This window comes from Strigops habroptila, chromosome 8 (assembly GCF_004027225.2).
Source record: "Strigops habroptila isolate Jane chromosome 8, bStrHab1.2.pri, whole genome shotgun sequence".
In the NCBI taxonomy this organism is placed as follows: domain Eukaryota; kingdom Metazoa; phylum Chordata; class Aves; order Psittaciformes; family Psittacidae; genus Strigops; species Strigops habroptila.
The window spans coordinates 2566201-2833888 of NC_044284.2; the positions used below are offsets into that span (position 1 = coordinate 2566201).

Here is a 267688-nt window from a genome sequence, read left to right on the forward strand (position 1 = left end):
TGATCGAGGACACACACGGAAGCCCAAACATGCCAACCTGGGCAACCAGAAGTGTATTTCAAACCAAGGTGAATCAAGCGCAAACATTTAAACTCGTCGCAGTAGAGGTTTCATTTTGCACATTGGCTCCTTTCTCTCAATAGCCCATGTACCTGGCATGCTCCCTGAGATATCTCCCAAATTCCAGCAAGTACACCAATTTCTGATCATTTGAATGAGGCTGTTGCTAAGCAACACCTTTTCTCTCTTTCTTCCTTTCTTTTTTTTCCAATTACACTTAAAAACTCCAGGATGTGTCCAAGATTCCAAATTTTCCAAGGCTTTTGCCAAACCAATGCCTCAAAAGCAGCTCACTTCCGTGGGGGACTAATTCTATCTCCTATATTCTTCTTAGTCTTCAAATGAAAATCAAGTTTGTCAACAATATGATGTTACTAATCCTTACCTTCAGACCCTCTTATACTTTTGAGGGGTCCAGCGCCAATCAGGTTTCTTACATCCACCCTTTCCCTTCCACCCATGCTTTACGGATGTGAAGGCTGAAGGACCCTTTTCCACGTTATTGAAAACCTGTGAAATCAAAATTCCACATAAGAGATGACCCAAAGCAATACGAGGGGGGATTTTCTTTTCATTGCAACAGATTTGGGATCAGACCTTAAGGAAAGAGTCAGGCTGTTTATACATGTCCTTGGCAGCCCCTGCACATGGAATTGTGGAGCTGCTGCTGTAAAGCGGCTCATTAATTTAAAAGGGTGGCTGATCCCTGAAGGGAAAACCCACTTGAACAGGAAGGTTCTGATGTCACACCGGGATTTCATTAGTGCACTGGCTAGAAAAGATGCTAAAATCGAATGTAAATAACTACCTAATTATGCATGCGCTACAAAATGGAGCGCCTCCAAAGTAATTAGAAATGGCCATACATGGCAGGCGGAACTGTAAGCGGAGCACAGGGGGTTCGTGCTCTCCAGCTACAACAACTGAGTGATCACGGAGACTTTCTAGGCTGTGCTGGGGCAAAAAGAGATGGCATTTCCTAAGTGTGCTGCCTGGGAGCAAATTTACATGAATACAACTACAAGGGATTGAACCATTGCCAAACCGAGAGAGCCTGGGTTCATCCTTGTCTATCAAGGGGTTTGGGGCTTGGAACTAGATCATCTTATGGTCCTTTCCAACCCTAACCATTCTATGATTCTATCAGAGACCCATGTTAAGGAAGGCTGAAATCTTATATTAGCAGAGAGGATTGTTTTTAACGCAGCTGAACCTCAGGAAAGACAAATATGGTTCTGTACACTGTTCTGTACACAGTGAAAATGGTGAGAGCTACGAGAGAGAATGAACATAGTGACAAGTCAGGAACTAAGATGTTTTCCCTTCCCCAATTAAAACTTTCCTTGATTTTCGTGGCATTATTCTACCTGTAAAACCAAAGGATTCATTGTAAATGCTTCTTTTTTTTTTTTTTTGAGCTCCTTGTTAGACCTTTTTAATCCTTGGCACAAAGAGATGTCATTTTGAAATTATTTCTCTTCTAATGAAAGCACCATCTCTGCTAGGAAATGTGGGGAACTTGCTTTGTAGAGAACACAATTATGCAGAATGGCACAAATTTTGCTGTCATTTGTAATCCTAAAACTCCTGTGGAGCTATTGAAGCTACATGGGCATTTCAGAGAAGAAGCTATTTTAACTCTTAGACATTCTCCCCTTTTTTATATAGCAGAAGCTGTCACTTCCCACTCAATTCTGCTAACACTTCTCCTCTGCTGCAATCTGAAGTGAGCCCCACTCTGTCACAGCAACGCGATGCTCAGCACCAGAGGTTTTGTACCTTAAACCTGGAGGAGCATTATTCACATCCAGCACAAACACCCAGCAAGGCTCCTCAGTCAACTGGTTTCCCTTCTCAAGCCTCTTCTTCCACTTTGATGTAGAAATGGGTACACTGGGGAAGAGCCTCTCGTGTCTCTCATTCTTGGCTGGGTGTCGTGGGTGCTACTGCTACACACTTCTCTTTTTTTGGTCATGTCATAGTAAACCAAGAAACACCCCTCAGTTTTAAGGTTCTTTATGGCTCACGCTGTTGGCACCCAAGCCTCAGCGTTTCCTCCTATAGATCAACTTTCTGTGCTTCATGCAAAAGTCTATCGACTTGTTGCCTTCTTCATACCTATTTGTAACTTCCTCTACTCCCCCCAGTGTATATCTAAAAATGCTCCTATCTAGGAAAGCCAGATTCCTTCTTCTTTCTTTTCTTTTAGAGTTATTTAAAGCCTTACAAGAAGCACTCCAGCTCAACCAGCAACCATTTTACATCGGTTTTTATAATTCCTTACATGCCACATGTCTCTTCTGTTTGAACCATATTGGATTAAAAACCCTTGACCATCATCTCCCGTTTTACCTCTTTTGTGCCTTTAAGGGGAAAGCAGAGCTCGGTGACATCCCAAACCAAAGTCCTGCTCCAAAACGGCATTGGGTCTGATTATCAGGTACCCCCTACAAAACAAGGCAGTCAGCATCACCCTTGTTATACTAACCTACATTTTGGAACAGCGCTAGATAAAGCATAAGCTGCTTTTACTGTGTGGTTTCAATGCATTTCTCAAGTCGGGTTTCTGATCTGTGGTCCTACACAAAGCACGTCTTTTCCCCTGCTTTCCCCTCAGGCCAGCAAAGTCTGCTCCACTAATAACTGATGACAAATCAATCTGAGGCCAATAAATATACTTTCCCAAATGAGGAAAGAGCGGACGGTCTGGAAGAACAGTGCCTTCTGGTAAGAAGATCCCGAGATTATCCTGGGCTCGGTTGCAGTTTCTGTGTGGTTGTTTTCTAAACATGATGTTTGTTTCCCTTGGGCATTTGGGGTTTCTAACACATGGGGTTTGCATGTTGGAAGGGAGAGGCCATGCTGGTCAGGCAGAGCAGCGCAGGGATGGATACACACACCAGCCTGCCCATTCAGTGGCAGAAGGCTCGGACCCCAGGCCACAGGAACCAAGGAGGGCTCGCCTCGCATGGAGTCCTCACCAGTAACGTGTGTTACATACATCACATGTGGCAGTTGCCATAGGAACCACTTTTCCCAGGCAGGGTACCACAGATGTGTGCAACCACCAACTCGCTCCTCGTAAATTATTCCTTTCTCAAGGGCTCAGTAACTTACTTGCTCTTCTCCAAAAGTTGCTTGAAGTGTTGTTAATAAATAAACTCCTTTTTGGAGTACTCTAAGTCCCCCTGTGCCAAGAAAAGAGAAGAGAAAAGGGGAGGAAAGGGGCAGGAGGTGGAGTGTGCTGAGGGCCAAAGCATTAGATGCCCCATTGGAGCTCCTGCATGGCCACAGATACAAGTTAAAGAAGGGAAGTCCTATGTAGAAAAATGTAGCATGGAAATACAATTTCAGCTTAAATACACTGTGAATATTATGAACTGATCAATCAATTCCAGTAGGTTTCACCGGAGCCGCTATTGTAAGTCACAGAATCATAGAATCAACCAGGTTGGAAAAGACCTTTAAGATCATCAAGTCCAACTGTTACCCCAGGACTGCCAAGGCCACCACTGACCTATGTCACTAAAACCCATAGGGGTTTTTTAATAGCATGCCATTTTAAAAGCCACCTGCAAGTTTAAAATCATACCTAGGTTGAAGTGAAGAGTTGACAAGGGGGCATGAACAAGGTGGGTTTCTTTTGGTACAATTATTAAATAGAAGTAAATGCTCTTTTCAAAGTTTTAGAAGTGAAAACTGAACAGTTCACCAATGCAGGTACAAGCTGTGGATGCTTTCAGAATGTAAAGCAAAAAGAAATCCTTTGTGCATAGAATTTAGTTACCAAAATGAAACAAACAAATAAATAAAATCAGTGCATTCATAGTCCATTACTTCTTTGCTTTAGTAAACTCTCCAGAAATAACCACACGATTATTACACTAGAAATCATCTGCTCTGTTGAAGCCGAGGGGTGAACACTGGATTCTGAAGAGATGACAGATCCAAAGGGCAAAGCACACGCATGTTTCTCCGGGAAGCATTGCCTGCGTGAGCAGAGCATTTACAACTCTCTGTGTGCAGGCTTTGGCTTTGGCTTTGGCTTTTGCTTTTTATAGAATCCAAGTGGGGAGAGCTGCTGCTGGTTTACAGGCTACAAGACAGGATTTGCAACATGCCATATTTTGTGTGGTCTAGCAAGCTACTACTGGTTCAGGGAGCATACTATTTGCAACTGTTTTCCTGGGTAATAACACCACGTGCAAGTGTTTTATAACCAAGGCGTATAGAAGGTTTATAATCCCTATGTATAAATAGCCAAATAACCTCGTGCTAAAGAAGGTAAGAAATGCCGGAGGGGAAACAAATAACAAGAAATCATGTTTGGGGAAGGGAAAAAAGGAGAGTGAAGGAAGGTGCTGCTGCTATTTTTCTAATGCAGCGAGGTGGTTTGAAAGAAGCTTTACATTCCTGGAAGATAAGGTTAAATTATAACCATACTTTACCCATTCAAATCATTAACAAGATGATTTAAGCTATCTCCTACTGAGGACTTGATCTGGGGGTAGGAAAACACAGGAAAGAAGGTGCTTTACTGCTTGCTGTATTCTGGAAGTATTACTTAAATTATATTCAAGTCATCAGATAATTATGAACTTTTCCTTTATATTTATATGGAATATTTATTGAATTGCACAATAAAGTGCTTTTTACATCGGTTTCTTTGTTCATCCAAAATAAAACTGACAGTTATCCTTTTACAAGCTATTCTGAGAACATTTTCTCTCCTTTGAAACTGATTGATGCACTACTTTAAATGTTCCTGCAAATATCGTTTCAATTCAAGTTTCTGCATAATGTAATAAGAAGATAAAAGAATTCTATACTTCAACAAGAGACATTACAAAGCAACTAGAGACATTATCAAGGGCATTAACAAGCTCCTAATAGCAATAAAACCTTTTAACTGTCTAATGTAGAACATGCTCCCACCAAACCACCACATATTATGGTAATTGGCTCCAATTTCTGAATCTTTCATTGTAAAGTTATGAGGAGTTGGGTAGAACTGAAAAGTGAACCTGGAATCCACAGTTTAGTCGCTTATCCTTTTTTATTATCATTATTACTGTTATGATGGTGTTTTCTTTACAATACACAGAAACAGCATGAGTCCCAGCTGCAGCAGCACTTCATATTCCACTCTAAGGTTCCTGATTCTCACCTGATTCTTGTTTCTCAATATTTAAACACATGAGGTTTTAGTCCTTCTAACAGCTTATCATTTAAAGAGTATTACAACGTGTGAATTAGTCATATTTCAGCCACTCCACATGTTCATTCACTGGAATGTTTAGAAAATGGAATGTAACTTCACTTCAAGGCCCTGATTTACCTTAGGAAACACTGCGGGCGATGCTGTTTACTTTTCTCTTTTTGGGTTCCCCTTTCAAGAACATAAAACTCAGGCTTCATCCAGGGTCCTATGAAAATAACTACAAAAGTCAGTAAACTATAGAAAGGAAACCAGAACCTGCAGCAGAAAAGTGGAGAAGTGACACAAGGCTCTCTGGTGATTAACCTGCAGCGTAAAGCCATATGTTCTGCTGACATGCCTATCATTCCACATCATTCTTCACAGCCTGGCAAACTGTTTACCTGAGAAGGAAAATCCTATTGGCACCTAGAATTGTGCTCCAAAAAAGCAGCCTTCATTTCATGTTTCTGGAATGATCCTGCCTTAATGGAAAAGATGCCAAGAAACAAAGTGCGGCAAAAGAAAATACAAGGGGGAAAAAACCCCACACAATAAATCCCCCATAATGTTTCCAGCCCCAAGCCTGGTGTTCAAATACCACAAAACCTGTCAGGCTGAATCTGTGTTAAAATGATTGGGTTTTGGGGTGTATGTGCAAGGTTTGCAAAAGAAACACATACTGGAAACACCAACTGGGATAACTGGGATACAGACATCTCACTATCAAGAAGAGGGAGCAACTACTTCATTCCTGATGTTCTGATGGCAAGACAGAGGATCACTTGGACCTCACTGAGATCATAAAAGCACAGCATGCAATTTCTATCTACCCTGCAAAAGTAGTTCCACTATTTCCTGTAATGTTTAATGGCACAATCCTTTCATTACAGTGTAAATTAAAGTAATCCTTTATTATTGCCATTATCAAAGGCTGCTTTAATTAGAGTCACTTAAAGGTTTGTTAAGGTTTTTGACAACAGAGCACACAATTATTACACAGTTACAAACATGCTTTCAGCACGGTTACCAACAAACCTCCAGAAGCCTGCTCAGAACTACAATAAAACCAGGACAAAACTCCTTTATCCCCAGAACTCTGAGTTCCGAGTGTGAACTTCCCACTGGAAAAGTTTGGGGGATAACAAATAATAAACAATAAAAGAAACCTTGAAGAGCAACAGAACAGAATCAACCTGCAATGACACCAGTTAAGGAGGTGACATTTGTTATCAAAACGTGGTGTCTACCATCACTTCACTGCCACAAAACATGGAGTTTTTGCTTGACGCCAGATTTCCCATATAAAATGCCACTGAAATCTATATAGCCTTGTCTTGTGCTCATTCCAATCTACCGCATCTCTGGTGTTAACTTATTAACTATGACAAGGGGGATATTAGCCCTGCGAAAACAAAAAATGGCATCACTCAATGCCATATTTCACACATTTCTGCAGCGAGACTGGAGCTGAGGAACAATTCCTTCCCCAGAGGGTGCTCAGGCATTGGAACAGGCTGCCCAGGGCAGGGCTGGAGTCACCGTCCCTGCAAGTGTTCACACACCGTGTAGACGAGGCCCTCAGTGCCATGGGTTGGTGGTGGCCTTGGCAGTGCTGGGGAACGGTTGGACTGGATGAGCTTAAAGGTCTTTTCCAACCTAACTGACTCTATGCTCCTATGAAAGCCAATGCTGACCTCAGCCACGGACCCACCTTTTGAACAGTGAGCCATTGCTAAAGGCATTTTTAGGGCATCGTAAAAGAATTCCATTGTTGAAGCAGCACGTTTTCAAGTCGTTATTTTACACGAAATAAGCAGAAAGCAGCCAACAATCCTAGAGCATGGGAAGGGGAAGAGTCAGGCACCACCACGCTGCCTTTAGCATAGAGCCAAGACAAAAATCTCATTAAAATGACAGGGAGACACGTTGGTTATCCCCTGGGAATGCATTACCGGCAGACTATCGCTAAAGCCGAACGGCAATCTGGGTTTGCACCCAAAGTTTAAGTCACCATATTAATGTCTTCGAGAAAAGAAATGAATAAAGAAATAAGGATTATCCTTAAGGGGAGGTCATTACAGCAGCATTATACTTGCGGGCCGAGATGGGGGGGTCGGCAGAGGAAGAGCCACGCAAGGAGAAGGGGGGGCGGGACCGGTGCGGGGTGGGACCGGGACCGGGAGCGCTGCGGGAGGAAGCGGGACCGGGAGCGGGGTCCCGGCCGCCGCCGCCGCGGTCCACGAGCAGCCCCTGGCGGAGGCCGGTGCAGACGGCGCCTGACTCGCCTCTTCTCCCGGCCGCCCCCCCCCCCCGGGGGGATGTCGGGTTTAGATGTGTCCGTCCGTGCACATCCCGCCGCTCCGAGACACCCGCGTGGCTCCCGCGGCTCGGCTCGGGGCAGCGCAGCCCCGGTTTTCTGCTCCTGGCGTTCAAAGAGAGGGGAAACAGCCATAAATAATTGGGTAACGTTCAAAAATGTCGATTCATTTCAGTAAAATGCTGTTGCCTTGAGAAAGAAGATTGAACGGACAAGCTGCTGCGCACCAAGTTAAAAACTGCCTCCTAAAAACATCCTCAAATCATGCCCCTTGCAGCATCTGTGATATTTGAGGCCTAATCGGACCCCAATGAGCTTCTTGTTTAATGAAGACCAGCAAAAAGCCAAAGTGCCAGGCTTCATGAGGGGAGGTGAGACACCCATGCAAGGGCCACGAGGACGATCAGGGCCTGGAGCACTTCCCGTATGGAGACAGCCTGAGAACATTGGGGCTGTTCAGCCTGGAGAAGAGAAGCTGCGTGGAGACCTCAGAGCAGCTTCCAGTGTCTGAAGGGTTTACAAGGATGCTGGAGAGGGACTCTTCATCAGGGACTGTAGCGATAGGACAAGGGGTGATGGGTTCAAACTGAACCAGGGGAAGTTCAGGTTAGATCTAAGGCAGAAGCTCTTCCCTGTGAGGGTGCTGAGGCACTGGCACAGGGTGCCCAGAGAAGCTGTGGCTGCCCCATCCCTGGCAGTGTTCAAGAAGCACATCTGCCTAAATCACCAACTCCAGCACGTAACTCATTCTTGCACCTAGGAAAGGAATTGCTTTTGCTTCTTCGTGAGGCTCAGGTGGCACCAGCAGCTGAATTTTACAACCAGGTATTCTTCAGTCTCCTATTTCAGTGTAGCTGCACCATATTTAAGATGCAGCCCAGCTTAGGCTAACAAATTCCCAGATTTAGGTGACAATTCCAGCACTAGAAGTTGAGCAGGACTGGGCTCTCTGAGTAAAAGCAGCTAAATTAGCCCACGGTGTTAGTTTCAGGAATTAGCCAACCAGAACAAATACAAACTGGTTAAATACCATCTAAAAACACTGCACTGGGCAAACAGATCCTGGTCTAAGGAGTCCACAGAAAATCCGAAACCCAAATGTTTAAGAGCCTCAGCATTATGGTGTCCACCATGGAATTTCTGAGCAATGTATTTTGATCAGCTCTTCTTTACTCACTCCCTATTCCATAGACCTGTCAGACAGCTCGGGTTGGAAGGGACCACAGGATTCCTTCTTGTCCAGCCTCTGCTCAGGACAGTCACCATGACACCAGACCTGGTGACTCAGGGCTTTGACCACTTCAGTCTTGAAAACCTCCAAGGATGGAGACTGCACGACCAGATCTCACACAGACCAGTCCCAGCATAGACGGCTGCTTCTCCACTTGTGACTTGCAGAGTGAGATCCACCACACAACCACATGTGTATCCACCTAGTCATCCAGCCACCCAGGCCTTAACACCCTAATTTGGACACTTGTTAGCTTTTTTTCTTGTACTGATGTAACATGGGAAGAAATGTCATTGTACACACGTGCTCAACAGGCAGAACAAGCAACCCCATCACTGTAAAAGACCATTTTTCCCAGCAAAGAGTGGAGAAGTAAGAAAACCACCGGAATGCCCTACATTTGACTTTAGAGACAAGCCTGTTTATGCAGTTTGCAGTGTTGCCTTATACCATGAGCGAGCAATTTAAGGGGTTATTACACAGTGTAACAGATGTTTAAATACAGATCTAACTAGCAAATAAAGGCCACACCGTGTTGCTATCACTTGCTTCAGTGCAGACAGGTAAAGAGATGACCCCCCATTTTTTCTTTCACAGCATTCATTTCTTTCTTCCCCACTGCCTCTCCCCTGAATCCCCACTGCCTTCACCTTTCTGTCGCCCTGTGTCAAGACTCCCATCTCCCCACTGTCCCTAGGGTCCCTTTTTAAGTTTTCCCCCTCCGTTTCCTTCCACTCCTAAAGGACACAAGGAGACAAAGCCACACAGGCTGAAACAGAGTTTTTCTATGGTCAGAGAGACCAAGGTGAGCCTCTCCTGACTCTTGCCTGTCTCCCGCTGGGGCTCTGCTGCAGATTGCCTCCAACACTCCACGAGGAACATTTTCCATTACATTTCTCATTTCCAGCTCTCAACCTTTCTATCATATGATTTGAGGTTAAAACAGCAGGAATTTTGTACAGTTTATCTAGTTCAATACGATCTTTCTGTCAGATGCTGCAAAAAGATTAGGAGATGTTAAAGTCAAAAGCCAAAATCCAACTGTGATTTGCCTCCAGCCTCACCCTAGAAACTTAACCTCAGCCCAGAGACTAGAGTTTTTCCAACTGAAACCAAGGGCTCGTACACATGGACCATCATTCGTAACCTTAACACTCACTCACATTTTCAACTATCATAACCGGATTTTCCTCAGCAGTGCATGGTTTTTAGTGATTACCATAGTCTAATAGCTAAAATAGAAAATACCACGTAGTTTCAGCTACTGAACCTGTATTTAACAACTGCTTGCTGCCTTGTGGGGCTGCCAGTGGTGGTTTGGCTACAGGCAGGTAAAAGAAGAGTGTGAGAAGAGTCATGTTGGCTCAGACACCCAGGCACAGGCTCCTTCCAACGAGGAAAAGAAGGAGTATCACCTACAGGGATATTCCCTCTGGCCTTAAAGATAATGCCTTTGTATTTAATAAGAGAAGAACACCACCTCACAGGTGTTCCCCACGGCATTCCTGAAAAAAAGGGGGAAAGCTTCTGACAAAAGGCATCCTCCCACAAACTGATGGTTTTCAGTGCTCAGTGCATAGCAGTTCCAGGACATCCACAGCAAGCTCTTGCCCTAAACCTAACACGTAACAGCTCTATAATGACACGATTTACATGCATTATACTAGATTAGCAAAGAGATTAATGTTATTTCTGCCACTACAAAACTATTCCCACATGTAGACTTTATATATCGTTTCACAGAAGGCTACATACTCTTTTGGTAGCTATCACGTCTGTAGCCTGTGGTAGTTTCCCATTTTCCATCTACCTTGTGTCAGAGCAGTGGGTCCTGGGCTGTGTGTAGCCCACCAAGTCACAGCAAGTGTACCCCAGGAAAACGTGCACAGCTCTGCATTGCCTTTGGAATGTCCCATAAAGTTTAATGGGGAGGACACCTCATTCCTCCAATCAGCCCATTCCCTCCAACTTCACAATTGTCTGTGGAAAGGCAAAGAAAATCCTGGGAGTCACTGTCTGCTTTCTGTTCTAAAGAATAATGTGTTTTTAATGGCATTTTCCAATGAGGAAATTCATCTGGCCCATATAACCAATTAGGAGAACTAAGAAATTCATGAAAGCGTGTCTCTGCAGCTAAGTACCCAGATTCCAGAATTCTGCAAATCCCAGACACTAACTGGCTTGATCTTCTAATTTACACTGACACCACGTTACAATGGCCTGCCTACATCTGACATTAAGCGTAATTTAATGCTTGCTAATCAACAATGAGAGGAAGTGTAAGCCCTGCGTTCCTTATCTAACACGTTCCCTCTCCTCTGCCGAGAGAGTTAAAGGATTTGCCTTATTCTGTTTATCATCTCCTTTGGTAAATACCAATCACTGGAGTAAATCTGGTAAGCAAGGCTGACTTCTGACCTCTCTGTTCGTATTTGTGTCATCTATAAATATGTTGCTGGCAATATTTTCTGGTGGTAAACTTGGGGGGGGGGGGGATGTTTAATGTTTAACCCGTTAAACAGAAATGCCTTCTAGAATAGAACATAAGGGAATTTCAATGTATTACAAATATAGGATTAGGAAACTTGCCAGCAATATCTATTGCTGACAGCTGACTTTATTAAAGTTCATCAGCATTAATTGCCTCATTGTTGAATGACTTTTGCATGTAATTACCACCAGTCTAAACACAGATTGCCTCAGGTACAGTATCTAATGTGATCATGTGTTCTGAATCCTATTAAAATAGCCAAGATGTAGCAGAGATTATTTTCTCCCTAACAGTAAGGAAGTGAAAGAAGCAACAGAAATGGGGGGTGGGGATTATTTTCCTCAGCCTAAAGGGTGTTCATTTCTCTGTCAAATTCCAATGTTTCCAGCAATGCTTTGGTGCCGCAGATGCTGAAGCATGACTTAGAGATGCCAATTCTCCACCAGTGTCATTTATCTCAAGGACAAGTGAAAATTCCTGTGCCCCACTAGAAAGAAAATGCCTGAGGCATGATTGCTAAAATGGGCTTTAAACGTCATGCTATGTTTTAATAGACAGAAAGATGGATACATCAATGTCTAAAATAATAATTCTTACATTATATTTATCAGAACAAGGCAAGGCTGGAATGGTAATTTGAAGAAGTATGAGCTCCAGTATTGTGAGCTAATACCCAAGGAGAGAGGACACACAGCCCCTTCTTTGAACTTCTATGCTGTTTTAAGATGTTTACAAGATCTAAAGGCTCAGCATCAAAGATGAAACTTCATACTTTCTACACTGACAGAAAACCTTCACACCACGTTACTATCCCATTCCCAAACCCCACGTTCTCAATAAAAAATAAATAAATCAATTACTATTCCCTTTTCCTCAATGTCCCAGTTCTTTTGAGAACTGTTCTTAACAGAACAAACTCTACTCCTCTGAATCACTCTATGCAATAGATCCATGAAGGGGTTTAAAAAAATGATGAAATAAAAGAAAGCTTTGCAATTTTGATTGTAGATTTATTTAAAGGATTAAACAGGATCATCTTAAAAGCCTCAATAGCATCTTAGGAATGACTTGCTCGTCATAACAAATGTTGTCAATGTCAAATACCCACCATTCTCATGTATATGCCTCCTGATATGACACCTGCTTATCACCTGCCAGGGTTCTGGAGTGACTTATCAGAGAAATTAATGTTCAAGATTGTGTTTCAGCCACAGATTTAACAGCGAAGGACTTTAAAACTCTGTTATGCAGTATTTAAAGTACAGAGTGTTGAATAAGGACTTTCAACAGAGAAAAAGGGTCTGACCATAGAACACAGAGAGCTTCAGGAATTTCACAGTATATTTAAACACCACTAAGTTGCTCTTGATACGGTGTTGTGTGTTGTCAGGGGCTTTTGCAGGCATAAATGCTTGAATAAAGACAAGAGTTGTCCCATATTACCTTCCCTTGCCCCTCTACACGCTGCCTTTTCTCCCAAGTTTATTAGCATTAATAACTGGAAGCACTGATGTAGACTTTTAGGGTATCAGACCAAACCTATAAATTAATGCATTGGTTTATCACAATTCATTAATCAAGTCTGTGCTGGATTTAACAGACAGCAGATTATTAAAGACACCAAATTACACAGACGAAAAAACCCAGCTCCCAGAGGGTCAGATGTAATGTGAATGGTTTTGCATAAAACCATAAACCTGCTATTAAATTAAAAACAGGCAAAAATTATGTCCACTGCTTATCTAAAGTAATTTTTTTTTTAAAGAGGATGTTACGCTAATTTACTTCTTAACTGGTCCTGGTTACACAGCAAAGGACTAAAGGTTAACTGCAATGGCTCCTGTGATGCTTGGTTAAGCAACTTATACTAACATATCCTGACTGAGGTGAGGAAATTAATGAAATTACTACTATAATTCATTACTAATGGAAAATTGTCAATGCTTTCAGCCACCAGTTCATACCGATTTTGTGCAGACATGAAGACCCAGCACAGTGACTCATGCTCTTAGACTTGCTACTCCTATTTCAAGTCCTAGCACCATTCATCACGGCTGAACTTCATGCCATGCTATCCAGCAAAGTTTAGCAACCTTTGATCTCAAGAGCTGAGGTCTTTCTACTTCTGTGACACGGGTTTATGAAGGAAGAAAAAATAACATGTAATTTTCAGCATCAATCTAAGGAATGCTAAAACAAAGAGAGAAAGGAGGCAGAATCACTGCAACCAGCATCCAAAGCACAACAAACATAGGAAAGATTATTTACCAACTAATGATGCCAAAAGCAAACAGTGTAAATGAGTGTAAAGTTTATACATCAGTTACCAATTTAAAGGATAACATTTATAATGAATAGTGAACACTAACAGCTAGTGAAGAGCCTGAGCAAGGCTGGTCTGTTGTGCTGCATACAATGAGAGAAACACCAGCACAGAATACAGCAGATTTGCTGTCCCATCCTTCCCTCCCGGCGGGGAGCGGGGCTCTGCTGATGAGGTTCAGCAAGCATGGCCAGAAAATCTCTGTACATCACCTATTTTAAGTGATATATGGTCTCCTCAGGGGAAGCCAGCACAAGTAAGAGCCAAAAGGATGTGGACAAGGGAAAAGCCTCTCTGCAGATGTTATCCGCTCCTCACCCTCAGTCCACAAGCATCCCACGGGCTGCTTTCACAGAACAAGTGCTGAGGCAGACAGGATCCCTGTGTACCCCAAATGGTATTGCTCAGGCTAAGCTTTTGCCGAGTTCAAGGATTAGCATTTCTCATAACTCAGTGAAAGGTATTACAATGACTCCTACTCAAACTCCAGCTACCCCTGGCGTGTCACGGCACACAGAGAGCAAAGCGGTGTGCAAGAAAGCATCTACTTTGCTTTGCAGCACTTATTCCTGCAGATTAGTACAGAGGCAGAGCTCAAAAATGAGGTGATGCAACTCAGAAATCACAGGAATTATAAGGTCTTCGTGGACAAAGGATGCTCAGAATGTATTCCATGTGAAACCTCTGGTTATGTCGTTTCATATATAAAAATGACTTACACATCTAAGTGAATTCTCTTTGAAATCAGCTGAGTACTACCTTTGCATACACATCTATACTATAATACTAAATATACTATCTACACTAAACCAATTATATATATTAATATACTATCTATACTGAACTATAATGCACTGTATCAAGTACAGTCCTTTTGCCAGCATCCCAGGCCAAATCTCTACTTTAGACACTGGACTCGCAACATCCTACAATTCAAATTAGGAACTCTTCTATCAAGTTTTTAAAGCATTATTTTTAACTCCCACTTTAGCTTTCAGTGGGATGGTACACACGGTTCCAATATTTGGACTTCTCTGGATTACAAGCTGGTGAAAACAAGGAGTAGTTTAACAGCAACAACAAAGTACACCTTCCTAGCGCTATAAAAATTACAGCATTTTAATGTTGAATGTGTTCCTTAGTTACATAAAACTCTGCAAAGAATAACATGGTTTAAATTTGTTATGCAAATATTCTTAATTTATGACAGATTGCTACTTCAAATACAAGTATTAAATCTCTATTAGATTCATTGAGGTAATGCACTAATATGCATCACTAAGGTCTTAAATTTCCAAGCAGCAATAGTGTTTGTTAGCTGCAATAAGGATTACCTTAATTAAAACACTATCCTCAGCATCTCAAATGATTTAATCCAAATCTTTATGTAGGGCACATTCATTATCTATCTCCAGTTAATAAAAATATGACCTACTTTGGTTACATTTCAGAATTTAACGTTGATTACCATTTTGTTAATAGAAATAAGATACTAAAGACTTTAAAGACAAGGCAAAAGCAATTTTGCCAGCCTAATTAAAATCCTATTTAAACAGCCTCAGAAGGAGCTTTATACTTATTCGTAACTGTAGAGTTTTTAGACATGTTTTTAAAATATCAAATCAGACAACAGACTCCTAAAAATACGCCTAAGGATAGCAAGTGAGATTTATAACCAACGAGCTTAAAGCAGAGCCTGAAGAGATTCAGAGAACTCTTAAACCCCACAGGGCCACTTTGGAACATGCGAACTGTTCTGATAAGCTCAAGAAGACTCCTCGCTTCTGCAGGAGGAGGCCTATACCATGTGTCTTTGCAGAAGCGAGGCTTAAATTAATCATAACACTCCAAATGTAGCGTCAAGTTACTGCTAAGTAGTAGTTTCCAAGGAGACATGATGCTTATCAAAATACTCTGATGCGCTGCAGCCTGCCAGATCTAAGACAGTATCTGAATGGGTTAGTGCATTTCCTAGCAAAATGCAGCTTCTTCTGGATTAAATCAGGGACACAGCAGGCTCAGTGAAAAGGCAGAGTTTGGGGAGAGTAGGGGGAGCACATGTCCTCACTGTAGAGCTTCTCGTGTAGAAGAGAAGTAGTAGTACCTACTACTGCCATATTAAACAGGATAAAGGGGGTCAAGAGGGACCATGGCCACCTAAAGCATTTGGTCAGAGACCCCATGGGGCCACTGCTTTCCCGGGACCATCCACTCACCTTCCATGGATTTCTCAAGCCCATGTGTGAAGTTGTATTTTTACAGCACTGCTCAGCAAGATGTAGTCTCCCTGTACAAGTCATCTTCTCCATACAGAAAGGTTGTACAAAAACATGCATCCTACAGCGTGTCAGGATTTGTCCTTCAAACCCCCCCAGAGGTGCCACTTACAACATCCTAAACCAAAACACTTATTTCTGAAGTGAAGGATGTCAGGTGATGACTGAATCCAAAGCCTTGTCCATTTATCACCCAACAAAAACCCCAGCATATAGAGTTTCTCTTATAAAACTAGATTGGACACCGCTAGTTATTGCTGGGTTTAGTTTGTTCAAAGGTTTTGGGGGACTGAAGAATCTTGCTGCTTTCAAGAGACACAATGTTTATGGCTTTCTACTAAAAGTGGTTATCAATTCCTACATTATAAACCTGAAAGTATCATAGATGAACAATGCCATGAATCTCTTACCAGGGTTCTCACCACCAATTCCCAGTTTAATTAAAGTCAGCACATACTGTTTTCTGTTGATCTCCATCAAGTAGAAGCCACCTCCTCCAAGAAGGGATCCGAGCAGCCAGTGGGGTTTATGAAGGTTGGGAGACTTCAGTGGCAGCAGCATCCTGCCCCATCCCACCTCGGGTCCCCATCCCCGCAGCCTCCCGGTACATCCACTGCCACAACCTCAAAAGCTCATCACCAAACACACGGAGTTAATTTTATGAGAGAAGGAATTTCTGAAGCCTAAAAAAGCAGATGACATTAGAAAGCTCATTGTAAATTTTACATACAGAGGTCTTGTCTCTTTATCATGTACATAAATGTCACCCACTAAAAGACTGTTGCCACGAATGCCTCCTATGAGTGCCAGATCTGTCTGTAACATGCCATATAAGATGCTTGTTCTAATAACCTGCACTTTTCAGCAATTATTAATTCCTTAAACATTTAAAAAAAAGACCATTTCAATTGGGCTTTCACCTCTTGAGGTCACTGCAGCAATCTCAGCCCATGTGGCTTATAGTCCCCCTTTTAGCATTTATTTTCAAAGACATATAAAACACCCAGACAAACCCAACGTCAAAAGCAGACTCCTGAGCCTAAGATCTGTTTTTCCAAAACCCTCTTCCATATGTTAATATAACTCTCTTTTACCAGGTTTCATGCATGAGACAAGGGACTCTCAAATATTTCTTATCTCAGGGAAAGCACAATAGTCAGGATTTTTCCCCTTTCAACTCTCAGCTACTCCTCTCCATGAGAGCATAGGCTGGGAAGATGATAAGGAGAGCATTCTAGCAGATCTATCCCTCTCTCTTCCTCTATTATTAAGAAAGCAAAAGAAAAGTAAAATACAAACCCCATTACCTCCAAACTGGAGGCAGGTTTTTTGTGAGATAAGCCACTCCTCCGTACCATGTATTCCACCAAAGGGATTCATATTGGGCTCAGTATCTTCTAATGGTTTCATCAGTTAATATTAAATTGGTTTCAGATAGGGGGGAAGAAAAAGAATTTTCCTTGCACTGCACTAAATAATTTGCCTTTATATAAACTGCATGAACTATGTTTCTGAAGAGGAACAAACAAGTATTGTCCCATTTATATGTGTCAGTGGATGGATTCTCACCGACTGACAGTCTGCATCCCATCCCATCGGTATTTTGCTGTGTAGCTGACTATCTCATCATTTTCTTACACTTTACAAATGGAAAAACATTTCAATGCAAAACCATGAAAGGTTCACGATTTGTAGCACACAGCTCTGGAATCAAGGTCCTCCCATCCTCACAACGGCAAGATAGCACCCAGTGCTAGAATTGGGCTAGAGCTGCCCATATGTAACAACAACCCATGTAACTATTTGGACAGTTAATGGGATAATGTGGCATATAATGTATGTGGGTGACAGCTGGGTGTCCCTAGAGGCACTCTTAGTACCAGTTCTCATGCAACCTAAAATGAGCTCTGATGCCCACCTTTGTGCCTGCTACAGGGTTGGCCAGGGACAGCCACTGCTGGGAATAGCCCCCTTTACCTGGACAGAATGCACATCACCTTCCCATTTCCTCCATCTCCAGCTGCTGGAGCTGCTTTCTCAGTTCTGGGGCCAGCCACACTGAAGTCATGCTCCTTTGGACAGCAGCTGCCCTTGCACAAACCCTAAGAGAAAGCGAGGAAGACCGCTGCTTCCAGCACAAACCCATTCCTTGAACAAGTGAATCTTTGCTCCCCTCCTCAGGTCAGTATTGGCAAATGAAGCAACTGACCACAAGCATCCTCCGTGGGAAGCAGTGGCTTTACCAATACCATCTCCTGTTTTCCAGGAAATGATAACACTTCCTCACTGAAAACCTTCGGATGCTGCTGTCATAAGCGAATCCCTGCACAACTCTTTTAATTGCTCTCCTGTCTATGGTCAGTACAAAGGGGGCTGTGAAACAACATGGACCAAAGGAAGAGCAGGCTGCTAACCTCTGTATAGTTCTGATCTTTACCACACTGTGTAATGATTTTCCACAACTGCCAAAGCTTCCTATTTCTGCAGAGCCTAGGTTTTCTGTTCATTAGTGGAAAGTCCACCCATTTTACTTTGCATCCAAATGGAAACTGACTACATTTTGGAACAACTCACATCACATTTGACCTTCAGTGATGACCCGAGCTTTACTGCAGGTTTTTTGTCCACATACTAGCTCTTGTTCAAAGGTTTTGGCATGTTCCAGCATCCCCTCTGGCTTTAACAGGAAGACAAAACCCACCCCTTACCTGTGCAGACAGTAGTTTCTCAAATATACCCATACATAACCTAAGAGCTGACACTTCACATTGCCACAAGCTATGTTTTGCCATGAAAGTTGTCTTTTCCCAGGCCCCTGCTTCCTCTCCTGCTTGCTACTGGCCACTACAAAAATAAGTCTGTTACACAAGGAAAAAACCCCTGTGTTCAGGATTAAGAACCACAATCCTTCAGGAAGACTTTGCAATTTCCATGTATGTGTATTTGGGGTTTTGTTTGTGTTTGGTTTTTAAACTTACGAATGAGACCTACAGATTTGTTACCAGTTCTGTTATCCCTTCATGATATGTTCCCAGAACTACACCCCTTTTCTTTCTGCTGTTGGAAAATGGCATAAGGAGAAAATCTTGCCTATTTCTATCCAGAAAAATCTTAGGCCTCCTTTCTGCTACTCCCCAAAGTCCCTGCAAAATACTGAGTAACAGGAGTTACACACACTCACCCCTTTCTCTGTGGTAGTTTATTCCACAGCAGCTGAGATTTTCTAACATTTGTTGCTCCCCTTTTAATGATTTAATAAGAAATTAATCCATTCCTACCTCAGATCCATAGGAAACCTAACAGATAATATTTCTCTTAGGACTTTCACCTTCACATTCCACCTTAACGCAAGAGAACTTTTCATTTTGCTGCTAAACAAGTATCCACAATTCATTTGTTTCAATCTGGCAATGAATTAATAGACAAAAAAAATAAATCCATCAAGTACAGGAGAATCAATTATTTCCCTTTTTACATAGCTATTACTAATAACTATGCAAAAGATCCCAACGATTAGCTACCAAGAACATTCCAACTGTCCAGCTTTCAAAATCAGTGCCCCCAGCACTGAACAGCTTGACCTCCTACAAGCACCATCTCCCTTTGGAACTGATTATATGGTTTCAATTTACCTTTTCCAATAGATCTGATCAGTTAAATAAGTATTTCTGAGCCAGTACCAAAGCTCCTGTGGGTAAATGAGCAGCCTCCCCTGAGGTTTTACTACTGTTCCTTTATTTGTTTTAAAAAGCATTCCCCTGATTCTGAACAAAACCTGGAGCATCTCTTAATAATGAGTATTGTAGGAATAACAGAATCCCTTTCTGCAGAGATCAATCTGGTGCATGGCCAGCAGGAAAGACATACGCTCTGTGCCAAGCTCCAGGCACTCTCCAGATACCACACAGCTCAGAAACTCGAGTGACATCCTCACACCCAGGTGAGTTTCTATCATTCAGCTCCTTGTCAGCGCAAAGGCAACAAAGAAGTTCTCCTTTGCCATACCAGCACCTCAGAAACTCAATTTTCTGGAACTCTTGTAGCCATTCCAGTGGAATATTTTCTTTCCCTCCCATTTTTGCTCTTATTAGATGTGCCTTGTCTAACCCATACTTACGTGGTGGCTCTTAATGCCATAGCAAACCCTTGATCCAGAATAGGTTTGCAGCACTGAAAGCTTGTAATGCCACTGACTATTATAATCCAAACTGATTCTTGTATATCAGTTCACATCCCAAGACATTATGCACCATTTGAGCGAGGATCACACCACGTCTCTATAATACCAATGCAGAAGTCTCATAAAATTAAACACTTACCTGTGTTCTCTGATTCCACATATGAGCAGACATTATTTTCCCCTGAAAGTGATGTGTCAACCCTCTTAGTCCTTACTTTCCAGAATGCTCATATTTGAAGATAATGTGATCCTGGGAGCTGCTGGTCACCTCTTCCATGCGTCTTCCCAACCACATGGAGCTCCCACAGCCTGGTTTCCCAGTCTTAGAAGACTTCTGGAGGTTGTTGCCCCAACACAGCCTCTGTCGTCCCTGGGTCGTTTGAGGAAAGTTTCTAGGAATTGCTCTAATTCCTTTGCAGACAGCCTACAGCTCCTGAGTGCAGTTAGTCACCTCTGCACCCATGAAACTTCCATTACTTGTTCTCAGTTCTACACACAGTCCCTGCTAAAAAGAGAAAATTACAATGAAGCTGTGTATTTATTTCAGGCATTTCTACTTGAAGCTTGGATACCGTAGCAATTTCTTTGCTCATATTCCCAAACCTCTTTCCAGAGAGTTCAATCCAAAAAAGACCTTTATTTTGCCTTCTCCAAGAGCCACATCACCAGCGTTCTTATTGCTGCCTGTTCCTTCCTAACACCTCCACTTGACCAAATAAAAATCAGCCTCTGGCATAGCTCTATCTGTACAGCTCAGCTTCTGTTCAGTGTCTCACGTGGACGCTGTTCTCGCACATAACTCAGTTATCTTACTTTAAAAAAGAACTGCTTTTTATATTATCTTGACTGAGAGGTACCCATAGCATCAACACTCATAAAAATGTACCTTGCCTCTGTATGCTACTACAGATTAGTGATCGATCAGAGACCAACAAAATCATTTTGCACTGATTTTCTTCCTAAGTGCATCCCAAGAATGGTAAAGGTACATTGATTTTAGCACCTTCAGTCTTAAAATTATGACCCTAATTTTGCTCTGTGACTAGAGCAAGTGTAAACTTTAGGCTATCAGCCCCTGGCACTAACATAAAGTGAGTCCCAGGCAGCTCTCTCGATGTAAAACTCCATCAAGTAGCAGCCAAATGCTTTCTGCATAGGTGAGATTAGCTCCCTCAATTCTCTACATCACGAATTAGCCAACTAATTGCTTCAGCAGAGCAGTTAGATGTTGCCAAAAGCCAAAGGCCTAGAGAGTACCCCACCACCAACCAGCAGGTATCAAGATCTAGTGCATGTAACACAGTGAGTTGGCCTGTTAAGTTCAGCTCAAGAAAACTGGCATCAGTTGACTACTTCCCACAGAAATCAGTCTCCGTTTCTCATTTGCAGGAATGTAAAAGGTGACAATAGGAGAAGCAGCCCAAAGTAGAGTTGTTCTCATGCAGAGATCTCTTCTATCAAGCTTCATCCTAAAACGACTCTTTGCATTCAAGTTGCAGTAGATAACAATGCGCACATATCATGAATCACAGATATTTATAATGGGAAATATCAGTAAAATATTGACCCCATTTCCATGATCAGCTATGTTCTAATGCAGGATACAAACAGATTACTTGTATTATATTAATAAACACAAAGAAAATCAAAAGTGCAATTATTGTTGCCTGATTAGCATAAAATTAAAGCACCTGAATGCATAATTAACTGAAAATATTAATGGATTAATTTTTAGAGTCTAAAGAATTCCTTAAATTAACGTCTTTTAGGCAAATTTTTCTGTCACTGAAGAGTTCTCTTCACTGCAGGTTCATACTTGGAGGGTAGAAAACACAAACTAATATAAAAGCCAATATATGAAAATAGCACAGAACAATAACTGCAAAATGCTATTAGCAGATTTACTTTTCAAGTTCCATTTATGTCTATAATTAAGCAGATAAACACTAACTCTTGCATAAGATAAAATTAAGCATACATTTAAAAGATAAAACCAGAACAGAGTGCTGCCAGTGTTGCATGTGTTACAAAGAGACAGCGTGATAATGCTTAATATCACTATAAAATATATGAAAATTGATTCCAGAAATTGCACTATTTCATAATATAAGCAATTTTAGTCTCAAACTCTGGCAGAAATACAGTGAGTGTACCATTTCATCATCTGATTTCACATGAACTATAACATGATTATGTTTGTATTTTCATAGATAAAGCTGAAAAGACCAAGGGACACTGGGTTCTAAATCATCCATATGTAGGCTTTATTAAACTATAAATAAGCAGCAAATAATCATCTTATAGGAAAGTCAGATAGAACTACAAACCCCAAAAATCAGCCTTATTCACAAAACAATCAAATCTACTCTCCATTTTTTTAATTTATTATATCAAGGATTTTCATCTATGAGTTCTTACATTGTCTCATCCTCCCTGTAACAGCAACTAACAAGTAGGGAGGGGGATTAGGGGCAGGGGGCAAGAATGAAAGTCTCAGTGAGACTAGGTAAGTTAAAAAAGCTGGTGAATTCCCAACAGTGATGATGTCCCCCATTAAAAGTATTCCCCTCCTCTGGAACTTCGCATTACTTCCACTGAAGTTATCATAGAATCAACTAGGTTGGAAAAGACCTTGAAGATCAAGTCCAACCGTTATCCATTCTCCTGAGTGGTAGGCTACTTCATTGTATGTGCTGCTCATAAAAGTTTCTTTCCAAGAGATGATGATAATAAACGCAATACTAAGAAGTAGAAATTTTGATTTCTTGCAGAATTGAGTAATTGAATCTGTTAGCACTCCAATGTCCTTGTTTCCACAGACATCACTATTCTGGTGTAGTAGTTCCAAGACCTGACGTTGCATGTAATAGTAAAAATCACCTGAATCTCATGTTGTCCTTTCAGCCACTCCAGTTTACACATGCCACATAATGAGAGAAGTGCTCCTCAAATGACCAGAGCATCCTTCTTCTCACACCACAGAAAATGCAGACATACAACACTCATGAATCATATGAAAGGAGCAGAAAAAGTGAACAGTTCTCCAACAAACCTGCCTGGCACAGCCAGGACCACCTCTTCTAGAGACTGGCAGATGCTCACCCAAAGCATTCATTCAACTGCTGCTTAGCACACCCTCCTGCAGAACCAGCACGTCTCTCCAGGATCAGAATGGATGCTATGGATGCTTTGGATGCGATGTATTCATGCAAAAACAACTGGGCAAATAGGGATGATGTTGGGTTTGGGGTTTTCTTCACACTTAATAAGCCAAGGGATTCAAAAAGACCAAGCAAACCTCAGTTCTGTCCTAAAAACTTGGATCGTCAAGTTGTCAGTCCTATTGCCACTGCTTTGATTTCTGCCTGATTTTCAAAGGAAACTACAGTTATGCTACACAATTCTTCCCCAACTCTTTAATTTGACTCCTTTCAACTGAAATGAGAGGTTAACAGCCTGAAAGAAACCAAGAACCTACAGCTTTGATGAAAACAGCTAGCAGTGAAGAAAAATGCTACTGAGACTTTAATGATTTCTGCAGAGAACACAATCAATATGAGGCATTGGGGAACTCACCTGGGAGAGCACCATCAGGCATGAGTCTTCTGCAAGGAAGTCCACAGGAAGCAAGGCTTTACTAACCCTGCTGTTTGAGGAACTAATTGTAATACAGTATCCACAAGAAAGCTAGCTTCTTATTTGCCAAACCATTTCTTTTTCTTTATGGATTGCTTTTTCCTTGCAATTGAATTGTCTGATTCCAATAGCTATATACACTTCACTAACTTCTTAGTTAGTGATAGGCATTCTTTAAAGGATTATGAGGACACTGATAGGCATTCTTTAAAGGATTCTCAGGACTTTGTTTCCCTGAGTGTTGTTCTTCTGTGTCTGCTTCAGTTCCCTTGGAGGGCAGGAACATGCACCGCAGTAAGCATCTCAATGACTTTTGTGCCCCAGGGGCTGAGAGGCTTGCCCATCTCTTTTTACCATAGATGCAAACAAGCCCTCAGTGAACAGACAACTGCAACATCCTTCCAAAAGAACAACCTTTAAAAATATTTGTTTACTTGTCTGAACACAAGATCTCCCCCTACCCTTCAAACTAAGTGACTGATTGACAGGTAGGCAAAAGCATCTGCTTTGACAGAATCAGACTGTCATCAGTTTTCATGTTCTCTGCTGTCTGAACAGTATCAAGCTGATCACATTTGTAATTCTCCTGAAGCAAGTCAAACCAAAGCAAAAAACCTCCAGTCCTTTCCTACACTGGACTTGATTTGTCCAATGTAAGTTAGTGAGTAGCAAATTCAACTATGATAAAAGTCCATTGTATAAACTGCTTTTTACAACTCCTGAAATCACAGAAATCATCCAGCTTCTTAGAACAACTTCATTTGATAAGACGACGAGCACAGATAGAAGACAACTGCAACCTACCTAATTGTAATCTGCTCTTACTTTTTTACTTAGCCTTTCCAGAATGCTGGCTCTCACCAAATAATTAACCAAGAAGGCACCAGGCAGCAATATTCAAGAAAATACATGAGTTTATATCCAAGTGCAACTGGCAACCATTGACCCTACAAACAGCTTTTCTTATGCAGCTAATTACAATAGCTTGGATAGTAGGAAAGAACAGTTTGGAGAATCTGCATCTGATCTTTCCAGAAAGATGACCACAACTGTGTGCCTCAGTTATTTCTGCAGTCACATGCAGCTTGGGATCACACGATTAGGTATGCTATTCACCCCAATTCCCCAAATCAACCAAAAGCATACACAACTGATTGATATGCATGCTGGGTAAGGCCCCAGCTAGACTCTAATGGCCAAGATTGTGATAGAGGTTGTGCTAAAGTACCTTGCTATTCTCTTCCCAGAAAAGTGGAGCATTTTAAAGTAAAGATCTGGCTGAGAAAAGAAAATCCATCTGGCAAAACCTTACAACATTAAGATTTGTAGAGAGACACTGATGACATTTTCTTACACTGTACATTTCAGATCTATCACAGAGAGTAAGGAAAGAGCCTTTGCATCTTCTCAAGGCTTTCTACTCCACTGACACATGGTTTTTCAACATAGATATTTGAACTGAGAACAGCTTAATTCTGAAAACTAATATTTAAAATACATATTATTTTAATATTTGAAATATACTTCTGTATTATTCTTCTTTAGAAAAGTGAAACTTCATCTTCACATACATTTAAAGTGATAGAAAATTCCATTTGTCTCCAGAAGCCATTTCAAAATAACACAGAACAGATTTGTAAAACCTGTCTAAACCAGTCTGTTTTCTGCTGTGCATGAAGTACTCTATGTGCGACACATAAAAGACTCATTAAGAAGACCTTTTGCTACTCTCTTATTAAATACACCTCGGTGCAGAAAATAACATTCAACGTAAGTATCGGAGACACTCCATATTAGGAAAATTACTTAAAAACTAAGAAACCCTCCAATAGTCTACAAGTCATTATGCATTTGGTATCTCAAATAGTAAAACCTACAAATTCTAATAGTTTGCCTTAGCTGCTTTTCTAGTATACATACAGAGATATGGTTTGAGTTTGAAACTGGAAATCACAGTGTCTTACCTAATGATCTCCCAGACCAAATTGTACAACCAAATTGTACCAGTCTTCCCCCATTACAGCAGAGAGAAATTGGTTTACACTGAACTGATCAAATCTATTCAGTTAACAAAGAATACATGAGACGTTTGGGTTTTAGGAGTGATGTTTAGAGAGCAGTAAAGCACATGTTTAGCTACATGCTAAAACAAACTGAAATGGCATTGCTAGTTACTGAGATACTCGTGACTTCAAAGTTTCTACTACTGGACAATTTATCTAGCCTTGCTAGAGAATGGTATCAGGTAAAACAGAAACCAAAGGACATTAGTAATTGTAAAAAATAAGTATCCAATTCCCCCTCAGCAAAAAGATTTTGCACGACTTAATCTGTACAAAAGCTAAAGGTAAGGAAATTATAACGGGGTGTACAACTTACCATTTTCTCAAGTGACAGAAGACTTGACAGAAGCCTTGAGAGGCACAAGACTGAAGTCTGTATATAGACTGCTCTGACATTTTAATTGAATCAAGATATCTATAGATGCACAGACAGGAAAATCAGATCAAGTGCAAAAAAGAATCTGTAAACTATCAAAAGAAAATATTACAGTTGGCTTTACCTGAGGTTTTTAATCAATTTCAGTTCTCCACTTAGGTGTTTTTGTGCATTTTAGAACAATAACATTCAAAAAGACACTTGAAGTTTTTTTCAGGTCACAAGTGACATGAGTTTTTCCTTTAAATCAACAGTCCAGCATTTATAATCAAATAAATGGAGAAGGGGAAGTTAGCAGATGAACTCCTAAAGGATATTAAGAATAGGTTGTCCTCACATATTCAAATCTGTGTTTGATATTCTTTTCATAGAAGTTCCTTCATATAAGCTTTCAAAGCAAAATTAATCATGCTTTCTAGCAGGCCATTATGAAAACCCACCACCATGAGAGACAAAATTCAAAACATTGAAAAACAGGCATTGCAAAACAGAGTCTAACTAGAAGACTATTATTTTAACATGATTTCTTCCCCATCTCTCATGCTTACCATGCAGTTATCACAATTAACTCCACGTTCCTTGGAAAAAGTTATCAATACATAAAGGTCAAGAAATTACTGGTTCTTAATGTATGAATTGCTTCCTCCTTCTTGCACGAGGATGGCTACTTCTGGCATTTTTTGCAGAAGAGCTTTAACGTTGCTTGCCAAATTAGTCCTTTTATCTTGCATCAGCACCTGCAGTTTACTACTGCTTTGCTCAAAGGTCCAGTGTTTTCTTTTAATTCTATTTCAAGAGAGGAGGCACAAACTCAGAGAAAAGAGCTGTAAGTCCTGCAGTCTCAAACTCCTTTTGTAGCTCATCCAGCGTTGGATATTCTTTGACTTCAAACGTCTGAAACCTGAAATTGTAAATGGGTAGCTCATGAAGACGCCCAGATTTGTTAGAACATAATTCTCAATTCTGTTACTCTTCTACCCACACCACCACTAAATTATACCGTTTCTGCTGCGCCTGTACTTTCGTCTCACACAGGACACTAATCATTTTCTCTTTGCATTTCTTCCCGCTTGAGTCCACATCTACCTTAGAAGTTTTCTGAAGAATCAAGTACTCCTAGGCGAAAAAGAAAGAGTAAAATATTAAATGTCACCTTAGTAACTTTGAGGTTTAGTAAAATGCAAAAATCTATACAAAACATACAGGGTTTTTTCAGCACATAGCAACCAGACTTTGAAAGTGCCCATCCCATAAAGTGCACGACCGTTTCTATTCATCAGCTTGAAGTTACGTACAGTCTTCAGTGATCTAGAGCACGAGTTTGAAAAGTCAAAACATTCTCCTTTAATATCACCACAAAAAGCTGCCTAATGCAGTGGGAGTTCTCAAGTACAGACAGAAGTTCAAAGCCCAGGCGTGCACTAGGAGCACCATGTGGTCTAGGGCAAGAAAAGAGACAGTAATGAGCTAGAAATAAATCTGCTATTTATTTCTAATCACAAATATTCTGTTTCCTGAGGCAGCTGGGAAACACAGGAGACTGAACCTAGGCATATTACAGTCAGGATACACAGGGAATACAGGGGTCTAACTACAGTGGGAAGCAAAGCAGTACAGGTCACAGGTCTACAGGTATCACTGGTTTCTTTCTCATAGAATACCTTTTTTTCCTTAAATACAGCATGAAGTTGCTGGGACTTCCTATTCTCCTAATGATCAATTTGCTTCCAAATTGTTAATCTTAGCAAAACACACACAAAATATTCAGACACATAGGTTTCAGTGGTAAATCAATAGAACTAGTCAACATTCATTGCTCCTGCACCTTAATGTTGCTCCTGTCACCCTGAAGAAGAATCAATATTATCTTGCCCATGAACATCAGTCTTCCAGTCAGCCTTAGATCCGAAGCCCATTTTTCCACAGTTTTGACATATTTTGCCTTGGCTCTCATGTGATCTAAATGCAAAAGGAGCATCCAGATACCATCCTCTGCACTTGTTCCTTTTGACAAAGTAGTTTTTTCATGGCAAACTGTTGCTGATTGCTTCATGACAGATTTAAGATGCTGCTGTACCCAAAGAATCAGATCGTGTACCATGGGTTCGGAAAGATGCTTCTTTGCTTGTTCAAGTAATTTATCTTTCACGTCCACACATTGGGCCCTCGTAAGCTGGTCTGAGCTAACAGAAATATCCGGTAGCGTTGATGGGTAATTGACTGGTAAGTGAAATAGCAGCTTTAAAAGTACATCTGTATCCAGCAGTTCTTTCACACTGATTTGAATTCGGAATGTGATTCCATGCGTCTCTATAAAGAATCAAAAAATAAACATTAACAGATTGCTTTTAGTTGAAATACATATATGTTATTAATTCATGTCATTTTCTTTAACAATTCAACTCAAGTGACTGCCAGTCTATATAAAATTAGGGGTGTGGGTTTTTTTTTGTGGGGTGGGAGGTTGCAACCAATGGCTCAACCTATATTTGCAGGGAACCCTGAAATTGAACACTTCCATACCATACTAAAGGCAAGTTATTAACACATTCTAAAAAACATTCACACCTTTTGGCTCTTTCAAAGTCTAGACAAGCCAGTAATAAAGAATTGCTTCTCTTAGAAACACATAAGTCAGCTTCTACAGCTCAATAGCAGCAGCGAGGACAATTGAAAATAGAGACTCTTCTGGATGGAGTCAGCACTGCCCCAACTTTGCTCCTAGAGAAATCTGTAAATCTTCTAACACCAATATGAGTGCAAAGCAGATAGACTTGTACTGGGTATTTTTAAAGACAACCACTCAAAAGCAGTTCCACCCTAAAGAGAGACTTGGAATACAAAAAAACGAGGATTCTTTATCCCCTACAACTTTCAGATAAAATCTGCTTAATTCTGTTCTGCCAACTTCTCTACGTGTGCAACAGTTGGACTGACATAATGAAAACATCTCTGTTGTACATCTGAGCCTAGATGCTACATACATGCATATATATGCATATACTTACATACATGTATGTGTATACACCTGCATATCTACTCAAAACCTGTTGTTGGTCTACTTTAGAACAGAATTATTTCCAGAGTGAAAGAGATACATCCAGTATGTAGCAGGAAGGGCAGAAGACATCCTCCTGATAAATCACATATCAAAGATGCTGAATATGAAAGTTATGTATGGTAATTCCTGCCATAAAACCTTGACTAAAACATGATTCATAGAAAAACAATACAAAACCTCATAAAGTGAAAAGTGGGGACAAAGACCTAACCTACTTCTGGTCCTCTGCCATGAAGAAACAGGGTATCAGATAAAAGATGATCTTCTTCAGATGTTCTCTGCTTCACTCCTTTGATGTCTTTCAAGCACTTCACCCCTTTCCTTTAAAAAAAACTGCTAAAATGTCAGGTTGATTCATTCTATGAGGGCAGGAGAAGCCAGATCTGAAAGGCAGATTAGAGTAGAGCTGAGTTTCAGAGGAGCTCTTTTGAAGTGACTTGCCTTTTTCTCCCTCTACCTTATCTTACCTTCCTTTACATGACAGTCATTTGCATTATGTTTTAGTATTGCTGATGCTGCTAACCAACCTTAGTGCTCTCTATGATTTTCTATCTGAACCCTACTAAATAAGTGAAAGAAGCTAAAAGTGACTTGAGCAGACAGAGGCACTTTAGAGAGCTTAAAGGACTTCCAAACCTCCTTCCAGGTTCATAGGAAGAACTTTCTAGGTCAGAGCAGTCACAAAATAAGCAAACCCTCAAAACCCAATAATCAAGCATGATTATTGACCATGGAGACCATGAAGCAGTCTCCAAACATTAGGTAGCAAACCACTGCTACCTAAACAGAGTCAAACCCAGTGAATTAAACGAAATTACACCCAACCATACCCATACCTACAGGCACTACACCTCAAAGCCTCATTCCCTGCCATCAGGAGGTGGTTTCCAGGCTTCTAAGATGCTATGAAAGGTTCCAGATTATTCTTAAGGCAAGTTTATTCCTCAGAAATGCACCTGCCTTGGAAGAGAGTCCAGTTTCCACATCATCCATCCGGCAGCAAGCGGCCCTTGCTCGCTGGGAGTAGCTAGGCAGGAGGACCTCAAGCCTTCCTATTCCAATCTGTGTCTTCTGCTGCCCTGACAAATGTTTCTTAGTGGGCAGCAGCAATGCTCTGTAATTCCTCTGTCATTGTGCTAGGCTCGGTACACATAACCCCACACACAAGAAGAAAAGCCTGCACTGAACCTTCTGGGACCCTCCTGGCCACCACGGAGGGTCTCCAAACAGACACAGTGCCTGTTACCTACCTCCTTCAGCTGCCCCTTGCACAGGGCAGCCGCACGAGGTACACAGCCAGGCTGCCTCTGGCTGAATGGTATGATTATATCCCTGCCTGTGAATCACTTTATCTTAAACCATGTTGCCAAGAAATGTAAAATTGCACATCCTATAAATGAGTTGAAGAACACTACTCTATTGCCAGCTTAATTACAGTGACAGAAAACCACGTTACCTTTCTGATAATCCTCCTCGGGTTTTTTCACTCGCTTGCCATACCAGATCTCACCAACTCAGAAGTAACTACAGGATAAACAGACAGGCCAACCTTGCCCCTTTGGCAACGGCCTCCTGCTGCAGCGATCATATCTTTAAGCCTGCAACAATCTCACACCTTTCCCTGTGATGATGAACTAATCCGAAGCAAGCAGCGCGGCCTCGAATCCCAAGGTGTGTGTATCACCCTGAGCCGTGCTCATTTACATCTGCTTCAGACTTACTTTTGACAAGGAGAATTGGTTTGAAACGTCTGTGGGGCTACAGCATCTAAAGTTTATTTCAACGTCCCAGCATCCAGCCCATTTTCTGCACCAGCGCTGCAGCCGCCCAGCAGAACAAAGAGCAGAGCACACAACGAGGTGCCGGAGCAGTAACTCCTTTGTTTGCACAAGCTACCAGGTCTGAGTTGTCTTCCCAGCAAAACAGTGATGATTTCTGAAATAAAAAGCTTGGGTATGACCATTCTGCTGGCATTTAATGTGCTACTAAGACTAAACTCCCTGCATTTTAACTCATTTCCCCCCATAGCTGCATGCTTATCAGTATATTTAGCTCTAGCATACTTCAGATTTTCTCTTATGCTCCATGTCAAGCAGACAGATATCCCCCTCCTCTCCTGCCCAAAGGCATTTTATGCAACACATGCAGTCTATTTTTACATTCAGAAAATGGCACCTACTAACGTACAAGCTTCGAATATATAAATATATTTTTATAGGAAGCTTGGTGAGCAGACCAGAAGAGAACAGATTAACAAGTACATTATGGATTTCCATCTGTAACACTGATCTTTGTAAATAGATACGTAAGGTAAAAAAGATATGCTGTAATTAGTTTATTTAAATGCAGCAACACATTGGTTTTGATAAAAACACATTTTACATTCGGAATACTTCATTGTTCGATTCCAGAAAGCCAAAGTTTTTAGCTTACCAGGAGACATGCAAAAGCATTCTCCTACATTCCTCAAAACCATAAATCCCCAATGGTCTCCCTTTTGATGCTGTGGATCTACACGCAAATTACTCTTCATGTATTAGAGACAGCATAACATAACAGTCCTACTGGAAGTTACTTCTGTGCACCGTTTGTCAATGTCAATTTGTATGGTTTGAAGACATAAAGCAAACATAAGTTAATTGCATACAAACTAAAGGATTCTGCAGCTCCAACGTAAAGAAGAAGTGAATTCCTGAAGTAAGAAAACTACCAATAATAATTCTTGTAAATAATCTTTTCTATTCCAGCAGAAAACGATGGAGAACAACCAAATACACATGATCCTAACATATCATGAACACAGCCTGGCTAAAGGCCCTGCAAGGTCACATAACATCAATATAAATATAATAGCCTGTTCCTGCTGGGCACTTGTGGCACTTCCCTTTATGTTCCAGGAAGGTTTCTGTGTCTTTTACATCCCGGTAACTTAAACACAAACCCATTTTCCTGTATATAAAGCAGAGAGAAGGATGCGCACATATTTCTCTAACAGCTTTGGGGGAACAGACGTGCATATGCAATGTTCAGATATGTTCACATTTTTAAAGTGAAACGTCTGCTAAGCCTGGATGTTGTATTTTCAAACGACGCCCGAAATAAAAGCCCTGAACTTTTTGACTTTTAAGAAAATAAAACTCACTTGAAACATTTCATCAGTCGGGTTTTAAAAATATAACTCCAAAAAAAACCAACAATCGCAAACTAAAATGGCAGAATTACAGCCCTACACTGGAGCAAGAGGTGTGTCATGCAGACCTAGACACAGAACAACCCTGCTTTTAGACCACCCTAGTTACTTGTGCTCCATGCAGACACTCATGTCTTCATCCCTCTCAGGCTGTCTACACACAAAGTCCTCTTTTCAAATCACCACCGTGCTGTTCTGTGCAAATCTATTTCACCTGTTTCTAAATAAAAGTTTGAGGTTTATTCAATTAATTTCCTAGTAACTTTTCTGTTCAAGTGAGTCACTCAAGAGCAGCCACATGTTATTTTATAGGATGGTTGAGGCTGGCAGGGATCTCTGGAGATCATCTTGTCCAACCTCCCTGCTCAAGCAAGGCCACCTCTAGCACACTGCTCAGGGCAACATCCAGGTCTCCACATCCTCCCTGGGCAACCTGTTCCAGTGCTCGGTTACCCTCACAGTAAAAAAAGCGTTTCCTCATCAATCCTCACTCTCCTGGGCTAACAAAATACACACACAAAATCCAATGGCAGGCCAGTAGATCCACGTTTAATCGCATTCTCCAGGACTTCACTGCTGTCCAACCAAGGATGCTGCCTGTTGCTCCGTTAGGGAACTAGGCAGCATGCTGCAATAGCTCCCAAGACACCAGGGAACAATCAGTGATCACAGAATCACAGGATCATCAGTGTTGGAAGGGCCCTCTGGAGATCACCCAGTCCAACTCCTGCCAAGGCAGGGCCACCCAGAGCAGGGCACACAGGAACATGTCCAGGCAGGTTTGGGATGTCTCCGGAGAGGGAGACTCCACAACCCCCATGGGCAGCCTGTGCCAGGGCTCTGACACCCTCACATAAAGAAGTTCTTCCTCACGATGAGGTGAAACTTGTGTGTTAGTTTATGGCTATATGATATGGTTTATGACCATAAACTAAATATGAATACGGTATAATAATCACATCTATCATAGAGAATATGATATGGTCATAGCATATTCTCTATGATAGAGAAAACATGCACATTACTTGTATCTACAACAAATTAGATAAGAGTTCCCACATGTGTGGTAGGCGCTAAGCGAAATTTACTTACGCTCTGTATCCAAACACACACAACACTCGCATATCCCACTTGACACTTCCTTTAAGGCTGACAGTAACTGCTGTTGGAACTACCGAGATTTACTCAGGAGGAGCATCTTCACAGCACTGTTGAAAGTCACCTCCTCTATTCTATGTGACCATCAGCCACCATGGCTGGTGCAGCAGCCAGCAGCTGATGGGAGCCAACACTACACATCTCAGCCTCCCACCCGCAGCAAACATGAAAGATGAGCCTCAGTGCCCTGTAAACCTACAGCCATACACGTACTGATGAACCTGGAGAATCTGGTACATCGTAAGGCCCAGATTATCACCTTACCTGCAGAAAGAGACAGAGATGACCCAAAGCTTCTCACACATAGCAGTAGCTGCACCCCTATGAAATATTACAGGATAAATACCCACTCTTGTTACACGCATGAGATACTTATTCTCTGCCCATGGCAGGGGGTTGGAACTAGATGATCTTTAAGGTCCTTTCCAACCCAAACCATTCCATGATTCACCTAAATAGGCTCCAGCCCATTCCCACGGCTGCCCTTCACCTACTGCAAGTTCCAGCGTGCACTGCAAACAGCTGCGATTAAGAAACTCGCTAATTACAAACGAGTAGGACCCGCTGGGATTTGTCCCCTGCAAACAGCGAAGACACAGGGACGGGCGGGAAGGGACCCATCCTTGGCGCTGCCACTAACAGCAAGCGCCTGAGCCGGCGCTGCCCCGCTGGGCAGCCCCCTGTGAGCCGCTTCCCGTCGAGGTATGTGCGGGGCAGCGAGCGGATTCCCCCGGGGTGAGACCCTGCCAAGCGGCACGACCCGCGGCCGCCTTCACCTGAGACCGCCAGCACCTCGCAGGCGTCCGGCTCGCAGTAGATGGCGGCGAGAGCCGAGAGCTCCTCCAGCGCCAGCTCCGACATGGCGGCGGCTGCGGGGCGGCGCCTCCTGCCGGCTGCAGGGCCGGGCCTCGGGGACGGTGCCGCCGGCGGCCTCGCCCCGCTCTGCCCCTCGACGCCGGTGGCGAGCAGCCCCGCAGCCTCCGAAGCGCCGGGCGGCAACGGGCAGCATCAGCGGCGGCGGCGGCGAGAGGGTCTTTCCCTCAGCACAAAACATGGCGGCGGTGTGAGGCGGCGCCGCGCTGCCCGCTCCGCGGTGCACAGCTCCGCATGGCAGGCTCTGACACACCGAAGGGAATAACCCGCCCGTCCTCGGCGTGTGGACAATGAACGCGCTTACATGGAGTTTTACCACAATATAGATTTACGTTGTTTGTATTCAACTCCATAGTTCTGTTAACAGCCACCTGACAGGTCTCCTCCAGCCAGCGGTCTCATTAACCCAGGTATAACCACCTCAAAAGCAATACTCCGCATCTCCCGTTATTACAAATAGCTTTTAAAAGGAAGGGAGAATGGTTTACTTTCTCCGGGAAAACACATCATGCTAATTTTAATCTCCTAAATTCTGTTGGAATAACAGGAAACATCGGAGTGCTGAGCTGGGAATGAGGGGCATAAGGAAGGGAAGGAAGACGGGGGCTGTCAGAAGCACTGCCAGGTAGGAGTCCACGCTGCTGTCACAAGGCTCCACTGGAAATTAGCCTTAAAAGTGCCTCATTCTATTATTAAGAACTTTCTTGCCCCTCGTCTTCCCCCCCCCTTCTCTTCACCCACTTTGCATATTCCATTTTACATGTTTAAATAAAAAAAGTCGATGTAAATGTCTTTTAAATTGACACTATCACCAGACATGGAGGTCCCTATGAATAAGTTACTGCACTCTGACATTTGGAAGTCATCAAATGAGACAGTATAATGTCAGCTTGATATTTTTCACGCTATGAAAATATCAGCTTCATGTCAAAGATCTAAATTCCATCTTAATGTAATAAATTTCCTTGTATTCGCAGACTGGTGAAAATGCTAAATATTTAAATTTGAAATGAACTTCTACAGTTACAATCTGGCCTTCATATTCCTGTATTATTAAATTGGAATTCAAGATCTTATTTTCCCTCTTTTTTTTTTTCCTATGGGTTCTTCAAACATTGCAGTGTTTGATAGAATAACATCAGCCATATTCATTGCTCTAAAAGGATGCTTTCTTATCAATGTGGCAAATAAAAGTTATAAAAGAACTTGCTTTTTAGAGTCAGCCTGTATTAAACCAGCTCCAGCATCCTGTCATAAATCAATATGCCACTGATGATACCAGCCTTTTCCACTTTGCCTGACAAGGCAAACAGAATGCAACCTTTCATTCGTAGCAAAGATTAATCTTCCCAGTGTTACTTGCAAAAGTAGTATCCTTTGCTTTCCACTCACTATAACCATGGCCCAAATCAATTAGGTGCTGTGCCGACAACCACTAGTGATTTTACAGAAAACTCTGTGTTTGTACCTGTTTTCCTGAGTGGCAAATAAGAGAGGAGGAGGAGACAGACATTTTGGGGACAAAATGTAAATTTGGAACATCTATCTACATCTTTTAACCATCATTTCTATGCCAGCCGCTCTCCCATCTCAGCAACCACTACTCTGGAAGGCGTTAAAGAACCACTCGGAAGAGTCTCAAAATCACTGCAGTTGCCCATTTTGGGGTCCCAAGACAAAGACTAACGAGGAACCCATAACCTCACCTCTGCAACACAAGTCACATCCACCTTTTGGCACTGCTGTAGGGCTGCTGCAGGCCCTGTATTTTCTGCTACAGCAACGCTGACAGCTCTAATGCAGGCAGAATGGTATTCTTGCCACCTAAACCTGTTTTAAACAGAGCTAACGAGCACTGATTTTTTTCAGATACAAAGAAAGAAGCCATTAGTTCTGCAATAACAACTCTTGAGCGTTGCCGCAATAGTAGAAGTTTTCCCAAAAGTGGCTTGTGCCTAAAATGGCAAAGAGAAAGCAACATGAAAACCTGTAAAAATCGCTCCAAATAAGCTAAAGGGCAAAAGTTTAAAGGCAACAGAAGGAGAAGCAACCCCTGTAATTGTGGTAAAACACAGAGCTGTTTTTCCTCAGTATTCTCAAGCACAGGTAGTAAAAAAGTTTTCATCATCTTTTTTCTTTCGGCCCAAAGCATGTTTTTTAAAGTTGGAATAAATACATTTAGCAAAAAAAAATGACGTTGCAAATTAAAGCTGCCAATATTTGTATGTTCTTGTTCTAAGGTTCAATTCAACATTTGCGTGAGGTTTTGCTCTTTGGTTCTTGAAAATGAACTAATGAATTCACACTGATACATAAAAAAACCTCCTCCCATTTGAGAAAAAAAATACAAATCAGAGGAAAAATCTTTTCTATTACTTTTCCTTTTAAGTATTTTCGAAGCAAGCTTTTCAAGGATTTGTGCTCTAGCAGTGCTTTTCAAAGGCACTTGCATTTATCCTCCAAGCATCAAACTGCTCTAAGTCAATTCCCTAAGACATTTAATCTTTTGGCAGAAGGAAACTCATTTTGAAAGTCTACTAATGATCAATTAAAGCATTAGCTGTCTCTATAGACAGGAGGTTTATGGGGTCACAGGCTTCAGAAGCTGGAGGCAAGAGCAGCAGCATGTTAGAAACACAGCTAAAACTTTCTGTAGTTGCCACAAAATTGGCAAAACATTGGAAAACAAAAATCATTGCTTGGGTTTTTTGTCATCTTACGTTGGAAACAAATGTGATGTTTTCTCTTTGATAAGAGAGGCTGTAGTTTGCACTGAGCATCAGCAAAGGAAACTGTTCTTTTAATTACTATTTTTTTGTTAATGAAGCCTAATAACAATCCCAGTACTTCCAATGAATTTCCATTATCCTTTGAAAACTGGATTCACTCAGATTCCAGTCAAAAAAACACGAACCCAAGCTGCAAATATGCAGACGTGGCTTGTGAGTTGCTGCCTTTGGGATGAGCAGTTCACTGGTAAGCACCTCCTGTATGGGACAGGCTGAGAACATTGGGGCTGTTCAGCCTGGAGAAGAGAAGCTGCGTGGAGACCTCAGAGCAGCTTCCAGTGTCTGAAGGGGGCTACAAGGATGCTGGAGAGGGACTCTTCATCAGGGACTGGAGCGACAGGACAAGGGTGATGGGTTCAAACTGAACCAGGGGAAGTTCAGGTCAGATCTAAGGCAGAAGCTCTTCCCTGTGAGGGTGCTGAGGCGCTGGCACAGGGTGCCCAGAGAAGCTGTGGCTGCCCCATCCCTGGCAGTGTTCAAGGCCAGGTTGGACACAGGGGCTTGGAGCAACCTGCTCTAGTGGAAGGTGTCCCTGCCCGTGGCAGGGGGTTGGAGCTGGATGATCTTGAGGTCCTTTCCAACCCAAACCATTCTATGATTCTATGTAAATAATGCATCATTTCACACACGCTCAAGGCCACACGTTTAGGTTTGGAGTCAAGACTAGTACTCTGCCCACAGGCTTCTATAGAATTTGATGCACAAGTAGTAAGTCCAAATAGATGCATCTGTCACATTCATAAAAGAATTTAAGATTCTTTCTTTAGGAGTTTGGCAAGCTATTAGTTTTTCTTGAAGGAAATGCACATAAAAGTGATTAACCATCTAATGCAAACTAAAAATGATTCTTTTTACATGATGACATATCTGGTATGCCCATAGGTTCCTGTTATTACTAACATTGCCAGGAGAATCAATACTTACTTGATTCACTACATATAGATCTTTGCCTACAATTTACCTTGTACAAAGCAAGACAGAATAACAAACAACACAGAGTAAAAATACATGAAGTTGCCTACTAAAACTTCGTTGAAAACTAGCAATGCTATCTATTTTCAAAGAGAACATATGTAAAGATACTTGTGGGTAGGGAAAGGTATGATACTGAAGACATAAGCACAGCTCATGAGCAGTATATTCTACCTTCACAATAAGTTCAGCTTCCACATCAAGTACATCTGCTTGTGGAACATTACTACATGGATTTTCCTCCAGGTGTAAGCAAAGAGAGACAAAGAACTAAAGTGTCATTTAATTTAGTAAATGTTGGGGACAGATCTCTTTAAAAAGTAAAGGAATGGTATTGCTGAAAGGGGCATTTCTACCCTCCATGAAGAAACACAGCACTAGGAAGAGCAGTACTCCTTAGTTTACCAGTTCCTGCAATTTTAGCTGCTGAGCTCCAGTAACCTGAGTATCTGCACCTCCATCTTTTGAACTTTGGCACATTAGTTATTATTCCCCACACTTTGACACTAGAGTTGAACAGACAAAATGGGAGTGCATAAAATGACAGATTATTTATGGTGATTTTCAGAGCACCAAGAGATCCTTTACCACTCTCACACCTTTTGGAAGCAGAACAATATTCATCATTGTATTTTAGACTTTAACTAATTATTTACACAGCACGTTAAAGTCCTCAGAGTAAATACATTATGTAGACATCAGACAGCATTATTATCCCATTTCACACTAAACTAGCATACCTCTTTGACACCAGAATTCAGAAATGGTAATCTAGAACACTTTGCTTTGGCAGTAAAAGACAGAAATAATCAACAAGGGACACAAATACCTTCTTATCAGCAAGACAGTTTCTTCTATAGCAAAACAAGGCAGAAATTCTAGAGCTTAACTGAAAAGTTAGCTGAGATTGAAGCTAGCACCATTGGCATAGTATGAGAGGGAGGAGTAAAGCTGTTTCTAGGGGAGAGGGAAATATATAGATAGATAGATAGATAGATAGATAGATAGATGAATAAAGAGCAACAGAAGAGCTACAGCTCCCCTTTTCAAACTCCCTGCTAGTACAATGCAAGGGGAAAATGTGATGGAATGACCAAACACCAGCAGGAACTCCAGGCATTCCGGCATGACAAGCCTGTGAATTACTCCCCATTACAGGGCACTTGTGTTGGCCAGATACTAACAGGTCATACTGTGGAGAGTTGGGCCAACATTACTGAGTAGGGAGGGTGTTGTGGGCACAGCCACCCCATGGTGGGTGCCCCTCTAGACTGGCATCACCCTAACTGCAGGGCAGTCACCATCTGCCTGCAGCAATGCCACAGCAAGAGGCCAAACCCAGGTGTTTGAATGCAGAGAGGTCTCCTGCTCCAGGTAGTAAAGATCAGTACTACCCTTGGCTATGTATGTATGACCCAAGACCTGATTACAGATGGAGTGTTATGCCAGAGCCCTTTTCCAACAGTCAGCCACAGATTGCAGTTCCTGAGCACCGTAATATCCTTGAAGGACACATCTTCAGCTGCAGGCCTGGAGAGCTCTAACTTGTTTCAACTGCAAGAGCCAAACACAATAGGTCAAGCAGGGCTTTGACACATTAAAGCAGAGCTTAGGTGAACTTTAGATGCGTAAATACGCAACTGATTTAGTGACAGTGACCGTATTTCCCCTTTTGAACATGCACAAGATTAACCTGGTTTATGATCCTGGGTTCTGAACATCTGTTTCAGCCTGACTGGGAATCTGCTGCTGCTGCAAGATTCCCTGAAAGAGCCTGATCAGGATATTTCTTCACTTGTTTGAGCTTCATGAACTCTCCACACTTTCCATACTTACAAACAAAGGATATAAATCATTTATGCAGACACGTGCATTAACTTTAATCTAGCCGAAACAATCGTTTTACTGCTCAGACATCCCCCAAAGGGTAAAAACACATCAACTGAAAGCAGTTTTTCAAGTTGACGTTAGAATTCTGATCACTGTGACACCCATCTTCTGAGAAATAGTGAACTGCCAACATCATGCATAAAGTAACCCAAATGAAAAAGGGAAAAACTCCATGTTTACTTCCTTCAGTCTCACTGCTTGCAGGAATTGTTTTCATTTCTGCTTCAAGGATTATTAAAAATCATAATTCCTTGCATTCCTCTCTTTAGAAGCTACCCAGACTCGGGATGAGTAGATTTGTTGTCATATTCTCTTCTATCGAGTGCTGCTGCACTTCAATTTAGTCCTTGGCTTTCCTGTATTCACCTAAATAAATGAGTAGTATATATAAAGAGTATGTAACAGATCATAATCTCATATGACACATGCAAGAGCTCATCTTAATGATTCTTACAGCTAAAAATACGATCACCAAATACCACGGTTAAGAAAAGTATATTTATTTGTCATCAAACAAAAAGGAGACTCAAAGTAGTACATTTCATTAAGAGCAGCACAGAAAAGAGCCGTTTTCAATCCATGCACGTGGCATGAGAGCCACCTTTCACCAGATTGAGCAGCTATCACAATTTCAACATCACGCTTCCCAAATCAACAACACAAACTCATTCTCTGGAAGCTCCTGAAGCACTCCCTCCACTGGTGTGCTCTTTCCATCTGTAGTTGCGAGAAATACACAGTTCTGTGTGTGCCAAGTTACTGAGGTATAAACCAATTAACCAAAACAACCCACCTCAAAAAGAATGAGCCTCAGTCTTCACTGTACGAGAGAGAGAAGCAGCTCTTTATCAGATATGCCTCAGACAAGCTCACACAATTCTCAAAGCTCATAGATACATTGCTTACTCAGATGAAGATTTTTATTTCCCCAAAACTATTTTTCATTTATATATATGTATGTATGAATCACTCAAAAGCAATTAAGGAGTGGACAGGGGTAAAAGTGTGGTTTTCTCTTAGGATTCTGGATTTCTGGGTAGTATTTATTCTTACCATGCAGGACAGTTGCTTCTGAAGTGGGAACCATTCATCTCAACCAATACCCTTAAAGTATAGAAGCTTTCCTGAACAATTTGGCAAGTTACTTGACTGGAACATTGAGGAGCTTTCCCCTCAGTTAAAAATAGCCACTTTCCAAATACGAATGTACAGCTGGTTCCCTGTTAAGGTTGGGAAGTTTCATGTAGCTTCTCCCACTTGAGAAGCTACAATGTGCAACTCTCATCTTCCATTCCCAAGTGTTTTGTATGGAAGACTCATTCTCAGAAGTACTATATGCTGAAAGGAAGGAATCATTTAAATTTAGGGACATGTGGCACCTGAAATTTAAAGCTATTTCAGTGGAAGACTTCAAAGAAAGTTAAGTTTCCCTTATTAAGCATGAACATTAATGAAATCTTCAAACCACACAGCATTAACATGCATCACTCTTAGGAAACACTCAAATCAACCTTATGCCTTGGCACTTTTGATACCCTTTTAGCCAAGTTATACACACATCTGTAAAAGCCCTCCCTATAACCGCTCTGCAGAAATATGTAGGACTGTGTAGTCATACACCTTTGTGCAATTCTGTAGTATATAAAAACCCCACGCTATGGTTCAGTTGATGAAGGCAAGATGCAAAATACAGGTGCACAACATGACAGTTTCTTTAAATAAGGCTTAATTCTGCCCCGAATGCATTACAGGAGACACACATTAAAGACATGAAAATACAAAGAATACTGTTTTCTTACATCAGAAACCAAACCTTTTAAATGCTCAAAATAAATAGCCATTAAATACTAATTTTATCTCCTTTTAGAGTAACTGACACTTTCTGCTTCTAACAGATGTTCTCTTTTTCAAAGACAGATTGCAGATTAAGGCATGAGTATATCCTCCTTTTCAGTTTAGCATACCTTCAAAAATACTCATACTATACTTCTAACAGAATAAACTGGACTAAAGTTTTCTGAGGAAGCACATATTTGAATTGGTAAAGTGCTAACGTGAAAACAAATAAATGGTTTTATATAGTTAATAAAACATGCAGTTTGGAACAGTCACTTTATTCATCATCTAAGTATCCAAATACTGAACTATGTTAAATTTCCAGTTTTCACTGTTTAATACTCAGAACTCCAGTCAGACTCAGGTAGCTAATGTATGTGGTGCAGCACTGGAGTCAGGAAATGAAGGCAAGCTTTCTGAGCTGGGACAAAGTAAGAATAGCTCTCCTAGCTCTTAAGAAAATTAAGATACAAGTTTTTGCTACTATAACTTTGTTAGTTCTTTCAAACCACCATGAAGCATTGGTGTACTTAACAACGGATTTCCCCACCCTCCCTTCCCACCACCCAAAGAACAGTGGCGATGATGAAAATATCAACAGTTGCATTGAACTTCTGTGTCAAGTCCTAGTATTCACTCATCCTTAAATCTAGGAGGAGAGTGGTTCACATGTTGGCTACACACCACAGGAGTAGTTAGGAAGTCCACCGCCACCAAGCTACCTTCATTCTGTCCCATACAGCTGAGAGGGAGTCAAAGGCAGGGCGAACATCCAGGATAGTGAACTGGTAGTTCTTGTCTACTGCTCCACCATCGTAGTAATCGATAACGTATCGCACTTCCTTTCCACATCGGTCAACAATCCAGTCATGCCTGTCAAAGGGAAGTTCGTACCTGGAAAGACAGAGAAAGGACCGTGCAGATATTTTAATGGATATTATGAACCTGGGAGAGGGAGTGGAAGTCCTGTTTAAGACGTTTTATTTATCCAGATACTGGCATAAGATTCCCCACTAGTACTTCTGTCTTCTCGTAATTAGAACTTGCAGTTCCAGTTCTGAAACATCTTAATTCTACATCACGTTTTCAGACACATCTCCCAACCCTCCCACCTCACTGAAGACCTTCTTCCTGCCCACGTACCCCATCCATGAACGTATTCTGGCTCTCGGTGAATATTCCTTTGCTTTGCCTCCAAACCGCATCAGTGATGGTCCACACGGACATTCCCTGTGCAGACAGTTCAAAAAGAAAGTGGGTTTTTTACATTTTAAGTGTTTAAACCACTATGGTAGTTTGGCTTAGTAACACAAAATACAAACAGGAGAAAGAGCAACAGTAAAAAATTAATTACAAGTGATCTAAACCACCGTTTTTTTTCCTTAAGATTTGAAAAGCTCCCCAGTTTCTGACAGCACTTACTGCTGGCATGATAAAGAACCTTTAACATGCTCCACAGCATCATTCTAACTTACCTCAAAGCAGTTCTCAACAAATCTAATCCACAGGTTTAATAGATTAAAGAACAGAAAACCATAATCCAAACTACTGTGTAACAAAGATCATGGAATTCCAAAGAACAATTTCTACATACAGAATGCTTAACTAGTCTGTCTCTTCTAGGAACAGGGACTGTCCTGACCTAAAAAGTGACTGGCTTACACCAGTCACTTTTAGTCAAAGTTTACATCTCATACCTTTTTCACAACATAAAGGTTTCAATTAAACAATTCCCAAATAGATACAGTAAGAAGTTAATTTCTCCAAATCCAGATTATACACACACACCCCACCAAAATGCTCATCAGTTTTATCAGCATTATGATTACTCAGTTTCATTTAAGCTCTTCTGGATAATCCTCCTCCACATTAATCAAACTGCAGGCTCCTACAAGAGCGTAACTTTTAAGACATATCAGCAAAAACTACAGAGACGTTCTACTCGCCAAGACTTACGAGAGCAAGAGCTAAACCGAAGGATTTGCTTTTCATTCCCTATCTACGTACACAGCATGGAGAGCTTCCCACTTCAGAATCTCCTTCCAGGCTTGCTCGTTATTTTGGTTGTGAATCTTAATAATGTTGGTCATGTCCTCACTTGTTATGTCATCATCTTTCCACCTCCACCTGAGAGAGAAGAATTGGAGAACGGTTTACAAACATTACAGCATAACGACTCCACCTTCCTCCGTTTATCTGGAGGGCTTTTGAATCAAGAGGTTTAAGCTTTTATGCAAAGACACAAAGCAAGTAGGGAAACTTCTGGCTCATCTCCTTGAGCATCTTGAGAACCACTATCAAAGTTATCACCATAGAGATCCACAGATTCTAGTTAGAGAAATTAACAGCTTAACCGGATCAGAAACTTATCAGAGCGTGCAAACATCAGCACATCCATGGTATTTGTAAAAATGAGTTGGAAAAATCCCACTTGCATTCCTAATGCACACAAATCCTGTCTCAATACGTTCTGCATATACTTAGAAACGCCTTTCATCTCTCCAACCCCAGCTATTAACTACCCGTGTGCTTCCTTTTCAACAGGCCTAACACTGAGCACATTTAAGTGCTTACAGAATTCCAACCTGTGTGTTCCATACAGACTGCTTATGGCATCTTAAGAACACCACTGATAAGCAGAACAAAGAATTACTATTGTTTTCACCATAACCATCTTTAAAGTTGATCTGTTTGAGAATGTCAAGCAAGTAATTACAAAAGAATGAGGAAGCAGCAGCACAGGAGGCTTTTCAAACCCCAGGAGACATTTATCATTCAGATCTTGCCTACACCAAGTTTTTTTACAGATTGAAAACCTCTACTTGTCAAACCATTTTCACACTTTTAGCATCTCTGCAAAGTCAAATTAGATGTTCTCACCATCACAGAACCTTTACTATTAGTTTAGAGGATTAGCATGAAGCCGACTGAGTCTGAAAGCTGGCAATCACGCAACGTTTCTCTATGCCTATGCACTGAGTTGTGGCAGCTGCCCGACATTCCCCATCATCTTGCTGATCCCTGGAGGAGACACGGCCTTTGAGGCCAGCTCACCCTTTAAAATAAAGCTGTGTGTAAAAACAGTAATTTAAAAGTGTCCACAAACCCTTCAATAATACCGATTAATAATAACTAACGATATTACTTCATGAATTTCATAGTCCATCTGGTAACTCAGAGTGTATTTACCCTTTTCTTAGCATAGCATTCCAGAACATCTGCTCTGAAGGGTAGACCCACTTCTTGTCAGAATGTGCTCTAGGAATGGAAGATTCTTCTCTGACAGTTGACAATGGAAAGGGTTGACCTGGGGATGGCTGCTGGTTAGGAGGCGGCATCTAGAAAACAAGGAGAATCAACAACAAACTAGAACATGAACATTTCTTTATGTTACGGTGTTTGAAAAGTAAAATGGAATTAAAAGCATAATTCATCAGCTGCTAAAAAGATGAAGAAGTTCAGCCTTTACTTAAGTCTACCAAAATGATCTTTCTCTTCTGCAGTAAAACTCTTTGGATGAGTTCATCATCTGAAGACTTAAAGGAACCCCTCAACTTCCAAACTGGAAAACCACCTTTAGCAAAACAATGGTAATTTGAAGAAGAGGATGTTAAAGAAGGTCTAACCTGGTTTGACACAAATATCTGCACACAAAATGAGAAAAAGCAGTGTTAAAAGAGTACCATTATTTACCAAAGTTTCCACCTTGGACAGGATCATCACTATTTACTGTTTGGGGAGAGTATTTCAGAAGAAACGAGACCAAAGCAAAGAGCTGAAACAATCAGAAGTTACCATATTGCTAGGATCTATGTCATCCTTCATTTGAGATGCACCAGATGTCACTGGACATGCTACATATTCGTATGCTCTTTCTTGATGTGCAGGAACATCTTCTGCATTCTCAGTTCTGTGATCGCGAGTCTTCTTATGCATTGGACAACCTGAAATACAGGAAAAAACAGTGTGTATTTTGCTGCAAATACACACTAGGACATGACAAGGAAGTGGAAAACAGTTCATTGAATGTTCACATAAATACAAACTGGTATTTCACTTTTCTTCTGAGCTTTTCAACAGTTTATACTGTTCTTTCCTGTGTTTTAGGACCTATCACCATGGCAAGATCTTGGCTTCTTCTATAGTCCTTGAATGCTCAATCCCCACCCCGTGATGGCCCCTATACTGAACTGTCTGTACCTAAGATTTCCACAGCAGTGGAATCCAACATGTGCTGAATGTGCCAATGAAAGAGCTGGTGTCCTCCTTCTCCATCCATCCCACTGCACCCTTTTGCTGCCCTTTCCCATGTAGTGACAACTACCTGCTCCCAGTTACCACCCCTGCACCACCCTGACCCTTTCTAGGTGTATGTCTTGACGGGAACAGATTGGAGGCCCCCTGTGAAACGTGACGATTGCTGTGAAACCCAGAGTTCTACAACAAGCACCTCTGGAGATCACTCAATCCAACCCCTGCCAAGGCAGGGCCACCCAGAGCAGGGCACACAGGAACGTGTCCAGGTGGGTTTGGGATGTCTCCAGAGAGGGAGACTCCACAACCCCCCCTGGGCAGCCTGTGCCAGGGCTCTGACACCCTCACGTAAAGAAGTTCTTCCTCATGTTGAGGTGACACTTGTTGTGTGTTCTGTTTATGGCCATTGCTCCTTGTCCTATCACTGGGCACCACTGGAAAGAGCCTGGCACCATCCTCCTTGCACCTGCCTTTGAGATATTGATATGAAATGATGAGATCCCGTCTCAGGCTGCTCTTCTCCAGACTAACCAGGCCCAGCTCCCGCAATCTCTCCTCATAAGAGATGCTCCAGACCCCCGAGCATCCTTGAGGCCTCCGCTGGACCCTCTCCTTGTCTCTCTTGTACCGAGGAGCCCAGCACTGGACACAGTGCTCCCACCTAAGGGTTTATTTAAGCGTCAAGAATAATTACCACTCATTTTCGCCTGGTGCATCGGACATTCTGAAGGCAGAGACGCCGTGTGATGCTGCTTGGACGCATTTGGCGACTGACCCACGGCAGCCGGCGAGGACGCAGACAAACCCATGGCTTTGGAGAATACACACCGATTCTCTCAAGGAAAGAAAACACGCATCCACGTTACAAACCGCACCGGTGCGTCGCTGCAACACGAATTACAAAGCGGTTTAAGCAGCGAACACCCAGTGCAATAACACCCCGCAGCGCCTACCAGGGCTGACAGCGAACGGGACCAGGCCGCCTGCAGGGGACACCCCCTTGCGGGCTCCCCGCAGCCCGTCTCCTCCCGGCTCTACCCGCACCCCAGCCCCGCCGCAGCCCCACGGACCAGCACGCACCGTGCCCCGCGAGCAGGAAGCGCCTCCGGTAACGTCGCGGCACCGACATTCACCCCGCCGCGGCCGCGGGCAAGGTCAGGCCCGCCCCCTGTGCCCAAACAGCGAGCGCGGCCCAGCGAGCGCGGCCCAGCGCCCGCCTTCAGCGCCCGCCTCCCGCCGCGGCCCCAAGAGCCGCCGCCGCTGCTCCGCTTCCCCTCACCTCGGCCCAGGGCCCCGCAGCACGACACCTCGCGACAACGCGGTGCCCGCTCCGCGCCTGCGCCCGCCGCCGCGGGGCGGAGCTGAGCCGAGCCGAGCCGGGCCGGGCCGAGCGCCCCCGTTGCGGTAGCGCTGCGGGCCCCGGGGGAGCGCTGGGCCGGCGGCGTCAGGAGCAGGACAGCCGGGTTGAGTGTTATGGAGCGGGGGTCACCTTCAGTCCCGTGTCGCGGGTGTGTTTGTGAAACCATCATCCAAATGCGTTAATTAGTAATTAGTAGCAGCAGCATGATAAAGGTGTAACCTTAAGGAGGAGCCTTATTATCGCTGTAAGCTTCAGATGATTTTTAAACATCAACTAAAGTGTCGCAGCTCTGAGATTCACTCATACTGCCTCATCTCAATGCTTAAGGTGCATTTCATAGTTTAACCACGCTGCAGCTCGACAAGGCAGACGCTGGAGCTCATTCTGCATCAGAGCAAGGAAGAGCGTGTCCTCCCATCCCAGCTAAGAGCCAGCTCTGCCGTAACGCTGTGTGCAAACCCTGCCTCAGTGCTCAGCCCGGGCCAGGGGCGCTCAAGCCGACAAGTGCAAAAGGCACAACACAAACATTATAAATATGTAACGGTTAGGACGGATAAATTTTTAAACATCCTGTTTCACTGGAGAGATTACAAATAACATTGAAGTAGGAAGGAGCTAAAGCTTCGGTTAGTGCGTTAACTTGGGATGCGGAAAATCCATGTTTAAATGCGGAAGAGGTGTCTCTCGCACCCTCTATATGTAGTTTGGTGTAATGAAAAACCCGAGTGATTCTCTCCCATTTCCTTTGGAAAAGACCAGGAAGATAAATGGAGATAAACTCTAAACCCCACTGAGGTAGCTCTAACAAGCACTACTTCCAATTACACAACTACCTCGGTTAAAAAGCTGCCTTTATACATTCCTCGAGTGCTTTTAAGAACACGTTCACATACCACCTTTCACAATAGGATCTTTCTTACTAACAAGGACATTGGCATTCAGTGTGAACAGGAAATAAAAAGTATAAAGCTATCCCAAATATCCATCCTTTCACTCATTTTTGTTTCAAAGGAAATTGTTTCCTACCCTTTCTGCATGCAGGAATGATCAGCACAGCGTACTGAGAACTTGCAGTTAGGAAAGTGGCAGCGTGTCAGTAACTAAGTCTCTATTATATGCCTTATGACTGCCTCCCTCCTTGCCTAAGTTTTGGGCATATTTGGCTTTCCTGAAATCCCTAAGACTGCATTCACAGCATTAGCTGCATAAGCAGCACTGAACAAGGTACAATCATTTTCATCTTGCTGCACTTGACAGCACAGTTTAATATTAAACGAGCCTCCTGCAGCCCAACTGACATTTCTGCTTCCAAATATTCCAAGTCAGTGGCAGGACAACTCTAAGGTAAACCACATTTTCTCTCTGTTCTCACACGGGAAACTGGCTCTATCCCCTCCTCTCAAAGTCCACGATGTTGTTGATGTCAGGATGCTGTCTCCCTGCTTTCCACCACAAGCAACCAGTGCTTATTGCAACTGTTGACTGATTAATCCTTGTCTAGATAAGAGTTTTCACCCTTTACAGCACAAGCCAAGTAACAAATGCTTGTTCCTCAGTGTAAAGCTGTGAACTCCAGAAAAGCAGAGCAAAGTAAGATACTCAAAACAGGAGTCCACCATCTAAAAATGACAGATATGCACTGTGAAGGTTAAAAACCACTTCAAAACCCTAATGCAGAATTATCGCACCAATAAAAGTACGGAAAACAAAAGTTTTCAGCAAGAACACTGAGTAATAAATACTAAATTTGGGAGACAATGAAGAGCAACTTTGCACCAGAACGTGACAAGGAATTGGATATACAACATACGTTCTGTAATCTACATGTGAGGGAGAGGTGCCTCTCACACTTTAAGCAGGAGTTGCTGAGTTTGTCAGGTTAGGAATGGCTCAGTGAAAAGCACCCCTTGTTCCCAGCCATGCTCAGTCCTTCCTTCCCACCATTCAGTGCTGAAAGCTGCCCAGTGCCAATACAAAAGCCTCCCACTGAGCACCCATTGTCCTTCCTCAAGCAACTGCTGGGGAATTTCCTGGGGTCAGGAAATCTGACCCCAAATAACATTTCCAGACATTCCCAGTCCCTTCCAACCAGAGCGACTAGTTAATGGGTAGTTTTCTACACTAACAGTGTAAAATTAGTACCCCGAGAATATCATCTGCAAATGGAACTAAATACCCCTTAAAGATGAGAGGAAAAAAGTAGAAAGCACTGGAATGCTTTGTGTTGTCTTTTAGGGATTTAAGCACTGCATAATACAAAAGGAACTTGAGCAATTCCTGTGCTTGGAAGCCGATTAAGATACAAAACAGCATGGATTTCGGCTGAGGATGCTCAGAGGAGTTCCACCACACAATTCATACTTCCCAAGCATATGTCCACTGCGCGTCCAGAATCTGGGAATCGCCGTATTAAGGAACTGAATTACCCATCTTAGTATTCAGCAAGGGATCGTGTAGTGCATCACATTATAATGGGCTGCAATAGCAGCTCTTTATCCCCAAAGCCTTCAGACAACCGTCCAGTTTATGTCCTGAAACCTGTGGGTTTACAGTACAGTGCAATGTAATTATAGTATCTGATAGAAAAGGATTTCCTCAAAACACACCAAAATTAGTAGTTTAAGGTACATTCCTGGTCCCAGGGATGCCCTGCATCAAATTTCAGCCTTTAGAAGACCTCAGACCTCATGCTCCCTCTCCAACTTCTTTTAAATCAAAAAGGATAGAGCATGACATTTCAGGTTACCCCATAAACCAGTTGTTTCTGAACTAAACCCAAAGAAAGATGTTCTCTCATGATGCATTCGTTACAGGTACATAAGCTAGCAACATATTCAGACAGACAAATTCACAGAATAAGAAGATGTGTTCCTTTCCTTTATTATGAAGTACCAATATCTTGCATACAACATGCAATTTATTGCTCATTGACATTATTGCATATATCAAAAGGGGAAAAAAAAAAAAATAAGCCAATATAATTTGAGGCAAGCTCCTAAACTGTTCAAACAAAACAGAGAAATGCTTTACAGTATCACTGAAATGCAAACAGATTAATTCAGGGGGGTTTATTAAAAAGTCAATTTAAACCCATAATACTTAACCATTTGCCTCACTGTGACCGATTCCTTTTATCACCAATCTGCACAACTGTTATATTGCATTTTTAAGTTCTTGTGCTGTGAGAAGGATTGCTACTACCATCAGGCCACGTTATTATCTGGCAATAATAAGGTGACCCTGACGTTTTGTGACAGGATTAGTATTTACTGCAAACCAGATTGTCAGGACTTACCAGAATGTACAGTTTTCATCCTTGCTCTGCACATAAGTATAGATACATCTACCAAATTTCTTCTTAGAAGATTAAATAAACGTTTTTGACTTGCAGGCTCAGTTACTCATGCCTAACTCGTAACTCATTCGCTCCCAAGACTTCTTGTAAGTTGGGTTTATATCATGTTAGCTGTGCTTATATGTTAAATTATACTAAATATATAGCCAATATTAAAGAAAACACTGTTTGGTATATGCATGCTCGAAACGAATCCAGGATATTTGGATGTGTGCATATGAAGTGTGCAAATTATATAGCCGAGCTCACAATTAGCCCTTTTCCTCCTTCCCCCCCCAAGATATGATGGATTTCTCTTGTGAAAGTGAATAGGGTTACAACAAACCAACCCCATCGATTCTGCATTGCATTCAAAATGCTATGTTCTGCATTACATTAGTACTGATATTTAAATGGTGCTATCAAACCTAGCAGATTTGTTAAAATACCAACATTTGAAAACTTAGAAGACAATTCACATGCAACGTGTGCCACTTGGGTGCAGAGTCTCAAATACTTACATATTTATAGGCTCATAAAAGCATGTCCTGTCCACAAGACAAGTACAATGTTTGACATCCCACACATAGATTAAAAATTAAGATACACTCCGGAATATCTTACTTGCTTTTCTAATTTCAAGAAGTTATAAATAGCACATTGAATCATGATGTGTTTGATACCAAGCCATGCTGAGCTCTTCATAATTCGCTCTCTTAGAGACATCTCCCTTCCATTACAACTAGATTGAAAACGGATATACTTTGTCATCATCAGATGCCCTTTCAGTGCAGGACATCGCACAATGAAACTGATCACAGGAGAGATTTTGCCAAAGTATTTCTTATACCAAATGACACCAATTTAGTCTTCAGAGCTACCTTCCATTCTTTACTGAGCTATAAAGTGCTTGGTTACTACAAACAGAGCAAGAACATCAAAGGAGGTAGCTAGTAGAGATTTGTAATGGATAACATTACCAAGTGTTATCAACTAAAAGTGTGATTTGATGCTTAATCCCAGATCTCTGAACATCCCAAGCAGCACATCTTTCATCTTCTCTACCATAAAAAGAACTTTCAAGTTGCTTTCAAAAAAATCCTAAAACCTTCACCCGTCCAAAAAAAGAGATTTTATCCAAGTTGGGATGAATGTTAAAGTTCATAAATATTGATCACTAATTCCATCTGACTGCTGTCAGGATCTCAGCAATGAAGTCGTGTTCTTTTTCCAGCTCTCTCATATATTCCACAGACAAAGAAACTCCACCAGGAACAAATCCTCCCTCATGAAGTTCCTTGTAGCCAGATAGGATGTTGTACAATGGGCTATTAACAAATTGAAAGGGCTGCTCATACTGTTCAGAGTCTTCTGCACTTGCATTTTTTCATCTGAAAACTCCAGCCCCTTTCTATTTGCTTTATCGATGGCTTTCACCAGCAGCCAACAAACACTGCACCAGATCCTGAGCTGGAGTAATGGCCAAGCAGCCCTTGATTTTCATCCGAATGGCTCAGCAGAAGCATCACAAAACATTTTAACAAACTTCTCTATTAAATGATCTTTTATGGAAATCTTTCCTGTACATACACTTAAACACACACAAACCCACGAGAAAAGTCCTCTTCATACAGCAACTCATAATCTGTTTTATACAGCTTGGAAGTGTTAAAGGATAATTTCCTTTATTCGTTTTCCACTGTGAGCAGAGAGGTAGAAATACCTAAACCTTTCTGCTACGTATTGATCTGCTGTTGTCCCAACCACAGCAGCTGGAAGACATCTGGATCTCTATACTTGTGCTCACAGAGTCTCCTCCACCTCTCCCCTTTAAACCTGCTTGAACTCATTTGCTCCCTGGTGTAAGCTTTTACTCTTAAGTGAACATTAGTTCTGCAGTCTGAGTAATCTTCTCCCAGAATTCTCTAAGTAAAGCTGGAAGTCATCATCTTCCCGACAGTGTAATTAATTTCGTTCTTAATAAACTTTAATACAAAATTTGGAACTGTTAAGAATTTATATATAAAGCCAGCTCCCCTCATTTTCCCGTGCATAGGATATCTTTCATTAGTCAGTTTTTTAGGCAATTAAGTTGTTAAATTATTGAGCTCACTCAAGACAGCATTTATTTATAGAGGTAGAATAGGCTTCAGAGATATAACTCTTCCCACTGAAGAATGCACACAGATAATAACCACTAAAGCATCTCTGCAGTGTAAGGCCCTTAACTTCATGGAAATCAACTGGAACACTCACCAAGGAAATGAGTATTTGATGTACATTTCCTCTCTGCAAGTATCCACAAACCAATTATAAAAGCAAATCTTGACCTACAACTCCACGGTAGTAGTTCTGGAAGTGGCATTTACTCAGCTTTTGGTGATAAAGTAAAGCCATAAAAAAGGGAAACTTGCATTCCTACCTACAGCCTTACCGGTACAAACAGACTCTGCCGTGATCATCCTACTAATTTTATGTCACCTGGTACCAAAGAGTGTAAAAGGAAAGAAAACCAAAGTATCTGAGCATCCTTCACAAGAGGAACTCCTCCCATTTGACACGTCCATCGCGGAGACACCCGGGGACATACCACAGGCTGCTTTTAGACAACGCAGCTGTTAAAAACCAGAAGTTTTAAGCCACTAATAAGATAAATATTACATTCTAAAGGTAGCATGTATTGTGATGCTACTTATCATGCATTTACTTTTTTGCATTAAAAAAAAAAAAAAAGCAAAGACACAAACTTGCAACATGAAGTTTCATCAGTATTTCACCACAGCTTTTAAATTAATAAAGTGCAATTAAAAAATGGGTGCTGCACCTCTCTGATTTGCTGTATTATAAGCTTTGAACGGCAGGTAAGAAGTGCTCTGTACTGATGTATTCAGTACACAACTTTGCAGCCTGTTTACTCCATTCCTTGCCAATATACACGTGTTAAGAACTTCCTTCATTAGGAAGTTGTCTCCTGACACAAAGTAAATGCATCAGGACAGAACTGTAACACATTTTAAAAGGAAATTTAATCAAATGTAGGAAATTTAGACCTAACACATTGCAAAATACTGTTTTCATTACACTGATTTTGTACAGCAATCCAAAATACTACATGTTTTCTAACATGTTATCCCTTGCCCTTCCATTCTGGATTGTTGCCTAAAGTGTATTATATCGGGGTTTGGGTTGGTTGGGGTTTTTTAATCGAGTTTTAACATAATCTTATTACAGCTTGACTTATATTTGTGTCTTATTAGGGAAAAAAAGTATTTAGAAGTGAAGGAAATGGACCATTTTAATGAATGTTCTCCATTGAAAACAAACAAAAATACTGAAATATTAAAGATTAATGCTAAGAAGGGATGAATTTAAAAACTTTTCATGAGTTATCACCTTAAGAGTTGCTCCAAATCACCTTACCCATGTTTTTCATCCTGCTTCCTGAATAACAAAAGCAGAAGGAACAAGCTAATACAAAATGATTCCCTGATCTAGTGACTTAAACAGCACAAGAAAATGAAGTCTTTCATGTACACCTTTAAAACATAAAGATGATAGAAACACAGAGCCTGTGTATGTAGCCTAGATTTTGCATCTGATACACTGAAATTGCTGTTTTAAAAAGATACCAGGTTCTGCAAATCAGTATAAAATAGAGTCTGTTTCAGCAAAGCAGGTCACAGGATCTCAGGCTATGGATTTACTGGTACCCAAACCAGTTCAGCGCTCACACAGATCATCCAGCTAAGCACATTAATTGCTAACTTTTCCAAGGCATAAACAGCTCTTTTGTCTGCAGGGATTGGGGTGTGAAGTATTCATAAGCCCAGATTCCAAAAACCAAAAGTACTAACAACCCTTGATATACCTCCCTTAATATGGCAGGATTGGGAAATGGGTTTTGGAAGAAAGCCTGCCCAGTCAAAGAGTGGAACTAGGCTTATAAAAGTGTGTATTATTTAGCCCAAATAATACTCCCTGATGTCATTTAACTGGGGAACTACACTTACCACAGCCGCCTCGGTTATAAGGCATTTCAGCCTACATAGACCTCTTGGGGCCTTAGAGACATCCAGTTCCTGAAGGATGGAAAGGCTGTGTCCCTCACCTAAGAGCACAGGACTGGGGCAATCACACCTCTGACTACAGAGCAGAGAGTTCAAGTCAACCAGCTTCGTTACAGGGAACAGGACCAGAGGAAAACTGCTGATCCTACACAAGGTCAATACTTTACCTTTCTGTTGAAAAAGAAATTGCTGAAACAATTGGATTGGGCACTAAATGACTGAGTGAAAATGCAGACTTTGAGCACACCTTACCAGAAGGTATAACAAGCAACGTGTGAAAAAACCCCAACCAACACAGGATAAAACACACCCAACCGACCACCACACCACGTTAAAAACCAGGAGTTACTCAGTCCCGATTCAGCTATGGTATAAAGTAACCAAACCAAAACCAAACTACACACCAATACAGCTCTCAAAATCCTTTAAAAACCAAACCAAGCCCAGAATTTCCTCAAACTGTATTAGAAATTAGATTCACGACTAGTCCTAGATGGGAAGATTCCTCTTTCATACCCTCCAAACCTTTAAGCTTGCAGAAGAAAGAACAGAGCACCTATGGACAGATTTGCTTTACGGAAGGCTGGCTCAGTTAACTCAAGAATGGTTTTAGTCAACACCTCAGACTATGATTAATGAGGAAGACGTGACAAAAAACCTCAATACTTCAGATCAAATGGGTCATCATGGATCAAAAACCAAGGATTGCTCTAAGTTACACATCTACGGAAGAATTTTCTCTCTTTACCATTAAACTTGGCTTCCAAATAGCCAATGGTTACAAATACTCTATGGAGAGTCGCAACACTTCTCAAAGGTAGTAACAGCAGCAAAGGAGAAATAAGTCAGAATTATGCTATTTCCACACATCATTTACCATATTGACTGCCAAAACCAATTCCACGGGCGATGTAGGAGAGTTAGAATTGCATGTAATGTAACAGAGCAAAAGCACATCCTTCCCATCAGAACCAGCGCATTTTAACACTTCTAAAGATACTTTCTAGTCTTATAATACAGCATTTTAGATCATTGTATCTCATCCATTGGCCAAAATGGTTTGCATTCATATAAGGCAGAACAAAAAGCAGTAAAAGACATCACGGAATCAAAGCTACATTTTTAGGTTTTCTTGCAAAAATTAAAAAGTTCTCCAGAATGAAATCTTGATTGTTATTCCCGGAAGAAAACATAGAAACGTGCCAGGAAAATTGCACCATATCAGGAGTTTGGGAAGTTTTTGTTTCCTAAAAAAAGGAGAGAGCTCTCAATATTCGCTGGGTTTATAAAACACATGAATCTGAGAAACCTGAGTGAAACACTTTGAACACACTGGTGGACAACAAGCAAGTAACCAGTCTGCTCCTTTCTAACTTCAGTAGCTTGGAACTGCTTAGAACAGACACATGGAACTCATTTGTGGGAGCTTTTGCTTTTATTCCTCACCGGACAGGCTCCATAAAGCGTGGCCCTGGGTGTGCAGGCAGTGTGGCTAGGGAAAAGAGTAAGGTCAGTACAGAGGTAATACCTTGTTTTCTTAAGAGGATCATTCCATGGCAGAAATGTGCACTGTTTCAGTGAACCCAGGTTACTTTCACAGCAGAAATTGCATTTCATGTGTGTGATTTCTAGTCAGATTTGCCATTTCTGTGAGTTTTGACTTCCTCCCGTCCGATAAGACAGATGACTCTGTAGCATCCTTTTGCAATTTTGACCATCCACATCACGTTCATAACATCCAAGACAACACTTGAGATAATCCAGGCGCTCTGGGCTGCAAATCCTAATCTGTGGAAAGCCTCTGTTCCAAAGGAAGAAATGACGTGGCTGTAATATACAGGCATGACGGCAATCCTCACCACGAAGAACACAACCGTCATCAGCAAACCATTGATGATGTTGGCCTTGGAAGATTTGGGATATCCCAATATTTCAAAGAACCACCTGCAAAAGAAGCGTTCACAGATACGAGGCAGACTTGAAGCCATCTCATTAAAAAAGGATTTTATTTCAATTTTTAATTAATAAGTTATTAAACGCTTCTACTCTTAATCATTCCTAAATTATTACACTGTGTCTTGGCTTAATTGCAAATAGTTCTGCTTGGCTGCCTTTGTTTTTTGCCCACTTAAGCAGTGTGTGATAACCAGTATATTGCAGAACAACATATAGAAAATCCTGATTGGAACTGGAAACCAATTGACAACCAGAGTCATTTCAGTGCTATTGTGTAATACACTAGAATTTTAATTCTCTTTCAAAATGATACATTTCATATGAGAAATTTGTGATAGATGATACAGATTTATTACTTGATACTATATTTTGCACCAATGGGCAACTAAAATTCTAGGTTTTCCCCCCGAAAGCAATTCTAACATTGTATTTGGATATGGTAATCTAGATAGTGCTCTGATTTCCAGTTTCTCAGATTTGGGATATTCTGAGTGCTTCTGTTCAGCCCCAACAGTGTAAATGGCACTGAAACATGTCACAGCCAGGTATGTTATGAAAAGATAAAACCAAAAAACCCCTCTCCTGCTACTACTACTATAAATGGTCTTACAAAAGTAATTACTGCATATGAATTCATTAGTAGAGAGGTGTAATTCAGACACAGAACCCCTGTGTTGAACTCCTAGGAAAAGGAACACTTACACCAAAATAAACACAAGGCAAATCTGTGCAGCAGTGGCAGGTCAAAGACAGAACAGAAGAAAATTCCTGAAATCACTGGATTCATGATGGGAGATGGGGAGGACAAGTGGAACAATCAGTTTATATCCAAGAAGATACGAGGGTAAAACTGTTCAACAAAATACCAGTTCTAAAACTGATTTTGAAAGTAATTTTCAATGTAATTACCTACAGATTACAACCTAAGTAATTATAAATATACTAAAGAGAACTGCCAGACATCCAGCTCCAACAGAAATACTCCAGGATTTCATTAAGTGTGCAACTGAGACAGTTAAAATCCAGGTACTGGAGGTGGCAGTCCAGCCTGGAAGCAGGATACCTCACCACAGAAACACTCATTGGGATGATGAAGAGACAGAGCTGATATATTTGGTCGGACTAACAATCAGAGCCTGTACTTTCGTTGATATCTACAATGCACATTCCAAAAGTAATATAAAAACAGGTTTTAAAGTATACTGCAATGGGCCACTGTAGAAAATTGGACATTTGCTTCCCTCTCCCAGCAAATTCAGATAAACACAAGTCAATAAATCACATTTATCCTTACAATTTTACCCAGTTCATACTTAATTACATAAATGCTGATACTAACATTACAAGATTTAAATGCTTGGCATGGAGATAACCTCCAATTAGATGTACCTAACAACACAGACAGGAAATACACAGATAGTTCTGAGATTAGAGTATCTTTTTATATTTTAATAATAGTTCTTTTGGTAATACTAAGAATGCAAACAAGAAACATGATGTAAGTCATTATCGTTATCCACTACTTACTATCTTGAGGGTCTGGTTCTCTTCAAATTTAATTAAAACAACCCCCTGAAACATTCACACAAAAAAGCACCAAAAATAACCCCAAAAAACATTCATGCACTAATGAGATTATGTCCCTTAGTGCAAGGGACTCTTATCTCCTGCAGTGATTTCTGGTTTTCTGAGAAAGCAGTAAGAGTCTGTATTTAAAGACACATGATCTCCCCCCAGGCATTTCAAAAGTATAATATATATTACTTTTAATAGCCAGACATATCACAATGCTTCCTAACGCAGTCTGAAAGAGAAGCATTAGTACAGGTACCACTTCAACCCAGGATGAAATCCTATCTTGGTGGAAGTCAGTTGGGACAACAGCCATTCACTCAGACATGAATTTCAATATAGAAACCTGGAATATAATGCACCCTTTTTTCATTTTCTTACTCTCCTCTTCCTTGTATTACTAAAAATAAGTTTAAAAGAAGTGTTTCCTTATTCCTCAGTTCTTCTGTGCCCACAGAGCATGGACTACATTAGACTGTAATCTCCGACTCCACTCTGCTTGGGGAAATGCAAGCAACCTCTGGAGAGCTCCATTATCCCACTCTTCCCTCCTGCAACTTAAATTTGCCAAGGTAATGTTTGAAAGGGGTCTCAGCACAGTCTGGTTTTATTCTCAGAAATCTGAGGAATGATACAGTCTCATAAAATATTTTGGAGTTTTCAGTTGTAATGCAGTAATGGGTAATACTCAGATACTCCGTTTGCAGGAGGATTATAGTCCCTCTTTGCCTTGCAAACCTTAACCTTTCTCTACCAGATGCCTGGAAAACAGATGCCACACATGTACAGAAATTACGGGAGAGGAGGACAGCATTGCCCTGTGCCAAAGCCCCTCTCCTGAGGTGAGGTTTTCCTGGGGCAAATCCCTGTCCCCAGCTGGCTCACAGTGGCTATGGTCACCCTCCACTGAGAAACTCCACTGACTGCTTCCTCTGCCTGTGCTACAGGGCATCACGGTGCTCCCTTTCTGATACTCACAGCAGCAATTCTAGTAGCAACACTATAATCAGAAGCCATGGCAGGCTTCGACTCACTGAGCTCTGCAAAATGCCTTCTGCCACTTCCTTCTCCAAACACAAGCGTGAAGATGAACCAGCCCAGATATATTTAGATGCTTTACTATTTTTCTAATTAAAGTCTTCAAAATAATATCCAGATCTATTTTGGAAAGTAAATAAAGAACATGCATTTATATTATTCTATGTATTCATACATTAATATTGATCTATATATGTGCAGCATTGCAAAATAAACTGCCAGTTATCTAGGGCAATGCAGGTCCATTCTAGGATTCTGATGATGGTGTTATCTTTTCCTAATCCACAATGCTAAAAAAATTCCCTATTGAAAATGATGGCTTTATTATAGTAATTAAATGAACATACAAAGGATAATAAAACAGTATTATGTTTGTGAGGGTTTCTGTTCTGAAGTTTCATTTTAAAATGGCATTTCATACAAAGACCGGTCTACTTTAAAAAGGAACTTGGGTGAATGCATTAGTTACATTGCTGCAGCTTCAGCAGCAAAAAAAGGTTTCCACATAGTAATCCTTAGTTTATATATATATGAATATATATATTTACAAATACAATATACATAAATTCCCTTTGAGCAGACATTTGACAACAAAAAAAGACTTCCCAAGTGACAGCAATAATGGTACAAATTAAGATGTAAAGTAATGATGCAGACATCCCCTGAGCACTTACCGCTGATTGACAAAAGGAGTGGAGAACTCTGCAAGCAGACGGAAGTTTCCAAAATAAGCCAGCAGACCTTTGCTCTGGTTAGCAAAACAGAACAGACATTGAAAAATCAACAGTGGAGATGTGAAACCTTGATTACAGTCTTCAGGTACACACAGATTGACATAATGTCTCAACTCCTTTATTAAGAATAGCAAACAAGTTCGCCGGCTCTAGCCAACTTCCTTCCAACTTCAGGGTTTACCTCCGAAGCTGCACTTGTCCTTCAGGTATCTCAAATCAGTACTATTTAAATAAAGAAGCTTACAGTTAAGTGGCCATGGAAAGCTAGCTACAGAAGACTGGCTCGAGTAGTCCTAGGTTATACTTCTAATAATACTAAGAGAATTATAAATATTTGGGGTTTCTCAATGTTTAAGCAAGCCCAAAAATAAACACCGTAAGCTAAAGAGAAGCGTCCCTGCATTGGTTTAGGAACATAATTCATCAAGATGAATTCCCAGCTCTTGTATGGCAGCAGAAAGGGCACATAAAGCCTTTTCTTCCCTCTCCACACTGGAGGGGAAACCCTTTCCCCCAGTTCTGTCACAGTCCCAGCCATGCCCTGTGAGTTGGAAGATGATCACATCTTCTCCGTGGCAGGACCCAGATGACTGCGTGGCACATTTACATTGCTACACGTTGTAACTGAGCACTTTCCTCCAAGTGACAAAGTACAGTATATTCTCTGCCTTATCATTCGGTTGTGTTGAAAACAGCATCCCATTACACAATGGCTGGGTCAGCAGCACTTTGCAGATGTAGAGATAAAAAAGACTTTAAAAACATTTTGATAGGCTTCATAAACAATCTACGTAGTGTGTGTCATGATTTCCCTTTCCCTCACCAAATGTGCTTGTACCCACTACTTCAGTCATTGCGTGTCAGTTCACACTACACCAAACAGAAAAATCTGTGTTCTTCATCAAACTCTTTCCTATCTTTAAGAGCCATTTTTGAAGTAAGATACTTAGGAGCAACTTTCTCTGAAGATAAGAGAATGAGAGGAACACACAGACATCCAAGGGCAGAGCTACGGCCAAATAATAAGAACTGATTTAAAAGAAGTTCCTACTAAAACTATTTAGTCCAGAAACAACTAATGACTTTCCTGCATCAGGGACTAGCCTTGGTACTGATATTTTCATTTCTCTAATCTTCAGCTCTAAGTCACTTTCATCCCTGATAACATGAGTAGATCTAATTATCTTCAGCCCAAAACAGAGCATTTACTTGTCAGTATACTTCATCCCCTTTAAATTTCCCATTACGTGGGAAATCTGACAGTGATCTGGCACCTCAACACTTTCAGCACTGTAAGCCCAGGATTCACACAGTAGGCAGGCAAAGAAATGTGGTAAATGAAGTAAAATGCGTTTTATAAGACTTCCTTTTTACTGAATGAGCTTTTTGGAAGGAATTCAGGAGCATTATTCTAGAGGTCAGTGGGACTTCTACCAAGTCACATGAGCATCTTTGAGAAATTCCAGCAGCAGCAAAGAATAGCTAAGTTAGGTTTTATCCTGGGACAGTATCCTTCTCTTCCCCTTTTCCCTTCAGTGTGTGTATGTGGCAGATATTTATAGATATACACAGTTAATCATCCATTGTTTCCCCACCAAAGTAACCTTAAAGAAAAAAGCCCACCCCGCTGACTGTAGTACATCCACAGGGATTATGGATCACTGACCAATGGCCTTGCAACACAATCACAAGCAGAACATAACCACTTGAAACCATTTCCTTCCAATTCTTCAACTAAACATTCAGACTTGGGGGTTTATTTGAAACCCTTCTCTACAACCATTTGAAAAGGCCCTCTGTCAAAAGTCTCTCTACAGCAAAAACCGGGAAGAGTTTTAATTTCAGCTGTTAAATAAGTTACACATTTTTGTTGAAGGACTGTAACAGTGAAATATTACACACGTACCACAAATAACTGATAAAACCATTTAGAAAGTAACAGTGACTGAAAATAGAAATATCCCTTTCACAATGTTAATGCACCAACCAATGAAGAACTTCATAAACATTAAGCAAATGAGATCTCTAAAAGCATTTCTTCAATGTCACCTGCTTGTTATGTGGAAAAATACAGCACTCACCAGTACAAAATAGTAAGCATACAGAGCTGCCAAGTGATGTATTACAAAATATTTGTCACCAATTGCCTTCCAGTAGTAAATAATAAGCAACAAATCTACAAGAGAAAAGAAATAACGATAAAGAACAATTTATTACACTACCTTTTACCTCAGAATAGTTTTAGAGGTATAAATGCCAACATAGGGCATCAGCAGAAACACTATCTCAGAAGAGAAAAATCTTCATTCTGAGACTTGACTTTAGTCAAAGCATTAAGCAACAGTTTTCTTCCAACAGTTGCTATAAATCACAACTTTCCACTTCAATAGAAGTACAGAGGCTGAAATAGCTTGGAAGAAAAAAGTGCATTCAGACTCTTGTAGCACTTTTGAACCCAAAAATTTGGAAGAAGTGAAAAAAACAGGAGAGTTGGGGGCTACAGCGGGCATACCCAATATACAAATACATGTAGGGATCTATTACAGGGAACTTGTGAATCAAAAAGTAGTTATATTAGCTAACAGTGAACCATTTACTAAAACTATTTTGCAAAGGACACTTGGAATGAGAAGCATGTTTACTTTATTTAATCAGAACTTTCAATTTACTGCAGAAGTGATACAGCAGGCCCGAGTTAATGCTTTGACAGAAAAGTCTTTCTCCTCCCATCATGGTCTAAGATTTCAGCAGGTTTTCTTTTTTGTACTGGAACAAACAATTTCTGCCCTTACTTTCTCCAAATGAGTACTTTAAACTGGAATATTAGTGACCAAGGTTTCAAATCAAAGACTTTACCCCCGTGCCTTTTGTATCTCCAATGAGTGTCTTGATCTCTTTTGTATTAGCTACCTTCAGGCAGGACTCTACCATCTGACATAGCTGCTCCACTTCCTATTAATAATTAAACATTAACTATACAAGGAAGTGAGAGAGAACGAGTGGCCAGGTTCAGGTCTCTGTTCAAAGGCATTCATTAATTCATCATGAAGTTCTAATGAATAATTATTCAAAAATAGATACCAATGAATTTAAACATGAAAGCTGAAGTTCTCATGGAAAAAAACAGAGACTGAAACTAATCCACAGTTTAACTGAGTGTGCCAATCACCAGACTATCTCCACTGGGGTGAGAAAACTAGTTTGAGAGATAGTTAAGTCCACGACCCAGTCTCTGACCAGAGACCCTGCCCTAACATGAGAACTTTTCCCTGAAAATAGCCCAAGTCACAACAAGTTTTTGCTCTGATAAGTCAGTGTTATCTCCACATACCATAAAAGAAAGCTCCAAAGCAATTTGCAGCAAAATTCCCATAGCAGTTTTAGTTGACAGTAACTAATTAAGGACACATACATGGGGTAAAACGCCATTTCAAGAAAATAACAAAAATTGCCCCATTATACATGACTCAATTTTGGCTTAAAGTGAGGCTAAAAGGTGGGGAGGCAGAATCCTATGGCATCATTTGCCTCAGCTTGTATTGAAGGCTATTAAAATTCTTCTGAGCTCATAGGAAGAAGCACATGACAAAAGAGCCACAAGTGGTAAGCACCCCGAGGGAGTGAAGGGCACTGCTTTACCACCTTCTCAACTGGCTGAAGGACAAAACTGAGCTGGAGTTGGTGGTTGTGTAGCAAACCATCATGAAGCCACACAGTGGCACTTCCTCCGTACTCGGGGAGATGGTATTTCATCTTTCACATCCACTGGCAAGATCCTGTGATTTCACCACAGCCCACAGCTCCATTAGCAATTTTAAAAGCCCCAGTAGAAACTGCATTGTATACACATGTCACATCCCCGGCACAGCGGCTCGGTATATAGGCATAGTGACTCAATGTAAATGTACAGGTTCTGTGCGTTATAGACACATTGCATAATTACCAGAAATGAGGTAGCCTGTGGTAATAGCAATATTCAGTTTCACAATTGAAGGGTCACCCCTGCAAACATACCAAAAATACACAGTTACGCCCTTTATAACAAGGTCATTTGCAAAGGATATACACATATCAAACACATCATGTCTATCAGGTCACCTTATTCTTGGCCCATCAGTAAGACGTTTCAAGATTTGGTTAAGAAAGGTCCTAGTTATGCAAATGGATTCCTTTTTCACCCAGCTATAAGATATCTACTATCTTAACCAGGAATACCTCCTGCCTTGGGGCAGAGTGTGCCCCAAGAGCCTTGCTAGAGACTAGAACTGGAACAGAGCAAGTACCCTCAGCTGGCTTCTCTGGAAACAGGATAAAAGAGAACACTGCATCTCCATTTCTGTTCTTCTGCCAGTGTTAAAACTTTGTTAAGGATGACAAAAATATCTTGCTCAGCTGGTACTTTTCATATTCATAAGAGGATGGATACTTACAGGGATAAACAGAGTAGGAGGAGACATGAAAGGAATTATTTGCCAGTTCTCTGAAACCAAGGAACCTTTGAGAAGAAATGCTTTCCAGAGGAGTTTCACACCTTCTGTCCCTTCCCTTCTGATGCCAAACATTCAGCAGGCATTCAGTAGCAGACACACAACTTCAGTTCCTCAAGGATGTTCAACAAACCCAAACTTGTGAATACACCTCAAGAAAGGGAATCATCCACATTACAGCAAGTAACGTTTATCCTTTCCTCCACCATCCTCTGTGTGGCCGTATTTTGAGTTTGGTAAGCAAATCTCTTTTCCTCAGCATAAAGATCATAACATGTTTTTAACTGAGTTGTGTAAGTTTGTGTAAGTGTGAATTGAGCTTCAAGTGACAGGTCTAGAGACTTATCAAACGTGGACTGCACAAGACAAGCTGTGAAAGAAATCTTTGTTGTTAACCTTTTGAGATAAAAGGAAGGAAACTGCTTATAGCACCTCCAATACAAAGTCTCCCTCAGCTAGAAAGCAGTAAAAGGCTATTACTTAGCTTTTACTTTTTAATCCTATTGGAATGAAGCAGTGGAAGAGATTTCCTGTATTACTACAATCTGTTCACTAAATTTTAAGGCCTTCTCAGCATCTAAAACTAATTTAACTGCTTCCCTGAGGGAGAGGGCAGCTTGCAGGAAAATAGAGGGATTCACAAAACCAGGTTTCTGCCATTAGATGAGAAAAAAAACATGACCAGGAGAGCCTGGAGCTCACTCCATCCCTTAAGAATGGAGCCGTAGAAGCTCACTTAACTACAACTTGAAACAGGAACATTTTTCCATGGCTTCAAAACCTGGTTTCCTGGACTATGTAGGTTGAAGGCTGAGTGCTTCTTTTGGTGTATGTCTGCTGAAAGTCACAGCTAGACACGGAGCATAAACAGATGTGTTCTCACACACAGAAACTCTTTAAATAGTTACAGCCCTCCCATTAGAGCTCCATCATCACAACCAAACTTGTAAGTGCTCCCAACGCACTTCAGTGAATCATCATCGAGACTGAGCCTGCTCTCAAAAACCTTCATATTCTTCTCCAGAATAGACGCAAAGGATTGAATGTATGATTGTTCCTTGGTATTGGTGACTTAACTTATAACGTGACTTAACTGGATGAGACAGGAATGATTCACTTCCCTTCGTTCTTTCCTTGAGAATGGTCATCTTGCAGCAAACCTTCCATGGACTTTCTAAACCAACACTGAACGAGGCTGCACTGCCCATCTGTCACATCCGTTCAAGAAAAGTCCATGTTAGAATCCCAAATTAAGATTAGTTAAAGGAAAACTTAGAATTTAGTCTAAAATCTTCTAGATTTCCTGATCTATTTCCTTGAACGGGAATGGCAATGGAGCTTACGAGCCCTGATGTTTGCAGCCTAGTTTTGATGCAAGCAAGAATCAGGAGTGGCAAACAGTTAGTTATTTGAATAAGCAAAAGGAAAGAGCTCTCTCTTTGTGACTGCTAAGGAGGTATGTGTGGCAAATGAATTACACATGAACATGCACAGACAGACAGAACAAACAAAAGCCCACAGGACTCATTATCTTCAAACTTCTTTGCAGATACAGAGTCATATAAAATGCTAATCAAACATCAGACTTCAAAGTGTAATGACTATCAAGTGGACAGCTGTATGAAGAAGCCTGTTCTGTGAAGCTCCAATTTCATTCACTTATTTACAAATTCCCCTGTTCCTTAGCTGATCTCTACCACCTCCACATTTTCTACTGTGTTATTCTCAAGAAGAATTTCTACATTGTCTACGTTAGCTAGTCTGTATTACACAGAGAGAAAAGGCAAAGTGTTCTGCAGAGTCCTAGACCATCACGAAAGATACACATACACTATGCTGATGCTTCCCTCTAACTCATCAGTGCTCCAGTCTTTATTATCCTTTGTTAGCATCTATAAGATCTAGATTCAGGCATTAATACCACATGTCTCCACTGAACCCAAACCCTCAGCAAGAGTCCTGATCCCTTTCAAGACATACAGGTATCATAGTCATCACGCATTTAAGCTTCGCACAAACCCAGAATTTAGGCTGACATATGCAGAGGCTCAGAACTTGTGATGTGCCATTATAGATATAGGTATCTTTAAATCCCACAGAAAAGAGCTGACTGGATACCTTTCATACGGTGAATGACTACACAAGGATGGTGGCAACTGTGAGAGAGAAGGAATGTCTGTATCAAAACCTTCCCAGTAGCCTAAAATCAGAGCATCTGTGTAGTATTTTCAGGCTCCCTGGGCTAGGACAGTGCAAGAAAGCTGCATGAAAGATTCCTGGACATTTACTTAGAAACTACTAAAACTAGATGCAGAAATGTTTCTTGTATTGTTAATAAGAGACTCACTCCTACAGAAAGCCTTACGCATCCTTCATACCTGTGAATGACCAAGTCCCATAGCTTATGCCTGCACTTCAAAACGACATTAGTTTTCCACGCTGAGCAGCCTTGCAAGAGGCCATCTGGCATTTCCCATATAGTTTGGTGGTTTTCCTCTTCAGTCTTATTCAGTTAAAATCAAGACTAAGAGTAATAGAAAAGTCAGCCTCAGAAGAAAATGTACATCTGCAAATTCTGGGGAAATCACCCTACAATTCTGACTCCACTGGTAGAAGAAAGCCTAATGCAAGGTTGTATTTCACTCACAGGCTGACAAGCCATGGGCAGTATTATGTTTGGTCTTCCTTTGCACTTAATCACTTGCATGAACATGAATTCAAATTACTGCAACTGTTTTGAGTACACTGATACTTCACACATTCTAAAATTACTAGTTTAATAACTGAGGATACCGATTTCCACATCTAGAGTTATGTTCTGTGCACTTTCAGTTGACAAGATCCTGAAACCACTAAGATAATTCTGACCAAGAAACAACGTACAGAAATACTGCCATGAAATGAACCTGAAGCTTTCATTTAAAACACACAGATTAGATACACTTCCACTAGATTTTTAAATATATATATATAAAGTTTTTGTTACTCTACCAAATGTAACTAACACCAGTGACAGCAATCACTGTAAACACATCCAAACAGAAGAAACTATTTAGAAGCAACAACTGAAATAAAGTGGTTTGATTTCTGATTAATTTGTGTTTTTTTTCCTGGAATTACACCAGGATGATTTAGTAAATGCAAAGACTCAACTTATTTATCATCACTAAAAGGCTTTTATTTCTGCCATTCATGACTTCCTTTGTACTATTTAGAACAAGTTGTACTCAAACAAACCAGAATAAAAGCTTCTACCTAATAAACCTTACCACAAGAGACACACAAGAGAAGTCATAATAACATGCTGCTTTCCAACATGATTAACAGATTTCCTAAGATATTCAGACTGTACTTGTTTCTCTAAAGATACTGGAATGTAATGACAAATAATCCAAAGCAGGCAACAATTTAATCATCTATTACTATATACAGAAAAGGCCAATGTTACAACTACTGCATATTTTAATGGGATCTTAATTATTTCAGTAATAAACATACTCAGTTATGTTACTATAAACACAAGATACAGGTAATGGTCCTTACCAGAGACGGTCAGCATTAACAGCATCATCGTATAACAAAATATAGAGGCAAAAGCCACCAACCACCAAGGCGTGGAATGTGGACACTGTCCTGAAAAAGAGATTACAGTCACAAGAAGGTACTGCCACTCACAACTGTCTATACTGTGCTTCAGCTCTCAGCTGCATCCATATACCTCTGTGAAAGTCAGTTGTCTCCTCTTTACGCTACAATCACGATACGACGAGAGGTGGGAAAAAGTGTCAAAAGGAAGGAATCTATTAGATTGGAGCAAGGGGCCTCTTAAACAGAACACAAGGTCTTAAAGTAACCGAGATCTTCATTTTCCCCTATTATTCTCTATATGAATGAATCCTTAAAGACAATATAATGCCCAGTTCTCTAACAAATACTTGCTGTGTTGTCCCATTTTGCTGGAAAATCTGTATGCATTTCACACTCAGACTGGCCCACAAGTCCTGCAGCAAGATTCTCCCTTCAGGCACCAGATTAATAAGATGACCCTTAATAAATCTGACAAGTGAAGGTTTTGAAAAGAGAGGCATTCAATGAAAAACCTGTCAAGGAAAGCATCAGAATTTCTAGCGCATTTGGAGTAGATTCTGGTTGTCAAAGAGAAAACTTGTATAACAAAAGGTTGTAGCCGGGTATCTGAAGTGTAACAGCTACAAATTCATATGACCTAGCAGCTCGCTTTGCTTTATTTACACTCCTCTTAAAGCTTTGCTTTATTTGCACTCCTCTTGTCCTATATAAAGTCACAGTAATCAGAGTTGCCGTGTCCATACTTGGGTACTAAACACTCCCTCTCCCCCCTGCCCAAATGACACCAGTCTCAAGTATAGAGGCTGCATGCACACTGTAGATAAACTCTGAATGTTAACAAGCACTTAAAAAGAACTACCTATTTACAGAGGCCCTGAAAGGGTTTCTGCCAGCACACAGGACAGGGCCATTCCTGCCCTTTGGAGTCCACATGTATTCTTGGAAGGAGAACAATGCAATGGGCATGGGTCCAAAACATGTCACCTTGCTCCTCTAGCCACGGGTTTAACACTACTGGAAACTGCATCTAATCCTGTGTAGCTACTGTCTGCTCTCCCACTTTTCAAGTGTGGCTGGGAAGGAAAAAAAAATGTGCCAAAATAGCTGTACTGAATCATGGATACCCTTTAAAGATGAGAACTCTCAGTTGGATGCTGTGTCATCAGAAACATCTTTGCACCATATTCACAGCACAAAAAAATACCACACAAACGTACAGATGCTGTTATTAGTTTTGTCTTTGTACGTATTAAATACATGTTTGGAAGTTATTAGTATTTTAAACGTGCATAAGTCACTCTCAGGAGTCTCAACCCCACCATGCAAGATTTGAGAAAACCATCTTACTCCCTCTGGAAGACTTTGCAAAGAAAGAGTAGGTTGTAAACAAGGGTGATGCTCTCCTTAATGTGTTTAACATTAAGTTTGTTTAGTTGGGAATGCTGCACATCCATAAAAGAAGTCTCTATTTACAATTTGTTTAAGGAGTATCATCATGTTATTTTCAGCACTTTTTCAACGGTGTTCCAAAAAAATGAATGCAGATTTATGTAAGATGAATAGTCAAATGTAACAAGCTGGATGAGAACATTTCCTAACCACTAGCCACAGGCTGCTTTCTTGTTAAATCTTTTTATTTATTAAATAAAGACAATTTAAGTTATCAGAATTAAGACATCTACTCTTGCAACACAGAATTAACAGAGAGTTAGGAACTTTGCTTCGTTTTTAAAACAAAGCATGGCATACAGTGTTAGTAAAAGAAGTAAAATTTGTCTTAGGATATATAGCTCAGTTGCAATTTGTCTCAGGAGAGGCTGTCTATCCAAACCTTAGCGCTTAGAATACAAGCTATACACAAGCACAGCACTTGAAGGGGGAGAGGATAAAAAAAACAAAAGGAAGAAAGGAGCAGATTGCCTCCAACTCTGGACTTTGAAGTTTCTGTAGAAGAAGGGGCAGAAGGAGGGAAATAGTGCAACACTCCATTTTATTACGAATCTAGGTCAAGCTATCAAGCTCCACACATTTCTTTGAGAATACTGAAGAGCTGGTATCGTTTAGCTCCTCATTAAACTGCAAAGAAAACAGTTGCACTGGTAAGTTGCATACTTATTCCTTTGTTACTGAATATATACATGCTTACCAACTGCTTAATAGCAGTACAAGCATGTATTAATAGAAGAGGTGACAGGAATTTATGCACAACAAATTAGAGGGTTACATTTCATTTGTGTCAAAGTATAGTTTTTAACTCAATTTGAGCATCTGCACACTTAAGATTCCAGAAGCAATTACATTATTGGTTCTCAATTCTTGGAAGGTCAGAACGAACAAATTGACAGTATGGAAAACACAGTCCAGAGCTGCAGCTCCAATGTTTGATTATAAAACCCTCCAAACTGTAACAATATATTTTCAATGCTGCAGCTCATTTCAGGCAGCTGAGCTGATAAAAATGCATAACCATCCTCTGTGCCAGTTTCCTTCAGGCCTGCCAACAGAACCATTTGTGTGAGCGCTCCCTACACCAGTTCAATATAGGACAAAACAACCACCATCTGCTTTTAAAGTTAACCCAACTCACTTTACCAGCAGATAGTAACTTTCTCTACCTGCACGGCTGTCTGCAGAGTGCATATATGTCCACCTACATTCTCTGAATGTGTAAGATACTCCTTGGGATGTCTCTTTGTTTTGGCGAGGCAGTTTGACAGAACACTGGTTAGCAGAGTTAAGAGTCAGTCTTTTGTAGAAAGGCAAGCACAGTTAGCCTTTCTGTCACCTTCCTCAGGTGTAACATCAACAAGCTGTTGATGAATGATACTTTGTGCCTCGTGCCTTCTAACTGCAGGACTGGATGCAGCACTGGACCACGACTCATTTGTGTGTTAACATCTACCTCCTGCTATCAACCCTAAGAAAAAATTTGGGAAGAAGTAAGAAAAGGACATAGCCTGGGATGCTGTACCAACTTGAATAGTTAAACAGCTCACTACAAAATAGCCCAGAGATTACAGAGCAGGTTATTTCCAGCAAACCTGCTATGTGTGAGACAATTCATATGTTATTATGCAAAGCTGTTACAACAGCTACTAGGCATGGGATAAGTTCTCAGAAAGCCTATTATGCAATTCTATGGTCACTTGATGTGGCTTAGAGACAAAAGTTCAGCTCCAGCATGATAACAGTTTAGTTTAGCTTCCCTGTCTGCCTCCATTGTCAGTTGTAACACAGAGATAAACCTAACCTGCACTGACATCATGAACTGGCATCCTACAGAGTTGTTCTGGTAGATAGGTCATCATTCAAAGATCAAACTGAAATTAAGATGGTGCCTTTAAGAACACTGCAGGTGGACATTTGCCAAATGGAAGGGCAAGACTATTTGAGTTGCTAATGCTGCCTACAACAATGGAAACAACTTTAGAAGTATCCACCTGATGTTGCCTTTAAATAGCACTGAGGAGGAACAGCGATCCAACTAATGCATTTTGAGTGCAGCGACAGCCACACAGTACAGTTTTGAGCTTCAAATTGGAGAAAACCCTGCAAAATAGTTTAGAGTTGTAACAGGCTACTCAAGCATAAAGTTATACTTTATCAATTCATTTCACCCAATGAAGCTTGTGTACTATATAGAATCATAGAATGGTTAGGGTTGGAACTAGCTGATCTTAAGGTTCTTTCCAACCCCCCAATATATACCCTTTCAGAGTAGTATATTACAAATAAAACTCATTTTGTTTGCAATTACTACCTTATGCTTCCTTTATGGCTCAAAAGGCAGGAAAGCACCCAGGAAAGATTCACAGTGTTAAACAAGTTTCTAACAGCACTCTGCCTGAGGAGACAAGTGTAATATGCAGGTGGATCCTTCCTGACTGCATACCCCGTGTCTCTCATAGCTTTCCCTCTCCTCTTCCTGCAGTTTCCATCCCCACCAACACAGAGATGTCCCTCACCCTGCCTCACTCCAATACTACACTGAAGATTCGTCCAATTCCTTAGGAAGCCATAACTTACATAGAACAGGTTGTAGTGTAGTAGCACCAGGAGAACGGAGAGCAATTCGCTTTGCACCCAAAAGCATGACCAGAGATACACTAGCATTTAGATCATGGAATAAATTGCAAGTTTAGATTTTCGTATATGTTTGGAAGGGAATTTTGTAACTCTTCTCTTTACTACATGCATCACAAAGAAGCCATTTAAAATTAATCCACATCAGTTTATTACCTCTCACCAGTCACTGTTTTCTCTTTTCACTGACTTTCACTTGGGCATCACTGCCCAGCAAAGCATTTAATGTACAAGTGCTTGGAAGTGTTCAAGAAAGGCCTCAGCATTTTAGATTCAGAATTTGCCAAGTGCCTACAGCCATCTCTCTGATCCTTAGAGATGTTTAACTAATAACCTTTTCTCAGCTTTATATATACACACATAGGTGGTTCAGATGTTGACAATTCCAGGCAGGTCATTAGCTGGAGTTAGTTTTGAACACTCTTACCTTGAATTCCATTCGATCTTTCTTTTTTGGCTGAGATTGTTAAAACCAGGTGTTATTCGTGTTGACACCCAAGAACTTAAAACATGGAAGAGGAGCTGAAATACAGTAAAACTGGCAATAACAATGCCAATAGTCAGGCTGCTGAAGGAAGCCATTGTTCTTCAGCCTGTGAAGAGAAGCAGAAGGCAATTTAGGATCATGGAATGGTTTGGGTTGGAAAGGACCTTAAGATCATCCAGTTCCAACCCCCCTGCCACAAGCAGGGACACGTCACCCTAGACCATGTTGCCTAAAGCCCTGTCCAACCTGGCCTTTTCAGTCCATTCTCCATTGCACTATTTTAAGCAGCCACAGAAAGTGGTTTTGACAGCTAACTTACCAACAGAAATATTACTCACTAAAAGTTTCATCTTGTTCAACATTCCCCCTTAAGCCATAGTAGTATAAAAGCATCCCCAAACTTATGCATACTATACATTTTCATTGCCTATAGTTGCATGCATTTTATCTACAGAAAAAGGGCAGGAGGACCACTGACCAGTGCAACCACTAGCTCAAAAGCTTCCACTCCTGTCCCAAGATGCTCCAGAGTTAAAACTAATCTCATTCTTACCAGCCTGACTGCTGACAACAGGATTTTAAAAGCAACAAGGAAATTGGATAACTGTAGTAGAGAGATTTTCAGGTCAGCCTCAGGAAGCAACAGCCTCCCTGCAGCTTTATGTTTGTACACTTTAGAGAGACAGCAGTTCTCAATTTGCACTTTGTTCACAGATGAGCACATAGGCTTTTGTATCTGCACATTTCTCTCCTTCATGTGAGAGTCTGAACTTCATACAATTTCAGAGCACACCAAGAAGCTTCCTATCATCAGAGGTAACGCACTTTTCAGACGATGGATGTTTAGCTGTTCCATGAGGTCTAAACAAATAGCTGAACAACTCCAAACGTAAATGTCAGTCTCTAATGCTTCAGTCATTTCTCCCGAGTCACCAACATTTTGCAAGACACAATGATATTTTCCCAGGAGCCGCAAATTTCTGCCATAAAATCATAGAATCACAGACTGGTTTGGGTGGGAAAAGACCTTAAGGTCGTCTAGTTCCAACCCCCTGCCATGGGCAGGGACGCCTCACCCTCGTCCACGTCATCCAAGGTTCTGTCCAACCTGGCCTTGACATATATATCTGGTTGGATGGTGTCTTGGAGTGTTTTATATTCTCAGACTGGCAAAGATTACAAGCTCGTAAAAAGTCTGTTTGTATTAAGTTGAACAGAAAAGGGGGGAAAAGGCAAATGGCTTCATTTAAAACACTTAAATACTTATTTTAGTAGCTGTTATGCTGTCACTTGTAGTAGTTTTACCAAAGAAAATACCTAAAAATAAAATGACGACTTATAGGCTGGCATAATTTGATGTAACAACAACCTAATGGTCAGCAAAAACTGATACAATTACAGAATGCACTTACGGCTACCTTTAGTTCACATGCATTAGAGAATGAGGGAACATGCCTTAGACTTTTGAAATGATATCTGCATTGCAGATAGAAAGAAACTGGAGCTTGGGGAGGGCAGAGGAGAAAGAAAAGTCCACCACTTAAAAGAATAACTTTTCAAAACATGAATTACAATATTCTCACTTGTTGGTGTAAATGGTGAGTATATTGCAACACGGTTTCCATTTAAGCTTAGAACTTTAATGAAATGTGGATTATACATAGATCAGGGAACAAAATATTTTTGTCTTCGAAGATGTAGAAGCAGAAGGTTCAATGGTCTAAAACTTTTTCTCCCTCCTCCTCTTTTCTCCCCTCAAAACTGAAGAGTAAAAACAGAAAGTGAATTATGTGACAACGTTCTCTGACTAGTACCCACAGTCAAAGCTGCAGCTATATAAGCAGAATGCAGGACAAATAAGAGCAGATTTGCTGAGTGAAACCTGCATTCACATCAGGGATTTCAAATGTATGCTTCAGACCAGCTTTAAACCTGCCCTAAGGACTCTGCAGTTATTAGATCATATTTAATGTGCTATTCTTGCTCAGTATAACCCAAAAAGCACCCAGCTGGCATGATCCGGGACAGCTATACAAACACAAACCGAAGGGCAGTAAGCAGAGGGGATCACGAGATTCAGTTCCTAAGTGCATGTTACTTACTCCAAACTCAAAGTTTAATGTACACATGCTGCAGTGCATTGCAACAAACTCGCGTCCATTCCAGTGCTTGATCTGATGGCCTGTTCTAGTTCAGCAGCATACAAACTATAGCATACTCTTTAATGCTAGCCTATTTAAACTCCCAATACTCCCAATCTGTCACGGTTTAAGCCCAGCCAAGTCTATCCCAGCCAAAACCAAGACAATTTCAAACACTATACTGAATGTATACTATATATTCACTGTTCTCTCAAGTACTTTTTACTCTGTTCTCTGCATACTTCTCCATTTGCCTCCACTGACCAAGAAGATACAAGATACAACTTATGCACTTTTTGACACAGTCTAAAGTAGTAGAGACAATGGGTGTTAGTTTCCTAAAACTTTTCCATCTGAAGGAATAAAACAATTAATTAAAACCTTTTATCTCCCAGTTTAAACCCACTGATAGAACACAATGTACGGTGTCCATTCCAGAATCTGCTCCCAGGGACAAAACCTCATTGTTACATCATCTCATTTGTAGTAAGCAAGTCCTCTCTTGGACTGGGAAAGGAAAAAATCCCAGTTGGTCTCATTCCTAAAGTGAATGAAACCAAAACGCATGTTGAAGACAATTCTCTTCAGAAAATCAACCACACCTATTTCATCCTTTTGACTAGAACACAGCAATTCTCATGATGCTACCGATCTTATTCATCTTGCAACGACTATACTAGTACCGCTGAGCTCCAATGACACTGACATAATCCCTTGGACAAAAGAACCCCATGTTTTGTTTTGTTTCCTTAGTACCTGAAGATTTTTATGAGATCAGTAATGTTTTGGGGTGTGACAGGTGTTCCTTTTAGTACAGGAGATTATGGAATTAAACAGAAAACCACCCAACCATCCCTTGCAAGAAGTACATTAGAAAAGCTCATCTTTTAACTAAGGAGCCTGTACAGGGAATTCATTTTAAGGAAAAGCACTTGTGTGGACAGTGCTTGACCTGTATGTCAGAACTATTATATCCCTGTATCTCTCAGAAGCCTTAGCAGCGAGTAGAGAACCGCGATGCTCACAGAGGAGAAAGGTATGATGGTAGCAGAGAAGAAACTCGTCACGCAGCCTCTGCGGCTGGTCTCACAGATACTCAGAAGCATTTTGCAAGACTGATTTCAGAAGGTGATTTCACACACGTTTACCAAGATGGCGTTTAAATACATTAAGTACCAAGTCCAGGAATAACGTCATGTTTTACCTAGGCAAGATAAGAGTGCTGTGTTTTCATTCAAGTCAAGGACCAGGTGTAAACACAGTATTCCAGGTGAGATGGAAGAACAGCTCAGCTATCGATGTTTTCTCATTATCTCCTGTTCTCGACTATATTGTCTTTAACATGAAAATTAACTGTTGTTTACCAGATTTTATTTAAAAGAAAAATCATTCCTGCTGGTGAACGAAAGCTTATCTCTTAAAAGAAACATAATAAACTTCTGATTACATACGATTTCTTTGTCCTGAGGACAACGGCCAAAGTTAGTACGCCAAAAGCAGCTTCAACTACACTGTTTTTCTACCCATCTATCTTCTTATAGCTGTCCAGCAAAGTCTGATCAAGATACAGAACATCATGGATTATATATGAGCAGATACTCTATCACCCAAACTGCATAGTCATTGATTACCATTCAGTCTGCTGATACGGTTTTTGAGCCAGTGGAAGGCTGGGTGGGGAGGGAGGCTTAGTGTAAGTACTTTATAATTCAGGGAAAAAAGTACGACACCCAGGTTGGTTCTTCACCATTAGTTTGTTAGCAGTGGCCTTTTCCTGGCTTACCCTAAAATTACTGTCTCCACCATTCAGTTGGACTGTAATTACAAGTGATCGAAACTTCACTCCTGCAGCTTTTCAACATAGCCTTTAGGTAAATAAATATCAGCAAATACTTTAAACTAGCAGTTTTCAGCAAGGTATTGCTTACACGTGGCTAGCACAGCATCACGTTATTCTTTCGACCCCAGTAATTCTGCAGAAGCTGCTAACACAGCTTTCAATCACCCTCAGTAAGAGCTGGAAATACTTTGGGCTATCAACATGTTGTGGTTTTCCTACAATTCCATTGCTACTTGAAATTTAGAAGAAAAAGCCCAACAATATTAAGAGCCAACATTCATTCACCCCCAACACGAAACCATCATGAACTTCCATTAGAAACAAATCAGCACTTACTGAAAAAGGATAAAGGAGCAGAAGAGTTACCTAGCATTGTATCAGTGGCATTTAGCATTTATGTCCTCATTTCACTGCTTCCACATCAATTTTCACATCATAAAAATAAGAAATGCAACTGTACACCAGAAGACATAGTAAGGAGGTGCAGAGGATGGCATAAGGCCTGCAGCCTTTACTTCTTTCAAAGCTGGATTTCAAAATGAGTTGGATCAATTTCCAAACAAGATTACACCCTAAAGCTGCCAGTGATATCAGGGCATCCCATCCAGCCCTATGCTGTCCTGATCGGTTTAAAACTGAAAGCCAAATCCAACGCTGTGAAACTTGCGACGCTAATCTGCAGCGAGCAGCGTGGCGCTACTGACTGTTTGCACATTTTATAATAAGCCTAGTAATAAAACATCTGCAGTGCCTGAGTTTTGCTGTGCTGTTGGCTCCGAGTGGTAGCTTCTATTGCTCCGAAGAGATCAGACATACTGCATTCGGTATCTTACTTAAGCTCAGTAAGCAGCGTTAAGGAGAAAGACAGCAAAATTGAAGCTATTTACCGCTTAAGCCATTCCCATTTCTCTCTAAGCCTCCTCACACCCCAAACTCCACTTCTCCTGCTCTTAAAACGCCAAAGCAACCAGCGGGTTAGGCACGCGTTTTACACCGGCCGGGTAAACAGGCAGAGCTGCGCGCTGCGCTACCATTTACCCACATCCATCTCCTCAACCCCTGCAAGAAGTTTGCAGACGGAAAGCAACACGGAGGAGGGGAAACCCCCCCCTCAAACCCGCGGGAGGCAGGTACCCTCCCCAGGCCAGCTCCCGCGCAGCGCAGCGCCGGCGACGGGCGCTCCCCCACCGCGGACATTACCGAGCTTCCCCCGCCAGCCCAGGCGGCTAGTCAGGCGGCAGCACGCAGCGCTCGGACCCGCCGCGGCCGCTGCACTTCGCGCGGTCAGCCCGGGCTGTGGCCCGCGGACCCCGGGGGCGGCGCCGCGCCGGGGGCGGCCCCTCGCTGAGGGAAGGAGGGAGGGAAGGGGCTGCACCGCCCCGGCCCCTCCGCGCCCGCCCGCCTCACCTGAGAGCGGGGCTACCGGCTGCGCGGCGCCGCCTCCGCCATGCCTCCCCGCGGCGGCGGGGACGGGACAGCCCTTCCCCGGGCGCAGGATGCTCCGACTGCGGCGATCGGGTTACGGCGGGCGTCGCCTTAAAGGGGCCGAGCCGCCGCCGCCGCCACCTGCCGCCGGGCTCCGCTTGTCGCCGCGGAGGGGAAGGCGGCTCCCGCGGCCCCGCCCGCTCTCCACAGCAGTTCCCGCCGCCCGCCCGCTCGCTCTCCACAGCGGCTCCCGCCGCCCCTCACCGTGGCAGGCCCCGCGGTCCCTCACGGCTGGGGCTAGGCGGTTGCGGCGCGGAACGGAACAACCGGGCAGCGTTCTCCTTTGCACCGGCCCATTGTCTAAACTGTGTGACGAGAAATGCGCTGATGCGAGCGGCCGTGCCCCAGGGAAGGCGTTCGTGCGCTCCTCGGTGGCACTGCAGAGCAGAGGGTAGCACCCGTCATGCGGAGAACAGGTATTGCCGATGTCTGCTGGTGTTCAAATGAAATGCTGGGAGTTCTGTCAAATTAGGTTTCATCTTATGTTTTTGAGCCGTTGTGTAGAAAAATCAAAGCAAAATTATGCTGATAAAATTAAATATCATGATAAATAGTTTTCTGCCAAATAGAAAGCATAATTATAGAATCGTGGAATGGTTCGGGTTGGAAAGGCTCTTAAGATCATGCAGTTCCAACCCCCTGCCACGGGCAGGGACACCTTCCACTAGAGCAGGTTGCTCCAAGCCCCTGTGTCCAACCTGGCCTTGAACACTGCCAGGGATGGGGCAGCCACAGCTCCTCCGGGCACCCTGTGCCAGCACCTCAGCACCCTCACAGGGAAGAGCTTCTGCCTTAGATCTAACCTGAACTTCCCCTGGTTCAGTTGGAACCCATCACCCTTGTCCTGTCGCTACAGTCCCTGATGCAGAGTCCCTCTCCAGCATCCTTGTAGCCCCCTTCAGACATTGGAAGCTGCTCTGAGGTCTCCACGCAGCTTCTCTTCTCCAGGCTGAACAGCCCCAATGTTCTCAGCCTGTCTCCGTATGGGGGGTGCTCCAGCCCCTGCTCATCCTCGTGGCCTCCTCTGGACTTGCTCCAACAGCTCCATGTCCTTCTTACGTTGAACTGCACAGCGCTGCAAGTGGGGCCTCACGAGAGCAGAGCAGAGGGGCAGGATCCTCTCCCTCGACCTGCTGCTCAGGCTCCTGTTGATGCAGCCCAGCACACGGGTGGTTTCTGGGCTCAAGCACACACTGAAGCGGCTCATGTTCAGTTTCTCATTGACCAACACCCCCAAGTCCTTCTCCTCAGGGCTGCTCTGGATCACCATTCCTCTTGGCATGCTTCTACCACCACTACATGTCCTAAACCACCTCAACTTTCCATTAAGGTGTCCTGATCTTTCTGATAGGTAATTGAAGAATTCTCCTCTTTCAAACAACATAACGTTGAAGGTATTCATCTATACCCACACTGGATTAAGCTGCAGTCGACAAAGAAACCGCCTACCCCAACTATGTACACCAATCCCTCTGGCAGGATGTCTCCCATGACGGGAATACTGTGGCTTAAGCCTGATCAGAAACTGAGGTTGGCTTGTCTCAAAGTGCCGGCCTGTGAAATGCAGAAACTCGGGTGCTGATTGCTGCAGTGTTGAGCCATTCCTGCTGCAGGAACAGGATCCTGTGGGAGGTGCGCAGGGCACACTGCCAGCACCTGTAACTGAGTCTTGGCTTCATCTTGGCTCGATCTATTATTGAACACAAATCAACTGCTGGGTAAGTGTTCATGTGAACATCGGAGCTACTCACGTTTAATTTCCTACAGGCTTGTGTCTTACGGCTGACCAGGTTGTAAATTGATTAGCAAAATTCCACAGGACATTCTCAGTTGAGTGAAGGAAGAGGTCCCATTCCTGCTTCCAGTCTTCCTCCATTCCAGAAACAGGTGGTCAAATAAAGGGAAAAATATCAACACAACTTCTTAGTGAAATTGGGATAAAAACCTCATCTTTGATGTCGTATCAATTTATTCCTCACATAAAAGAAGATTTCAACCTATTTTCTATTATATGTCTATAGTTTTTAGTGAAACAGAACAGCCACTAAACCTGAGAACTGCATGGTGGGATCATAAACCACTTTCAGGATGACATAAACTATACATATTCCATGTGAATTTTTTCTTCATTCATTCACCTTCCAACAAACAGTCCTCACTTTTTGCTTAATCCAATATCACTGACTTTGCAGTTTCTTTATGCATATTCCTTGCCCTCTTACGTTGTAACAGCTGTGACAACAGTCTTCCATATGGACCAGCAGTGGACCTCTGGGGTGCCAGAGGACCTGCAGTGGCCATGAGGGCAGGAATGGTTGTTCTCAGGTCCACTGGCACAGGCAACAACTCTTTCCACTCATGGTTAAGAACCAAAAGCTCTGAACAACAAGCTCTGGCAGATTTAGCTACTGTGTGTTAAGATGTTGTTTCTTCCAACTGCCTGAGGTCACGATCATTCTAGTAGAGCACAACAGTGAAAGTAGGTAATTTTTTAATGTGCCAGCCTGTCACTTGGAGTCTCCACCATAAGAGTGTGGTAACACCTAGCAGCAGGGTAAAGCAGACACTTGAGAGTAGTAATGTCTTAAACTGAACACACAACTTTGCCAGACACCATCTATCAGAGCTGTAAGCCTCAAAACAACCCATCACCATTATGCACTTTCTGGTTAGGAAGCATCTAGGAGACAAAACAGGCTTTCCTCAAACCTCCGTAACAGGCCTGTGTAGCACACAACCTGCCAAAGAATTCCTTCATCCCAGTGTGCTGTGTGGGTGAAAGAAACCAGTCTGACCTGCCTCTCTGCTCTCTCCTTGGCCCGTGACCAGCAGGCTGTTGAGCACGCAGCAGATCTTGACCAGAGGCAATGCCATCTTTCAACAGCCCAACTACAAACGCTGGGTTGAGCGCTGCTGACTGTAGAGGTGAGAATGGTGATGCACTGAGGACTCCTGGCTGGCCACTGCTCTCCATGTGAGCATACAGCAGGATATTTCTCAGATTTTGGGGAATTTGCTGGCTATGGCAGTAGAATGGAAGCCTGCAGACATGGTTAGATATGGCTACCGTAAGTCCAGGTTGCTTTAGATTGGTTATCTGTCCTCTTTTCCAATCAGAAATGTTCTCCAGGAAGATTTTGAGAATGGCTTGTATATCTGCTATACAGAGATATCTAATAATCTTATTAGATTGGATGTTACTGCTTATGTGCAACAGCCTCGCCTTGGATGTCCCATGTCCAGCAATCCCAAAGAGATCCTCAGAGCAAACTCTCTAGGCCTGTATTGCATGTGCAAAGCAATTCCAATAAGACCACTCCTACAAAGTGTTGCTTGAACTTATCACACCATTACTTTGAGCATTTCCAGTAAGTCCTAAAAGTATAGGTTTACTGGACTTACATGATGCAAGTTGTGCACATATTTCTGCATCAGAAGTACAGTAGCTAGAGGGTAGGATAAACAGTGACCAGAGCAGTATCACAGCCAGCTGGTTGCTGTACAGTGACCACAGTTTGGCTTTCATAACTAATACACCTCTTCCTCTCTCCCTTGTGATTTGCAGCCACCATTTTCCAGCAGCTGCAAAACGAAGTTGCCACCACTAAAGGACAACTGTCAACAACTTCCTCAGTAATAAACACAATTTCTGAAGCCAAGCTTCAGCAAGGAAGGCAAGTACAGGCAATGGGCTTGCTGAGGTGAGGTGTACAACAGAGATTTAGGAACACAGGGCAAAACATACAATTATATTCCATGTTGATAGATGGCACATACCATAGAATCACAGAACCATAGAATGGTTTGGGTTGGAAAGGACCTTAAAGCTCATCCAGTTCCAAGCCCCTGCCACGGGCAGGGACACCTGCCACTAGAGCAGGTTGCTCCAAGCCCCTGTGTCCAACCTGGCCTTGAACACTGCCAGGGATGGGGCAGCCACAGCTTCTCTGGGCACCCTGTGCCAGCGCCTCAGCACCCTCACAGGGAAGAGCTTCTGCCTCAGAGCTCATCTCAATCTCCCCTCTTTCAGTTTAAAACCATTCCCCCTTATCCTATCACTACATGCCCTTGTCAAAAGCCCCTCTCCAGGTTTCTTGTAGCCCCTTTAGGCACTGGAGCTGCTCTAAGGTCTTCCTGGAGTCTTCTCCAGGCTGAACCAGCCCGGCTTTCTCAGCCTGTCTCTATAGGAGAGGTGATCCAGCCCTCTGATTATGTGCTGAAAGACCATAGGGAAGGTAGCGAAGACATGGAAGTGTCACAGCAGCATTCACAGGTAACAGCATAATTCTGTTGACTTCAGCTGAATCATCTTATTTACACTATGTAAGAGAAAAACTGGGCTCTGCTTTTCATATATGCTTTAATTACAATTAAACTTCTTGGTTCTATTGATGATTTTCAGTTTCATGCTAATTAGGCCCAGGAATAAATGAGGGACATATAAATGAGGGATGTCCCATAAATGAGGGATGTCCCGTAAATGAGGGACAAATTCTGCTGAAATGGATGGGGTCTGCTAAGACAGCGGGGTAAAAGAGAAGGTAGCTCAACATAAGTTAGTTGAAGCCCGCAGTGATCCACCCTCAGCCAAGTTGTACACTCCTGCTCCATACCCCTCTCCTTCTGTAATTACTTGCAGGGTGGCACTTCAGGTATGGTAGAAATTTGTTGGCAGATGACTGCTTGTAACTCCTACTAAAACCTGTGAGAGGGATGTGACCATGAATAGAAAACCACACAGCACCCTTTCCTAAGCGCAGCTGTAATTTCAGAACCGTGCTTTCTCAGAGCTGAGCCTACTTCTGCCAAGAATGAAGCCTTTCTCATGAGTGCTGTACTCAAAAGTGAGGCACTAAAATACTTTTAGAGCATTTGAAAATGATCTCAGCTCTGGTTTCGAGCTTACTCAGGATGTAACTAACCTTTCTGTCTGAACTTACCAATGGCAGGAAGAATAGAGTCTTAATGAATGATGAAAGCCTGATGAGTTTATGAAAGAAATTATATAACGTGATGTTGTAGCAGCAGTAGATTGAACCCAGTGACCTAAAAAATGCTTAGATTTATTTCTGTCTTAGGAAGTTCCGAGGTCTGCCTGTCAGCGTCAGGAGATACTCCCAGAAAAATCAATTATACATGTAAGCAAAAATATCACGGGGATGAAAGAACATATGAAAGAGCAAGCACAATTCTCCTTTCACAGCAATGAGAATCGAGAGTAACTCCACTGAAGCCAAGGAGTTACACTGGTGTGAGTGAGAAAAGAACCAGCTCCATTGACTGAAATTACTCAGGCCACCTAAGGAGTCCAATCAGAGTAACTGTGGGCAGCCAATATCACGCATTGAATTCAGAAAGCCCGAGACTGAAAAGAGGAGATTGAAAAGAAAGGATCCAAATTTGGGTTTAGCCAAAAAAAGAAAGATGAAAAATAGCAGGAAAATGGTGAATGGAAAAGGGCAAAAAATAACATTCCATTTCTATAAAATCCTCCCTCACCCAAAATTATCTATAGAAAACCCAGAGTGACTCTGCTTGCCTTTTTGTTTAACTGGGTACATGCAGGGTGCTCAACAGCTGCTGAGCTGTGTGCTTCTCTGAAGGAAAAGTGCTATCTTCATTTTCCAAACAGCAGACGCGTTTTGTGTGTTGCTGCATATTGTGTTAGACCTGCTCAGATTGAGAGCTACGGAATGTGAGGCTTACCTTGCCAGCGTAGGTCACTGTAACGTATCCTGTCCCGTTTTTAGGTAGCAGTGTACTAAGCAATATGTTCACTTTCCCCTGCTGTAGTTTACTTCCTCTAAATACACCCTCCCTTTTTCATCTTGGGTCAGTTAGTTTAGCTTTCCTAGCTCCTGTCACCTCCCCATTTGAAATAGCAGTTCTGCCAGTAGCACTTACTCTCAGTAATGGAACAAAGGCTTGCTTCTGGGAAGCTGTCTGGTCACTAACCCTTCCTGTACCTCGGTCTCCCTTCTTCAGTTTCCTTCCAGTTTTGCTGTCTTCTCTATTTATCTCTTATCACACGCTGTCTCTTCATCTAGTTACACCTCACCTGCAGCATCACCCTCTATTGGTATTATAGTCCTGATTATAATCATCCAGCAGCTATTGAGGACCTGGAAAACAGCACGTTGTGAGTTTATTTCGCTGCCTTACAAACTTCTACACTGATGCACCATGTCAGTGTTACGACAAAACATCAAACCGCATTAAGACAGATGTGCTGAATATGATCCATGGAACTCGCAGGAACTCCATCTCTTTTTTCTTTCCCAGGTCATTCTGTCTCCCCTTTTTCCCCTCTCCCATTTATCGTTGATTTTCTTACCACCTTTTCCTTTTCTGTCACTTTTTTTCCTCCCCTGGCTTCCTTCATTGCCCACCTGACATTCCTCCATGCATCTTCTTTCCTCTCACAGTGCTTGCACAAAGGACTATAACACAGGCAGTACTGCAGCTTCGTTAATGTGTCCTTGGCTCTTTAGTTAACAAAGCTGCACCTGGGTGCATCTTTGGGACCAGCAAATTACGGGTTTAGAAAGCATTCCATTCCCAAAGGCTTAAACCAGAGAGCTCCGAGATTAACATGACTTCTCGGTTCCCTAATCTCCAAGATGGAGCACACCAGAAACAGCAGGAAGCAGCTTGATGAAATAATACCAGATTCTTTTCTTCACATGCACATTTCCTTTTGCTTTGTGCGAGTCGAGGCTCTTAGCAACAAGAGCACTGTGGCGCAGGGTAGTGACTAGAATTCGGTGATGTCAGAACGGCAGAAAATGGAAGAAGATGTACTTTGTAGTGGCATACAATTGAAAAGCGGGAAATTGGTGCCAAGCAGTGCTAACGACGAATTATTTCCCAACAATTCAACATGCAAAGGGTCAGAAAGCAATGGGGGTTTTTAAATGTTCATACTGTTAATTAAAATCAGCATAATTCAACTATCAGCTCGTTGGTATTTGCTATTTTGTGCTGTTTTGTTTTACGTGCTAGCATCTGATTTTAAGGGGCAGCACACCAGGTAAAAAGACAGTGCACATGCTTGGGGTAGTGTCATTCATCTGTATGCTAAAGATAGCTTCTAAGCCTTGCTTAGATCTGTCTAAACTTTGGCACATGCCACAGCAGCTGCACAGCGTTTAACTCTGCCTCTTTCTGCATGCACCACAGGGTGGAAAGAATGGTTTATGAAGATAGTTTAATGACAAGACGTACAGGCCTGAAAAGGTTAAGTAGTTTCTTGACAATATAGTTTCCTCTGAGTGTCATTTTTTCAGGTTTTGCAAAAATTTGTCTATCAGTTCTAGTGATTTTTCCATCCTCTGTTGATCTGTGAAAGCCTTGAGGAAACAGGGCAGGAAAATAACTTAGCAGCACAAGGAAGCAGTGAAACCTGGTGCACACTCACATCACGTAGCTCTAAATGCTGTTGAAATCCATCAAAAACCCCTGACTAAGAAAACAAGGAATTGTTTTTCACATAGTTCTCAGAGTGCTCAGTAATACTTGTAATAATTAAATCTTTTTTCAGAGAACAATGTGATTTTAAAATTTAGGTCCCTTATTTTATACTTTACAGTAAATAGTAAAGCGGTGTAATACATTATTTCAAAAGGACATACTATTATAAAGTAAGCCTTCTAAACCTATAAAGTCCTAATTTTGCCAGTTTAGGAGCCTCAGAACGTACTATTAATTTTCTTTTATTGCTAATAATGTCTTCTAGCAAAGACCCTGCTCTTAGCAGTGTTACTTGTTAATATTGTCATTATTTGCACATTTTATATTATTGCTATTATAGATTCTTACCTAGAGTTTAATTCTTAGTGTCCATTGACAACAGCAAGCGTAGTGATTCCTCCTCTCTCTAAAGCCTTGATCTGCTTGTTATTTGATACAGACAGTCCCTGTGTGCAATTCCAGCCACATGAAGGAGGTTGTGCTCTGTACTGTAACTTCCAAACCTAAGAGGTAAGACAGCAGTCCTGCTAAGAAGGATACAAGACCAGAATGAACAGTACATTTAAATGCATCAGTGCTAAACCACAGAAATAAAGCTTGCCCTTCACATCAAGTAGGGGATTTATTTAGGTTTCAACTTCCATATCCATATGACACTGTTCAACACCATATACATTTCTGCTGATCAGCAAAGCTTGCTCTGATTGACTTAGTCAGGTGTCTACAAATATTAGAAAAATATTGACTATAAGACCCAAGGATAATTAAAAATAAGGAAAATACAAAACCAGTCCTACTTGTATATGTGATATACATGAAGTTTCACCATAAAAAGGTATCACGAAAGCATTATCAAAGGGTTTGAAAAGTCTCTTTGTGACTTGCACCAAATATATTGTCCAACTGAATAAATTGCATTGTAATAGACACTAATTACAACATCTTGGTTGTGGTGTTTTGGCTTGCCTTTTTCCCCCCCAGTATTGCACATTTATACGTGTTGTAAATGTACACATTTTCTGTAATAATCCTAATGGGACTGCTTAAAGAGCCAACGTTTCAACTGCTGCTCATTTGATTTGCTGAATAATGGCTAGTACACATCTGGAGTTCCTCTGGCGAGGTCCTCTTTTTCTATGTGGATACCGTGCCCCAGTGGAAACAGGAATCTCACTACTCAAAGTGGGAACTTTCAGATTCAAGATATCTTAGGCAACAGTACCTGCACCTCTGCAGAGCAAGATGTTCTAGTCCAATGCTGTGTTCTGTAGTGCCTAAGTCAGATGTGTTCTGTGCTCCAGGCATGTGCACTGAGTGTTAGACATCTCAGACTCACTGGATGTGCCAGACATACCACGCAGCCAGTCCATCATGTTCAGGGTTCAGAAAATTACATGCTTATATAGGGCATTTAGGCACTGAACAGAGTCTTGTGTGTCAAGTTATCCTAGAGATAACTATATGAAGCCAGGCACCTTGTATAATTTCTCTCTCCTTAAAAAACTACATGTTTCAATAAATCTCCTTAAAACAGGGACAGTCTTTTCATCTGACTTTTGCACAGTGTCTGTCCCAAAGAATTCCTGCATGTTGCAGCAGTAAGAACATGAATCTGGACGAGAACCCAGCACCTCATCCCCCCCATCACCACTGTGGAAGGCTTCTCATGATCTGATTCTTAACTACAAAAATATACTGCAAAGGGAGAAGGTAACAAGTTTGGGGCAGTAACTCTTCAGTTTCACTTTGAACAACCTTCTCTTTGCTCTTTTGTGTGAACAGTACTCTTTAAAGGTGATTGCACTTCACCTTACAAACAGTTTCTCAATTAGATTTGTTAGAACATCATAATAATCGAGGCTTATACAAGCTCTTGGCTTGACTATTCTCTACTTAAGAGTTGCTGGTGTTTAAAATTGTACCAGTCCTCAAACACAAAGGTACAATCAAGAAGACAACATAGTTTGTCTTTGAAGTATTCGAAAAAGACTATTAAAACACTTGTAAGAGCCCTATGTGGAAATTATTTCTATTATTTATTTGTCTTTGGTCAGCATTAGGAAATCAGAAGCTGCCAGTAATATCATATAATACTGTAGTTTCAGTAATATGTTTATCATCAGCCAGCAAAATAATTAATACCATAAATTAACTCCAAGCAATTGTCTCATTATCACCATTTAATTCACAACAACAGGAATCGACCAACTCTTTGACACCTTAACAATGCATTAAAATCACAATAAGTAATGCAAATGATGGATAATTTCCCAACATTCATTTAAGCTGTAACACAAGAACATGCCCATACTGTCAGGCATAGAGAGAAGCACGTTACACATCACCTGTGGTTGGTGACAAAAAATGTGAGGGGTACCTGGTTTTCAATCTTATGTTCTCACATAATTAAAGACTGGTAAAACACGGTGCAGAAGGTGAGTTACATCGGCTATAGCTGGACTCACATCTTACACATATCTAACTAAACAGAAGCAATAGAAGGAGTTTCAGATTTCAGAATGTTCCCATTTTTTCTTGCAAGAATTATACACAAACATACAGAAATTAAAATAGTGAGACAACTCAGCCAGCCCTTGCAAACTCTACAAAGAATTCCATTTATCTCCATTCATAGCTAGTGGAGTTATTACATTCAATTGACTTTACTAGGATTTGGACAAATCCTCAGACCTACAGCCATTCCTGGCAGCATGCCCAAAACACTAGTCAATAAATGACATATTTTTAAATAGAACTGCATAAAGAAAAGACACAAGGAACACAGCAGGAAAAGAAAATGAAAGACAGTGAAGAGCAAAACCAGAAGATAGGCCGAGAACACTGGGGCTGTTCAGCCTGGAGAAGAGAAGCTGCGTGGAGACCTCAGAGCAGCTTCCAGTGTCTGAAGGGGGCTACAAGGATGCTGGGGAGGGACTCTGCATCAGGGACTGGAGCGACAGGACAAGGGGTGATGGGTTCAAACTGAACCAGGGGAAGTTCAGGTTAGATCTAAGGCAGAAGCTCTTCCCTGTGAGGGTGCTGAGGCGCTGGCACAGGGTGCCCAGAGAAGCTGTGGCTGCCCCATCCCTGGCAGTGTTCAAGGCCAGGTTGGACACAGGGGCTTGGAGCAACCTGCACTAGTGGAAGGTGTTGGAACTGGATGAGCTTGAGGTCCTTTCCAACCCAACCCATTCTATGATTCTTTGATTCTGTTATCTCTTCTCTTTGAATATGACCAGTTCTTCCCAGTGGCAGCATGTAATTAATTCAATGCTAGACCTTTAGAAACTTCAACAGCTCAGAAAACCATCCTCACTTTCAACTCAGGAATGTTTTTTTGTAGTGGAGGGTATCAGTCCTGATACATTTGGTACACTCATGAGGAGAGGATGGAGAGAGTGAGAAGGGTGAGAGGCCTTTTTCTCAAGCCTAAGAATGCTGAGGGCTGAATACTGAAATCTGGAAGATGACCTGTGATAGGCAGCAGCAGCCCCCCCAAATACCTGATTTTCAGTCTGAGAGAAGAGGAACACCCTGATACAAGCTGACAGATGAGACCAAGCTATCTCCCTGCACAGGCAAGGGCTGGTTTTCTGACAGCAAGAATTCAGGAAAGGCTAAACAGATGTGCATTTCTCCTCATCCTCCTTACAGATCCATGGAATGCTCAGGAAAACCCCAGTTGAAAAGCAGCTGTGAATATGCAGAGAACCTGCATCCTAACCCACAAGTTCCCTGCACATTTTGTTTAAACATTATAAACAGATTCAAAGATCTATTTCCAGGAAGAGAATATCAGAATCCAAATCTATTTCTAGGAGTATTTTTATTAAAATGCCTTATTTTTACATGGTTAGTGGCCAGAGGCACCCAGTCACCTCAAGGTCACTCAGTGCTTTGAAGATGTGACACAGTGCTGTCTTTCTCCTGGCTTTTTTAATAGATCAAAGAACATCACTTTACATTATGTCACAGGGACTGCTCCCTGCACACGCTACCCAGTAATTACAGCAAGTTACAATATGTAATCTTGGTGCCGACTACTACAAATGTTCTTGCTTCATAAAATCACGCTCAGAATGCATCCAAACCATTACCAAACCATGTGTCACTCAGAATGCACCCAAACTATTGCCAAACCTTGTGTCATCAAAGCTACACACATGGCTTCCTAGCCACACTGCCACATGTGGCAGGCTAAAGAAACATCTGCTTGCCGTGGGGCTCATGCCTGTTAGAGAAAAACCATTTTCCTTACAAATTGCTGCTTTGATTCTAAATTCATACAAGGTACTTAGAGCCAACCTTCTCCCTCCACCCCCACTTCCAAAGACTACATACAGAGAACTTCTTGTCGCCAGAAAGAAGGAAATCTTTAAATAGTGGGAGGGAAGGTTACCTTACTTACTGAGTTGGTCTAAACTCACAACCGCTTTGCTGTCTAGCGCAGAGTTAGACACAACAGCACAGCACTGGAAATTAAAGTGTAAGCAACGGCAAATGTGAATGGCAGAAAGCATTCATTTTTAACAGAGAATAAATCCCATTATTTGGGGAATTTCATCCCACCTTTTTGGCTATTTGGGACAAGCAGTGTTTACCTGTTTGCAAATGCGGCATCTTTGTATCTAAACAAATGAGAGTCATCTTAAATAGATATGAGATGTGTCGTTGTACCAGGAAGCACAGCACTAACTGTAATGCTAACATAAATATTACAGATGTTATTGATTACAAATACAAACCAGGACTTCTAAGATTCCATTCCTGTAACTATAATGACTCACAAGAAAGCAAAACTGCACTTAGCCCAATGGAATTGAAAGTAACTGCTGCAAAAAAGGGACAAACTTTGCCACATCCTGGCTCTGATAACATCCTAATTTCTGCCATCAAGTGAGAACAGCCAGTATCTTTTTTATATATATATATATATATATCAGCTGCCTGCTTCATCTTGTCCCCTTTTGATTCCCAATGGTCTAGTCCACTGATTTAATTAAAAATCCCTTTCCTTCCCAACAGCAGCACTTTTTACAATACTTATTTTGTTGGTACTGTTCTAGAGCCGCCTAGATGCAGCTTGAATTGCTAATATTAAAGAGGAATCATTAGAAACCTGGTCAGAAGTCTTCAGGTTTTCTCTAATCAGAGAGCACCATATCACTGCTCTTTATGTTTCTAAAAACCTCGGAAGCACATACAAATAAACAACTGTTTCCTGCAGAAAAGTTTACTTCTATAACATACCTTGTTTTTCAAATCACGTCTCCTATGAAGCTCTTGTGCTAAGAACAATATTTAGATCCATTTAATCCATGACTGAGGTTTAACACGACAAAAGGTTCCACATTACAATTTTTCCACTAGCAAAGCCTGACTAAGAGGTTCCTGACCTTTTCCTCACCCAACTCCTTCTACCATTTCAGTGGTTTACCCTCCGTTGTGCTAATGCAACTGCTTGTAGAGCTGTACTCTAAGCCAAAACAGGGCAAAATGACCTCAGTTAAGAAAACAACGGTAAAATCACTCTTGTTCATCGATCTACTTTTACAATTCATAATTGGAAGGAAAAAAAAGCCATTATTCAAAATGCCAGTGAAGAAATCATTAATATAAAGTGTATTCCAGTGGCATGGAAAGACTCTGTTGTTTAACAGTTAAAGTTAGATCACTTACAAATGGAATCTCAGAATGGGAATGATCATCGGATAGCCAAAGCTGCCTCTATTTCATTTCAGGGGAAAAAATACTTTTGTCTATATTCCGATTGCAGCCTTTCCTATTGGAGACAACAGAAACTGAAACACAAAGCAAGCTTTCCTCAGCTCAGTTTAGTACTCACCAGTGTAACTTTCAAAAGGAGGCATGCACCAGATGTCCTAGCAAGCTTCTGCAGAGAATATTCACATAAAAAGGACAGCAGGAGGTTTTTCTTTGGAACATTGTCTGACAAGCAGTAAATGGGAAAAAATATTACACCATTTTATAAAAGCCTGTTTTTTCCTATTTGAGAGTTTCAGGGTTTTCTTTTGGACAACAGTGAGCAATTACTTGGAATGAGCATGGTTTATTGCTCCTCCAGTAAAGAAGTTCAAAGCTAACTTCCTGCATCAGCAGCAGAGTTACCAGAGACAGCCCTTACAATTACTGCCCTTGCATCACCTTCTGTCAAATGACTTTCCAGGGCAAGTGCTTCCTCCCAAACAGGTTACACATTCGCTTGCAGTATTATTATTGCCTTATACAACTGCCTGAAAGGAGGATGGAGCCAGGAGGGGGCTGGTCTCTTCTCCCAAGTATGCAGGGATAGGACTAGAGGAAACGGCCTCAAGCTGCACCAGGGCAGGTTTAGATGGAGCTGAGGAACAATTCCTTCCCCAGAGGGTGCTCAGGCATTGGAACAGGCTGCCCAGGGCAGGGCTGGAGTCACCGTCCCTGCAAGTGTTCACACACCGTGTAGCCGAGGCCTCAGTGCCATGGGTTAGTGGTGGCTTGGCAGTGCCGGGCAATGGTTGGACTGGATCATCTTAAAGGTCTTTTCCAACCTGGTTGATTCGATGATTCTAATTTTACAGACTGGACAACAGTACCAAGCACCAGCCACTGCCTTCCTCACAGAAGTCCTATACTTCACCTGCTTCACATTAGTTAGCTAATGTGACGATGATGCGCTAAACTTTGGGTAACTCCTTTTTCATGCTCACTTTCACATGCATGTGTGATGCTGAGACAAAGCATTCTCAAGGCACTTGACAGACGGGAATCAATCACCAAGCACGCAGCCCAGTCGAATGAGTAGAAAACAACCTGCTTGCTTCAGGGCTCTTCCAGTTCTTGAACTGAAGTTTCCCTGGTCCAGAACAAGAGAGCAGGGATTTGCCATGATGAAAAAACACAAATACATCTATGTCCTACTGAGAAAAGACATAATTAGCAGTGTTGTACTGCAAATGGGATCTTCATGGGTTCTACTTAATCTCCAGGAAGGGAAAAAAGGTCTGCAAAACTTTATGGTGACTAGGTTGCAGGCTGGAGCTTCACTCTTTAAACAGTTACTTTAACCAGTGTCACCAAACTCTTCCCTCAAGCCTTGCAATCTGCTCTGGATACTCCTTGAAAGCTATATTCCTTATTCAACTAAAATCCCCAATGAGTAAGAAGACTTCCAGCACTTGTTCTACAAGTTTATGAGGCAAACTCGCTGGTTAGGTTTTTAGTCAGGATCTTTGCTTTGTGCCCAAAGAACCGTCAGATCCTCAGATTTCTACTCCAAAAGCAGGTATTTCCCTGTATGCATCACTCTTATCGTTCCTCTTGTTTTTAAATGACCTGCCTAGGCAAAAAAAACCCCCCACCTTTAGGTGTGTTTCTCATTACTTTCACCAAATAGCCTTGCAGAAGAACTCTGTATAAGAAGGGGATGTACATACCGAAGAAGCAATGTGAAAAGGAGGAAGTAAGTTGAAGAGGTTTATACCACTCTCTTGCTGCTGAGATTCCAGGGCTGTTTCTCTGAATAAAATGCCTAATAAAAAGCAGCTCTTTCACACTTATAGTAGGAAAAATAAGAGCAAAGTAAGATATAAGAAAGCCTTGGGGAAAAAATCCTTAAATAAAACAATCGCTAGCTACACCCCCTGTGGCAACCTGGGATACATCCTACATCAGTGATGTTATTGTCACTGAAAAAGGTGCAAGAGGGGAAAGATCACCACATAAAAAATTAGTATTTAAATTGCCTACAGAACTTATTGTCTCGTTTTAACGTAGCAGTTTATTTTCTGAAAAAGGACTGTGGTGCTTTCTTCCTCTTTCTTCTGTAATTTAGAGACTTGCATCTCTATTGTCCCTAATTCCTAGTTTTATGTAGCTAAGTGCAAAGCAAAATGAATGTTTGAAATTCATGCATCATCAACAAAACCATTAATTAAAACCTTGTAGCTCCCAAGTGTCAACGATGATGAAGCAGTGAGGTATTTTTTGTGAGGTTACTCATTTGGGTGGAAGGCCTTAACATAGGAACACTGGTTTTAATAGCCTCTGCTTAAAATAACCTCTAAATTATATGTTGCTCTGGTGTAAAGAAAAACAAAGCATAATCTGTAGAACTGTGAGACACAAAGCAGAAAGATTCACTTCACTTCAGACCCTAAGATGGCAAAGGGTGGCTAGAAAGTATATCGATGACTTGTAAATTATGCAATAACTATTGGAATCTACGACTGACAGAAGTTTTTGTTAAAAATTAGAAAGAAACGCCCAGTTTCCAAGGCTGGCGGGGATACAGAAAGCCCAACTTGTTCAGAATGAAAATATCCAGCCAGAGAAACCACAGCAGACAGATGCAGTATTGCACTGCGTTTGACCTATTGTGTTTGTGCACTTGAGGCACAGCTCTCATGCTTCATATGCTTGACAAGCCACCCCATAAACCAATAGCGTCAAACCACTCCAAAAAGTTATGGAGTTCACCGATCCTGATTCACAGGCCAAGAGGAGGGCCTCTGTCCTCATTTAAGGACAATGAGGAACAAACTCTACTGTTTCCTAATCATAAAATGTAATATCTTACTCTTTCTAGCAAACACACATCTCGTCTGAGATTAGTCTGATGGCTGAATCATCACCATGCCCCCAACAAAGACCAGCTGCTGACAGAGATGAAAAGAGTGCTGATCCATTATTCCACACTTCTTACTGAAATAAAAAGCTAAAATATTAAGAGTGAATGGAAACAAGAATAGTCAGACACAGTGAAATGTTAATATTCTTCACTTTAGGCGTTACTGTAGGCAATGTAAAATTATAGTTGCACGTAAACATACATACCAGGATAAAGATTATGCTGCTCATGCTTGCAAATTCCTGCAGGAATCTGTATGTGTCAGTTGGAGCCACACGACTGCTTCTTCAGCATGTATTTCTCCGTTTACAAATTAATTAAAGCAGTCAGGTCTCTTTCAGCAGACTGCGACTCGTGCAGCAAGGGCAGACCGGGGCCTGGAGGCCTGGCTCAGCATGCAACACTGTGGTACTGATTTACCCTTCAGGTCAAGCTCCGACACAGGCGTATTTATGGTATCAGAGAATCCACTAGGTTGGAAAGACCTTTAAGATGATCCAGTCCAACCGCTCCCCAGCACTGCCAAGGCCACTACTACCCATGGCACTGAGAGGCTCGGCTACACGGTGTGTGAACACTTGCAGGGACGGTGACTCCAGCACTGCCCTGGGCAGCCTGTTCCAATGCCTGAGCACCCTCTGGGGAAGGAATTGTTCCTCAGCTCCATCTAAACCTGCCCTGGTGCAGCTTGAGGCCGTTTCCTCTTGTCCCATCTCTTGTTCCTTGGGAGCAAAGACCAGCCCCCTCCTGGCTCCATCCTCCTGTCAGGCAGTTGTAGAGAGCGATAAGGTCCCCCCTGAGCCTTCTCTTCTCCAGACTAAACCCCCTAGGTCCCTCAGCCGTTCCTCATCACACTTGTGCTCCAGGCCCTGCACCAGCTCCGGTGCCCTTCTCTGGCCCCGCTCCAGCACCTCGATGTCTCTTTTATAGTGAGGGGCCCAGAACTGAACACAGGATTTGAGGTGCAGCCCCACCAGTGCCCAGCACAGGGGGACAGTCACTGCCCTGGCCCTGCTGCCGCACTGGTGCCGGTATAGGCCAGGCTGCTGGTGGCTGGAGCTGCCGGGACGCGGCTGACGAGCAGCTGAAGCGGCGAAAGCCAGTTTCTGAGGAGGTCTGAGCCCCGCCGGCGACCGTACGAGGGAGGTGCTACCGGCCGGGGCAGCCAGGCGGCCATGGAGCCCCTGCTGTCTGTCGCCTTCCTCCTCCTCCCCTTACTGCTGGTCCCCTTGGCGCTCCTGGCGAGGAGGCGCCGCAGCCGGCGGACGCCTCCCCTCAGCCTCCTGGTGGTGGCCGGCTCCGGTGAGTAGGCGATACCGGTAGCGGGTCCCGCCGCAGAGCGCCCGCAGCCTGCTCCAGGAACTACAACTCCCGGGATGCAGCGCGCAGCGGGAGCCAGCGCGGCGCTCGCCGGCGTGTCGTGGTGCATGCCGGGAGTTGTAGTCGCGGGCGCCCCTAGCTCCCTGAGGGGAGGGCCCTCACCCCCTCACGGCGGCCGTCCCGGAGCCGGTCGGGTGTCCTCAAGGCCGCCGCCTGCCTTTGGGGTTGTCAGAGTCATGGAATGTTATAGAATCCCAGAACGGTTTGGGTTAGAAGGGCCCTTCTGCTGCAGTCGCTGATGAAGAGTCCCTCTCCAGCATCCTTGTATCCCCCTTCAGACACTGGAAGCTGCTCTGAGGTCTCCACGCAGCCTTCTCCAATTCTTTAGTCCCTGATTTGAGTAATTGTTAAGCTTCACCTTTATTTGGAGCATTTTCGCTGTATTTATGTCTGCCAGTTGGGTTTCTGAGCCTTCCCTTCAGAAGGCACATGCGTTTCACCAAAGTCACTAACAACTATATTGACTAAAACAGATGTGAGGCAGAGCTGTGCAGCTGCTTGGTCTTCTGACAGAAAATGATGGCAACTCAGGGCAATGCTTTCCAAAAATCAGTGTGTCCCTTACACAGGTGTCACTCTGTAATGATTTTACCCAAACCACATTTCTCTGGTTTACTTGGGAGGGTCTCACAGGAGTCTGCCACTATTTTCCAAGTGTGTCACCCCACGCTAAGGGGACACATACATCTACTCCTTGTTACCTCCCGAAAGTTGCAGGGCAATTAATTTGCCCCCAGAAAATTAGACTACCTTGAAAATTTGCAGTTGCTCTTCTGTGAATACTCAGATGATTGCAGTAAAACTTGTGAAACTTCAATACACCGTCACTCACAAGGAAATGCCACCAAACACGTTTGAGAAATACTGCATGGACTTCTATGGAGAGATGGCAAACTCTCATGTCTAATGCAGCAGCATAGCTCTGGCTGCTCGTCAGCTGTTCGTCAGCTAAGAGTGCTTGGCTTATATAGCAAAGGTCTTGCAGGAGGTTAATGACACTGGGCAGCAGGAGGTAGTAGGAATGCATTTAGTTTACTATTTTGGTCTGCAACTTCCAGCAGAGTGAAAACCAACACATCCAGTAAAGCTTATGCACATACTTTGGGATGCAGTTTGATGTTAAGCTGATCCAGCCCAACAGACAAAAGGTGGGATGGCTCCGCTTTACCTACACAGCCAATCTTCCCTCTTTCCCACTGTTACAGGTATTCCGGTAGCTCCAGTTCAGGAGACAGAACCGACCAAAACCAACCCAAAAAAACAACCCAGCTCCAAAAAACTACAAACACAATAAGCACACCCTCCCCTTCTCCCCGGTTCAATGCCACTTTATCTACCCGAACAAAGTGACCTTGCAGTTAGAAGGTTGTCAGCACCTATTCAAGGGCAGTGGCTAAAGCACTTGGCTGAGCTGAGCTGTTTCTTCTGCCAGCACTCAGCTCCTACACTGGCTTAGCCACAGAGTGAAATTGCTGCCTGCTTAATTTCAGTGTTATGAGCTGGGATAGCGCAGCCCCTGCTCTTGCAGGTCATAGAACTGGGAACTGGGTAGGGTCAGTGGGAGTTACACTTCCATGGCACAGCTCTGAGCTGGGTTCTGCCCAGCTTCATTTTGACCATTGCACCATAGTATGGCTTTTGAGTATGGACACAGTATAAATCTTTGCCCAGGTGTTTTTGCAGGACGGGACATTGAACACAAATGTCATACTTCTGTGGATCCTGGTTCAATCCCATTTAACTGAAAAACTTCCATCAATATAGTCTTGGCAGTCCTGGGGTAAAGATTGGACTTGATGATCTTAAAGGTCTTTTCCAACCTGATTGATTCTGTGATTCAGTGGGAGCTGAATTATCTTCATGTTACTTAAACACTTTCAACCATCCTGAAATTGAATCCTCTTCTCTCAGAAGAGTGTCACTGAGAATAGTAGTACTAATGAGTTTTAAAAGGAAGAGTGTCCGATTCAGCTGAAGAAATTTAAAGTTACAACATTTTTCATATACTAACTGCAGTTTATTTTGTTTTTACAGGTGGGCACACATCAGAAATCCTGAGGCTACTGAGCTGTTTGTCAGAGTCATACTCTCCCAGACATTATGTTTTTGCAGACTCAGATACGATGAGTGAAGCCAAAATACATTCTTTTGAACAAAAAAGGGCTGAAACATTCCCCAATTCCCAGGTAACTTGTTAAACATGCTTTTGTACAATAAAACGATCTTAACATGTAATTCTAATTCAAGGTAATTTAGAAGTGATTCTTTAAAAGGATATTTTTAATACCAGCAGGTGCTTTTGATTTTCTAGGTATTGAGAATCACTTGCACTAAAGCTCAGCTAAAGGTGCCATTCTGTACCTACTGATTTGTATGTTTCTAAAAGTGAACTAAATAAACATGATTAATGCTGTACTAAAGAGACACTGAAAACTGAAGTAAATACACCTAAAAATAGCAAATGCCATTTTTGCTACCAGTTTTCACTTTCTCTTAGGTGGTCTTTACCTCCTGTTAACATGTTAATCCCATTTAAAGCATCAGGGGAACATAATTGTTAGTGAACATGGCTGTACAAGAAAAGCATGTTGGAAATAAGTACCTTTTAATCTTGTAAACCAGCTAGCCAAAGTGCTATTTGGAGCTATAAAAACACTGGGGCAGGAATACAGTGGGAGGTTTTTAACTTTCTTTAATTTGAGTTTGGCATTTCCCTCAGTGCCATAATATATTTTTTAAAGAAATTCTATCTACAAATGTTTTCTCTAAGAAAACCTCAATTGAAATTGTATTACATTTGTGTGTTTCTAGGCTGTGTTTTGGTTGGATTTTAAAATCAAGCTTTAGTTGCACATGCTTTAGAAGTATGCAGTACTTCTTAATGTCAGATGGTTTTCTGGTTGATGACCTGAGCAAACGCTGAACTCCTAAAAAGAATGGAAACATCATGAAAATATCCTGTTTCTCTCTTTTATCAGAAGTGTTCTTGCTTTGAGCTAGTTTGCTGTATGATTAACAGACAGCAGCATAACTCTGGTGACTTGAAATGTGATCCGATGTCCAGGGAAATGAATAGAAAGTTTATATTTTTACTTAGAAATAGGAGTAAGTACAATTGAAATGAACATTCTGACTACAAAAATCTTAGTCCTTCTGAACAAGTAGCACAACACACAGTAAATTATTTATGTGGTATTGATTCCATATGGTGCACGTTGTCTTCAGCAGCGCTACTGGGACAAAACATTGGAGTACCAATGATTTTCAGAACAAACCCTTTTAATGTAAACCTTAGGCTCACATAGGAAGGATGTTTTTAACTTCATTTACCCCACTTCCACCTCGGAAGACGAAGCACAAGCAGCTGAATCCAGTGAGGATGACTTAGTTTCGAATGGAACGTGGCAGTTTCTTCTCTCATCGTGCAACAGGGATGAAAGTTTAGGAGAGTGACCACAGGTATTTCCTGTTCAGAGGAATCTTGTTTTGGTGATTAGCCATTCACACACTCACGTGAAAAATGTCCAACCCTAAATTGTTAAATATATTAAAAATACCTATTTTGACTATTAAGATTATGTAGTTTTCCACTAGTTCACTTAGTTGTGCTAAGCAGCTTCCTTTCATACCCCTTCCAGCTGCTAACAGATCATGTAGTTATATTTTCCTTCAACATTAAAAGCCAGAGGAACATTTTTGGCTGCATCTGACTTTGCTGTCTGGATAACAGATGCTCATTTTCCTTTGACCATTCTTTTTCCACTGGGCAAAAGTATCTAGAGTGGAAATGGAAGGTAAATTTTGGGAAGTAAAGGTCACATGGCTATAACATATATTTGCTAACTTTCAGAGTGTGCTTTTGAGTAGTAGGAGTTTTAGCAGTGAGGATGCTGGACATCAGCAAGCATTTCAAAATCATGTGTTAGTAGCTTCTTGCAGCTTTGAATAAACACAAGGGAAAAGCCTGAAAGCTTCAACCCATTCCCTTCCTCATCTTGTCAAGGAATTCCATTCTTACAGAACTAAGGACTGGAAAAAATTACAGTAATGACCTGAGAGCAAATCAAATACTTCTCTTTTTGATCTGTGGTCTAGCCCTGTTGTAAAAGCTGCAGTATTCAGGGAGAAGGAAGGAAAACCAGACTGAGCATCTTGCTTACAAAAAGCAAAATGTTGCACCTCTATCCACTAAGTCTCTTGGGAAAAACCATAAAATCCATCCAGGCTCCTATGAAAAGGCTCTGCTCCTGCTGTCACTTGCCTCTTTGTTCTCTGCTGCCCTCTCAGCCTGCAACCACAACTATTCCACATGGATGCTCCCAGAGCTGTTACTCAGGAAAGCTGCTATGCTCAGCACAGAGAACCTGCTTCAGCTCCGGCTGGCCTACTCTAACAGCAGAAAGACGACTTACTTGCTGACTGACAACATAAATTCTTCACTGGATCATATAACCCCATTTCTTATGTCTGAGATGAGCAACAGGATTAACTAACCTTTACATAATACTCGTCTGACCATGTGTTCTGGTCAATTTTATATCATGCTAAGAAATCTTGTTCCTCAGCAAGAAAAAGAACTACATAAACCCAGTTTATTTGAAAGCATTTCAGTATATTCAGTTGAGCATATTATGATAATTCACAGCAGAGGCTGTTTTCCACCTTTTCCTTGCATGCTTGCAAAACAACAGTGTTTAAGTAGGTAAAGGACTACATCACAGTACACAATCAACCTCTATAGGCTTGCCAGTTTGGAACATTTGTCTTCAACAAGAAGGACGTAAGGAAAAATAAATACAATACTATGACACTATGAAAGATAGAGGAGCAATTTCTCTCTTTCTGGTATCAGACATACTATGCAGTTTTCCAGCAGAAGATGCAGGAGATACCTTTGTCTGGAATACTAACAGAACTCCATCAGATAAGAGGCTGGGATTGCAGAAACATCTGGCAGTGGCTTTTAAACAGACAACCAACAACAACAATTAGACACTGACATGCAAAGTTTCAAGCATGTTTGTCTATACTCTCCAAAAATCAGCTTGAACTTTACGTGCATTCTACAAGTAAATTTCTACTTCAATACTATTTGGGGTCCCTGCCAAGTTTTGCTGAAACTGGGTTGTTTGGGGGTTTTTTTATGATGAAGAAAATCACATCCAGGTTTTTTGGCAAATAACTGTTTTAACACTATTCTTACAGTGAAGGGAGCATCTGAATAGTGCCACCGAAGCTTGATCTGCTTAAAACTACCTTGTCATACCCCTATTTCTTGCTGGACTGAATACTGTGCAAGGGTCTAAACTCCACTTACGGCATTGCTTTTTATCACTCGAGCTCTTCCAAAGCTTTAAAAAACAGAGGCAGTGATAACCAGAATCCTGTTGAATGGGGAGCAGGGGGCATGTTTGGTTTTCCATATTCTGTTGTCAGACTAATGCAATCAGAGTTTCAACACCTGCAAAGAAAACATAAACCAACCAGTTTATAACATCTGGTAATGCCTTCCCGTATCACAGCAACTGAAGAACCTGATCACAATGAAACAGGATAATTTCAAGAGAAAATTAACTTAATATTCTGCATTTAGAAGTGTTGGGGGTTTGTTTTTTGATTTTTTAGTCTACCAGATATATATATATATATATATAAAGCCTCAGTTATTGCTATTCAAGACTGATTTGTATTTACTGTACAGCTATTGGCAACATCATCTTTCCTGGGCACACATCACCAGGGCTCAGCTATGATGATCAGCAATGGTATATTTGAAGTAACTGGGCAATTTTCAGTATTTAGAATGACATTTAGAGGCTCTCCCAGAGTGAGAGTGATCTGCTCTCCCACATGAAGCGAGATGGTGACCATTGTCCTGATATGAACACTATGTCAACATCAATGAACAGATGCACTGCAGCCATTGTATCTGTCTTTCATTTAAAGAGTCACAGATTCCATTGGCATCAGGACTACCTTCTGATATAGCAGTAATTCTTAGGTGTAGTTCCTCTGCATCAAGGTAAAAGCCATCTGCAAAAGTGCAGGAAACCCAACTACTGTTAACTGCCTACAGCATTCTGAGACAAAAAGAAAACGTGTGTTTTATTAATTCGATACCTTTTACACACAGTGAATAATCTCTAGTTTTTCCTAGGGAAAGACCAAAGAAAGCTATTTCTTAAACTTATTTTTTATTTAATGATAGGATGTTCTTTCCTGTTTCTTTATGCAAATATTTGAATATGCATCTTACATATCTTTTCACTGCTCATTGAGCCCTCATTTTATGGCTAGTGATATTTGCTGTTACATATTTAATAGTATGCACCGGACATTAACTGAGAAAAGTTATCAGATTTTCTGCAGTGTAAATCCACGAGGAATTTAAATAGACAAGAGGCAAAAGAGAGGAGTCACCCTGTTCGGATCAGACCTAGATTTGTGTCTCGGTGACCACGAGGTGGGGCACTACGTTCACATACTGTAGGAGAAGCTGCCCTAGCTGAACTAAGTTAGGAACGTTTTAAAGGAACATGAGAAGAGATTAAACCCCAGATATATAGCTCTAGTATTTCATTTTACTTTCTGCCACGATTGCTAAGCACGACACCGAATAAGGCATCGAAGAAAAAGTTTCATACCCAAACATTTCCAAACTAGATTTAAAACAAAAAAGTTGGCACGAGAGATGTAATAACTCTATAGAAGGAGCAACAACAGCCTTAGAAAAGTAACAGTTCAGTTTACCATGCTCTCTTTCAGTTCACCCTTGATCGCATTCCCAGAAGCCGTGAGGTTAGACAGTCTTGGGCCTCCTCTGTGGTAACAACGCTGTACTCCATGCTTTACTCCCTTCCTCTGACCTACAGGCGGAAACCAGATTTGGTAGGTAAAGTCAATTTTAACTTCTTGGGAACTTGCTATTCTGCATCATAGAAGCATTTGGAATATCACGACTGTATCTCATACGTATACTTAGATTTACAGTTTGCAGGAAAAGTATTTTTGAATGTAAAATTAAAGCTGAAAGAGCTGTAACAGCAATACACCAAGAGAACACAGGTGCACTGCCAGTGAATTAGAGTAGCAAATACCAGTTTCCCCTCTCAAAGCCTGCAGACAACATCAGAGAGTGTCACTCCCTGCTTAATACTGGTAGAGCCAACACAAACCAGGTTGCAGGTTCTTGATAATATCTCTTCAGGATTGCAACAGCACAAACTGTGCCTGAAAGCCTGGTAATCCTGTTGGCTGGTCTTGCTCCTGAAATGGTATGACCAGTCAGGAACAGGCAGAAGTACACACAGATTCTGTTCTTGTGCTTACATGGACTTCTCAGCTGCATGCACGTTTATTTAGTCTTTGGCTGCCTGACATTATCTCATCTAATGGCAAGAAACATCACTGCTGAAGTGACAACTCCTCAGCACTTCAGTAACTTTTACAAGCTGTTCACAAAGCTCCACTCTCATGTTAGTTACAACATTTATTTAAAAGCCTTCCACACACTTAATCAAGTCTGAAACATTCAGGGATGTCAGAGTACAGAACTAAAATAGAGCTATTCAATCAGTTTAGTAGCAGCATATATACACCCACAGAGGATATTTGTAAGCAGACTTGTTTCAGCTCTCTCTGTGAACTGTGTGGCTAATCCTAAAGAGGCTCTTTTATGTTTGCGATACTTTGAATGTTTAGAGAAGCTGCTGTGAATAATTTGATGTCATTGTCTTCAGCAGTAGTGCTTCAGTTCCTATCAGATCAAAAGCTTCTTGCTCGCTGGAGTTTTCTGAGCAGTTTAGTGCACAGAACAACAGAAGCAGCTTTTTGCAGTTCTTGTTTTTCAAGCCTATCTGAAAACTGGAGGTGAAGTTGGGAGGGAGGAAGAGGTGGCATGCCATTCTTTTTAGAGTGATTTTAATTGGGGGTGAGGGGAAGGAGTAGTAGAGGGGTGTTTACATGAAGCAGACATCTTTAGAGCAAATATGAGTAGCATATTTAGGAATCACTTTGCCACATCACTGGTTTTGGGTACTGTCAATATTTTTTAACTTATTATTGCAAAAAAATCTGGCAAAATCTCACTGTGTAGCTTAGTATATTACCAAAAGTGTCAACAGGATTCAGAGATTAAAATGCCTCATATCACCAGTGAAGATTCTGTGTGGTATGTGAAGCAACTGGTATCATTGAACTGCCTTTAGAAGAAAAGGTTTGTGGTGAATTGCAGCTCTCCCTACTCTTGGCAAAATGCAACACTTAGTAGTTAAAAACACACAAACAGAAAGGGTGGGACAAATGCTGGTGTTTACAGGACTCATCTATGGTTTCTGGCACAGAAGTCGACACCCAAGTTTAGAATAAGCACAGTATTACATCATGCTGAGAACTTCCTATTTTTAAACAGTAAAGCTTATGGGTACTGTACATTTTCAGTCTTGGCAACTGGTTTTGTTTAACTGGAGGAGGGAAAGACAATTTGAATTACTTTTAAGTCATTTGTAAGTGCGAGTAATTCCCAAAGCTTTACACTTGGCTTTTAGGCTTGTCAAAAACGTGTGCAGGTTTGAAGTCTTCTCCAGACACCCAAAAGCTAGAGAACAGCAGAGATGTTGCAGTTTTCAAGGAATGCAGGACAAGTACTGCAAAGGAAGCCTGAAACCATCAGGTGCACAAAGGCAAGATTTGGAGCAGATAGGCTTAGGCTGGCATAACTAGCATATTTGTGGAGCCAAAATAGCTGTAAAGGGGAAACAGCAAACCTAGCTGAACGGGAGTTACTTTATATGTGCTTATTTACATGAGCACTGTGTCCCCTTTGTATCTCCCACTGATCTTCTGGCAAAGCTTCTTAGTTTACTTTGCATGAGAAAACAGTTCCATCTAAACCTTCTTCAAGATAGTTCAGAAAGAGCTGAACAACATCCAGGAGACCTTTGCTGTCTTGCAGGACTTGACCCATATTTGAAATGGGCCCACAGGGAGTTTTAAGAAATGTAAAAGTTAGCTTAGTTATTCAGTTTGAGATCATCTTCAAGAGGCCCATTTCCGAGCTACAGACATCTGCTTTCTGCAAAGTTAAGTCCCTTTAGAGATATTAAATCAAGTAACAAGATGTCAGAAGTCATGATCAGCTTGTTTTCCTATAGCTAAGGATTATAGAAATATAGGTGTTAGAGTGTTTTGCAGGCACATGTATGCTGGGCAACGTTAGATAGGCTTCCTATGCAGAGGCCTAAAATTCCAGGAAAGACAGACTTGTGCCAGCACACTTTGCCTACACCTTCCCTTCCCCAGAAAAGCTTTTAAAACTAGCAGTTGCAGACAGATTTAATATGTAATCATAGCCTTAAAGATTGCAAATTCCTACCATGAAAACAGTTGGTCAGAGAAGACTCTTATTGCTTTCATTGAAAGGCTGAGAAGAAACAGAAAACCAGAGTAAGATGTTAGAAGATCTGCTGTCTAGGGAAAGGTGCAAATTACACCCATTTAGTTACAGAAAATTAGACAAGCTACAGTTGTCTTTTTCACAAAGACAATTAGTGAATGTTGCATAGATTATTTGATGTCCAAGAAGGAATAAACTAATGTTATAGCCTTCCTATAATATGTATTAAGTCAGTGAGTAAGTAGAGGAAACCAATCTCCAGTTCTCCTGCTGCTTACAGAACTATTGTCATTGTCTCTAGGCTGACTTGGAAACCCGGGAACCAGGTCTTCGGGTGATTTAGTCCTTTGGCTGTATTTGCCAATACATGATTATTCCAGTTATTCTGGCACACCTGAAATTCAAACAGAACACAAAGAACATGTGTGCACCATGCAGCAGAAAGCTGTACAGAGATTGCATCCAGTCCTTGTTTTCAGCAATAGATGGGCTATGTAATTTGGTCTGTGATTTGCTCTCCTTTCATATAATTAAATTTCACCTCCAATTGTGCCAGAATGCTGCAGAAAGCTCCACTCAGTAGTAGACTGCACATCCTGGACCCCTAGGACCAGACTTAGTTTGCTTTGCTGGGGAAAGTTCTCAGCAGTTCCTGCTGCCTTAGTGCTCCGCAGAGCCTGAAATAAGCAGATCTTTTCAGATCACTGCTATTTGGGAAAAGCTGGGTTAAATCAGGCAAAGAAGGCAGTCCTTCCAGAGCAGGGCCTCCTTCCCGTGGGAAGGCTGTAGTAAGTAGTTTACATTTGCACAGCAAGTACAACAAGCTCTGCTGCCTCCTTCCCCACCAGCTGTCAGCTGAGTGAGTCTCTCCTTCTTAAACTTCTTTCTAGAAGCCTGAAACCTGCTCAGCTGATTATGCTTCCAGCAGTCTACCAATTCTTCTAGGACTGCACATCCCATCACACATGCCTGCTCCCCTGACTGGTTAAATTCACTACAACAAGCTTCTAGAGTTGGTACAGAAGTGTTCACACAGTAAGCTATATGAAAGGAGATCATTATTTCCTTTAGCTAAGTTTTTCCATTCTTTGTGCCCTGCCCACAGATGTCTTTATTTCATAGCACTTTAACAAATGACTAGGACAAATAGTATATTATTGTCCCTTATATCACAGTTCTTGTTAGAACTTTGTGGAAAGCTACAAAATCTGGGTGGTGGCATTTTTTCCTCTATTCACTCCGTAACAAGTGAACTTTGTATAATGCAGTATTAAGACTATCTGGTGCATTCTTTTGTACGCCGAATCTTTCCCCACTATTTATAACTTTTTTGGACCAGATTGACAATATGTCTGATCTACTCTTGTTCTTCTAGGATCAAAACAGTCAAAATAAGCATGAGTAGGAACACTGGCTTAAAACCTTCAGTGATTCAAATCGTGTAGTCTGAAAAGGAAACAAAAGCCATCGAAATTTAACTTCTCGGTGTTAATGAGAGTATTTTTCACCCTTCCTCTACTACCTTGTATGCTGTGTACAGCTACCCTGCAGCCACGATGTGGAATTACCTTTTGCTGAACACAGATAAACATCTAAAACTATCCACACTGGTTAGTTTAAAGCTAGGTTGCTGCTCTGCTCTGTTAGAGAAACTACCACTTAGACATGCCTGTAGACACTGCACTTCAGAGGAAGGACAGAAGTAGCAGTAAAGATGAACTGAGAGCTTAGATTTAAGCAGAGGTTAAACTAAAGACTATTCAGTCTTAATTCATCAGCTCTCAGATTCACTGTGAACCTAATGAATACCCTGGCCACATTTCCATTTATAAAACATGGTTTCAAGTAAACAGTCTTGCTACATCTGACCACTGAACCAGGCCACTGGTATCAGGCAGATACAGATTGCTAAAACCTCTGGGTTTTGCATTGTGAACACATTTCAGACAGGTATTTGATGTGGATTCTCACTATATCAACTGCAGTGATTAGGCAGTAGGCTCAAAGATGTTTATATACATATAAAATACCAGTTTTAGCTAACCTAAAATACTGTTGTCAAGCTCTAGTTAAGTGAATGCTTAACTAACGAAAGACATACTGAGATTTGCAATTAAAGGCTCATGTTAGGCCACTAGTAGTAATATGGATGATTATATTTAACAGTCTTTTGACTTGATTTCTCCTTTCAAGTAGAGGCAGGCTACTATATTAAGCAGTACTTTTTACTATCAGGAGATAAGCCATTACTTGTAAATAGGCTCCAAAAGTTTCTATGGTACTTCTCATGGTGCTCTGATTAAGATACTTTAGTCAGGTTCAGACTCAGCCAAGGTGATACTTAGAACAACAACTGCTTGCTGAAAGACAATACTAGCTAGTACCTAGTGATTGTAGCTACAGATGTACTTCAGTATGTACCATTTCATTTATATAGCAAAAGCCTTTTACTGAATTTGTTTATGACCAACTTTTTCATCCACACAAAGTCAAATTTCCTTTACTTCCTAATAATTTATCAGCAGCAATAAACCACAGACCCACTCCATGGTAATGTAAGTAGGGAGTTAGTTTATTCTCCAGCCTGCATCTGCCTTGGTAATCTTGTTCTTTTTTAACCAAGCTTCTATCCACCTACCACAGTTCATCACAAGACTCACTGGTGCCACTATTTCTTGACACAAACTTCTTGCAGAGCTCATGATGTTTGGCTGGTTGCACTGACAGTCTGGGTGCTAATTTAATGTTTTAATAACCAACACTTAACATTCCTACAGACTTGACCATTAGCATCACTTTCATACCTGTCATTATTTTCAATTCATTGGTTCTATGTTTCTCATTTTACATTTGGCAGCTAGGGTGGGGAGTATGCTGATGGAAACTACCACTGCAAAGACCTTTTAATCCCAATGACAGACCTGCCACCTTTCACCTGAAATGCAGGGCAGTTAAGTAGGGTGCCTAAGGTTAGCTTCATTAAAAAGAAATACATAAATAAGAAGTCATTTTATGTGTCCAAATCTAGATTCTCTTCCTTCACTAAGTTGTTGCCTAACTTCTGAGGCTCTTAATGACCCCAGTTATCTTTCTTTTCATCAGTAAAGCCCCTAGGCATACTCAGAACCAGACCTGAGCTGTTTAAGTGTCAAATAGCCAGATGCACAGCCTGAGCTCTGCTGAAGTACAGAAACTAGGAGTTTCCCTCACTACTTGGCATGTGGATGCTGATCCAAATCACATCAGCTGGGCCTCTTCCCTTGTCTCTTGCCCCTGAGGACACTTGGGTGGTAAGTCTGGGTCAGACCACTAAGTGCCTAGAAGGCAGAAGAGACAATGCCTAGTGCTATTACAGTTAAATCCTGTTGTTAAGTCTAGTTCCAGATGCTTTGTGGAAGCTCTCCTTTTCTCCCACAGGAAAGTCCATTAAGTGGGATTTTTGTCTTCCTCTCCTTCAGGAGAGCGTTTATAAAATAAGACCTGCAGAAACAAGAGAGTTGGTGATGCTTCCCACTGTATTTAATTCTATGATGAAAATAATACTCCAAAGTAAAGCAATGCGCATTAGAAACCCAACTGCACAGTGTGCTAATTTAAGTCCTTGCTCTTCCACTTCTCTCTTCCCCATTCTGGCATTCACTGATCTTATTTATCCTGGTTAGGAAGTCTGCCTGTAGGACCACACATGTCTGTGCTTGTTTTGAAGAGCACCTTACCTGCTGTGTGTATTCTGTGGTGACAACAACAGGAACTGTACCAACAAGATACACAGAAGTGTACTAGAAAGGTTTTCATGGCAATGCTACAAGCTACAGATGATAGTTGCTGACCAGCCTGAACACAAACTGTTGCTATAGAACACTATCTTCTTGCATCCCTGATGATTCAGGTAATTTAGACAGTAGAGGATAAAAGTGTACCCAGATATAAATCAATTCCACCTTAATTACCCATTTACATCAGACTACACATCTAGATATTTTTTGTCCCAGCCTGTATTCTACAGGTAAGTTCAAACAGAAAACAGGGTGTGAAGTTTTGGGTGGTTTTATGTACAGCTTGTGGAGGGAAGTGAGCTGGATAAGATCTTCACTCTTCAAAAAGAATAAGCCAGTAGGTAATTTAATGACCTTTATATTGTTCAAACAGAACCTGAAATTCTTCTTTCTCCCGACCAATTGCAGTAATAAGGAATTGTTGGAAAAGGTTCCTGCCTTTTGGTTTTTTTAAGCCTTAAAAAAATATTAACAATTCTAAGCTAGCGTTCCTTGAGGTTCAAAACTTGGATTCTCAGACATGCTAAAGAGCTAGACTAGCAAAAGCTTTAACAAGAGCACTCCCTCCCACATGCTGAAGTATTTGAGCTAAAGAGAAATCCCTCTCCCAAATCCTCAGATTTCTCTTGTTTTTCCAATGACTAAATAAAGTTGTGTCCCCTAGAAGAGATCTTACTTCTATCCTAACTGCAGTACCTCCCTGGGGGATGCAAAATGTATCTCTTGAAACCTTTTAGAGTTACTCATTTATGGAAAAATAACAATTTTTCTCTATTTGCCATGCAGGCTTAAGCTGTCATTCAAGTTACTAACAGAAATTGTTTCTTAATGCATATGCCCTGCTATGTCTGCACATATTTAAAATCCCAAATCTATTCCAAAGAAAATAGCATGTACATTTTCTCTTATTTACAGAACATGATACTGAATCAAAAAGCATGCTAATAAAAGCACTACTCTCCATACCTGGAGATCTTCACTGAGAAGGATATGCAGGAATTTTGATGCACCCTCTGTGATGAGTAAATTATTTTCCTGGTGCTAAAGTAGAAAACATTGATGTGAGAGAAGGTTAAGTGCTGTGTCCCAAATCCCATGGTGAGTCCACAGCAGAACTGGGAGTACAACACCAGTTTCTTGACTCTCCAGGCTTGCATCTTGGTCATGAGCTCATGAACTAAATCTACTTACAACTAACATTTGGTATTTGTTCACGGACGCTTTTGTCAGTTCAATTTTACAGTTACAGCATCTCCAATATTAAGAAAGCAGGTCCCGCAGCTGCAGGGCTGCAGTACCTGCAGTTGTATTTCCCACAGACCTGGGGGCTGTGCAGGATGCACTGAGCACTCAGTGGAACCAGGTCCTTGGGAATCATGGGCAGGAAATGGGAACAGCTGAGCCCAAGAAGCCGGATTACAGCTGCCTTTGTAGGTACCACTCAGTGCTTCTATAGGGGAAGGGAAAGTATGTTCAGCTGGATACTTCACCTTAGTGTGTAGTTTTCAAACAGCAAGATAATACTAAAAACCAAGCAAGGGCTGATGAGCTCATGAGATGCTGTAATTTACATAGCAGAATACAAATTAATTCCTTGCAGATTCCCTCTTCTCATGCCACAGAAACAACCAAGATCCCTCCAGCAAAGCAAAAAACACATCAACAAACCCATTTGTTATTGCACTCTGAAATCATCAAAGGCAATAAACTCCTGTCATGTCAAAAGCCCTAGCTCCTACCTGACAAATGCAGGAGTCTGAAACTAGCCCTGACATAGAAATGAGGATGTTATTATGGTTTTCCTTCCAGTGTCCAAGGACCTCTACTCAGCTTTCACCAAATGTGACTATTCAGTTTCCCCTGTCAGCAGCATCATTCTCCATTTCCCTTGTTTCTGAAAAATTGGTGTATTTCCTTTCTGACCTTTGAAAACTCATTCCAAAGCCGGAATTCACTTTGCCTAGCAAGGTGGAAACTTCAGTCCAGCCAAGGAACTTGCTGCTGAAAAGACCTTTGGCTGCAGAGTTTTGTCAGATCTGTACACGGTCAAAGTTGTTCATCAGAGCAGAGTGAGACTGGTTTATGTTCCTCCTTTTTCTTGTTAGGGAATTAAGGGATTTGTTCTGGGGTTTCTGGTTTTAAATGAAGCCTTTCAATTGTAGTTCAAATTGGTTTCCCACTTCCTCTCTTCCATATTGTCTTCTTTTTTTGTCCCCTTTCCTTTTCCTTTGCCTTCCTTAAAATATCAGGAACAGCTATTCAAATTTCCTTGACTTTTCTGACAAACCTCAGAGATATCTTCTGGGCTTTCATATCTTTACAGGCTGAACAGTTACTTTTTGTTCCCAAATATTAAATAGCCATTGAAATGAAGTATTTATCATCAACAAAAGCCAAGTTTGAGCAGTCCATCAAAAACACAAAATAAAATTATTAATAAATTACAGGCACACATTTGTTCCTGAGAAGCAGAAAATACCTAATTGGGCTTTTTCCCAACATAGTTCAAAAGTAGCTCTGTTTTCTTGCACAGATATACAAAGATGATGCAGTTAACCCAGCGTGGGTCAGTTTTGTATCGCTCTGCTTGCCTTTGCCTCTTCTAGGGGTTCTCCATCCCTACCATCTAGTCCCTTATTCTTACCTCCAGCTGTCTAGCACTGTGAGGAAGGAAGTATTACCAGGACTAAGGAAGCTTGAGCAATGTCCTAAACACACTCCAGGAGATAGCTCCGTAAACAGCAAGCAGTGCGGTCTTCAGCTGCCATGTGTGCATCACCCTGCAGCAGTCAGCATCCCCAACCCTAGGAAGCTGGGCAGCTTTTCTGCTTTTCTCCAGGTGGCAAAGGCCAATCCCTGTGGAATTCATTAAGGAGAAGAGCAGGTGTTGAGAGTTTCTTATGCAAAGCAAATCTCACATGAGTTTTCCACTTTCTCCTGAGTTTTGGGGGACTGATGTTGTCCTCCGATTGTTGTAATTTGGGAACATAAGCAGTACTCAAGTAGCTGTTCATTAAAGACATACAGCAAATGTATGTTTACATATTGCTGACAAAAACGGCATGTTTTCTGCTTTACTCATTTGTGTTTCAACTGGTGGCCTGACATTTAATCCCAGCGAAGCTGTGAGCCATGCTTTCAGTGTTTGAGCTGGTAAATGTCACTCTGCTACAGTGCTGCATTCACCAACTCTAAAGCAGCTTTTATCAGCAGTGGTGCCATGTGCCAGTGTTCCCAGTATGCCAGACTGCTGGCTTGGCTTGTTTTCTTTCAACAGTTGTAGAAAATATCTGAAACAGAAAAGCAAGAACTACTCCGTTTTTAGAGGCAAGTGATTAATATGTAATTAGAGAGTTACCAAGTATGAATGTTGTATTCTGATCCTTTACTTTTAAACCTCCATTAATATACAGATTGTTTAGTTTTATTGTACTGTTTAAAAGTGGTTGCAGTGATTTGGTAGAGGATTTTAATACGTAGGATTTACTTTATAGACCTAGCAGTGGAGGCGAATGCAAATAGTGCCTTCTGCACTGCCTTCTGCAATGATTCCTTACAGCTTGCTGGCAACAAAGCCAGATAGCCACAAAAATCCTTGGGCAGCTCAGAAGGTCACAAAGGCTCCTTCTTTCCCTTTCTGCTGCCTCACCACAGAAGGCTGAACCAAATAAACTAGAGATCTTCGGAGATGTGGTTCATGCAACGCAAATACTCCACAGGCAGCCTTGTAGCTAAAGTAAATAGATACTGGGAAATGCTTACCCTGAATAGCTGGTTGACCTTGCAGAGGCCCTGGTCCCTTCTTGCCCAATAAGTGCTTGCTTTTTCTCCACAGCATATTAAGGATTGCCACTGGATTCCCTGGGATATACTTGTATTCTGCTGCAGGGGGAAAAACAAAAGCTTTGGTCTTTTCAAGGTGGAAAACATCAATCCTCCAAAATTTACTTTTGAACAGTGTTTTGAGATTCACTAGTAGGACAGCTCATCTCTCACATGTTTAAGGCTGAATGTAGATCGTAGATCATAGAATCATAGAATCATAGAATCGTAAGGGTTGGAAAGGACCTTAAGATCATCTAGTTCCAACCCCCTGCCATAGATGATTCAGTTCCTTTCCACCATCAGCAAGTTTGCATACTGGAAGGAACTGAACAGCAGCATTTCTACCTTACAGATTCTACTTACAGTGTGTCCTCATCTTATGATGTACACATGTGTTGCCTCAGGATTTTCCCGTGTATCCCTTGATGAATGTATGATATTGTATTCCAAGCAGCAGGAATGCTGGTCTCCCTTCTGCTGACAGTGTGGGAGGGAGTAAGTAGGACTGGTCAGACCAGATTTCTGGAGGGGAATTGCTACTCCAGCACGTGAGCAACTGCACCAGTTCCAGGTATGACATGTCTCTAGACACAAACAGAAGGTTAACTGAAGGTTAATTTTTAAGGATCAGAAAGATGGGTTAATAGTTCTGACTTTCAGATCACAACCCCAAATTCAGATAGGGATCTATTTATCTGTTGGCTTCAGCAGGTTTATACCAGTCTCTTTCAGGGGACAGTTCCAAAACCCAAACATTTTAGAATAGGAACATCTATAGTCAGAGTATTTTATGGACATTTTGCATACAGAGGTCCTATAGAGTCCCAATTGTTTTGTCTTGTTTGAACTGGTATGTGTGGAAGGGGAGAGAGCAGAGGACATGAGTTATAATCACATCATGGTTTTTGAGAGATGCCTAGTCCATAATTTTCCTGGTTCTTTTTCCTGCATACAAGTACTTTTCCATGAATCCAAGGGAATCTGAGAAGCAGCTTACAAGTTATAAACAGTCAGTTGAGGGTATAAATTGAGTGCATCATATCAAAACCTGGATATAGTAGAGGTATTTTATTATGATTTCAATTTTGATTATTGCCATTCTGTTTTGCACCTCAGCAAAGTAGTGACAGCAACTACTGTGGGCCTTTAGAGCTACATACAGAGTCACAACTAGACCCATTTACTATTATTTAGTTACATGAACATTACTTAGTTTGGAATTCCTGCTAGCATTTACCTTTGTGTGTGCATCTAGACACAGGAATACCAAATACCAGAAAGACTGAATAAAGGGAGGAGGAAGTAGGATGAAGTGTATGGCACAGTGGCTTGATAAGGACCATGAATGTAATACTTCAGCTTCTGGGCTGAGGAGAACGTAGGATGTCTACCTGACCAAACTCATATCTGGCATTTTTTTGTGTCAGACTATGGAGAGTAAGGGACTGATGTCAAACTCTCTCCTTGCTTTAAACAAGTGGGTTGAGCTTTTGGAGTAGATGGAAGCTGAAGGAGTGTAGAGCCAGAAGGTGGAAGGGTGGCTGGGAACAGGGATGCATAGGGAAACAAATACCAGAGATCACAAAGAAAACCAGAGGAGAGAAGATGGATGGGATACATCTCAGACTACAGAGAAACATTGAAATGGAAGAGACTTAAGAAAGGACAGGGGAGAGGACTAATGCAACAGAAAAAGGGCTTGGGGAGCAAGGAAGATGAAATAATATTTGTACTCCAGGTAGCTCTGCTAAAGGAAAGGGAAAGAAGAGTTTCTCTGTAGCAGCAATGCACATTTTTATCTGTTCACTTAAAGCTGAATTTTTAATCTGAAATCAGTAGTCAGATTGAATATTCAACTCACCAGAAAAACCCAGTAGTAAATCACTTTTTTGGACTGTTTTGGTGCTTCTCATGCACTTGCCTAAACAGATTCTGCAGCAGGGACATTCCAAATTGATTCCTATGCCTATGTTTACACTACAGTAACAAATGCAATTACAAAGAGAGATACCTAAACATGCCTTCATTTAGGTATCAGTAGCCAAGAACCAGTAGCACCATCAACATCAGTGCAAATTAATCAAATCTGACAAGAAATAGGGCCATGATTTTATAAAAGAAGGCGTTCTTTCCACATAACCCCCAGCTGTGCAGCAAAGTGCCGATTACATGGTAGCAGTTAAATTTAGTAAGAAATTCCTTGCCTGAAAACAATTTGGATACCCAAGAAGAGTGCCTTAACATACCCTGCTTCAAACCTTTTGCTTTTAAGCAATCTGCTTCTCTCTTTCCCAATGTCTAAAATGGGAAGGCCACTTTCTGCTACTGTTAACATTTATGAGTGAATTGGAGATCATCCGCTACAAGGACAGGACATGTATTTGCCAAAACACCTCCCTTCTGTATGCTTGTTTCTATGTAATAGTGTTTATTAAAAGAACAACAAAAGCAGTCATGCATATCAGTTAGTAGATTCTGATGAAGGTCCTAATTCATCAGCACATTTTTGCTGAACTCCTGTGTGTTCTACTGACTTAAGCCAAAGTTCAAGAGGTTTATAACTAGATCCCAGGTTTAGTAATCCTAATTAAACTTCTTTGGCCCTAAGCTGTGCACGAATCCCATTACTGATGCAACACAAAGCTGTGAGTGAGATTAGAAGCTGTTTTAGTTGTATACGCCTGAGTCAAGAATTCTGCTTCCTTCATAGAATTGAACTGATTAACTGTGTCCTCTCAGAGCTCTTCTCCTCCTCAATGTGTAATGAAAGATGATCTTTTTTGGCAGCTACTTTGAAATAATGTCTTTTGTTTGCCCCATTCCTCCCATTTTTCTTCATATTCACATGCCTCTTCTGTGCTTTTAAATACCTTTGGAAATACTTTGTTTTGTAAATGGAATGTGGCATGAATATACACACTTCATTCTTTACCCTGTGAAAAAACTCGTGTTTTACTTCTGTAAAATGTTTCATCTCTTTTAGATATTGTGCAATGGACCAGGAACATGTGTTCCTGTCTGTATATCTGCTCTTCTCCTTGGGCTTCTGGGAATAAAGAGAGCATACATTGTGTATGTAGAGAGCATCTGCCGCGTGGAAACTTTATCCCTCTCTGGAAAGATTCTTTACTACTTTTCAGATTATTTTATTGTCCAGTGGCCTAATCTAAAGGAAAAGTATCCAAAATCAGTCTATCTTGGTCGAATAGTGTAACCACAGAAGACAAGCTTTACCTAAAATAAACTCTGCAAGCTCCTCGCTGAAGAAATGCATTCCTGTAGTAATTTATTCGCAAGGATTCCTGCTAATAAATTAGGCTGGTCCTGGAGAAGGAGACCATAATAAAGATATCTCTACGTTTAAGCACATTTTTGTGTAGTTGTTTTCCTTGCCATCGTGTAGGTCTGTTCACCGATACCCCATAATGCCCTTAAGTCTACGCTGTTTCTGTTTTCATCTAGTTTTCCTGCTATGTGAATGGCAATTTTTGTCTACAAATAAATATGGGAATTTGTATGAATGTAACATTTCCTGTAAGGAAACTTTGTGTAGTTTTCTAAATTGTAAGAAACAAAGTCTTGTTCTAGCACAACAGGCTTTATTTCCTGTATGCTAGCACTGAAGTCCCTAGTGAATCCTTAGAGTATAAAAGAAACAGTTATATTAAGTTGGCTTCATGACAGTTTGTACTCCACAGTCTTCCAAAACCCCCAAAGCATTAAACCAGTATCATTTTTCCTCTGGGCTTGTCAAAGCTGTCCTTATAATCTGTACTGCATCTTTTGAAAGCTGTTGCTCACTTCTTAAGGTAAATAAAAAGGTGACAAGCGTCATGCTACAGGCAGAGTACTTGAAGAACTTAAAGGAGATTTAAGAAGTACTTTCTTCAAAGCATACGTGCAAAAATCCTTAGCAGGTTTACATCACAGGGAGCAAATTGTCACTTGAGAAAATGGAACTGGTTCAGGCTCTAACATATTACTATCAGGAATGAGGGAAGGAAGAGCGTTTCCCTCTCTTTTCCTGATACAGTGAATTTGACTTTATGTCCTGTTTTCTCATTTTAAGCACCTTCCTTTTAAGCACCTGACTCAAGAATTTGTCATGGAAAATGGTATTCTGTACGTTGGAACCACTTTTAAAAGGCATTTTGTAGGAGCAAAGCGCGCGAAAGTCTGCTTCGGCATTTCACATTCATCTGGCAAAGCGTAACGCTACACGCTGCTCCACCTATAAAGCACTATAAACACATCTGTCATCTGAACACACACACACACACAGAGCTCTGTGTCTGGCTACAGAAACATACACAAAGCAGAAAGCTCAACGAGGAGTAGAAGCGCTCTACAGACTGCACAGCCTGCCTGTGCTGAAGCTGACAGCAGCTCCTCGCGCTGCTGCAGGACCAGGCTCGCGCTCGGAAGCCTTTTCCTCAGTCGGATGTCGGAACATTGCAGCAGCTATTCTGGTAGGGAATTCAGCTGAACAGCAGTGGTGGTTCCTGCTGTCGGGAAACAAGGGTCGAGAGGAATAGTCCGCTTTATGCAGAAAGTCATAAGAAATCATCAGAAAACACCAGGGAGAAAACTACTGTCGTGACATTGCGAGGCCCTGTGGGGAAGCCAGCCATTATAACCTGTCCAACAGGCTTAATAATCTTCAGCGCAAGTGGAGTGCCTTGATGTGGTCACATGTGAGTTCAGAACAGGGAGTTTCTGTGGCTTTTAACCCAGATTATGCCTGAGATTAAAGAGTAGTTAAAAGGTTAAGACGATGTGAGAAAGACTCTCTGTGCATGTTCATGCTCCAGTCCTTGAAAATGACCTGGCTGAAGTAAATCTGATGTGAGGACTATCTGAAGTGAGGACTCACTTATCAGGACTTTCTGCACAGTTGCAGATAGTTCGGTATATTTGAGATACACTGGACTTTATTATGGCTAATAGTAGTTTATTTTAGATAAGTGCTCTCTGCACTGAATCTTGTTTTGCAAGGGAACTAGAGTAGAGGGGAATGAGGCAGCCTCTTCCTCCGCTCTGGGGAAGGGGCAACAGCACAGGATCAATGCCCCAAGGCTTGGAGAAGCATAAGAAGAGAAAGGCAATGAATGGATCCATTCATGCACCACATCCCGTGCCTGAATAGTCCGCTGGCCTGGCAGCCAGGCAGACTCCTGGACCGCTCATAAACACAGCCAAGGCGCAAACGGTGCCGAGTTCACATGCTGCTGCTGTTCAGAGCAAAGCAGAACGTAGCCCATCCTGCTCTAGTTTTATACCTTGATGAAAACATCGCTGGCTGCTTGGTTCCTCCCTTAGAGCCCTGCCCAGGGCAGCGTTTTGGGTTTTGGCGCGCTTTCAGACTGTGGGTTCATAAACTTTGTGAGCCTGCCTTTGAACAGTGGGGAGTCCCAGGGATTTTCTTCCACCCATCACCTGCATGGCAATGACTACTGCTCAAGAAAAGCACTTGCCTGTTCAGGCTTGTAACCTCCCATGGAAATGCACTGACGGTAACAGTAGATTTCTTCACAAGAGGCTGCTCTGAAAAACTGAACTGCTCCAGGCCATCTGATGTGGAGGAATCTCATTTTCAAGGACTTGGGAAGACTTTTCCCCCTTTACTTCATTGCCAGCCTTTTAGGGGAGCAAAGCCGAGAGAATCTCTGCCTGTGTTCCCCCAACAGCATGTTCTTTACTCTGTTTGGTCACTCTGGGAAACACAAGTTAAAATAGCACATATAAAGCAATCTTTAATCCGGATAATCAGCTATGACAGAGTGGGACTATACCCATTTCCTTGTATTTGTTGCTATTTTCCTTGCTGATTACTGGCTCAAGTGCCAACTTGAGTTAAGGACACTTACTTTCCAGCAGTTCATGATTACTCTTTGCAAGGGAAAACTTGGATTAGAAATGACCCAGAAGTCTGTAAAGTTGAAGCAGCATAAACAGGAGAGCTCAGAAAAAGCCTAAATCCGACCAAAGCCTTCAACAAAACGTTGCATCCCAACCATAGGGAACAGAACACAGAAAAAGAGTTCCTGGCTTGAATTCTCTTAAAGGAAGCTTTGTTATCAACTAGATTGACTTTTCCTTTGAAAGATTATCTCAGATAACTGCTGGTTCTCTCCAAAAGCACGGTGCAGCTGAAGTAAACCAGCATTTTGTTATTGAGTAGCTCTTATCTTTTGTTTTTAGTAGGTGGGTACAACCAAACTGTCATTGTTCTAGGGGAAAACTGCATTCTTCCTGCTCCCAGCATGGAACAGAAAACCTGGCGCTCCCAGGGTCTATCCAAAGTCTCCGGGATTGCTGGCTGGATTCCTTATGTTTAGATTCTTGCGTTTTGCTGTGTCTTGTTCTTTCCCTTAAATACTGACATTGAGGCAAACACATTTGGGCTATGTACAGGAGGGATGTTTGGAATGAAATACATTACCTCTTTTTTCTCCATTTCCAAAAGAGGAAAACATAGTATGTTACAGATTGAAAGTAAAATAGGGAAGAAACATGTTCTTAAAGAAAACAAATATGACTTCATGGAAATATCATCATCAACATTGACAAAGATTCAAAAGACAACAGAAGGCATCCAGAAATTCCTTCCCCAAGTCCTAGCGTGGAAGCCAAATTCTAAATGAGTTTTAGTTATCAGATTATTTTCTCTAGTTATGCATTAGTAGACAGAAACTGAGTATTCAGAGTTGCTTCTCTTTTGCTCTGGTTGTCGTCTAAGGGAGAATATTGCGTGTACATCAAAAACAGGGTTGATGGTAGGTGAGAAAAGGAGGAAGGGAATGTAAAGGGGAGTGCCAGTTGGACTGTCATAAAATAATGATATGAGAAGGTGGTTGACCCTTTATAAAAACAGTCAAGAAGATTATTCTCAAGTTATGCCAGAAGAAAGCTAAACAGAGTGATGTGAAAGCTAAACACACTGGCCTACTTTCAGCCAATGATTATAATGTCTTACAACTCTGCAGTGACCATTCCACGACAGTTAATGCTGTTCTGTAACCTCTTGCAAGCTATTAAGGATTTCTGGGGACAACAGTCCAGTCTCAAAAGTAACTGGTGAAACTGCACTGACACAATTGATCAGACACCTGCTTTTCATGCAAAAACACCCTGTCGTAATGGATGACCGTTAATGCCTTGAAACAAAAGATTGCTGTATACAAATAGCACATAGACCATTTTAGAGACAGAAATGCAAATCATGCTGTAAAGCAAAAGGATCCTCTTATATGTGTGTAAGGGGCCACAGAGCATGAACACACCTGGTAAGACCATCTTTTCCATTCTTTTTTCACTCCCAAATGAGCTTATCAGTGTGCCTTAGCCCATGTGCTATCACAAATGGCATCCAAGCAGCAGCCTGCTTTCCTGGGACAGGAGAGACAGTAGGCTGTCTACATGGAAGAGTGTCTCAGAGATGGTTAAGTAGCAGCACTTGGACAAAAACATTTGCTTGGTTCGGTGCCACGTGGCACAATCCAGTCAAACACATTTTTGCCTCACACTTCAGTCCTTGGCAAAGAGCACAAAAGGCTTGCTGCCACCGTTTCTCTCCAAGGACACTAAGACATGTCTCCTATATCTTCACGATGGAAATGAAAGGTTTTAACAGACCCTTGCTAGATGTCTTCATGGTTGCTCAAACACATTGCACACACAGTACTTGATTTTCCCTTCAAATCATGTTTGTGCTGTCTTGCCCTGAACTGATCAGACTTGAAAACAAGTCAGCATGGTAGGTTATGGAGTTACAGTACTGCAGCAGGTACAAGCTGCTGTTCTTACACTGCTTTTATAGCCTCTTTAAAAGAACATTTGCCCTCACAACTGGAAGCACTGGGAATACACACAAGCATACAATGACTGTGGCCATCCCACTTTGCTCCTGCTAGTTTGCAGAGGTTTGCTGTGCTTAGTGAAAGCCTGACACAGACCATGGCTACACTCATGCACTCAACAGAAATACGCAATTCACAGTTAACCGTGCCAGTGTTAAGCTTTAACCACGCATGTATCTATAAAGAGATTTATTTGTTGATTCATAACATCAGTTTTACACATACCTCTTGTTATCTCTGCTCATACCTGAGGAACAAAGCTAAACAAGATGTTTGACATATTTGCTATTCTCTAACCAGAGAGAGACTTGGGACGGTAATAATATTTAACAGCCAAAAATGGGGGAAGTGAGGGGTTTTGCAAGGATCATTTCATGCTTCAAACAACTTATAGCACTTTATCAATTCAGATATTATGCATATTAAACAAGTTATTGTAAATTGATGAGTAGTAGCACAAACACTAGTCGAGTATTACAGTCACAGATTCTAATATGATTCAGAGTGGAATCTATGATTCTATTCCCAGATCTTTGCTACTGTTTCATTCAGAATGTTTAATTTGGGGTTTGCCTGGCTTATTTTGGATTATTTTTTTTGTTGTTTAAGAGGGGGTATTTTGGGGGAGATTGTGTGGGCTGTTTTGTTTTCATACAGGAATCAAGTATTCCTGACTATGCCATTGGAGGAACTCTGCAAAGTACTGGATTTACACTCAGAGATTTGGTATAAGCTTCAGAAAGAGAGGAGGAGAATATTCACAAAGAGATGAAGTTGTCCTTGCACTATGCAGCAGCTATTTTTCCAAGGAGTCCATAGCATGAAGTTACAGTATGTTTTTCTTTTCACATCAAGATTTAAGAAGTATTTTAAACCATGCAATGAAGGGTTGTGCATAATCCTGACCCTTCTGTGCACTGGTGCACAATATGTTCTTAAAATCAAAACCCCCTCTACTTGGTTTAAGACAGCGTGGATATTTGTAACGTTATATCGACTGTCAGATCTGCTCAGTTAGCATTACTGTAAAGTCTACTTTCAGCTGCCAGTCGTTTGGCAATTAGTGTTTCCTGCTTTATTGTTATACAGCGCAATTGAACTCCACTGCTTTTCATTTATGATCCAGCTTGGGATGTCAGCTGACACTGAAATGAATGTCCTAACCTCCAATTCAGTGGCTTAAAGGATATCTCCCCAACATGCAGTGCCAAGATGAAGTCCAGAAATCACTATTCAGCAGCAGTAAACAGGGCCTGGCTTTGCAGGCAACCCTTTGTGAAAGGAAGCAAGCTGGAATCACAGTTAATGGGGTTTTAATGTGCACGCCGCAAAGCAAAGTAGTGCTGCAGTATTTGTAAAGAGGCACTTCAGTGATGTCTTCACAGAGCTACATTAATGTTTGTAATAATTCCTTTAAAAAGTAATCTGGCTGCCAAAGGGTTTGCATTGTAGTTAGATACAAATAGGTATCTCCAAGGATTACTGGTGTAAGGATCTCCACTCTCACTCACAGGTAGAAGTTGGCCACTGACAAGCAAAGGTAGTTATCTCAGAGCACAACTGCAGTTCTAAGCATGTTCTTCATTTAACCCCAAACTAGAGGTAATTCCTGAAAATCTTCATCTTACCTCTTCCTTAAATAACATGAATGGGGTTAGGAAAGGAATGCTGAGGAAGTACAGAGAGAGGTGCTCCCATGTAGAGTACTACTTTGGAAAGACTGAACAAATAATTCTGAGGGGAAAGAAATTATTACTGCTGTCTTGCCCCCCTTCTTCATGTTTATTGAGGATTCAGAATATAAAACACAAAGCAATTTACTGGTCTGTAATGCTGAACTGTGACATAATGAATATTCCTAGGATACCATGCCCATTTGCCAAGCTTTTCCTCTGAAGTTTATTACACAAGGCATATAGAAAATAAAGTTGTCTCTGTTTAGTTACAGTTTTTAACCTCCATAACTAGAATCTTCCTTTGTGTTAGCAATACCAGTACTTTCTACTTGCATGCAGCTCTTGCTTGGCCCCACTTTGGACCTGTGTCAACAGAGAAAACACATGGGAGAACTGCAGGTACAGAACAGTACCATCCCCAGTACAACATTTACTACTGGGTAAGCACACCTAGCACACACAAAGTACATCATATTAGTATCACTGAGCTTTAAACAATGGGTATTACTTGCATTAAAACTTAAATAACTGCTTTACACATTGAATCACCCAGTTTGGGAGAGAAGGGAAAAAAGGAAAGAAAAGAAAAAAAAAGACTTCTCCACAGCACAAAAAAACCCCAACAAACCCCAACCCAAAACCACCCCCAAAAAAACCCCCACACTCAACATCTTTTGGAAAGTCTGAAGTTTTGTGGGATGCAATATGAGCATAAAATGGACAAGATTAATGATCTGGGATAAAGTGGCTAAAAACCTCAGGATTCTGTCTTCTGGTACAGTCTCATTTATCTGAGCATCAGCTATTGTAATTCCCTTCTCTCCCGCCAAGTCTGAATCACATCCTGTGACATCTACTGAAGTACATTAGCAGTGACACGGATGATTTGAAGCCTCTCTTATTCAAACAGATTGGGGATCCTAACTGTTGTAATAACAGAGTCTCCGTGGCGCGGTAGCCAGCCTCTGGCTAAATGCCACAGTATCTCAGCTAGTCACTCATCATCTGCAACACTCAGCAGGCCTTTTCTCCTCTGCACCATTTCAGTCCCAAATAACTCGACAAAGCACTCGGAACATCACTTGCTGTGTATTATTTTGCTCTTGAAATTACCTGAACTTCTAAGTAAAACTTTACCATGGAAGTTCAAAGAAGAAGAATGAACCAAAGTTACCAAAAATGCAAAAGCCATCACCTTATTCATAGGTCAGTATGTTTTATTTTGCATTTGGTATCCAAATAAGTTTGAATAAGGCAGCATGAAGTTGCATAAAAAGTTACCACATACTATTTTAAATCAGTTCTCTTCTGAAGTTATTATTGGGGAACACAATGGAGGATGAAGAGAAAACTGGTTGAACACACCATTCCTTGAAAGACATGAACTTGTCCAGACACTGTTAAGAGTTGCCCTCAAACAGAAGCAAGGAAAACAGGCTCAACTGGCATAAAAATCAAGGTTTGGGATTCAAGGAGGGAGCTAAAGTGTTAAAATCAATCTCAGATTATGCTGAGCAGGCATCAACCAAATGGTAACTGTAATAGCCTCTCTCCACATCCTGGAGAGCCAGAAATTGCCTCTTCAAAATATATATATGTGGAAAGTTATATTTTATATGTATATATATGGAAAGTTAAAGTGGTAGCTAAAAGCCAGGAATTATGGAAGCATAAAATATCACCAAGTTACTGTTTTCTCCCTTCCTTTAATTCCCTGGTAGGGTGATCCCCCCGACACACAGCAGAAAACTGACTCGGGAAGCTTAATAGAAAAATGAGGAAAGTTCCAGACTTCAAAGTCATTCTGCATTAGAAGGGCCATCAGAAGCACAATAATTAATAAGGAAAATTACACCATTTTTAAGGGGTCTGGTGTTTTCTTTTACAGGAGCACAAAGTGCCGAGTTATTTGCATACCAAGGTCTGCCTTAAGTAGAGATCTGAAAGCTGAGTCTTTTTTTGTCTTCACGAGCATAAAAGATTGAAGACGCAAGTCTCATCTCCCTCAGGAGGAGCAGTTTGGGTAACACACACTGTCCCTGCAGGCATTTCCTTTGTCTATTTTGCTATATTGTTCTTGTAGGTAAACATCACTGTGAAATAAAACTGATGGCTCTTAATATTGAGCTTGTTGACAAATAGAATCAAGCACTTCAGTACGAGTACGCTGGTGACACAGACTGCAAATGCCTTGAGTCTGATAGAGAAGTGAAGCCTCCCAAATAGGAGGGAGAAACGACTCTGTGACCTACCTGCTGCAAGCACTTGCTCTTAGGAAGCATGAGGAAGAAAACTGTGAAGTATGTCAGGCATTTTGATTGCACAGCGAGCAATCTGAAGTCCTTTGTTGCCTTCTACTTGTGCACTGGTTTTAGCAAGTTAAAAACCAGCACGAGCAGCAAGCCTTTCACCGAGTCAGGGGGGCTCAGTGAAAGGAGGGGCACAGGACAACACAGGACCCCCAACACCGATCAGCTTGCACCTAAGTTATGTCTTTAGGCTTTTCCATTAGCTCTACCCAGGAACATATTTGGCATTCATCTATTCTCTAGCTATACCCCCACTGATAAGAATGCAATGATCACATTTTAAGGGAAGGTCATGAATCTCAAATCAAAATACAAAAGCGCCAAAGTCTGACTTTTATCAACAGCTAGCACCACCGGATAACAAAACAACCTTGACTGCAATAAGAGGATGGAGAAGATACCAGTGTTAGAATCGATGAAGAAACAAGCACTGAGGTCTTCTAACAATCTAAATATATTGTTTTGGATAAAGCTTAATCTCTATTAATACAAGCATGTAGATAAGTCACTTCAGCAAGTTACTTTATCATGAATGTGAGTAACATTTATGTTCTTAAAAATGAGACACAAAGGGGAGGCTTTCCCAACAATAAGTCTTGGGCTGCCAGTCTTAAAACTGCCAAACGTGATGCTTAAAGCTTCTCAAATCAGGGATTTCCACCACTACCCCCTTTCAGGGGAAGTCTGGGGGTCTGTTTCTTTCTTTCTCTGCTGCAGTGGTTTAGGTTTGGTCGGTCCTGTGCAATTCTGTGAGCATTTTGGCATCGTGTGCATCTCTGAAGACATCTCCATATAAGGGAATTTACTCAAGCATTATAGGGAAAACACGGAACACAGATATCAGATAATAATTCCTTCAAGGCTGAATTTGGCCCCATGATTCAGTATGTGGTATTTGTAAGAAGTCGCTGCTCTTAGTTTTTCCAGATGTTGATTTTTAAGCCAGTCGTAAGCCCAGCCTTTAGGGTAGAATTAATGTCTGCCAAGGAAACGTTGCCTTCTGTATTCTGGTACGGAGGAAAGAGGAGTGGGCTACAAACACCTCATAGCACCCATAATTCTTCTACAAGACAAGAGGATCTCTCATGGGATGGTTCTCTGTTCAAGCAGTTGAACCAATACAGCACACATACAGCATGGCCTGTTTAATTAAAACACCGAGGCAGTGCTGCATACCCCCAAAACCTTCCCAATTCATAAGCAGGATGAGCACAGCAATGTTTAAGCAGATAGTTGAGGTAATGTATCAAGAGATGTTACACAAGCTTGCCTGGGACACTGAGTATTTAAAAGGAATCCTAACAAGTGAAAGATGAAGGACAGTTTTGGGTACTGCTAAGGCTCAGCACTGGCTCTTCTCTAGAGTTCTTATTTTGCAGTTTCTTCAGTGCTGTTGCATGCTGTGCTAACATTTGGTCTGAACAGGCATCAAACAGTGGGAAGATGTAACTCTCACTAGAGACACAAGTTGTATTTATCCTACAGCTGCTCTAATAACTTTAGTCACAGAAGTTAATTAGGCTGAAGCATTACTGAGTGTCACCAGCACCCTGGGACAGGCCATTTCACAACACCACCACTAATGAACACGCTGGTGTGAGACAGGACAGCCTGGGAAAGGCTCCCCCAGGTTCAAGAGGATTGCAGAAGGGCTTAGTTAGCTCCTTGCCCCTTAGCTGAAGCGAGCAGCACAGCCTTCTCCTTGCCTCACCATGTCAGTACTCACTAGTATTTCCCCTCCTCGATCCTTAGAAGAGGACATAACTCAGAAAGCTCAGTGTCCTTCCCTTTCTTAAAGCACCAGGTTACTGGAAAGCACTTTCTTCAGCAGCTTCCCCATCGGTTACCTGCAGGCCAGTGAGCTCCATCGATGGCAGTGCAGGACCTGCTCCTCATCAGTACCAAGCTGGCACAACTCCCTGCTTCAGTTCCCTCCTGCACTCCAGTTCTTTCGAGCACTGTAGCTCCCACCTCCCACCCAAAAACCTATTCATCGAGGCATAATCACCCCCACAACCACATACCTTCTCCTCCTCAGCCCCACGGCTGGTGCCACCACCCTCCCCAGTTCAGAACCCCATTCCCCTCTCTCAGACCAGCCACACCGCTCAGCAAAGCCTTCCTCCCTCCCTTACGTACCATGCTTTGGAGCTCTACCTGGCAACTTAACCTCCTGCACACAGTTTAGCTCTCCCAAAGAAACTCACTCTGTCCTTCAGGGAAATCATCCCGCTCCTCCTCAGCTGAGCCAGTTGATTAAACCGAGGCCTTTTATCAGGATCAGATGGGTAGGAAGGAGATGATCCATCTCAGATAGGGCTAGTCCTGACTCCATGCGTAGGACTCACCATGTCTTCAATCATCGACGCTCAGGATGGCTCCGACACAGAGCGGAACGCAGAAATCCCAGTGGCTGTTTGATAGTTCTCCATCAAGCCACATTAATTCTACAGATTACAGTGGAATTACACAAGGGATAATTTAGCCTCGGGGAGTTTAATGGGACTACACATATGCTTACAATAATTCATGTGCAAGAATGTTTGTGAGATTATGGTCCATGTTTCCAAGAAAACAGACGTTGTCTTTTCCGAGCTCTTTTCCCTTTAGTTTCCAGCTGAAGTCATCAGCGCATGTTTATGATATTACATGTGGTTGCTGAAGAAGTTATTACAATGTCACAAAGAGGATTGTGATTTCAGGTGGGGAATAATTCCTGTACAAATCCTCTTTCCATACAAACAGCCTTAGCAATAACCACTGTAGAAAAATAGGGCAACAGTAAGAGATTTACACATAATGAGCCAGATTGCCCAGTGTGCTCCAGCTGCTTTGTAGTGCACTGATGGGGTGACATTTGCTTTGTGTTGCAAAACAGAACGTGTTTTCAACTGCACTCCCCGTATTCCTTATACAGCCTTTTCCGACGGGGTGTGAACACGTTGCTGGTCACAGAATAAATCACCCCAAAACACTGGGAGCTTTTTTATTAGGTGCTCAGTATCAGCATAAAAACAACAAATGGTGCTTGTGCCCTGCTCAGATGAGGTTAAAAAATAACCCCTAAATGACTTATTTGAGGATAATTCAAACCTGATTGTCCAGCGAGAAAATACGATGCCATACCTTCGTCTGCTACTAATCAGGGCCATTTTAGTTCAAAAAGGGGTGAAACGTGTAATTCATGGAGCTGAGAAAAGCATACCCATGGTAAACATCTCAAACTTCCCCCGCCACTGTGTATTGCAGCAAAAATGATTGAGAGCATTAACAAATAAGGTCCTGATCCAACTTTTCTTAAGTCAGTGGAAACATTTCCAAAGGCTTCGGAGGATATTGAATCTAGCCCCAAATCATACGCTCTCTGAGGTCAGGAAAGAAAAGTTTATCCCAACGTGGATGTCTGAAAACTAATGAACTTTCATGATGTTTACGTGAACCGCCATTTCCCTCACCCCATTCTTCAGTTTCCTGCTTCTCTTGCACAGTTTCCTTTTCCCAATGGGTCATCCAGGCAGTTCTGTTTCCTTTAATTAGGAACAGCCCTGGCTGTTTTCCTTAGCGGCTGTGCAGCGCTCGGAGCTGAGCTGATCCACAGCACACAACTATCTCCTGCTGCCCTGCGATCCCTCGGGACTGTTACAGCCACCACAAGCCTTTTGAAAGAGCTCCGGTGGTTTCAACTGGAGTTGAGAGCAGACACTCCATCCTCAATGTCTGCTATGAAACGGGAGCACAGACCCATTATTTCTGGGGGATACCACAGGCTGCTGTTCCTTACCCAGCTCCTCCGAGCAGCGGATCAGTTGCTGGTTATTATTTTCAAATCTGTTCAGATTTAACTGTGTTTGAAAGGTTGCTTTGTATGCCCAGGGCTACAGTAACATGCAAGGAAACAGAGCGTTGTGTTTTGGGTCAGAACTCAACGAACCAAGTGTTGGATCCGCTCTAGCTTCCCGTGCCGCAGCCAGGAACGGGCTGGATCCGGTGTGATCCCGCCGGTATATCAAAGCTGAACTTCCCCGTTTCAGTTTGAACCCATCACCCCTCGTCCTATCGCTCCGGTCCCCGCTGCAGAGTCCCTCCCCAGCACCAACACCTCATACAGGCCCCACGCTTCGCAGGCAGGCCGGGACTCCGCACCTCGGCCCCGCCATGGTTCATTAGCGCCGTAATTAAACGCAGCGGGGTGACCTGCCCCAGACCGCGCCGGGGCCGCCTCTCACGGGGAGCCGCGCTACAACGTGGCGCAGAGCAACGATGCGCTCGGAGCGAGCCCACGGTCCCGCTCCCCCTCCGCGGCCTTTCCTCCCCGTTCCACGCCATCTCCCACCCAAAGTTCTAACGTAAACTTCTAACGGCGCTGAGAGAGACCGCTCAAACAAGCGCGACAGGGCCCGAGGACCCTTCCCGCTGCCTGCGCTGGGGACCGGGACCGGGACCGCGGCCGGGGCCGCCCCCCCCCGCCCGGTGCCGGCGGATTCCTGCCCGCTGACGTGCCCCCGCCTCTCTCCGGACCCCGCTCGCGGGCGGGGCGGGGTGGGGCGGGGCGGGGCTCGCGCGGGGATTGGCGCGCGGGCCCGGTCCGTGAGGGAGGGACTAGAACTTTCGGCGGCCGCGGGCGGACTCTCGCCTCAGCCCCGGAGCCGCCAGCGCCCCGCGACCAGCGCCCCCCCGGCAGCGGCGACACCGCCGACATGACCCACTTCAACAAGGGGCCTTCCTACGGGCTCTCTGCAGAGGTCAAGAACAAGGTACGGGGCGGCGGCGGCGGTGGTGGTGCGGGGCTCCACCGGGGCTTTGTCTGCACCGCACCGCGATGCGGAGCTTCGCTGCTTTCGGCTCCTGGCCGGGTCTCCGCCCGCCCGGGCGGCACGGGGAGGGCGATCCGGCACCGGGCGGGGGGGACTCTCGAGGTGTCAGCGCCGCCATTCGCGCCTCGTCCCGCACCTGCCCGCGGGGGCAGCCCCGGTCCGGGCCGTCGTAAGCGGCTCCGCGGGCTCCGGGCGCTCCGCTCCCGCTGGGGCCGCGCAGGGCAGAGCGGAGCGGGGCGGGTGAGCGGAGCGGCGCGTCCCGGCCCCCCGCGCGGCGCATTCCAGCCGCATGACATCATGGGCACGGCGGCGCGCACAGGCCACGCATTGTCTGCCCGCCCCGCCCCGAGCGGGCACACAAAGGCGACCGCGGGGCCCCGGCCCGGCCCGGCCCTTCCCGCGCCGGGTTTGTCCCGGGCGCAGCTCGGGTTAGAACGGGCCGAACCCGGCAGGAACCGAGCGTTTGCGGCCGGAGGGGTGCGCGCCTTAGGGAGGCACAGACGGGTTCGAGTTGGACGGGACCTTAAAGCTCATCCAGTTCCACCCCCTGCCACGGGCAGGGACACCTTCCACTAGAGCAGGTTGCTCCAAGCCCCTGTGTCCAACCTGGCCTTGAACACTGCCAGGGATGGGGCAGCCACAGCTTCTCTGGGCACCCTGTGCCAGCGCCTCAGCGCCCTCACAGGGAAGAGCTTCTGCCTTAGATCTAACCTGAACTTCCCCTGTTTCAGTCTGAACCCATCACCCCTTGTCTTATCGCTCCAGTCCCTGATGCAGAGTCCCTCTCCAGTATCCTTGTAGCCCCCTTCAGACACTGGAAGCTGCTCTGAGGTCTCCACGCAGCTTCTCTTCTCCAGGCTGAAGAGCCCCAATGTTCTCAGCCTGTCTCCATACAGGAGGTGCTCCAGCCCCCTTTTGTGCATTGTTCTACTGAGCTGCTCTGATTTTCCTCAGGTTGTGTGGAACAGACCGTGCTGTTAGTGTCCTGTTACACAGACTGTTACCTTGCAGTGAACAAATACCTGGCAAGAGGAAAAACCTTTGCAATACAAATTGCACTGGTAGACAAGTAGGGATAACTTGGTGCTCTGTGTCTTTATTCTCAGGTTTAAACTCTAAATGTGGCATTTAATAACTGGTTATTTCACACACATGTCTGGTTTCAGGCTTCAGCAAATCCCCAAATCCTGTTTTACTTGTGGCTAAGTAGAAGGGGAGGAGGGAGAAAAGTAGTTCACTTCAAACACTGTAATTTATGCAGAAAGTCTTAAGTTAGTACGTTGGAAACTTTCCAGAATAGATTTTCCTTTTCCCCTTATTGGCTTCCTCAGGATGGCTGTGGGGTTCTGCTCCAAAATTTGGTGACATCATGGAACAAATGTCTTCCAAAGCAGTTCCTTCCAACATCTAAATTTGGTGATTTATCTGCACCGTCACAATGTAAACGACAGACAGCAAAACAGATGTTGGGTATTATTGCCTGTGAATTAGGAAGAAAATACACGCTCTTCTACTTTAAAAAACATGGACAGAATCATGTAGGCTTAACAGTGATCCCTTCTGTGGGGACAAGATGGGAGAAGTTCTTTATTCTCTCTTTTGGTTTCTTATTGTCATCACCTTCCTTAGGGCCTCCTGAGAGGAACTGTTCCCAGCCCGTGCATTAACAGAGGGTTTCAAACTGGTGTCTTACACGTCTTTATGCAAAGGGCCTTCTGCTTGGCAGTGCTGGGTGTCTGCTGCTTCACTGACCTTCTCTGCTTGCTTCAAAGCAAACGCTGCAGAGGGATGGATGTGGCGTGGCAGAAGGAGTTTACTTGTGTGCAGGCTCATACAGTCCTTGGAAGCGTCAGTGCAGCAGAGCCATGACAAAACTATTCAGACGCACCAGAGACAAATGAACTCGTCTCCTTTAAGAAAAAGCCCAAAACCAAACCAAACCAGGCAAAGAAACAAAACCAATCAACAATAAAACCAGCTTTGAACTTTGAGAATGTGGCTCCTACTGTAAGATAGCAAACTTCAAAGCAGTTATGTTATAAATAGATATATTGCATACCTCCTATCTCGTGCCTTGCATGGGTCCGTGTAGGTATGTTTCTGTTTCTCTGTATAATTGAGGATCAGAGAATAATGTCTGTAAAGATCACAAATTCCTTTCTCCAGATCCTTCCATCTTGTAAATATTTGAAGAACATCATCTGGTTTCCAACTCTGGGTGGATCATTTTTGTTACTGATCTTAATCACCCTTTCTAAAGCACTTTGTGCAAACTATTCGGTTAGGTTCGGTTTTGGTTTTAACGTGCTGGTAGTGTGATGTTTGTAGGTAGCTGTGGCACTTCCCTGCTGGAATGCTGGGGAATGTTAGATACCCTTGTCCGAAACGTGCAGCGCTAATCCCCAAGCAGTGTTTTTGCTGCAGCAGACAGACGCGTTGGTAGCTATGCTGCCTGACAGCCCAGCTGTGCTGGAGAGGAAAGTCTCTTCGGTTTGGTTCTTTATTTCCTCATTTGGCATTGTGTTAGTGTTCAGAGAGACCTTTTGTTTGCGATGGTATTTGAATAGATGAACATAACATGTCCTGATGATGCTTTAGCAGAATTTAGTTTAATTGATGTTCAAGATTACGTTTCTAAGCCTAAAAATCTTTCTTTCGTTTAGTGTTCAGGGCTTTTTGTTCTTTTCAGTGTTGTTTTGAGGCTCCACCTCCTCTTGTTTTGCTTCTTACCTTAGTTCACACCGAGAAGGTGGCTGGTCTGGTCTGGATTTCTTTTCCTTGTTCCTGCAAAGAAGGGATGACATTTGTGTGCTGGTTCCCAGCTGCAAGGAAACTTGTCTGCATGAGAAACATGTAGGTAGTCAAACTGGTGTAATCCCTTTGAAGCTGATTCCCTGTTTACTTGAGATCACAGAAGATAATTTGATCCAAAACAAATATTCTGTGAGGAGCCCTTGAAGCTGATGGAAATGGATAGTTTCTTCTGCAGGCAATAAATCATTTTCTCCATAAGTAATGGGAGAGTTTCTGCAGTGCATGAGGTTAGTGCAGTTTGAGATGGCGATTCAGTTAGCTAAAGCTGCGGGCTAGTGTTCTCTTTGTCCCCGATTTACAACTGAGGTGGGTAAGAAACGAGCAGAAGCTTTTGCTTCCTTGTCTTGCTGCATAAGGTGTGGAGCAAAGCAAAATGCCAGCAGGAGAAGGAGAGGTTCCAGTTCATTCAGCTGCTTCCTGGTGACTCCACCCTTCCCATGGAAATGGTGTTTGTGTGGGGCAGGCATTTATCTTCTCCCTCTTACATTTGATACGCTGCCAGTTTCATCTCCGTGTGAAAGGAAGGATGGGCAGAAAGACTTTGCACAGCATTTGGCTGTGTCCTGACTCAGGTCTCTGACCTTCCTGCCAAGCCGTGTCTCTGTCAGGAAGCTGGCACTGGTCACTACCATTTCCCTAACGTTCTAAAGACCACAGGGTACCTGTGGTGAGTGAAGTCTGTCCCTGATGCTGCTGCCCTGAGGGGCCATGCACTGGCAATATGGAGAAGGAAAGGAAACACGTTCTAAACTGGAGGCTGGTTGACAAATGAAGCGTGTAAACAAAACCTCTCCTGTTTTGCAAGTGTGCAGCAGCACTTCCTGCTTTCCTTCTCAAGGGCAAATACCCACTAATGAAAAAGAATTGGAATCTGTGGTGAATAACGCTCACCGCGTGTGATCACTGTGTTCCTCCTGAAACTGCTGAGGAGACAGTTCTGGCTCTGTGTCCCACTTGCTGCAGGCCAAACAAAGAGATTTAATTGCTTTGTCCAGAAATTACTGTCGTGAATATTTTAACTGGGAACCAGATTTGAATCATTAACTTTCAGGTTTTTAAATGAGTGATTTAATAGCGAGTTTTGGCTGCTTGTAGCTGGACAGTTGGGCCCTCTCCTTCCTCTTGCTCACCCCTCCTTTCAAAACAGTAGTAATACTCTTTTTCCTTCTTAAAATGTAACTGTTCCCCATATATATTTGTTTAACACTTCCGTGCTTCCTGTAGATTATTTTCCTTTAGCAAGCCTTTAGGTCTGCTTACTAAATTTTATGAACCTGAGGTAAGAATGTTTGCTTCTGATCAAGCGAATTGCTATTAACGCTGTCTGAATTGATGTAGTAAAAATGGAGCCTGTATTTGGTAAAGGCAATGAAAACTTAGGCTTTCAGAGCACAAGTGGGTATCTTCTGTGACAGTAACTGACAGCAGAGAACCTCTGCATTCCCATTCTCTTGCACATAGATGTCTGTATAGCTTTTAAAGAAGGAATAGCTTTGATTTACAAGTTTTGACTTAAATCCAGGAGTTTAGTTTAAAATAAACTCAGCCTGCGTGACCTTTTCCATGATACAAATCCTCAGTTTGTTGCAAGGAGAATAAATTAACAATCTAACATTTTAGTGTGGTCACAAGTATTGTAATAGAAACACATACACTGAAACTTCACAGAGGGAATTCCAGAGGGAATGGCAGAAGGATTTCACAAGATCGAGCATTGAACTTGAGTTTGCTCCAATTCATGGTGTGTGATAGTTGATCATAGCTCTTGAAGTTAACATTTACTAGCTAAGTATCAGTTTCAGTGTTTTAAGTGTAACACACAGAGATGAATTAAGTCCTGAGTGAAAACTTCTGCTATAGGTTTAGTCAAGAAGTCTATCAACTGGACGCACAGAATGCATTCAGCATAAGAGAACAGTACTTAACGGTAAAATTTTGATAACTGAGTTCTGTCCAAAACCCATAAATGACAGGGGAATAATTCCACAGCCTTACTTACAGTCAGTGAATGTTTGGCACGATAACTACATGCATCACTTAGAACACATTAGCGATAGAAACAATGAGAACTTGGGGGATTGTGTCAGTCTTAAGATGCTTTGTTTTGATTTCACATGTATCAGCAATCAAATGACTGGAATTCTTCCAGCTCACTTACAACATCCCTCTGGTTACTTCATTCTACCTTGATGGACAACACTAAGCTTCAGTAACTTGGGTTCAACACCACTTGGTCCTGCCATGCTTCCCTCCACTTCCAAACCAGGCAGTGCTCCTCAGAATGTGTTTGCCACCTGAACTGCTGAAACAGGAGTTCAGCCTTTTGACGGAGCTTCTGCAGGGGATTTTTGTTGCTGTTTTTCAAAGAAATAAACCACTGGCTTAATAAAGCTGTCGTACCCTGTTCATTTGTATTCTTCTAGTGTAAGATCCGTATGTGAAGAGTTCTTACGTTGATTGAGAAGTGGTGTTCATTCAGTTGCCCCAATCAATAGCTTCATGTTGTAATTAGATTTTTATTTAAAGCAGGAAGGTATTCCAGCAGTGGAGAATCTTAACTGCAGAGTCTCCATTCATCTTCAGCCTTTACTGCCTACCTCAGTGTGTCTGCTCCATCTATCTCCATATGTCTAATCCGTTTCCCTCTTTCAGTGTCAGTGTCTCAGGACAGATCAGCTTTCTTGAGCATGTATGAAGTATAAATTCCCAAATCTGTGGCTGCTTCAATAGAAGTATCAATACTAAAGCAGTAACAAGTAGCTCTACTAACATAGGTACAAACTGATGGTGATGAAATCTTTGTAGCGTTGAGTGGATGGTCCACATATATGATAAATCTCTTCTTATGATAAGCAGGAGCAAGTAACTTGCCATGGAAGCATTTCCTTTGCCAGCAACATGGTTATTAACACCCCTGCCATCTGCTTGAAGCCTCCTCTGTCTGTCAGCCAAGCACTGCCCATTCTGCACACTTGCCCAAGCCCATGGACAAGGGGACTTGCCTTCGGGAGCCCACTGGATAGATGTACCCTGTATCAGTTTCACTGGTGGGTAGTCCCCAAGTGGGTGAGATGAAACAAACCTGTGCAAGCGGCTGCCCTGGTGGCATCTGGCACTTGTAGCTGTAACCGCTCACACAGGAGGTAATGTCTTTTTTGCACTGGTTTAAATCCCCAGTGAACCTTCACATGTCATTGCCAAGTTAACAGTTGTCTTTAGAGTCCTCGCATGTCTCAAGACTGTCCCTTGCGGCAGTGCGCAGCTGCCCTTGGACTGCGAGCCATGTATCACAGCCCCGCGCTAAGCCCCGTGTAAGGGGTGTCATTCCCAGTTCTGGCTCCTGGCTCACACTGTTCCTCTGGGAGGCAGGTGATGAATGGCATGGCACAGCAGGGATTAGCTCCCACTGCCTCGTGAACATCAAAGCAGAGGTGGAGCACGAGACAAGTCTGCTACTGTGCGTGCACGAGGGCAGCACAAACTGCCGGTGCTGCCGCCACCAAAAGTGAATTGAGAGTGAGTGAAGAGCGAGGATGTTTGCTGTAAACTTTTGTGATGTTTAACCTTAGGAAGCACACTGTGTCTGCGCTTTCAAATGTCACAGAATCCCAGACTGGTTTGGGTTGGAAGGGACCTTAAAGCTCATCCAGTTCCAACCCCTGCCACAGGCAGGGACACCTTCCACTAGAGCAGGTTGCTCCAAGCCCGTGTCCAACCTGGCCTTGAACACTGCCAGGGATGGGGCAGCCACAGCTTCTCTGGGCACCCTGTGCCAGCGCCTCAGCACCCTCACAGGGAAGAGCTTCTGACTTAGATCTAACCTGAACTTCCCCTGGTTCAGTTTGAACCCATCACCCCTTGTCCTATCACTACAGTCCCTGATGAAGAGTCCCTCTCCAGCATCCTTGTAAACCCTTCAGATACAAGCACTTCCTGTGAATCTGTTACTGTATTACAGTGACCTTGTTTCTGGTGGATTAATAAACTTTTAGTAAAACTTTTACTGGTGATAGAAAACTAGAAAACTCACTGAGGTTGACATTTAAGGCTGTGGGATAAATATCAGGTCTTTTGCATCCTTTACATGCAAGCTCACAGTGTACCTGCTATGGCCAGAACACCTCTGGAGAAAGCACATAGTCTGTCAGTCATGACTATTAAATGGCATTAGTAGGCTCAGAAAAGAACAAGTTTAATTTGCATTACAGTAATGCTTGTTTCAAATGTACAAATGAAGGTGCTTTTTGTATTGTTTCGGAGTTAGACTTAGTTTACAATTTAGAGAAAAATACCTATTATATCCTGACTGCTGAGTCAATATCCTTAAAAGAGAGCTGGATGCAGGATTTGCCGATAATGGCAAGTCACTGGTAGTTTTTTCTCTTCTCACATCAGCTTTTTTTGCAAGATCATTATTTTGGAGGCTTTTTCTTGCTGAATAAAATTTGCTTTGGAGAATGAAAGATAAAAACTTCTTTGTACTCTGAGTTGTAGCTTCTGTAACTACGTAACACCATATGCACTGTGCATCTGACACATCCTTTTAAGGCAAACTTTGTAGAGATTCCCATCCCCTATGGAACTGTACAGGAAAGGCCTTCAGTGAAAATGGGCTCGAGGCCAGGACACGTAGGGCAATTTGAAACAGATTTTTTCTAAGTGAGATCATGTGAAAATCCTTCTTTTTCCTTTAAGAAGGACTCTTTGGCTTAAAAATGTTTAGAATCAGATGCTTACAGAAAGCAGCTATTAAGTCGTATAGCTGGGTTCAGCAGCAAATGCTTTCTCTTGGGTAAATAGTTTTGGTTTTGCAGTAATGCCTCAGACTAACTTACGTTGTTTCCATTTAGTAGGATTGAATTATAGAGTTTTCTCGCAAACAGTTTTGTCTTTCTTCAGGTGGGTGGTTCTATGTTTGGTTTTGGTTTGTTTTTTCTCTTTAAAACCAAACAAAACCCTCTCAACAACCCCTTTTTTTTCTTCCCCTCTCCCCCCCCTTAACCCAGTGCATAAGGAGTATCTACTTAACCTAGTTTAGTAGATACTAGGAGGGGAGACATAATTAAACTTCTTGTTGCTTACATAAAACCATCTTTTACCTGAAGCAGATACAGTTCTGGACACATGAATTACAAAGGTCTGAAGGTGTTGGTCACGCTGGAGGAGCTGGCACTGAGAGAAGACCATTACAGCGAGGCATGAAGTGCTGCTGTCACAGCTACGCTCCAGTGCCCTGCTGGGACTCTGGCCAAGCTGCCTTACCCAGTCCCAAGTGTGCTTGAAGCCTTGGGAGCCTGAACTTGCTCCAGTCACTGATCCTGGAGACTGGACTTTAACCATTCCGTGCCTTTGCTGCTTCCTTTCCAAGCCTTGACCTGGTCTTCTGGGTCTAAACAGGATTTTTCTTAGGGACTTTATTTAGGCAGACATCCTTTTGGATTACAGAGTAATCCTTAAGAGGTGTGATGAAGTGAAACTGTATGTGGCTTGTGCATACCCTGCAGGACTTGAATGCCAAGTCTTTTTCCTAAATTTGGACAAAAAGTATTTCTGCAGCTTCTTGCTGTTCTGAAATGCTTTCATGAAGGTGGGATATGATCTGTTGCAAACCCTAGCTGGCTGAATTGTAGCTGGATTCTAAACAAGTCTTTCTACCCTGCTTTGCATGGGCAGGAAGAGTAAAACTGCATGATACTACTTTAAAACCTTATTTTGCTTTCCTGTTGGCCAAGCTCTCCTGTTATATTGCTTTCCTGTCGATATTTCCACTGATACAGCCTCTTATTTATAGACAGAGGGCATCATCTTGGTATATTTGTTAGGTTTACTTAGGTTTTGCTTGAATAAGAGTAACTTAATTGAAAAGTATTTTTCTCTTGTCCCTAATCAATTGTCTGAATGCTAGAAGCCTTCCCAGCAAAAGATAAGCGTAACAGACATGCATTTGGGAAGGGATTCGGTTATCATCAAATGTTCATGGTGAAAGCCAGCTCTTACCTTGCTGCCAACGTTGGCCTCTCCAGAACATTTCCTATGTTGAGCATGGACAGAGCACGAGTTGGAGCTTAGGTCAGAACACACCAAGTGGAAGAACACACTGGAACAGGACCTGCAGAGCAGCTCCTGATGAGATTCCCACACACCTGACCAGCCTGAGCTGCCACTGATTTCATTAACTGCATAACACTGTGTGGGATCAATTGAAGTCACCTGAAAGTCAATTCAGTGTTAAGTCAGCAAAGCATATGTAGTTCAGACACATTTCTAGTGTTCTAAGACTAAATGTTCTTTGCTTATTTTTGCTGACATCATTGTCCTCATCATGCTCCAAAGAAGTAAAAAGCACAAGTAAGTTTCTAAGAAGATAAAGACTATTGCCTTTCTGCCATGGTCTGTCTTGATAGCATCCGTTATCAGTAATTAAGTGATAGTATAAAAATGTGATATGGAAAGATACATTCTGTTGGAAAGAATCTAGGAGGTTGTAATAAAAACCAAACCAAACGGTAAGATTAAACATCAGAGGTAAAGAACTGGTCTTTGAATGCATGGAAAAGAATTGGAACAAAACATAATAACAAAGTTGAAGTTCAGTCATGGCACCTGAGTATTTTGTTCTACAGAATAATAACGGAACCTTAAACAACTGAGGATTGGGACCTCTCTCACGTGTCACTTGCCATTCAGCACTGCCCACCCATACTGCTGCCTGTGTATTTCAAACCTGCAGTGAATTCAGGTATGCGCAGTGCTGAGACTAAAACTTACCTCCTGGTAGGCTGAGCTTTGGGTGCAGTGTGTATCTGCACCTCTGCCTCACCCCCTAGCTGAAAGAACAGCCAACTGTTGTTTGTGCTCGTGCTTTATTGCTGAAAAACGTTGGTTTAGAAGCTCTTACAGCGTGTTTAATCAGAACCTTTTCCTTAGAGTTGGACTGGCTTTCCTACTTCAACAGTAGTGCTTGCTTTTGTACTGATTATAAACTTGAGTATAGCAGGCTTAGGGCTTGATTTTACATAAGCTACATTTTCATTAATAACAGTTGAGCTAAAAGTTCATCTAATCATAAAATAAATGCATATGTCCAGCTGTCTGCTCTGCAGATTTGATGATCTGTATAGAACTGCCTATAGGAGCTCTGTAAACTTCAAATACTCTGTCTTACTTTTCTTAGACTTTCCTCAGTGATCTTCTCCATCTCAACAGTAAAGATGGATATTAGACCAAAATGAAGTAAATGTTTTCTAGTGTGTTTATGGTCTTTGCCTTTTTTTTTTTTCATATCACAGTAATTATAGATCATATTCTTTTTACAACTCTCTGTGATTAAAGCACAACTTGCCTGGGTGGCCATATCCAACATATTTTGGGATGTTTCCTGGAATATAATCAACATTGTGCGTCATCTCCTGAACTTGAGCTGGTCAGAAACACCCCTGGGAAGGGAGGTGTAAGGTGGAGAGCAGGGCACAGCAGAGCAGGTTGTTATGGTTCATTCTCTGTGCTGAATTCATTCTTCCCATTCTTTTGGTGGTGGTAAAGCAGAACAACAGTGTGATGCAGCCGACAGGCAAGATCTTCTAAAGCTTAGGCTCCATCTAACTTCTGTGAGAAGTGTGTGTGAGTTACTAATTAGCCACTTGCTGCTTTGGTTTTGGTAAGCGGAAAGTGTTTGAAGAGAAGAAATAAAAGTGTGGAGAGAGACTCAGACTAAAGCAGTCATATTTTTGGGGTCCTGTATGAAGGTGAAGTTGGAAGACTCATCAACACCATAGGGCCTTGGGGAAGGACCACAGAGTTCCAGTACAGTTTACTTATAACATATTTTAAAAGCTTTTCTACAGGGGAGAAAAATAAGTAAATGTGAAGTAATCTGTAATTCCCTGGATTGCTGCAGTAGCAATAAATTAGGAAAACACTCACAGTAAGACACAGTGATCACTGATGTTACTGTTTGTTTGCAGTCTCCATCTAGTCTTTGATAACTACCAGAGTTACGTTAGAAGTCATCTCAGGAGATGCTTCTTGGGTTACTACTAGGAAAACTAGATTGGTTTCAGGTTTGCTGTTCATGCAACAGATGGGGTTGGATCAACAGTGTCTTAGCTGAGGAGAAACTGCACATTCCAGTGCTTTTTCAAATGCAAACAGCGTTTGAAAGGATTTCAAATAACAGGGAGTGAATATTACTGAAACCATGTTTTGCAAAGAAACTGTTCAGCAATATGCAGACTAGAGTGCAAAGGGACTCACTATCAAGAAGTATAATGTATGGTGGCAGGACCAGAAGGTGCTACAGTTGAAAGTGAAAGCTGATGACTAAGGAGAATTGGAGTTAGAAGCCAGAAAACTGTGACTGTGATAAGAAATGATAAGAACAAGTAATGTGAGAAAAACCGAGAACAGATTCGAAGGGGCCGGAGTGTTGCAGTAGTTGAGCTGCAGAGAATGAGGGAAGCAGCACTCAGTCCAAGGGCGGGTGTGCAAGCTGTTAGTGCTCTCTGAGGGAGCGATGGTAGCGTTTGCTTCTTCACTAGTTTGGAAGCTGTCACACAATCCTATCGGACAGCCAGGGAGTAGAACACTTGGTTCTTCCAGCCTGCTGATCTGGCAGCAACCGCCGTGCATGACTACAGGTATCTTACTTGTAAAACAGTTTCTTACTTGGAAACTTTGGGGTATCGCTGTTCTTACTTCACAGAGTTGAAACTGGTACCCATGGGAAGCATGCCAGGGATTTTGGATCAGTGTGTATCCATCCCTCCTTTAAAGGTTGTAGCCTAAGTTTTGATTTACGGAGAAAACAGATGATGGCAAGTTACCAATTGTGCTACACGTAACTAAAAAATACTCCTGAATATTGAGCAAAATGGATACAGCTGTAAAACCTGTGCTAAGTATCACAGTGGGATATAGTGAGATCTTTCAATGTTAGTGTTAACAATGGGTGTTCTCTGCCTTTATAGAATGGTTAGGGTTGGAAAGGAGCTTAAGATCATCTAGTTCCATCTAGGTTCTATACAACAGCCCATAATGACAAGAAAAAATACATGTTCAAATCCCAGGACATAACTTAATGGTGGCTTTCAGTTTTTGAAGTACTTTGTCCCTTTGATTTTCATCTGGATTTTTACATTCCCTTTACCTTTGGGTTTCTCTGGCACAAATATGCCTCCTCTGACATTTGCTTGGTCAACATGCATGAAATGAAGAGGGAATTTTAATTGTCCTTCTGAAGAAAGGTCATTGGGTTGGTAATTGTGTTCTAGAACAGCAGGCGGTGAACGGGATGGGGAACTCAGGTGCCAAGAGCTGGAATTCTGGGTAATAATTTGGGACTGGCTGTATAATCTGCCTCATTCCCACGTCTGAGGAACAAGGGCTTCCACAAGCTCCTGCCTTGATAGCAGAAGATCTTTCATCTTTACTCATGCCACTATAAAGCCTTAAAAAAGGGGAGGAGAAAGACCTCATTGCACACTCTTGCCAAGCAAGCAATAAAGAAGTATCAGTGTTGGTATCATCTTTGGCCTCTGCAAGACAAATCACTCCTGAGGGTAGTACTTATTTCAGTGCAAACAACATTTGTAGTTACCGCTGAACCCATAAAAATTCAGTTTCACTCAGTTCTGAATTAATGAACACTGAAAAGTTGACAAAGGAACAAATTGCTGCTTAAAATTTAAACTGTGCACCTTTAGGTCTTAAGAGCTGGAGTTTTCCCTTCTTTTCATTTGCTTTCAGTAGTTGAAAGCACCTAAATATGTAGAAGTAAAATGAACATTACACCCCCTGGCTCGACACGGATTAAATTCACTATGATCTGAATATGCTCCCATACTTACTAGAAACCCAGTAAGCTTTCTCAGTCTTTTTTGACCGCAAAGTTAGTTCTTTTGTGTCACTGTGAGCACGGACATGGGCCACATCAAATTTCTCCCTGTGGAGAATATTAACATCGAAAACTTAGCCTTTTATTTCTTTTTCTGTTCACTTTGGTGAAAAAGTACATGTGTAACCTCCTCATATACCATCTAGGAGTAAAGCCCTGGTTATTCCTCTCGCTGTCCATGTCCCTGTACTTACTTACCTTGGAAACAGCAACATAGAAGCCACTGTGCTGCACTTTTTCCCTGTCTATAAGCCTTAGGTTTCGTTGACAAACGCTGTTCCTATGGTAGAGTTGTTCACTCCCGTTGACAAGCACATGCTTTTATTGTTAAACCTTTTGTTAAAACTTGTTAGTCCCAGTGACTTGTAAAAAGCTGTGCAGCGTGCTTCAGTTCTTTCTTGAGATGCTGTTACAGGATTTTTCCAGAGTAGCAGCAATACAGACAGCTGAACTCTTAAACTGGAGATTTGGCATATACATAGCCCTTAGTGGATAGTGTGTACTGAGTAATTTGGAAAAGATTAGCATGAAAGGACAATTGAAAGTCCATATGATATCATTTATGGTGTGAAATACTGGTTAACATCATCACTCAAACTTAACATTCTACAGGCACGCTGAGTAACTTCAAGGGACACAGACAGATAATTGCAGTTGGCCAGCATAACTTCATTTCTGTCCAGGAATCCATATACTTGATAAAAACAGTGGTGATTGCTGTTCTTGTGCTGCAGATGGAGGGAGGGTTTTTACACTGTAAGAGGTCCCAAACAGGAAAGTTCTACCTGAACAGAACAAGTTGGGAGAATCGGGTGTGAGGTTGCCAGAGGAATCAAGTTTAACCCAACGATTCCAGCCTGAGGCAGACATTGTCATAAATGGATGTGTATCAGCTTGTAATAGCAAGCAGCACCTACTTGTTTCCTCCCACAACCTGAGGTCACCAGGTTGTGACCACTTATATAAACTATAGTTTCCTTTCAGATATGTTTTTAACACTTAAATTTACATCTCTGAAGCGTCAGCAAGCAGAGCAGCACTTACAACTTCGTGTATCTTTCAAGATCTGTCAGAACAAAGTAAAGAAATTCACAGTTGGCTTCCTGCTGTCTGGTTTTAAACTTTTATAACATCTTTATATCCATGGCTACTATTGAATCTTTTCTATAGTGTTCTGAAACACTGTATTTTTTCTTATTGGCAGGGATGATGTAGACTTTGAATGAAGCCGCTTTCATCTTTAGTCAACAATGTTTTCTTTTGCAGTGGAGTTGGAACATTTAAGTATCTTCCATGACAGTTTGGTGCTTAAAAAGGATCAGATCTTGGCATATTGATTAGTAGTGATGGAAAAAGCCTAAGTTGTTTTAGTTTATAGCAAAACTTTCAGCTTTCTCTCATAGCTAGTGCCCCTTCCATTTGATAGCAATCAAAGGAAAACTGGAACCACTCCGATAGACACGTGGAAAATCTGAAGTATTCACTAGCAGCTTTACGTAACTTCTGCTTGTGCCACTGGGAGTAAAAGAGCCAAGAAGCCAGAGTAAGCATAATGCCTGGCTTCTGGTAGTACCTGACCTGTCCCTCTCCCTGTTTAACCCCTTCTTGTCACATGTTTAAATCCAAACCCTAAAGTTTCCATGTCTCTAGCTTTTCAAAGCGTGGTTTTCAAAGAGACTACCACCACTCCTCACTGTTTGTAACCTAGCTTCCCCCCAGTTCAAAAACCAGGACAAAATTTGCACCAGATTTAAGTCAAACAGTACAGAAGTGAAGGCAGTTCTGAAAACCAGCACATTGAATAGTAATGCTTTTAGTGGCAATAAGACAAGTTTCCGCACATCTATAAGCATTTTTTGTTTCCTATCTCTAGATAAGCACTGTAGTGATAGCCCAAGACAAGTAAACCCTCTTGAAAACCTCCAGATTTGAACACATGGTGAAGTACTCCAACATCAAGTAAATATTTTTCAGAAGGGATAAAATTCCATCTGATGCTTCTACGTTCCCCAGGCAATGGGGGCAGCAATTGAATATGCAGCTCAGTTGTAATCTCACATGTAGAATGCACTTAGTAGTAAATGAGGGAAATTTTTGACATTTTCTTTCATTTATATGCTTGCCAAGAAAGATTAAACCAGCCACACTTGCACAACTCTTTAGGGTTCTCACTCTTGCTGGCTTCCGTATTTACCCTTCTTTTAACATGGGGAGGGAGGTGATTGATCTTTAAATGAGTCTCTTGGTGACGTGATGACAGACCTGATTTTCTCTTCTTCTAACCAAAAAAAAAGTGATTACCAGTACTTAAAGTTGTAAAAAAGTAAGTTGTAGAAAAGCAATTCCAGGTGTAGGATGGCTCAGCTGTGACTGAGCACTGTCTTTAAACTACACCAGACCAGAAACTGCCTGAATTTCCAGAAAGCACAACATACATTACACTTCTAACTAACTTAGGAATTGTGGAAGAGATTAGTTTAACCCCCTTCCCTGTACCCACCTGCATGTTGGAATAGCAGTTTCAATGTAATATGAACTGTCAACATACAAATGACCAGCCCAAATCATCTTCTGTCTTCTAACTGGAATATAAGAGCATACCAAGCTCTGGCCTTTCTACAAATCCTCTTTCTTCTTTTGAACTGGTGTACAGAGATATATTACCTACTGTGTGTCTTGTCTGTACACCCAGCTTAAGATTTTGTGGGTAAGGTCTCTGTAGGTTCTCTAATGTGTAAGAAGAGTGTGGTGCTCTGGTTCAGTCTGACAGGGGTGTTTTGGGATCTTTCTCTTTTGCACAGACACTTTCTTCTGCAAACTAAAAACTGACTCAGTTATGGCCAAGACTGCTGCTCTGCTGTAACTTCGAACTAGCTCATCAGGTTCTGCCAGATGTTACTGGGGAGACAAACTAAGGCTGTGATCACATAAGGATAGCCATGAAAAGTAGTTTGTAAACTAATCACCAGGTTAACAAAGAGAAAGATAACCAGCTTCCTCATACACCGTTTTTAAGATGTTAACCTTTGTGGTAGCCCCTCAGTAAAGGGACTGCCCACCCTTTACTGTCATCACCATCACTATAAATGAAGAATGTGGTTGTGCTGCTTCTGGTGCTAAACTTAAGGAAGGTGCAAGAGGAGTATCTGTCAGCCAAGAGGCAGAAGTGGCTTCCTCTGCAAAGCTGTGAACTTCAGCTAGCTTTTGTACTGCTTCTCATCTTGGCTGGCTAATATCCAAAAGGTGTAACTGGGAGGAAAGAGAGAAGAAAAGAACAAAAACCCTAGGCAGAAGTACCTGAGCTTTCTTCCTTTTTTCCTTCAGTGAGAAAAGGGGTATCCTGATTATTTTAGACCAGCTTTGGTCTAAGCTCTGAGGTACTTGTCATCTTGTGCAGAATACTGCACAACATCTTTACCTTAACCAAGATCTGAGTAAGGGAATGGGTTAGTCCATTATCCTGATCTGTAACTAAGGCACCACAGCACCGCTATTACAAATAGTCTAAGGAAAATAAGTATTACTTAGGCAAGTTTTTGAAGTAAAGCCAGAGATACAGGAATTTTCCATTCCCCTTAGCAGAAAAATAGAGAACAGAATACTGTAATTTTTTTGTTTGGTCAGTTTGGAGTTGGGGATTACTAACGCGAGCCAAAATGTAGCAATTGTCTCTATCCAAGCCATTCAGAATGGTTGGAATTATAATCTCCTGCAGTATAAATAGCTGCTAATATCTGCCCTTTCTGGGCTTAAGTCTACGACTGTATGTAAAAAGTCTGAAATGTACATTTTTATCTGAATGTGAGCAGCTTTACATGAGTTTCTGGATAGGAATTTGTAAGCACCCGATGGGAGCTGAGCTGATTTTCCATTAGTTACAAATTCTGTGCTTGCCTGTCAGGTTTTGCCTGTCTGATGAAGCTGGAAAAGTGTTGCCAAGCTCCGCACTAGAGGAGGTTATTTATGGCATAAAATCTCGGGTTCGGATAACTTGTTTTGTTTGCAGAAAAGGTAGCAATGCTTTCAGTGGTATAATTCTTCTGCTCCAACTTGCCAATAGTGAAAAGCATTGCAAAAATAACAGGTTTAGGCTGAAGGAAGCTTGAGCTGCTTTTCAGTGTCTGCAGAGGAGGGGAACAAGGGCAGAGAGCGGAGCACGGACCCCATTAGCTGCTAGCATTGAGCTTTGCTGGTTTTAAGCATTCCATTCACATGGATTGATTTCTAGTGACTGACACATTGAGTAGTGCAGTCTGAACATCTGGAAAAGGAGTTTTTAGGTCATCTTGCTAACAGCTCTGGGCCTCTGTTTGGTGCCTTTAACTTCACAGGCCATTGCAGGGTTTCTCTCTTCTCAATTAAGACATGAGATCACAGTTTATTCCATCAGAGTCTTCCAGCAAGGCCAAAGAAAAGAGAAATAGCAGGCATACCAAAGGTGAAGCTTCAAAAAGCCACACACAAACCCCCCAGAATCCTCAGCAAGATAACTCTGAATGTTGTAGCAACAAGGGGAAAACTTACTCGGTCATCTCCATTAATCATAATCTAGCTAAAAAGGCAAGAAACCCCATGATAATCTTCAGATGAAGAACTTCACATCTATTATATAAAAGTTCCTTGTAGAAATCTCCATGTGAGCAGCAGTACTGCTGGCATGGAAGTTCAGAGTTCTTGTGGTCCTAAGACACTATTTCACTGCTTTACTTCATGCCGAACTACAGCTTGGGGAGACTTCATCATTTCTCTGCTGCTGTCAGAAGACTTCCCCAGTTCCAGCAATTCTTACAGGAGGAAGAACTGGGAAGTGCTTCAAAGCGCCATTGGCAAATACACGTTTAGTAAAGCCACAAACATTATAGTAAAAGGGATCTAAGACTTACAGCTGTACTCTGGTATTTAAAATACAGTTTCAAATCCAGCAGTATAAGTACTGGATAAACGCTGGAGCATTTCTCATACTCCCTGGAATGGAGGGATGCAGGAGAGTTGCAGTTTTCTCTTGTGAAGTAACTTTACAACTGCTTGTGTTACAGATTGCCCTGAAGTATGACCCCCAGATAGAAGATGATCTGCGGAACTGGATAGAAGAGGTGACAGGGCTGAGCATTGGTGCAAACTTTCAACTGGGATTAAAAGATGGCATCATCTTATGCGAGTAAGCATCACAGTAACCTTACCTTTAGCAGTTTTCCACTTTTGAGAAACTAAGAAGGGGCTTTCTGAAGACTCCCCTTCAAACACATCAACAACAGTCAAAGATAGCTGACGGTAGGGTGGGAGACAGCTGTGGATAAATGAAAACTTAAATCTCCTTTCTATTTCAGCAAAGATCTCTAAGTATTCCTAAATTTAACAGTGAAGGTCTTTCTATAATAATCAAATGGCACACCAAAATTCTTATGGTCTGTTAGACTTGTTAGAGCTGAGATCTGAGCTAGGCACTCTGTATAAACCAAGAAATTAACCATTTTGATGAAACTAATGCAACTAATAAAGCATGAGTGAAAATATTACATGATGCCTGCAACAGATGGTATAAAGATGAGATTTACTGTTTAAGCATTTCCCTTTTTTTCACCTCCCCAGGCTTATAAATAAGCTGCAGCCAGGATCAGTGAAGAAAATTAATCAATCAAAACTAAATTGGCACCAGGTAAACCAAAAAAACCCCCCAAAACTACACCTCTAACCCCTCCAACCCCCAAACAGTTCTTTTGCTCTGTATTTACAAATTTGCTGTGAATATGGTACGCCTTCAATCTTAATAGCACTGAGTTTTGTATGATACATACACAACAGCTGAGGACACTGCACACATGAACAGCATTTAACAGAAAGCAACTACAGCTGAGCTGGCTCCCAAATGGCAGTTAAGTGTATATTTAATAGTAGTGTAGCTACTCTTAGGTGTGTAGTAGCCACTAGGTGAAATTTCAGATGGAAGAAAAATGTAGAGCCCTATAGCAAAGCCTTTTTCCAAGTTTAAAACACACACACCTCCCCCAAAAAAAACCGAAACAAAAAAACCACCAAAACACCTGTTAAATATTGAATTAAATCCCAACTGGGAGGGAAGGTCTCAGAAGAAATGGTTGTGTAACAGCAAACAATGTGGTGCAAACTACAGAATGTATTTTATCTCAGTGTAAACAGATCTGATTTCTTCTGAGTGCTCTACCCAGCACTTCCCCCCAGCCCAGGGATTATCAAAGGCAACGTGCATTTAGAACAAGCAATGAGAGGGTTGCTGGGTAGAGCTGACTGCCTTTACTGCTGCTGGCACTGGCTTGATGCTGCTCTGTCAGCCTCTTGGTTTTATTGGCATTGAACACTTCTAAATATGGTGAATTCCCTATTTTTTTAACAAGTTTTACTACCTCTTAAGGCTTGAAAAGGACAGGTGGGATTCAGTCCTTAGTCCTTGTACGCCATATATATTCCTTTCTAGTTTCTATGGTGCACAGTGCTAAAAAGTGCTAATAAACCCCAAAAGCTTAGTTGTAGGTGTTCCAAGAGGTGAGCGAGATAATACCTTCCAACCAAGTGAAACGTTCTTACTATCCACATAGTTATGTTTTTGTTTTGCTCAGAATTATCACTTGCTGAAGTCAGATAGCATGTCAGATTTTCCAGTTTCAAGCAAGTTTTCCATTAGGATTTCTCTTGGAAGGGACGCAGTTGAGGCTGTTTTGTCTAACAAAGTATATGCTACTCATTAGAGTAGGCTAGATAAAGGCTCAGATTGATTTCTGAAGTCAGTATTAAAACAAGACTTCCCACCAGTCACTCTTAACCACACCAACTGTTCTGTCCAGTCTGCACAAGGCAAAGAACTTGTGTAAAACAAGCAAAACAAACCAACACCAGAAAGCTTTAGAATTACTTAGTTTCTGAATTGAAACACTGAGTAGAAAACTGGCTTTATGTTTCTGTTCAGCTGGAGAACATTGGGAATTTTATCAAAGCCATCCAAGTCTACGGCATGAAGCCACATGATATTTTTGAAGCAAATGATCTTTTTGAAAATGGAAATATGACTCAAGTACAGACTACTCTGGTGGCACTAGCAGGTTTGGTAAGTATTTGTACCCAAGGAATTGCCACAAATCCACATGCCAGTCCAGATGCACCCTTACCATACGTGTAAATACGAAAAGCCGCATGCAGCCTGTCAGGAGGGGCTAGATCATAGAGTGGGTTGGGAGGGACCTTAAAGCTCATCCAGTTCCAACCCCCTGCCATGGGCAGGGACACCTTCCAATAGAGCAGGTTGCTCCAAGCCCCTGTGTCCAACCTGGCCTTGAACACTGCCAGGGATGGGGCAGCCACAGCTTCTCTGGGCACCCTGTGCCAGCGCCTCAGCACCCTCACAGGGAAGAGCTTCTGCCTCAGAGCTCATCTCAATCTCCCCTCTGGCAAGTTAAAGCCATTCCCCTTGTCCTGTCCCTCCAGGCCCTTGTCCAAAGCCCCTCTCCAGGTTTCCTGGAGCCCCTTTAGGCACTGGAGCTGCTCTAAGGTCTCCCCTTCAGGAGCCTTCTCTTCTCCAGGCTGCCCCAGCCCAGCTCTCTCAGCCTGGCTCCAGAGCAGAGCTGCTCCAGCCCTCGCAGCATCTCTCTGGCCTCCTCTGGACTTGCCCTAACACATCCTCTGGGCTAAAACAATACTCGAGGTGGGGTAGATAGATAGTACTGTGAGTGTGAGGTACCGCAGAGGTTGCACCTGAGGGCTGTGTCCTACAGCACACCTCCAGGGAAGGCTTGGAGTTCAGGTAGGATTCTTGACTGCACATGGTCTTGCTCTGGAGCTGCGTGTGCATACACAGAAGTGGGAAGGCTCACAGGAGAACACTAATCCCTGCAGAATATCCTTCTGACAAGATACTTGGGTAGCTTTGGAGTGCCACTGTCAAACAGCACAGGGACTGCTGTCTCACCCCTGACAACAGAGAGTTTCTCATTAGACATTATCCTGCTTGTGGCATCAGTTGAGAGCCCAGGGTCAGGGCTGTAGAGCCTGACAGAACATACACTCTACACACTGAATACTCTATTCTCCCTCTCCCTAAACAGGCAAAAACTAAAGGTTTTCATACTACAATTGATATTGGTGTCAAATATGCAGAGAAACAAGCACGAAGTTTTGATGCAGGAAAACTAAAAGCTGGTCAGAGTGTCATTGGCCTGCAGGTAAGTTTCAAATTCCAGTTTGCAAGTTAATCTGTTACAGCTGAGAACAACTTTCTTGCTTTGATTAACTGAGCTATTAGTTATGCCAAAGCAGCTGCAGAATCACAGTATATTCTTATCATGGAAGGAGGTGTGAGCATTTAGTTCTTGTGAGCCGGTGATTGGCTTTATAAGCTCAGGTGACTTCCTGGAAGGTTTTTCTGTTGGTTTTAAATCTGCAGTAAGAGTGATAAGGAGGAAGGGGACTGCTAATATTAGCAGTGTCTTCTCGGTCCTCTGAAGTGGTATTAAAGTAGGATTCTTTGGCTAGCTAAAGCTCCTTATATGGTAGAAACTTTTTCCTCTCCTCTTCCCTTAATAGTTATAAAACCCAAAATAACTAGCATAAAATCTTAAAATGCCTGTGGTAGAGAAGTTGTGGCAGTGGAATTGAATCACCACTGTCCAAGGGCAAAGTTAATGATTGCATTTTGATGCATACGTCCATTCTAATCGCAGTGCAGTTGGGCAAATGCCAGTCACTGAAATGCCCTGGGATGAGAGTTGCCTTTGGTTATGCTTTTGAAGCTCGGTATGGAGAAAGGGTGATTTATTACAGGTAGTGGTCAAGCTACCAGAGGAAAGCGTGCACTGTAATTGCTTCTTCCCTCAGCCATCAGTTACCAGCCAGATTTGTTTCCTTAGACTGTGCTTGCTGTACAAATAAAAATCCACCTCTTCCTTCCCCTGCTAAAGATGGGCACCAACAAGTGTGCCAGCCAGGCAGGCATGACTGCTTATGGAACTAGAAGACACCTCTATGACCCAAAAATGCAAACTGATAAGCCCTTTGACCAGACAACAATTAGCCTACAGATGGGCACTAACAAAGGAGCCAGTCAGGTAAGCAGGGCCGTGTGCCACGCTTGTAGAGCGGATACAACACTCGACCTGGGAGGGCCCGGTGGGATGGGAGGGTTTGTGGTTGTGTGCAGTAGCAGAGTCTAACTGGCAGCAGCGAGAGGGAACAGTTCAGCTGTGCTTGTATGCAGTAACTGAAGAACTTGAATTTCTTATCACTAACAAGTGTGTTCTGCGCTAAGTACCTTGAAGCGTAAAACCGACCTGGTGCTGCTAGAATTCCCATCTGGCTGTTACACCAGAAGAAAACAGTAACTTCATCTCAAGTACTAAGTAGATGGAGGCAAAAAAGAAACTGCTTCCTGGGCGCTACCCCAACCCAAACACTTAGTATGCTCTTTCCCAAAGGGAAAATGAACTGGAGCTTTCTGCAGTGACTTTATCCTGTGACTTACGTATGAGTGAACACTAGTGCTTCCAGTAAGGTGAACTAGTTGTAATCAGCAATGTAGTAATTGCACCTCTTGACCTTCTGACTGAACCTCTCCAACCCTGTTTTATTAGGCTGGTATGCTGGCGCCAGGTACCAGGAGAGACATCTACGATCAGAAGCACATATTGCAACCTGTGGATAATGCAACTATTTCATTACAAATGGGTACCAACAAAGTGGCTTCACAGAAGGGAATGAGTGTGTATGGGCTTGGACGGCAAGTGTATGACCCCAAGTACTGTGCTGCACCAACAGAGCCTGTCATTCATAACGGCAGCCAAGGAACAGGAACGAACGGGTCGGAAATCAGCGATAGCGATTATCAGGCAGAATACCCAGATGACTACCACGGAGAGTACCAAGATGACTATCAAAGAGATTACCATGGTCAGTACAGCGACCAGGGCATTGATTATTAGCTTGGCATCAGAAGTTCAGTATTAGTCCATTATTTTATTCAGTAAGAACGAAACTAGCCTTGTGGAATTGTTACCTGTCTTTCCTACACACTATACTTAATGTACCTGAAGAAATACTGCCTTACATACATTCCTTTTTCCTTTCTCTGCCCTTTCCCTGTCTAGTTGCCTTTAGTGCTGTAACAGTTATAGGCTACAGCATAAAACAGTAACTGCATATGAAGTAAAAGGAATACTGTGAAAGGGGGAGTGCTCTTGTACAGCCAGGTTGTCTAATAAGGAGCTATGCATTTACACAATCTCTACTCGAGCAGGTATTTACGTACCGCATTAAGCCTTCGTTTGACATATTTACAGCTTTTCTGTTTTCCAGATGAGAGAAAAGAATTTCATGCTTAGAGTTAAATGTGGTCTTTGCCAATTAAATCTAAGACATCACATTAGTGATTTTAATATCATTACTATGTTTCTTAGGTATTATTTGCTAATGGTAAGTCCTGCATTAGACATAAGCGTGCATTTGTGGTTGTGTATTCATTCCATTATCAACACTGACCAAACTTAGAAACAGTTGTCTTACTAAAAAGGGAGCTTGTACAAAGTCTTGAGCCAACAAAAGTCCCATGATTGATGGTGCACTTACCTTTTATTGTGCCATAATATATCCATGTAGAAATGCTTTTTCTTCCTTGAACTGTATTTATTGCCACACTTCTCAAACTGATCCCAGTGTATTTTTATAAATAAATATTTTTTTCTTAAAGGTATGTAGAAGATCCTGTCTCGTTTGTTAATGCTGCTGCTCTTAAAGATTAGATGCCACAGCAATTATTCCCAAATCAGCATCACCTTTGCCTGTGTGAAGGCTAATGTAGAACTGCTGTCTGTCACAGTTTGGGTTCTTTCTTCTCCACAGGATTTAATGTAACAGCCTTGTAAAATCCCCTGGGAGTGAGTGACAGTGACTCCACAGGAAAGGAATGTAGCTCCTTTCCAGCTGAGTTCACTTCTCCTCTACGGACCAGAGATCCTTCACTGCTCACTAAACCCCTGCCTTTTTCTCAGGGCAAATGAGGAGCTGCACACAGTTAATGCTGCCCCTGATTCAGCCTGTAGCCTTCACACCATGACCTGGGGAGAACTCAAACCGCTCTTGCCTTAGAGTATGTAAAGAGATGTCCCAATCTTTGTGCCTGCAGCTCTGCAGTCAGAGTTCTTTAGTTACCGATAGCAGAGCTTTGTTCCTAAACGGAAGACGCTTCTTCCTCACTGCGGAGTGCAGACAGGCTGTGCTAACCTGAGCTGGGTTTAACAGGAGTGTGGGACGCTGTTCCTGATCCTAACTTCTGTAAAACAGTTGAAGGTGTTTTAAAAGTAGGTACGGGTTAAATTTACATTCACATATAAAATGTTTTATACTTTCAAGTTCCAGACTCGAGAAGGATTCTTCCCTCAAGACTAGAAGTTGTTTGTGCTTTGTTCCATCAGTTTCTGTTATCTTTGGGTGTGACGTGGTGACCTGACTTTCAACTGACCTATGTGTTTAATAAGTCTTAAGCTTATTTATTTCACATAATTTAAATTGGAAAGGACTTCTAGAGGTCACCGGTCCAAGCCCTGCATTTGAGGCAAGAGAATTACTGCCAGGATGCCTGTTCAGACCTGCTCCTCCTGAATTATACCATTTCCCCCCTTTCAAAAAGCAGTACTTGGGTGAAAGTAGAGTCTCTTTTGAAAGCTTGATTCATGCCCTCCTGAATCTAAAACTTACACTTTAAACCACTTGCACCCATTTGTTACGTATGTACTTGTGTACAAAATTTGATGAAAAGGTACATATTCAGAACACTTCTCTATGTAACTCTCAAAACATACTGTCACAGCTGTAATTTCTGGACTATGGGTTGTACAGCATTGCTTAAATGAAACACACTCAAATGCAGCTTAATTGGGGTTTTGCAGTACCTTTCTTCTTTAAAAAGCAACTTAAATCCCAATTGCCAGAGACTTCCTGAGTCAAGGGCCAAAACACACACTGCAAGTATCAAATACAAACAGGAAAATAACCCCAGCAATGTGTAATAAGAACTGATTTCACTTCCAAGCAAACCTACTATGCTCTGTAAACTGGTAAACAGGATTTATATATTGTAGAGACACTACTACTTGGAACCAGTCTTACTGGGACCTATGGCAGAGGAGTATTGCTGCGCTGGGAGCACCATATGTGCACACTTCCCTGCAGTTAGAGAGCTACTGCTTGTTCAGCACGACTGTCAGTTCTCACAGCACCCGCAAGCCAAGTGCCAGACATACCCAAGGGTAGAGCTTTAAATAATGAGTGAGTGAGTCACAGCCAGTAGATGATCAGCTTTACCTGCCAGGCAGAAGGTAATTAACCTACTTCCTTCCCTTTTCATCATCTATCCCATATTCCTCGGCTTCTTTAAGTAAGTGGCTCATATTAAAGTAGACCCAAGTTAATTAAGTGAAGAATAAAAAGTAAGTATTTGTTAGCATTCCCTAGTGCATAACTAGTCTCCTTTCAGCAGCAGGAAATCAGATACAGTACTTAGCTGAAACAGGTTTGTCATTCAGGCCGTCAATGAGCTTTTCCATATATCACCTCCAAGCTGTGACTAATCAAGAGTTTATCAATCTGTTTGCTTTGGCAGCTTGAGTCACTTACTGGCAGTGATGTCTCACTGCCTTTACTGTGTACTTGACTGAACTCCCTCCTTGGAGTCATCTTCCCACCTCAAACCTCTCCTCAAGTAAAATGTCGAAGGAGCTTTTGAATGAAGAGTGAAATCAGGTGCCACTGAGTAAAACCTAAAACTACCCCACACTCAGCGTGACGTGGAGCCCACAGAAGTGTATTATAACCAAGGTCCAGGTACAAAGTTTAAACAAAGCTCTAAGTTGTAAGACTTACCACATTCCACTTTGGACTAGAACCCTGACATACCTTCATGGTGTATTTCACATCCATGTTACAGCTATCAGCTCTATAAATGATTATTTATTATATCTTTTTACCTCGTCTCTCTCCAGCCACTTCTCATCTGGTACTTCTTTGTCAAGCTTTAAATCCAGATACAAGGTTTTTTGGCTTCATCTTTTCAGTTGCACAGGGAAGAGTTGTTAATCTACAAAAAAAAGGACTATTCCTCACCTGCCCTTTGGAGAGGAGCCAGTGGGTAGTTTATGATACTAACTTGTAAAAAACACTCCCAAAAGAGTATAATTCAAAGAAAGACACCTACCTCATAGCCATTAATTATCTTGTCTACAGAGAATTCCTATCAATGATCATTTCCATCGATGAGCTCAGCACTGTTCCTTACTTAGTTGCACTGGCTGTTCAGACATACAGAATAAATCAGGAAGCAGTCAGCTCGGAGAGCCGCCTCTACAAACATTTCTCCATTTACTGATCCAGGAACAACTGGCCCAGTGTTCCCAGAGGAGCATGAAAAAACTCCATGAGAGTTTGTTTATTAACAACTTTCAGACCATCATAAAAGTATATGGATAAAAATCAGATGTGCTGACACACAAAATGCTTTATTCATACAGATTGTGTGTCACTTACTTTACCAATGAAGAAGGTACAATAGAGATTTAGAGAACTAATACTTTGTCCTGGGGTATTGGGAACCTTTTTTGCTCTGATTGTTTTTGCTGCTGCTGGTCTGCCGCTGTACTTCTTGGTGCACTTCACATTCAAGTCTACAAAGAGAGAAAAAAAGAGTCAAATCATCTGTAGCACTAGGCCTGTTAGTGCATTTAAATGTCATAAGAGTAGACTGGGAAAACAATTTAGGTTCTTTTGTGTCTCAAATCCACGATCCTCTCGCAGGGAACGGCTCCCCACTCCACTGCTTTCTTTGCTTGGCAAAAAATTACTGAAGAATGCCATAACAGACCCAAACAATGCAAGCACAACTATACCTCACCGTCGGAATAAACCATCTGCCTGTAGCAAAATGCCCACAAGATTGTGTGAGAGTTTGCTAAAGCCTGGTACTTCTTGAAAACAGGTCAAGAAACGTCACCAGCATGTGTGACACTCGTGTAAGGAGCAGCGAGGGGGGCAGAGGACACCGGTGGCAGTGCCCAGCAAGTGCAGGTGCCAGAGTAGCTGCTGCTGCAGAACCTTTCTCCAACAGCCCTGGCTCGGCCACCCTGATGCTGGGGGAAAAACCAGCCCAGATTCTGAAGCTGCTGGGGCAGCTGCTCAGGTTGGGCAATTTGCAGTAGTTTTTCAGATGTCAGTTAGCGAGCCTTTGCTCTCAGGACCTTCCCCAAGCCTGGGTGTGGGGGAACACTCCCTTCTGGCACCTCAGCTTTTTTATCCCAGCATAAAACAGAGTAAATAAATATACACACTGATGGAAAGGAAAGGAAAGGAAAGGAAAAGAAAGGAAAGAAAGAAAAGAAAGAAAAGGCAGAAAAACAAATAAAAGGGGTGGGGGTGGAGAGGGAAGGCCTCTAAGCTCTAATCTTACAGCTCTGGAACTTGAGCATGATATTAAGCAGCCTACTGCTCTGCTGACTTTGCTACAGCAGATGTGTGAAGGACTATGAGAACAGCACTTATATCTCCCACCCCCTTGCCATTGTCTGATCTTTCTCTTCCTCTGCTGGGCACACTGGGAAATGGGCAGAAGGATGAGAACAAATACTTGATCCATCCATTTTGCACCAGGAGAAGGTTTCCTGAGGAAGGAAAGCAATAGAAGGAAAAACAGGATACTGGGTACAACACGTTGGTGTGGTGAGACACTGGGAGATACAGGATAGCCCACATCCATTCTTCTTGGGACACAAAGGCAAACACATTCGCTGGCAGGTAAATACATATCCCACACTCCTCTCTCACCATAGGTTGGAGCTCTGTCCCATCTTCATTATCCTGGAAAGGTCTTATGCTTCTGTGGTTTTGCCCTTCTGTTAACTTGTTACTCTGACTCACAAAGGTCTACCAGGGAAAAACAGGATGAGATCATTTGGGAATGCAAACCATTATGTAAATACAAATACCTGATCTAGGAAGATAATTAGCCCCAGGCTAAGAAACTGTAGCTGGTTCCCAGCTGGATGACACTGAGTGATACCGGGAGGGACTCTGCAGAGGCAACAGGGGCGATGAATGCAACTGAGAAGGATTAGGAAAGAATCTGTTACATCTCCTATTACAGGAATGAGGACTCTGGCTGTCTGAAACCCCTCACCTGGCTCTCTGCCACTGCCACATATTGTCCTGAGGGCCACAGAGCCACCCATCCCCAGATGTTTCTAACCCAATTGTAACACAGATGACCCAAGTCATATGCCTTCATGTGTTAGGAAACTCCAAGTTCTTGGCTATACGAGCAAACTTACTCTTGGTCATGCAATGAGGAGGAGTTTGGGTGTGCTGCCCCCAGTTTTTCCATACAAGGTTACAGAGCCTATCCTGCCTGGAAGACTCCTTACCCCTGTGAGAAATCCCCTCTTCACCAGAGGCCCTAGGGCATGGCTAATTATAAGGAATTAAGACCAGAGTTAAAGAGAAACTGCCACAAAGTTTGGAAGTGGAGAAGGGAAAGCCTCTGTTTGCTTCATGAAGGAGAATTGGCTTGAGAAGTATTATAGCATTTGGCACAACAGGGGGAGAAGAATAGAGGTCAAGGCTTCAGAGTTTTCCATTCAGTAACATATTCCTATTCGGGATATGTGCTTAAGTACTGTTCTGAACCAAAGCCAAAGCACATCTATCTGCTTTCTTCTGTACAAAGGGTTAAGCCTGTCTTTAGGCTGCCTTTTTGTTGTTTTTCTGTTTTCAACAAAATTCTATGATCATTACAGGGAGTCCAACAGCAGCATTCAAAAAAAACCACAAAACAGCTCTTCCAACACTGTCCTGAAGAAATCCATCCAGAACATTCGTACCATATAAGCTATTCTGGCTGCTGAGTTTGTTTGTCATGAATCACTAAGACCTTCTTTCTTTAGGAAGGAAAAGACAGAACTGGCAAAAATAGGATGAAAGGAAAAAACATCTGCATCTTCAGATATTCTCTTAATGTGAAAGGGATGGCACATATATATTCAAATGATTCAGATACTAGCTAAAGCTCTTATGCTTTTAGCTATGTAATGATTACCCACGAAAATGCTTGTAATACAATACAGTAATTATGAGGGTAAAGACACAGAACAATCAAATCCAGAGGCAGAAGAATTTAATCAAGAGACAGAAGGCTGTTCTGGCAAAGGAATCTGTATAGCTATGAAGCAGAGCAACTCGAGTTTGTGTGAAGTCTGCTCAGAACTACAGCATCCATAGGATGTGGATGGATCCCTGAGCTGCTGCTGGCAACAAGCAGCTACAGTAAGTCACAACAAACATAAACGTCTGATCTTAAAGCACCCCAGGGACTGATCCCTGCAGCCAGCTCATCTAGTTACTTATATTTTTTAATGACCAATAATATATTGAACATGTATCTACTAAGGCCTGAAAACTCAGCCATTACTTACAGGGTATGATCTGAGAGCAGGCAGCAGATCAGAGCTAGCACACAGGAGTCAGAGGGAGCCATTTACTTCACTGTATAAATTCACATATGATTTGTATCCCTGAGCCCATCCTGTTCTAAGGTGTTGGAAAGGAAATAGCGTGGGTTGTGGGTTCAAACTACTAGGTCCTGGGGAAAGAAGTAGTCCTCAAAAGCTTAGAATGGCTCAAATGTCTTTCCTGTTATCACTGGGGTTTACCAGCAGTTCCTGATCCACAAAGTACGGCCTCTCTGCAGATCCATCATTTGTTTCCATATCAATAGCAAAGCAAAGGAAGATGGCATCTGCTGTCACTTCAAACACAGACAGAAAGCTGTGGGACATCAGGTAGGCAAAAAATCCAACCAGCAACAGAGGAACTACCCATGCTTGCAACTCCCGATGGTAGTTAAATGCCATCAATCCTCCAAAAACAGTAAAACATACAACAAACACCTGTAAAGGGCAGTGAGAGAGAAATGCAGCCTCATTAATCCTGGAGAAATGCTTCTTAAATAAAACCAACCCCCCAAACCCCCCCAAATACCCCAAACCAGTATTTTGACAGCACATCTCATCTGGGAAATAGCTCTGCAGTTTCTGGCACCCTGTAGTTGTCATACTTTGTGTTCATTTCCACATGTAAATTCCATAGGGCAGAGGCAATCTTTTACTATGTAATTACCAAAGACTCCTTTTAATGAGAACTGTAGGAGTGGCACCAAGGATACGGATACAACTAAGTCACTCTGTAAAAGCTATGAAAAGGATCAAATTCCTCTAACATTATCTTCTCTCCTGAACTCGTTTTACAGCATTAACAACACTGAGTTTAACAAAGATAAGCCTTATTTACTTTAGGTATAAGGAAAGAGACTCAAACCCTGGTTTTTTCACTTCATTCTTACAGAACGGTACTTTTCTTACTCTTACCTTTCCTAGAAATAGGATAAAATCTCCAAAACAGCTAATGGATGCAAGTTTAGCAGAATTCCTTGCCAAAACAAAGACAGCATCCTTTGCTGATGTACAAAAATTGGTCCCGTTTATAGCTGTAGTTGTGTATGCATGCTGAAATGAGAGAAGATGCAGTGAGAAAGGAAAGACTCTTAGAAACTAGATTTTTACTTAAGCAAAATGCAAAGCCTTAAACTCTATTTGGAAATACAGACTTTATGAATATAAAATTATTTTGCATAACATGGCAATTTTGGTTTAAGTGACTCTAATAACTACTCTTCTAACTTCAAATAGTTCTTCTACATCATCTCCACCATGAGAAAATGCTGGAATAGTGACTAAATACTTTCCTGAGCCCACCTTTATCCAATTTATTTTAAAACACCAAAGTTCTCTACCCTAATTTTTGTTAATGAACACAAGTATCACAAAACACTTACTTGCCTGGAGTCACACTACCCAAACTTACTTGCTTGTTTTCTATGAATCTATCTCCAAGACTGCTGACAAGCTATGGAGGTGGAACAATCAAGTTATGCAGTTGTAAAAAGTCATTGAAAAACTGATGACTAAAAAGCTTTTCTATGTGGCCCTTTCAAACTATTCATTTGCTGCTCAAATTCAAGCTTATGCCTCTAGCCATAAAACAAACTCATTGTGAAAATGACTGGAAAAGAATAGCTAAAGGATCCTGGATTAGACCAGGGAGTGATATGATGTACCAGAGAATTTTACATGATTTCTCTTTGTGGAAACTTGCCAAGACAGGTGGGGAGGACAGAATATTTGCCTCGATGGACTGGATTATTTTAGCACTTGTGCATAACTTGACATATATGTCCCATTTATGGAACTCCTCAACAAGATTTTGATGCCAGGTCCAAACTATCAGCTGAGAAAACCAGCATTCGAGATACCTGAAACGTGCTGATCTTTACCAGCAAGTCTTTCGAGTAGTTTCTCTTTACTCAAAATATAAGAAGGTGCATTATGCCTCAAAAGCAGATTAGGCACATCTGGTATGGTCAGTAAGAACCATGGTGTGCAAGGGATTACTGTTCGGAAGGAATTTATATACCCCAACATGTATTTGGTGCTTAGATCACTTTTGCTTCACCTGAAAGTGAAACAAACCCCGTAACTGGTTTGCTGAAAGTCAATTATATGGCCCACTGCAAAACACTTCCTGGTTTTCTTCCTTACAAATTAAAATAATCTATCTGAAAGCAGAGAAAAATCTATTTCTGCTGAGCCCAGTTTTACCTCACATCAATTTCTGTAACACACTGCAGTGTAGCAAAGCTATATTAACTTCAAATAAGACAGAGAAAGAAAGACATTAAATGTGGTCAAAGATCCTTTGTCTCTTTATTGCGGATATTATTTTATGTATGACAAAGGATTTTTTTCTTTCTCTCATAGTAAGCAAAAAAAGAGTAGAAGTAAACAGTGATATCCTGTATATATTGTACTTACACAGTAGTAAATACATCCATAGGTGGAAGAAGTGTCAGTAAAAACAATGGATTTATTGCCTACTCTAAGAGAAATCAAAGACTCCACTGAACTCTACAGAAACACATTGAGGATCTGCATAAAAATCTGTTTAAACAAGCAGGCTCACTTTATTCCTAAATAGGAAAATATGCTTTCTGTGCTAACTCCCATTTATCCTGACACTGTTCCTTTTCCCTGGGAAACACGGATAGACCCACCTTTAGAACATGCTGGGAGTTAAGTCTGTTTCATCATTCCATTAACAGACCCAGAAGTGAGACACAGAGTGGAAAAGGGTTATCTAAGTTTCTGTCCCTTAAGAATGAAATTCACAGAGCAGATCCTGATCTGGTGTGGTCACTATAAGTTTTGCCAATAAATGCAACAGAGATTCTGTATTCACTATAAATAGCAAAAAATGTCCTGCTTTTAAAATGAAAAAGAATGCTGAAAATGCACATGCACTTGTTCAAACATTGTTTCCAAACTTAAAATAAATACCCATTTGTTTGCACTCTTGAATTAGTCACTTTGGTATCCGAAGAATGTGCAATGAAAAGGATTTCGGATATATATTAACTAGAATAGTTATCTTGGGAAGACTGAAAATAATGCTGGAGACTGAGTTCCACCTGCATAGGGGTTTGTTGTATCACAAACCAGTTGGTTAAAAAATGGCATTTATAACAACTACGACTTCAACAAATCATGGAAGTAACAGCTAGTCTTAACATCCAAGCAAGAAAGCAGCCAGGTAACAATCCAATATTGTAGAAGGAATAACAGACAGAAATGAATGAACAGCTGAACACTACAGAACAAGTCACTGACACAGGTGAAGCAAGAATGTTACTAGTACAAGGTGAAGGCTCAACCAAGTGATCTCTACCTCTGAGCAAAAAATACCTTCCTGAGGTTGGAGGGTCTCTTGTTTGGCCTAGACTGTGTCTCCATACACTTTTGTCCCAATTCCCATGCAGACCCCATACCCTGGTCCCATCCTGCCACATTGAAACCTACACATTCCCACTAACAAAGTACATCTCTGACATTGAAGCAAACGTGTGTTTCCATGAAACTCGCACAGAAATGAGCTCAAATGATTCCTCACCCTTACCCTAAGCACAGCAAACACACAGAGCTATTACCAGTATTTGCAAATCATTCTGAGCTTTGGACTAAGAAGCTTAGATATGCCATTGATTTTGCAGTTGCAGGGTATGCGCAACAACCTAATCTCTTTCAAAACAAAGACAGTTGCAAAGGCTAAGATAGTAGACCATGGTCAGTTAAGAACCTGCTATTGTTTAGAAACAGGTTATTTAGATGTGGTTTTCTACAGAACATATTCCCTTTTCCCATGCGCAAAAGATTTAGTGAACTTGAAAACGTTTGAGAGAAAGGCAGCAGGAATGATCCAAAAGGTATGGAATGTCTTCTGTCTGGGGAACAACTGAGTACACCAGGCTCTTCTGTCTGGAAAAGAGATGACTGAAGGAGGATGCAGAAAGAAGGCTACAAAATCATGAGAAATGCAGAGAGGGTAGGGAGGGTTAGATGGCTCACTGCTTCTTCCAGCACAAAGACTAGGCAGGGGCAGGAAGCAGTAAGAGCCAAATTTGAAAACAGATGGGATTTCTCCTCACTGTAAGTCTGAAAGCTGTGAACTGCTGGACAAAGGATGCTTTAGTTGCTAAAAGTACACATGAGCTCAAGTGGGACTGGGAAAAGGAATCACTGAGTTAGTAAACACACAGAAAACACACGCAGATCAAGTGGTCCCTAGGCTGGAAACAGATATATAGGGAAATATACTCTGGTTCTACCTGAGCGTTCACTCACAGCCACTGTGGGAGATGGGATACTGAGCTGGATGGAGATTCAGCCTGGCTATTATGGTTTTTATCTTTGCTTAATGAATTGATGTTTTACAATAGTAGTCTCTGCTACAGTGACAAGCAAGTAATAATGGCACTGATAGCACACCACTGATCAAAAAGTGTGGGAAACAGTGGGTCAGGATCAGTCTTTACCCTTGCACCAGCAGGTTGGTACTGAACCACCACCTTTGTGAACAACACAAGCCTCCTCTGGCTGGGAGCCTGGGAACTAGACACAAGTTTCTCAGTGTCAGGATGAATAAATAAGGAATGTGAATGTTTACATATTTCCAAATACCACAGTATGCAAAAAAACCCTATTTAAAGAATACATCCTTCTGTGCCTCACAACACAGAATGTCAAGGGTCTTGGAAAAATTGACCTGCTGGTTTCATGAGAAAGGCGCTGTGGCTTAGATCCAGGCCATAAGTTCCCCAATTGTTGAGAATAATTGCTACTTTGTGTAACAGCTGAATTCAGCCCTCCATTCTAGGACTTGCTTTAATAAAACGGGTTTGGGAAAGAACGGTCTCACACCCCACTTCAGCTTTTCCTATTCTGTTGGTATTTTCAGACTAATCTGATCTTGTTGCTGTCCACTCTCTTGGGAGCTGCCCTGGTCAGCCACAGCCAGTAGTGTCCTGGCTTGCAAGTGTCCCAGCTGCCAGTGGAATCCCCTCGGAAAACAAAATCCAGTGGCAGCAAAAGGCAATGACATTTCTGTGGCTGCTGTACAGCAGTTAGCGACCCGGTGAGAAAGCTGCAGCTTGTTTCTCAGACAATGGTGGGAAATTAGAGCAACATGGACCTGTGAGGCCTCACTGAAGAGATCAGGACATGCAAGACTGGAAGGGACTTTCAGCCACTCCAGTCCCTGGCTATTTCAGCTTAGCACATTACACAGTGCCTCCTCTTTAGTGGAAAGCTCCCTCTTTAAAGTACTTAGGGGTTTTCCCTCTCCCAAACCTTATGTTTGGAGTTACTCCAGACAGTTGTCCCTCTGATCCCTAGGAACCTTCTTCCAACTTCCAGACAACATTTACTCCTTTTACTCCTGCTAACACTGACCTTGCCTTGGCTCTTACCCTGCCCTGCTGTTTCTCTTCTTGGTATACTCATAGATGGTAACTTGCTCTTACCCTTCATCTCTTAAAGTAGACACACCAGGATATTCCAGTTCCCCCCGTGACATGAGCCCGATCATCTAATCAGCAACTTGTACAATGGCATTTATCCCCCTCTTTCTGGTGCAAGTATTTCATCTCATACCTTCCAAGACTGAACCTGCCCTTTCTGCAGCCTTGATCACTAATGGCTATTGTCCTGTGGTTGACATACACATGGAGAATCCTCTCCTCCCCCACTTCAACCAACAAGCACACAGCTAATACAGAAAGTTATTTTCGATTCTTAGGTTAATCACCAGTTGTAAGAAACCCTTCAATAGCCTCTCAAACGTTCCCAAGCAGCCAAAGCAGCACAAATGTCCTTTATTTCCATTCCAGCTTATATTTGCACTGTGGTCCGTTAACTTTCCTTGCCTCCTAACCTGTGAGTCATCTACTCCCTCCATGGCTATCATCCAGTGGGTAGGACCAACACAACTTTCTCCTCAGAGGGCAGTTGGGTGTTCCTTTCCTGCAGCATCACACTGCTACACCTGGGCTCCATTTCAACCACAGGGGTTGGACTATAAGGATACTACTTCAAGTGTCCATTGCATCATGATTACCTCATTACTGGAGTTGCTTAACTGGCTCCTGCAATTAGTGTGACAATGTTCTCACTTGAGATCTCTGAAATAAAATCAAACTGAAAATTTCCAGAGACTTGTTCCGAAATTTCTCTGCTTAAATGCACTGAATTGTTGGTCATTTGCTTCATTGCATGTTATTTTCTTTCTCTCTCTCTTTTAAAATGGGATAGAGGAGAAGAGAAAGGTACCAAAGCAAGAATTAGTCAGCCTTGTTCATCTCTATCCCCTACACGGTTCAGCCCACAGAGCAAGTAAAGACCTAAGGAATTTTATTTCCTGTTATTGCATGCATAAAGCCACTACAGGAAAACCAAATGTATTTCAAATATTATTTCACTGAAGATGAACATTTTTGCCAACTGTATTTTCAAGATGATTGAAAATTTAGCTTAACATCTAGAAGCAATTTTGCCAGTAACATTAAAATGCAATATTGGTTTTGGGAGGAAAAACGAGTACTTGATGGGGTGAGGCACAAATGTGTTTGGGCAGCGCAGGGAACTGTACTTTCATTAGCATGCATGGATTGTGGGTTTATTTAGGTCACTCCTCTGCAAGGCATTTAACTGCAACCTCCTGATAGGCTTCCATCCAAAGTTTAAGAGACAACCAACTGCCAGGGATATATGACTATTAGATAGACTTGCTTCTGGTTTTTTACACTAGATAGTTGCTTGCTTTCAGTGCCAGCCTCTCAGCACTGGCAAATGCAGACTGTAACACACTGCTGACTGCAGTAATGCCCACCACAGGGCATGGAAGGCTACACTGCAAGTAACTGTGCTGCTGAAAACAGAGAAACCACAAACTGCTCAGCAACTCCTTCAGAAACCCATGTGCTGCACTTCAGAGTGGCTGGTTGCCAACTGGCTGCACATGAACCCGGAGTAGACACAGGAAAGCAAAACTATCCTGAAGTAGATATATTGTTTAAAGGAAAAGTCACTGCAACGAGGCTGTAATCAGGAAAAAAGCAGTGAGCACTTTGATGTAGCAGAAGTTAAGACTACCACTACAATTTAAGAAAGCAGGAGACAGACCTTGTAGCTCCCAAACCACATTAAAAACACAGTGTATTCTTTTTATGGAAGAGAAATTTCGATCTCCCAGATTTTACTGGAGATGATTGGCTCTGTTTGTCTGGAACATACGGAACCTACCAGAGCCAGCAGATGAAAAATCTGTGGTAATTCTGACAAGTGTTGGCAAACAGAACTGTCAAGTAAGGATAATGACTTTATATTCACAAAGCACTTCTCATCCAGATAGAACCCAGAGTGCTTTACAATTGTTACTAATGGATTATACACACACATGAATCACTTTGCCCATGACTGAAATGGAACAGCTTTAGGAGTGAACTGTTTAACAGCACATAGCAACACTACACCACAGTTTAGCACAGGATCCAGTTGCAAATCCAAGAGAAATTTAGGGAGGCAGACTGTAATTACCCACACTGTGATGTGCACAGGACACTGGGTTTACATTACCCCTCCTTCAACAACCACCACTGGAAATATGGCAACTGGCAGCATCTAGCTCAGCACTCTGTCATGATGGGAAGAGGACAAGGTACCTTTTTGGCCCTGTGCCCATTAAATTCCAGAGAGCTGAGCAAAACCAAGCTGAGCCTGCAGAGAACAAGTCACTTCAGGGATGCGTGCGACTAACAAAGTCGGTGTTAAATCCCACCTGAAAGATGGCACCTTTCCATCCATAAAGCCTGAAAAGTACTCTTTGATAACATAACAGAGCACTTGGGAAGAAAGAAGCTTGCACTCCATCAGCAGTGTTACTTCCTCCAGCACCTGTTTCTCATCTGCAAGCTTCCCAGAGGGAAAACAAGGGGCTCTGTTTAATCCTGATTAAACTTGTGAATGAAGGAGCAGAAAGAATTTCAATCATCTAAGCAATATAACAACAGGTTGAAGAAAACGGTGCATTAGTGATGGGGAAGGGGGGAAGGCTTTTGTTTGTTTGGGTTTTTTTTGGGGGGGGAGGTTAAGAGTTTCAGGTACTTATATGCTTATTATTATAGTGAAAAGTAATAGAATAAAAGGCAAAAATATAGTAAGGAATGTTAACACACACACAATAAGTTTTGGACCAACTTTTCTAACAGCTGTTCCACATTTGGGTGATTTGAACGCACACAAGAAGCAAAATCTGAACTAAAAAATACATTCAAAATGTTAGAAACATTGGTACCAGCAATTTCTTAACCCCCTCCAAGCCCTATTTTCAAGGCCATGTTCAAAAGCCACGTGAAATTTCAAGGCTGTAGACAGCAGTTTTCACTGATCTCAGTAAGAGCTGTTAAGAGCTCACTGCTTCAGCACATTAGATACCTCAATTTCTCTACAAAATGCAATAATCTGAGACCAATGTTACCCCTTCATACAGATAAAACTGCTATTAAAATCTCGCAGTGTGTTCTTGCTTTTCTTCTCCTCTAAATCTCACCCAAATTGCCCTGGATTTGGAGCACATGGAACACCGTCATCCTTGGCAAAAAGATGTTTAAACAGTTATCTAACAGCAAACACAATATTATGATCATTAGGTTAAAAACCAGGACTCAAATAAAACCAGAAATTTGCCTACAACAGATTAGGAAACAGGAAATCTTTAAAAGGAACGAGAGCTACAATACAGCCTTCTGAAACAAAAGGAAGAACATTACAGTAATTAATTCTTCTTTTAACAATCACGCAGCATACAACAGCTGAAGAAAGTAAATACTAGGATGCTGGATATCTCTTTGAAAGGCAGGAAGCTAAGGGGAAAGGGTGACTACAAATGGAAAGCCTGGAATCAAAAGGAACTGAGATTCCTCACCAAGTCAGTGACCATAAGATCTACCTAAAAAAAGCTAAGTCTGGAAAATTCATCATCTAGAACCAGAACTTTCACTGCACAAGTATTTAATCGAGGCTGAACTAAGTGAAAAACTTTCTCTTCAGAGTGGTCTAAGATTAAACTTTATTTATGCACTTCCTTTAGAGGAGAAGTCAGACCCTTTATCAGAATTGTCTTGTTTACTTCACTACTACCCTCAGCAATGAGAACAAAGAACACAACCATCAGAGAGTCAGGAATCAGCATGAACATCTGATTCCCTTTCACATGAAGAATACCACAGTCACCAGAGATAACAAAAGGAGACTGACAAGGAGAAAAATTAACTATGTACAGTGATGTACACAGAGCTGGAAAACATTCATATAAAAAGGATCAGGAAAAAGTAGGAGTTAAGTACCTGAAAAACTCCTGTCTGTCAGAAATCATCCATTTCAAATAAACCCTCTTTTGAAACAAAACTGCTAACAAAACAAAGATGCCTTTCAAAAAAAGAGAACATGATATTCATCTGTCTTTTTCATCATGGATTATATTCCCAGATAAATTGATAATGGAAATCAGCCAGAAATTCAAGTTTCTTTATTCACGACTTTCAGGTGGAAAATACCGTATCTAGTTTTATGACACATCTCCAGATAAGGTTCTTACTTCTTCATTGCTTCCTTCCACCTGGAAACTCTGTATTTCAGTAGTCTGTCAGGCACAGCTGAACAAAATGTTGTCTTCTTACCTACAGAAATAGCAAGTGGCCCTCTAAAAGGGTTATCTCAAGCTATGCTGACAAGATTCCTAAAATCTTGCACCTTGCATGCTTGTCAATTCCCTGTTTCTTTGCAACAAGTTCCATCTACACGTGAAGACTAGTTTAGTTTAGTTGGCCAACAGGAAACTTTGGCTTGCACACGCTGGATGTTGCTTTAGTCATGCTAAATATAGCTAGCATACACACACAGCTTGTAGGTATACGGATGGTTAAATGACAGAGATGTGAGAACATACCTGGTTAAAGTATCTTAAGCAACTTTCCTGACACCAAAACCAGCAGAAACAGCACTTGAACAGGCACCTTGCACATGCACTCTCCTGCAAGAAAATGAAATGTTTGGTTACTGGACACGGAATTAGGCTCAAACCTGCCATTTTAGGAAAACTTGCCTTACAGGTGACTGACTCTTCTAATAAAGCATTCGCTTGGGCACAAGGTATTTCCTTTTGAATTACAGGAACTGCTTTTAATTCACACCCTTTAGTATTAAAGACTGATGAACTGGGCATGTCTTCTTTCTTCCTGTGGACGGGAGACTCTTCTCTGGGAAAAGAAAATAAGTGCTACAAGCAGCTTTGTGAGCTAACAGCTGTTTGGAGAGCAAAACAGGCAGGCAGTTCAGTAACCCTTACAGCACTTCACAGTGATCAGGGAGTACACTGACACTCTTCAGCTTTTTTGTTCATCAAAAAACCTTCACAGTTCTGAAATGACTGGTACCTTAATGGACAAAAATAAAAGAATGGGCAAAAGGCTTGTATGCACATAGAATCCCAGAATGGTTTGGGTTGGCAGGGACCTTAAAGCTCCTCCAGTTCCATCAGAGAATCATGGAATCCCAGACTGGTTTGGGGTGGAAGGGACCTTATAGTTCATCCAGTCCCTACCTCCTGCCATGGGCAGGGACACCTTCCACTAGAGCAGGTTGCTCCAAGCCCCTGTGTCCAACCTGGCCTTGAACACTGCCAGGGATGGGGCAGCCACAGCTTCTCTGGGCACCCTGTGCCAGCGCCTCAGCACCCTCACAGGGAAGAGCTTCTGCCTCAGAGCTCATCTCAATCTCCCCTCTGGCAGGTTAAAGCCATTCCCCTTGGCCTGTCCCTACAGGCCCTTGTCCAAAGCCCCTCTCCAGGTTTCTTGTAGCCCCTTTAGACACTGGAAGCTGCTCTGAGGTCTCCCTGGAGCCTTCTCTTCTCCAGGCTGAACAGCCCCAATGTTCTCAGCCTGTCTTTGTACAGGAGGTGCTCCAGCCCCTGATCATCTTTGTGGCCTCTTCTGGACTTACTCCGACAGTTCCATGTCCTTCTTATGTTGAACTGCACAGTGTTGCAGGTGGGGCCTCACGAGAGCAGAGCAGAGGGGCAGGATCCCCTCCCTCGACCTGCTGCTCACGCTCCTGTTGATGCAGCCCAGCACACGGGTGGTTTCTGGGCTCAAGCACACACTGCAGCGGCTCATGTTCAGTTTCTCATCGACCAACACCCCCAACTCCTTCTCCTCAGGCCGCTCTCAATCCATTTTCCTCCAAGCCTGTATTTGTGCTTGGGATTGTCCCAACCCTTGCGCAGGACCTTGCCCTTGACCTGGTTAAACCTCATGAGGTCCACCTGGGCCCACCTCCACACACACATGTGTGTATTGACTCAGAGCATATATTAATTTTTCAGGAGAGAAGGAAAAACTATGTGTTAGAACAGACCATTCACAGACCACTGATCTATTAATTTCATACTAAAAAACAGATCAAAAAAGCTCAGTGCTCCCCCCATCACATAATGAGCTCAGAACTGTTTATCATAGAAAGATTTTAACAATCAAGACAAGAAAAAGACAACTTGGTGGCTGTGGTAGCCTTCCAAATTTAACTGGCTGTTTCTCAGCAAAAGTGACACTTGAGTCTTTTCAATCTTCTTTTTCCAGAGGTCAGAATGGTTTTGTTTTGTCTTTGGAAAGCATAGATCTTGCAGTTACTATATGAAAACCCCAGGTCCCCACAACTGCTGTTGCTCATGCAGAAACCGCAAACCTGCCAACATTTTCCCAATGACAATCTTGAACATATTCCAGGAATAATTCCCTTAAAATGGTGACTGTACATGCAAACTCCTGACAGCAGAGAAATACTTTGATCTTGCCATGTATTGCTGGAGAGATGATTTTACTGGAACTGTTTTAATCTCAGTAAGTACTGTTTGTTAAAGACCTAGAGTAAGGGACTTCAACTGCAATCTCCTCTCTGATTCTGTTTGAAGACTGCTGTGTAGAAAACATCTATGAATTTACCTGCAAGCTTGCAGACCCCTGACTTTTCCTCTTGCTCAGAGAACTTTTTACTTTATCCTTCATAGAAAATTTTATATATAAACACTAAATAAAGGTGGTTTATATACACCTACCTTTTGTTTTAGGATATTATAAAGGTACAAGAGAAGAATCCTTGGTATTCTTAGTATTGTGATCAGAAATGAGCCTTTTACAGCAGTTCCTAGATGATAGCAAAAAAGAACTGATATGGAAGACAGGACTGGGTGAGGTGGTGGGTTATTCTTGTTCCTGGAAAGAAAAACGAACAATTTAAACATGTTTTAAAGACTTAACTGAAGGACATATACATGGTATCTTTTCAGGATTGGGAGATTTCAATAACTAAGCCAGTATCTTTTTTCCCACTTCAACAACTCCAGTTTTCTTACTGACTTCATCTGAATGTTCACCTTAGTCCAAAGGAAAGCAGCCAAGTGTATAACTTTTATTGGATTAGTTTAATTCTTAAGCAATGACTGTTTTGGTGTATTCAGTAATGGAAAAAGATCTAGAAAAAACCTACAATGGAAAATACCAAAAGTAAGTGAACACCATCTGAGAATACTTCCTTGAACCCCTCTCTCCAGTTTCTGCCACTTCTCCTATTCTCCACAATCTTTCATTTTACTGTTCTTTCTGCAAGATCTTAGGCTGAAGGAATGAATCCGCTCTTTCTGCTTTAGAGAGAAAATTCAAACTAGAAAAATATCACATCCACAATTGAGATCTAATATCTGCTTTTACTGATGCAATTTGGTCAACTTTTGCTTTAAATGCTGTTCAGATAATTATTTCTTTTTCACTGAACATGATTTGTTTTCCAAGGGAATTCTTGGTTCCTTTATAAAGGTCAGTTTAATGTCAATCATTTACAGACAGTAGTATGACACAGCTCTCAAGAATGTATATAAAAACCAGGGAAAGAACTTCAAGCCACTCCCCCAGCCCTTTTCAAATGCTGTAAGAAAAAAATCAATTAGATTAACACTATAAATACCTTTATAAAACTGTTTCAGAGGATTAAAACCCCCCCACTCATCAACAGTCATAAATAGCCCTTCTATAAAGCAACTCTTCAGCAATTGGCCCAACCCTGTAAAATTTACTTAGATAACAGACTAGCATCAATATGGCCCAGCAGTTAAGATCACACCTTTTATCACACCTTTTATCACAAATAAGATGTCTTCTTTTCATGAGTGACTCCTTCAAAATATCTGTTATCTTGAACTGTTACTAGTTTGCACAATAAACTAAGAAATGAAAAGGCAGTAATAGGAGAGTGGTTGGGGCTAAAAAGCTCTACAAGGGTATAAATCATACACACTAGAGCAAGAGAGGTGTCACAGTTCTGCAAGAATCCTGGAGGTATCACTGCAGCTCATTCAAAACACTAAATACTTTGCAAGCAAAAAAGTTGTCTTTAAATATGTGAATATACCACATTATTTTACATAGGAAATTCCAGGAAAGCAGTTGCTGCATTTATTATTTTTGGTCTTACGACTAGGGGAACAGCTTGGGGGATAGTGGAATTTATACTGAATAAGGCAGCTTGTTGGGGTTTCTGTGTTAGAAGCACATACATAGCAATATAGATGAGTTATTCTATCCATATCACGGATATGTTTGTTTCCTTTTCCCTCGTACACTACCTTACAGATGACAGACAGGTCTCAGAATATAAAAGATTGAGTTTCTGCCAGTTGAATGTTAACTGATGGTGAGAAATACAGAAAAAACAAAGTTTACTCTCGTGTTAATAATTTACTTCCTACCGAAGAAAAAAAAGTGAAGAAGGGATCTGATATTTTTAACAGGACTGATTAATGAGCAGGAATGTCAGCATTTGAAGTTTAAATACATTTCTAGATGTTTGGATGCTCTTCTACACCTTCTTTTCCAAGCAAAGGTATTCTCACAAGAACAGGGTCTGAGGAGGTTTCTTCTTGCGCTTCCAGATTAGAAAAAGAACAAAGATTTTCCTTGTAATTCTGGCTGAGGGCAGGAAACATAGGAAAATGGCTAGCTAGACACAGCAGGTGGTGCCTGTGGCTCCAACCAAGCTCAGTCATCCACCTACCCCACCACCCTTAAGGACCAAGTCTCACCCGGCTTTGTACTTTATACAGCTGCCATCCTGAAATTACTTTAGCACCAGCATCCACTCAGCCACACACTTACAGTTCTGTAGGTAGTTCACAGTGTGCAGTGAATCCAGTGCACGTACACTCCACTGCGTGCACACAAGGTATCGGCAGGGAAAGAAAACAGGAGTCTGCCTGATAGAACCGGTTACAAGACGGAGTAGGGCCACAGCTTGCTTTTCCTCTTTGGCATTCCAACTTCATGTCACCACGGGCTTGTTTGATTTACATAGAACACTACTATTCCAAAATCCTGTGAACCTGTATCCAATACCACGTCGGCTTTTAATAACTTTCTTTCTTTCTTTGGTGCTGCCAATTTTCTTAATTTTCTTGTGAGCTCTGTGACACTCAGTACCTTGCTAACGTCCAATTCCCTTCAATCTAATCATCACGCATGCATCTCAGCTTTCATTTTAAGAACACTTTTTTGTGCGTGAAGAAAAAATGTCATCTTGACACATCCAAAAGATGTAGATACATGAAAGAGAAAAACAAGCATTACTTTCAAAGCCTGTCCTTTTCAGAGCTGGGCTCACAGTTCTCTTCAGTTGTGCCTCACCTGTTTCAAAGACTGCCTAAAGAGAGATTTAGTGTAAAATACTTTAGAAGGAACGAATCACAGACGCCTCAAGTAAATATGAATCTCCATTTTTAAACAAAGGCAAGAAATTACAAGATTTGTCATAAAAGAGACATTATCAGACTAACAGAGAACACACAGACTTCCAAAAGGCACTTCCAACTGCCTTTTACTTTCTCTCACAACCGCAAGGGACAGGTCTGACTACACACATGCTACAGCTCTTTACATGGGTTAGGTCAAGTGCACAGGTGGAGAAAGGATGCTAATAAATATTGCAGATCTGTTAAAAATTGGGTTCTAATTCACCTCTCAGCGAGCTTGGGGCTGGATTTTTGAGTTACTGGGAGATGTATGTATTTCACCTCTCACTGACTCTATCAGAAGGTGTGCTGAACACCTTAGAGTTGGGTGGAAAACCCCAGCCCTGCAAATGCTTATATACTTCCTTAATTTCAACCCTGTGCAGTGACATACATGCATTGGAGTTACTGAATAAGCTCAGGCATGGACAGGACAGTGATGTCTGTGACATGGGTCAAGTTCCCAGAGAGGGGAAAAGCCTCATCTTACTGAAAAGGTAAATACGCACATAATACCTAAGATGAAAATAAACCGTCATGTAAGGCAGAAATACTAACAGAGAAGGGTTTCCAAAAGACTGAGCCCTTTTCACAAGTCACAAAAAGAAATCATTAAGTAAAAAAAGTTCTATTTATTTTATTAAATTAATAAAATCTTTCATGTATTCATGTTTTATCTGAAATAAAAAGCAAAATCCATTTTCAGTGGTGGTATTCTCACAAACGTATGCTACCTGTAAAGCTAATCCAGCTCATATGACCCCCTGCCCTCCCCGTTTGCAGCTCCAGTGTGGCTGTTGGCCATGCAGCATATTGCTGTGCGTGCTGTGGGCTGAGATTTCCGCAGGGAAAGGCCATGCCATTTCCTCGGAGCACTTATAAGCAAAGAAGAAAGCCTCCCTGTGAGGTATCATAAGCAAACTCTTGTGACATGCCTTTATGATGCTGCCCCAGGGAATACATTAAAAACACACAATAAGACAAGCTCAGAATTGCTGGAACAGCTTGAGATAACCCTTGCCCTTGATGGTGCGACTGCTCTTGCGGCTAAGCAGCCTCTCCCCATTCCAGCACTGCTCTGCAGATCCGTGCTCACAGCCTAAAGGCTAGGAAAAGGGATTACCAGCACAGAGAAACTGCATTTCACCTTCCAAGCACAACTCTCTCAACACGGTACATGTCACCTGGCAAGAAAGAGGAGGGCTTGACAGCAGATGTGCAAGATTATTTCAATACAATTGGGTGCAGGAACCTTCTGTACTCTGTGGCCAGTTCCTGCAGCAGTAAAAAATAGCTGGAAAGCGGAAGAGGCTGACAGAGCAGTAAATGTCATCACAGGGGTTTCTACAGGTGCTTCCCTGCTCTGTGGGAAGAAGATAGGGACAGTGTCTTTGCCTTGGGGATTTGGCTGGTATATCACACCAAAATGCACTGCACCATACAAACCAGTAAGCCAGTGAAACTGCTTTTCTTCCCAGTGCTTTCCCAAGCAAGCCAATTTAAACGAGCCCTTGGTGCCTCAGCATTCAGCTGCTGAAGTTGAATCAATTGCTGAAGCTTGAGATACATAAATCTGTTTAGAAAAGAGCAGCCCATTACCCACAGAACCACAGCCAAGATAGTTATTTGAGTTTAGAGTTTCAGTGAGAAAAAGATGACGTAAGAAATGCAAGTTCCTCCCTTTTAAGGTCCTACCATGGCAACTAAAGTAGTAGCGTGGGACTGTGTCACTCTGCAGATCTCAACCTTTGAAACAGCAGCATTTTAGGGTTTGTCTACTCTTTTATCAGCACCAGTTGCATGGCATGGCTGTTGGCTGCATAGAGAATCCTAACAGAGACAGGATCCTGATACACTTTAAACACTGCCCTGCCTTGGTTTTCTGGATGGGGTGACAAAACATTGTTTGAATGAATGGTGGGCACTGGCTCTTGTAGCTCTGCTGCTTTGGCTGGAGCTGACACACTGCCAGAGTCACTCCTGCAAGTGGGGCCTTGTGCTGCTGTCTCTGCTGGGTGGAAGGGAACAGACCATTTGGAATCCTTTCAGCAGGAGGCCTTTCTATCAGCAACTGAAATACACAGGGATACATTCTAGAGACCATCACAGAAACCTGCCTCCTTGGTTTTGGAGAGCCCAAAGCCTCCCTTCCCAGCTGCCCAAGCCCAACAGTCCCAAGCAGCTGCAGCCAGTGCTCCAGCGTCCCCAGACCCTCTCCTGCCAGGCTTCCCAACTCACTCTCACACCACCTTCCTCAAGGGCTAATTATCCAGCAAATTGAGATTATCACCACGTTCCTCTAATAGAAAATGAAGAAACGCCTTAAAATGCCAGAGTTTTTCACTGAGCAGAAAATCTCCTCACTGGGCATAGAAGAACAGAGCAATGAGGATGAGAGAGCTCATAAAATACTTATGAGGAACTATGTTTTCTGGATACTACTCATGGAAAGTACCATGAGATTTAAATCTTCCCCCAGTGACAGGATAGCACCACTCTAGTGCATGAAACCAATTCAGTTTCATTTTACAATATTGCAAGTCTAAAAAACAGTATAGATCATCAGAAGAGATATTTGTTTTCCTCATTCCCTCCACATTTACATGTCAAGGCAATATAAAATTCAAGGAAGTTTACACAATTCTTAATTTTTAACCATGCTGTTAAAAGCATTTACAGTTAACTGGAAATACCTGCACAGAATGGAAACAGAGTAGCAGGCTAGACATTCAGTCAGTCAGACCAAATGGAAACCCGGAGCAGGGATGAACACTTAGGAAGAGGTCAAACTGCCTCCAAATACATGAAATTACAGAGGACACCTCTATGACACCTCCATTTGGAGATCATGCTCCTGAAAAAGGGTCAAATGCAGCCTGTGCCTTCTGAATAGTAATTGCAGCAGAGTCAAACGAGCTCTGTTGGCTTGTATCAAGGCACAGTTTGGCCCACCAACTCCAGTGATAGGGGTGAATCTCATTGACAGGGAAGCCTACAAGGATGCTGGAGAGGGACCTTCATCAGGGACTGTAGTGATAGGACAAGGGGTGATGGGTTCAAACTGAACCAGGGGAAGTTCAGGTTGGATCTAAGGCAGAAGCTCTTCCCTGTGAGGGTGCTGAGGCGCTGGCACAGGGTGCCCAGAGAAGCTGTGGCTGCCCCGTCCCTGGCAGTGTTCAAGGCCAGGTTGGACACAGGGGCTTGGTGCAACCTGCTCTAGTGGAAGGTGTCCCTGCCCGTGGCAGGGGGTTGGAGCTGGAGGAGCTTAAAGTCTTTTCCAACCAAACCATTCTGTGATTCTATGATACCATACACATTGTAAAATCTTTCTCAAGATCTTGTAACGAGCAACATCATTAAACTGGATTCCAAGATATTGACATAAATTGCAGTTTGAGACTATTTTTCCTAGAACAAGACTGAAAGTAAATGCTGGAAAATTCCCCAAACTATATGGGGGCAATTCTTACACTCACCTGTTGAAGTAACAAGTAACCACTGCCCCAGCAATTGTCATTTGCTGACAGGCAAGAATGAATTCACTAGTCCAGATCAGGCCAACGAAAAGATACCATGCCATGTAGTAAATTCCAGACAGAGCTCTGTATTCCACTTGTCCTCCTGAAGTAGTCTGTGCAGTACCTGGAGTTGGGATTACACCACTGCATTATTATAACACACCAGAGAAGGAAAGAAAAAAGCAGCACACAGAAGTGCTTCTACACCCTTTTTCTTAACTTTTCTTCAGTAAGATTATAAAACCATAAATTCAGGTGCTATTTAATTCCATCCGTTCCAAGAAAGTCAGAGAGCCAAAATGTTGTAATTCAAACAGAACTATGGCAACTAGTTTTCTGTTCTCTAGACTTTGCAACCTTTGTGCAAAATAGAGGTACAAAAAGGTGGGCTCTCACAAAAAAACCTCAAACCCAAAAAAGGTAGGATACGCTCCAGTGTCACTATTACATTTAGAAACATTGACAAATTAATTTATTAAAGCTAAAAAAAAAGATTGCCTCCACTTCTGTCAATAACAAAGAATTTATTGCATATTCAATAGTTGGTTTTTCACCAAAGGTGGGGATAACTCACATAACTTGGCAATCAGACCTTGCTCTATGCAATCCTATTTAAAACACTTGACCCTCTAGCCAGGGATAGTAGCATTAGGACGGTCACTCCTAGTGAAAGGTCTCTAGGTCCACAACCTGCTATTTTGTTTAGTTTACCAAGCCCTAAGTCTGTTGCCCTTACAGATAAACTTGTTCACAGAATAAAACCATCTCTGGAGGTATGTAGTTTCTTATTCTAACTCCATGAAAGAAATAAAGTGAGACATAGAGTTGTCTATTACTGCTAGAACAGCATTATAGCTTAAGCTTTAATAATTCATGTGTTCATTTGGTGGACTTAGCAGGGTTAGGTTTATGGTTGGACTCGATGACCTTAAAGGTCTTTTCCAATGTAAATGATGAATCTATGATTCTATGTTCTCTCACAGGACAGCACATCACCTTCAAGTTCAAAACTACCACAGATGTAAAGCTATCTATGAAATGGTTCACTTATTTCTGTCCTTTTATACCCACAGAGTTAATACTCAAGAAGAGCTGAAAGTGGAAACAATAAAGATTTGCTTTCAGCAATACCATCAGTTTTAGCCAAGTTTTATAAGTCTTCAAAACCAAGGTCTGTTTGTCTGTAAACGATCAAAAATATCAATCTAGCTCATAGTTGCACTGCAAAAATATGTGAAAGTGCTTTGATAGGCTCAAAAAATGCTACATGGGTGCATGAACACTGACATCTGTTCTAGCTACTTTATTTCCTGAAAGGTTATCAATTTTAGCTAAACTAGCAAGCTCTTTGCAGTGCTGCATGCTTGGTCATTCGCAGAAATATTGTTGCTTACATTATATTCAAATGTATTTTGAGCCTGTGAAATGCAAGATACATGATGGTGTGAAAAAGCCACTGGTCAGATTCATGTACTTTGTTACATCAAAATTAGCTATGCACTATACCATTCTGAATTCAAGGGATTTTCCATCTCCCTGACTTCTTCCTGAAGCTCTAGATAGCTGTTTGCCTGCAGCACATGTCGAATATGCTCATTCACCATGGCCTATAGCCCTTACTGAGGGAGCTTAAGCAAATGATAGGCCAATAGGTCTCCTACATCCTCATTTTTATGCAAAGACATTATGCCATTTGGTAGCAGAATTAAACATACTTTCCACCATACAATCCACAAAAAAGGCACATTTCAGGCTTTGCTCCTATAGTTTTGTCATGAAGACTGACAGATGTATGGATGGTAAACGAATTCTGTTTGCTTTGTACCAGCTACTGAAATAACCAGCTGCAGTAACAGCTTTAGCTTTGCCTTTCCTGACCAGCCTTACACACATGCATGTATGTGCTCTGCTGCATAGAAATCAGGCACACCCTGCTGTGAGCTTACCATTGACCACTTTGCTGTCTAGGTATGTAAACTGGGTTTGGTACTTCACAGAACCCTGTTTACCAGTGTAAACATCTGTGTGATCGATTCCCTGTCTTCTGGACATACTGTGCATGCATAACTGTGTCAACAGAGTTACATGCAATGCTACTTTTCATATGTCAGTCTTAGTAGCACAGCTAAACTTTAAAGCTAACCTAGATACCCTGTTGAGAAAAGTATATGCCATTTTTCCCATCACTCCGCTGTGATCTATGTGTTCACACAAGCTAAATTTTCTCAACAAAGACCTGAAATATGGTTTAATTTGTCAACAGTCATGAATCTTTCTGATGTACTATACACTTTTAGTGATAACATTAAGAAGTCGGTAAAGAACTTTAGTCCCTACAGCTGAATCACCAAGACTGAAAACCTCTGATCAGTACAAGCATTGATCTGCTGCAAATACTCCAAAAGAAGTGTTGTTAACTCTGCAAACAGGCACAGGTCTTTGCAGAAGGGTTCAGAAGAGTTTCTCCACCTGACTCTGCAGCCCAGTGCTGTGCCATGATGTCAGGCAGCACAGTAATGCAAAGGCAGTGTGGACATGCAGTATCATGAACTACATTTTGGTACTTTCACACTTATGCTCCCTCTTGGCAACTGCTGCTGCAAGGTTTTGCTGATGCCTGCAGTAGTAGGCTGTTATAAGGGACAAAAATTCCTAGGAAGTCTAGTCTGGCAATTTCCTTGTTGAAAACAAAGAGCCACTGACCAGAAACTACTGAGAGCCTGTTTATCAGTTCCTGTTAACACGAAAATATGATGTGCCCTTCCCACTGCTAAGTGAGGCAAGGTTCTGGCATCACACACTGAATCTTCATTCTTCCTGCAACAGAACTGATTGTGTTATTTTATTTAGCTTTTTTCCAGCTAGTGGTATTTACAGCTAAGCTAGCTGACTGTAATTGGAACGTCAAGGACCCTGCAGGAAATACATTTTTATTGCTGGTTTTGCTACTGCACAGCTTTATGTGGCAGTTTTATTGCTCGCTTGCCTGCAGGATGCACCTTCATTACAGAAAAATCTCACACCGCCTTCTCATCCTACATTACGTGCATAGTGTTTATGCCATGTGAACTTCACAGCTCGTGCAGGCTGGAAAGTTGAAAGACATTTGCTCTGCCACATGGCCACTTGTTCTGCAGTGAAATGCCACACAGATTAGCAAAGAGTAAGGCTCAATAACCCCAAGACATATCAGCTTTTCTAAAGTACAGCTGAATTCCATTCCTAGCTAGATAATGGTTTTAACTGGTGCCACTGTTTGTGCTGTCTCAGGTCTTGTGGAGTCTTGGCATTTCTCCTAGTTTTCTAGGTCTGGAACTCATTTAGTCTCTGCTGCTCTCACAGATTCTGAATTACCAAGGTACTTAAGCAGGTGCCTACCTTAAAATGCATAAGTAGTCTCACTGATTCTAATAGGATTATCCACATGTTTCAAGTAAGTCATGTGCATAAGTGTAGGCTATAGTTTTCTATAGCTCCCATTAAGTCTTTGATTCTCAGAGTGACACTAACTTTTGGAGGGGATGTAAATAAGGTGCCTGTGTGGTCACATAAAGATTGGGGGCACCACAGCTGAAGCGAGGATCATGTGCTCCAGAGCTGTAAGATGCAGAGGTGCTATAAATGTTATCTAAATAGGGAAGATTCAAGGCAAACGTTAAGAACAGGTGCAGCACAGCAGCAAGCTGAAAAATACAAAGCTGTTCTTTTCTATTAACCATACAGTACTATATGTATTTATTTTTACAGGATGTGTGAAGTACAAAGTCATCCTAGAACAGCAAAACAACCCCTGACGAGCTACCTTACTGTGAGCTGCTTTAACATGCAGTGTTTTAGAGGGCTCATATTTGGGTCTAAAATTTGAAATACCATCTAAAGGAATATTCTCAATCTCAAATTTAGTCTACCTTTCATTTGTCCAGGTTTTGAACTACCAAACAAATCCAAGGTAGAGTATGAGACTGGAATTCCAAACAACTATCATACTTTTTGCTGACACCCACCTCCTGTGTCACCTCGACAAACCTCCTGAAGCCAAAGGTTGGATAAAACGATCCTACTCCCCCTGCTACCTCTGCAGATCATTACAAGGCTAAAATTGCCTTTGTTGTTACTCTGGAATCAGAGCTGCTGTAAACAACCGAGCAGATTGAGAAGAGACCTTCCCACACTGCTGTATCGGCATCTAGCGGGCACTGAGGCTGCTGCAGGTCATTTACATCTTATTTACATGAGCATCTCAGCCCCTGCACTTTGCTAAGAACTCCCTTTACATCTGGTGAGCAACAACAGCCACCATTTAACATTGCCTGCTTAACAAAAAGAATAAGTACAAATGCAAATGATACAATCAATAGAATTGCATTTCAACTAGAAAAATAATTGGGTGTGTGGAGTGGCTTTTTTCTACCTGCATCATGCTTAGGTTAGAATTGGTGACTCAGAAGTGGTTTAGATTATTTACTGTGCAGCATGATTATGCTGCTTCTGTAGTGTTTGTATAAGTTGCTGGAAACATCAGCATTCCTGTTACACTAGGGAAAAGACCAAAAATCAAATACCTTTGAGTCAGGAGACGTGTGCTGCACTAGGAATGTCACAGCAGGTCATAAACTGTTTGAATGCTACTCTCCAAGCAGGCAGAGAAAGAAAGGAAAAAGAAAAGTTGAATGGAATCATCTAACAGGAAACAAAGACTATAACCAGGGAAAACCAAGAAAATGGCACAACATGCAAAAAGCATAAAGAGCTTCTCAAGAGCAGTTTTCATTGGGTTTTATTTCCCTGTTGAATACATGTGGAATTTGCTTTCAGGTACAATGGGCAAGTCACTACTTTCCTGCAAAGTCTGTAAAAGCATCCAGGAAATACCTGACTAGTTCCCCATCCCACACTTACCATCAAGCTGTTTGTATCATATGAGCTAAAATATTTCTACTCTTCTAATGATTGCTGCATTTCCAAAAGCTTTTAAATCCAACAGACACAGCTGGCATTTTCCAAATTTAGATTTAACGAGGGCAAGCTTCCCATCCTTATGTGTGCATATTAAGAGTACCAGTGGATTTTCCTGTGGGTAATGGGCCAGCTCAGCTGAACATCAAGAATGGAATATTTCCTCTAATAGTTATTTTTAATTATCTATTTAGCAAATCTGGGTGTTATAATTAATGTTATTTACCTGCTCCTAGATTTACTAGAGTTAATGTTTATCTTAAATTGCATCTGACCCAAGCAGGTGCCTGAAATGAACAGTTGGCTGATAGCTCAGGAGATGCTCCTTTCTCTAAAAGACTGGGGGGAACCTGTGATAAGGTACCCCACGAGGCCAATGTGAAAATTACAGCAGCCTGGCTGATGTGCGCATAAATGGGATGAAGGTTTTGCAGGAAAGCTGACAACCACACAAAGCTGTGTCTAGCACATAATGCTGCCTCTGTAAAGGGAAAATCCAACTCAGAGGAGTGTGGAGAAAGAATATCCAGGACACTTAAAGTAAAGAGAATCTGCTTGACTATTTAATCAGCTAGGAACAAGTCACAAAAGGACTGCAGGTTGGACATTTGCCCTTGCTAGGTCCGACCCTTCTGCACCAGATGCAGGTTATCAGCCAGACAAGTGCTTCAAGCAGCCGTTTCTGACAGACATGAGCTGCTGGGGGAAAGGCAGCCAAAACAGAGAGACCCTTGAAAATCTGCATAACTCTCCAATGAAAGCTGGACAGAAATAGATCCTAGTCTAGCCTAAGCAATGGCTGAACGATTTGCAATGCCAGCATGGCCTCAGGCACACAGACTACCATGTTACAAGTGAAGTGAGTCTTCTACAGAGTCAGAATGAACAGGATGAGACTGAGATGGAAGCAATTGTGATGGAAGAGGAGTGAGGTACCTGACACATGGAAGTGAGGAACACTGCCAGTTTTGCCAAATAGGCTTAGCTACTGAAAGGGTGAAATTTAAAATAAAGTAAAAAACCAAAACAAACCCCCAAATCATAAAATGCTTCCTAGGTACAAAGGCTGATATCTGCATGAGGTGTTATCCCCAGAGTTGCACAGAGCTTCTTTGTGTGATGTTGCATGGAAGAACCTCCACTTCTCTCTGATGGTGTGATGCTGGGCCAAGAGATAGCATCCAAATTACCCTGGTTCCACCAGTGACAGATCTTATAGCGGTATGTCCCTCAGTAAAATCTGTTCTGGCAGATCTTTCATATTGATGGACTATTTATACAGAGCACCTTCCCTAGAACTGCAAGAAGCTCTGGATTAATCCAAATACTGTTGTACTAGTCTAAATGATAATAGCAGTTTTCACTGAACTACAGAGCAGAAACAAAGTTCTGTCTCCATGACAGAACAAAACAAACAAAAGAAGAAAAGAGTAACAGAGCTATGTAACAATGCCAACCCTCATTTTGTACACTAACAACATGAGGCCCCATATTTAAGAAGTGAACTTAAGAAACAGCATTCATCCAAAACCATGGAAAGCATATACTTACCTGCAGTTCCTAGGCTGAGTAGTATAGCAACCCAAAACACCCAGAACACAACGAGAATCATAAAGGTCCAGAGTGGTTGGAACAGGAGGAAGGGAATTCTGCCAATGATTTTACCAACAATTCGAAAGAGTTGTACAGTGAACTGAAGCCTCTTTCTTAATACAAGTATAAGAGAAAGCAAAACAACCTGTTACAGGAAATAAAAAGACAAATTGTTGGGATTCTTGTATTCCTACACCACTGTTAGAAGTGTTTGTACAGGTTTGAAGTATGGCAGAGCCCTGTTCTGACACACTAACTTCACAATGAAGGTATAAAACTATTTAAATGAGTGTAAGCATATCTTATAACTGATTCTCATTTTCAAATTTGAAGGAACAAGGAATTGTTTTTACTGCTGCAGAACCACAGTAGTTCAGGTTTTCAAGTTACAGCCTGATCAAGGTAAAATGCTACTTACGGTAACTATTGTTGAGAAGATAGCATATCCAAGCAGAAACTTTACATTTTCCTTTTCTGTTTCCAATTCAATGCTGGGATCGTTCCTGTAGTCATAATAGAGCCACCAGAGCACACCTGAGACAACTGAGCAAACAAGAGCAGCGTGAAGGCAGGCAGTGCACCCCAGGCTGCAGCACACTGCTGTTGGCAGGCTCATGTCTGCCTGGCCTCCCTTCAGGAGTCTCCTGCCCTTCCACCTAAGCCAAGCTCAGCCCAGGAATACTGTCACCTAGCAGAGAGGCACAGTATCAATGATCACAGAGAAAACCCAGGTAATGGTTCGTCAGCCTGAGGTAAAACCACTGCAGAACGTTTGGTTCTCTTGCAGTTACTCAGAAGCGCAGGCATGTAACTTCATTGAGGAGATACAAAGCTAACTTTCATGGAATGACATTCCCATAGTTCTCCCTTTCTAAAGCAGGCAATGTAAAACTTCACTGAATTTCTGAGAAACAGTAACTGCATTCATCTGCCAAAAGAAATGTTGTATCCAGGCATCATCATCATCCCAACACTCAGCAGCTGGAACAGCACAGCCAGACCTTGGCACCAAAGGCAAGCAGGGCTCAAGCCTGGCAATGGCTGTGCTAAGCTTAAGCTTACTGAGGATGCCATGGAGACAGAGCATAGATGTTTGCTCTGCTGCTTCTCCTTCAGTTCAGTGAGATGACCCGTTTAACTAAGCACATGCTAAAAGATAAAGATACTTACAGAACATCCCAAACACAACCAGTGCAATCAAAGTATGAACCAGAACTGTCCGAATGAATCTGAAGGCTAAAACTAGGATTAAAGAGAAGGCTGAAAAACATACAAAGTGAGTTTATTACGAGTGTTCCAACACATTTAACCTAACTCTTTTACTTTAAACACACATTTAAGGTTCTTGCAGAATTTGGGCATTTATTTTTAAACAGGGGTCTCAGAAGCAACAGCATTTAGTGAAGTTGGCAACCTTTTTAGTTTACCTTTTAAAACACACAGTTACCTGTAGCTTACTAATAACAAACTTATAACTGACATGTTTCACCTTGGGAATTATAAGCTTCTCAATAATATTTTGTACAGGATTTAAGTTAAAATTTTCATGCTAATGCCATTTTTTTCATCAACCATTTCTTACAGTGCCCTGAAATGAAGAATATTGTCATATCAAGAAACACAGAATCTGATACTTCATAGAGATGGATTTCATCAGTCTATTAAATGCCCCCTGATAAAACACAATCACACTTTCAGAAAAACAACTCTGCCCAGAAAACATTAAAAAAATCACCTTGAAATTAAAAATGTAGAGTTAATAGAAACATTTGAAACCTCACACTTCAATTGAATATTATTTGTTTCTTATTTATAAGCTTACCTAGTGCAAGGACACTCAGTCCTATCACAGTATCTCTTCCTGCCAATATTCCACTCAGAATTCGGTGAAAAACATCCATTTCATTAACCATGCTTATTAAGACAGATGCATATTTGGAATAGCATTCAGGATTTTGTGGAACACAGCGATTAAATAATGGAAAAGATTTACTGGAAGGTTGAAAACAAAGATGGTAAAAAGACATTAATCACTGGACAAACAGTTTCAAATCCACAGGGATCCATTCCACCACCCTCTTTCAAGCCCTCTGCAGTACCCTACCAGCATCCTCAACACAGTTCAGCAGTCACAGTTGGCCAATGTAATCTGTAACCTGGCAGACCTTGCACAGAGAGCCTGACACAAGCAGGCACTGGGCATGGAAGTGGTCTGTTCCAAAGAGTAGTTTAACGTTTCATCTGCAAAATGAACTCCTAGCAGCAGCATACCTGTATCACTGTACCAGAACATCCACTCAAGAACAGCCTGGGGGGAAAAATAAACTACTATCTCAATGCCCATCAGCAAGTAGCTCCTATTCCCATTCTAGTCTGGCTTCACCTGCTCTGCTCCCCGTGTGTTTATGTAAAACCTAAACTCACGCTAACATAGCTGTAAGCTACGTTGTTGTAGATAATTCTAGACCACAAACACTTTGCGTTGTTTTTCTGATACGTAAGCACTCTAAAAGCCACATCAAGCTAATATTTGTAAGGTGCAATTACCACCACCAAATATTTACATATGGAATTATTTGGCATTGCCAGCCAAGCTTCTTGCATATATTTATTGTCCCACTTTGGCAATTCTGCACTACAACAGTGAAAGACATATTCATATCTAAAAAGGAGAGGTTTGTCCATCAACAGTTCAAAACTTCTCTGACTAGCTTTGCTTCTAGCAAGAAATAGTACTATACCAATATATATATCTATATAAAAGTAATAGTACTAATAGTATTCCTGCTCTCCTCAGTTTTTTTTTCTCTGTTTTCTCTTGTTCAGAGCAGATGAGTTAGCTCTGCAAACATGGAGATTCCAGTTCCTTGCTGTATTTTCATGACACAGCGGAACTTAAAATCATGGGTTTAAGGATTTTGACTCACAAATGCCTAATGTTAATGACAGTGCCATCCACAGACCTGTGCTTCAAGCCAGCTGCCTATGAAATGATCTTGATGGAGACTTCTGGTTTCAGGATAATAAGGCCCAAGACCACAGCTCTTCTTCCTTGGCATTGAGGGAGAGAGCAGAAGTCTGTGCAAGTCACTCCTCGTATGGAGTGCTTTTCTCCTGATTTGGAGAGGAAAACCAAAGGGTAGAGGAATGGGGGCAATGCAGTCCTTGTTCATTCTGTGGGATAGGACACTGGCATGTTCACAGGCACACATGAAAACTCATAAAGATACATGTACAAAAATAAATAAAGCAAAACCGTTCTGACTGTACAGCATCAAGTCAGATACAAAATGTGAGGAAGTAACAACCCTTAAGAAGCTGTTTGAACTCCAGGGTGTTGGAAAGTACCCAGTAATTCTTACCTCGGTGGAACTGGCAATGTGGGACACAGCTCAGCTGCCTTTGGATTAAGTGTGTAACTGGAAATGTTCAGGTTGTAAATGCAAAGACAAGAACCTAGGAAGGGGGGAAAGCGGGGAAGGTAACTTAATATGTTAAAAGTTTTAGAGAAAAACACATTATCCATTAAGCATTATCCATTTCTGCTTTGATCCCTTAGCAGGCCATATTCATCCCTGATATCCCAGTGGTCATATAAAGAACGAATTAGTGAATTGGGTAAATCTAAAGCAACCTCTGAGGAACTTTTCACCTTCTAGACTTCACTATAGTTACCATTTAGTGATCTTCCTGAAGGGCAGGCACACTGTTTATTCCACAGTGTGATACTTCAGCTCTAAGCTCTTACTCATTAAGATAACAGAAGAACCTAAAATGACAGAAGCTACATTAGAACCAGGCCCCTCACAGTTTAGAAAAGAATATATATCTGTCCAGAAATTTAACATTTTCTGGGCTCTAGGCTAAATATAATCAGGTAATCTGCTAATAATACTCTGCTCCATTATATAATGCTTCTGGGAAAGAAAGGCTGGATACATTCAAGCCATCCAGAATGCAATACTTCTCTCTCCCTCCAAATAAACGTCAAGCAGTTTTAGCGTGGAGATGGAATTTCATGCAATTATATTGTTACACTGAAAATAGTTATAGAATATTAGAGGTGTATAAGCTTTCTGTACATACCATATGATGGCAAACTGCCCCAACAAGAAATTCAAACAAATGTTGTCAGTTTAAATAGCAATCCTTGCCAAACATAACAACAAAACAAAAGAAGAATGGAATTCTGACCATCAATAAAAATAGCCACTCACATTCACATGGCCTGCAGGTTATGCGTACCCTATGGAATAAGGGTTAGGCTCCCAATTTAAATCCAATAGCTACAGTTATTCATTGTAGCTAAATGTATGTTATTTCATTTACACATTGGACATGAAAGAGCTCGAGCTGCCTCTTTTGCACAATAGCTACTTCTGACATCCTATCCATCTTGCAGACTTTGGGATCTGATGGCTAAAGTGATAAAACCACTTGTGTATCTCTGGAATTAATATTTCCACCACAGTTTTAACTGAATTTAAAAGAACCAATTGGAGAAGTTTCTCAAACAGCATATGAGCTCTGTTCACCTCCCAGTGCCCCCATCAAACTAGGCCACTTCATTCTCAGCAGCCAATTTTCTGCTGCATAATCTCAGCATTGTGCAGGAATTAATCAACAACTTCGGAATTTGCATGAGAGCGCTGTACCATTTCTAGAAACGATGGCTTCTAAATAAAGCAGAAACAAGACATTTTGTTTTCTGTTGCCATGGTCTGCTCAGGAAATTAACGCCAAGAAATTACTCCCTAGCGTAGCAAACATAAGAATAACAAAGTGAAAGCTGCTCAACTGTTCTACAGATACACTAAGATAGTCATAAACCCTGTTGCACACCATTATTCCTTGCAAAACTCTGGAGGTCTTCCAAAGAGTTGAGTTGCTCTTGTGGACAACTAGACACGCACAAGGAAAGTGAACTGATTTTGAGGTTTTGCATTTCCAGGCTGCATGAATTCAGAAAGAACACATACCTAGAAAGAAAAAAAGATCCTCTTTTCAAAAGAAAAAAAAAAAAAAGCTTTCTGGTTTTTATAGGTTTAAATTCTGAGCCTTCTTTCCATCTTTTTAAAGCGCTACAAAGGAAACGAAACTCCTTTTCCAAATATAATGGGAAAAAAAAAAATGGGAGTTTGAAGTCAGAAGTTAAGAAGCAATTTGAGAATATGCTACATTTTTATACTTCATTTTACGTTCTTGAACGGGATCAGAAGCTGCCAACGTGGGTACCATTCTACAAGGACTAGTTCATGGGAGCTGACAGAATGAGCAGGAACTTCAACATGCAACTTCCTTAAGTACAAAGGTTTGCCATATAGAATGACTGCTGGTTTGGCTCAAGTCCTGCTTAAGATTCAGTATAAGAAGCAGCCAACATAAAGCATAAAAATGCAGCACATTTTAACCTTTCCATTTCACTCACCATTTTGTAGCATTTTCACACCTTTTTTTTTTGCATTTATATATGAGCATGTGTGTATATATATACACACATATATATGATTGACATCTAGATGTACATCATATGAACTTCTCAAACATTTGATTTCTTTAGACATTATTTGATCTACTTACTTTTTATTAGTCATGTCCCGTCCAGAAAGGGGTGCCCCTTTAACAGGAGCGTTCTTCCTACCACATACGTTCCCAAAACTGTCATATCCAAGCACAAGTCTTTCTGCAGCACCAGCCATCACAGCATAGCCAGTTATAAACATCTGTTAAAATACGTTTTAATTAAGTGAAATTGTGCTCCAACAGCTCCTCAATAAATACTCCTTTTAACCTGGGCATTTGTGTCTTGTGGATGCAAACAGTCAAATCTAAAATTCACCCCTCTGCACAAGGCTGGAGCAAGTCATATTGCCAAGTTTAGCCCTATCACCTCCTTAAAGCTCTCCATCTATTTCTGGAGGTATATAAATTAAGGAGAATATCACAGGAGAAGAAAGGTAGGGGGTCCTGATTAAAAATAATAGGAAAGCAGTAGTAAAATGCTAAACACTGCCTCTACCCATCTAGGCAAGGTCATTCAACTGGTAACTTCTCACGTGCTCACTGCTGCTCATTGTTCAAGTGCCCTTCAAGACACACCTGGGCAATATATCTGCTGAAATGAGCCCTTGCAGCTGCTGGTGAATTTAATCAGAGGTATATTTTAAACACATGAAGTATAATTAAAATGCAGGTTACCTGAAATTTCAGGAAGATTCCTTCTTTAACACATGTGAAAAACCTGGAGAGAGCCACACTGTGCACTTAGGTGACACTCCACTGATCTTTTAGATGCTCTGTTGTCGGATCAAAGCTGATCTATTGATCAGCTCCCTTTAAAGCCCAGGGGCAGTTAAGCACTTCTCTTGGCCAAGTAGCAGCAACCGTTGGCCAATATAAGACACCTTGCCCAGGAAGGCAGCTTAGACCCTGCTCAGGTGTCCCCAGAGGGTGAAAATGCCCCTTGCCAAAAACCTTTCCAAGTGCCAAGAAGCAGTAATTCTTCTGGGAAGCTGGTGAAGTCCTGAGCACAATTGTATCCAAAGGGTTATTTACAGCGTTCCAGCCCTTAAAGAACTCAGTGATTCAATTGTCTCCTCTGTCCCATGGGGTGTAAACCACATTTCACACACACCAAGGACAACACACTAAGCTCTATGGCTACAGGCCAAGTGCTGGCAGCAGAATGTCTTCTCAGTCCCACATTAACCACTACTACTTTGCATGGCTATTGCTGAGTATCAGCTGTGCTGGACACAGAGTGCACATACCAGATGCAGCACAACTGCTTTCTTAGTTAAGGTTGAGAGCCTTTATTTGTTATTCTACTTTTAACACTCATGATTAAAGATGGGACCTGGGCAAAAACCATGAGTCTCATACACGAACATGTAAGTACCTGCTTCCATAGTCCCCATTGTAGTCTCCTTTTCACTTACATATTTGCAGTCTAACTAGTTAAATACTACTTGTTTTTAAATTAGGAGTGCATGTTAATGCTGTCTCAATGTGGAGAACTTTGTAGAAACTCCACAATTAAAGCTGACACACTACTTGTGGGTGTGATCTTTGCTACAATAACAAAACATTTTCAGATCCAGTTTATTTGCCTAGGAAATATTTGTTAATAATTAAATTGTTCTCAGAAGAAAAATTACAAATGAGCTGGCATTGGAACTCAACCTGAAGCAGGCCTTCAGGAAAATTCTGGCATTCTAAAAATGGCTGTTACAGGTCCATTGCCACCAGTGTAGCAAATACTGTACACATGTGAATTATGATTTTTAAACGGCAGAATGCTAGATACGAGCCATAAATACTAAGTAAAAGGCAGGTATAGCTGTAGGACTGCTGGAGGGGTGTGTCTATATGCCAGTGCTGTGCATTCCCACAGTTCTTAATGTGGCTGCAAATTTTCCACTAGTTGAACAAATCAGTGTCACCAAAAATGTATTCATCTTTTAAAAACAAATCAAACAAAAGAAAACAAAGACATGTATGCAATAAGCTATTTCAAAGAAACTGAGCACTAAGAACAGTGAAAGAAAACAAACAAAATCCTAAATCCTCACCCTTTGACAGGTTTAATTTTGACATTCCCTTCACTGATCAAAGCACTAAGCATAAGACAGCATGTCAAAACCTCTTCACAACCTATCCTCTTCACAAAGTTCATCTTCTGTTTATGCAGCATTCCAAATGTGTATGTGTTCTTCTGCATTAGCTTCCATTAAAAAGAGTTATTATGATTTGAGTTGAAAACTGACCAATAGCACATTCATGAGAATCCTGAGTAGCCTCAGACAAAGCATTCGTACTTAAGGAAGTCAAAGGCTCTTCCCAAAAGTTGCATGCTGTTCTAAACACAGGACAGGTAGTGACTCGATGTAATATCAGGCACATGTGCTGCAAGATAACAAGGCTACAATGAATAAGTAGAAATAAGAGCCCTGCCAGATCCTGGACTAATTTACAGAACAGGGGATTCTAAATAACTCAGCCCTGTGTGTGCATTGGCACCCAAAGCATATGGGCAGAAGTTAAAAGTCTGTGTTACAGACTCTGCAATAAAGCACTGCACCACCACAAAGGTCAGCTGTATCTCAGTGCAATCCCGGGACCCTAACACCTGTGCCCATAAGAATTTCCGGGTAGCTTTAGTAGGCCACTGTGCAGAACCCCATTAACTTTAGAGCTGATTTGTCTTCCAGAAAAAGAGCATGCTTACCAAACCAGCCCAGAAAAGAAAGAAGAGGAGCAACCACAGAGTGTCCGTACACTTTCTGTAAACCACTGGTCTCCACTCCCTCAGTTCAAAAACGCCATCTCCAGCATCCTAAAACCAAACAAAGAGAGAAAAGAAGAAACCCCACGCTTCCTGTGAAGTTAAAATCAAGTTTCAAACGGCTGAGATTTGTGATCGAGCACTTAAAATGCCGAGCACCGGCCAGCTCTCTGCCGCCACAGTGGCGCAGCTCGCCCACAGCGACAAGCGCAGAGCCCCGCACGGCCCGGCCAGGCCTGGCCCCGCCGCTGCCCCGGGCAGCGCTGCACTCACCTGCTGCGGGCCCCCGCGCCGCTCCATGCTCCCGCCCGCAGGGCCGGGCCGCGAGAGAGCGGGCGGGCCTGGGGCGCAGCGGGGCCGCGCTCGCTAGGGCAGAGCCCAGCGCCGGGCGCAGCTCCTCCTGCCGCCGCGGCCCGGCTCTGCCAGCCCCGCTCCGCTCCGCTCCGCCCGCAGCCGTCCCTCTGCATTGCCCTCCCCGGAGCTCAAGCGCCAGCGGCCGCCCGGCGCTCGGCGGCGGCGCGGGCGGAGCAATCCTGCCCTACGGTTATTGCCCTGGAGAGCCGGCTGGGGCAGGCAGCACCCAGGGACTGCCGCCGGGGTGGGGCCCCTCCGCTCCCGCGGCACAAGGGAGGCCGGAGCGGACCCTCCTTCTGTGGGTCGGGGCGAGCCTGCAGCTCGCTCACAGCCGAGAGCTGCTCAATGGGGTCTGGCCGGGCGGGGGGGGTGTGTACCCCGTTAGTCAGATGATTTATGGGAATAACTGCAGATTTGTTATCGCCAGTACAAAATGTACAAGCGATCTACAAGGGTGAGAGGGACTCTTCATCGGGGACTGTAGCGATAGGACAAGGGGTGATGGGTTCAAACTGGAACAGGGGAGATACAGGTTGGATAGGAGGAAGAAGTTCTTTACTGTGAAGGTGGTGAGGCCCTGGCACAGGGTGCCCAGAGAAGCTGTGGCTGCCCCATCCCTGGCAGTGTTCAAGGCCAGGTTGGACACAGGGGCTTGGAGCAACCTGCTCTAGTGGAAGGTGTCCCTGCCCGTGGCAGGGGGTTGGAACTGGATGAACTTTAAGGTCCCTTCCAACACAAACCAGTCTGGGATTCTGTGATCAGTGCTTGTAGTTTGAATGACTGATGAATGCATTGGTATTAACCACATTTAATAACCTGTTGTTTTCAGTGCTGTCCCTGTTGTCTGTGTTTTTATACATTCACTAAGTTCAGCTCCATAATCTAGAGAAAATTAGTATTACCAACTGAAAACATGTCCAAAGTATGGTTTTGGTCTCTGCCTGACAATCAATGGGAAAAATGTCCCCTTTGAGAAGTAATACAACATCTGCAACTGCGATAAAATGAGTTAAATTGAAGCTGTTTTGCAAAGCTGTTTAAGAACTGGTCCATCTTGTACAGGAAACAGAGCATTAGGTTGGTTTTGCTTAGAAAGAAGAATTTATTCCAATTCTCAAGTGAAAATGAAGAATGAATCTTTGCTGACAAGCTAACATAGATGGGAGTAAATGGGTAGTGTCAGAAACTGGGATTTAAAAAAGAAAGAGAATTAATCCCTTCTCCAGGGCATTTCAGGGTCCTTCTAAGCTAACTGGAAATAAATATGCTCATTATTCATCAATTTGCAGAGAGTTTTCATAATGGGTTGACAATGTTGCAAAAGCAATTTTCTGTCTGTAGAACCTAAAGAGAGAAAAATTACTTTTCCTTCCCTTTGTGCACATTAAAAATTTGGGAATAAAGGAGCTTTTCTTTCACATACAAATGCAAAATTCCATGTGAAACTTAACTTTTCTTCCATAAGAGTTCATTAATTTGATTATATAGAGGAAAAAGAACCAGAATTATTAATAACTTTTAATAACTGATTAAGAAATAATCGTTCTAAAAGATCAATGCCAACCATGAAGGCTGATATTAGGATTTGGTGGCTTGCTGTCATCACGTGCTAATATGAGCTTTCACTGTTGATCTGGCCCTTTTTGAACTGTTCTCCTTATTTATTCTCCTTGTGTTACATTCTTATTGTGAATAAAGGAAAACAGCAAGTGGATCAAGTATTTTTAATAAAATCCAGATTCCGAGCAGCTGAAGTTCAGGGAAAACCACTGGAATCAGCAGTAAGGCCTGCTTTTATCAATCAGAATTCTTGTATCCCTTCAATTAGCCTAGGAAAAGTTATCTGATAGTCAGAATCATAGAATAGTTAGAGTTGGAAAGGACCTTAAGATAACCCAGTTCCAACCCCCTGCCATGGGCAGGGACGCCTCACACTAGACCATGTCACCCAAGGCTCTGTCCAACCTGGCCTTGAACACTGCCAGGGATGGAGCATTTACCACTTCTTTTGGCAACGCATTCCAGTGCCTCACCACCCTCACAGGGAAGAGCTTCTGCCTTAGATCTAACCTGAACTTCCCCTATTTCAGTTTGAACCCATCACCCCTTGTCCTATCGCTACAGCCCCTTTGATCCCTCTCCAGCATCCTTGACAGCAAATAAATCAGGATTAGAATAGGGTTTTCTTAAATTGTAAATGAAATATTTTAATTGTACTAGTTTGTTGAATTTCAAACATGATCAAATAAAACATTAATGTTATTTAGTAACAGATGAGTAATTTTCTCGTGTGTCACTAGGTGGTGTTCTGCTCCTTGTTTAGTTCCAACCCAGCATTTCACACTGGGAAGGAGAGGTTTATGCTGTGGTTAGCCAGGATTCTCAAATGAGGATTTCATGTTACAGTTGAAGAAAACGCCAGGAAGCAAAACTCAGCTCAGATAAGGGATTTAAACATCCACTTCCAAAATGCAATACCTAAACTTCTTGCTTGTTATTTGTCCAATCCTGCAAGTGCCCAAATTGCCAAGATGGATTTTAAACTTTGTCTTACCACTTTGACAGGAAGAAGCTTGGTTCTGCAGCTGAAGCACTCAGTGGGGAGTAGGGAGCTTTAGAATTTACAGTTTGGAGGGTTGACTCAGTTTAACCTGAAATAGAAATGAGATAAAAAAGAGGTTTAGAGAAAAGAGTACTGCATTACAGAATTCTTTCTTTTATGAAAGCACTAATGACTTGGCCAGAGAGGTGTACACTGGCTGGTGCTCACTCTCCCTGGTAAGAAGCCCAGCTTGGAGACTTTAATCTCCTGGTCTACATGCACAAGATGCTGAGTTTATATTATGCTTCATCAAAGTCTTGTATCCAACTACAGCCGCTTTCCTGCAAGATTAGCATGAGAAGGGGCCACGTTCGCTTACGAGTCTTCACTGCTCTTTCAAGTATGTAATGTTTCTTGTAAAGACAAAAAGAAATCTTTACAATCCTGGAGTACCCAGGAACACACAGTGATTTAATTGTGAATGAAGACAGTAGCAATACAACCTGTTTGGGGTGTTATGGTGGGGCAACCACGGGAAGAGAGATGAACATTTACATTTTCAAGACTCCAGGTAGTTTTTAGGAGATTTTCCAGACACGTTTCTCAGCATCAGCAACAGAAATACTTCAGCAGTGAAAACTCATGAGCATTTTCCTCTGGGTTTGATTCTTTGTTTTTCACAAAGTCACTCAGAACCTATAGAAGAAAGCCAGTCCTAAACTCACGCTTCCTGACTCCAAGCTGCTGCTTTAATCCGAAGGTTCTTACTATTTCTTATGAGCTGTTTGTGGTGTTTGTTCACAGAGATTGAACCCTGGCACTGCCTGCACTTATGGCTCCACTTTCTTACCAAGAAACTTCCCTGGTTAAAACTGGGACAGGAATGTGGGTTGGGAAGAGAAAGGTCTTAAATGAGAACATGAGAGTTCCTTGCTGGGCTGGTTGAGTGAGATGACTACCCCTATCTGTATCCCATTTGGGTCAGACAAGGAACAGAGACCAATTACTTTAATAGCAGGACACAGCAACTGAGAAAGCCAACCTAAAAGCAAACATTTTCTGCCTAGTTAGGGAAGGTGCAGCTAAACATAATTGTCATTAATAAATGTGAAATGATCTTGCTTAGGTACATTAGCTTAGCAAGTAGGCAGTGTTCTCCATAGGAAGCTATGTTACTTGGAATATCCTGAATTGAAACACGCAGGGACTGAACACAATACCACCTATTATGTTCAAGCTGCTAGTCAGGTTTGCTGACAATTTGCACTCCAAGACCTGGTGTTTATGTCTTTGTGCCACTTGAACCATTCAGTCTGAAATTCCTCCTGGCAGGTGTTGAAGATTTTGGGGCAATTTCAACATACATTATTCGGTCATTTCTGAGAATGAAACCAGAGAAGCAGACATTGTGCTATCTCCTGTTAGGGCAGCAGTAAAAAAATCCTTGTGCGTGATTTGGATCAGAGATCCTGAAACGAATATAAAGAAAATCAAAAGGAGAAATGGCTGTTGCTGTTAAACAGCTGCTTGGAGTTGAGAAGGAATACCTTGGTTAATAAGGAAAGCAGGGCCCAGGAGCTCTATGAAGAGGATTAGGGGATTCATAAAGGTCAGTATCAGGAAGTATCATTAAAGCATTTCACTTGATGCTGTACACAGTGGGCCACTATGCCTCTGGTGAGCCACAGTAACTGTGACTGACTGAAAGCCAAGACTGGCTTAAAGAAGTCCTAAAGGAAACAGAAGACTCCAACAGTAGGGAATAGAAGCCAGAGAATGGCTATGGGCAGAGGACTGGCTGGCAAGGGACAGCATGCAGGAGTGGAGGGTAGGACTGGATGTGAATGACACTGAGAGCCAGGGGGAGGTGGCTGGGAAAGGGAGGTGAAGATCGAACAAAGAAGGAACCTGAGAGCTAGGGAAGGTTAGGATTGGTACAGAAAGGTGTACAACTGGCCAAGGAAGAAGAGGGTAGATCAGAGAAGCATGAAAGCTGTGTGGGGATTAAACAAGCAATAGCACAAATCCTGAAGGCACATAAAGATTAAGACTGTGGGGAATGAACAAAGCAATCCAGGTCTGCTACCACTCCCTTTCACACCTGGGGTATCGCCTTTCCTCTGCTGTCAGCAGACATCCACAGTGCTGACTTGAAAGTGCCCTGGCACATTCTGGCCTGACTAACAACTCAAATCACCCTGCCAGGTTTATGATCCACCTGCTAGTGCTGTCTGTTATCCCACTGGATCAGCTGGCACATATCTGTGCTATGTGCCTAGGGAATCCAATCCTTTTCCTGACTTGAGTTAGTGTCCACATTAGCTTTTCTGTTTGCTCTTCTAGAAAATCCCAGTGATAGTAAGTTTACAGCTGGAATATTAACTACCCTGTTATCCGTATCATCATGAAAATGCACAAAAGATAAAAAAAACAATATTTCCTTCTAGTAATTTGATGATTTTTGAGGTGCTCCACTTCACAGTCTTAGAAGTCACTTAAATTGACCAAGTTACTAGCAAATTAATGAGCCACTTATTTCTAGCTCTCAATGAACATTGATCCTACCTTCTTCTGGATATCTCCAATGTATTGAGAAACTCTATTTTCTTTTCAGAATATTGATTGTTTAGTAGATTATCAAGGAATCTAGAAGAATAGAGTGTGCACATCTCATAGCCCAGCTATATAGTTTCAGCTTACTACTGCTGATGACCACCCTTCCCATGATTTACCAACTGTATGAATCATTTAAGGAAGGAATATAATGCCACAAAGTGAATTTGTTCCACTTTCTACATGAGCAAGCAGTGATCTGCGCAAAGAGCCCTTTCATCCCTGTCAATACACAAGCTGGAGTACAGTCTGACCCTAAGAAAGGGTTTGGAGTATGTTTGCTGAGCTGAATCTGATAATAAACTTTAGAGCTGCCTTGTTTCGAAGTTTCAGAATTGAGCAAGAGGATCAGTGTTTCAGGATTGCATGGTACTTTATATACCAACCCAGACAAGACACAGCACTAGTGTGGAATGTCAGAATTACAAGGCACTTGCTCAGTGTTCTGACTGGTACACGGCATGGGTGGCATAAGATAAAAGAGCTTGAACTGTAACTACTTCTGTCGTTCAGGACTGTTAATGTCCCTCTTCAATCCAAAGAGTAGACATGCCAGTGTTTCGATATAGAGAACAGAGAAGGAATTGTATTGTTCTTCACACCCCCCTCAAAAAAGGCCAGGGGAGGGAATTGGTTGAATTTCAGAGAAAATGAAAAGTGGAAGATGTGAATTTGTAAGGTTGGAGAAGGGTGGCTTGTTCTGTAGATTATGTAAATGGAAGGAAGGATGGAAGGCATTCTTGAGAGCCGCAAAGAAAGCAGAATAACCCAGGATAAACCCAAACCAAAGAGGCATTTAGCAAAAGGCATCCATCTGGACCGCATAGAGTCTGTACAAGTACCTGTGACTTACTCGGTCAGGTCTAGTTCTGAATGAAAAGGATGAGAGGTTTTCATTAATTGGCTGGAGACCAGGGCAGTGTAGTTTTTATCAACACTGAGACAAGCAACAGATTCATTATTCATTACAAGGGCTAGAAGGAAGCCTTTTGTGCCAGCACAAGATCCTTCATCGGCAGTTTAGTTCTTGTAAGGACAATTTCTATTAATGCATTCAGCTACTGAACGTTTGCTAACGAAAACCAACCAGACAGACTGCTTGGGCTGGAGGCTGGACATCAGGCCCTGTTAGAGGTGGGCCCCAGGAGCTGCTGCTGCCGCCGCAGATTTCTCCACAGGATGTCACTCTCGGGCAGTTTTGTCAGTCCTGGTTCTTGCCTACAGCCTGAGGGTTATGAACTCCACATTGCAAGCCCATCTAGAGAGCATCGCATTGGTCACAGTGCCTTCCAAGTGGCTTACGTGCAATGTTATTGATGCTGTTAGTTTTAGACTTTCTGAGCACGGCTTTTCACTGGTTCCTCTAGTGGCTACTGAAGACTAATTTCATGGATTCATGTGTCTGCATGTTTATTGTACAGAGGTTTCAAAGCATGTACAATTCTACCTGTATAACGTATTACTGTAGAGTGAGGCTTGGACAGCAGCATATATTTTCCTGGTTTTTCTTCTTACAAATAACAGTTTTGATATAGAGAAAGCATTAGACCATCAAACCTAATGCTCCCAACCACACCAGAGGCAGCCAGCAGAGAATCTACTCAAGGTATTAGGCTGTTTGTAGACTTGATTGTATTCACTGCACACTGTGGCCTATTACTATACATAAGAATAATCATTACTTTAGTTAGGAGTTCCAGGATAAGGCCCTTTATGTGTAATAATATGTTTCTGCATAATTTCACACAACTGGACAGGATCCAAAGTCCAACAGCAATGTATGTTAAAAAGACTCAAAACCACGCATGGTGTCTTCATTGCTTGAAAAGGGAATACTGAACATCTGACTTTGGTCACCCTGTGCAGAGCAGGAGGAAAGATGTCTCTGCTTAGTGACAATAAGCTCCCCTGCCAAAAAATCAACAATCTGCTCTATAAACACTAATGTTTGGAACAACACATTTCAAAAATGGAGTCATGTTGAGTCAGATAATGGCCCATGAGACGTCTGTTCGTTATCTTTAGACTACCTTTGGTTTACCTTCATGTTTTTCCAGAGACTTCTGGCAAATTACCTGCTCAATTCAAGTTTCATTTCAGTTACTCATGAGCAGAAGATCATCAGTGAGTGGAATGCAGCCGTGGAACCAGCAGCCAGCGTTACAGTATATACGATGACATGACTTACGTAAACAGTTTATTCATCTTCATTAAAGTTATACTGAATCAGCATCGAGGCCACATGAGAGAAACTCTCTCAGATGAGTAGTTCTAACTCATAAGACTTGTGTACTCATCTTCATAGGCACAGCTATTTACAGGATAAGAGCCTGAAATATTCGCTAAGAACAGTAGGCCAGGTTCTGCAAACCATCATTAAATGTTGAATAGCCAGAGAAATAATTCAAACACTATTAAGAATTCCTGGGATACAACGTTATATACTACAGTTTCAGAGAGAGGAACCCTGAAATCTAAAGTCTTTTCCATGACATTTTAATTTTCCCCATTATCCAAAAAGACATAGAATATTGTTACATGTTATATATCAGCTCTCTCATAAGGTGTTCTCCTGCACAAATGCGTGAAGTTCAGCTGGGGAGAGCAGCTGCATTCTAGAAACAGAAGCCTCGCAGCTCCCTGTCATCTGCCAGCCCTTCTGTGTTTCAGGGCTCCATCCATTTGCCTTCTGCTACTTCAGGTACCAAAATATAGTTTCATACAATTTTTAATCACTTTGTGTCAGTGTTTCCACTGAAAGTGAAAGAACAAACAGTTTTCCTATAATAGTAGTCAGATCAATATACACTATTGTAGGATTGTCACCAAGGTTATTTTCATTCCATTTGCGAGTTCAGATTCAAGAACTGCATTCTTCTGAGTCTTCTTTTCAAGTAATAACACTGCTGCTGTAATAACAACTCATCACTCTGGTCATAATGCCAATTACAGAATCCTAATGCAGCTTATAAGCAACGTTATTTTGCGGTGTTAAGTAAAATGAGATACAGTATTACTTTTGTAGTAGACATTGAGACCCATACAAAGAGAAATGTACATAAATATTTAGATATTGCTGCAGGATTGACTTAGTTTTATCTTTGCACATAAATCAAAGTGTGTTACTCATCTGTTGGGATTAAACAGAACAACAGTATTCCTAGGCCATCACGTTATCAGTAAGGTGGTGGTATAGCTACTGTACTTTGAATAAAAAAGAGTTAGTATTGTAATAGCTGTTCCTACGAGAGCAACATTTCCCCCACTAACTCTGTATCAGTATAGTGGAGTAAACTATTAGGTAACATAGGATAAAACCCCCTACTTGATGGAAGGTAAAAATATCCCAGCTGCTATTTGAGGAAACAACATTTTGCAGCAATCACTGCATGTTTAACACTGGAAACATATTTTGAAAAGAGGATGTTGACCCTCTTTCTAGTGACTAAAATTCGAAGTAGTCTGAGCAATGGCAGCATAACAGTTTCCTGTTCACGTAACATGTTTGCACAACATAATGTTGCTGATAACACTAACTAGTAAAGTGTATAACACCCAAAGGATGTGCATGTGGCTGGGAATTCCCATGGTCCTTCCTGTCTACCCGTAAAGGGTGGTTGTAGGAATAAGACAAAACTAACAGCTATGGGCTAATAATGCAAACTCTTATTCATACAGTTTACAACCCTTCACCCTGTTGACCTGTAAACTCAAAGTTCTGGATTGAAATAGTCAATGATGTAGCCAGCTTTCTGTCAGCACTTTGCTCCGAACATAGACAACACGCCATAACAAAAACAATTTTCAATTTGATTGGTTTGCGTATGTTACTATTCCAGGAAAGTCAGAGGTAAAGGAGATTCTTCCCTGTTTCTGGCTTTTCCTCAAACCCATAAAATCCATGGGTCAGGTAGTGGTTTTGCTGCTGTTGTTGAACACAGAGTATTTTGGAGCACATCAGGACATAGCAGCAACTTGCGCTCACAGTGATGGTTTGTTTATAGTAATCTGTTTGCTCGTTCTTGCAGGAAAAATGTGTGTATATGATTGGGGTTGTATGTAGGGATCTGGCCTTTAGGTAGTTTCTCCCTTCTTCAGTGCCTCACTCACTGTCGTCATGCAAGTAACTTCACCTCTCCATGCCTCAGTGCTGCCTCTTGCTTGGTAACCTGGGAGCAGTTGCGTTCATCTCCTCTAATAAAGCACTCAGATCTATGTATAAAAGCAAGATATCTTTGCCACAAACAGCTTTGTTCATTACATTAACCTGGTTATGGTCTGCTATAGACCATACTCAGTATAAGAAGAAATATATGTATACTGCTTATAAGTGGTAACTTTGATACTACTGATGTAACAAGATTGCTGAAGTTCTAAAAATAGCAGCCAGCGTACATCAGTTTTCCTACTTCCAGCTGATGTATTAAAAATAAATAAATAAATACTCAATTTTTACTAGGAAAATAGGCATCAACCCCAAATATGCTTATTTTAGATAATGTAATCTGAATAAAAACATTCAACTGTGATACAGCTCCCCCAGGAATCAGCTATCTGCAAAGCTTCAACATTCACGTCGCTGGGAGTCACAGCTGGAGCCAACTTTCCTTGAAAATCATTCCTAAACCTGATAGCTTTGAATGCCATCTCTCCACAGGATGCCGCAACTGCCCTTTTCACTAAGGCACAGTCCCAGAGCAGTATATATACATATATGCGTATCTGATGCTTTGAAGAGGACAATAGCTACTACCCAAACAATTTTAGTGTCGGTGGTCTGTGATACTTACCTTCTTCTAAGAGGGTTATGAAACAAAATGCTGGGGTCCAACATAAACAGTGTTTCAGCTGTTGTTTAACAATGCATGTGGTGGATGCACCCTGTTAAATGGCACCTGACCAGACCTGTGGGGAGTAGCTGCAAGCTTTTTGTAAGCATATTAACAAGCTGTACTCCATGTTTCAGTTCTTGTTACTGTGGAATACCCTAAAGCCTTTGTGTAAAAGCAAAAGCATAAAGATAGTTCTTTTCCAAACATGGTGAGCTGCCAGTGTGGACAAGGCAGCATGTTTCTTGGTACCTTATTTCTAAAGCTCTTCTGTTAATACGATTGGAAATCGAGCCACTAGTCATGTCTTTCACGTTGCAGCTTGCTTTTCAGGCTTTTCCACGAGAACACAATAGTGGTACTTCAGTATTCTAGAACACTTCAGAGTTCTGGAGGTATCAGTAATTTGGTCACGGGAAGGAAGTTCTTTATTGCTCATACATGTTTGTTGCAAGTTTTTATAATTTAGAAATCCTCATGTGCAAATCTCACTTCCTTCCCCCTTGTGATCAGTGAAGCAGCTTTTTAATACTAGCTGAGGAGTTTTGGTTTCCCTGTAGTTGTCTGTTCTTCTTTAGATTCAATTAGTACACGTTATGTGGCAAACACAGGTGCAATACAAAACATTGGGTGGCATATAGAAAACAAAACAACTGATGTCTCAAAAGCTTCAAGGTCAGAAGCAAAAGCTCCTGCAACAGAAAAGTTAAGGAGAGGGAAAGGGGGAGATGTGCCTCAGACAATGCTATTAAGCGTTTGGGTCATCAGGGAGGAAACAGGCATTCTGTGTGCAGACAGCAAGCTTTCACAGACAATCTCTTGCTCTACTGTCTTTTTGCTTATGATACAGACAGAATGAATTCAGAAATCTCATGACTCTTGCTTCCAGTCATTATTTCAATAGCAAAATATAGAAACAGACCAAATCCTGCCTGTCTGTTCAGAAACATTCAGCAAATTGCAAAATACTAAACAAAAGAACAGCAAGGTTTAGGGACAAAACCAAAAGCAGGCATTCAATGTGATTCTCATCTGTCGTTGCTCTTTGTGGTAAAGGGAAAGAAGATAAACTCGTTGCTAATATTTGCTATCTTTCCTGACATCTCATCATCATCTCCTGGGAGCTGTCACATCTCATGCCTGAACCTCTCCAGGGATGGAAACATCTTTGTCAAACTGTCCCAGTTTGTGCATATTGACTCAGGGACTCTGAGTTAGGCACACTTCTATTGACCACTGCCATCCAGTCTTTGATAGTCTCAGAGAACAGATAGTTAAATTATAGTTTCTGAGATACCATCTGTAATAGTAGTTACTGTGTGTGTAATTTTTCTTCCTAAAATGAAGCCGATTGACTAATGACTTCTTTGACTTTCATGGAACAAATACTGAACAGGCAGTTTCATAATACACATTCTGGGCTGGTAAATTGAAATGCTCAAGTGTTCTTGCATGTAAAATGGATGCAAACATGAAGCAGCACATGCATTATTTGCCCTGTGCTTTTAAAAATCTGATTAGTATATGGGAAGCAGCACAAATGAACATGTAATTTTCAATACACTGCATATAGTTAGTAATGCTGAGGAGGGAATTGCCTGAATTGTCTCTGTTTAAACAGTGCTGGCACAATAATATCAGAGCCTGTTAAATAAAACTATATTCATAGTTAAAAACTACAGGTAAAGAACTGATAGTTAAATCTATATTAAAACTAACCATTGATGTCTAACCTATTGTGACTCACCAGTATCTTCTGCAGGGATATTTATCCTGTTCCATGGCAGGGGGTTGGAACTAGATGATCTTAAGGTCCTTTCCAACCCTAACTGTTCTATGATTCTACAATTTATGATTTAAGTATGCTGTGACTATACATTTAACCTGAAAGTAATGGTACTGTGAGGATACAAATAGCCAGATACCTATAGTTATAGGGCATTCCTGAAATCCAGCGTAGCAAACCAGTTGGTAACCACAAGCACACACTACACGGCCATATTAACATGCATCATTTTCTAAATAGAAAAGTAAATTGGTAAGTCACAATATTGTGAACCTTCAGTATGAATATAAAGAGCTGAAACAGCAGTAACTCGGGGTGGATATATGAGCAGACACCAGGCAGATGAGCAGACAATGCAAAACTGTCCATCTATGCTTTGATTCATAGACATGAGTGGGCCAGGCACAATGAGAGATGGGCAGATTCATTACTCGGTTCCATTCTTCTGAAAGGAAGCGACGTAAGGAGGGCAGAAAATAGGATATTCAACATCTGGTGTTTTTGTTTCTAATATACTCCTTTTGTGGTTTACTTTTTTAGCCTGTGGCATCAAATTTGGGAAAGAGAAAAAAAATGAAAAGTGGACAAAGGAAAAAATGGGTGTATAGGGACTCACCCCTATATACCGCTCCATGTGATGGGGCTTGCATGACTCACGTGGTCTAAATTGGGGTAGCCCTATTGCTACAGCTGCTGGCCAGACAGACAATGTCTCTGGAACTGCCAGGCTGGAGTTTGTACAAGAGTTACAATTGACTGAAACCAGCTGTAATGAGAGACAAAGTGGACAAACATACTCAATAAAGCCTAATAACACCAAATCTTGTGTGCATGCCTATTCTTCGGGTTGAACTGCAGGCTGACAGGAATGAGCCTGTTACTCAGAGACACTGCAGGTCAGCAAGCCATCAGAACGTGATGTGCAAAATGACTGCAAAAGGATTATTGATCTCTCCACCTCCCATATGCACAGCAGTGCACAGAGCTGGCAGGGCTGTGCCAGTGCTTCCTAGCAAACACAGGCTGTCCACAGCTCTCACAGGTCCAAAAGTCACATTATACATCTATATCCTCTGTACTTTTCATTAATACGTGCAGAACAGCCAAGATGTGATACTGTAAAGCAGTAATACTGTGCTTACTCAATCAATAAGCTTATTTATCTTCCTCTGAAACACCAAATAGTGGTGAGGTACGTACTCCTCAATGCAGTCAAGCAGCCACTTTACCAGTAAAGGCTGTGAACACCAATCCAGACTAAATTCAATGCTCATCCATGCAGTGATGGGGCACAGTACAAACACAAATATTTTCTCTGCTGCAAGAAGAGAAACAGACATAGAAGAGACCTCAGAATATATTCCAGGCTTGACTTTGCCTCTCTGGAAGGGAGCAGATAACCACTCCTCACGCTCCACCTCCTCTAATCCATAGTGCTTTGAAAACGTAGGATCTGGTCCAAAGTCTGGTAACTTTGGATATTCCAGCTAAACATACCATTTCATGAACTGTCTAAAGTAGCCATGCTACTTGTTCTGCTCTAAGGCTTTTAAGAGGATGCTGTATCTTCAAGACAGACAGATAATACGGTTCATGTCGTGTACCAGTGATGCCACAGAACTCAGAGGAGCAAAGATTTTAATTGGTGAAATGCCCCCTTCCTTCTTCACCAGAAACCCAGCGCTTCCTCTAAAGCTGAGGCTGGACCAGTTTTGACTCAGGTGATCTGATCAGGATTTCCACATTTTCCCAGGGTAAATGTTTGATAGCCAAAACACTGTTCTGTCATTATCCTGCAGATTAGCCCTGGGCCCTGGTATTACCCTAGTAATCTTTTTCTTTCCCATTCTACTGTTTACTGCTCTAACGCTATTCCATTCCTGGTGTTGTCAGTAATCATCTTACTCCCTCCACCAGTTAGTTGCTGATTCATTTAGGAAACTGTAAAAATGTCTGCAGTGAGTTGGGCTGAAAGACTAAATAATGCAGTAAGGAGCTATGCAGCATCTTCAAGGCTTTTAAACACCACAAAATATTTACTTAACCATCTCTAATGTATATTCTTTAGGAAACAGCTGCTCTGGTCTTTCCTATTCATGGCTTCAAATGAAAACTAAACAAAGTAAATCCATGAAACTAAAAACAAGAGATGTCATTAACTGTCCTTCATTTATACTGTACAGAGTCAAGTCTTGTTCAATTTAATCCAAGTGTTTATCCGGAAAAATCCTGCCTGCCAAAAATAACAACTTGAGGAATAACCATTAGCAGTAAATACAAAATGTTTATACTACATTATGTATGTAGCTCTTTAAAAGTCATAACAAAATTGAGTCATTGCCTGATCTAACTTAATCAGACATAGAAGATGTCTCGGATGGAGGAGGTGGAACGACATGATGGAATAACAAACATAAGATGCCTCTTTTCAGACATACATTAGGGATGAGCACAGTCTGCTTTGCCATTAGCAGGACATTGGTACCTGAACACGCTATGAGAAGGGAGGCTTGAGGAACCATATGCGAGTAATGCTGCCTCTGAAAAGTTGTATTTATCCAGCAAGGACAAAAACATCTTTTCAAACTAACAAGACACTTGCGTAAGTCGGCCTTAATGGTACTACTGCAGTAAAAGCAAAGCCAAATTCATCCCCAGCATCAGAGCCAGTGCTATGATCAACTGAGGAAACTGGCCAAGGATGATCCCCTCTGATATACTTGTGTGGTGTACTGTAAGAAACCCAGTTTTTACAAATAGTGCAGAGAATGCAGACATGCAACTCCTCCAACTCCATCTCCCTGAAGACACTGAGGGAATATTGTTTCATTATGAAGCAACAAACGGATATTAAACATTTTGATTCATGAATATTTCAATGTGTTTTTTCTGACTGAAGATGACAAAATATGGTCATTCTGGGACTTAGTTTTTTCAGAACTCTGTGAAAATGTCAGTATTTCACTTGTGATGAAAACACAATACATGTCTTAATGATGACATTCCCCATCCTGATTTTTGCATTACTGGGTGAGTTCACATGGATCTACTTTGTTTTAATAAGCCTCCACAGCCAAAGTATTTCAAGAGTTAAACATTCATGAAGTATTCTGTTAATAAGGAACTGTTCATAATGCACTAACAAAATCATACAAGTAAAACTGACATTTTCACCCCAGCCAGGTTCCTGTAAAATAAGAATCTACTCTTCTTTCTAAGTCTGTGTAGTCGGATACTTCACTGAAAATCCTCTCTGCCAGATGAGTCGCAGAGTTTGAAGGAACTGTGGATTTGCATTTGAGATGTAAGACTTGAACTGTAGCTATTTATTAGGAAGGATTCAGGCAGTACTGGGAGTGCATTTCAGACCCTAATAATTGAGTTGTCAATCCTCAAGAGTGATTTAAAGTAACACAAGGACATGTCACAGCAAGATGAGAAGATGGAGGTTTTGTTTTTCTGATCTATGTCAAAGTCAGGGACCCTATTGCCAGAAGTAAAGATGTTTTTGTTTTCTTCTGATGATCCCAAATGTATGTGCTTAGATGGTATTTGAGAACTCCTTTGGTTATGATGTCAAATCTGAAACTAGAAGGGACTTCACACTTCCATTTATTAAAGCAGACAAAAGAAATAATGCAGAAATATGTCAAATTTACTTAATGCCATAATGACAAGAAGGAATTCAGAGAGACAAATCTCTTGTACTTTACTTTTTACTACTAAGAGTAGTTGTAGTTTAGGAATAATGGCAATCACAGTTACCAATTGACTTGGTCTAAGGCTAAGAAGGTCAGGCCATAAAAAGTACAATATAGAAAACACTTAATCATGTGAAGTCAGCTACAAAGTGAGCTACAAAGTCAGCGCAGAGACCTGCCATGCTGGGAACCATCTGAAAGTCACGATACTCGAAACCTTGCCCTGTAGTTCATTCCATGCCTATCTGGCTCAACATTTGGATTGCTTCACCGAGTAAAGCATAAAGCCAGTATTTATCTGAAGAGAATAAACCACCAATTAGTGAGGTTTGGCCAGCGTCTGTGTTCAATTTTAGGCATGCCACCAAGCAGTCATGACATAGGACAGTGGGACTGAACTTGAAGTTTGTGGAGAGAAAGAGAGTCTGGAGTACTGGGGTGAGGTGTGGTGCCAGTGGGGGTGCAGCACAGAGCTTCAGGGCCCTGGGTTTAGAGACATAGCAAGACAGGCAGGGCAGACTGATGAGTTGTGGCCCCAGCGCTGTTTTGGAGGCAGAGCAGACATGGTGGAATAAAGCTTAGGGGCTGGGAGGATGATGGGAACAAGGTGTGCTGAGAAGGCAGATAGCAGGGCAGGTTTCCAGGAGCACGGCAGGCATGAAGGAGTGAGACCTGGGGCAAGGGAGGACCATGAGAATGAACCTGGAGCATAATGAGGAGGTGCAGCTCATGGCACCACTTCGAATGTGGGACAGGTAGAGAGATGTGGGGCTTGGGGATGAGGAGGTCCACCAGGATGGACCAGAAATACAACGAGTCCCTGGTATGGCTACAGAGAAGATGGTCCCTGGCAGTGCTTCTGAAGAATGGGCACAAGCTGAGGCTGGGGGTCTCGGGGGACAACTGCCAGCCCCAGCAGATGCTAATGTCCTGGGCCAGCACAGGCATAGGTGCGGCAACCAGGGTGCGGTGGCACTAAGGAACAGCCCAGCTGAGAGGCTCTGAAATGTCGAAATGCCCAGAGCTTGGCTCTGTGCCCCTGCAATGATAACGAGGAAGGAGAAAGAAATCACATCGAGCAAGTGGCAACATGCTCTGTCCCGTGCTCCTGCCTGGAAACACTTGGCAAAAGATGGGTTGCTGTCTTAAGTGATTTGGGTCAAGTAGCAACAACATTTCTGAGGGGCCAAAAATTGTCTTGCAACAGGAAGACAGTTATGCTCTATTATTTTGTGGCAAAAAAAGGTGATTGAACAGTTTACCATTCTCTCCTTTCCCCTTCTCCAGGTTATGTTTAGTATCTGCTGTGCCATGGGACAAATAATATTTCTAAACTATTTTCAACTTCAGAAGTGAAATGGTATCATTACTGTTATTATTTTGCTCTCTCCAAAATGGGTCCTTTCCCCAGTTTTAAAGAGCAAACAGGAATATACTTACTCCCTGTAGCCAGCTAGAAGTAAACAGCAAAAATCCCCAGAGCATCAAAAAAGTTAACTCCTATGTATGAAACTTGCTGAGTAATACTACCTCTTAAAAAAAAATCCTGCTCTCTTCCAAAGTATTTGCTATTCTTTCAGACCACATCCTCTAGAAACAGAAGATCTTACTACTCCGTGTTGCATAATGTCTGTGGCATCCATGCTTTTCATCAGCCTTATTGGCGCTTCAGAAGTATACAAATATTTTCCAGCTCTTTTGCTTGTTATGTCTCTGTATGGTTACACTAAACGCTGTGTCAGAAATGGCTATGAATAGGACACTGCTGCATTCCTCGGCACTGAGCAGTACTCCTTCTCTTGGAAAGAAGAGGTATAATGTGAAATTGAGCTCTTTTTTCCTGTGTGGTGCTAACTATGCATGTACATACACATTTACACATATGTATATGTATGTGACACACATGTATATGTACACATATAGAAATAAATGTACATACCGCTATATACATGACAAAACACTGTGTTCCTGAATGCTACTGTTCCTATGTCATAGGATCTAAAGATAATATCCTAAACACGAAAGATTCTACAACCAACCTACATTACAGGCACAATTTAGAGTTTAATGCCTACTGATAACAAGACAGAAATAAAGAAAACTCAATACACCAGAAAAACAGTGAAATCAGAAGGAAGGAGCTGCTTTCTATCTACTTTACTAGAAGTTTATCATGTCTTAACCCTACATTCCTCATGAACCCTAAATTCCTATCAAAGTTGCTAAAACACAATAAAGGGAAGGTTGGGGGTTATAAAGCTGTTCACACAGGTTTGTGAATGAATATTGGCATGACTTCAACAGTTACGCTTAGGACACTAGAATGGAGAGAGGAGAGTTTGTTTAGCTCAGAAACAGCTCTTACTGTGAACATTAGGGATCTGTACAGCCAGGTGATCTTCCAGGTCTTATTTCTTTTACTGGTCAAACATTTCCATGATTAAATATAGTCAGAAACATACAGTGAGATGGAGAAGCTGTGCTAGTATGCTATTGAGTACATAAACTCTAAACACCCTGGAGATGAGTACATAAAAGTATGAAGTTAATCTCTTACATGTATCAAGAACTGCAGTGCAATCTGCACTACTGGAATATTAAAAAGCAGCTAAAGCTGGGATACGTTCAGCTGTGACAATAAGAGAATATTGCTTTTCCAGTTTAATAGAGCACCTTTTGAAGTGATATAACCTTTAGCCACTGTACCTTATACAAATGGACTCCATTTGAGAGAAACTTTGTCTAATCTCTACATCAGCCTGTGTTTGTCGACTTCAATCCCTTCTCCACTGACCCAGAAGTTTTACTTATTATGCACATTCCTTTATGCCACTCCTCTTGAGGTGTCACTACAGTCAAACAGCATTATTAATTCATGGGACAGTAATTTTACAAAGCTGGAAGAAAAGGTCATGGCTCTCACGGCTACATTTGAGCACAGCAAATACGCAAAATATGTGCCCTATCCTGACAGCAGATATAAAAATATATGTGTTTAGAGCTATAAACAAACGCACCAGAGCTGCCAGCACAACTGACAGATGAAGTTTGCAGGTGGCTTTGGGCAAGGCACTTAACTCTCTGTGATGCAGTTTCCTCATCTGAGAGCGCAAGACAGTATCAGCCAGATCTCCACCTTTCCTTTCTAGTGCTGCTCGATGAAAAGATATTGTTGTTAGTCTAAATACTTTGGTTTGCTCTCTCCAAAATACCTTGAAATATAAGAACAAACATAAACACATGTTCTATGTTAGTAAGTCTGGTAGTAGGGAAAGAATACTAAATACCCATGTGTCTCATAGTTTCCTACTACACACTACCACAACAAAGTAGTACTTTATGGGATACAATCAATAATCATCACATGCTGAACTATTTGAAGGTAACTAGTTTGGGCTCAGAGGCAGGGAGAGTGTGAAAAGTTAAAATTGAGGGTTGGTTTTAAGTGCACAATAGGCATTTAAGTGTATTTTTGAGCTCTGTGAACCTACCAAGATTTCAAAATCCTGATAGTTACTTCATGAGAAGGATTATCTTCCCCAAAGAATTTCTGACTGTCGTATTTGCACTGGAAATAACATAAGCACAGTATTTCTCAAGGAATTTCAATGCTTTTCATTTTGGGGTTGGTCAGAAGTTGTAAGGCTCTGATTTAGGAGGCTTTAATCCCTTTCTGTAGCATATGCAAATTTGGTATGAGATGGTACAACTGAAATAATGTGATGAACAAGCTTTTCAGCTTTGTGAACTTGATTAAAATCTGGCTTGGATCACATACAAATGCACTTTAAAGGTTAACACAGGAGGAATATTTGTGATTAGCAAATAATAGAATGCATAACTATTCAGTGCCTAGAATATGCACTGGAGAAAGTTGGGGCTATTCAGCCTGGAGAAGAGAAGCTGCGTGGAGACCTCAGAGCAGCTTCCAGTGTCTGAAGGGGGCTACAAGGATGCTGGAGAGGGACTCTGCATCAGGGACTGGAGTGATAGGACAAGGGGTGATGGGTTCAAACTGAACCAGGGGAAGTTCAGGTTAGATCTAAGGCAGAAGCTCTTCCCTGTGAGGGTGCTGAGGCGCTTGCACAGGGTGCCCAGAGAAGTGTTCAAGGCCAGGTTGGACAGAGCCTTGGGTGACATGGTTTAGTGTGAGGTGTCCCTGCCCATGGCAGGGGGTTGGAACTGGATGATCTTAAGGTCCTTTCCAACCCAAGCCAGTCTGTGACTCTATGCAAAGAATAAGGTATAGAATACTAAACGAGAGAGCAGCTACCATGCACTCAGTTTGGCCAACACCACTACAAACCCAGACTGACCTTTTGCACAGACATGGCCTCTTAATATTGAGATTGTCATTTTTCATGTACTTTTCTTCTAAGCTACTAAGTAATTTTTAAGCTATGCGATTTAGTAATGACAGCATAAGATGTCTGTGTGCCTGATGATGCAAACCTTCAAGAATGCCTGGCATTTCTTCTTTTTGTCCATTTCTGAGCATTATTTCAGGTAGTCGTTGAGGCTATCCACATGCTAGACATTCTAAAGCCTGACTGCTTATATAGGATGTCTATGCAGTACTGCAACACTTGGAGTCACCCAGCAGGTTTCTGCTAATGCAAATGTTATAGATTCAGAGATTTGTTCTGAGAAAGCTTGGTTTGGTTGACTTCGAATGCATCACTCTCTTTTCGTGGGCTTTTTGCAAAGGGTTTGTTGATGGGAATGATATTGACTTCCCCTGGAGTGGCATCTATTAGGTATAAATATTTACCCACATGTTCAGCCTACACTTTGATAGCTCTGCTTATGTAGTATTCTAAACAGAAGCACATGTTTATGATTGAAGTGTGTATCCAGGCTCTCTGAACCTGAGTCTGTCCTCACACATGGGTGAATTTGCTAGTGTTGGGAAGAGGCCACTTGTGTGCCTTCTGCCCTGTCATGCAGGCCTATTAGTAGCACGGGTAGGCTGAACATTGACACAGCTATGCCTGCTCAGCCCAAGTCTGCCACGGTACATCCCATAACACACTGCAGCAACATCAGATGACAGCCAGGTTGCTGTTCTGTTCCATGACTTAGAGTTTCACACACAAGCCTATCTTAAGAACACATATCTTAAGATATCTGGAACACACCAGACTCTTAGCTTGCTTGGTCTTGGGCCTCCTATTTCATTTAGTTACATAAAGGTAGGCTACTTTATCAAGAGAGTTAGAGGGTTGCTTCATACATATTGCCAAATAAATAAGTAGAAGTAAAAGATCTTCCTGTATAAAGACTTTGCAACATTTTCAATAGATTTTGTTTCCAGATTTGTTTCAGATTGTATCAGTATTCAGATATCTGAATACTCTGGAAGAACTTCAGTATTCAAGGTCTTCCTGTAGGGTCTGCTGGAGTGGGAGGCCTCTGGCAGACTGCTGGGTACACAGGAATCCAACATTAAGAGCAAAGTTCCTTTGAGCTTGGAAAGACTTCAGCTGTACTTTTGGCTTTAGAAAAACATCTCTCTTTGTCTCAAAATAAATAAATATGCTGGAAATGAACAGATGACTGTCCTTAGCCTGTTGGTGGGGCTTGGATTCCTGAGGCAGTGCTGCACTCTCCACTGTGAGCTCTTGCTTTTCCAGTTTCTGAACACAGAGCTTTAGGTGTCCCTTCACTACCTTACAAATGCTATTTCTTACTCTAGTTCTGCACATCATCATAGTACCCCACTACTCTGCAGCCATGAAATTGCAGTTTTGATTAATTTTCAGCCATTTCATCTCCATGTGTAAATTCTCAGGTGTTTTTCAAAGTGGGGAAATCTTTTGTTTCAAAGTAACAAGTAAAAATAAATAAATATCAAGACTCAGTAGCTCATAAGATAGCAGAAGCTGTGCAAACTCTTTCATCCAGTATACAAGACTGCCTGTGTTCTTATTATGGCACAGTGTTTCCAACACACCCCATAAAACAACTTTGGATTGTTTTGGGGTTTTTTTTCTCAGCAGTAACCAGTGTTAGGTCAGAAGTAGATAGGACAAGAGAAAGAAGGTCAGAAGTAGATAGGACAAGAGAAAGAAAGGAATTGTGCTCATGCAGAACTCAGATGCTAAGAAAAAACTTGTAGACTACACTCATGGCAAAACGTTGGTAAAAGTCAATGAAGGCTCATCAGAACAGACAGAAGCAGAACAGGTCAGAAGCCAGCCCATTTCTCTTCCTGCAGTAGAGTTTGTCAGTCCACCTACCTATTTTCAAGTCTGTATTTGGATGGCATATTTTAAGAGGTTGAAAAATATATCCCTGGATGCCAAGCCCCTTAGTTTTCAGCATAATTTCTACTAGTGCACTGTCTCCTTGCTACTTACCTGCTTTCTGCTTGCCATAAAGCTGCAATAAATCAGCACATTCCTGGTACTGAGTGGGTTTACCTACTCACAGTTGAGGCTGGACTAACAGCAGTTAGGAAAGCTCAGTGAAGCTGCGTTTCTAAGAAAAGAGCAAGCTGAAGCCTTGGCCCTTCTGCCTATAGAAGGAGGAATCAGACTGCTTTTTTCAGCTTTATTTTAACCAAGCACTTCTTACACATATTAGTGGAAATACATTTTAGTCTGTCACTAAGCATTTCCTTTTACTAGGGTGGGAAAAGAAACCTACTCAGCCAGCTCCTCTGCTGGCCCCTCAGGTCTGTCTATTCAACACAAGGGAGTCATTAGAGTTAGGTTTGGGGTTTTTTTTTTTTAAATGTGAATTTTGTGTGCTAGGGAATAGAAAAAATTGTCTCATCTGTGGCTTAAAATCTATGCCAAGATGATGACTGGAAAGTTTCTTACATTGAAAGTCATTCTAGCGAAAGAAAATCCCTTGGTATCCAAAAAATACCTGGTGCTTGCTTTGTGAGAGTTGTACATTTTCAATTCACAGACAAGCCAGGTTGTTTTCAGAAATTAAAGTATTATTAGCTTTTAAACTGAGCATCTTTCAGCTCAGTTCTCAAGTGCCTTATATTTCTCTGCTCCACAAATCTGGAAAAGATTGATCCCAAAGTGGGAGGCTGCGGAAAAAGAAGAACATCTGACTCATGCAATTAGAAACCGTGGCCAAACCACTCTGCAAGGAGGAGGTAGAAAGTCCTGGGAAAACTGAAAACTAGCTGTTGGAATCCAGGAACGCCAGCTGTGTTCAATAGCTCTGTGAATCTGTGTGTTTTGTGTACTGCTAGAAACATCCTCAGCTCCACACATTGGAAATCCATTTGACAGACACTGACACAAGTAACAACTGAATTACTGAAACCAATGAAACGTAAAATTACCAGGGCCTCTCTGGTTTTGAACGAATAGTTTGGATATTTATCTATTAAAATGATGTGTACAGCTGTAAACATTAAGAAGACTGATCATTAGGAAAGGATTTATGACTCAATCCATTTTTATACTCAAAAGGGATGCAAGAAGGTGTTTAATTAAACAAGTTTGCACTCAGAGGACTCTATTATGAAAAAAGAACCCTCTTCGATTTTTGGGACTGTTATAGTAGACTGCTGTTATCCATGTGGTTGAGTCAGCTATCTTCTTTTTCTTTTGACTAGGTAGCTGGGTTTTATTGCTTATTTGCCTTTACTGTTCACATGGGAGCTCTGTTTTTAGCAAACAGAAGCTTATACAGTGATGGCCTCTATTAAATATAGAAGCAAAGAATAGTTAGAGTTGGAAAGGACCTTAAGATCATCCAGTTCCAACCCCCCTGCCATGGGCAGGGACACCTCACACTAAACCATGTCACCCAAGACTCCATCCAGCCTGGCCTTGAACACTGCCAGGGATGGAGCATTCACAACATCCTGGGGCAACCCATTCCAGTGCCTCAGCACCCTCACAGTAAACTTCTTCCTTACATCTAACCTAAACTCCCCCTGTTTCAGTTTGAACCCATATATCAACAACTGAGATTTCTTTTGCACATGAACAAATAAGCATCTGGGGCACTGTAACTGTGAGGATTGCAGCAGAGCACATGGGACCTCTCCAAATGCAATTAAGTAAATGGAGAGGCCTGATCTGACAGGAGAAGCCCACAGACACTGCTGACCACTGACTAAGGGCCTAGCCCCTGAGGGTGGCCACCTTCACCTCTAGCAGGAGCAGTTCAAGAGGATCTGCTTATAGGGGCAGACACTGAGACTTGTTCTCTCCTTACTAGACCCCAGATTGATTAAAGGGCTTAAGACAACTTGTTTTGGTTTGTTTTTTTCACGCAGTGGGCTGAATCGCATCTGGTGGTTACATCAGGTGGATTAGCTGTATGTAATGGTAAACATGAACAATTCAGCTGTGGGAAAACATGGAGCCAGAAGATATGGTAAAGGGGAAGGAGCTGCAAACCCAACTCTATAGCACATTCTGGCAGAGCAACAACTGCAATCATTAATACTTTATCCTATGAATAATCCCTGCTGTGGCACTGGGAAATGCTACAGGAAATAACAGGAATCCTATTAAAAACAGAATATAATTAACTTGGAAGCCACTGCAAAAACTTCTGAGATCAATAACTTGAGATATAAAATCAATAAAAGGGATGAAAGAGCCACCCAGATAGATTACACTCTCTGGGAAATGACACACAGTGAGTACGAGGTGCAGGGCAGTGAAGCACTTCAGTTCTCTATGAAGACCATCTAGATAACATTGGCCCAAGTAAGAAAACTTGGTGGTGAATTAGACAGAAAACACCTCCAAAATCCGGCCTCAAGCAGTCGCCTGATAGTTCAGGGATTTGCATGTACATAGAGACTGAATCCCGAGGCATATTGCAAAGGTGATACGGAGCAAGGCAAACTAAAAGAACTTTGTTCTATCTTTGAGACATACCTTGGTCCCACCAGCAGTTTGTATTTCAGCTACAAGAGATAATATACCTGATGAAAAATTACTTGAAAATGGAACTGAGGTACCAGTTGGGAGAGGGATGCATCTTCTAAGGGACAAACCTAAACGTTGAGCCTTTTTTGGCTGTTGGGTTTAGGTTATTCTACGTGCTGTCAAGAAACATGAAGACCTAGCAGTCACAAGAGGCACAGAGATGAAGAGGTTTCTCCTGTTGCGTCTTGTGATCAGGAGGTGACAAGAGCCCTTTGTGTGGCATGTCATTATGTATTTCAGACACTAGGGAAGATCCACCAGATCATGTCCATGCAGGTATGTGGGCTGCCTATGTGACAACATACATTTCTAGCCTATGTTCAGGAGAAAAAGTAAGATGTTAACTGTTACTAAGCAACTGTGGTACCTAGTAATATAGGCCTAAGACCGGGATGTATGGGCCTGGCTCCTGAAAACAGTCTTGGAACATCTCATGGAAAAATATTGTCCTCCTTCTGACCCTCACTTGTTGATCATTAGCCAATATCCTGCTGAAAAACAGTGCTGAGACAGCAGGGAGGTGGCTGAAGCCCAGAGGAACTTCAAGGGAAAACAACAACTAAAAAGCAGGCTTGGACTGCAGTGTAGTGTGGAAGCGCTGGGGAAACGTCTTGGGAAGCAGAGCGCTCCCACAAACCCCCTGCAACTGGCTGACATTCTCCAGTATCAAGACAGCTTTTGTCCAAGTTCAGAGAACCTTGTGTTTTGTACATGCTGTTCAGCAGATGGTTGATCAGCTTCCTTTATTCTGAGGTTTCCTGTGGCTGATAATCCCCAACACAACAGCAGGAGAGGGACTGAAAGCGCCTGAAAAGCTTTTCACCATTTGAATGGCTAAATGGAAGGCAGCCCAACAAAACACTGGAGTTCCTCTGGAAATATGATCAGAGGAGCTGTTTGTTCTGTTTGTAGAGGCAGCATCCAAATCAATGTTAATTCAATGTCTTGGATTAATGAAACATTAGAAGGTTCCAGGAAGGTGTGATTTTATATAATCACAAGTAAACAGTGAGTGACTCACTGCGTGTTCTGGGCCCTGACAGGTTGAGTGTCCTGTTTACGCTACAAAGAGTCCCACCAGTGCTTTAGAAACCACTCTGATTCCCAGGTAGGTGATACCTCTTGGTGATCTCTACCAACCACTTCTTGGGCAGAGCTCTTGCAGAATGTGCAGACTTCGGGGCAGTTGCACATCAACTTCACCAAGTGTCAAGTCAGGCATGAATAGACAAAACACATGAAGAGTTGAACTGCCTTTCATTAAGAATTAAGATAAACCCTTTTTAGGTAAAAGGATTTTCACTGGAATCTCCTGTTAAGCAACAGAGGACATTTTTGGAATGGTTTCAATGATCACAAAACCATTAGCTGATCTGCTAGGAACAGGAAAGTAAAGCATATGCTACAGTGTAGAGGAGACCTGTATAGAAACACTTGGCAAGATACCAAACCAAATACCTAGCACTCTAGCTTTTGCTCTGTAGATGGGTGCTTCTGAATGGTGTTACTACTCCCATAGGATTTTGGTTGCCTCTCAGTGGCTGACATAATTAATTACTACTTTAGTATGTGTGTGTAGCGTGGTCAGTATAAACTCACTGATGTAAAACTTGCATCTCTTGAAAGAGCTATGTACATGGCATTTCTTTGCTGTAGGTAAAAGTTACTGGATTTCTTGTGGTTTTCTTTGCATTCTATTGCTTTTCAATAGAACAGGATGTGGAGTTCAGTGCTACACTGGGAACTTACTCCAACGAATACCTAATAAAATTGGGTTGTCTGCCTGTATTTTGTTTGGAATAGTGTTCCCAGGCCAGAAAGAGCATCAGTATGAAACCTTGGCATAGTTTTGCTAAGGGTTGTGCACTTTTGTTCAGTATATTGCTTGCAAACTGCTACATGATGATGATTAGTCATAAAAGCTTCTCCACCATTTCATGTGATAAGAAGGAAAGAAACACATGTTTGTATAAAATATCTGTGCTATAGAAATCCACATACAGGTGATTTTGACTTCATTTAAGATTGTTGTCTGTCTAAAAGAGCTGCTTAAAGGTTCCAGAGGGCTTAGGGCAAATGACTGTGGCCTTTCCATTGCAAAATGGATTACATAAAGCGGAGGCCCTTTTCAACCCTTCAAAAGAGGAAACAAACAGCAAACTCTCCTATCTGCCCTTTTTTGCTTCCTGCTTCAAGACACAGAATTCTACCCATGCTAAAACACCAACTCCATTCTATTGTTCTGATCTCTTTCACTATACAGAAATAGCAAACAGGAATTTTGCTATAATACCTGCCTACATCTCACTCTCTAACATCTGACCGGGGGCTCTTTCAGTAATGTACCATGTAACTGAACTTCAGTTATTACTACAGAGAAAGAGCTACAGGATTGTTGGTAAAGGAGGGGGAAAGATGCTAACTTTTTAATCAAGTCTTTGCCTAGCAGCATGGCCAGACCTAACCCATGATTCAGTCCTGAACTGAGAATTGACTCTTGCAGCTAATAAACTGAAGGTGTTCAAGAATGATTAGCTATCTGCCGGTAGTCTGTAGATAACTCCAGGCTGCTCAGCTGTTTCCCAGGCAGCTGAAGCTCTTTTGCATCTATTGCTTCTTTGCTGTATAGAAGGAATTTTGCACACACTCCCAGTGTGCCTCATCTGCCTGATGTGTGGCAATTTCTGGCGTTTCCATATGTGCTCAGAGCCACTTGTTATGCAATGTATGATGGTATGGGAAAAAAGCAGAGCTTGGAAAAGGATGTTGAAATTGAGTATGGTCACAATATTTGTGGCTGTGGATTCATATCAACAGCACATGTCACAAGATGTCACAAGAATCCTTCATTAGCTCTTCTCTCTTGTTTGGAATGAAGAGTTACAAACTCAAAACAAACTCACTATTAAAGCTCTTGAGTCAAACACTCGTGAACCTATTGCACTGCAGGAGAAGGGTATCCCAAGTATTTGTCAGAAAGCACTACTTGCACAACCCCATACCAAGTCCAACTGTTCTGACAAGAAGCGGTTTTTCCTGAAATAGGCTGAATTCGCACAAGACAGACATTCTACAGGAGCAATCATCAACTCTGCTTTCTTACACCTGGGTTTTTAATACTATTTCTCTATTATAGTAGCTGTGTTAAATCTTCTCCATGCTCTATTCAATTCTTTTCTCAATGGTTTACTAGTTTTTAATAGCCTTGCACAAGGAAAAGAATCATACAGATGGAACAAAGAGAACCAGGATCAGGCAAAAAAAGCAAGTAAAGACTTAACTAGAATTGGATTGATATTAACTGCTAAATGCACAAGAATTATACGAGGTGAATATACAGTACAAAACCCTACCAGCCATCAGCTTGCTATTTCAAATGAAGATGCTGTCATCTCGACAAAGTTTATTAAGTGTACAAACACTTATGAAAGTAAATCCAGTGACATGAATCCTGGATAAATGAAAAACATTGAGCTTTTATTGAACATAGGATTCTAATAGTGCTTGAATACCATCAGACACAGTGCCCCAGCTGACACTGCATGTCTGGATATTGTTAGAGCTCTGATTTTCGATGTATTCCTAACCCTCACCACAGCTCACTGAAGCTGAGCAAAATTGACAGCTAAAGAAAATGTTCTGTCAGGTTTAGGCAACAATTTAGTATTGTCTCAAAATAAAGAAGAATTCAATGTGAAATTAGCACAAGGATAACATGTGGTCAAAAGACTGAAGGTCTATTCCTTGTAATTCAACTTGGTTAGCGCAATAATCATCCTGCTATTGGGGTCTAACATCTAGGCTATGTCCAGTATTGGCTGAGACAAGACAACTGGAGTTTTAGCATGACCTTGAGCTATGTGGATTTCTCTCAGTGTAGTTCTACAAACTAGAGAAGGCACACCCCAAATTCATTTGCAGCTGCTTGGAAAAGCACAGTCATATCTGGCATGACATGTCAACTGGAGTAAACAAAGAGCAGCACTCAACACAGGGAAACACAGTCCTAGTAAAAACAAACCTAGTTGCAAGTAACCAGGACAACTGATGGGGGAAAAAATTAAATAGTAGGAAAACAAAGCAAGCAACCCTACAATAAATGGAATAGAGCAAGAACTTGGTTTTTAAAGCTAGAAAAATGTAATTTCTGCTCAGACTGATTTGGATTCATTGTGAGTTACCTCATATAAACCATATAATCCAGTGTTTGTTTAAATCAAATGGAAGCACAGAATAACTTCACTTAACTGCAGATTTTCACTTTATAGTGACATTTTGACTATTGATAGTGGTTTGTGTGTGTGTTTTTCCTCATACCAAGAGCAAACAACAAAAAAGTATGGAATGTTACATCTTTATGAAGCAACTTTCATGTTTTGCCCTCTTTAGTGACCTTTAAAATAACAGAATTTTGTTATTATAATTATCTCCAAGTAATTTTGAGTCAAGATACAGGAAAACTGCAGAGATAAGATCCACGCAGACACAGAAATAAACATATACATACATGTACCACAGACTGTTTAAATGGAACTATTTAAAAGGAGCAGAATAAAAGCACATTTTTTTTTGCCCACAAGTATTTATTGTATGATATGGTTTTGTGTGACTTCTGAGTAGGATTTTAACTTCATCTACAGCTTCATTTTTATATTAGAAAAAGAAATGAAGTAGAAAGATAACTGTCTTTCCCTCCTAACTTTGAAGGGCTAAGTACTGCCACTTGACGGACATTGCTGCCATTTCTAGTACATCACTAAAAGAACCAAACTAAAACAGAATACCCCGAAGAAGTACTGGAGAGTGCAAGCTGCTCTTACAGTGGAGCAGACCAGAGTGCAGGGTTAGCTGTGGTCTTGCACTCCTACGAAATAGAGACAAACAGAGAAGTTTGGAGCCCCAGGGACCAGGATATCCTTCAAAGAACACCTGAAGGAGGAAGTTCATGCTTAGGAACTAAAACCATTAAGATCTTTCTTGCTAAGTTCATCAATCTTTCAACCCCAAAACAGATGATGTTACAGATATGGAGCCAGGGCTCCATAACAGCAAGCCAAGTGAGTTAGAAAAGAAGGTGATGAGTCTTTGTAACAAGTCACTGCATGGTATGAAAAGCCCTTAAAAATATATATATTCTTTGACAATTATTCCTTTAAAAAGAGCGGTTTTCTAGTGAAAACCTATTTAATAGAGAATTGGTGACCATTCTTTATCACCTTTTTATAAGGCCCCCAATCACAAATGGAAGAAACAATCTATTTCTTGCAAGATTTATTCCACCAAGCTATTCAAAACAAGATCTGGCAGATCCAACTAAAATTGAAAAGCTGAACCAACAAAAACCTAGTCAGATGAAGGGAAAGGAATAAGAACCTCACATTCCATGTCCTCCTCCAATGTTATAAAACAAAAATCATCAATTTTTTAGACTCTATTAATCTTTAACAGGCCATCTCTAACAGACACCCATTAAGAGCTGCAACATCTATTGACTTTAATGGAATTATGCAAGAAATAAACCTCCAACACTGGTTTGTGATCTACTTTAAGAACATAACACAAATCTCCTCAGTTCTAAACCTTTTTCAAAGTACCATCCTTAAACTCTGTGCTTCCAGATAGACAAAACATCCTCTGTGGACAGCATCCTCATACCATAGCATTCATTTCTGAACAGCAGCAGCATGAGATTATTGTAAAAGCAGCTGCTCTGGAGAGGATACACATGATCTGATGGCCTACAGATGTGCACTGAAAACTACCTTTGGTCTCCTTGCTTGAGTGCCAAATGGTCTCACATGCTAAGATTCCTCCCATGTATGAGTACTGCAGTCTATATGCTTAGTCACTAAAGCTATAAATAGTCTAATTCCTACTCAGTTGAATTTGTGTGGTGTTTTTATTAACCAACAGCATTCATCATCCTTTTTCACAGGAAAGTCTCTCTCAAGGGAACAACAGCTTGGACACACAGCTGGTTGAAACTGCATTTGTTAAGCTTACAAACATGTAAGTATATAAAGGTAGTTTCCTACCAAATAAATCAGCTTTATAGTTGATTTATTCCAAGATAGATAAATCTTGGAATTGCCGCCCTGAGCTCCCACAAAGAAGTTGAGCTTTCAGTGGTTGGTGTGGGAGGAGATGGTAGGAAGGAGTTGGTAACAATTACCAGTTAAAGTTTCAGCCCTTTGTGGAGTCTTGTCCTTTTCGGGGACTTGCCACATGTATTCTTTATTGCAAAAATCTGTCAGCAATGATTACTCAGCTCTGCAGAGAGCACCCTGCTCATGTGTCAGCTTCCCAGGGTTCTGCTGGCAATGGTTCTGAAACAGCAGAAAGGAGCCTCTTTTCATCCTGTATTCATTTCATTCTTCTCAGCATGCCACCAATGATATCATGCCTTTGTTATATTGTGGCTTTACCAGAAAGCAAGAAAGAAATGTAAAAGGCTATGAAGTGGCCTGGTCTAAAATTCATTGAAGAACTAATTGGAAAAAGGCTAATGTCAACTTCAGAGGACTTCAGTTCCAAAAGTCTTTTTACCCTGAAGTGCATGACTCCTTCCTCTCTTTTCTGAAGCATCATGAGTTTGAAAGAGACCCAAACCCAAATTCCAGTCCCAAATTCCCCACATATTTTGAGGAAGTACTCAGTGAGCTCTGAACTGTGCAGCTGACCCCACACTAATGGCTGAATCAAGCTCTCAATTACAAGCACCTTAAGGGGGGAGGTAGTTTGTACCATTTTAAACAATGAACCTAATTTGATTCCCAGGTATGGAATTGCCTTTCCCCCCATCCATGTACCATGGAGCCAGGGAAGGGAAGAAGTTCACCTGTAAACTATAAAGTTTAACCAATGGTTTGCCTGCAATTAACAGCAGAAAATCCAAGCCAGTCATGTTGCAGTTTTAGTTGCCTAAACCAGAATTTTTCATTATAGTATTAAACATTCTTTCGTTTCAATCTGTTTAAATGAAACCCTCAGTTTTAGGGAAATTCAGACATTTCTTCTTTCCTTTTCTAAATAAGAAAGGATATTTTCCTGAGCTGGTAACATAACAAAATATCTGAATACATTTTGCTAACGTTTGAACATTGGTTTGAATTTTCTGTGTTGTGCTATTATTTGCTACAAATAAAGCAATGAGACACCATTTAAGTGACCATTTAAGTGATAGAGAAACCGTTCCATTTGCAGAGGAAAACTAGTTTCCCTGAAATCCAGTTTCATTTCATGTGCACTTCCAGAGGTAACTCCTCTCCCCAGGCACTGCAGGCTTGACTCACACAGTGTGATGAGCAGCGGAAAGCACTCTGTGTACTCACAGCTGTTTTCTGTGACACTTGTTGAAACTCGTATGAAATGCCTTATAAGGGATTGCCCTGGATTGGCCTTCAGCTTAGAATTCCGAGATTTTCTTGCATGATTTGGAAGAAATAAAAAGTTAAGTAATCCAAAACCTGCGCGTGTATGACAAGGAGAAGCCTTGCGGGGATTAGGTTATGTGGGGTTTTAAACAGATACGCTACACAACAATAGCTAGCAGCAGTCTCCAGTGACATGGCTTAGTCTGGTTCCTTAGGGGAGTCTCTTGAGACTTTAGCTTTTCAATTAATGAAAAGAATAAAGACTTTAGAGTGATAACTCAGTCACAGGTTCCTAAGAAGGAAGCTTATTGCACTTCCTCCTTCGTATTCTGGTCAAAGAGTCCAACTGCATGATGCAAGTAAAGATGGCCTTCAAACCAGGGGAGCAAGCCCAAATTTAAACCAGCACATCCACAGCTCATAGATCTTATCTGTGTGTATTAGTAACTATGGATACAATACAGAAGGGAAAATAAGTACTGTCACGAGCCTGTACCTGCTAATGTGCTTTATACCAATCATAATGCTTTAGGATACTTTTGTTATGCTCCTATGTATTTTTCCACAGGGTTGCTTCACCCATGTCTAAGGTGAAAAATCCACTGAAAGATCATGGTAACTTTTCATTGGAAATAACTGGCGGATAGCTAAAAATGTCTTTATCTATACTGTCTACATACATAGGTTCATCTGTTTGTACACTATCCCCTCCATATATAATTTCTATAGTATTATTTGCTTTACCATAATGCCTAGGTATCCCAGCAAAGCCTAGGACCTCAGCAGAGTGCCTTCAGACTGCAAGTAAGAAGGAGCCTCAATTGCAAAGAGCTGAATCGATGAGAGTGTAGAGCGAGGAGGTACTATTCCTACCACAATATGTAGAAAAGAGAGATGCAAGAAGATGGTGGCCTTGGTTTTCAGAGCTGGGTAGAGCTTACATGGAGCACAGAAATATGCCAGAGTCCACAAATCCCCTTCAATGTTTAATCACTTTTCGCAGTTCATATTCTGACTACTGTTGCCCTTTTGCTGATGAGGGCTGTTGTGTTGAATTCCTGTTCGTCTTCTCCCCTCTAGTCTGTGTTCTGGGATCATTCCCTCTGCTTTCCAGTCTCTTCCATTCGATTCAGTGTTTCTTTCTCTCCCTTACTGTCTCCCCTTTCGGGTAGATTCACCTCCTAGTACGATTTCATCCTTCTCTTAAGCATTCATGAGCTGCTTTACTGTTCCCTCTCTTATATGCTTTATTTGACTCCCCTCAAACTATCTCTAGCTTGCCTGCTCAGACAGCAAGGTCTTCTAGCCACTTCTTTAATTCTATTTTTATTTGTATATATTTATAGTGTATGTATATATTTATACTATTTTTATTTATATAGTTTGTATAGTAGCTATACAACAATAAGAGCCCTGTATTAGCTACTGTACAAACACACACACAAATCCTCACCCCATTTTTCAACCTGCTCAGTTTCTCTCTTAATAGGAATGATTAGTTCCCAAAGCAGCCTCTAAAATACCAGGATTATAGGGGGACTAAATCTAACTACTAGAAAAGCTTGTACTTAAAATGCTTTTAAATTTAATACTGCAGTTCAAATACCTTGCACATATTTTGCAGTTCCCCACAACACTACTGATAAAGAACGTGCTTATTTCTAGCAAAGTATCTGGTTATGTACAAATCCAATGGGAAGCATTTAGCTTATTTTATACTATATATTTTAAAAAAAACCCAAATCAACTTTTCTACCCTAGTTCTATTGTCAGAAGGACTACAGTTCCTATAGTAGTTCCTGACATTCTTGAGGAATACTGGCAGTCAATGGGAAAAATCAAATGTCCGTGTAGCATATGCTTTTGAGTGTAGTCACACATGACTATCATTTCCAGAGGAAAAAGCTGTTAAATCTCTACATGCCAGTAGACGCACGCACTGGTAAATGAGACAATCCCTGACTGGGAATTTGAAAAGCAGGAAATTACTTTTCATGTGACAGCAGTTCAATGGGAAAAAACACCAAACAACATATCTGTGACTGTTTTAACAGTTCAGTGCTTTGCCAGCATCAGCATGGCCTTTTTAGTGCCACGCCACCTCCTGTCCTCTCCTGTTGGCTTTAAAGCATTTCAATCCTGACACTTTAAATACTGAATTAGAAATGAAAACTGTATCTTCATCAATGATTCAATTTCTTTGAGGAAACAAGATCATGAGATTGTTATTACAGCATCCAAGACTGAAAGTCACTGGGGACAAGGATTCAAAGTGAGGCAAAAGGACCCAGTGGGGTCGGTCTTAACACTTTCTGTCTTAATTTAGAGGTCCAGACAAATTTAAAGCCCCTATACCAGCTCCACTTTTGATCAGTGTCTTCACATCAGCATCAGGGCTGAAACTCACAGAAGAGGCATGTATCTTAAGAGCAATAGTTTGGCTCCTTGTGTTAGAGGAGCCAACTGCACATTCCTCTGTTGTCTCAGATGTGCTTTTCTTCTCAGCCGCCCTCTCATTTCCTTGGATGCAGTGAAATACCTCAGTTGCCCAATAGGTTCCTCTGATATTTTGTTATTTTATGGAAGTTTGTATAAGAAAAGCCAGGGGGTTCTAACCTTTCAGGCTGACCAAATTCCAGTCCTTTAATGGCAGAGGCGTTAGTCGTTGCTTCCCACTGTTCTGCTCAGGGGTGTTACCTAGCTAGTTTATAGTAATGCCAGATTTTGGAAGACAACTGTATAGCTGCCCAAACCCTCTCCATCCCAGGATGTTTTTGCAAAGAAAGCTCCATTATTCCCATTCCAGCCATACCTGGAAACAGGTACCTGCAAAATCAGTTCTTCCTCCTCACCCTCCACTCCCCCTTTCCTTATCCCCAACACAGGAACATCTACTGACCATGCTCATTCATGACCTTCATCCACTGCCAGGAAGCTACCAGTGCTTCCAGGGCAGTAACATCTGCACACTGCGAGTTCACCTTTCACCTGGCAGGAAACCACGTCTGTATTCAGCAGAACTATTTTCTCTCCAAGTTTTTAAGTTTCTCAGAAACCACTTGGTCCACAGACATCTCATTTTTTCAGTTGAGTTCCCAAATGTGATGCCCAATGTCCCTGAAGAACATTAGCGTATGTTATAAGTTTTATGTATTCTCCCAGAGAGGCATATTGTACATTTCGTTACCCAAGTCCTGTGGCTAGATAAAGAAAGGCTGTCTGTTTGCTGGGAAAGGAAAGCACTTCATCCTGAGAGCAACTGAACACGCTCAGACTGGAAAAGCTCCTAGGATACACCCTGAGGCAGCCAGGAGGGAGACAGCAAGTGAGGAACTATATAGACTGGGGACTCCTGTGAGAAGGGGATTCACCTGCTGCAGGTAGCAGCTCAAGTGCCAGAATGACCAGTGATGGATAGAAGGTGGCTTTGACTGCAATAACATGACAGGTAGGAGCAGACCTGTACAGTTAGTCCTGTAGACCAAGTATCTGCAATGTGATTCAGTGGTTTTACTGCAGACACGTTTCTGTGATCAGAAAGCCCAAGAGTAGTTGGAAGACATGGAGTTTCCAGGAGAAAATCTTACACTTCAGTTCCATCTGAAAGGAGTCCAGTTTGTGAGCTCTGAGATTGCTAGGCAGTATGAACCAAAAAGAACAAATATGAACAAAACAGGAACACTAGTGATTCACTGTGAAAGCACATCCCTGATAAAGGTACACTGCTAAAGTAGATGCACTCAGAGGTTTTCCTGAGAATCCAGAGGGAACGGTTGGGAAGTAATTTCAAAAGAGAAAGTCACCAGAAGAGGTTAGCCATCACTCCTGCAATGATGCAGAAAGCAACAGCTTGGTTTACAAGTCTTCTTTTCAGTCTCCTATGCCCAGCAAAGCAGTGGTTTCTATTATTACCAAATCATGTTTTTCTGGTTTATTACCTGTATATTCTGACAGTATACACTTCTAATGATATACAACCCATCTTTAAAGTTGTATAAGGAAAAGGCAAATGCGGAGGAAAGGGCTCCAGTTCCTCCTCACACCTCTGGCTGGCACAGTTCAATATTGCAGCTTGCTGCTTCTGTAACCATGAGGTTGTGGCATGCTCGACTGGAAAGAGAACACTACAGCCTGTAACAGCCCAAGTGCATTCGTCAGTACCTGGAGAATAATTATCTTGTCTTTCCCTTAATGAACCAGTACCCCAGTAATTCTGAGCTGCTGCAGATTTAACTATATTCAAGATCTATTCCACTGCATTTAAACTTGAACATGAATAAAGTGTTTTCAGTATTAATAATAAATTTGTGCCATTTTGTGCAGTTAGTCTCTCACCATTCCTTCTGTGATGTGATGATATGAGGAGGAAATGAGGAATGGAAATTCTGGCACTGAAAGGCAAGCTCAGAGCAGAAAAAGAAGGAAGTATCTTTATTTCCTGATCATCAAAGAGGTGTATTACAGGAAAGCAGCGTCAAAAGTCTTCTGTGAATTCATATCTGAGGTTCAGCAAGTTTTTAGCTTATGTTCCTTTTAGTTAGAAGAATGCAACCATGTTTTATAGAAACTCTGAAGTCAGAATATATCCAATTCCATTTTTACAGTGAAGCAACTTGGACTGTTTTACTATGACTTCCTTTGAGATCTTCCTTCTGAAGTGAAACAGGCTGTACTGCAGTTTAAAAGCTTTTGGCCTCAGGAATAGATACACCTAGAACATGTAAACACCACACATCTTTAACACCCCGTTATTAGTTCTGCTGAAGATATGAGAGTTCAGCTCTCCAAAACCAATCCTGCTATAGACAGATTTGTTCACTCTCCAATTCTAAACCAAATTCTAACACTCTCTAAATCCCCACATACAAAATGTTTTGTTGCTTACAACTGGAGTGCTAACTCCCCAATTTAGTCCCCTGCCAACACTGCCAGCACTTGAGACTTGTCCTTGCACAGCAAATTTTATCACAGCAATACAAAATAAACCAGTCTTAGATATCCCATTTAGGTAATTCCTCCTGCTTTATAGGTTTTGTGGATGACCCAAACTCCAAACTCGACAGTTTGCCCAAGCAATGCTGCAGTTCACCTGCATGTTTCTAGATATACAATCATGACAAGTTTTATCTTTCTGAAGGTTACTCACAGCAGAGCTCAAAACCCTTCTTACAAAGGTCTCTGCTACTGGACAGTAGCTTGTCATTAATGTAGGCAAAGTGGCATGGGAGCATACCAAGAGACATTAGGAGAATTTGAAGCTAATTCTTCTCCTAAACTTAGCAAAGCATCACTTTGTCTGGTATCTGTATGCTACTACATGTCACCTGCCATTTCTTAGGGCTACAATACATGGGGGTACATTCGCCCGTGGCAAGGCATTAAGGTAAAATTAGATTTCTTAGGAGTTAAATCATTTAGGTAATAGAACAGTCAGATATTTTTGCTTCTTTTGCAATCTCCTTTGGGCAAGGGCTCGGCTTACACTAGCTTCGCATCCTAGCTAGCTACCAAAAAATGAATTTCAAATGATCAAGTCCCTTGTGGTTTAACTGCACAGTAAACTGTAGATTATGGCATGAATTTAACATGTCTAGAAATAGAATGGTGTCTTAACAATTGTATGGCATGCAAGATTCAGCAATACAAAATTCAACAAAACAACACACAAATATTGGGAGGATACCTAAATAAATACATAAAACTATTCCATTTTCCCAAAGTGTACAGTCATTTATCTCCAGTTAAAGTAATGAGTATGGATTTTCCACATCCCACATATAGCTTTCACCTGAAAATATTTTTAAGGGTCCCTATAGGAATGCACATGAGATCCCCTGCTCTGGTTTCTACACTATATTTGCTTCATTTACTTGTTCTTTAGCAAGGCGTCTATCTACAGACCAAATCAGATGAGCAGCTTCTTCTGTTAATTCTTTCAGTCAGGTTATACTGCCAGGGATGCAAGTAACTGGAATCAGTAAAGCATGTTTCTAGTGAAGCACAAGACAGTAGCATCCAGCTCTTGCCTTTAGAAGAAAACAAAAACCAAACCAAACACCACACACAGGAAAAACCCCAACAGTATGATGTGCTTCTGAGAGACTTTGTGCTGCTCTGTATCCTCAGCAGGTATGGAAAAAGCTTGCTGATAACACATTGATAGGTTGGGGGGTTGAGTTGGTTTTCTCTGGTTTTTCATTGCACTGTGGCTACAAGAAGAAGAAATTAATTAGGTCTGTTTCTCCTCACTCTGATGAGGCACACTTCATCTTAACAGAGATATACCAGCGCAAGTAACAGTTAAAGCCAGGATAAGCAATTTCAGCAAGAATTAAGCCACTGAAAGAGTTCATTGTGAACAGGGAGGACATGTTATGATAAATTCACTGTAGATCTTTTCAAAAGCAGTTACGCAAAGGCTTAATTTGACTAAGGACACGAAGCTTGACCATGCCAAGAAGATTAGCATTTACTATGTCAATACATATATCAGTCACCCGTATGGAAAGCTGATATAGCCAACAACTTCCAATGTAACTGGACTGTATAATCCCTTGAAAAATAAACTGGTATGAACTCATTTGTACGGGTAAACTAGACCCATTTGAGGTCAAGGAGTGTTCAGCAGAAGCAGTTATGCAAAAGGAACAAACTGTACCCACCTATGAGCAGGCACAGAAACCCAGACTGGGACATGCTCCAGAGCACAGGGAAAAAGCTGAGGGAAGGTGGTAAATCATAATCAGGCCTTAATGTCCCTCTTTAGGTTGGGGGAGAGAAGTTATTCCTAGTCTTGTCTTTCCTCTTTGGTTGGTGGGATGCAGGCTGCCCAAGGCTGACCAAATTACTGCCATTTAGAGAGGAGTGACAGTAAACTATGAGGAAAAAGAGGTATTAATAAAGCCTAGACCATGTTTTCCACTGCTGGGATGCTCTAGGGCATTATAACTCTCATTCACTACCTTGTTGAGCCTTATTAGCTCAGGACTAAGACTTTTATGCTTAGTCTTGCTGAGTAAAATAGACTACTACTAAATTACAGGATTCTACTAAATAATTACAGGATACTACTAAATTCCAGGATTTCAGTATTTACCTTGAAGCTTTCAACAGCACAAGTCGTTTTTACAATCTGCTCTTCTACAGCATGTTGACTGATTTACCCAGAAATTGTGAAGCCTTTTTATACGCATGTGGCACCTTTGCCCAAACACCACAGGTTTCATTAGATGCATAGATAGGATGCAAAGATGCACGGCCATAAATTTTTACTTTCATGAGATTAACTGAAGAGGTGACACTAAAGTTCGTTAAGGAGTAGGGCAGAATTTTACTCATCATTGTTCTGCACAGGAAACATCCCAGCCCAGTCCTAGAGATTCTAAACTTGCAGCTTAAAGACATATCTGAGCAATAGCACCCGCCTTATGAAGACATTTTGTCTTTGTGAATAATCTCCAGCATTATGAAACCCATCATAATATTTATACCTAATGCTCTGCTTTGCAGTGACTGTTGAAAATTTGCATCTTATTACTATCTTAAGGTTGCCTAGCTTCAATTTCCAAACACTAGTTGGCATTGTAAGTGCCTCTGGAGACTGGAGAGAACCACCTCTCCTGCAGGAGGTTTCTTTCAGGCTAGCAGGGGTTGTTTCTTGGTCTTCACATCAACAAGAAAACAGGTTGAACGGGTTTATTATTGAACTAAGGAAAGCATGTTTTTCTAGTCTAAACTTATTCTCTTCTTACACTGATTATTTCTGTTATTACACTAAACCAAAACAGTTAAACTCTCCATTTATATTGCATATTGTTTCTGAAAGTGACACTGGAGAGTGACTAAAACCAAATGGGATAGTTGAGTAATTAGAGAAATTGAAACAATTGGAAAAGATCATCATTTTTCTGATTCTATGAGTCAAACCAGTTAATGTGTCTCGCCAGGAAAGAGACTGAACACACTGCTTTGATCTTCTTCCTTTTGTTTTTCAGTTGGAAGGACTACAATTATTTCTCTTGTAATCACTAGCATTAATTGTGCCTCTAGTGCAGTACCAGACCACTTTATGAGTTGGTGCTACCATAACCTCACTTATGCTCTAGCTGAGCTAGTAGAAAACTATTCTTCTATGTGACCAGTTTTCTGGCAGTTTAGCATCAAAAGTGTTCCCCTGAAGGATCAGACAAATGCCCATGCCAAAACATGTGCCAAAATGGGGCTGTGGCAGAACTAAATTACGTTGGCTTAAGATGTTCTGGAGCTGCACCTTCACTGTATGATCAGCACTGAGCTAGTTCTAACATCTGCAAATAAAAGCATCTCTTATGAATCTATTTGTTCTGTGCAATAAGAATGCCCCTGCAGCTGACTGATGTATGCTCAAACTTCCAGGTTCTTGCCAGCAAGACATAAAGCCAGCAAACAGCTGGAGATGTGCAAGCTAACTCTAACCTAGCTTCTTGGTATACTCCTAGCAGTGATGTGATAGAAACCAAGAAAGCCCTAGCATATTATAAGAATTCAAGATTCCAGAAGAAAACTAGGCCAAAATTATGTTTATAGACTCAAGGATGAAAGGCAGCATCCAGCTCTGTAATGGCAGCAAAGAAGATTCCAAGAATGAATCAGTGAAGGACTAGTCAAGTTTGAACAGCCTTGGTTCAGCAAATAGGGTCTTGGAGCACACAGAGAGTTGTCAGAGGAGCAATACAGGTGAACAGAGCTTCACAAGGCTGGAGGTAGAGGTATTGTCCTAGACTCACAGTGAACTTTGTAGCTGTGGTGAAGATTGTCACAGTTGCCTTGTGACTGAATAGGAGCTCTGGGACTCCCACTTCTACCTTGCCACCTCCCAACATCTTCCTCCTTCTCTCCAGAGCACAGCACAGGACTCTCCCCCAGCCCAGCCCCTCACCAGAACAGCCTCCCCTTTTACAACTCCATCTAATCTCCCCTCCTATAGCACTCCAACTTCTGGTGTAGCATATGTGGCCCAGCTCTGCTGCATGCTTCCTCCTCTGGCTCCTGCCACCACTAACAAGTTTGACACGAGGGGAAGCAAGGATCTCTTCCAACAGCACTAAAGCTTGTGGTTATATTCCAAAGGGCTATTTAACCCTTGCTCAGGCAGGTCTATACAGTGCTGTTCAGAGAGGGGTCGTGCAACATTAGTGGCAGAACAGGAGATACAGAGCAGGCCTCTGGGGTCCCACTTGAGCATGGTTCCTCAAAAACCCTTGTCCTAGGTTCAGCTGGTAGAGTCATTTTTCTCCTTCTCTGTAGCTGGTGCAGTGCTGTGGTTTGGCTTTAGCCTGAGAACAGTGCTGATAACACACTGATGTTTTAGTTGTTGCTCAGTGATGTTTACCCCGATCAAGGGCTTTTCAGTGTCATGCTCTGCCAGTGAGGAGAGGCACAAGAAGCTGGGACGGAGCAGAGACAGGACACCTGACCCAAACTAGCCAAAGGGTTATTCCATAGCACAGCACATCATGCCCACTATAGAAACTGGGGAAAGTCACCCAGAAGGGCAGATTGCTGCTGGGGTCAGGCTGGGTATCGGTCGGCAGGTGCTGAGCAATTGTATTGGGCATCGCTTGTGTTCACTGTTGGTTTTTTTCCCTTCCCTTTTTAGTTTTATATACTTTCCCCTTGTTATCTCCCTTATCATTATTAGTGGTAGTAGTGGTTTTGTATTATACTTTAGTTACTGGATAGCTCTTATCTCTACCTGTGGGATTTACATTCTTTCCATTCTCCTCCCCATCCCGCCAGGAGCATGGGGGGAAGAGGGAGAGTGAGTGAGCGGCTGCGTGGTGCTGAGCTACTGGCTGGGCTTAAACCAGGACACCCCTCATGAGGCTCTCCTGCATGCTTTTAAAGGCCTGTGCCACATGTCAACAGCTGATCAGCTCTATAAGAGATAGGAAGACAGAAAACAGGACTGACAATCGGCTTTGGAGCTCTTGTGTTTACAGCATTCAGGGGGTTTGTGAGCCAGGGGAATTCCTGCAGCCTGAAAGAGCCTGTCCAAACTTCACAAAGAGATGATAGCCTCAAAATGAACCACAGGAAAACAGGGGGAAAACAAAACCAAGCTTGCCTGGCACTGCCTTTTTACTGACCCAGCTTGGTTTTCTGCCGTTTAGGAAGGAAATGCCACAGAAACTTTCTGCACAGCATTTGTGTTATCATATCAGCCTGGGCTTCAATCCAAACTATCCACTAAACAAAATACTTCCTGCACAGCATTTGTACATTGTATGTGCCTTACTCTAAAATACTTATAGAACTGATATTCTATGCAGTGGAAGGCTAAAAGTTCTTAAGACAATTAAGTTTAACTGCTCCATTTAATATCCACCTATTCACTCGCAGGTAAATAGACTTCTTTCTTTTACTAAAATGCTTAGTGCTTTTGGATTTAAGCATCTTTTAGTATTTTTCCCCTATATTCTTACCTTATATATTAGCCTCACTAATTACAGGTATTTGAAACAGTTGAGTCTGGAAAGGGCTAAAGAGAAAGAAAGGCAACAAATGAATAGTTTAATAACAAGAACTTCAAAGAACTACACAACTACAGAACAACCTTTAAATTTGAGCCATTTTAACGTATGGGATTAAGTTTTCAGCTCATGTGAAACTGCAGATCAGCTGAAGATACTGGGATGAACAGGAATTTAGTGCATCTGAGGATCAAGGCGATAATTATATGGAAAAATAACCATCCATGACTTTAGATTATGTTGCTTTTTGAATCCTGTGATGTCCCCAGACTGTGAGATTTCCCCCCAATTTCAAAACATTTTTGCACGCACTGCTTTTATACAGCAGAATGCTGATAGAAGCATGATCCTTAAATGAAAACATGTGTGTACATTTCTCAGGAAATTGTGCAAATTTCCCCGTTCAGAAAGCTGTGCGTCACCCTGACAGTCCCTGTGCTCAGAGGTGGAACTCCACGGCCCTGGCCACCCCCGTAACACTGCTTGCTGCCCTGACCATTCCAGGAAGGTAAATTCATCTCTTCAGTTTGGGCTTGGGAAGATGACCACAGACAAAGCATTCTCAGTGCTCGCAGGCAGTATCATCCTGGCCTTAGTATTTCTGGATGCAGTTGCAGCATTTACACTAGGTGTAAGACTTTATTTTCTAATTCCAAATAAAGGAATGTGAGGATTAGTGTATTGCCTCAGCAATGTTACTGTTCTTATCTGGAAAATCATCAGGTCACTACATGTATTCACTTACATATTCTTCAAAACAATTTAGAAAAGGACTTGTAAGGCTTCAGAGGAAAGCTTGCTGAGCATTATAGGCACACTAACCTGAGTGAACCTTCCCCTGCCAGGATCAGTAGAGAATTTAAACAAAAAAATCTTGACATTTGTGGTTTAAGTATTTGAACAACTCACTCTCTTTGCCACATTTGGTCACTAAAAATAACATTGTCCAATGTGAGCTTCAGGGTCACAGGTTCAGCAGCTGAATAGTGTTCTGGGCAGTGGCCAAGTCCTCCAGCTTTGTCTCCTCTACCCTGTGCCCACTGTGCTCATTAGACAGTGGCTGCATGTGACTTGCCACATTTAACCCCATTCAGTCTTAGAAATACCATTGAACATGCATAGTCACATCCAAAGCCCCATGTGTACTTCACTTTTCACCACTAGCCCCCGTTTCTTACTATATTCCAAGATTGAGGGGCCAGGGAGATTTTATGTCTTCTCTGCATCCTCTCATCATCAAGCAATGAAGCACACCAGTTACACTATAGTCTTCAGCATATAACAAGTGCCCTTGTAGCAGACTGTGTCTTGCAGTAAGAGCCTACCTACACAGCTTGCAAGATACTTTCAGGAAGTACTTCCACAGTTCTTTTCATAGTAGTAACTAAAGCCAGTTGACAGCATTAGTAAAGAAATCATCTCCTAGTACGTATTCCTCAGTGCCAGAACTGAAAAGATTTCAGAGTAAAACAAATTCCTCTGCACAAGGCCCAAGCTCACACTGTCATCACAAATAAGGCAAGAGCAGTTTCCCCTGCATCCTGCCAGCTTCCTGAAACCTCTTGCAGTTCTCTCTCCCTCATTTCTGAAGTGCTGTAATGTTCTTACTGTGCAGATTGCAAGCTACAATTCCTAAGACTGAAGAACCAATCCATTTTATGGATTCAAATATTTCAAGTTACCTTCGGTCTGCTCTCCAGGTAATTCTTATGGACATTCTAGAAGATAAGGATAGAAAATTCTCTCCTGTAACTCTGAGAAAGTTTCAGGAATTTATGAAGATTGGCTATGTCTCAATAGCATCTTTTTATCTCTTACCAATTAAGTTCCTTCTTGGCATGAGGCAAAATTCAGCTATTTCATAAAGGATACATGTATTTGAATTTTGACATTGAAAGCTTCAGACCAAACTTCTGAATCCTTGTCACACTCTTTTCTGTACACCTCACAGGTCTAGCTGAGTTTGTGGAACTGCACACAATGAACAGAAATCATAACCTCATTCCCCTGTCTGCCCTGCCTTACATTACAAATAGAGTCAATACTGCAGTGCAAACAAGTGGATTGAACCAACATGTGTGTATGTAGATTAATTAACATTCAACTTGAGCTGAAATCACGAGGCTACTCTCTTTCATTTCCCCATACAACCATTAATTTTAAGTTGGGCTACTCTGAGGGCCATTCAGATCGAGACTTGCTCTGTCTCTCCTGACTGAAAACGAGTGAGGTGAAACTGGAACCCTCAACCTCAGTACTTAAAGTTAAAAGAGTAAAGATAAGCCATGTGAATATCCTCCTAACCAAGGTAAATTCAGTACTGTTACTCATGTTCCCTTCGTTTCAACACATATTCATTCTTCATAATTTCCACTCAAAGCAGCCACCATATTTCAACAGCTATTAAAGACACACAAATCAGATTGTAAGTGGTCACTGAGCTTTGTTTTCTCTATGCTATAGTTACCTTATCAGAAACACTGGCTTTTGACACCAAAACTGTTGATCTGAGTTAGTAATGTATGGCAAGCAAGTTTAAAAATATGATAAAGTAATCTAATATATCTGTCACTTCTTTTTAATTAGAGTTAGCAAATCTACGGGTCTCACTGTGTCTATGCAGAATGGAAAGTTGACAAGTACTGGCAATGAAGTCCTACCTTAACATTTTGTGAGGTTTTAGAGCAGACAGAAGGAAAAAACTAAAAATCACAATAAAGCAAACAACCAGCCAACCCAGCCCAGAGGTTTTGTTAATCCTGCACCACCAAACCCCCAAAGTCTTCTGTCATAACATAGGGACTTATTGGTAACAACCTGTAGGATGAAAAAGCCCTGGGATAGTCACTAATCACAGATCAGACACTGTGGCTACCAGACTGTTGCCAGTCTGAATGAGATATATGTGACCCCACACTCCATCAGAAGATGGAACTAACAGAGAACTATTAGTGGCTTTGTGCAAGTCTTACCTGGGTTATTGGAGAAATACTGGTTACCTGTGTTAATAAAAGGAGAGTTGACGGTTCCACAAGTGCAAAAAGGAGCTAGTAGGTGGATCAGGGGAACAGAGATCACGTCTGGCAGAAGAACATCAGAGAGCTTAGCTTGTTTAAAGTAATAACATCTCTGTATGTAAGTGCACAGAGGAAAAACAAAAATGAGAACTATTCAGGTTAAAACCAAATTTGAGCACAAGAGCAAATGAGTGCAAAGTGACTATCAGTACTTTTAGGCTGATTCTCAGAAGAATTGAGTAGCTGTTAGAGTAAGCATACTTTAGAGCAGTTCTATAGTGGGAGAAAGAATAAAGCTCCTCAGGAAATTGAGTATTTTATAAAAGATTACATGTGACGGTGTCAAAATTCCCGCAGCTCTATATTCCAGCTTTTTTGACATACATCCCAGTATAGCAGTAGATTCCTCTCTAGCTTACAGTAATAGCAAGTATAGTTACTGTTGCCATTTTTCCAAATCTTTTAGGGAAAGTATATGCAGGATTAAAATGAAATTCAAAATCAAGGGAAAAGAGGTATAAACAAAACCTGATTCATTAGACTTCTTCCAGTATGTGTCTTTAAAGTATTACCATCTGTAAACTTTGGCAGCTATGATCAGAGTTAGGCTACACCAAATCGTCTTTTGACAAGAAGATACTTGAACACAAGATGTAATTCACTAGGAACTTCAGACAACAGCAACAGTGAAAATTAGGAACTACATCGGCAGCATGATTAAGTCTATTTTTGTTATGATTAGCCTGGATATGTTTTGGATTGTAGCCACAGAAGTCTATTTCTGGATAAATTCAGATTACCCCTTTTTAGCATCCTTTGTTGTAATTCCAATGATTCAGCAGTCAACTTAGCAATTAGTTTTCTCTTTCTCTCCCCCAGCAAGAGGCTCTCTTGAGTACCTTAAGGAGAGGTGAGATACTCAGATACTCCATTTTTCCTTGCTGCGTGACTAATCTGAAAGTTACATTACAAACAACCAACAAAACCCACTTATTCAATCTCCATGACTATAAAAGGCTGGGGACCATGAAAACCCTGTGATGATTTGATATATAAGCAGGTAGGACTGTTTATATTTACATACCATTATGAAAGCAGCTAAATTCTATCTACTGTGATTAATCCCAATTACCAATCCAGTAGAAAATGTACAAGAAAACCACACAGAAGATAGGCTTTTGAAGTCATCACATACCCTTACCTTTCCCCCCTGGAAAAACCATTCTGAGGAAGGGCACACACACACGACCCTTACCTTTCCCCCCTGGAAAAACCATTCTGAGGAAGGGCACACACACACGACCAGCTATAGCAATTGCAATACTTAGGAGCAAGAAATTAACAGCAAAGGCTACCACTGGCTATGGAGATCACTGCCAAAAAGCAATAAAACATAATTCTGAAGAAAGAGGGAGAGAGATGGACAGAGAACTGCATGACAAACCAACCACCAGGGAATAAAATGTTGAATGAATCTAAGGCAGCAAACTGCAGCCAGACATTCTGGGCTAGACTGTACAATTTAGAGAGGTCTGTGTCAAGGGTGTGACTCAGCTGCATTTTCTCAAGCAATTCCCACTACACCATCTATGATAGTTGCATAGCCTTTCTGCTGCTGTGAAACTAGCCCTTATTCCTCAGCCTGGCTCCCAAGCTGAGGAGGGCTGGGGCACATGGATTTTATCTGTCTAGAATACATTAGTATGAGCTCGCTGGAAGAAAAAGGTGTTCTTGAGTCCCTACACTGTGCTTTGCGACATGTCCCTGCGCGAGTCATGAACCAAGACTCTCTGTGCACCCACCCACACTTGTGTCTATAATAGCCTGTCGCAATTTTCACTGGCGGGCAAGGTAGTAGTGTCATTAAGCAATAAACACTATCTTGATGGTTTTCTTCATTAGTGCCAAGAGCTTTTAATCTCTTCAGTGGGATATGTGTATTTATTATACCAGTACACACCCAGAAGTGTCTCACTGAGGTTATGAATCCCAGCCAGCATTACGTTAAGTCAATAAAATCTGTTACCTTACTAAGGTGGAGCATTTCCTATTGGTCTATTTGTCTTGTTACAGCGGTTAGGTACAAGCTCATTCTTTTGGCATCTTGCTTTAGTATTTAGTTTCAGGTGATCACCAATTCCTTAGGCCTCAGACTAGTTTGATCCCCCTTGGTTCAACTGGCTGCGATTTACTGCCTACAAATACATCATTTTTCTTATAGTGATGCCAATTTTTGTCTTCAATCTTATCAACATGCCAAGATTAGAACTTCAAATGTCACTCAGGATGCAAGTTAGCTTAGATAACATTTAGATTTATCAGAGGTCATCAAAAACACTATATATGCAGTATTGATTTCGTATTAAGAATACAGCTTAGTCACAAATGCTCCCAGAACATTGCATTTGTCGAAAGAAGGGCTTTCAGGAGCTACAACAGATATCCTCAAGAAGTACAACTGACAGAGTTAAAATGTAGTACTATGTGAGGACTAGAGAAAAACAAAGTAATAAAAGACCCTTAAAACCTAATAAATCCCTAAAATGGTAGTGGGATTACTTGGAGATGTCCAAGGAAGTACTCGTAGCAATAGGAGAAATTGAAGAAAATTATTACTGGGTAAATACAATAAGATCTTTGCATTTGAAGAAGCCTGAGGAAATCCTATAGCCAGGAGCTACAGGATTCTGTTTTTGTAGAGACATGGACTGTATTACCTGAAAGCTAGAGAAAAATCTACGACTTCATACGGTTATTGTAAGACAAGCACAGGAAAAACTATCCTAGCCTCCTAACAGACCAGAGTATTGCCTAGTGCAAGTGCAGTGATTTTAGCTTGTGTTGAAGCTAATATTTTTCTGTGGCATTACATCTGTAGGACAGATTAACGTAGTTTGTCATTTAGACATCCAGATTTTGTCTGCGTCTTATGCTTCAGGACATCCAGTGCTTCTACTAATTAGCTATTGGCTATAACCTCTATTATTTCCGAAGCAAAACACATTTCAGATGCTGCAGAAATCAGAATCCCTCCTGCCCCTTTCCAAAGTGAGCCAAAATAAGTACACCTGATCATGGAGGTCCACTGACTGATCTGGCTTGCCATCAATTAGAAAGCCTAAACTGCTAAGGTCCCTTTTGAATGCACTGCTTCCTTCTGAGGTTTTGCAGTATTCTCAGCCAAGCCCTTACCAACCATGGAATAATTCTTCTCTTGGAAGCCTGTTTGGGACAGGGAAGGAGAGCAGGTTCCATCTGCCTTTCTACCAAATAAGCCCAAGGAAACAAAAACCCCTCAAGTCCTACCTCCTACTCACCCTTTACCATGTTTCATCTGGCTCACATGACAACTGTTTTCACAACTGAACTGCTGATACATCAAGGGTATTGTCTCTAATTGAAACCTACTGATGCTCTCTCACTGGCTTTTATCCAGCTTCATTAGGAGCATTAGCAGCAACAGCTGGTCTTGCCAACTCTTGGGGCAGCAGATGGCCTAACCAGCTGACCTGGAAGGTTCTTTTCCTACAGTGCTATTCTCTTGCCTCCAACTTGAAAGAACGTCTCCCTCCTTTGGCCAGGGAGTGGTTTGCCAATCCATGCCAGCACCTGTAAATTGATGGGCACAAAACCTTGTAAATCTGAGCAGCAAGATTCTTGCATCTAATCTGGTCTCCACGGCCTCAGAGAGGCCCAGCTTTTATCAGTAAAATCCTTCATGTACTAAAGACTAACAATATTACTTCAGAACCTTCTGTTGACATTGCAGTCTCTCATAAAGAGAGATTACTCCTTTAAGTAGTATTAAGTTTGACAAATATTTACTATGTCTAGTATATAACAAATAATTCACTATTTACCACAAGAAATCCTGGCACTGACTAAGTTAGTTCATATTGATGCACAACTTCTGAGCTATTAAAATGAAATTCCCATTACACATCTCGAAAAAATCTTGCTTTAGGTGAATGAAAATTCATTTCAGTAGTCATATTAAGCCTACACTTCAAACTGCAACAGAAAACTGAAATAAGCAGGATAAATCTATGATATAAACCTATGTTCTAGAGTGGCAAACATAGACTGTACCTTCCACTGGCATAGTGGTCATCTCCTTTAGTAGATTTTTAACGTTCCTAGAAAAGGATAATTTAAGTCGTCTTAAAGTCTTTTCCTACCTCTGCATACTTTTATTGGCAGAAGATCTATTCATCCTGCTCTATGTTGCACTGATCAGAACAGATTTACAGTCTGGTGAGTATTTGGCCCAGATGTCCTGGGATCTTTTAGCCAAGAACGCTGTGCGATCATTATGTACATTCTGCAATGACAGAAAACTAAGTGGGAGTTATGGGCCATGCCATTCTTCTCATGTTATAGGTAATCTTGACCATATAGTTTTGTATGGTACAGATGAACATAAAGCTTGAAGAGTATTGTAAATGCAATATTTTTTAGAGGAAAGAAATTTCAAGCTTTGACCACATTATTAGATACCTGAGGGATGATGGTGGGAAGTAAAATACATCTGATTAAAAAAAAACATTTACATTTTAATCAGTACCCTTATCCATTATCTTTATCCTGGCAGGGGGAATAGTTATAGATCTCATTTGTATCCTTGTGTTTGGCATGCCAGTTGGTCTACTTCTCTGTCCTTACAATGTGCTATTACAAATCTAAATATTGATGTAACTGTACCCTTTTGAGTACAGATTAAAGCCCCTTATAAATCTAAGGTAGCTGCAGTACAAACTCCTCTTATTTCCCTAGTTTCTTGTTTGCCACCTCTTCTCCCCCCCCACCAAAGAAAACCATAGTTCTAAGGCCTTCAGCATCTTTCTGTGGCTATTCACACACATGCTTGAAATAATCTTCCTGCAGAAAGGCATTTGCATTGTTACACATCTTAATTGAAAATACCATTTGTTATTCTGGTATGAATCAGAGAAAGTGATTTATAGAACATCAACGGGGGAAAAGTTATAGGACCAAGAACAGAAGTTTTATCCTCCGACTGCCACAATTAATGAAGAGACACCAGAAATATATGCATCAAAAGATGCAAAACAGATTTATAGTTGTAAGTTACACTGGGCAAATAAGAAGAAAAAGAAAGAAAGAAAGAAAGAAAAAGTAGTTTACAGATGAAATAATCCCTTATTTTCAGTAGAACAGGAATTGTAACACCTAAATCAGCTCACTTCAAAGAAGAGTAGATTTGTGGTAAAACAGACACAGTGCAGTTTTACAGGTTATTTGCTACAAAGGAGAAAACATTCAAATCAAATGCCTGAACGACTTTTTACAGGCTTATTTCATCATGCTTCACCTAAATAAGAAGTCCCCTTAGGGAGTTACTTTATGTATGAAATCAAAGTATATAACTCTACAGCACATTCACACAGGTTTAGCTGTAGTAGAACCTCAATTTGCATCAACACTTTTCTCTGTTACTGCTTCCCATCCCAACCAGTCATAAAAAGCACTGAAACAGCTGAGGTGAGCATTCAACTGCACAGTTATTAATAGTCAGACCTCTAATCTAAATCTTTAAAAAGAATAACTTTAAATAATTATGGATTATTTATTAATAGGTTTATTATTAATGGATTTTCTGTAGATACCAGCCCTAGTTCATTTGGTACTGGATTAATTTTTTTAATATATATTATAAAACAGTCCTGTGAAATGCTTCCAGAAATTAATGTTCAAAACAGGGACATGAAGATAACATTAATTTAAAGCCCTAACAGCTCTTTTTATTCAATTTTGTTCAGCCAATACAAGAACAGAGTCCAGCTTCCCACTCCTTGTCTGTAACAGGAAAGATGAGCAATCCTGGGCCTCTAACTGAAGTGAAAGGTAGAGAAAAGAAACTGTGGGGAGTAGGTAAAAGGAAAAGCTTGATTTGAGGAAGTTTTAGTGACCTTTCATCTGATGGTCTAAAATTACAGTGTTTGGTCATTGAAAAGTGCAGGTAAGATCCAGAGCTGGATTGAATTCTCCTCTTGTCTAATTCATCTGTACAGGTATTTATTAAGCCATTACTAGTCTCATTGATTTGTATCATTTGATCTAATAATAGCCATAGCATAAGGTGTATATTGGATGCTCTGTTCAAATCTTCAGCCATTGGAATAGCTATTGGCAAATTAATTTATTATTATTTCCTTTTATTGACTTACTGTACTTTCAGTATCTTACCCTATTTGTTGCATTGCTGTACAATCCTAATCATGTGTCAACTATCACAAGGTCCATCTCACTGTGTAATATTACCCATCTGCAAATACAGAAGAATTGGGAGTCTTACTCTATAACTGCAGGTGAACTTCTCTTTATGATGAGGTAACATCTCACTGATTTAAATACTCCCCTGGTTTTTTTTACACTTCCTCTCCCTTGTTCCTTCCCCATTCTGAACATTTCAGGCACTCGATCTCTTACAGAAAGAAGTTTCACTTCTCTCTGGCAGATATAAAATGCTTGGAAGAGGTTATTTTGGTTTATCTGTTATGTGGAAGCTCATAGGAAACTGAAAATGCCATTTACAGCTCCAAATCCACTTAAATGCACTGTGCAAGCTACTAATTTCATTCCAGAAGGTGTGGGAAATCAATGGAGGTGCCAGTGCAGCCTCAAATAGGCCAAGATACATTCTGCATTGCAGTCTTCATATGAGAGTATAAGGCAGTGTTATTGAGGCGACAGTGCAATATTTGACATTTGTAATGTGAGTTGCAGTCACCAGAGAGATTGTTTCACTAGTTTCACCACTTACTCCTGAACTCAAGCCCAGAAGAAGAGACATTTTGTAAGGACTGCCAGCAATATTTCTTTAAGGTTAAAAGGCTCTAAAATGATCAGGTGTTCACTAGCCACTGCATGAATTTTCTGCTCAAAAAAAACACCTTTTCTTTTACAATATAGTGAAGAATAGTCGGGTTAGACAGAAGCAGCCTCCCAGCAAAAGCCCCCACTGCTGTCCCTTCCCTTAGCTAGGCCTAAAAAGCTACACAAACTTCAATCAACCTTCTCAAGAAATGAATGAGAGAAGGAAAATAAGAGGTAGAACCAGTTCGCAGAAAAGTGATTCTGGTAAAAATTATGCCCCCAAAGATGCATAAAATTGTCATCCCAGATTCTTCTTCCCCAGATTTAAGTGTTACATTATTCAACATTTCAATACATGAGTCAGTAAATATAGCAGAAAAAAATAAAAGAGTAAGGAGTATATCAGAACTCTGGAATGTGGAAATGGTATTTAAATTCCTAATTAACAACAAGGCCTTCTTCATAGCTTTTTCATACAGAAACCCTTCTCAACACCTGATTTAAGTTCATAAAACTCCACTAGCTACTTGCCTACTACTAGAAACTTCAAAATATCAAAATAGAGTAAGAAAAGTGGTGTGCTCTAAATACTGAATGCAAACATTCAGCCACAAAATGTGTTGGAAACCACATAGAGACAGGTCCCAAGTGCTACAAGATTCCAGTTAGTAACATCCCCCAAACTCTAAGCATAAGCACAGTAAATTGCTACAAACCTTCAGCCTGGTCACTTCCAAGACAAAGGAGATGTGTAGGAGAAGAAAAGGATGCAAACTTCCAGCTGAAAGTTAAATCTTCTGGAAATAAAAATGTTTTCTTGTCCCTAACTTTTCCCCCCACCTTTATGAACTACTGCTGAAGTAGGGAAGGGAATCTCATTCTTAAAGGCATTAACTGGCAAAGTAAATGAGATTTAGTACTCTTCCAGGTGGTCTTGATGTCTGTTACAGAAAAGCTCATTTGACAATTAGAGCCTCAGAGTGATACATGTCAGGTGTTTGCACATGAATGGCTGACTAATAGAGTTTTGTAGACACAAATAGGCTTTTATAAGCAAAGATTTAGAAGAAACTTTGAAAACTTACTCCAATCAGTCCTTTAAAGAAAGCATTGGAGTCAAGAAGCATATCTGGAGGAAAATAAATACTCTCTGAAGGAAAAACAGACTGAAATGTTGTAGAAAACAGAATAAGAAAGGAAAAAGAAAACAAAAAGAGGATGGTATAAGTTTTATTACGTTTTCAGTGTGAGCGTCCAACCCCATATGGGTTAAAGTCATGCAGTGGAAAAGTCTGGTATAATCCCTAAGCAAGGTTCAGGTAAGCAGGCTGCTAACTGGAGGAATCTGTGGAATTAATGCTGAGCCACTCTTTTTCACCAGGCTGCAAGAAACAACAGACTTCATGCTGGGCTAGAGGAGCCCATGTGTCTGCTTCCCTCTTGATGGTGGAGAGCTCACTGAGCTTGCTGATCTCAGCCCTCCCCTCTCTTCTGACTTGCCTCCTTGTCTTGCCTGCATGTGGAATGCTCACTGCCAGGTTTTATCCTGTATAAATGTGAGACTGTAGATCAGGAAATCACATTCCTGAAAAATGAACAAAGACAGCAACTGGTGCAGATCCACCATTCCATTTGCAACCATGGTGCTCCCTGAACTGCTTGTGCAGTTTGAATGCCATTCCTTAAAAAAGATTCCTGGAAAATCCAAGAGGCCGAATGCTCAACAGCAATGGAAAACATTACCTGCATTTTAACAGGAGTCTTGCTATCATGGAAGAAAGTGTCTGCTGTAGTCATCTCATGCTATTAAAAGTAGTTAATATTAAAAACATACAAGAATTAATTGAGCTGTTTACACTTATAAATTACTTGCATGTTTCTCAGTTTAATGTTTTATTTTTATAAGGGCAAATTTGTTAGTGGAAATTCCCAATGATGGTATTAGCTGTGTTCTCTTTGTATACTAAATCAGTGTGTCCTTCAAAACTATCTGTTGTAATAACTGCAGAATGAATGGGTTGAGAATTGCAAGTTGCATCGCACATAGATTTTCAAGCCCTTACAAACTAATAGACTTGGCCTAGTGATTTAAAACCAAACTTTGTCTCAAACCCAAGAATTCCTTGCAAAAGAACTTCTGAAATATGGCTGTTTTCCCTGTATCCCTTGTATTTTAGGTACAGAACTATTCACTCATGAGCTCAGCTCCCAGGTTTTGAAGGCACTGAGCTAATGACACTGTTAACAGAGCTGAAGTCTGGAGCAGAGTGAAAGACAAAAACCAGTGAGATAAATACACTGATCTGAACTCTATCTCTAAAAGCATTTCTTAGTTTATCTTTATTAAAGCAGAAGTCAAGGAATGGGGGGAAAGCTCTTGGTTTAAGACACAGTGCTGCACAAAGAAGAATGACTAGTTCACTCCTGACAGTCTTCAGCTAAATAATATTGATTCCACATGTGGATTATGTTACTGTTGGAGATATTCGAGTGAATTCATGCCTTCCAATTATATCAGTTTATTTTTATAGTGTCTTGAAATCACTATATAAATCACGATGTAATTCATGGGGAGTTCTCCTTTTCTGTCTCTTTCAAACTGCTTTTTTAAGAAAGGAGAACAAGGATGTGACTACCAGTTGTAAAGAGAAGTAAAGATACAGAAGGAATAAAATCATGCAGCAAATAAGCAACTGGCACAAATATAATAAAGGCACTAATAAAACCAGGCCCATTTCTTCCATTCCTCACATCTGGTATGGCCATCTACACATTAAAAAGTGGGTGTATGACACTACAGAATCAAAATTGCAATTTTCATATTCAAAACTTAGTAACAGATGGTTTGCATAAGCAGTTTTGTGTTTCTGAGAGCATGTTGATTACAAGAGGGAATGGTAACAGGCCTTTCATGTAAATCAGTTTAAATTAGGATCCAGCATTGCACTAGGACACGACAATGAGTGTCCTAATGTGCTGAAAAGCTACAGCCTCCAAACTTCCCTCTTTCTGCTGTCATGTCCTCTGCTTCTTCAAAAATCCTGTACCTGTCTCTCTCATACACTTTCCACCTGGTGCTGCACAGGAGAAAACACATCAGGCAACATTTCTGCTCCAAAAAACACACAAGAAGGAAAAGTTTAGTTGGTCTCAGACCTTTAGTTGGTCTCTCTCAAAAGTTTAGTTGGTTAGAGACCAAATGGAAAGCTAAACCAGCAGAGTTTTGAAACAAAGCCCTAGCACACAGGTCTGGTGCTGATTACTAGTGCTGGCTGGTCTGAGAGCAATAAAGCAAGATCATTTGGTTCTTCAAATACATTAAAATATGTGCTGTAGAATTTCAGAGTATCAATATCAGAACATTTGAAACGGACGTTCTGCACAAAGCTCAGCTGTCAACCTGAAAATGGCATCTAGCAATATCTCATTGTTATATATGCTGATATAAGCACCCACTTGGGAAATGGAAAAGAGCTGGTCCTTGGATCAGGTTCTACCACAAAGTAAATGCAGACTCATAATTAAGCCCATAATAAATGAGACCTTCCCTTTTACTGATAGCAGTGCATCCTCACTGGCGGTGGCAAAAGCGAAAATGCATAGGTAGATGTATGCATTTTATCACATCACACACTAGAGAACATGAGGCTTACAAAGGCTGCAACACACAGTCTGTGCTGTATGGTCATACCCTGTCACCTCGCAGTGGTTAACAGCTGGGAGAATGACCCTGATTGTTGTATCCACTGAGCTGGCTGTCAGAAAATATCATCAGTGATGATTCCTTTGCAGAGAGGTACTGTTCTTAAGAAGAAAACAAAATCCATGTATGTATGTTTTAAGCCTGCTAATGAGGCAGATGCTATTGCTGACAGATACAGGCCCTACGGGTGTGTCTAAATCTTGTATAACTTGAACCTGATTTTCTTCTCCTTTCCATCATCAAATTAATTCCATAAAGCTTAAGATGTCATATAGCCAGTGTAAGCAAGATTAGCATACATGTCTTTTTAATAGAGTTGCATAATTACATAAACATTACAAAGAAATGCAAATTAATTAGAAGAAGGTGATTTAAAACTCAATTCCAAGTTCCCTAGGTTCGAACTTGTTATGAACCACAGAGCTTCAAATTATGAATCTAGGTTGTAACTGAAAAACCTTGTGACAGCCTGTCCCAGATCTACAGAAAATTTATGCTTCTTTAAGAATGGAATATACCTTTTGATCTGCCTCAGTAGCACACACGTCAGCATTTAGCTGCCAGTGTAGAAGGAAAAACTCTGAACCTGAAGGAGGACAGAAGCAATTTGCTTTTATTTGCTGTCTGTCTTCTGAAAGCACTGTTGAAGAGAAATTAGTAAAGGATTGGGTCACTCATCTTCAAGAAGGCAAAACCAAAAGAAGCCATTTTACTTTCTGTAATAATTCCAAAGCAATGACAGGAATACTTCCAAAGCTGGAGCTGAGTCTCTGGCTAGATCCAACTCAAATGTAGTTTTTGCAATTAAAAAAAGTCATGAAGAGAAAATTAAATCTCTGGACAGATAAATATGTTGACTGCGAAGCTGGATTTATGCAGAAACCTTTTGCTAATAAAGGTAGACCTGTGTAACTTTCCTGGCCAAAGGCTTTCTCTGTAGTTGTCTGCATATTCCAGCCTTGCTGTTATAGGTCAGTTCACTCACCTGGCACTAGTAAACCATACAGGAAAAAACAAGTAAAGAATACATGTAACTAATATATATTTGGCATACTTTTTCCTGTACTAATCACCGCCATGTCTGAAAGCAAATTATTGCAAAACCTGCCACCTGGAACTGTTGTTCTGAAGGATAAATAAAGTTAGGGATACAAAAATAATGTGATGTTAATTCTATCTCCATGGTACTTTACAGTATCTGTTATTCTCCACTTCTGCACTGACAGAGAGAACTGGGAGGGTTGGTGAAACAGACCTGAAAGGAGCTGGAGATGCCAGCTGGGTGAAAGGAATTAAACAAACAACTAATGAGGGAAATGGTTGCAGAGCAACAACTATGGAAATGTGTGGAACACGAGCCCTATTTGCCAACTGACTGAGACGAAATGTAGAGCTATTATGGACACTAACTAGAGAGTCAGTTTAACTTAACAGCATTTTTACCTGCCAAGTTCCTTTTTACATAACAGAGTTTTCTTTCTGAATTAAATTAGGACACGTTATGAGTATAAGTTACAAAGAAAGCAGCAATGGCAAAAGAGACTAATAAAAGCTGGTCCCCTGCCTGCCTTTCTCCAATGGGAGTCTACAGTGCTGAGCACTGGCAAAATAACCAAGAGGCACAACAGAACTGGCCTGTTTCTTTCCTGGCAACAAGAAAATGCATTTCCCTGGGTACTTCTGCTAGTTTCTTTCAACTTCTAGCATTTTTTATGCCATCCAGCATAAGACCAACAAAGTATCTGATTCCAGCCTTTCTTTCAAGTAGTACAAAAAAGCTTTTGTGAGTAGTATTTTTTGTTAGATTCTCTTTTGAAATTTATCGCTGATGCATTCGTCAATTCATGGGCAAAGCAGCCCATATTTATATTCCAATAGTGTCTGTGTTCCAGTTCCCAGTGCTACCTCCTTTCTTTCCTAGAAAATGGAAGTGTCACGATCTTTATCGTATGAAGGTTTAGGAATTAGCACAAGCAATGAAAGAGGAAATTCTCAGTACACGCTTAATCCAAAAACTTCTTTACAGAATCAAAACTGCCAGCTGTGGATTTTGCACACCACTACACATGACTTCCCAATCCATTCAGTCAGTCTTTTTAAACGAAGTAACAACGAATAAATTTTTAAAGAGTTTGGACAGGAATCTATAAAGTATTCACAAATATTTAAGACAGAACAGAAGGACTGGAGACAATCTTTCAGATTCTGGCAACATAGTTTTGGACTTGACACAAGTCAAGCCTGGATATCCACAGTCTGCATATAAGCAGTGAGTGTTCAAAGACCATATCAATGGAGTTTGGAAGGTGAAATCCAGCCAACTCTGGCCTCTCTCACTGGCATTCCACCTCCCCCACTGAATGATGTCTCTGCCTGGCACTACTGTGCGGTTGAAAAGGTAACACCTCGGGTTCAAATTCCTCCTGAGATTTTAAAATTCCAAGGCGATACAATCTCAGCTCAAAGCTCTGCTGAATGTCAAGAGGTGCCTACACCAAACATGCTTCTCACGGTGAGACGAGAGAGGGAGGAAAGGATCCTGTGAAACATGAGAAAAATGCAGTTCCAGAGCCTGTTTGCCTCGCCAGATTTTATGTTTCAATTGGAAGACTTTGAAGCTCTTAAAGCCCCAACCAAGTTAACAACAAAATAAAGGAATATTTCAGATCAGAATTAGATGATCTAGAAATATATGCTTCTTTTTTTCTAAAGCATTTCAGTAAAATCCATCAGGGCTGATCATGGAAAAAAGGAGCTAATTGATCAGCACGCTGTTAATCTGCTTTCAGTGTCCTGCAATATTTGATGAGAGAAGATCCGCATAGATGCTACAGATTATTCACAAGGAAAGGCAAAGCTATACATATCTAGCTAAATCTTTCCAAATCTTTCCTTATCTATCAAAACCCATTGTGCTGCTAGTGCAGGGAGTTGTTATTGAGTTGATAATGCACAGCCGACCTTTATCAGCACAAAGGCATCTATGCAGATGCAAGTTGAACAGTCAGGTTTTTTCACTGCACATGGGACTTGCACTAGAAAACGGGAACTACCTTGAACAAGATTAACTGCTGCACACACACTATGTGGTTCAGCATGAGCTATCCTGTGTGAATGTAAGTGCGCTGCTGCATCATTATCAGACACAATCTTGTTCTGTTTGCTTCCCTCTTCTTATGTCCTCTCTCCAAAAGCCAAAGTGAAAAACAAATAACAGTTGCACTGAATAGCAGGGGAAACTATTCTTGCTTTGCATACTTTCTGAACACTGGGTTTATTGAGTACCTGAGAAGTTAGGAGACTTACAAGTCAAGCAGTCCTGTTTTCAACCCCCTTCTCAAACAGTTTGCCCTGGATCTGCTCAAGTGCTGCTATTGTTTTAATGAACTGGACTTCATTACACAAGTAAGAAATCCACCACTCAAGGATTTACGAATTCATAAACTTTCTTCTCAAGTTGATAAGCATCATGTTTCTGAAATTCTTATGTCTCTGGCATGCATTTTGAACTCAACTGCACTTTCGTTACATGAAAAGCATGTTAAACGCTATTCAAGTCGAATGTGATGATAGAAAATGCTTGTTTGGTTTTAGCTAGATCTAGTAAATAATTTGTTATATAGTGATTTAGAAGCTATTTTGGAGGAGTACTGCATAGAAACACCAATTGTAACTAGAAGCCTTAGGAGAATGCAACAGTTTGTCAGTTTGTCCAGCTCACTGTAACTTCTGGGTTGTGGTGATGATTAGACCTTTCTTTTGAAGGGATGTCTTCTGTGCCTGTTCAGAAGAATCTTGTTCTCAGTGAACACTTTGTTCAACTGTGTACCTATAGGCAATACTCCAACCCAAATTCTTCTAGGACACGAATCCCAGATGTAGAAAATGGTAAGGGCTGTTTCTGCATAGGCACCTGGAAAATCTGTGCTTTTCTCCTTCTGTGTGCTCTTATTCAGCACCAGAGTATTGGTTATTGAAGCAGGTTAAGCTGGCTGTCACAGGTGTACAGTGAATGTCAAGTAAGAGTGGATATGTGAGAAGCTAGACTTTGGACAAGCATGACCTGCACCTCAGCTGATTTCACTAGTGTCTTCCATCATTCATCAGTGCCCAAGATGGATTCTACAGATAACACTCTCCTGAGGTTATCACATTCTGTAGATGAAAAAGAGTTTTTCTTCACAGCTTTGTCCCTAACTTCGTAATGGGAACTTTAGATGTATTTGTGCCAATATTAGTGTAAGTTCAAAGATCCTGCTTTATAAACTTGGAAAAGTCTGAAAGCCTTTTGCCAAGTCTTTGGGAGTTACTAGGCAACAATTCACACCATTTGATTTTGGTACCTGTTTAAGAACTGACAAGTCTTTGGTCCAAATGGCCCACAGGAAAAGATAAGCAAATGCATACAAACTAATGATTAGCCACAAAATCCAGGGTCTGTAGCATCTGAGATAATTGTAGAATTCTTCTTACAAAGGAATCTTTATTGCAGAAATGCAATCTGTTCTAATGGCGCAACAGCTGCTGTATCATTTGTTTGTTTGCAGTTTATTGTGTCTTATATGTTCTGCTAAATAGAAAGAGAGAAAAAGAATGAGAGGCACAGCAATGAAGAGCCTGCAACAAAAGCAGGCAACGGGAGGCTGCAGAGAAGAGAGCAAACTCCCCAAACTGAGATTAAAACCAAAGCTTATTCTAAGAGACCTAAACGGACTCTGTCAAGTTTATTGCAACCCAGGAAAGACTGTGGGGGAAAGTGCAAAGCTAGAGGACAGGACAGTATTTTGCAGGCAAGAATGAGCAGAAAACTTTCATTTAACATGCACTTTTATTTCTCTTCTATCTTATTCTACATTATCTTATTCAAAGAGTGCAGAATTCTGACTTTTGTTAAATGCAAGTTAGTTTTGAGTTTATAAAACCCTTTAAAGTGATGAAGTGTGCATCATTTGGAAAAGACCCAAGTGGTAGTATTTCACATTTTCCACTAACCTGGGGACCTGCCACCAGCAGACAGACTTACTACTAGTTCACCAAAGCCCTGAGGAGCCTAAGTTTGCAATTGGAAGCTTTTGACTGTCTAGATGTCTTAGACATACAAGGAGTATTTTCTCTTTATATAAAAGGTACTTTTCCTCCTATATTTAAAATTGTTGTATCAATCAGATACCAACCACACTGTTTAAATCAAAAGGAACCAAATTAGGAGGTAGGAGAAGACATACATAGTCCAAGATGTTGCTGTGTTTTTCAGCAGCAGTCAGTATGTCCCAGTGTGGTTTAGATGATGGAGACTGATACCAGGAAACAAAAACTGATCTGATGTTAGTTTGAAGTTAAATATCATGGGAAAGGAAAATCATAACTGGACTCAAATAAGATCAGTTTTTCAAACATGAAAACATAGACTATGTCTAGATATTAGTAGAATAATCTGAAAGTACACATTCTTTTATGAGCAAAAGCAATTGAAATTCAGACTGATCAGTATTATTCATGTTTAGTTTTTCTTTGTTCTAAGGAAAACATTCAACTTAAGAACATGTTTCCTCTCTGTACTTTACATTCCATTCAAATACACTCACAAAGCTGCAAACACAGCTAATCAAACAGCTACACATCAAAGTTAACAGTTTGGAATGCCAGCATTTATTCTTGACAAGAGACCCTAACTTGACTCCGAATGCATTAAAATACAAAATACAACAACACTATTGTTTTAAAATCCTTAAGACTTTCCAAGTTCAACATTCAGCACGTTGTGTAACTACACAGCTTTTCTGTGTAGCTAAATACTGGTTACTGGAAGTTTCCCCTCACTCTTTACTAACTCTCACATCGACTCACACGGGTCAGTTGAAGTGCACTCTGTTAGCCCCCTGATATGGTGAAAGAATGCGTTTGGGTGCTGGCTGCTACAGGAGGATTGCTCCACACACAGGAATGTAATGCCTTAGTTCATACCAGTTTAAGATGTAATCATCTTGTCCCTAAACTGGCTGAGTTTAAGTTGCTTATGACATTCAAAGACAGAGAATGAGTACGTCTGTAAGGACCAGTGTATAGATATTCCAGAAAACCACTTCAGACCTTCTCCTTGGATCAAACCTAAGATGCTGCTTTGCCTTTATACTGGATATCTAAGTAGCTGATTAGCAACAGCGATGTCCCTCTTTTTTCATAGCTTTTTTGGCAGGGATAAAATTTTTATCCCTCTATGATTTGAGTTGACAAATAACCTGAAATAGCAGAGAACTAACAAGTGCTAAGATCTCTGCCGGTCTTCTGTCAATACTGCCATCAGAGAACAGCAAGACTCAAAATCTCTCTTTCACCCACAGCAGCTGGAAGGTAAAATTCACTCCTTCTTGTCACGATGATGAACTCTGAGCTCAAACCAGTGGTGCTGCATGAGGCATTTCAGGCTTTTAATATTTCCTTTGTTTCTCTAAAAGGTCAAGTCTGACACTAGGGGCACAAATACACTAATTTCAGTAAATATTATGTCTGATTTACATAAATGTGTCCCTTTTTTCTTTCTAAATTCATGTTACTTTACAGTGATATTTAATTATTCATTAAATTGTGAGCAATTATGTCAAGTTTAACAGGTAATACATGTACTGTTTGGATAATGCTTTTTCCATTATGATTTTATTAAAGAATAAGCTATTACTTTAGTTGTATTTTTCTGAACAATACATCATTACTCCTTTTCAAAATCCCTAAACAAACACCTTTCTTTCATCCCACAGACTAACTGCTGTTTTGGACAATTCTAGGTACCATTGGCATGCTTCATTTTCTGAGGAAAAGAAAAACTCATGGATACTAAATTGCAGTGATTACAATCATATATGTGCTCACTAAATTAACTGCAATACACACTTAGAAAGTTCAAAATAAAGCCTGTACTGTGATCGACACATGCCAATCATTACAAACCAGCCATTTCCCATTGTACAGAAAGCTTTCAACATTTCAAAGGCTGCCTCCAGTCAAGGAGGTAATCTATGCTGAGTCTTGCAGTGAGCTATAGTAACATACAAACTGCAGTGTGCAACACTACTTAACTAATGCTCTTCAGGAAGGAGAAGAATGTGGTGCTGAGATGGAATACAAAGCTGACTGAAAGGACATAGCAATCTGCCATCTGAAGGTGGAGAAGCAAAGAGTATTGGTGCACAGACTGTAATTCAAAGTACATGAGAGGGAAAATGTATACTCTAGTGCTAAATGGGAACTTCTGATACACTTTTAAAAGTCAAACCTATGTTTGATAAGCGCAGATTTGGGAAGTGGAGAAATCATTTCAGAATGCAGTCTCCTGAGCTACACAAGAGATGAGTTACACGGGTGTAGCAGGCTAATTCTGCCCAATTACCAAATCCAGAACTATCCTCCTAGAGCTAAGCTGATCCATTTTCCAGCTATCTTTAATCTAGTCACCCCCAAGCCAGCAATAAAGGCAGCATCAACAAAGAAATGTAATGTCAAAGAATAGAGATGCAGGATATTGAAGAAACTTTCCATTTCATTTTAGCTTTAGTACAGAATGGTTTTTTGTTGTGTCAAATGACTCCACAAGAGAAAGCTGCATTACAAAAGGATTAAACATTATAATAACCAAGTTAAACAGAGTACAGCTTATCTTTTTCTCCCTCACAGTTCCTCAGAATGGGTTTAATGATAGCCTAGGGACTACATTTGTTCAAAGTCAAACTTGCTTGATTTTACCCATCTAATTGTTAACCTTCAAGGCATGCTTACACCAAGTAGTTTTAAAGAATGCTGAATTTGAGTACCACGACCTTCACTAAGAAGCTATACATGCCACATCTGATGTTAAGAAGTCAGCATTTGTTAACAACTGGTGAGGAAGGGAAATCATTCTTTTGAACAGTTATAAATACCTGCCTAACAAAATTTATTTCAGTTAATTAAAAAGTCATGAGCCAAGACTGGATTCAATATGAAGAAACAAAATGCTACCACTCATGTACATGCCTCCTTTTAAATAGGTTTTATTGTCACTAATTACGTTGTAAAGGAATTACTCTAAGAGGCTACTTCACAGTTGGTGGTGGAACACCTGGAATAAAGACAGCACCACAGTGTCAGGCAATAGATTCAACCTCAGAACAGTTTGATTTGCCTAGACAAAAGCACCTAGTCACAGAAGGCATCAATACAATTTACTGTCTCCGTCTCCATAGTTTCTGTTGTGCTTCAATGCCATTTATTACTATGCAGAATTACTCGCCCTCTAGCAAGAGATTGTCACTAGTAAATAAACACAGCTGTGTATAGCACTACACCAATATGTTACCACTCCTGACAACACCTATGTGGTACTGCAATAGCCACTGGCTTTCTGAGGAGTCTTCTGTGTGTCAAACTAAGCAAAGAGTAGTTTAAATTTTCACTTACACAATCTTATTCACCCCAAGGCACCCCTGAAGATAACAGAAATTAAATGTACACAAACCTGTAGGTCTACTTCCGTTTTAGGACATAATGCTGCAAGACAATATTTTGGAAAGGGTAATAAATGCACCACACACCATTCCGAGGGTAAGGAATAGGAAAGGGGCTACTCAAAGCCTCCCTCCCTGGGGTGCCTCCACACTGGATCCCACAGCCAAGCCAGACCCAAAACCTCCCACTGGATTTGTTCTTTTGTGAGTGTCTGTTTTTAAAGTATCCATATGACAAGTGAGGGGTCGTGTGTATGACTGATGGGGTAACAAAATGGATTTTCATAGCAGAGTATCAGAAAACCATACAAACATTTGCATCAAGATTTCTAATGTTAACAAGAAATTCACACTGTACATGTGATCCCCCTGGAAGAAATATCTTCTGCTGATTCCATTTTTCATATCAATTTTGCTTTATCATTATTTTTTTCAACAAGTGAAAGGAAGTCCCATTGATGTCAGATCTGGACTTAAATTTTAAACTAGTTCTGTCCCAATGCAACTTTGTTATTTTCAGCTGAGCTACATGTCATTTTATAAAATCACAAGGTATTTTCAGAATCAGACAATTATTTCTAGTAGTTTAGGTAACAAGAAATCCAGAAAAACATGGAATTTACACAAGGGACTGTCTTTAGAGTGGAGACTTCACAGGAATAAACAGACCTACTTTTAGGTATAAAAGTAGGAATATAATTTAAATTAATTGATGATTTTAAAGCATTTAACTGCACAGGCAGAAAGTGTTGATGTAAACCTGCTCTCGTTTCATGACTTTTGAAGACCCTTTTCCTTTTTAAGAGTTAGTTGGAACTGAAAGGATCAAAAGAACAAAGATCTATGCCAGGTAGACACAGTGTATATTATTGAATTTCACAGCCTATTTACTAGCACTACATACAAATATATTCTACCTAACAAAATGGTTTCATTTATCAAATATATTAATTACAGTATGGCTAAAATACAATGTTTAGAAGACGGGGTATTTGTGAGTCTGTGTATGCATTTATAAGACAGTATTTGATACAGTAGTGCTGCAAGATAAATGTATAAGATATTGATTTTAAAGATACTTTATATTATTTCAGATGCTTTTATTTCAGATATTTTTATATTAATCTCTTTTTAAGATATTTTTATATTATGTAAGATATTTTTATATTATGTAAGATATTGTTATATTAATCTATTTTTAAGATATTTATAGAAGCAGGTGCCAAGTTAGAGATTGCTCCGCTAAACTTGTTATATCTCATTAAATATAATTAATTATATAAGTAAATTAATTACCCAACATATGGGTCACTGAGAGAAATTAAACAAAGACCTGAAAAGCCAAATGAAAGGAGAAAGATCAGGAACAATTTCACTTTGGAAAAAGCTCCCAGGGATTTCAGATCTTACTCATACAAGTAAATTTACACTCCTGGGCATGATAATATCACTAATTTTATATTAGCATGGAATGATGGATGGTTTATAGCCCTATAAACTTTCAAAATATTAGGATTACAAAATTTTACTTACAATCTTGCAAAACTATCAGCGTAAGGAAACCGATCTGTCACTGATGTCACCTGAGGCATTCCACTTCGCTGCCAACAATTCTATAGGATAGTACAGAAAACACTATGTTGAAATTGCTTTGCTAAGCAGGAAATTATTTTGTAGCTCATTCAAAGGTAACCAGTTTAGAGACCTGGCAGATGACTCGATAAAAATGAATGCATGCATCTCCTTCCAAAGAAATCCAGTTTTGCAGATTTGGCTTTTCCCCTCACTTCTCCCAGAACCAATGTGTGCGTTGGTTCCATGGTATACTTCTCACAGAAAGAAAATGTGTAGAATCTGCTTGTAATCTGGCAAACCTTCCTGATGTTGAACAAGCTTGGTTCCACAACGTTCACCAGAGTGAAGAAGTCACAGAGAGGAAGAGATCATCCTCTAACCTAAAGCATGCAGCCAGGCTTGTGCTCTTGCATGTCCCCCACATATTCTAAAAAGTCAGAGTAACATCCTGGCCTCTATCAATGGAAACGTCACATTTATTTCAATATTTAAACAGATAAATCTGACTTTAGATGCTTATACTAGGGAATATGGATTTCACCTTAGGAATGAAGTTTTTCTCTGCGGACAGTAAAATGAGCAGAGGATGACTAAACCAGTTAGAGACATGTACACAGTCAATGCTCACATTTCGACATTCCACAATGGAAGCCAAATTCTAAATTTCTAGAGAAATCGCCAGAGCTCTAAGTCAGCACAATGTTGCCTGCATGTATCAACACATATTTGAAATAAGGGGGAAAATGTCTGTCTTAAATGAGCTGTTGAAACGCCACTGAAGTGGGCAGGAAATGTGACCAGCATGTCACGGTTAAGTCATTAGCTGCTGAGCAGACTTCCAGCTCAGAGGCATCAGCCCATGTTAGGCAGTGCGGGGTTCCTCTCCGCTCCCACATTGGTTGGTGCCTGGAGTCAGGCAGTGCTGGGCCTGCTCTTTGGTCCAATCTGCACCAAGACTTGGTGAAAAAGAAGAAAGAAGAGCAGAGGCAGCAGCAACAGCAGCAGTTCCTCACCTCTGTGCTTCTCCCCTGTCCAACACACCCTTCCCCTGCCAATCTGACCTAGCTACACTGTCCCCTTGGCATGCTGTCTTTCCCCCGGCTTTCAGATTTTCCCTGAATTCCTTCCCTCAGAATGGCTAGCTTGATAAAGTTACCCTATTTCCTCTAACCACACAATGCCCTCCAAGGTCTGCTTGATCCTTTTGCTCAGGCTCTGCTTCTCACCACTGGTAAACTGGTGGCTGCCTTCACTCATGCTGCAGCAGGGAGCAGGACATCTGAACGCCTAGTTAGTGAACAATGGAATAGCTTGCTGGAAACTGGAGTAAGGTAATGCTGGTCAAGCTGGTTAGTCTGGACAGGGTATGGAGGGTTCCCCACCTATATCAAGTAAGGGAGGTCATGACAGAAGAGGTGAGAGTGAGAAGGATGGGCAGGAGAAGGGGATACTGAGATCATCTCCATAAAAACTGGAAACCACCACTGACCTGCTTTCCATCTTTTGTGACTGTACTCCCAGAAAATTAACTGGAATTAGAACCAAAAGGTGGTTTAAAGTTCTTTATAAGCACCTCTTTTCTTTAAACAAGTGAATATTGTTTCCCTGTGGAAAGTCCTCTGGAAATCAACTGTGATCTTATAAGGTCACCATCTTGAAAATCTAGTCACGCAAGATTTGTGCTCCACACAGAGTCAAAAGCGTGCGAGCTTTTTGGCTGATGTAATGCTGACAGACAGCTGCACAGAGACAGTGCTGAAACTGAATCAAAAGGAAGGCAAGAAAATGAGAAGGCTGGATTTTAACAAAGGTATGCTGATAATTAAAAAATGCAGGGCTTAGTCACACCCTGGAACACTCTATATGAATTCTAATGCAGTCTCTGATTGAAATGGATATTGTCATTCGGTCCATATGCATTTATTGTGCGTTATGAGACAGAACTGCTTGCTTGCATGTAAGTATATGTCAATCATGAAAATTAAAGGCAATTAAATATGAAACTTCCCTGTTAGTCTTCTCCTCCTACCTATATTTTCCAGGTATAAAACATTGTACAAATCAGCATCAAAATAAAAAGAGTAATCTTAACACTGTAAATGCATCTATCCTCCTTAATCATATTACAGGTTGTACCATACAGGCTGTTTCCCACCTTCCCCACAGAATCACTGTGAGCTGAGTGCGAGCACAGCTCCCTCTAGAGCTTGAGCATTAGACGAGAACACAGCACGCAAACCCCCGGCTCCAAACGCTTAGTTTAAGCGCTTAGAAAGGCAGCACTGTGAGAAAGAGTAATACATACATCAGAGAGGCCGGGGAGCCTGTTGCAAAGGCTGCAGGCTGAGATTCAAAAATACCTTGTGTCAGACACGGACTCCCTGTTACCTGTGAAAAAGTCACATCTTTCCAACGTAAGCTTGTAGGAAAAGGGTTAACATGTCCCTGGTTTATGGGAAAGGTGAGGTACAATCCCCTGAACCTTGAACCTTATTTGCTGTCTTGGGAGCAGAGATCAACCCCACCTCACTATGACCTTCTGTCAGGCACTTGTAGAGAGCGATAAGATCCCCCCTGAGCCTTCTCTTCTCCAGACTAAACCCACCCAGGTCCCTCAGCCGTTCCTCATCACACTTGTGCTCCAGGCCCTGCACCAGCTCTGGTGCCCTTCTCTGGCCCCGCTCCAGCACCTCAATGTCTCTCTTGTAGTGAGGGGCCCAGAAGTGAGGCCCTCAGTGGCATGGTTTAGTGATGGTCTTGGCTGTCCTGGGGTAAAGGTTGAACTTCATGACTTTAAAGGTCTTTTCCAATGTAGCTGATTCTATGATTCTGTGACAGGCGAGGTTGAACAGGATTCACCTATGTGTGTGCATGGAGTGAGAGAATAGAGTACGCAGCTGAACTTGCATCAAACAGGTTGCATGGTGAGGCAAGAATTGACATATTTAGCCTTTCGGAATTTACAGGACCTCAGTTAACTAACCCAACACCACTTCCACAGCACCAGCTGCCCTCCAGAGCAGTCATTTCCAAGTCGGGGTGGTGCTACCCCCCCTCGCCCTTCACAGCCAGCCAAAGGCTTGCAGGGGGTGAAGGTGGCTAGCAAGTATTGCCCAGCTTCACCAATATTCCATCCTCTGGCCAACAGAGGGGAACGCAGCGCTGGTACAAGCGTATGGGGACACCGAGAAGGCGGGCTGCGAGCCTGACCAGGTGGGCCTGCGCCCGGGGACACGGTGCCGGGGCTGGAGCCGCCCGGGGGACGTGCTCAGCGCCCCTCTCCTTGCAGCAGCGCCGCTTTCCTCGAAAATCCCCCGCTCCGCTTGCTCAACCCAGCGCTGCCGGAGCGCTTCCGCCAGCCCCGCTCCCCATGACCCCGCCGGGCCGGCCACCCCGCCGCTCCCACCGCCTCCCTCCCTCGCCGGGCGGCAGTCCCCGCCTCTCCTCGCACAGATATAAGTCAGCGTCTCCCGCCCCGCCAGCAGCTCACCGGGACACCGCCGGATCGCTATCTGAGGATGCTGCGTGCCGCCGCCGGGGGACCGGCCCTGCTGCTGAGTGCGCTGCTGTGGAGCCTGGCCGCCGCCGGTGGGTAGCGCTGGGCGGGACGCTGGTGTTGGCTCGGGGCGGGTGGGATAAGGCGGCGGTGCTCGGCTCTTCGGATGGAGAGAGGCTGGACGGCAGGCAGAGCCGCCCCGCAGCGGCGGCTGCGGTGAGGGGGACACCGGCTGCGGTGAGGGGCCGGCGGCTGAGGAGCGGGGATCGGCTGTGGGGAGGGCGGCAGCGGCTGCCTCGCGCGGGACTTTAGGCGGGAAAGCGCCACCGCCGGCGGGCCCCGGCTCCGAGCGGACCCCGCTTCAGCACCGGGTGGCGCGGGTCGCCAAGCGCTGGTGTGTGCTGAGGGGAAGGTCCTTCATAACCATAACCGGAGCCTCAGGGGCTTGCTGCAGGGAGCTGCTGACCTGCAGTAACGAGGTCTACGAGATCTCTTCGCCTTGTCCCCAGCTCCGAGCTTGTTGAGGCAGAGAAGATGGTGTTTAGAAAATAGGATCTGGGTCAGGGAAGGGCTGGTTTCCAGAGGTTACAGGGGTTGCGCGGGGCTTTCCACTCGGGCTTCCTCCCAGGCAGTTCCCTGAAGCGGCTGTGATGTCCTCCCTTGCACCTGAGCGTGGCGGTGAGCTCATGTGCGGGGAGCCCCCCTCACAAGTAACTGCAGGGCAGCCGCTGGGTGTTAAAGACTCCATCTTCCCAAAATAAATAAATAGGGAAACTAGGAGCTAAGGCCTTCTGCAGCAAATACAGACAGGGATGAGCTTGAACCACATCACATTTGTTTGGTACTTCATGCTCATGGAATCAGGTGGGTTGGAAAAGATCTTTAAGATGATCCAGTCCAACCGTTCCCAGCACTGCCAAGGCCACCACTAACCCATGGCACTGAGGGCCTCGGTTACACGGTGTGTGAACACTTGCAGGGACGGTGACTCCAGCACTGCCCTGGGCAGCCTGTTCCAATGCCTGAGCACCCTCTGGGGAAGGAATTGTTCCTCAGCTCCATCTAAACCTCCCCTGGTGCAGCTTGAGGCCATTTCCTCTTGTCCCATCCCTTGTTCCTTGGGAGCAGAGACCAGCCCCCTCCTGGCTCCATCCTCCTGTCAGGCACTTGTAGAGAGCGATAATGTCCCCCCTGAGCCTTCTCTTCTCCACACTAAACCCCCCCAGGTCCCTCAGCCTTTCCTCATCACACTTGTGCTCCAGGCCCTGCACCAGCTCCGGTGCCCTTCTCTGGCCCCGCTCCAGCACCTCAATGTCTCTCTTGTAGTGAGGGGCCCAGAACTGAACACAGGATTCAAGTATCTTCAAGCTTCTGTAGCTTCTTCTGAGGTCTTGGATCAGAAAGGAAGCATTAGACAGAACTCCAAATAAGTTACCTCAGAACTGCAGAGTTACATGAGGGAAAATAATTTTCTTCTCCCATTTCTTGCTTCTGCCAGGACACATTCCTTTAGTAAGATGAGAATGAGCCCAGAGGGCAGGACCAAGCCTTTACCCAAAAAGAACTTTTCCAAGTAGCAATTAAGAGCAACTGCTTTGTTTAAGTAAACAGAGACTTCAGGGAACCAAAATATACATACAGTATGACTGATGGCACTCTTTTCTGTATTTAAAGGCAATCCAGAACTACCAACAGCAGTTAATATAACTTGGTCTTCAATCAATTTTAAAACTATACTACAGTGGCAACCAAAACCATCAGGTTACCTCTATACAGTAGAAATCCATGGGTAAGTAGATAACCCCAAGGTGTGTCCATTCATGGCAATTGAAGACAATGCAAATAGAGTGTGTGAATATTTCTGAGACTGAATGTAACAAGAAAAGAGCCCAAACACGAGGATTTAGGAAAATTGCCAACCCAGCTGTTAATACTACTTTGTATCCACCTACAAGAATATCTGATTCAGGCTTCTGGTTTCACCAGCTTCAGAAATGGAGAGTTGAGCTTTAGATTAGTATTTCAGTTCTGAAGTTTGGTGCAGGCAAGCTGCACTGGAGATCTAGGCAAGGGTACTTTGGAGAAGTTGAGACTCGGTCTGACATGCTATGTTTTAGGCAGAACTTCATCTTTTTGTGTCTTCCAAGGTGTCTGGACCGAGTCTTTCATCTTTGGTCTTAGGAGGTGTGTGATAAATATGAGTCTACATTTTATTCTAATTCTTGAATCATAGTAAATGACTAATTTGTCTCTCTGGGTAATACTAAAAATCACCTTTGTTTGTCTACCTCTGTTGAGACTTCCTCTGTCATCATGTTTTATGTAAGCTGTGAAATATTGTGCACATAGAAAGTAGCCACCTTATGTGAAGTGTCTTAACACCTCTTTCAGTACTGCATGAAAACTTCCATGAAGTTCAATAATAAATCTCTGCTATTCTTAGCTCTCATATTAATTCACATCCCATTATTAAACTTGCCCTAAGGGGAAACGGCATCATCAACTCTTACATCGTAATGAAAATTACTATGTAGTCTTTAAAAGGGGCATAGAAATGAGAGTGCTCTCATGACTAATGGATGAAATATCAGTGCAATGGCCTAAAGTGCTCACTTATTCTTTCAGGGAGTGGTTAAATTAATAGACTTAAAAGCACAGACAGAATGAATTTTATGAAATTTATGAATCTGAAGTTTCTTTCCAGCCACATGTGCTTGCAAAAAAATTGAAGTCTGCTTGTCCAAGATGCAGTATAGAACTGGGTATAGTTCTGACAGTGCAGAGGCACTTCTTCAGACAAGGTGCTCTTATGGATGAAGTGTGCTGAAATATTTGTTTTCTCACCTGTGTACATTTGCAGAGTACATATGTTTGATCCCAAAGATCCAGTCCCCACTGTCCCTTTTCAAGGCATCTCCAGGACACTGTCACTAACTGACCTGTGACACCATAAGACATCCGGTGAAGTGAGAAGGGAGTTCAGATGACTTTTCAATATAACTTGACCTACTTGGAGGAAAACTCAGCTGTGAATTCCAAAGAGCTGACACTCTTGCTCTTTCAGCTGAGATCACAGAGTTTTTAACTTGCCTCAGTTCACCAGCATAATCCAGGAAAAGAATTGAAGCAGTAATATCAAATCTGTTTTTCCATTCCTTCTTATTAGGAAGTAAAATGGGGACGTAAACCTTTTTCCTGGTTTCATTCTTATTTCTCAAGTAAACGGATCCGCTTCCTATAATCTAAAAATCAAGAGAAGTGCAGGGGTCATGGGTTTTGCCAATATTCTAGTTCTGCAGTGAAAATTGCTGCTACTGTCTGGTTCTTAGTGTCATTTGCACCTGCATAAATGCAAACCCAAGTGACATACACGAGGAGACATTAAACAATTAGTATTGGTGTCAACAGAACTTCCTGGGATAACTGGTGTTTCTTAAGGCAATAGTTTTCAGATGCCTCAGGGGTAACACTTTCAAAGTGATTTATGCATCTTATGGGGTTTATTTAAAGAAGTCAACTGCAGAAAAATAAAAAATCAGAACTACTTATGGTTTCTATTCAATTCATATAAAAAATTAAATTTTTAATTCATAGATGTATCCAATAACACATTTCTGTAATTAATATGGATCACACTTCATTTACTTGATACTACTGTGAATCATAAAATATAATTGTACAGGATAGTGGGTTTGGACCTTTTTTCTTGTCCTTTTCAGCCTAGCACACCTACAAGACTGTTCCACTGGGTGAGGGAAATCTATAGTTTGAGGGGGGAAAAGTGTTTTTTAAATTTTCTGAATGTGTAAAAGGCTGGTTGGAAAGTGCTGACGCTTCTTTCCTGCTCTTTTCAGGCAGACATCTGACACCAAAAAGAAATGCATACTGACAACAGAAACAGAGTGTGATGTCACTGACCTGCTCAGGAACGTGAGAGAGACCTATACAGCACACATCCTGTCTGTAATGTCCTCAGGGATGGATAACTTTGAAGAACCACCTTTCGCAGTCTCTGAAAAATTTACACCTTACAGTCAGAGTAAGTAGGATTCAGTCTTGCCAGAAACTTCCTTTCAAGATTACTTCCATTGACTCAAACAAGGTTGGGAGTGGGCCAAGAGGTTTTACCTATAGATTCTTACAGTAGCCATACTGCTACCTGAGAAGAAGAAATTCAGGCATGAAGCTTTCCCAGTTGCAGGGGAGTGTGTAAGGCTTTAGTTACCATTTGTTTCTCACTGCAGTGAGTAGACCATTTTATCTTTGTTAATAGTCCAGGATTCCACTGTATTACTTTGGCTCTGTAAACTTGTAACAGATTTGAGGAGGGAAGGGAGTGGAGGGAGGGAGGAACAATAAAAAGCATGTTGCAGAGAAAGGATGATGTCAGATTTTAATTCTGAAAATGCTTCTTTAGCTGTTCTCGGAAAACCGGAGATACAGAACTACACACAAAAAGGTTCCAAACTGAATGTTGTGTTCCAAGATCCGCTTACACCATACACATTTCCTAATGGAAGCTTTCAAAGTATTCGAGATATCTTCCAAAATGACCTGGAATACAAAATCTATTACTGGAAGGATCAAAGTTCTGGGAAGGTAAGGTCTAACTCTACTTTTTACATGTAGCTGTATTACAGCTACACAATTCCTGTGCTACCTTAAGAGTAACACGTCTGCAGAGGACACTTTAATGAATTATTTTTATTTTTTTTTCCTTTACAGAAAGATGCAACAACAAAAAGCAATACATTTGAAGAAAGCGTTGACAGCTCAAAGAACTATTGCTTCTACATACAGGGAATCATTCCCTCCCGCAAAGAAAACCGCAATGGTCAAGAAAGCATGGTGCTTTGTACCAGTATAGGAAGGAATATCTTAGATGGTAAGCATCTGGTGAAGTTTGTCATACAGTCTATAGCATTCTAACAAAAAGTCACTTTGATTCTGAGCGTATTTTTACACCTCCTTAAATTGTGATGCCTGTTATCGAATAAACTGAGAGAGGACACAGTCTGAACATGGAAACTCATGGGAAGAACTCATGCTAAGTAGGAGCCCATCATCTTTAGCTGTTGGGGTTGGTTTTAGGGTTTTGCTCAACTGTTTTAATTACTTTTAAACTGTATGAGCTGATGACTGGTCACTGAGGTTTCAGATCGCATCACTAGCCGTCAGTTTCATTTTGATGTTTCCTGATTGATTTCCTCAGATCCTTTCCAATAATGGCCCCCACAGTAAATGCTTGAAGGATTTAGCTCTGAAGCATAGGAGTGCTGGAAACCATTGACTTGTAGTTTGAACTGAACTTCAGTTACTATCTCAAAAGCAGATACTGAGACTAAGACTTCCTTTACTGTTAGATGACAAGGTCAGAGGTTGGCAGGTTACTTCTTTACTGGTAAATAGGGAGTGGTTGGTGAATCAGTCAGTCTAATTCCAGACAAACAATCTGAATAACACTTTCTTCAATGTGAAGTCATCAATAGTGATTAAATAATACTGAATTGCTGTACTGTATCTTTCTTCTCTACCAGATAAGAATATTTGCACTCTAGAAAATGTCTCCTAAAACTAGCAAATCAACTCTCCCAAATTACCTTTCTTGTCTAGATATATATTTTTGTTTATCACAGTAGTTGAATTCTAGTAAAGTACAACTTGAATAGAAATCTCCTCTGTTGGTGTTTGGTAGCCTCTAAGCTAGAATAAATTTCTGCTTGGACTTACTTTCACAGAAGTAGTGCAGGGGTAAGGGGAATGGTTTGACTTACTCCTCTGGTGGTATTTTTTAGTGCACTAAACTAGATTAAAATCTGGTGTGAACCAGGTGAAATATACCTTTCCCTCAGTTCAACAAATTCAGGTTAAAACAAATTCAGCTCACACTGAGGTAGTCACTCCACTCCTGTGATACTTAAAATACAGAAAGCACGTTTTAGTTCAGTGGAGCGGGTTCTAAGAGCTTGGAGCACTGTGACATTATGGCTTCTGGTACCTGAATCCTGGAATGTTTTTTTTCTCCCCCACAGAGTACGGAGCAGAAGTTTTTATCATCATAGCAGTGATAGCGATTGCGATCATCACCTCTGCTGT

General features: G+C 41.6%; 7 protein-coding genes and 2 long non-coding RNA genes across 18 annotated transcripts in view; 4 read left to right on the plus strand and 5 right to left on the minus strand.

The window, feature by feature from the left end:
- Positions 1-24251: 24251 nt before the first annotated feature.
- On the minus strand, positions 24252-34627 carry RWDD3 (RWD domain containing 3). The gene is made up of 4 exons (XM_030496289.1): positions 34339-34627; positions 27979-28463; positions 27154-27269; positions 24252-27054 (listed from the first exon to the last, which is right to left on the minus strand). Exons 1-4 carry the CDS (start codon positions 34421-34423, stop codon positions 26940-26942), a joined length of 801 nt encoding a protein of 266 aa, XP_030352149.1. The 5' UTR covers positions 34424-34627; the 3' UTR covers positions 24252-26939.
- Positions 34524-36627, plus strand: LOC115612249. The gene is made up of 3 exons (XR_003992915.1): positions 34524-34845; positions 34983-35060; positions 36013-36627. It is a non-coding gene; the product is annotated as an uncharacterized LOC115612249 (long non-coding RNA).
- A 3938-nt stretch (positions 36628-40565) lies between these two features.
- LOC115612245 (cytochrome c-type heme lyase) lies at positions 40566-47515 on the minus strand. 4 transcript variants are annotated; one of them, XM_030496285.2, is made up of 7 exons: positions 47257-47432; positions 46871-47011; positions 45718-45866; positions 45112-45260; positions 43930-44049; positions 43066-43152; positions 40566-42816 (listed from the first exon to the last, which is right to left on the minus strand). In XM_030496285.2, the coding sequence occupies exons 1-7, from the start codon at positions 47303-47305 to the stop codon at positions 42618-42620; spliced, it is 894 nt and encodes a 297-aa protein (XP_030352145.1). In that variant the 5' UTR covers positions 47306-47432; the 3' UTR covers positions 40566-42617. The 4 variants fall into 4 exon arrangements, with proteins under 4 accessions (XP_030352145.1, XP_030352148.1, XP_030352147.1 ...); XM_030496288.1 differs by lacking the exon at positions 47257-47432 and adding an exon at positions 47456-47515 and having other exon boundaries at positions 41781-42816; XM_030496287.1 differs by lacking the exon at positions 47257-47432 and adding an exon at positions 47456-47508 and having other exon boundaries at positions 41781-42816; positions 46871-47061.
- A 2874-nt stretch (positions 47516-50389) lies between these two features.
- On the minus strand, positions 50390-94968 carry TLCD4 (TLC domain containing 4). 5 transcript variants are annotated; one of them, XM_030496292.1, is made up of 8 exons: positions 94651-94968; positions 91498-91619; positions 72823-72988; positions 68268-68357; positions 64181-64239; positions 62319-62413; positions 60178-60251; positions 50390-56881 (listed from the first exon to the last, which is right to left on the minus strand). In XM_030496292.1, exons 3-8 carry the CDS (start codon positions 72975-72977, stop codon positions 56566-56568), a joined length of 789 nt encoding a protein of 262 aa, XP_030352152.1. In that variant the 5' UTR covers positions 72978-72988; positions 91498-91619; positions 94651-94968; the 3' UTR covers positions 50390-56565. The 5 variants fall into 5 exon arrangements, with proteins under 5 accessions (XP_030352152.1, XP_030352153.1, XP_030352155.1 ...); XM_030496293.1 differs by lacking the exon at positions 91498-91619; XM_030496295.1 differs by lacking the exons at positions 91498-91619; positions 94651-94968 and adding an exon at positions 78553-78858.
- ALG14 (ALG14 UDP-N-acetylglucosaminyltransferase subunit) lies at positions 78517-116188 on the plus strand. 2 transcript variants are annotated; one of them, XM_030496297.1, is made up of 4 exons: positions 78517-78764; positions 97859-98010; positions 102590-102712; positions 115803-116188. In XM_030496297.1, exons 1-4 carry the CDS (start codon positions 78752-78754, stop codon positions 116031-116033), a joined length of 519 nt encoding a protein of 172 aa, XP_030352157.1. In that variant the 5' UTR covers positions 78517-78751; the 3' UTR covers positions 116034-116188. The 2 variants fall into 2 exon arrangements, with proteins under 2 accessions (XP_030352157.1, XP_030352156.1); XM_030496296.1 differs by lacking the exon at positions 78517-78764 and adding an exon at positions 95581-95746.
- A 12930-nt stretch (positions 116189-129118) lies between these two features.
- CNN3 (calponin 3) lies at positions 129119-152891 on the plus strand. The gene is made up of 7 exons (XM_030496302.1): positions 129119-129417; positions 147220-147341; positions 147773-147839; positions 149124-149261; positions 150256-150372; positions 151108-151254; positions 151777-152891. The coding sequence occupies exons 1-7, from the start codon at positions 129361-129363 to the stop codon at positions 152122-152124; spliced, it is 996 nt and encodes a 331-aa protein (XP_030352162.1). The 5' UTR covers positions 129119-129360; the 3' UTR covers positions 152125-152891.
- On the minus strand, positions 142722-148470 carry LOC115612257. The gene is made up of 2 exons (XR_003992918.2): positions 147364-148470; positions 142722-142968 (listed from the first exon to the last, which is right to left on the minus strand). It is a non-coding gene; the product is annotated as an uncharacterized LOC115612257 (long non-coding RNA).
- A 2658-nt stretch (positions 152892-155549) lies between the features above and the next one.
- On the minus strand, positions 155550-194868 carry SLC44A3 (solute carrier family 44 member 3). Of its 2 annotated transcripts, none has more exons than XM_030496301.1 (16): positions 194772-194868; positions 191807-191914; positions 189160-189302; positions 188422-188558; positions 186942-187035; positions 185402-185571; positions 184750-184839; positions 183998-184122; positions 183538-183724; positions 176989-177154; positions 170792-170948; positions 168629-168712; positions 159604-159741; positions 158890-159126; positions 157010-157108; positions 155550-155856 (listed from the first exon to the last, which is right to left on the minus strand). In XM_030496301.1, the coding sequence occupies exons 3-16, from the start codon at positions 189300-189302 to the stop codon at positions 155851-155853; spliced, it is 1833 nt and encodes a 610-aa protein (XP_030352161.1). In that variant the 5' UTR covers positions 191807-191914; positions 194772-194868; the 3' UTR covers positions 155550-155850. The 2 variants fall into 2 exon arrangements, with proteins under 2 accessions (XP_030352161.1, XP_030352160.1); XM_030496300.1 differs by lacking the exon at positions 194772-194868 and adding an exon at positions 192137-192242.
- Positions 194869-261581: 66713 nt separating this feature from the next.
- F3 (coagulation factor III, tissue factor) overlaps positions 261582-267688 on the plus strand; it is a 7252-nt gene continuing 1145 nt past the window's right edge. The window contains exons 1-6 of the mRNA XM_030496304.1: positions 261582-261684; positions 263267-263381; positions 265447-265631; positions 266010-266191; positions 266318-266477; positions 267625-267688. The exon at positions 267625-267688 is cut by the window's right edge and continues 1145 nt beyond it. Of these exons, the coding sequence (XP_030352164.1) occupies positions 261615-261684; positions 263267-263381; positions 265447-265631; positions 266010-266191; positions 266318-266477; positions 267625-267688 (776 nt within the window). The 5' untranslated portion in view covers positions 261582-261614. The remainder of the gene's footprint in view (positions 261685-263266; positions 263382-265446; positions 265632-266009; positions 266192-266317; positions 266478-267624) is intronic.

What these genes read in the sequence shown, in the direction of transcription:
- RWDD3 (XM_030496289.1), bottom strand. Translation starts at nt 34,423, where the DNA reads ATGTCGGAGCTGGCGCTGGAGGAGCTCTCGGCTCTCGCCGCCATCTAC. An exon ending in GTGACAGGAGCAACATTAAG is followed by an intron (nt 27,270 to 27,978) that starts GTGCAGGAGCAA and finishes TTTTTCGCCTAG; the next exon opens with GAGTACTTGATTCTTCAGAA. An exon ending in GTACAGGCGCAGCAGAAACG is followed by an intron (nt 27,055 to 27,153) that starts GTATAATTTAGT and finishes TTACAATTTCAG; the next exon opens with GTTTCAGACGTTTGAAGTCA.
- LOC115612245 (XM_030496285.2), bottom strand. Translation starts at nt 47,305, where the DNA reads ATGTCGGTGCCGCGACGTTACCGGAGGCGCTTCCTGCTCGCGGGGCAC. An exon ending in TGGGAAGCTCTCCATGCTGT is followed by an intron (nt 43,153 to 43,929) that starts GTACGTAGATAG and finishes CTGTCTGCACAG; the next exon opens with GGAATGTCCGTGTGGACCAT. An exon ending in AGAATACGTTCATGGATGGG is followed by an intron (nt 42,817 to 43,065) that starts GTACGTGGGCAG and finishes CTGTCTTTCCAG; the next exon opens with GTACGAACTTCCCTTTGACA.
- TLCD4 (XM_030496293.1), bottom strand. Translation starts at nt 72,977, where the DNA reads ATGGCTTCCTTCAGCAGCCTGACTATTGGCATTGTTATTGCCAGTTTT. An exon ending in AAGATCGAATGGAATTCAAG is followed by an intron (nt 68,358 to 72,822) that starts GTAAGAGTGTTC and finishes TCTCTTTTTCAG; the next exon opens with GACAGTGTCCACATTCCACG. An exon ending in GTTAATGCTGACCGTCTCTG is followed by an intron (nt 64,240 to 68,267) that starts GTAAGGACCATT and finishes GTATGTTTGCAG; the next exon opens with GGGTGACCCTTCAATTGTGA.
- ALG14 (XM_030496296.1), top strand. Translation starts at nt 95,620, where the DNA reads ATGGAGCCCCTGCTGTCTGTCGCCTTCCTCCTCCTCCCCTTACTGCTG. An exon ending in AAACATTCCCCAATTCCCAG is followed by an intron (nt 98,011 to 102,589) that starts GTAACTTGTTAA and finishes GCTCTCTTTCAG; the next exon opens with TTCACCCTTGATCGCATTCC. An exon ending in ACAGGCGGAAACCAGATTTG is followed by an intron (nt 102,713 to 115,802) that starts GTAGGTAAAGTC and finishes CATCTCTTTTAG; the next exon opens with ATATTGTGCAATGGACCAGG.
- CNN3 (XM_030496302.1), top strand. Translation starts at nt 129,361, where the DNA reads ATGACCCACTTCAACAAGGGGCCTTCCTACGGGCTCTCTGCAGAGGTC. An exon ending in TGGTGGCACTAGCAGGTTTG is followed by an intron (nt 149,262 to 150,255) that starts GTAAGTATTTGT and finishes CTCCCTAAACAG; the next exon opens with GCAAAAACTAAAGGTTTTCA. An exon ending in CTAACAAAGGAGCCAGTCAG is followed by an intron (nt 151,255 to 151,776) that starts GTAAGCAGGGCC and finishes CTGTTTTATTAG; the next exon opens with GCTGGTATGCTGGCGCCAGG.
- SLC44A3 (XM_030496300.1), bottom strand. Translation starts at nt 192,163, where the DNA reads ATGGAGCGGCGCGGGGGCCCGCAGCAG. An exon ending in ACATTGCCAGTTCCACCGAG is followed by an intron (nt 185,572 to 186,941) that starts GTAAGAATTACT and finishes TCAACCTTCCAG; the next exon opens with TAAATCTTTTCCATTATTTA. An exon ending in ACTGAGTGTCCTTGCACTAG is followed by an intron (nt 184,840 to 185,401) that starts GTAAGCTTATAA and finishes TATGTTTTTCAG; the next exon opens with CCTTCTCTTTAATCCTAGTT.